Genomic DNA, 288,358 nt, shown 5'->3' with positions numbered 1-288,358 from the left:
GCTGCTCTGGCTGCTCCATGCAGACTGGCAGCTCTGGCTGCTCCATGCAGACTGGCAGCTCTGGCTGCTCCATGCAGACTGGCAGCTCTGGCTGCTCTATGCAGACTGGCAGCTCTGGCTGCTCTATGCAGACTGGCAGCTCTGGCTGCTCTATGCAGACTGGCGGCTCCATGCAGACTTGCAGCTCTGGCTGCTCTATGCAGACTGGCAGCTCTATGCAGACTGGCAGCTCTGGCTGCTCCATGCAACCTGGCAGCTCTGGCTGTTCCATGCAGACTGACAGCTCTGGCTGCTCTATGCAGACTGGCAGCTCCATGCAGACTGGCAGCTCTGGCTGCTCCATGCAGGCTGACAGCTCTGGCTGCTCCATGCAACCTGGCAGCTCTGGCTGCTCCATGCAGGCTGACAGCTCTGGCAGCGATGCAGAGGAGGAAGGTTCTGGCTGCGCTAAACAGGCGGGAGACTCCGGCAGCGCAGGAGAGGAGAAAGGCTCCGACAGCGCTGAACAGGCGGGAGACTCCGGCAGCGCTGGAGAGTCGAGGCGCAATGCAGGCCTGATGCGTGGTGCTGGCACAGGTGGAACTGGATAGAGAACACGCACAGGAAGCCTGGTGTGGTGAGCTGCCACCGGAGGACTTGTGTGTGAAGGTGGCACAGGATGGACCGGACCGTGAAGGTGTACTGGAGAGCCTGAGAGCAGGGCTGGCACAGGACGTGCGAGGCTAGATAGGTACACAGGAGGCCTAGTGCGTGAGGCTGGCACAATTTTCACCAGCAGACTAACACGCACCTCAGGACGAGTATGGAGCGCTGACACAGGTGCCATTAAATCCCCGACACGCTCCGTCGGATGAATATCGTACCTATAGCACCATACTAGCAACTCCCTCATTCCTCTCTCCTCCACTTTCCCCATGAACTCCTTCACAGTCTCTGCTTTGCTCACCTCTAACACCGGCTCTGGTTCTGGTCTCCTCCTTGGCTCCTCACGATAAACAGGGAGAGTTGGCTCAGGTCTGACTCCTGACTCTGCCACACTCTCCCTGAGCCCCCTCCCAATACATTTTTGGGGCTGACTCTTGGGTTTCCTTTTGCGCCGTCGTGCTTGTCTCTCCAACTCCATTCTCCTATAACCCTCTTCGCACTGCTCCAACGAATCCCAGACGGGCTCCGGTACTCTCCCTGGGTCGACCGCCCACCTGTCTATTTCCTCCCAAGTAGTGTAGTCCCGATATTGTAGCTCCTGCTGCCGCTGTTGTTTCTCCTCATACCAGCGTCTCTCAGCTCTCGCCGCCTCCAGTTCTTCTTTGGGGCGGCGATATTCTCCCGGCTGATCCCAGGGTCCTTCTCCGAACAATTCATCCTCCCATGTCCGTTCCTCTTTTCGCTGCTCCTGCTGTCGCTGCCTGTTACCACGCCGCTCGGTCTGGGTGTGGTGGGTGATTCTGTAACGGCGTTCGTCTGTTGAAGGAGAGTCGGACCAAAATGCAGCGTGGTGGTTAATCATGTTCTTTAATGAAGAATAGCGATACATGAAATAACTATAAATATACAAAACAACAAACGGAACGAGAAAACCTATTACAGCCTATCTGGTGAACACTACACAGAGACAAGAACAATCACCCACGAAAACAGTCACAGAATATGGCTGCCTAAATATGGTTCCCAATCAGAGACAACGATAAATCACCTGACTCTGATTGAGAACCGCCTCAGGCAGCCATAGACTAATTCACCCCACAACACCCCAAGACAAAAAACACACCACAATAACCCATGTCACACCCTGGCCTGACCAAACAAATAAAGAAAACACAAAATACTAAGACCAAGGCGTGACACTTATGGTCAATCTTCCAATGATATGCCTACAAACACGTCACAATGCTGCAGACACCTCGGGGAATATACAGAAAGTGCAGGCTCATTCCTGCCGCATTCACAGCCATATAAGGAGACATTGGAACACAGCGCCTTCAGAATCCGGGGCATTTCCTGTATGAAACATCATCTTGGTTTCGCCTGTTGCATTAGTTCTGGGGCACGCACAGATAATATCTTTGCAGTTTTGGAGACGTCAGAGTTGTGTCTTTCCAAGGCTGTCAATTCCATGCATTGTCGAGCATCTTTTTGTGACAAAATATTGCGCTTAAAACGGGCACGTCTTTTTATCCAATAATGACACAGCGCCCCTATAGGTTCAAGAGGTTAACGTGAAATGCTTACTTACTACAAGCCCTTAACCAACAGTGCAGGTCAAGAAGAGTTAAGAAAATACTTACCAAATAATCTAAAGTAAAAAATATATAATAAAAAGTAACACAATAACATAACAATAACAGGGGGTAAAGGTACAGTGTCAGTGTGCGGGGTACAGGTTAGTTGAGGTAATTTGTACATGTAGGTAGGGGTGAAGTGACTATGCATGGATCATAAACAGCGAATAGCAGCAGTGTACCAAACAAATAGGGGGGGGTCAATCTAATAGTCCAGTGGCCATTTGATTAATTGTTCAGCCGTCTTATGGCTTGTGGGTGGAAGCTGTTACGGAGCCTTTCGGTCCTAGACTTGGCATTCTGGTACCGCTTGCCGTATGGTAGCAGAGAAAACAGTCTATGGCTTGGGGGACTGGAGTCTCTGACAATTGTATTGGCTTTCCTCTGACACCACCTATTATATAGGTCCTGGATTGCAGGAAGCTTGGCCCCAGTGATGTACTGGGCCGTACGCACTACCCTCTGTAGCGCCTTACGGTCAGATGCTGAGCAGTTGCTATATCAGGCGGTGATGCTCTCGATGGTGCAGCTGTAGAATTTGTCTGGTCCCATGGCTTTGTGAATTTTGACCTGTCTTCCTCACATTGTCTACTGAGAGCGTTATCACACAGTCATCCTGAACAGCTGGTGCTCTGGTGCATGCTTCAGTGTTGCTTGCGTCGAAGCGAGCATAAAAAGCATTTAGCTCGTCTGGTTGGCTTGCTTCACTGGGCAGCTAGCGTCTGGGTTTCCCTTTGTAGTCCGTAATAATTTCAAGCCCTGCCACATCCGACGAGCGTCAGAGCTGGTGTAGTAGGATTCAATCCTGTATTTACGCTTTGCTTGTTTGATGGTTTGTCTGAGGGCATAGCGGGAGTTCTTAAAAGCATCCAGATTAGTGTCCCGCTCCTTGAAAGCAGCACCTCTATCCTTCAGCTCGATGCGGATGTTCACTGTAATCCATGGCTTCTGGTTGGGATATGTATGTATGGTCACTGCGGGGACGATGTCGTCGATGCACTTATTGATGAAGCCAATGATTGATGTGGTGTACTCCTCAAAGCCATGGGATGAATCCCGGAACATATTCCAGTCTGTGCTAGCAAAACAGTCCTGTAGCATAGCATCCGCGTCATCTGACCACTTTTTGTCCCTCTGGTTGCACGTGAACTGCTCTAAAAATTTGGTAAAACTGATTTAAGTTTGCCTGCATTAAAGTCCCCGGTCGCTAGGATCCAACAGGTCACAGAGGTGCTCAATGGAATTGAGATCCGGGCTCTTCGCTGGCCATGGCAGAACACTGACATTCCTGTCTTGCAGGAAATCATGCACAGAATGAGCAGTATGGCTGGTGGCATTGTTATTCTGGAGGGTCGTGTCAGGATTAGCCTGCAGGAAGGGTACCACATGAGGGAAGAGGATGTCTTCCCTGTAACACACAGCGTTGAGATTGCCTGCAATGACAACAAGCTCAGTTCGATGATGTTGTGACACACCACCTCAGATCATGACGGACCCTCCACCTCCAAATCGATCCCGCTCCAGAGTACAGGCCTCTGTGTAACGCTCATTCCTTCAATGATAATCGCGAATCCGACTTTCACCCCTGTTGAGACAAAACCACGACTCATCGATGAAGATAACTTTTTTGCCAGTCCTGTCTGGTCCAGCGACGGTGGGTTTGTGCTCATAGGCAACGTTTTTACCAGTTATGTCTGGTGAGGACCAGCCTTACAGCAGGCCTACAAGCCCTAATTCCAGCCTCTCTCAGCCTATTGCGGACAGTCTGAGCACTGATGGAGGGATTGTGCATTCCTGGTGTAACTCAGGCAGTTGTTGTTGCCATCCTGTACCTGTCCCACAGGTGTGATGTTCAGATGTATCGATACTGTGCAGGAGTTGTTACACGTGGTCTACCACTGCGAGGACGATCAGCTGTCCGTCCTGTCTCCCTGTAGTGCTGTCTTAGGCGTCTCACAGTACGGACATTGCAATTTATTGCCCTGGCCACATCCGCTGTCCTCATGCCTCCTTGTTCATGCAGATGAGCAGGGACACTGGGCATATTTCTTTTGGTGTTTTTCAGAGTCCGTAGAAAGGCCTCTTTAGTGTCCTACGTTTTCATAACTGTGACCTTAATTGCCTACCGTCTGTAAGCTGCTAGTGTCTTAACGACCGTTCCACAGGTGCATGTTCATTAATTGGTTTTGGGTCATTGAACAAGCATGGGAAACCGTGTTTAAACCCTTTACAATTAAGATCTGTGAAGTTATTTGGATTTTTACGAATTATCTTTGAAAGACAGGGTCCTGAAATGAGACGTTTATTATTTATTTTAAGTACTCAGGGTAAAATAAACGTTATTACTTTTAAAATAAAAGCATTGACCTTGATAACATCGACCCCGCTAAGATCTTTTCCCCAAATCAAATTGAAAAAGAGAGGATATAATGTAGACTATGTTAATTTATTTTCTGAGTTGAAAAAAGGCTGTATGTTAAATCTGCATGTTTAACATAATTTAAGGATTTGAAAAATATATTATCAACATTTTAAAAAATTACAAAACAAATGTATTGTTTAATACAAAAGTAGTACAAAAAAGTGCATAAACACAAAAAATTCCAGATTTCAATATACTTCAGACTCCAGAAATAGTCTAATTCTCTTTAGATCCCTGATTCAATCCTTTCTTACTTGTTACCTGTTCATAGGACTGACTGACATTCATTCACTCATCCATTAACACTGTCCCTCCCTCAGTCACAAACTCCCTCTTTCACTGTCACCAGGGGTGTCAAGAATACTGAAATATACTACTCAAGTAAAAGCACTGTTACTTTCATGAAATGGTACTCAAGGTAGAAGTAAAATGGAATAATCCAAACAATACGAGAACGAGAACCTCGGAGAACCTACGTAATTACGGTAACAAGTGTCGTTTTTTAATTAGTTACTTTACACCTTTGCTTAGGAAAATGAAGTCAGTCTGCCTGTCTGTCTACACAAAACTACCAATGTGGGGTTAAGGGTAGTAAAAAAAATAAAGCCAATGGATGAGGAAGTGGTGTGTGTGTGTGTGTGTGTACGTGTGTACTGGTCTGACTGGAAAAACACCTTCTGATTGAGCAGTCGATCCAGGAAAAGGATCTCTGTCAGTGGTCCTTTACTGAACTCTTTCACATATTTAATTTAAGTTTTTAATTTTTTGGTGCAAGACAACAACAAAAAACACGCCACCTTGTGGCAGACAAACAACAAATGCATACAATAAAAGACAAAACAACACTAACAATAGTACAAAGAACAGAGATAGTTACATCGTTAGTTTGGGTCCTTTACGACACTGGCAAAGTTGTGATGTGAGTTTGGGGTAGGAAATTCCAGCAGGATCAAGCTCAAATTAAGCACTGCCCACATACACTGAGTGTACAAAACATTAAGAAAACCTTTCCATGACATAGTCTGACCAGATGAACGCTATGATCCGTTGTTGATGTCACTTGTTGAATCCACTTCAGATGAAGGGGAGGAGACAAGGATCAATTTTTAAGCCTTGAAACAATTGAGTTCAAAAGTTTGGGTTTTTACTTTATTTGTGCTATTTTCTACATTGTAGAATAATAGTGAAGACATCAAAACTATGAAATAAGACATATGGAATCATATAGTAACCAAAAAAGTGCTCACTTGTTGAGTGTAGGGGGCAGTATCTGGATGTTTGGATAAAAAACGTACCCAAATGAAAATGCCTATTTCTCAGGCCCAGAATCTATAATATGCATATAATTGTCAGATTAGGATAGAAAACACTCAAGTTTCCAAAACTGTCAGTGTTGTCTGTGAGTATAACAAAACTGATATTGCAGGTGAAAACCTGAGGAAAACCCAACCAGGAAGTGCTGTTTTTCCTGAAAGCTCTCTGTTCCATTGCATGCCTTCCCTCCATTTAAAGGTATATCAACCAGATTCCTTTTCCTATGGCTTCCACATGGTCTGAACAGTCTTTAGACATAGTTTCGGGCTTTTATTCTGAAAAATGAGTGAGAAAGATCACATCGCGTCAGTGGGTGGCTGGGTGCCAGCAGCGTTTTGCATGCGCCAACAGAGTGGAGCAGACATTTTCTCTCTCTCTCCTATTGAAGAAGCTACGGTCCGGTTGAAATATAGGAAGCATCTCAAGGTCCTGGAGTGGCCTAGCCAGTCTCCAGACCTGAACCCGATAGAACATCTTTGGAGGGAGCTGAAAGTCCCTATTGCCCAGCAACAGCCCCGAAACTTGAAGGATCTGGAGAAGGTCTGTATGGTGGAGTGGGCCAAAATCCCTGCTGCAGTGTGTGCAAACCTGGTCAAGAACTACAGGATTTTCTGGATTTTTGTTTTAGATTCCGTCTCTCACAGTTGAAGTGTACCTATGATAAAAATTACAGACCTCTACATGCTTTGTAAGTAGGAAACACTGCCGATTTTACAGGTTATCAAATACTTGTTTTCCCCACTGTATATATATTTACATCTTACTTCACATATATCTTATATATTTATAATATATATATCATATATATTTTTATTTTCCAAAAACTCAACTTCAAAACACTCTCTTGCAACCTGCCTCACCAATTTAAAAAAAAGTATTATTTACCTCAAATCTGAAATCCACAATAGAAGCTAGCCAGAAGCGAGCCAGAAGGTAGCCAGAAGCTAACCAGAAGCTAGCCAGTTTACTGGCTAATGTTAGTATAGAGCTAACCACGGATTGAGGTCATCAGCTATCCTTTAGCTCGAAAAGCTATCGCCAGTTTTGAACAACGCGACTCAGACCAGAACATACCGGACCGGGCCTTCACGACTGGACTACCGACGTTATCTGCCCGAGGGAGTTATCCAACTGGCCCCTCCGTCGCGATGTTACCTGAATGCCCATCGGCGGCCCGCTAATCGTTAGCTGTCTTATCGACTGCGATCTGAATAGGTCTATCGGACAAATTTTCTTGAGTCACTATAACTATATCTATTTTGCCAATTGGATTGATCCCCTCTACCACACGGAACCCCACTAATCTACCGACAGAAACGCACGAGGTGGCTAAAAACAGACCTCCATCCTATGCTAGCTTGCTACCGATGGCCCGGCTAGCTGTCTGAATCACCGTTACCCCCAACAAACCTCACTACTCACTGGACCCTTATGATCACTCCACTAAGCATGCCTCTCCTTAATGTCAATATGCCTTGTCCATTGCTGTTCTGGTTAGTGTTTATTGGCTTATTTCACTGTAGAGCCTGGCTAATGTTAGTATAGAGCTAACCACGGTGGTTGAAAACTGTTTTCTGCCCCTCCCAAAAGATAGAATTTGTCGATAATTGGCCCTCTTTCTGGGACTCACCCTCAAACAGGACCAAGCCTGACCTGCTGAGGAGTGACGGACTCCATCCTAGCTGGAGGGGTGCTCTCATCTTATCTACCAACATAGACAGGGCTCTAACTCCTCTAGCTCCACAATGAAATAGGGTGCAGGCCAGGCAGCAGGCTGTTAGCCAGCCTGCCAGCATAGTGGAGTCTGCCACTAGCACAGTCAGTGTAGTCAGCTCAGCTATCACCATTGAGACCGTGTCTGTGCCTCGACCTAGGTTGGGCAAAACTAAACATGGCGGTGTTCGCCTTAGTAATCTCACTAGGATAAAGACCACCTCCATTCCTGTCATTATTGAAAGAGATCATGATACCTCACATCTCAAAATAGGGCTACTTAATGTTAGATCCCTTACTTCAAAGGCAATTATAGTCAATGAACTAATCACTGATCATAATCTTGATGTGATTGGCCTGACTGAAACATGGCTTAAGCCTGATGAATTTACTGTGTTAAATGAGGCCTCACCTCCTGGCTACACTAGTGACCATATCCCCCGTGCATCCCGCAAAGGCAGAGGTGTTGCTAATATTTACGATAGCAAATTTCAATTTACAAAAAAAAAATGACGTTTTTGTCTTTTGAGCTTCTAGTCATGAAATCTATGCAGCCTACTCAATCACTTTTTATAGCTACTGTTTACAGGCCTCCTGGGCCATATACAGCGTTCCTCACTGAGTTCCCTGAATTCCTATCGGACCTTGTATCATAGCAGATAATATTCTAATCTTTGGTGACTTTAATATTCACATGGAAAAGTCCACAGACCCACTCCAAAAGGCTTTCGGAGCCATCATCGACTCAATGGGTTTTGTCCAACATGTCTCTGGACCCACTCACTGTCACAGTCATACGCTGGACCTAGTTTTGTCCCATGGAATAAATGTTGTGGATCTTAATGTTTTTCCTCATAATCCTGGACTATCGGACCACTATTTTATTACGTTTGCAATTGCAACAAATAATCTGCTCAGACCCCAACCAAGGAACATCAAAAGCCATGCTATAAATTCACAGACAACACAAAGATTACTTGATGTCCTTCCAGATTCCCTCTGTCTACCCAAGGACGCCAGAGGACAAAAATCAGTTAACCACCTAACTGAGGAACTTAATTTAGCCTTGCGGAATACCCTAGATGCAGTTGCACCCCTAAAAACTAAAAACAATTCTCATAAGAAACTAGCTCCCTGGTACACAGAAAATACCCGAGCTCTGAAGCAAGCTTCCAGAAAATTGGAACGGAAATGGCGCCACACCAAACTAGAAGTCTTCCGACTGGCTTGGAAGGACAGTACCGTGCAGTACCGAAGAGCCCTTACTGCTGCTCGATCATCCTATTTTTCTAACTTAATTGAGGAAAATAAGAACAATCCGAAATTCCTTTTTGATACTGTCGCAAAGCTAACTAAAAAGCAGCATTCCCCAAGAGAGGATGACTTTCATTTTAGCAGTGATAAATTCATGAACTTCTTTGAGGAAAAGATTATGATTATTAGAAAGCAAATTACGGACTCCTCTTTAAATCTGAGTATTCCTTCAAAGCTCAGTTGTCCTCATGCAAAATTATTCAGCCCCTTTACTTTCAGTGCAGCAAACTCTCTCCAGAAGTTCAGTGAGGATCTCTGAATGATCCAATGTTGATCTAAATGAATAATGATGATAAATACAATCCGCCTGTGTGTAATCAAGTCTCCGTATAAATGCACCTGCACTGTGATAGTCTCAGAGGTCTGTTAAAAGCGCAGAGAGCATCATGAAGAACAAGGAACACACCAGGCAGGTCCGAGATACTGTTGTGAAGAAGTTTAAAGCCGGATTTGGATACAAAAAGATTTCCCAAGCTTTAAACATCCCAAGGAGCACTGTGCAAGCAATAATATTGAAATGGAAGGAGTATCAGAGCACTGCAAATCTACCAAGACCTGGCCGTCCCTCTAAACATTCAGATCATACAAGGAGAAGACTGATCAGAGATGCAGCCAAGAGGCCCATGATCACTCTGGATGAACTGCAGAGATCTACAGCTGAGGTGGGAGACTGTCCATAGGACAACAATCAGTCGTATATTGCACAAATCTGGCCTTTATGGAAGAGTGGCAAGAAGAAAGCCATTTCTTAAAGATATCCATAAAAAGTGTTGTTTAATGTTTGCCACAAGCCACCTGGGAGACACACCAAACATGTGGAAGAAGGTGCTCTGGTCAGATGAAACCAAAATTGAACTTTTTGGCAACAATGCAAAACGTTATGTTTGGCGTAAAAGCAACACAGCTCATCACCCTGAACACATCATCCCAAATTTTCAAATAAGAAGATCAAAGAACAAGATGAGGACACAGCTGGAGAAGTTGGAAGCCACTCTTCCACAGAAAAAGGCAAGAAAGAAGAAAATCATGTCCGGCGAGAGTGCTCAAGATGAAGCTTTGACAGGGGCAGAGAGTAGAGTGCCCATAAAGTTCAAGTCCACAATCAAAATATGGATACAGTCACAGATAATATCCACAGGCGATTTCTGTCTCATGGCACTCTATATGCTGACCTAGCCCTTCTGGACCCTAGAAACTTCTCCCAAATAACATCCAATGGTCTTTCATAGACAGCCCTTCAAGAGCACAGCAAATGTTTGTTTCGATTTGATAGTCAAGCAACTGTTGACAATATGCAGTGTGAGCTGAGGAGCCTCGCTGTACAGTGGAAAAGACTGAAAAGTTCAGGATTGTACGAATACATGACCAGGACAATGGAGGATGGCACTGATGGAAATGAAGATGAGGTGGAAATGAATAATGAATGCTGCTCATCCTGCAAAGAATGTCCACTGTGTTGTTACCAGATGCTGAGACAGTACGACCTGCTGACTGATGCATACCATATCCTTGGCCTTGGATACAAGTTCCTACTCACCCTCTCAGTTACCCAGATAGCTTGTGAGCGAAGCTTCTCTACCTTAAAGTATATCAAGAGCAGACTCAGCATCACTCTCTCACAAGAACACCTAGAGGTCTTCACCGAGAAGGACATCCTAATGGCCCTGGATACTGACATGGTTACTGAGGAGGACATCCTAATGGCCCTGGATACTGACATGGTTACTGAGGAGGACATCCTAATAGCCCTGGATACTGACATGGTTACTGAGGAGGACATCCTAATGGCCCTGGATACTGACATGGTTACTGAGGAGGACATCCTAATAGCCCTGGATACTGACATGGTTACTGAGGAGGACATCCTAATGACCCTGGATACTGACATGGTTACTGAGGAGGACATCCTAATGGCCCTGGATACTGACATGGTTACTGAGGAGGACATCCTAATGGCCCTGGATACTGACATGGTTACTGAGGAGGACATCCTAATGGCCCTGGATACTGACATGGTTACTGAGGAGGACATCCTAATGGCCCTGGATACTGACATGGTTACTGAGGAGGACATCCTAATGGCCTTGGATACTGACATGGTTACTGAGGAGGACATCCTAATGGCCCTGGATACTGACATGGTTACTGAGGAGGACATCCTAATGTCCCTGGATACTGACATGGTTACTGAGGAGGACATCCTAATGGCCCTGGATACTGACATGGTTACTGAGGAGGACATCCTAATGGCCCTGGATACTGACATGGTTACTGAGGAGGACATCCTAATGGCCCTGGATACTGACATGGTTAATGAGGAGGACATCCTAATGGTCCTGGATACTGAGATGGTTACTGAGGAGGACATCCTAATAGCCCTGGATACTGACATGGTTACTGAGGAGGACATCCTAATAGCCCTGGATACTGACATGGTTACTGAGGAGGACATCCTAATTGTCCTGGATACTGACATGGTTACTGAGGAGGACATCCTAATGGCCCTGGATACTGACATGGTTACTGAGGAGGACATCCTAATGGCCCTGGATACTGACATGGTTACTGAGGAGGACATCCTAATGGTCCTGGATACTGACATGGTTACTGAGAAGGACATCCTAATGGCCCAGGATACTGACATGGTTACTGGGAAGGACATCCTAATGGCCCTGGATACTGACACGGTTACTGAGGAGGACATCCTAATAGCCCTGGATACTGACATGGTTACTGAGGAGGACATCCTAATGGCCCTGGATACTGACATGGTTACTGAGGAGGGCATCCTAATGGTCCTGGATACCGACATGGTTACTGAGGAGGACATCCTAATGGCCCTGGATACTGACATGGTTACTGAGGAGGACATCCTAATGGTCCTGGATATTGACATGGTTACTGAGGAGGACATCCTAATGGCCCTGGATACTGACATGGTTACTGAGGAGGACATCCTAATGGCCCTGGATACTGACATGGTTACTGAGGAGGACATCCTAATGGCCCTGGATACTGACATGGTTACTGAGGAGGACATCCTAATGGCCCTGGATACTGACATGGTTACTGAGGAGGACATCCTAATGGTCCTGGATACTGACATGGTTACTGAGGAGGACATCCTAATGGCCCTGGATACTGACATGGTTACTGAGGAGGACATCCTAATGACCCTGGATACTGAGATGGTTACTGAGGAGGACATCCTAATGGCCCTGGATACTGACATGGTTACTGAGGAGGACATCCTAATGACCCTGGATACTGACATGGTTACTGAGGAGGACATCCTAATGACCCTGGATACTGAGATGGTTACTGAGGAGGACATCCTAATGGCCCTGGATACTGAGATGGTTACTGAGGAGGACATCCTAATGGCCCTGGATACTGACATGGTTACTGAGGAGGACATCCTAATGACCCTGGATTTTTATTTTTATTTTTATTTCACCTTTATTTAACCAGGTAGGCTAGTTGAGAACAAGTTCTCATTTGCAACTGCGACCTGGCCAAGATAAAGCATAGCAGTGTGAACAGACAACACAGAGTTACACATGGAGTAAACAATTAGCAAGTCAATAACACAGTAGAAAAAATGGGCAGTCTATATACAATGTGTGCAAAAGGCATGAGGAGGTAGGCGAATAATACAATTTTGCAGATTAACACTGGAGTGATAAATGATCAGATGGGCATGTACAGGTAGAGATATTGGTGTGCAAAAGAGCAGAAAAGTAAATAAATAAAAACAGTATAAAAACAGTATGGGAATGAGGTAGGTGAAAAAGGGTGAGCTATTTACCTATAGACTATGTACAGCTGCAGCGATCGGTTAGCTGCTCGGATAGCTGATGTTTGAAGTTGGTGAGGGAGATAAAAGTCTCCAACTTCAGCGATTTTTGCAATTCGTTCCAGTCACAGGCAGCAGAGTACTGGAACGAAAGGCGGCCAAATGAGGTGTTGGCTTTAGGGATGATCAGTGAGATACATCTGCTGGAGCGCGTGCTACGGATGGGTGTTGCCATCGTGACCAGTGAACTGAGATAAGGCGGAGCTTTACCTAGCATGGACTTGTAGATGACCTGGAGCCAGTGGGTCTGGAGACGAATATGTAGTGAGGGCCAGCCGACTAGAGCATACAAGTCGCAGTGGTGGGTGGTATAAGGTGCTTTAGTGACAAAACGGATGGCACTGTGATAGACTGCATCCAGTTTGCTGAGTAGAGTGTTGGAAGCCATTTTGTAGATGACATTGCCGAAGTCGAGGATCGGTAGGATAGTCAGTTTTACTAGGGTAAGCTTGGCAGCGTGAGTGAAGGAGGCTTTGTTGCGGAATAGAAAGCCGACTCTGGATTTGATTTTTGATTGGAGATGTTTGATGTGAGTCTGGAAGGAGAGTTTGCAGTCTAGCCAGACACCTAGGTACTTATAGATGTCCACATATTCAAGGTTGGAACCATCCAGGGTGGTGATGCTAGTCGGGCATACGGGTGCAGGCAGCGATCGGTTGAATAGCATGCATTTGGTTTTACTCGCGTTTAAGAGCAGTTGGAGGCCACGGAAGGAGTGCTGTATGGCATTGAAGCTCGTTTGGAGGTTTGATAGCACAGTGTCCAATGACGGGCCGAAAGTATATAGAATGGTGTCGTCTGCGTAGAGGTGGATCAGGGAATCGCCCGCAGCAAGAGCAACATCATTGATATATACAGAGAAAAGAGTCGGCCCGAGAATTGAACCCTGTGGCACCCCCATAGAGACTGCCAGAGGACCGGACAGCATGCCCTCTGATTTGACACACTGAACTCTGTCTGCAAAGTAATTGGTGAACCAGGCAAGGCAGTCATCCGAAAAACCGAGGCTGTTGAGTCTGCCGATAAGAATTTGGTGATTGACAGAGTCGAAAGCCTTGGCGAGGTCGATGAAGACGGCTGCACAGTACTGTCTTTTATCGATGGCGGTTATGATATCATTTAGTACCTTGAGTGTGGCTGAGGTGCACCCATGACCGGCTCGGAAACCAGATTGCACAGGATACTGACATGGTTACTGAGGAGGACATCCTAATGACCCTGGATACTGAGATGGTTACTGAGGAGGACATCCTAATGACCCTGGATACTGAGATGGTTACTGAGGAGGACATCCTAATGGCCCTGGATACTGACATGGTTACTGGGAAGGACATCCTAATGGTCCTGGATACTGACATGGTTACTGAGGAGGACATCCTAATGGTCCTGGATACTGACATGGTTACTGAGGAGGACATCCTAATGGCCCTGGATACTGACATGGTTACTGAGGAGGACATCCTAATGGCCCTGGATACTGACATGGTTACTGAGGAGGACATCCTAATGACCCTGGATACTGAGATGGTTACTGAGGAGGACATCCTAATGGCCCTGGATACTGACATGGTTACTGGGAAGGACATCCTAATGGTCCTGGATACTGACATGGTTACTGAGGAGGACATCCTAATGACCCTGGATACTGAGATGGTTACTGAGGAGGACATCCTAATGGCCCTGGATACTGACATGGTTACTGAGGAGGACATCCTAATAGCCCTGGATACTGACATGGTTACTGAGGAGGACATCCTAATGGCCCTGGATACTGACATGGTTACTGAGGAGGACATCCTAATGGCCCTGGATACTGACATGGTTACTGAGGAGGACATCCTAATGGCCCTGGATACTGACATGGTTACTGAGAAGGACATCCTAATGGCCCTGGATACTGACATGGTTACTGAGGAGGACATCCTAATAGCCCTGGATACTGACATGGTTACTGAGGAGGACATCCTAATGGTCCTGGATACTGACATGGTTACTGAGGAGGACATCCTAATGGCCCTGGATACTGACATGGTTACTGAGGAGGACATCCTAATGGCCCTGGATACTGACATGGTTACTGAGAAGGACATCCTAATAGCCCTGGATATTGACATGGTTACTGAGAAGGACATCCTCATGGTTACTGAGAAGGACATCCTAATGGTCCTGGATACTGACATGGTTACTGAGGAGGACATCCTAATGGCCCTGGATACTGACATGGTTACTGAGGAGGACATCCTAACGGCCCTGGATACTGACATGGTTACTGAGGAGGACATCCTAATGGCCCTGGATACTGACATGGTTACTGAGGAGGACATCCTAATGGCCCTGGATACTGACATGGTTACTGAGGAGGACATCCTAATGGCCCTGGATACTGACATGGTTACTGAGGAGGGCATCCTAATGGTCCTGGATACTGACATGGTTACTGAGGAGGACATCCTAATGGCCCTGGATACTGACATGGTTACTGAGGAGGACATCCTAATGGTCCTGGATACTGACATGGTTACTGAGGAGGACATCCTAATGGTCCTGGATACTGACATGGTTACTGAGGAGGACATCCTAATGGTCCTGGATACTGACATTGTTACTGAGAAGGACATCCTAATGGCCCTGGATACTGACATGGTTACTGAGGAGGACATCCTAATGGTCCTGGATACTGACATGGTTACTGAGGAGGACATCCTAATGACCCTGGATACTGACATGGTTACTGAGGAGGACATCCTAATGGCCCTGGATACTGACATGGTTACTGAGGAGGACATCCTAATGGTCCTGGATACTGACATGGTTACTGAGGAGGACATCCTAATGACCCTGGATACTGACATGGTTACTGAGGAGGACATCCTAATGGCCCTGGATACTGACATGGTTACTGAGGAGGGCATCCTAATGGTCCTGGATACTGACATGGTTACTGAGAAGGACATCCTAATGGCCCTGGATACTGACATGGTTACTGAGGAGGACATCCTAATGGCCCTGGATACTGACAAGGTTACTGAGGAGGGCATCCTAATGGTCCTGGATACTGACATGGTTACTGAGAAGGACATCCTAATGGCCCTGGATACTGACATGGTTACTGAGAAGGACATCCTAATGGCCCTGGATACTGACATGGTTACTGAGGAGGACATCCTAATGGTCCTGGATACTGACATGGTTACTGAGGAGGACATCCTCATGGCCCTGGATACTGACATGGTTACTGAGGAGGACATCCTAATGGCCCTGGATACTGACATGGTTACTGGGAAGGACATCCTAATGGTCCTGGATACTGACATGGTTACTGAGGAGGACATCCTAATGGTCCTGGATACTGACATGGTTACTGAGGAGGACATCCTAATGGCCCTGGATACTGACATGGTTACTGAGGAGGACATCCTAATGGCCCTGGATACTGACATGGTTACTGAGGAGGACATCCTAATGACCCTGGATACTGAGATGGTTACTGAGGAGGACATCCTAATGGCCCTGGATACTGACATGGTTACTGGGAAGGACATCCTAATGGTCCTGGATACTGACATGGTTACTGAGGAGGACATCCTAATGACCCTGGATACTGAGATGGTTACTGAGGAGGACATCCTAATGGCCCTGGATACTGACATGGTTACTGAGGAGGACATCCTAATAGCCCTGGATACTGACATGGTTACTGAGGAGGACATCCTAATGGCCCTGGATACTGACATGGTTACTGAGGAGGACATCCTAATGGCCCTGGATACTGACATGGTTACTGAGGAGGACATCCTAATGGCCCTGGATACTGACATGGTTACTGAGAAGGACATCCTAATGGCCCTGGATACTGACATGGTTACTGAGGAGGACATCCTAATAGCCCTGGATACTGACATGGTTACTGAGGAGGACATCCTAATGGTCCTGGATACTGACATGGTTACTGAGGAGGACATCCTAATGGCCCTGGATACTGACATGGTTACTGAGGAGGACATCCTAATGGCCCTGGATACTGACATGGTTACTGAGAAGGACATCCTAATAGCCCTGGATATTGACATGGTTACTGAGAAGGACATCCTCATGGTTACTGAGAAGGACATCCTAATGGTCCTGGATACTGACATGGTTACTGAGGAGGACATCCTAATGGCCCTGGATACTGACATGGTTACTGAGGAGGACATCCTAACGGCCCTGGATACTGACATGGTTACTGAGGAGGACATCCTAATGGCCCTGGATACTGACATGGTTACTGAGGAGGACATCCTAATGGCCCTGGATACTGACATGGTTACTGAGGAGGACATCCTAATGGCCCTGGATACTGACATGGTTACTGAGGAGGGCATCCTAATGGTCCTGGATACTGACATGGTTACTGAGGAGGACATCCTAATGGCCCTGGATACTGACATGGTTACTGAGGAGGACATCCTAATGGTCCTGGATACTGACATGGTTACTGAGGAGGACATCCTAATGGTCCTGGATACTGACATGGTTACTGAGGAGGACATCCTAATGGTCCTGGATACTGACATTGTTACTGAGAAGGACATCCTAATGGCCCTGGATACTGACATGGTTACTGAGGAGGACATCCTAATGGTCCTGGATACTGACATGGTTACTGAGGAGGACATCCTAATGACCCTGGATACTGACATGGTTACTGAGGAGGACATCCTAATGGCCCTGGATACTGACATGGTTACTGAGGAGGACATCCTAATGGTCCTGGATACTGACATGGTTACTGAGGAGGACATCCTAATGACCCTGGATACTGACATGGTTACTGAGGAGGACATCCTAATGGCCCTGGATACTGACATGGTTACTGAGGAGGGCATCCTAATGGTCCTGGATACTGACATGGTTACTGAGAAGGACATCCTAATGGCCCTGGATACTGACATGGTTACTGAGGAGGACATCCTAATGGCCCTGGATACTGACAAGGTTACTGAGGAGGGCATCCTAATGGTCCTGGATACTGACATGGTTACTGAGAAGGACATCCTAATGGCCCTGGATACTGACATGGTTACTGAGAAGGACATCCTAATGGCCCTGGATACTGACATGGTTACTGAGGAGGACATCCTAATGGTCCTGGATACTGACATGGTTACTGAGGAGGACATCCTCATGGCCCTGGATACTGACATGGTTACTGAGGAGGACATCCTAATGGTCCTGGATACTGACATGGTTACTGAGAGGGACATCCTAATGGCCCTGGATACTGACATGGTTACTGAGAAGGACATCCTAATGGCCCTGGATACTGACATGGTTACTGAGGAGGACATCCTAATGGCCCTGGATACTGACATGGTTACTGAGGAGGACATCCTAATGGCCCTGGATACTGACATGGTTACTGAGGAGGACATCCTAATGGTCCTGGATACTGACATGGTTACTGAGAAGGACATCCTAATGGCCCTGGATACTGACATGGTGATCCATAGAGTTGCAGAGAAAAGCCAGCTGTTGAGAAAATTGTATTTGTATTTGTATTTGTATTTGTATTTGTATTTATTATGGATCCGCATTAGCTGCTGCTAAAGCAGCAAGGGTCCAGCCAAATTAAGGCAGTTTATACCATTTTTAAAACATTACAATACATTCACAGATTGCACAACACACTGTGTACCCTCAGGATCCTACTCCACCACTACCACACATCTACAGTACTAAATCTCTGTGCGTGTGCGTGTGCGTGTGCGTGCGTGCGCGTGTGTGTGTGTGTGTGTGTGTGTGTGTGTGTGTGTGTGTGTGTGTGTGTGTGTGTGTGTGTGTGTGTGTGTGTGTGTGTGTGTGTGTGTGTGTGTGTGTGTGTGTGTGTGTGTGTGTGTGTGTGTGTGTGTGTGTTTGTGTGTGTGTGTGTGTGTGTGTGTGAATGTACAGTATGTGTTGCTTCACAGTCCCCGCTGTTCCATAAGGTGTTTTTTAATCTGTTTTTAAATCTAAATTTACTGCTTGCATCAGTTACTTGTTGTGGAATAGAGTTCCATGTAGTCATTGTGCCTCACATAGTCTGTTCTGGACTTGGGGACTGTGAAGAGACATCTGGTGGCATGTCTTGTGGGGTGTGCATGTGTGTCCGTGCTGTGTGCCAGTAGTTTAGACAGACCGCTCGGTGCACTCAACATGTCATAAATAAAAGTGGTGATGAAGTCAATCTCTCCTCCACTTTCAGCCAGGCGAGATTGACATGCATATTTTGACATTAATATTAGCTCTCTGTGTACATCCAAGGGCCAGCTGTGCTGCCCTGTTCTGAGCCAATTGCAATTCTCCTAAGTCCTTTTTTGTGGCACCTGACCACACGACTGAACAGTAGTCAAAGTGCGACAAAACTAGGGCCTTGTTGATAGTGCTGTTAAGAAAGTAGAGCATTGCTTTATTATAGACAGACTTCTCCCCATTTTAGCTACTATTGCATCAATATGTTTTGACCATGACAGTTTACAATCAACTTGTGCAATTTCCACATTATTTATTACAAGATTTAGTTGAGGTTTAGTGAGTGTTTTGTTCCAAATACAATGCTTTGTTTAGGGATATCATATTCCTTGCCACCCACTCTGAAATTAACTGCAGCTCTTTGTTGAGTGTTGCAGTCATTTCAGTCGCTGTAATAGCTGACGTGTATAGAGTCATCCGCATACATAGACACTCTGCCTTTGCTCAAAGTCAGTGGCATGTTGTTCGTAAAAAAATGAAAGCAGCTACCCTGGTACCCTGGAGATTTCCTGATTCTAACTGGATTATATTTGATAGTTAGTCAAATAACTCTTTATCCACATTATAGCAGGGTCTGTAAAGCCGTAACACTCTTGAAAGTCCTTCCCTACAAGCATGCTGAAATATTGTTGTCAATTTGTTTACTGTAAAATAGCATTGTATCTGGTCAAACACAATTCTTTTCAAAAGTTTACTAAGGGTTGATAACAGGCTGATTGGTCGGCGATTTGAGCCAGTAAAGGGGGCTTTACTATTCTTGGGTAGATTAATGACTTTTGCTTCCCTCCAAGCCTGTTGGCACACACATTCTAGTTGACTTAAATTGAGGACTGGCGATATCGTCCACTATTATCCTCAATCATTTTCCATCCAAGTTGTCAGACCCCGGTGGCTTGTCATTGTTGATAGATAACAACAACAAAAAATTCAACTTCCACACTGACTTTACGGAATTCAAAACTACAGTTCTTTGGTCAGATATACTTGGATGCTTGTCAGTGTTTGTTGCTGGCATGTCATCCCTAAGTTTGTTTATCTTGCCAATGAAAAAGTAATTAAAGTAGTTGGCAATATCAGGGGGCTTTGTGATAAATGAGCCATCTGATTCAATGAATGATGGAGCCGAGTTGGCTTTTTTCCCAAAAATGTCATTTAAGATGCTCCAAAGCTTTTGCTATCATTGTTTATATAATTTATCTTTGTTTCATAGTATAGTTTATTTTTTTTTATCACAGTCACATGATTTCTTAATTTGCAGTACGTTTGCCATACCTTTCGACCTCCTCCCTCTCAACCATACCATTTTTCAATTCCTCATCAATCCATGGGGATTTAACAGTTTTACAGTCCTTTTCTTAATGGGTGTGTACTTATTAGTAACTGGAATAAGCAATTTCATAAATGTGTCAAGTGCAGCGTCTGGTTGCTCCTCATTACACACCACAGAGCAGCAAATATTCTTTACATCATCAATATATTAATCACCACAACTTATTGTATGGTCCAGGCTTTGGAACTTTGGTTTTCCTAGATATGGATATTATATTGTGATCACTACATCCTATGGATTTGGTTTCTGCTTTAGAGCAAATTTCTACCGCATTAGTAAAGATGTGATCAATACATGTTGATGATTTCATTCCTGTGCTGTTTGTAAATACCCTCGTAGGTTGACTGACAACCTGAAGCAGGTTGCAGGCACTGGTTACAGTTTGAAGATTTTTCTTGAGAGGGTAGTTTGATGAGTGCCAGTCAATATGTAAATCACCCAGAAAATATACTTCTCTGTTGATATCAGATACATTATCAAACATTTCACACATATTATCCAGATACTGGCTGTAGGCACTTGGTGGTCTGTAGCAGCCTCCCACAAGAATGGGCTTTAGGTGAGTTAGATGAACCTGTAGTCATATTACTTCAACAGTATTTAACATTCGATTGTCTCTAAGCTGTACAGGAGTGTGATTCTTTATATAGACCGCAACACCGCCCCCTTCGGCATTTCTGTCTTTTCGGTAAATGTTATAACCCTGTATTGCTACCACTGTATCATTAAAGGTATTATCTAAGTGAGTTTCAGAGATAGTCAGAATATGAATGTCATCTGTTACTAGCAACTATTGACTACATGGACCTTGTTTCTCAGGCTGCATATGTAATATGGGCTATTTTTTGCACTTTTCTGGGTTGCTTGATTGTTTTTACTTAATGCTTCTGATCAATTTGATGTTATTTTAACGGACAAAAAATGTGCTTTTCTTTCAAAAACATGGACATTTCTAAGTGACCCCAATTTTTTTAAACAGTAGTGTACTTCAGACTCCAGAAATAAACATCTAATTCTTGTTAGATCCCTTATTCAACCCTCTGTTACTTGTTAATGGGACCAACTGACATTCATTCACTCACAAACTCCCTCTTTCACTCAGTCACCAGGGGTGGAAAGCGTACTGAAATATCCTACTCAAGTAGAAGTACTAATAACATTTGACACAAGTAGAAATAAAATATAATGCAAGTCATTTATACTGCAAAACATTATCTTTATGCATTATTTGATGTACTTAGGAAAAGCAAATAGTCTTGTCCCAGTAGTGATGAATAGAGTTGTAGTGCCATTGGGGTTTAAAAAATATCCATCTATTATTTTGATTTGCAAGAAAGTAAACAAAAGTATGTATTACATTGCGTAGATAGATAAAAACTAAAAATATACTTTTTTAAACAAATAATATGGCCCTAAGGTTTATGTCATTGTTGTATCACTCATTAGAAAAATATTCAAGGACCTTGAACATTCCCTTCATTGGCAAACTGTTATCGGGGAGGGGTCTATATTAAAAGAAAAGTATTAGCTAATCACAACCTTTTAGTACGTCATAAATTTGCTGATTCCATTAATAAATGTTGTGTGACTAAGTAGCGTCAATGTTTCTCAGTTTAAATGAAGGGAAATTACAATTATAAAAATGAATAATCATTTCACTCTAGTCAATTATATTTAAATGGTTAATGACCTTGGAATTGAGCATCTGTGGCCTACACTTAATAAAATCCTCAATTACCTAAAAATGTGTCATCGGTGTTACCATCATTACTGTTACTACTCCTACTGGTGGCACAATGTTATCATAATGGTAAAAAATGATTTAAAGTCATTAAGCGGACATATTAGTTGATTCAGAATGGATGTACCCAAATCAATTTAAAAACTAAACATTCTTGAAAAATGTACTTAATTTTCTTCCAAATGCTACAACCAAATGCCACCACAATTCAGGAACAACCCATCTAGGTGTGATACAATGTGACCCAGGAGAACAGAAAAGCTCCTCTAATTAAACACTCTTTGCTCTCTGACAACACAACCTCAAACTTGTGACATTTTAGACATCAAAACTCTCTTTACTGTCTTGCAATATTAGAAGAAAATCTAATTTGCAATCGTGCTCGACGCCACGGTAGTCTCCATGCACTGTGACGCAGGCAAAACATTTGATCCAGCGTTTTCTGTAATTATATTAATCCATTCTACTGCTGAAATCATATATGTTAGCAAGCAGTTCACCAAAACAGAGAAAATACAACCAGACGCTTCAGAATATTTATGTGGTATATGTAAAAGTAAATATATTTGCTGATTAAGTCAAATACCATTTCAGGTGATAAATGTGAATTTAATATGCTCAACTAAAGTACCACTTGTAAGGGTAGTGGAGAATATTACCAGGGACAACATCCCTTGTCTCTTTTTGCTATGTGTTAAAGAGAGTGAAATGTGTACATCCCATAATATAAAACGTTTCCAAGATGCTGGATCCGGGAGGAAGACATTGATGAAATAAAATGTATTTATAAAGCATTTTTAAAATCAGTAGATGTCACGAAGTGTTGTACAGAAACCCTGCCTAAAACCCCAAACAGCCTAAAACTCCAAACAGCAAGCAATGCAGATGTAGAAGCAGATTCAGTGCTTTACTTGGGCAGGAGCTCACCAGAGCGGAGTACCAGCACCTCAAATGTTCCTCTTATAGAATATTAGCTCAAAAGTATTGTGGAGCTCCTGCACCTAAATATAAAATACCGGCAACCAAAATGAGTACCGGCACCTATTTCAGTCTAAGTCAAGCACTGTATATATTATAAATCCACACACTGGTACAGTATACTGTAAACCCCAATGCATTTTGAACTCAAATACTCAGTCAATGAAAAGTTATTTATTTATTAAAATGTTTATGTAGCACAAACTCAAAACTAAAACAAGTGTTTTTGCATGTACATTGAGTCATTGATGGATTAATGCTATGCTACACATTTATGCTACACATAAATAACATACATTTTTCTAAATTAATCCAATCATTTTTTGCACTCATTACTGAAATGGGTGTTCCAATTTACATGGTTAATAGATATCCTAACTCTGTCTGGATTCCAATAGGATTTATACGTCACTTTGCAAGCCAGCACAATGTGACTTGCAGGAGGGGTTTCAAAATGATGGTACATTTCACAGGTTTTTCAGGAATCCCAGTTGGAAGATTCCAGGAAATCCTTCAACCAGGATTTTTTGAAAATGTGGTAAAGTTACTGGAATTTCACTAGACCTCAAAATAAGGCCTTACTGGATATGTAATGTGTTGTCATTAAGAGTTGAACTATAAAGACAACATTTGCCTAGGAACTCACTCAGTGAAGGCCACCCACACAACTAAAAATGAGTGAATTCAACAACCATGTCGCTGTCACGAACAAATACAGTCATGGATGGTACAGTAACTCTGCAATTCACTCAAAGACTAGGCACACTGGGAAATTATATTGGAGGCATTACTCAAATGTCATATAAACAGCAATAAAATGATACAACTCAAATCTGGACCCTCTACAACACGTCAAACTAATTCCATGGAGGACAGAGTATCAGTGGGTTTCTGCTCCACCCTTGCCCTTGATTGATGAATTAAGGTCACTAATTAGTAAGGAACTCCTCTCATCTGGGTGTCTAGGTCATCATTGAAAGGAAAACCCCCAAAACATGGCCCTCCCTGGAATGAGTTTGACCCTGCCCTAAAGGGTCACAGTGACTATCGGTGTGAGTAATGACTACAAAATCACTTTAAGTAATTGTATTCAGACATAGTAGCCCTTTCCTGCAATCAATTACCAAAGTGCCGTCTTTGATCTCATGGGTGGAATGTTATAATTTTTCAACAGACTAAAATCTAGTGTTTCTATGTCAAACCATTTCCTTATAGTTCAGTCTTCTGTGATGAATATAAAATGTAATCTTGAGATTCAAAGTGAAAATGTAATACATTTCAACTCTATATCTGACATGGAACAGGTTTCTTCTTTTTTAAGCCCTTAACCATGTGTGTGAGGTGTATAGTTTGGTTTTTAACGTAGATTTGTTTAAGACTACCAAGAATAGCTGTGTGATCAGCTGATTTTGCCAACTGTAGTAAAATGTCAAGTGCAATGGGTTCCTTAAAAGTTTTGAGTAATGACAGGACATTTGGGTTTACAGTGTTTTCTGCTTCCAACGTGTTTAATAAAAAATATAAAACAATCTTCCCCAAAACTTTGAATGCCCATCCATTGAATTGATACACATATTTTGAATCAAGATATCCCCAAATTCGAGTACACTTTTAAAATTGTATTCCGTTTACGTAGCTAAGCTAAAATGATATTTTCTGTGCTTACAAAATGATGGCTAAACCGTCATCCAAAGTACCATTCATAAAGGTTGTGGACAACATTGTAATATCCTTTGTCTCTTGCCATGTATTCACAGGCTAAACAAACAGGTTGAATAAACTCTTCCTGCATTGTCAGGAGGTGGGGTTTGGCATTAAGGTACCTCCTCCAGGTGAAGTAACTTACATACATCTCATCATTCTTGTCCAGTTGGAGGAGGAAGTCAGCCAGTGCCTTTGCATTAGTAAAGTCATTTACATGAATGAAAGAACCAGCTGGGAAAAACTGTTCATAGTTCTCTCTGGGTGGGCCCATGACTACTGGTATGGTTCCTGCTACAAGTGGTCCGTTAACCTTTTCTGTGATGTAGTCTCTGTGGATTGAATTCTCAAATGCAAGGTAGAATTTACAGCTAGCAAGGGTTGAGTAATAGTCCTCATACTTCAAACGACTCCCTGTAAAAGCAGCACCAAAAATATGTATCTTGATGTGTTTGGCCAGCTCTTGATAGTACTTTGCTCTGGTTCCTGTCCCAGTTGCAGGATTGTTGTTGCTCACAATCCAACAAACCAATTTATCCTTCTTGGGCAGCACAAACTCACTGTCCTTTTCATTCTTCACGGTTGTCAATTCATTTCGCACTGTGATGTCAGCATCTCGTCTATAGCTCAAAGTGAGGTTAAATAGATTTTCCAGACCTGGTATTCTGGCGGTATTTGTTGGTGATTCCACATGAAACCAGATCCATTTCTGAAAATGTGGGCGAGGAGACTGAGGCAGGTTCTTCAGGTCCCAGCTGATGTCTCTGTGAAAAACCACCACTCCCTCTGCTTTGTCATAAAGGGATCTGTCATCTGTCAGAACACAGCTATCGATGTTGAAATGGGTTTTGCAGATTTCAAAATTCCATCTTACACCCAGTGGCCAGAACCAGAGCAACACAAGCGGCTTTTCCACAGGCATTTTGGTAGATGAGGTAACATCTCCCTTTGCCAAAAATGGCAAATCCTCCAACCGAGATGAACATGCAGTAGATGAGGGTTGAAAGTAAACAAAAAATAGTACCACTGAACACAAAACCCCAAGAGCAGCTATCAGAGTTAGATGATGTCTTCGGTTGGAAGTTGTTGATGACATGTTTGTCCTGTAAGAAAGAAACACACCTACATTTTAGACGTTATAAGTATATGAAAAGGAACAATGTGAAAATTGACTATGACATCAGAATGAGTTTCTATATTATACAACAGGTGGTTCTAATCCTTAATGCTGATTGGTTCAAACCGCATTTCAGCCTGTGTCTATTCCACAAGTTACCACCGGCTAAATCTATGACGTTAAAATGCCTTTTTTCTCTCTTCAATCTAACTCAAATTCACTCATAATCAGTGTATGGTGAGTCACACAGTTTTTCTGAAGGTTTCTATCAGTTTTTACTGCACAAACACAGAATAATGACAGTCATTAAGAAAAGGAAATTGTAAAGGCTATTATTAGCAGTGCTAGCATGTTCAGTGTACTCAAGTTCGTTAACATTATCCTGAGGACAGGTTAGACTGCATAAAGGTATATGCCTGCATTCTCCTAAACAACGCTAAACATTTGAACAGAGCATGTTAAGTTTATAGAACATCGTTAAATCGAGATCAGGTTTGAGAAAGTTTTGAGAAAGAAAATTAACCATTCCTTACCATTTAGAGGCCTCTTGTTAGTGTTAGGGTTTGCCATCCATGTAAATCCATGCATTAGATTTCAACCAGACTAGTGACGAGGTGTGGCACAACTGTCATCATGCCTTTTCATGGGAAATGCAAAAGAACCTGCCTGACAACAAGAGGTTGATCCTTTCAGAGCTTTACATTTCTTGGAACCTAATCATCCTCATAATACATTTTTTTATGAAACCTTCACACAACCAGGAAAATACCCTTGAGGATTAAAACTTGTTTTGCAAGGGGGATCTCGGTAACAGCAATTAGGTGTTACCGTGTAGCCTTGCCAACTTAAAGCTGGGGAACGAATAGTATGTTAAGGGTGTCGTGGAAATGTCCTTAATTACCAAATGATGAGAGAGCAAATCACACACCAGTCAGAGTTATGCTTAATCTTCACCTTTAATAATAATTAAGCTTTTGCAATAGTATTTTGACTTTCAACAGTTCAGTATCTCTAATGAAAAGTTGAGAGTGGTCAACATAATGGCAACTGGGATCCTTTATAGCAAAAATCCACCCCCCTAGACGACATGACAAACCACAGGTCTTAGGAACTTACACAAAGAAAGACTTTACTTCAGAGAGGAATATCCCCTAGCCAGACAGAGTTGGCTATAAATTATCATTCAGTTTGGTCTCCTAAACAAAGCTCTTATCTCGTCCTTGGTACAAAATGGTACCAAGACATTACCCCCACCCTATGATATATATCAAATTGTCATTTAGATACAACCAATTTTAAATACAACCAATCCTGGACAAGCTCACGGAGAGGAGAGTGAGGCTATAGGTCAAGATAGGAGCAACAAAAGAGGGAGCATAGAATGTACCCTATTCAAATCCTGCCTCTGCCAGAAATAACATTTCTTAACAACTATAGTTTCTAAAAATGTTATTATATTTCACATAGGTGAATTTAAGAGAACCTAAGTTAATATAATGATTATGGTGACATAATCATAAGATTTATAAGTGTTTTTCTAATGTGGTTTGTTTCTTACTGGACTATATTCTCATTACTATACTCCGTGGCAGAACACTGACAATCCTTTCTTGCAGGAAATCACACACAGAACGAGAAGTATGGCTGGTGCCATTGTCATATGCTGGAAGGTCATGTCAGGATGAGCCTGCAGTAAGGGTACCACATGAGGGAGGAGAATGTCTTCCCTGTAACGCACAGTGTTGGGATTGCCTGCAATGACAACAAGCTCATTCCAATGATGCTGTGACACACCGCTCCAGACCACGATGGACCCTCCACCTCCAAATCGATCCCACTCCAGAGTACAGGCCTCAATGTAACGCTCATTTCTTTGATGATAAACATGAATCCGACCATCAACCCTGGTGAGACAAAACCACGACTCGACAGTGAAGAGCACTTTTTGGCAGTCCTGTCTGGTCCAGTGATGCTGGGTTTGTGCCCATAGGCGACATTGTTGCCGGTGATGTCTGCCTTACAACAGGCCTTCAAGCCCTCAGCCCAGCCTCTCTCAACCTATTACGGACATTCTGAGCACTGATGGAGGGATTGTGCGTTCCTGGTGTAACTCGGGCAGTTGTTGTTGCCATCCTGTACCTGTCCCGCAGGTGTGATGTTCAGATGTACAGATCCTGTGAAGGTGTTTTTACACGTTGGTCTGCCACTGCGAGAACGATCAGCTGTCCGTCCTGTCTCCCTGGAGCGCTGACTTAGGCGTCTCACAGTATGAACATTGCAATTTATTGCCCTGGCCACATCTGCAGTCGTCATGCCTCCTTGCAACATGCCTAAGGCACGTTTATGTAGATGAGCAGGGGCACTGGGCATCTTTCTTTTGGTGTTTTTCATAGTCAGTAGAAAGGCCTCTTTAGTGTCCTACGTTTTCATAACTGTGACCTAACAGCCTGTAAGCTGTTAGTGTCTTAATGACTGTTCAACAGGTGCATGTTCACTAATTGTTTATGGTTCTTTGAACAAGCATGGGAAACACTGTTTAAACCCTTTACATTGAAGTTATTTAGATTTTTCCGAATTATCTTTGAAAGACAGGGTCCTGAAAAAGGGCCGTTTCTTTTTTTGCTGAGTGTAATTGGATGAACGGGAGTATAGTACAGTAATAAACCAACCTCATTAGAACAACACTTCTATATGTTATGATTTTGCTCCCATAATTGTTATATTGTCTCAGGTGGTCTTACATTTCACCAATGTTAAAATAACACTTTTGGAAACTATAATTTTTGTTTGTAAATGTAATTTCTGGCCAATGCAGGATTCGAACTGGGGACCTTCGGATCCACTCTTCCGGTTCAAATACAGGAAAAATACAAATACAAAAATGTTTGTTTTTTAATTTGTCATAATAAATAATGAATAATAAACACTTGCATTATGAAGAACCCTCAACTTTTCCCTTTTTATTAGTTCCTCTCTTTTTCAATTTGTTCCCCATTTCCCCCCCTCAACACCCTATTGTTCCCCAGCTTTGAGGTGGCAAGTCTCGATGGTAACACCTAATGCTATTACCCAGGTCCCCCTTGCAAAAGAGGTTTCTAACCTCAAGGGTATTTTACTGGTTGTATAAAGGCTAAATAAAAATATAATGACAATGATTAGGTTCCATGAAATGTAATGTTCTGAACAGGTCATCCTCAAGTTGTCAGACAGGTTCTTTAGCATTTCCAATGAAAAGGCATGATGACACAGGTGTGCCACACCTCGTCACTACTCTGGTTGAAATCTAGTACATGGATGCCAGACCCTAACAAGAGCCCTCTAATGGTAAGGAATGGTTTATTTTCATTCTCAAAACTGATTTCAGTGTTAAGTGTTTAAAACATCTTGATTTAAAGACATTCTGTAAACTAAACATGCGCTGTTCAAAAGTTTAGCGTTGTTTAGGAGAATGCAGCCATACACCTTTATGCAGTCTAACCTGTCCTCAGGATAATGTCAACTAACTTGAGGAAGTAAGGATTTCGTAAGTAAGCATTTCACTGTAAGTGTCACGCCTTGGTCTTGGTATTTTGTGTTTTCTTTCTTTATTTGGTCAGGCCAGGGTGTGACATGGGTTATTGTGGTGTGTTTTTTGTCTTGGGGTTTTGTGGGGTGACTAATTAGTCTATGGCTGCCTGAGGCGGTTCTCAATCAGAGTCAGGTGATTTATCGTTGTCTCTGATTGGGAACCATATTTAGGCAGCCATATTCTGTGAGTGTTTTTGTGGGTGATTGTTTCTGTATTTGTGTTTGCACCAGATAGGGCTGTTTCGGTTTTCATTATTTCATTTAGTTATTTTTGTCGTTTCTGTATGTATAGGTTTTTCTTCATTAAAATATCATGAATCATCATCACGCTGCATTTTGGTCCGATCCTTGTTCTACCTCTTCGTCAGAGGAGGAGATAGAAGAGAACCGTTACAGTAAGGTCTACTACACCTGTTGTATTCTGCGCATGTGACTAATACAATTTGATTTGACACTTTACAGGGGAAGGTTTGGCCGGGGTAGGCCGTCATTGTAAAATAATTATTTGTTCTTAACAGACTTGCCTAGTTAAATAAAGGTTAAATAAAAATACACACTGATTATAGAAGAATTTGAGTCGGATGGAACGGAGTAAATTGGCATTTTTAGCACCGACTGGAATGCGGTTTTAACCAATCAGCATTCAGGATTAGAACGTCACGTTGTATAATCAGAACATAAAGCAACACGTTAAATCTTTTCAAGCTGTTCCTTTTTATATACTTATAACGTCTAAAATGTAGGTGTGTTTCTTTCTTACAGGACAAACATGTCATCAACAACTTCCAACCGAAGACATCATCTAACTCTGATAGCTGCTCTTGGGGTTTTGTGTTTACTTTCTACCATCATCTACTGAATGCCCATCTCAATTGGAATTTGCAATTTTTGGCAAAGGGAGATGTTTCGTCATCTACCGAAAAGACAAAAAAAGCCAGTGGAAAAGCTGTTTGTGTTGCTCTGGTTCTGGCCATTAGGTGTGAGATGGAATTTTTAATTCTGGAAAACCCATTTCAACATCGATAGCTGTTTTCTGACAGAAGGAGTAGTTATTTTTCACCAAGTAATCAGCTGGAACATGAAGAATGTGCCTCAGTCTCTTCGTCCACCTTTTTCAGAAATGGATCTGGTCTCCTATGGAATCACCAACACATACTGCCAGAATACAAGATGAGCTAAATACGAGATGCTGACATCACAGAGCAAAATGAATTAACAACGGTGAAGACTGAAAAGGACAGTGAGTTTGTTTATAGTCCTGCTTTTACAGGGAGTCGTTTGAAGTATGAGGAGTATTACTCAACCCTTGCTAGCTGTAAGTTCTACCTTGCATTTGAGAATTCAATCCACAGAGACTACATCACAGAAAAGGTGAACGGACCACTTGTAGCAGGAACCGTACCAGTAGTCATGGGCCCAACCAGAGAGAACTATGAACAGTTTATCCCAGCTGGTTCTTTCATTCATGTAAATGACTTTACTGATGCAAAGGCACTGGCTGACTTACTCCTCCAATTGGACAAGAATGATGAGATGTAAATAAGTTACTTCACTTGGAGGAGGTACCTTAATGCCAAGCCCCACCTCCTGACAATGCAGGAAGAGTTTATTCAACCAGTTTGTTTAGCCTCTTTTTTATTTTTATTTTATTTCACCTTTATTTAACCAGGTAGGCTAGTTGAGAACAAGTTCTCATTTGCAACTGCGACCTGGCCAAGATAAAGCATAGCAGTGTGAACAGACAACACAGAGTTACACATGGAGTAAACAATTAACAAGTCAATAACACAGTAGGAAAAAAAGGAGAGTCTATATACATTGTGTGCAAAAGGCATGAGGAGGTAGGCGAATAATTACAATTTTGCAGATTAACACTGGAGTGATAAATGATCAGATGGTCATGTACAGGTAGAGATATTGGTGTGCAAAAGAGCAGAAAAGTAAATAAATAAAAACAGTATGGGGATGAGGTAGGTGAAAATGGGTGGGCTATTTACCAATAGACTATGTACAGCTGCAGCGATCGGTTAGCTGCTCAGATAGCAGATGTTTGAAGTTGGTGAGGGAGATAAAAGTCTCCAACTTCAGTGATTTTTGCAATTCGTTCCAGTCACAGGCAGCAGAGTACTGGAACGAAAGGCGGCCAAATGAGGTGTTGGCTTGATCAGTGAGATACACCTGCTGGAGCGCGTGCTACGGATAGGTGTTGCCATCGTGACCAGTGAACTGAGATAAGGTGGAGCTTTACCTAGCATGGACTTGTAGATGACCTGGAGACAGTGGGTCTGGCGACGAATATGTAGCGAGGGCCAGCCGACTAGAGCATACAAGTCGCAGTGGTGGGTGGTTTAAGGTGCTTTAGTGAACGCATGGCCAGAGACAAAGGATATTACAATGTTGTCCACAACCTTTATGAATGGTACTTTGGATGAGTGTTTAGCCCAAATTTTGTAAGAACAGAAAATATAATTTTAGCTTATAGCTAAGGAATTTTGATGCAAACTATTTTGGTATCAATTTAAAGGATGGGTATTCAAGGTATAAGGGTTATTTTTTATATTTTATTAAACACTTTGGAAGCAGAAAACACTGTAAACTCCAATGTGCTGTCATTACTCAAAACTTTTAAGGAACCCATTGCACTTAAATAAAACCTTTTACTGCAGTGGGCTAAATCAGCTGGTCACAGTGATTCTTTGTGGTCCTTAACAAATCTACTTTGAAACCAAAGTATACACCTCCCACACATGGTTAAGGGCTTATAAAAAAGAAGACACCTGTACCATGTCAGAAAGAGTTGAAATGTGTTAAATTGAGTTTCTATCCCAATTTTACCATTTTAATTACATCACAGAAGACTAAACTGTGACAAAACAGCTTAACATAGAAACACCTGGTTTGTCTTTTTGGTCTCCAATCAAGTTGTAGAAACATCTAAAAAACGATTAATGGAAACAGGATGCACCTGAGCTCAATTTTGAGTCTCATAACAACGGGTCTGAATGCGTATGTAAATAAGGTTAATTCATCGTTATAAATGTGCAAAAAACTCACCCATTCACACTGTCCCTCACTCACTCACAAACTCCCTATTTCACTGTCTCCAAGGGTGTCAAGAGTTCTGAAATATACTACAAGTAAAAGTACTGTTACTTTAATGAAATTGTACTCAAGTAGAAGTAAAATGTTATAATAAAAAAAGTGCAAGTGCTCAGAGAACCTGCTCAATTACTGTAACAATAGTACAACTTTGCTTAGGACAATGAAGTCCTTCCTGTTTGGCCCTGTCCGGGGGTATCATCGGATGGGGCAACAGTGTCTCCTGACCCCTCCTGTCTCAGCCTCCAGTATTTATGCTGCAGTAGTTTATGTGTCGAGGGGCTAGGGTCGGTTTGTTATATCTGGAGTACTTCTCCTGTCTTATCCGGTGTCCTGTGTGAATTTAAGTATGCTCTCTCTAATTCTCTCTTTCTCTCAGAGGACCTGAGCCCTAGGACAATGCCTCAGGACTACCTGGCATGATGACTCCTTGCTATCCCCAGTCCACCTGGCCGTGCTGCTGCTCCAGTTTCAACTGTTCTGCCTGCGGCTATGGAATCCTGACCTGTTCACCAGACGTGCTGCCTGTCCCAGACCTGCTGTTTTCAACTCTCTAGAGACAGCAGGAGTGGAAGACATACTCTTAATGATCGGCTATGAAAAGCCAACTGACATTTACTCCTGAGGTGCTGACTTGCTGCACCCTCGACAACTACTGTGATTATTATTATTTGACCATGCTGGTCATTTATGAACGTTTGAACATCTTGGCCATGTTCTGTTATAATCTCCACCCGACTGGCCACCCCTTATAGCCTGGTTCCTCTCTAGGTTTCTTCCTAGATTTTGGCCTTTCTACCTTTTTTTCCTAGCCACCATGCTTCTACACCTGCATTGCTTGCTGTTTGGGGTTTTAGGCTGGGTTTCTGTACAGCACTTTTAGATATCAGCTGATATACAAAGGGCTATATAAATATGTTTGATTTGATTTGACTATGCCTGTCTGTCTACACAAAGCTACCAATGTGTGGTTAAGGGCAGTTTAAAACAATAAAGCCAATGGATGAGGAAGTGGTGCATGGCGTGTGTGTGTGTACTGGTATGACTGGAGAAACAACTTCTGATTGGGCAGTCCATCCAGGAAAAGGTTCTCTGTCAGTGGTCCTTTACTGAACTCTTTCATATATTTAAGTGTAAGACAACAAAAAAACATTCCACCTCGTGGCAGACAAACAACATTTATATACAATAAAAGACTAAACAAAACACGAACTATTGACAATAGCACAAATAACAGAAATAGTGATATAGTTAGTTTGGGTCCTTTACAGCACTGCCCATATACACAAAACATTAGGAAAACTTGCTCTTTTCTTGACTGACCAGCTGAACACCATGATCCCTTATGGATGTCACTTATTGATGTCAGCCAGTGTAGGGGAAGAGTCAAGAATCCATTTTTAAGCCTTGAAACAACTGAGACACAGATTGTGTATGTGTGCTATTCAGTGGTTGAATGGCACAACACTAAATATTTAAGTGGCTTTGAATGGGTATAGTAGTAGCTGCAAGACGCCCCGGTTTGAGTGTGTCAAGAACTGCAACGCTTCTGGGTTTCTCACACTCAACAGTTTCCTGTGTATATCAAGAATGGTCCACCACCAGAAGAACATCCAGCCAACTTGACATAACTGTGGGAGGCATTGGAGTCAACATGGGCCAGCATCCCTGTGGAATGCTTTTGATACCTTGTAGAGTCCATGCCCCGATGAATTGAGGCTGTTCTGAGGCCAAAAGAGGGTGCAGCGCAGTATTAGGAAGGTGTTCCTAATGTTTGGTACACTCAGTGTAACTGGGCAGTAGTCCAGGTGTGATAAAACTAGGTGCTGTAGGACTTATTTGGTTGATTGTAAGGTCAAGAAAGAAGAGCAGCGCTTTATCACAGACAGACCTCTCCCCATCTTAGTAACCATTGTATCAATATGTTTTGATCATGTCAGTTTACAATCTAGGGTTACAGTTTAGTCTCCTCAATTGTCACATTATTCATTATACGATTTAAATTAGGTTTATTGTTGAGCAAATTATTTGTTCCAAATACAATGCCTTTAGTTTTTTAATATCTTTTTTAGCTTATTACTAGCCCCCCATTCTAAAGCTGAATGATGCTCTGTTAAGGGTCGCAGTTGCTTCATTTGCTGTGGTAGCTGATGTGTATAACATTGAGTCATCAGCGTACATACAGTGCATTTGGAAAGTATTCAGAACCCTTGACTTTTCACACATTTTGTTACGTTACAGCCTTATTCTAAAAATTATCAAAAACATCTATTTACTCAGCAATCTACACACAATGCTCCATAATGAAGCAAAAACTGATTTTAGAACATTTTTGCAAATGTAATAAAAACAGAAATATCTTATTTACATAAGTATTCAGACCCTTTGCTATGAGACTCGAAATTGAGGCCAGGTGCATCCTGATTCCATTGATCATCCTTGAGATGTTTCTACAACTGGATTGGAGTCCACCTATGGTACATTCAATTGACGGGACATGATTTGGAAAGGCACACGTCTATATAAGGTCTTAAAGTTGAAAGCTCATGTCAGAGCAAAAACCAAGCCATGAGGATGAAGGAGTTGTCCATAGAGCTCTGAGACAGGATTGCGTCAAGGCACAGATCTGGGGAAGGGTACCAAAACATTTATGCAGCATTGAGGGTCCCCAAGAACACAATGGCCTCCATCATTCTTAAATGGAAGATGTTTGGAAACACCAAGACCCTTCCTAGAACCCTTCCTAGAACTTGCAACATTTTAGACATCAAAACTCTCTTTACTGTCTGTCTTGCAATATTAGAAGAAAATCTAACTTGCAATCGTGCTCAATGCCATGGTACTCTCCATGTGCTGTGACGCAGGCAAAACATTTGATCCAGCGTTTTCTGTAATTATATTAATCCATTCTACTGCTGAAATCATATACGTTAGCAAACAGTTCACCAAAACAGCCAAGAAAATACAGCCAGACGCTTCATAATATGTATGTGGTATATTTAAAAGTAAATGTATTTGCTGATTAAGTAAAATACCATTTCAGGTGATAAAGGTGAATTTAATACGCTCAACTAAAGTACCACTTGTAAGGGTAGTGGAGAATATTACCAGGGACAACATCCCTTGTCTCTTTTTGCTATGTGTTAAAGAGAGTGAAATGCGTACATCCCATAATATAAAACGTTTCCAAGATGCTGGATCTGGGAGGAAGACATTGATGAAATAAAATGTATTTATAAAGCATTTTTAAAATCAGTAGATGTCACAAAGTGTTGTACAGAAACCCTGCCTAAAACCCCAAACAGCCTAAAACGCCAAACAGCAAGATAATGCAGATGTAGAAGCAGATTCAGTGCTTTACTTGGGCAGGAGCTCACCAGAGCGGAGTACCAGCACCTCAAATGTTCCTCTTATAGAATATAAGCTCAAAAGTATTGTGGAGCTCCTGCACCTAAATATAAAATACCGGCAACCAAAATGAGTATCGGCACCTATTTCAGTCCAAGTCAAGCACTGTATATATTATAAATCCACACACTGGTACAGTATACTGTAAACCCCAATGCATTTTGAACTCAAATACTCAGTCAATGAAAAGTTAGTTATTTATTAAAATGTTTATGTAGCACAAACTCAAAACTAAAACAAGTGTTTTTGCATGTACATTGAGTCATTGATGGATTAATGCTATGCTACACATTTATGCTACACATAAATAACATACATTTTTCTAAACGAATCCAATCATTTAGTTAGATTTTTTTTGCACTCATTACTGAAATGGGTGTTCCAATTTACATGGTTAATAGATATCCTAACTCTGTCTGGATTCCAATAGGAGTTATATGTCACTTTGCAAGCCAGCACAATGTGACTTGCAGGAGGGGTTGCAAAATGATTTACATTTCCCAGGTTTTTCAGGAATACCAGTTGGAAGATTCCTGGAAATCCTTCAACCAGGATTTTTTGAAAATGTGGTAAAGTTACTGGAATTTCACTAGACCTCAAAATAAGGCCTTACTGGATATGTAATGTGTTGTCATTAAGCGTTGAACTATAAAGACAACATTTGCCTAGGAACTCACTCAGTGAAGGCCACCCACACAACTAAAAATGAGTGAATTCAACAACCATGTCTCTGTCACGAACAAATACAGGCATGGATGGTACAGTAATAATAATAATAATAATAATAATATGCCATTTAGCAGACGCTTTTATCCAAAGCGACTTACAGTCATGTGTGCATACATTCTACGTATGGGTGGTCCCGGGAATCGAACCCACTACCCTGGCGTTACAAGCGCCATGCTCTACCAACTGAGCTACAGAAGGACCACTAAGACTTTAAATTCCAGGGCTATCGGGAAACTGGCCCCGAGTCATTTGGTCGTGCTATTAGATGCAGTGATATCACTTAATCTGGTATAAATAAACTTAATATCTGAAATTAATTTGCTGTGTTTTTGATTGAAAGCAATTAGACACTCAAACATCTGTCCCTAGAAATGTTGTGCTTTCAGTTGGTTGAAAGCAGTGAATACATTAGTAATTCAACTAACTTTGCTGTCTTTTTGAATAAAATGTTATTGCTCACAACTTATCACTATGAAATGCCATGGTGTGTGTTTGCAGTGGTGGGAAAAGTACCCTTGTCATACAAAACGATAATATAAAATGAAAGTCACCCAAAAGTCACCCAGTAAAATACTACTTGAGTAAATGTCTAAAATAATGACAGAGTCACCTATGATTCACTAAACAATATTTTGAAAGAGGACGCAAAGTACCTTAATCATATGTTTGTTTCAGTCTCCATCTCCACTAACCAAAGTTAATTGTATGGATATTTTTTCTATTAATAAATGAGCAAGTATCAAAAGTATAAATAATTTAAAATTCTTATATTAAGCAAAAAAAAATATATATATATATATATCATGATCCTCAGTAACTCTGCAATTCACTCAAAGACTAGGCACACTGGGAAATTATATTGGAGGCATTACTCAAATGTCATACAAATGGCAATAAAATGGTACAACTCAAATCTGGACCCTCTACAACACGTGTCAAACTAATTCCATGGAGGACAGAGTATCTGTGGGTTTCTGCTCCACCCACCTGGGTGTCTAGGTCATCATTGAAAGGAAAACCCCAAAACGTGGCCCTCCCTGGAATGAGATTGACATCCCTGCCCTATAGGGTCGGTGTGAGTAATGACTACAAAATCACTTTAAGTAATTGTATTCAGACATAGTAGCCCTTTCCTGCAATCAGTTACCAAAAGTGCCGTCTTTGACCTCATGGATGGAATGTTATACTTTTTCATAAATAATGTTTGATTTTTTTAAACAGACTAAAATCTGGTGTTTCTATGTCAAACCATTTCCTTTTTAGTTCAGTCTTCTGTGATGAATAGAACATGTAATATTGACATTCAAAGTGAAAATGTAATACATTTCAACTCTATATCTGACATGGAACAGGTTTCTTCTTTTTTAAGCCCATAACCATGTGTGTGAGGTGTATAGTTTTGCTTCAAAGTAGATTTGTTTAAGACTAGGTTTTATTTAAGTGCAATGGGTTCCTTAAAAGTTTTGAGTAATGACAGCACATTTTTTTTATTTTTTTTTATTTGTTTTATTTCACCTTTATTTAACCAGGTAGGCTAGTTGAGAACAAGTTCTCATTTGCAACTGCGACCTGGCCAAAATAAAGCATAGCAGTGTGAACAGACAACACAGAGTTACACATGGAGTAAACAATTAACAAGTCAATAACACAGGAGAAAAAAAGGGGGAGTCTATATACAATGTGTGCAAAAGGCATGAGGAGGTAGGCGAATAATTACAATATTGCAGATTAGCACTGGAGTGATAAATGATCAGATGGTCATGTACAGGTAGAGATATTGGTGTGCAAAAGAGCAGAAAAGTAAATAAATAAAAACAGTATAAAAACAGTATGGGAATGAGGTAGGTGAAAATGGGTGGGCTATTTACCAATAGACTATGTACAGCTGCAGCGATCGGTTAGCTGCTCAGATAGCTGATGTTTGAAGTTGGTGAGGGAGATAAAAGTCTCCAACTTCAGCGATTTTTGCAGTTCGTTCCAGTCACAGGCAGCAGAGTACTGGAACGAAAGGCGGCCAAACGCTTCCAAAGCGTTTAATTATTTATTTATTTTAATCTACCCCAAAACCTTGAATCCTTTATCCTTTAAATTGATAAAGTTTTGAAACAAAATATCCCCAAATCCGAAGACACTTTTAAAATTGTATTCCGTTTACGTAGCTAAGGTAAAATGATATTTTCTGTGCTTACAAAACGATGGCTAAACCCTCATCCAAAGTACCATTCATAAAGGTTGTGGACAACATTGTAATATCCTTTGTCTCTTGCCATGTATTCACAGGCTAAACAAACAGGTTGAATAAACTCTTCCTGCATTGTCAGGAGGTGGGGTTTGACATTAAGGTACCTCCTCCAGGTGAAGTAACTTACATACATCTCATCATTCTTGTCCAGTTGGAGGAGGAAGTCAGCCAGTGCCTTTGCATTAGTAAAGTCATTTACATGAATGAAAGAACCAGCTGGGAAAAACTGTTCATAGTTCTCTCTGGGTGGGCCCATGACTACTGGTATGGTTCCTGCTACAAGTGGTCCGTTCACCTTTTCTGTGATGTAGTCTCTGTGGATTGAATTCTCAAATGAAAGGTAGAATTTACAGCTAGCAAGGGTTGAGTAATAGTCCTCATACTTCAAACGACTCCCTGTAAAAGCAGAACCATAAACATGTATCTTGATGTGTTTGACCAACTCTTGATAGTACTTTGCTCTGGTTCCTGTCCCAGTTGAAGGATTGTTGTTGCTCACTATCCAACAAACCAATTTATCCTTCTTGGGCAGCACAAACTCACTGTCCTTTTCATTCTTCACGGTTGTCAATTCATTTCGCACTGTGATGTCAGCATCTCGTCTATAGCTCAAAGTGAGGTTAAATAGATTTTCCAGACCTGGTATTCTGGCGGTATTTGTTGGTGATTCCACATGAAACCAGATCCATTTCTGAAAATGTGGGCGAGGAGACTGAGGCAGGTTCTTCAGGTCCCAGCTGATGCCTTTGTGAAAAATAACCACTCCGTCTGCTTTGTCATAAAGGGATCTGTCATCTGTCAGAACACAGCTATCGATGTTGAAATGGGTTTTGCAGATTTCAAAATTCCATCTTACACCCAGTGGCCAGAACCAGAGCAACACAAGCGGCTTTTCCACAGGCTTTTTGGTAGATGAGGAAACATCTCCCTTTGCCAAAAATGGCAAATCATCTAATCGAGATGGACATGCAGTAGATGAGGGTTGAAAGTAAACAAAAAATAGTACCACTGAACACAAAACCCCAAGAGCAGCTATCAGAGTTAGATGATGTCTTCGGTTGGAAGTTGTTGATGACATGTTTGTCCTGTAAGAAAGAAAGACACCTACATTTTAGACGTTATAAGTATATGAAAAGGAACAATGTGAAAATTGACTATGACATCAGAATGAGTTTCTATATTATACAACAGATTGGTTCAACCAATTCAATTTGATTGGTTCAAACCGCATTTCAGCCGGTGTCTATTCCACAAGTTACCACCGGCTAAATCTATGAAGTTAAAATGCATTTTTTCTCTCTTCCATCTGACTCAAATTCACTCATAATCAGTGTATGGTGAGTCATGCAGTTTTTCTGAAGGTTTCTATCAGTTTTTACTGCACAAACACAGAATAATGACAGTCATTAAGAAAAGGAAATCGTAAAGGATATTATTAGCAGTGCTAGCATGTTCAGTGTACTCAAGTTAGGTAACATTATCCTGAGGACAGGTTAGACTGCATAAAGGTGTATGCCTGCATTCTCCTAAACAACGCTAAACATTTGAACAGAGCATGTTAAGTTTATAGAACATCTTTAAATCAAGATCAGAAAATTAACCATTCCTTACCATTTAGAGGCCTCTTGTTAGTGTTAGGGTTTGCCATCCATGTAAATCCATGCACTAGATTTCAACCAGACTAGTGACGAGGTGTGGCACAACTGTCATCATGCCTTTTCATGGGAAATGCAAAAGAACCTGCCTGACAACAAGAGGTTGATCCTTTCAGAGCTTTACATTTCTTGGAACCTAATCATCCTCATAATACATTTTTTTATGAAACCTTCACACAACCAGGAAAATACCCTTGAGGATTAAAACCAGTTTTGCAAGGGGGATCTGGGTAACAGCAATTAGGTGTTACCATGTAGCCTTGCCAACTCGAAGCTGGGGAACGAATAGTATGTTAAGGGTGTCGTGGAAATTTCCTTAATTACCAAATTATGAGAGAGCAAATCACACAGAGTTATGCTTAATCTTCACCTTTAATAATAATTAAGCTTTTGCAATAGTATTTTGACTTTCAACAGTTCAGTATCTCTAATGAAAAGTTGAGAGTGGTCAACATAATGGCAACTGGGATCCTTTATAGCAAAGATCCACCCCCCTAGACGACATGACAAACCACAGGTCTTAGGAACTTACACAAAGAAAAACTACTTCAGAGAGGAATAAATGGTTTCCAGTTTGCAAAGAGTTAAATAAAGTTTGTTCAGAGCCATCGATGTGTCTGCTTGGGGGGGGATATATACGGCTTTGATTATAATCGAAGAGAATTATCTTGGTAGATAATGCGGTCTACATTTGATTGTGAGGAATTCTAAATCAGGTGAACAGAAGGATTTGAGTTCCTGTATGTTTCTTTCATCACACCATGTCTCGTTAGTCATGAGGCATACGCCCCCGCCACTCTTCTTACCAGAAAGGTGTTTGTTTCTGTCGGCGCGATGCGTGGAGAAACCCGTTGGCTGCACCGCTTCGGATAGCGTCTCTCCAGTGAGCCATGTTTCGGTGAAGCTCAGAACGTTACAGTCTCTGATGTCCCTCTGGAATGCTACCCTTGCTCGGATTTCATCAACCTTGTTGTCAAGAGACTGGACATTAGCAAGAAGAATGCTAGGGAGTGGTGCGCGATGTGCCCGTCTCCGGAGTCTGACCAGAAGACCGCTACGTTTCCCTCTTTTACGAAGTCGTTTTTTTTGGGGGTCGCTGCATGGAATCAATTCCGTTGACCTGTTTGTAAGGCAGAACACAGGATCCGCGTCGCGGAAAACATATTCTTGGTCGTACTGATGGTGAGTTGACGCTGATCTTACATTCAGTAGTTCTTCTCGACTGTATGTAATGAAACCTAAGATGACCTGGGGTCTGCTAAATGACTTAAATGTAAATGTAAATGTAAATGTACTAATGTAAGAAATAACATGTAAAAAAAAAAAAAAAACTGCATAGTTTCCTAGGAACGCGAAGCGAGGCGGCCATCTCTGTCGGCGCCGGAAGTACACACGTGAGTCTATCACAGTGCCAATCGTTTTGTCACCAAAGCCCCATATACTACCCACCACTGCGACCTGTACGCACTCGTTGGCTGGCCCTCGCTTCATACTCATCGCCAAACCCACTGGCTCCAGGTCATCTACAAGACCCTGCTAGGTAAATTCTCCCCTTATCTCAGCTTGCTGGTCACCATAGCAGCACCCACCTGTAGCGCGCGCTCCAGCAGGTATATCTCTCTGGTCACCCTCAAAACCAATTCTTCCTTTGGCCTCCTCTCCTTCCAGTTTTCTACTGCCAATGACTGGAACGAACTACAAAAATCTCTGAAACTGGAAACACTTTTCTCCCTCACTAGCTTTAAGCACCAGCTGTCAGAGCAGCTCACAGATTACTGCACCTGTACATAGCCCATCTATAATTTAGCCCAAACAACTACCTCTCCCCCTACTGTATTTACTGTATTTATTTTTCTCTATCTCTACTTTGCACCTTCTTCCACTGCAAATCGACCATTCCAGTGTTTTACTTTCTATATTGTATTTACTTCTCCACCATGGCCTTTTTTTGCCTTTAGCTCCTTTATCTCACCTCATTTGCTCACATTGTCTATAGACTTATTTTTCTACTGTATTATTGACTGTATGTTTGTTTTACTCCATATGTAACTCTGTGTTGTTGTATGTGTCGAACTGCTTTGCTTTATCTTGGCCAGGTCGCAATTGTAAATGAGGACTTGTTCTCAACTTGCCTACCTGGTTCAATAAAGGTGAAATAAAATAAATAAATAAATAAAATTACAGTAGCCTTGGCTGGCAACAACTACAATATATTTGAACTATTTCTTATTTTGTTTTAATATGTTAAAATGCTATATATGTAAGCACGCAATGGTATGGTCTCTATTAACCAATCCACATGGTGAGTCCAGATAAATGTTTAGAATTGTTTGGTTTAATTCAACCCATTCACATAAAGTGTATCAGTCTCTTATATTCTTCCTTTAGTATTATAGAATGTTTCACATAAACAATGTTCATCCACTAGGAGTAGTGGTATAGTCTTGATAGTCAACACACCAAAAGAAAAGCAACAGTATGGTGCCTCAATAGTCAATGTATACAATCAAACACTGATATACTTTAGATTCCGTCTGATAACACTCAATGAAAATAATAAAGAGCAGTGGACTGATTTCTCCAACCATCAGCATTAAAGACAAAAAGAAACAGTAGTTTCACAAAACCACATACTGTACAGTACTCAAAAAGGCGTAGCAAAGTTTTTCTCACACTCAGTAACCCTCAATAACTAATAGCAAAATAGTTCAACACTAGTTGGTGGAATATCCAAACAGTCACCCAATCCATGACATTGTAGATAATCAACCTCTGATTTGAAAGTATGTCACAAATAAAAAAGTCAATAAAAAAAATAAAGTTCATTTTGTTTCAACTCGGTCCCGTTTAACAAAATAAACCAGCGACTCAAGCCTAAACTATCTTCATTGTCAATGTCATTTCATCTCCCATCATAGAATTCCTTTCGCCGCAAAACATTTGTGGTCTCCTCGCTCCACTTGTAGCGCCGATGAATGAAAATAGTATTACACAGAAAGTCATCCGTTCTCCAGTACACGCTTAGAAAAAAGGGGTCCAAAAGGGTTCCTCAGCTGTCCCCATAGGAGAACCATTTTTGGTTCAAGGTAGAACTCTTTTGGGTTCCATATAGATACCTCTCTGGAAAAGGGTCTACATGAAACTTAAAAGGGGTCTACCTTGAACCAAAAAGGGTTGTTCAAAGGGTTCTCCTACGGGGACAGCCGAAGAACCCTTTTAGGTTCTTGATAGCACCTTTGTTTCTAAGAGTGTAAACTCCACTGATTTGAGGTAAGTCACGTTATTTCTAACTGTATTGATTGTCTTCTTCTTTGAAATCTATAGGCTATACTGTACATTTCTCCTTCATAATGTCAATTGCATTTGCATTACATTGTTGTGTAATTCATGAGATTATTGTTATATAGCCTTCTCTATTGTACCCATGTGGAAGAGAGGAGTCTGGCATATTACAGGCTGACTTCACCGCTCGCGTCGCTTGCACAAGCATAGCAAAATACATTTTGAAATCTATATTATTCAATTATTGCACCCACACTGCCAACGGGCGTCTGCGTTGCCAAGGGCTAAAATTGAAGTCAGTTCTATTTGTGATGCAGATCGAGCTGCAAGTCCCGCCTCTCCCATCTCCTCATTGGTTTATAGAAGCAGGTACCCACGTGCCATCTCCTCATTGGTTATACCCAAGTGGGTGACTGAAAGACGAATGAGGTCAGTGGCGGTAATGCACCTATTTTATGAAAGTTGACAATCGCAATATAAAGTCCAGAGAAGAAAAAGCCTGGAAGGAGGAGAGATGACTAGAAATGATACAGTTGACCGTTTTATGTGTGGATTCATTGTCAGAGTAGAGGACCTTGTGCATTTCAGGTAAAATAGCAACTCAATGTTTATATCCCAGGACAAATTAACTAGCAACAGCAAGATATCTAAATAAGACAAATTAGCTAGCAATTGCAAGCTATCTAGCTAAATTGCCATAAATGTTTAATGATTTTCGACCTGTCCCCAAATTAATGTACTTGGTTCAGAGTTTGTTTTGATATTTTAACCTGCGTGTCGTGATCTCATTTGGTGTGGGGGGACAAAATCCATTTATGCACAATGGCGCACACGCGAAGCCGGTTTGGGTTCCGTGTTAGGGCAGCACTATGTTTGTTCATGGAAGTTATTCCTGTCGTTGTCAGAGAATAAAAGATCAACACCAAGCCTGATCCTTTGGTTGGCGGATTGCGTCCAACTTAAAGGTGCATACACCACCACCTACTGCTCTAAAGTGTGAGGCCAGTCACGTCCTACATACATTAAATTATCTTCCTTATTCCTGTTCCTAAAATAAACACCCAGGTACTTCTCAGCAGTTGCCACCTACACTCATTAAAAACCCACTACCCCATTCCACTACTTTGACCCTATCTGCTCCTGCACCATGCCAACGGCCTGGAGGACGGGACACCGCCACTCAACACACCCTGTAACTCTTCTGGAGTCAAATCTCGTATACCCAAGTACCTCCCTGTGACTTCCCCCACTACATATATTTTCTGTGATTTACTTTCCATTTCTGCGGTACAGTTGATAACCATTGCTATGAACGCTAAGAAGCTAACCTTACTGAAGCATAACTCACTCATTACCCTATCCTTCTGTACTGGCACAGATCTACTGCTCACAGGGATCCTCTCAGCATCCCTCACCCTTTACCCATCCTCCTCCACTTTCGTCACTGCCTCAGCATACAACCCCTTCTGCACTACTCTGACTCTGGCCACTTTAATCTGCCTCTCTCACACCGGACAATTCTGATCCCCAGCAACATGAGCACCCCTACAATTGACAGACACAACTTTATCAACTGAAACTAAACAATCATCTGTCTCATGCCCTCCTGCACACTTCCCACATCTTAGAATCTCCCTCCTTCACACTGCTGCAACATGACCATAAATGTTGCACCTGAAACAGTGGAACAGTGGATTCTGCACAAAAGCTCTGGCAGGATAACTGATATATCCTAACATGACTTCATCAGATAGACTCTCAAAACTCAAAAGGACAATGACTCTTCTGTTTCACCACACTCACCACCGGGTCTGCGTTGCACCAAGCACCAAACACCAGAAATGTTCAACTTCAATTGCTCCACCTCCACACTTAACGATACCCCAGAAATCACTCCTTTCAGTGGCGCCCTGTTCCTAAGAGCAAAGCAAGAAACAGATCTTGACCCAAGTTGGTCAGAAGAAGCACAAACAAATTTCACAAGTCCAGTACTGGTTACCTTTACTGATTCAACTACATCCAACTCCTTTCTCACCCACCCTGAAACCACAAATGGATCATCCAAAAGACAAGGGTCCACTTTCTCTCAGAGATGTCACTCCTACTGGTCCAGATTCTTCTTTATCATGTCTGACGCCAGTCTTCTTCAACACACATCTTCCCACTACACTCGGCTCTTCTTCTTCCTCACTGTCAATAAATATGTCTATCCGTTCACCACGCTTGTTGCAGAGCACACACTGATGTCTTTTCTCCAAAACCCAACTTCGGTTCCCAAGGCCACTTTACAAGACTGGCTATCTCTGACTTCTCCATGCTTTCCCAAACCCATCGTCTCTTCCGCAGTTCCTCCTTTTGTTGCCTTTGCTCTGTGGGCTTTATCGTATCACTCTATCCAACATGTGTTTTACATCTGTTCTGCATCATGCAGAACTTGATCGTTAGTCCCGGTTCTTCTGAATAAAAATGAGTTTTATTGGACCTTGTCACAACTTCCACCGAAGGTGGTTCCTCTCCTTGTTCAGGTGGTGCTCGCCGGTCGGCGTCGCCGGGCTACTAGCCATCACCGATCCATTTTTCTTTTTCTGTTTCTTTTGTCTTTGGTTGGTGTTCATTTGAACACCTGGTGTTGCTTTACTTTCTGTGTGTATATTTACCCCTGTTTCCCGCTTAGGTTTGTGCGGGATTATTTTCATGTTGCTCGTTGAGGTTTTCCTCAGGTTATTCACGTGTGTACAGTGTTGTAGGAAATGTAAGGAGCATTGTTTTTTCTCCTTCCGTGAGTGACTGTGTGTTCCTATGTCTTGGACATTTATTGGTATTGTACCTGACCCATTTTGGACTTGCCTATTAAAGACGCTACTTTGACATCTCTGCTCTCCTGCGCTTGACTACCTTAGCTACCTCAGTACAAAGATGCAACAGACCTTCTTTAGAATGTCTTGGTTCTGTTTAATGATTGACTGGTTCAGCAAAGAGACAATGATCTTAACCAATCAACTATTCCTAACATACTGTAGATATATTCCTCTTTTTTTTACAGTGTGCGTGTCTCCATCTCTTTCATTAAAATGCTATATAAGTGGACAATATAAAGCGCCATATTTTTTCGAATAAAACAATCGACAGTTTGGGTCACAGTTGTATGCAATTCTTTTCTTTTAAACAAACAAAATAGGCTATGTATGGCCCGCAAATTCTAGGTGTTTTTTTCAATATGGCCCATGCACTGATAGAGTGATTAAGGTGACCGAGACACAGGCCCAATAAAAGTTAAGCTACCACAGTATCCCCGTGACCATTTTAGATCACAAAGAGACACACCAGACAATAAACAGAGAGTGGAGCAGAAGAATAGGATATGATGGAGAGAGACACCAGAAGAACAGAACAAGCCATAACAGAAGAGGATAGACATAGGAGACAGTAACAAACAGGAACCTGAGATGGCAACAGACAAAGACACAGACAGAGAAAGTGCCAGAAGAGGGCAGATGGAGAGAGAACAGAGGTGGATTGAGCACGAGAGAGAGAGAGAGAGAGAGAGAGAGAGAGAGAGAGAGAGAGAGAGAGAGAGAGAGAGAGAGAGAGAGAGAGAGAGAGAGAGAGAGAGAGAGAGAGAGAATGGTATGGAAGGTTGGCAATACACTATAGTAGAGGTCTTCACGGGCCCATATTTGGTCCCATCATCAAATATGATTATGTAGTACCTGCCTCAGACTGCATAATGTTAGCTAGCTAGGCTAACTGAGGCTGCAGTGCATGTGACTTTTCATTCTACAGTCATCCTACAATAACAACTCCATTCAGTACATTAAGTAGCAGTTGGTTGGTTCTTGGTCGTTGCAACCTATCCTTCTCCTTTAATTTTTAATTCCATCTTCCATTGATTAGAAATCTCCTAACTTCCTGCTGGATGCAAAGACAACGGGGATGTGCATGGCCTATCAGGAGATGTTGCCACACTACCTGGACAACGAGCACAGCAAGAGGCGCATCAAGGAGGGTCAGTCTGCCTGACCCTCAGCAGGCTGATGATGACTTCCTGGTCCATGCAGTGGACACAACTGAAGCTTACACAGAGTGAGTGTCTGTGTATGTCATAGTTTACGCCCTGAGGGAGCTGCTCAAGTGCAATGACACCAGGACAAAACAATTCCCCATGATAAAAAACATTCAAATAAAAAAATACAAAATGTAATGTCACCTCTGGCCTGCTCGCCTCCCTACCACTGAGGAAGTACAGTTCCCGCTCAGCCCAGTCAAAACTGTTCGCTGCTCTGGCCCCCCAATGGTGGAACAAACTCCCTCACGACGCCAGGACAGCGGAGTCAATCACCACCTTCCGGAGACACCTGAAACCCCACCTCTTCAAGGAATACCTAGGATAGGGTAAGTAATCCTTCTCACCCCCCCCCTAAAAAGATTTAGATGCACTATTGTAAAGTGGCTGTTCCACTGGATGTCTTAAGGTGTATGCACCAATTTGTAAGTCGCTCTGGATAAGAGCGTCTGCTAAATGACTTAAATGTAAATGTAAAATGTAATTTACTTTCTGATAATTGAGTGCTGTCAAGATCAAACATAATTTTAAGCTAGATTTATTTTCACCTAAAACCAATGATATTTTCTTATTCCTTGTAGCTTTTGGAAATATAAAATAAACATATGTTTTGAACTTGACAAATGAAACTTTCTCCTTCGACAAATGTGCTGACTTTGCGAATGGTTATGATCTGATAATGTGGGAAAAATATGGAGAAAAAAACAAGGGGGAGATTTCACACATTAGCTAAAAATAATTTGGGTTGACGCATAAAATAAATAATTGGCTTTCTACGCAACAACATGGTAAGAGAAAAATAAAACAATTGCCATATTACCACTTAAAACAAAAAAAATGTGCTCTATGCATAGCCATGGGAAGAAGGCGTGCTGAGGGTGCTGCAGCACCCCCCTGATAAATCAGATTTTTCTGTCCATTTAAAAAAAAAAAAAAAAACACATTTGCGCACTGAGCCTTTATTAATCCTGTATGAGTGGACAAAAATAGTTGTCAGCCATGCAGGGACAACACAATTCTCAGTACCCCCACCCCTAAACATCTTCCCGAAGCCATGGCTCTATGCACATCTTGCCATGGTTGTTATTGCTGCAATGCGTTGAATGATTTTCTATCTATCCCACACTCCCACATTCCCCAGTTTAGAAGCTCAGAATCTTGCGCCGGTGGTTTTATTAAGAAAGTCTTCCATGTGTCCTACTGCTACAACTGTATCCCCTTTGTAGAGGAGACTTTTACTGTCAGCAGAGGTAAGTCTGGAGTCAAGACGTTTCTTCATTAGTCAAGTTGTCCTCTGTACGCTATTTTTCCAGGGTTTTAAACCTGTTGAATTATTGCCTTCACGTTGTTGTCTATCTCATGTCTCATTCAGGCACTTCATACCTGAATATTTAAATGTATCCCAATGGTGCCAAATTTAATCTCTGACTTTGTTTCCCTGCCTCTCATAGATCAGCATGACTGCGCGTGTGTCCAAATGGCACTGGGTCCCATAAGGTAGGGTTTCCCAAACTCGGTCCTGCCCTGTGTCATGATGGCTGGGCTAGAAGCAAGCTTTGCGAGTGTGATTGGTTTCATACACTCTTAGGAAAAAGGATTCCAAAAGGGTCCATTGGCCGTCCCCATCGTCCCCAACCCCTTTTTGGTTCCAGGTAGAACTTTTGGGGGTTTTATGAAGAACCCTCTGTGGAAAGGGTTCTACAGTCGTTGCCAAAAGTTTTGAGAATGACACATATATTAATTTTCACAAGGTCTGCTGCCTCAGTTTGTATGATGGCAATTTGCATATACTCCAGAATGTTATGAAGAGTGATCAGATGAATTGCAATTAATTGCAAAGTCCCTCTTTGTCATGTAAATGAACTGAATACCCCAAAAACATTTCCACTGCATTTCAGCCCTGCCACCAAAGGACCAGCTGACATCATGTCAGTGATTCTCTTGTTAACACAGGTGTGAGTTTTGACGAGGACAAGGCTGGAGATCACTCTGTCATGCTGATTGAGTTCGAATAACAGACTGGAAGCTTCAAAAGGAGGGTGGTGCTTGGAATCATTTTTCTTCCTCTGTCAACCATGGTTACCTGCAAGGAAACACGTGCCGTCATCATTGCTTTGCACAAAACGGGCTTCACAGGCAAGGATATTGCTGCCAGTAAAATTGCACCTAAATCAACCATTTATCAGATCATCAAGAACTGGAGAGCGGTTCAATTGCTGTGAAGAAGGCTTCAGGGCGCCTAAGAAAGTCCAGCAAATGCCAGGATCCGTCTCCTAATGTTGATTCAGCTGCAGGATCGGGGCACCACCAGTACAGAGCTTGCTCAGGAATGGCAGTAGGCAGGTGTGAGTGCATCTGCATGCACAGTGAGGCGAAGACTTTTGGAGGATGGCCTGGTGTCAAGAAGGGCAGCAAAGAAGCCGCTTCTCTCCAGGAAATACATCAGGGACAGACTGATATTCTGCAAAAGGTTCAGGGATTGGACTGCTGAGGACTGGGGTAAAGTCATTTTCTCTGATGAATCCCATTTCCAATTGTTTGGGGCATCCGGAAAAAAAGCTTGTCCGGAGAAGACAAGGTGAGCGCTACCATCAGTCCTGTGTCATGCTAAGAGTAAAGCATCCTGAGACTATTGATGTGTGTGGTTGCTTCTCAGCCAAGGGAGTGGACTCACTCACAATTCTGCCTAAGAACACAGCCATGAATAAAGAATGGTACCAACACATCCTCCGAGCTCAACTTTTCCCAACCATCCAGGAACAGTTTGGTGACGAACAATGCCTTTTCCAGCATGATGGAGCACCTTGCCATAAGGCAAAAGTGATAACTAAGTGGCTCGGGGAACAAAACATCGATATTTTGGGTCCATGGCCAGGAATCTCCCCAGACCTTAATCCCATTGAGAACTTGTGGTCAATCCTCAAGAGGCGGGTGGACAAACAAAAACCCACAAATTCTGACAAACTCCAAGCATTGATTATGCAAGAATGGGCTGCCATCAGTCAGGATGTGGCCCAGAAGTTAATTGACAGCATGCCAGGGCGGTTTACAGAGGTCTTGAAAAAGAAGGTTCAACACTGCAAATACTGACTCTTTGCATTAACTTAATGTAATTTTCAGTAAAAGTCTTTGACACTTATGAAATGCTTGTAATTATACTTCAGTATTCCATAGTAACATCTGACCAAAAATATCTAAAGACACTGAGGCAGCAGACTTTGTGAAAATTAATATTTGTGTCATTCTCAAAACTTTTGGCCACGACTACATATGGAACCCACAAGGGTTCTACCTAGAACCAAAAAGGGCTTTTCAAAGGGTTATCTTATGGGGACAGCCAAAGAACCCTTTTAGGTTCTAGATAGCACATTTTATTCTAATAGTTTAGCCTAACCAAGCCTCCAACTTTGTCGGGCTCACCAGACCCTGCAGGGCCTGGGCTTCACACTGTGTCTCCTGCTCTCTAATCAAGGCCTTCACGTATATATTTCTGGCCTTTCTAGCCTTTGATCCTGCAAAAGAGGAGCGCCTGCATAAGCTTTACAAGCCTCCACTAATCATCATACTCCTCACTGCTGTCCAGGGGATCATTTGCACCCTGTGGCCAATCTTTGAATCTCCCAAGGTAGGCCACACAACATTCCCACAGAGCATGCAAATCCAGCTCCAGTGTGATGTGTGCCTCCAACAGGGCTGGAAAGTACACTACCAGGAGGGTAGCTCTCCAGGTACAGGGTTGGAGAGTTCACCACCAGGAGGGTATCTCTCCAGGTACAGGGTTGGAGAGTACACCACCAGGAGGGTAGCTCTCCAGGAACAGGGTTGGAGAGTACACCTCCAGGAGGGTAGCTTTCCAGGTACAGGGCTGGACAGTACACCTTCAGGGGGGTAGATTTCCAGGTACAGGGCAGGAGAGTACACCTCCAGGAGGGTAGATTTCCAGGTACAGGGCTGGAGAGTACACCTCCAGGAATGTAGCTCTCCAGGAACAGGGTTGGAAAGCCCTGGGCTATATTATCTTTAGCGTGCTAATGTAGCTTGTGGGTGGGTTTCATCCCCAACTACTATACATCTTTAGGAGTGAACAGAGCGCCACCACCAAGAAAGGCCTCTGCTATTCTAGCCTCCAACTACGGCATCATCTTCTGACACTTCCTCCCCAGGGGCTCTGAGGTAGATCTACCATGCACCGGGTCAGAGGGAGGGAAGATTAGAAGATTTTCAGGGGGTTGCATTTCTTTTCCACTAAGTCTGCAGGACATGAGTTGGGTAATACCTCCAGGGACTTCGGAGTCACTCAGCACTAAGATCAGAGGGCCATTCCCCCCTCATAGCTCCACCTCAACTCTAGACAGCCCTTGGTGAGGGCCATTGGGCCCACTCAGCCAGAGGTGAGAGGTTAGAGGTGTTCTTTCTGTTGCGCCTACTTTAAAAGGATAACATCTTATAAAGGCTTCATAAAGTGATCCGCTTCCAATAAACGTTTTTATAGCCAGCATTATACATTCATTTTGATTGTCAGTAGAGGGGGCTGTTTCCTTTTGTTTAGGGGGGCCATGGATATTGGTTATATTGCTTCTTTGGATTTTCTCTGTTTCTCTTTTGAAAAGAGTTAAGAAATGTCTTCGTAAGATGACTGACCTGTGCCAGTACATTAAGTCTTATGAAAAAATAACACATCAGGATTCCCCCCTATATGGACATCTGTATTGTAAACAGCTAACTGGGTATCTGTCAAATCAAAATACTTATTCAATAAAGTCATGGTTATTTTCCTTCATTTTGGAGACCTACTTGCTTACTTCTATGATGTAATTCGCTTAGTAACAAAGTCACACTTCTACCTGATTGAGCCTCAAATACAACAGAAAAACAAGTATGCTATTATATAACGGACACCTCCACCTGTATCAAAAACATTCATCTCTGCCTCTCTGTCCTTAGACTCCATTAATACATCAGGCTAATTGTATTGGTTGGCCAGGATTGTGGTGCAGCCAAAGCTTTACACACTGAATGGTTGGCCAAAGCACAGATCAGGATGAAAACAGCTGAGAATAGCCATACAGCATAGCTTACACAAGCACCAGTCACTGCTGTCGAAACAGGGACAGACGTGCATCGTCCTAACCTAAACTCCAAATTGTAACAGCTCACTGACTGCATGTCCTGATGGGAGCAGATACTGTAGTTCCAAGAAGACAACATAAAGACAATACATAGGTAGTTATACAAGTCATTATATTTAGAAGAACAATGCTATTTCAGATGCAGTTACTTCTTACGGGTTGATGGAGCCATGCTAAGAGGCTAAGGAAATAACACAAATCTGATCAACATAAATCATGAAAACTCCCATAACAAGGAAGTGAATGAAAAGATAAATGAAAATATATAACGCAAGTTACAACAACAGGGCTGGCACAGGCTAAGCTTGATCTGCTCCCCTAACAGAGAGGTACAAACAGGTCATTTCTCTAAGTCTGTGTTGTACACCTGACTGACCGGGGTTGGCAGGGATTACAGTGGGACACTAACTGCTTGGAGACAGTTGTCTATGAGCTCAGACTGGGCACTTAGTTTGATTACCCTCGCCTCTTAGCCCTGACTAGGGTTGCAAAGCTACCGGTAATTTACCAATGTCACCGGATTCTTTGGTCATTTTTGTTGATTAACAGAAAATCTATGACAATCTATCGTCACTTTGGTCATTTATACTTGAAATACAAAATATAAAAAATATTGATATACACTGTGCATACCACCCCCCCCCCCCCTCTTTGGCCCTTGGAACAATCTCAATTTGTCTTGGCATGGACTCTACAAGGTACCGAAAGCGATCCATAGGGATGCTGGCCCATGTAGATTCCAATGCTTCCCATAGTTGTGTCAAGTTGGCTGAATGTCCTTTGGACCATTCTTGATATAAAAGTGAAACTGTTGAGTGTGAAAAACGCAGCAGCAGCCAGTGTCACAAACCGGTGTGCCTGGCACCTACTACCAGACCCCGTTCAAAGGCACTTGCATTTTTTGTCTTGCTCATTCACCCTCTAAATGGCACACGTACACAATCCATGTCTCAATTGTCTCAAGGCTTAAAAATCCTTCTTTAACCTGTCTCCTCCCCTTCATCTACACTGATTGTAGTGGATTTAACAATTGACATCAATACGGGATCATAGCTTTCACCTGGATTCACCTGGTCAGTCTAAAGTGCATTCATAAAAGTATTCTGACCCCTTGACTTTTTCCACATTTTGTTACATTACAGCCTTATTGTCACACCCCGATCTGTTTCACCTGTCTTTGTGATTGTCTCCACCCCCCACCAGGTGTCGCCCATCTTCCCCATTATCCCCTGTGTATTTAGACTTGTGTTCTCTGTTTGTGTTGCCAGTTCGTTTTGTTTGTTCAAGCCAACCAGTGTTTTGTGTCTCAACTCCTGCTTTTTCCAGTTTCTCTTTTCTCACCCTATTCATTTTGACCCCTGCCTGTCCTGACTCCGAGCCCACCTGCCTGACCACTCTGCATGCCCCTGACCCTGAGCCTGCCTGCTAACCTGTACCTTCGCCTCCCCTTGGATTACCAATCTCTGCCTTACCCTGACCCTGCCTGCCGCCCGGTACTGTTGCCCCACCTCTGGTTTACTGACCCCTGCCTGCCTTGTCTTGTCTATTGTCTGCCCCTGTTGGAATATTAAACTATTGTTTATTCGGCGTGGTCTGCATCTGGGTCTTATCTTCATACTTGAACTTGCCATGACTGACCCAGCAGATCCGGACTAGCTGCGCAACGCCATCTCCTCCCAAGGAGCCTCCACTGATAGGCACAAGGAATTGCTTTGTGGACTGATGGAGGGGGTCCAAACATTGGCTGAGCGCCATGACCGGGCGTTGGACATGCTGCTGGAAAACTTATGCGGGTCATCTGGGGGGCAGCCTGCCATGGTGGTAACCCTACAGCCCCTCAGCAACTCGGCCACTCCACCTTCTCGGTAGCCCCGGTTACCTCCTCCAAAATGCTTTAATGGAGAGCTGAGCACCTGTTGGGCGCTTTTAGCTCAGTGTGCCCTAATTTTCTAGCTTTAGCCCTCCCTTCCCATAGGATCGCTCCAAAATAGCCAACCTCATCACGCTGATGACTGGAAGGACTCTCACCTGGGCTACCACCATATGGGAACAGCAGCCAGCCATTTGCACGTGCCTGGAGGGGTTCGTAGGAGAGGTGAGGAAGGTCTTTGATGCCCCTTTCTCTGGGAGAGAAGCTGCCCGGAAGCTAATCCAGCTCCAGGAGAACGCCCGCACTGCGGCCAACTATGCGGTGGATTTCCGTACGTTGGCAGAGGAGAGTGTGTGGAACCCGGAAGCACTGTTTGACATGTACCTGCACAGAGTCTAGGAGGAGGTTAAGGACGAGCTTGTGGCTCAGGAGTTACCCACAGATTTTGACTCCCTCGTCGCTTTGACCATCCACATCGATGGGAGATTGCTGGAACAATGGATGGAGAGGAAATTTTATTTCACTCTGTCATGGCGTTGGCCTGTTGGGGGAGGTTTATGACCCCCATAAATACCTTTCCCCTTTTTTCTCTCTCTACTCTACCGATGTGACTATTGAAAATCCCTTTGTTGACATAGAGAGTCTGGTAACATCAAAAGGTGGGAAACTGAAGCATATTTCGGTAATCCAACCAGATGAAAATATGCGTTGGGACTTAATGAATATGATGTCAGATCAGTTGGCGTCTGAGATATTATTACTGGTGATAGGATGACATAAAATGTATCTTGGAAAGTCTACACATTCTAATTATCAGATTCACATGGAATTGTTGTGCAATTTAAATGTTTAAATATGTAACTATTTGTGAAAAGATAGAATGTAATTTTAGCTTCTTAAATGAGAGAACAGTTTGTCATAGAGAAACTCTGCTCACTCAGAGGCCCCGCCCAAGTGAACAGACACTGGTTGTAAACTATGAAACACGCCCTTCTTTCACCACCATATAAACCCGTTGACGAAAATTAAACTTCCTGTTCCAAGGACGTGAGAACTTGCGGTCCCCACGTTAAAAAGGCCAAGGTTATCTACAGAACTAAGCCAACCTCAGCGTGAGCTCTGGTTGAACAACAAGAACCTAACGAAATTAGCATCGAATTTCAAAATGACGATCCACACGCCGAAATGATGAATTTATACCAGCCAGAATATAGCATGAGCTTAAAGTATGGCAACTTAGTATGAACTTTGAACTCTTATTCACTAAAGAAGTGATACCTCCTAGCCGTTGCGTTAGCGCAGCAACTGTAGATGTGGGCTAGGAGAGGACGGACAGAGTATCTGACCCACCACACGACGACGGTACTACCAAGTACCCGTTTTACCACCAGACATTCTTTTTAAAAATATTTTTTTAAAATAATTATTTATTACAAAAAACACAAGGAAGGGATAACATTAAAGTATTAGAACATGAAGGACAAACAACACAGCATCAAGACACTATCAAACATGTATCAGTCTTTCTGCAACAGAGCCATCCTTAAGTGTCAGGGTGTGTGTGCATGATAGTGATATAACATATATGTCATAGTTTTCATGATCACAATCTTATTAAGCCCGAACCCTCCAAGATCCCCCCACAGTTCCCCAATAGCTGTCCCTCAACCATTCGAGACCCCTCGCACAGTCCCCCCTGGGAAAAAAATACAATTAATTCCATTCCCCACCCCCAAGAACCCCCCAATGCACCAACAACCAAGAGAATGAACCCCACCCCCAAGAGCCCCCAATGCACCAACAACCAAGAGAATGAACTAACGAGAAAAAAGGAAAAGACAGAAGAAAACAGCAAACAACAATGCAAAAAAAATATATAATAATAATACATTTAAAACACAGTACATCAAGGACGACTGAAATCATAACAGCAATGACAACTATATATGTTTGTGTGCATGTCTGGCACTATTATGTGTGAGTTATTGTATGTGTTTATTTGAATGGGAGTGTGTGTATATGCATGTGTACAAACACCTGCACGGCATCAGCCTCAGGCAAACCAGCATTAGTTGTAAAAACACTGCCACTTAGTGTCATTCAAATGTACTTTTATTGGGTTTTATTTAGACTTTTGTCCCCCTTTATCTTTTGACCATTATTCTCTCACACAGCAGCTCCACTCCCTCTTGTCTCCAATTCCACATACCAACCCTCAGCTTCCCTCAGCCCATCCCATCTATCTCTGCTGGCCATCCACTTGTTTCTACGCAACACATATCTTTCAACTATGCTATGATGTTTAACGTACAATTTCAATCTATATAATCGAATAGAATCTACAGATTGCGTGTTGAAGATAAATACTTTTACTAAGTGTATTAGCATATTGGTAATTGACTGACTCTCCCCAGATCTCTAAACAGTACTATTTCTAAGGTCAATTTTTATGGCACAGTTGTCAACATCCTGGTCCTCAAATTAAACTGGTATACTTTCCTATTTATGCACTTTTTATTCCTCCTCCAGTTTTGATCCTTTATATTGGGCAGACAGACTAGTTCCCTACCACCTCCCGCTGCCACCTACCTCCTCCAGTATTGATCCTTTATATTGGGCAGACAGACTAGTTCCCTACCACCTCCCGCTGCCACCTACCTCCTCCAGTATTGATCCTTTATATTGGGCAGACAGACTAGTTCCCTACCACCTCCCGCTGCCACCTACCTCCTCCAGTATTGATCCTTTATATTGGGCAGACAGACTAGTTCCCTAACACCTCCCGCTGCCACCTACCTCCTCCAGTATTGATCCTTTATATTGGGCAGACAGACTAGTTCCCTACCACCTCCCGCTGCAACCCGCCTCCTCCATTTTTTGGGGCAATTCTGTAATCAATTGGTTGTACTCTTGGAGTGAGCAGACCTTCCCGTACAATGGCCATAGTGGAGTTTGGAGTGTGACTGTTTGAGGTTGTGGACAGGTGTCTTTTATACTGATAACAAGTTCAAACAGGTGCCATTAATACAGGTAACAAGTGGAGGACAGAGGAGCCTCTTAAAGAAGGTCTGTGAGAGCCAGAAATCTTGCTTGTTTGTAGGTGACCAAATACTTATTTTCCACTATAACGTCCAAATAAATTCATAAAAAATCCTACAATGTGATTTTCTGGATTTTTTTTCTAATTTTGTCTGTCATAGTTGAAGTGTACCTATGATGAAAATTACAGGCCTCTCTCATCTTTTTAAGTGGGAGAACTTGCAGAATTGGTGGCTGACTAAATACTTTTTTGCCCCACTGTACCTCTACCGGTATGCCATCAAGCCCTGTGGTTTAACCAGACTGAAAGGATTTAATAGCCTCAAAAAGTTCTTCCTCTGTAATTTGGCCTTCGCACTGATCTTTCTGTGTATTTGTTCATTTTCAATTGTTTTATATTATTTGGAAAGAATTCCTTCCCGTAATCTTCATTCAGTGGGAGAGGATGAGACGGAAAAGAGAACATCTGCCTAAAATAATTTTCTTCCTCTTTTAGAATATCATTCGGAGAATCATAGATGACTCCGTCTTCAGTAACGAGTTTCTGCAAATTATTTTTTTAGTGTTCCTGTATTGGAGATTCAGGAAGAATTGTGTGCATTTTTCTTCATATTCCATCCAGTTTGCTAAATTTTTGGAATAGATTACATTAGATCGTTCTTGAATAAGTTCCTCAAGTTCTTTTTGTTTTTCCTCTAACTTATCTTGTATCTCTGTAGTATCGTTTTTATTGATGTTTCACATGATCATGAAAGAAACCTTGCATTACTCTAGAGACGGCTTCACTACAGTACAAATGTATTCCGTACAATATGTTATTATTCCCCAATGCCCCTATTTTTCCCCTTGCTTGTTGTAAACATATATAAATTTGTAGACAAATACATTTAAAAAAGATAGATAAACAATAATAATTAAATTATAAAACAGTTCTCGACAATAAAGAGAGACGAGAATGAGAATGAAGAGAAGAGAGCGAGATAAGGTGTGTGTGTGTGTATGTATAAGTTTGTATGTTTAGTTAAGCAAGCAAGTAGTTGAGTACGTGTGTGTTCATATCCACTTCATAATATTCAGATATTTTAAACAGTTACCATACCTTATTTTTTTCGTAACCTAAAGTCCCTGTAGAATTTAGTACAGCCGCGGTGTTAAGGAGCTGTCTCGGAATAGCTGTCCATCTATAAAGAGTATGTCCACAATGATAAAGGCACACTTACCATCCATCCTTTGTTGTCTTTGTACTGGATATAGTCTCTTACGACGTTTGTTTATCTCTTTGGAAATTGGTCATTTAGACCGAATTTGGACCCTTTAAGCTCCCTTCCTCTGCTTTTTAATCACCTCCTTTTGTTGGTCGTGTTCAAATTTTGCGATGATTGGTCTGGGACCCTTGGTCTTGTCGCTCCGAGCTCCAAGTCTGTGTACTCGGTGGAAAGTCACCTTGTTTACAGTCTCTATAGGAAGTTTCAATGAGGATTTCATGAATTCTCTGATTGCGCCCTCTGGATTATTGTATGCGTCGTCAGGAATACCAGAAACAATTTGATTTTCACACATGCTACAACATTATATGTCTAGTAGCGTCTCCTTCATCACCCTGTTTTCCCTGAGTAGACAATCCATGTTGGAATCGTGTATTTTTACCTTGGCTGTGAGTGTCTTGTTTTCTCTTTGGAGCACCAGAAATTCTTCAAAAGACAAGCCGGCCTTCCATCTACGACCAACCGATCGAAGCGCAGCTCAGAGTAAATATTTATTGCATATTCCTTTTCCAAATGGGTGGTTATTTGGAATGCATAAGATTCTGTATTTACGATAGATTTGCTGCATACGGCCCGATAGAGACACAAAATCTTTTTGTTCCTCAGTCTTCCCGCTCTTTCATTCAAAACCCAACCCCCTTTCTTTGTGTAACCAGCCGTCATATCTGTTCCATCCGCCAGGGACGTTTATGACATCATTTGTAATCAACGTATGATCCATTCGGTGTAGATGTAATTCTGTGTGATTATTTAGGTATTTAGTAAATAAATAATTAAACCAAATGTTGTATTGCTGATTCAACTTGTTAGCCAGGGTTCGTGAAGATAACCAAGAATTTACAACTTTCAGATGAGACTAAGGAAAGGTGACTATTAAATATTGACTGCTATTGAGGTAAAAGATTACCAGGTCTTTAAGAGTTTATTCAGAAGACAACAACTCTATTAACATTCTTTCGTGGTGCCCCAACTTTCTAGTTAATTACATTTACCTGATTAGCTTAACTCGCACATCCAGGGATTCCACCTCACCTCCGAGTCATCCCGGAAGTCCCCGACGGTCCCGTGACCGAGAGCACACAAAATTTCATGACTTTCCTCGAGAGTCACCGGGGAGGGCCGAGGCACTGTTTCCCGAGCCCGTGCAGGGCTGGGCTGTCGCCAGCGGAATAGCAACACCGGATCAACACAAGGAGCTGTCGGTATTGCGGGACTTTTGGTCATTTTGTGTCCTCGTGCCCGATAAAAGACCAGGCTCACTGGTAGGAGTGAGTACTCTCTCTCACCCCTTTTCATGTCATTCATGGCTTGGTTTTTGCTTTTTTATTTTTCTTCTTTCCGCTTTGTCATTAAGGGGTATTGTGTGTAGATTGATGAGTAACATTTGTTATTTAATCCATTTTAGAATAAGGTTTAAACATAACAAAATGTGGAGAAGGTTACTTTCCAGGTGTTCTTAATGTTTTGTATACTCAGTGTATAGTATTAGTTTGTTATATCTGTGTCTATATTGTCCATGGGTTTCTAGTAGATTGACCATATGGTTCAAGAGAAAATACCCTAATTAATGAAAAAAGCATCTAACCAACAATTACATTATTTTCAATTAACTCTGTAACTCTTACAACTGTTGACTTTTCCACAACTGCCACCAGTTAAACATCAAAACATTGACATTGAATACATGTTGACATAATAAATAAGTGTGAAAAATAATGGAAATTATATTTCATGCTGAAACCCTCATACTAAACACCAATGGTATTCACTGAGTTGATGGTTTGTATTTAAGTTTTATTTTTACAGCTGTCATTCTATTTTAAAGTCATCTTATTGAATTATTGAATATATTTGACATAATAAGGCCACACAGAGGGCCAGCCAGAATTAGACACCTGGACATATACACCTGGAAGTACCCAAAAGGGCCACTAGATGTCTTGAGATACATAAAATCCATGAAAGATATCAAAATGTAATATACCCTAACCTTAGCACTGTCATATCCCCAAATGTATGGCCTGATCAAATGCCCTGTCATATGCCCAAATGTATGGCCTGATCGAATGCCCTGTCATATGCCCAAATGTATGGCCTGATCGAATGCCCTGTCATATGCCCAAATGTATGGCCTGATCGAATGCCCTGTCATATGCCCAAATGTATGGCCTGATCGAATACCCTGTCATATGCCCAAATGTATGGCCTGATCGAATGCCTTGGTATACACCCAAATGTATGGCCTGATCGAATGCCCTGTCATATGCCCAAATGTATGGCCTGATCGAATGCCCTGTCATATGCCCAAATGTATGGCCTGATCGAATGCCTTGGTATATGCCCAAATGTATGGCCTGATCGTTTTGTATGCTTTGTTATCAGTATATTAGGCACTGAGAAAATACAGTATGCCCAACTAAGCAGAATGATAATCTGTTATGGTTCATTTGCTTCAGTCTGTGTAGAGTATCATTGTAATCACAATGATATGCCCAATGTATGACAGAGGCCTTGGTATGCCCAATATCTGACAGAGGTCTTGATATGCCCAGTGAATGACAGAGGTCTTGATATGCCCAGTGAATGACAGAGGTCTTGATATGCCCAGTGAATGACAGAGGTCTTGATATGCCCAATATCTGACAGAGGTCTTGATATGCCCAGTGAATGACAGAGGTCTTGATATGCCCAATATCTGACAGAGGTCTTGATATGCCCAGTGAATGACAGAGGTCTTGATATGCCCAGTGAATGACAGAGGTCTTGATATGCCCAATATCTGACAGAGGCCTTGGTATGCCCAGTGAATGACAGAGGTCTTGATATGCCCAGTGAATGACAGAGGTCTTGATATGCCCAGTGAATGACAGAGGTCTTGATATGCCCAATATCTGACAGAGGCCTTGCTATGCCCAATATCTGACAGAGGTCTTGATATGCCCAATATCTGACAGAGGTCTTGATATGCCCAGTGAATGACAGAGGTCTTGATATGCCCAGTGAATGACAGAGGTCTTGATATGCCCAGTGAATGACAGAGGTCTTGATATGCCCAGTGAATGACAGAGGTCTTGATATGCCCAGTGAATGACAGAGGTCTTGATATGCCCAATATCTGACAGAGGTTTTGATATGCCCAATATCTGACAGAGGTCTTGATATGCCCAGTGAATGACAGAGGTCTTGATATGCCCAATATCTGACAGAGGTCTTGATATGCCCAATATCTGACAGAGGTCTTGATATGCCCAGTGAATGACAGAGGTCTTGATATGCCCAGTGAATGACAGAGGTCTTGATATGCCCAATATCTGACAGAGGTCTTGATATGCCCAGTGAATGACAGAGGTCTTGATATGCCCAATATCTGACAGAGGTCTTGATATGCCCAATATCTGACAGAGGTCTTGATATGCCCAGTGAATGACAGAGGTCTTGATATGCCCAATATCTGACAGAGGTCTTGATATGCCCAATATCTGACAGAGGTCTTGATATGCCCAATATCTGACAGAGGTCTTGATATGCCCAGTGAATGACAGAGGTCTTGATATGCCCAGTGAATGACAGAGGTCTTGATATGCCCAATATCTGACAGAGGTCTTGATATGCCCAGTGAATGACAGAGGTCTTGATATGCCCAATATCTGACAGAGGTCTTGATATGCCCAGTGAATGACAGAGGTCTTGATATGCCCAATATCTGACAGAGGTCTTGATATGCCCAATATCTGACAGAGGTCTTGATATGCCCAATATCTGACAGAGGTCTTGATATGCCCAGTGAATGACAGAGGTCTTGATATGCCCAGTGAATGACAGAGGTCTTGATATGCCCAATATCTGACAGAGGTCTTGATATGCCCAATATCTGACAGAGGTCTTGATATGCCCAGTGAATGACAGAGGTCTTGATATGCCCAATATCTGACAGAGGTCTTGATATGCCCAATATCTGACAGAGGTCTTGATATGCCCAGTGAATGACAGAGGTCTTGATATGCCCAGTGAATGACAGAGGTCTTGATATGCCCAATATCTGACAGAGGTCTTGATATGCCCAGTGAATGACAGAGGTCTTGATATGCCCAATATCTGACAGAGGTCTTGATATGCCCAGTGAATGACAGAGGTCTTGATATGCCCAATATCTGACAGAGGTCTTGATATGCCCAATATCTGACAGAGGTCTTGATATGCCCAGTGAATGACAGAGGTCTTGATATGCCCAGTGAATGACAGAGGTCTTGATATGCCCAGTGAATGACAGAGGTCTTGATATGCCCAATATCTGACAGAGGTCTTGATATGCCCAGTGAATGACAGAGGTCTTGATATGCCCAGTGAATGACAGAGGTCTTGATATGCCCAGTGAATGACAGAGGTCTTGATATGCCCAGTGAATGACAGAGGTCTTGATATGCCCAATATCTGACAGAGGTCTTGATATGCCCAATATCTGACAGAGGTCTTGATATGCCCAGTGAATGACAGAGGTCTTGATATGCCCAGTGAATGACAGAGGTCTTGATATGCCCAGTGAATGACAGAGGTCTTGATATGCCCAATGTGTGACAGAGGCCTTGATATGGCCAATGTGTGATAGAGGCCTTGATATGCCCAATGTGTGACAGAGGCCTTGATATGGCCAATGTATGACAGAGGCCTTGATATGGCCAATGTATAACAGAGGCCTTGATATGCCCAATGTGTGACATACAGTATGTCGAAACATACATGATCCAAGCAGGTTTTTTGTATTCTTTGTTATCATTATATTAGGCACTGATAAAATACAGTATGCCCAACTAAGCTGAAAGATAGCTGTTGTGGTTCATTAACTTCAGTCTGCGTAAAGTATCATTGTAATCTCAATATTTCGTATTCTCAATGATGTGCATCTCTCTGAGAAACTTTAACATACTATATTTATAAACATACTGTTATACACCTGTATGTTATGACTTCTGTCTGCTGATCATAGACGTATACATGTCATCTTAAACTCTGAAAATGTATTGCAATTCAGTATAGACACTTGGCTTGATCAGTTGGTTTGATGTATTCTCAAAATGAACTTAGAACTTTCAGATGACTTTTTGGCAGTCCTATTCAATTCGTTTTTCAATTCAGTAAATCAAAATGTAAGTAACATAACATAGATGTGTACATAGAGAAACCTATGACAAGGTAACCTTTACAGGACTCCAGGAGGAAAGCATGGTGTATGGATAATAAATGGATAATTGGGAAACAAAAGCAAAGTAACTGAACTAGGGAACACAGGTAGCTTCCTGTCTTTGATATTACCTACATCTTGCCTGTAAACAATCCTTAGACAAGGCTAAAAAAGACACCTGACGATGTGGGCCCTGATTACCTTGATGAGCTTAAAGTCTTATGTGTCTGTGTGTGTGCATGTGTGTGTGTGCGTGCAAAATTCACTTAATTTGACCATCTGTGCATGCTAAAGGAGAGAGAAGAAGAGTCCTCCAATCCTATGTGATCCTTTCAGCTATTCAGTCTCTCTGGCTCTGTTACTTGGGTAGGACCTCGTAGCTTCCAGAAGCCTCATCTACGAACCCCATAAGAAATTTGGTTTGATCCTTCTATTCAAGAACCCAGTAAAGAAGATTGATTTAGAGGCTGAAATATTGCCGAGTTTTCGTAAGGTATGCACCCTGCTGAACACCCAAGTTTTCAACGGTAATCAGACAGAAGCACCGATGGATGAGCAGGTCTATCCACACTTACTAGGCTAAATATTTGGTTTTGTATCTCTTTATTGAAATCACATCACAAACTGACATTTTTAATCTAAAGTCTTTTTCAACGTCTGGACATAAAAAATGGGTTGTTCCCCATCCAAAGGTCATCTCTTCCCAGGGATCCCAGATGGGGTACACAAGGCTCTGCTGCCAGTACAACCAGAGGTGGGTAACATCAAGCCTGTTGAGGGAGAAAACCAAGATATTGACAATACGGATATTGACGAAGAAGTGGAGGAACTCCCACTATCAGCTGAAGAGGATAATCCTATGGCCGCCCTGGGAAAAGTGGCGGACATGGCCCCCAACACAGCCGTTGTGTCAAACCTAGGGGCCGTCTCTCAAATAGAGGTCAAAATGACATCACAGGTGAGAGACACACAGAGTGAGGAGTTACTGGAAAAGCAGGCAAAAAAGGTCAAGAAGCGAAAGAAGAATAAGGGCGTGAAACAAGGCTGCCGAAAAGAAAAGGAGATAAACACCTCAATCATCCAGGGGAAGGTGGACCTTCCCATGCACATGGTGAGAGCTCACCAGGCCGCCTACGAATACCTGAACCCCAACATTTCCAAGTGTGAGACCCTGCTGGGGCTGCTGGACCAGGCCGCCCAGACCCAGCTCTCCCTGGAGCCCATGATGACAGCCATTGTGATGCGCTTCGAGGAGGTCAACCAGGCCCTGGAGGAGATGGCTGATGAAGGGGAGCTGATGCTGAAGGAGCATGGAAATCACATGGCCTGGCCCTCCGAGATAAGGGACCCAGCTCCCACTCACTCTAAGCCCATTGCTGACCCATCAGAAACCCCCCCAGACCTGCTGCAGCTGCTGCTCCAGCATTCTACTGAAAAGATGAAGCTGGTGGGGAGCTCGATCCAAGGCCTGGGAGACACCACTCTGGAAGAGGCGGCAAACTTCTTTGCCTCGCTATCTAGACTACTGGGAGAGAGGCTGCAGGCCAAGCGGGCAGTAGAGGAGCGTCTGACCCAGGTGCTGGCGCGCGTGGAGGCAGCTGCCAAGTGCAACCTCGATGACTTGTCCCTGCACAGCGAGGACAGTGGAATCGGGGGAGAGAACGAGTCACTGATGGGATCAGAGCGCCACCGTCGTCAATGGGGGAGTTCTGGGTCCGGTGGCAGTGCACGCCCCACACCCCCAAGCCATTCACCTGACCAGGTATGCCTTAATGAAGGTGAGGAGGGGGAAGAAAACGAGGAAGAGGATGATGATGATGAGGAGGATGAAGAGGAAGAGAGGTCAGGGAGGGTGCGGTCCAACTCATCCCCGCCAGACCCCATACAGAACACCAAGCACAGCAAAGGGCAGCCACCCAAACGACCCCAAACAGCTGCGCCCTTGGGCAGGCCGGTGAGACCACCACGGTCATTGTCCATAGAATCTCTACATGTTCAGGAGCTGCAACAGAAAGAACTGGACCAACGGACGGGAAACAACTCTCTGAGAAGATACTCTTCAGGGGGGCAGAGGGTTGCTAGATATGGCCTCAAAGGGTCCACAAAGGCAAACCAAGCACCAAATTCACTACCAGCGATAGCACCACAACCTCCTGGCCGCAACTCCGTCAAAAGACTCATAAACACATTCAGTGGTGGGGTGGACGGCAGACCAGGCCAAAGTCTCCCTAGTGCACACCTTAGGGGGTCTAGGAGCAGTGGAACTCCCCTCTTACCCGACATTGTCAGTGGTAACAACAATAAGAACATCTGGGCAGCAGAAGGTGGCGAGGGCCTGGATGATGACAACCTGCCCCCGCCTCCCCCTGAGGTCCTGATGGACAATTCCTATGAGAGCAATGAGGAAAACCCGGATGATGAGGAAGGGGAAGAGGAGGACACGGACAGTAGGGGCCACCCTGTGCCATGCCAAAGGAGCACCGCCTCTCAGCGCCTGAGGGCCTCATTGCAGAACATGACGGTGCTGCCCAACCGTGGAAGTGTTGGACCAATCAGACAGGATCCTGAGACGAGGGGTGGACAGCAGCCAGCATCTGAAGGCAACCAAGAGAGTGAGCAGGCCGCCTCTCTCTACCATAAGGCCCGCAAGATCATCCACCTGCGCAACGCAGTTGAATCCGCTGCAAACAGATCTGACCAGGGGGTTCGAGGACCCCTTAGAGCTGGGGTGAGTCTCAGGCAAGGAAGCAGCAACCCCTATGAGGGGGAGTATTACGCCACCAGCATGCCACCGACCGTCCCACCAGTCTCCAGAGTTCGCCTACCACCCTCTTGTCCCTCTACACACCACAGACTACCAAGCCCCCCTGCTTTCGCACAGCCTAATCCACCCTCACGTCCATCCTCTCCCCGGGTCTTGAGATGGAGCAGGGAGGACAGTGGTGAAGACATGTCACCCTCAGTGTCCTTCAACGATGCCCGATCTGTGTTCTGTCAAAATAGCCAATCCAACTCCCAGAGCTGGACCCCCCACTATAGCTCTACGCTCCCCAGGCCCTATGGTGAGCCCTCCCGGGGAAGGCTGTCCACACGCGGGTCCCAGACTGTCAGTCGGCGCAGCCAGTCTGACCAGAGACCCAGCCTGACAACACAACAACAGGATTTCTCCAACCCAGGCACACCACGGGGCCGGACTCGAGGAAGTGATCCAAATATGTCCAAAAGCAGTGAGAGGTGAGTGTTTCCCTTTATTCCCTTTGTCTAGCTACCAGTTTAGTGGATATTAGACCAAAGGCTTCCAAATTCATGTAAATGCAGAATTATGATCATATGTTAGAAAGTAGCCAAACAGAAAATGGCAGAGAATAGTGAATAGAAAAATAAACAGATACTTGAGTTAACCTACAAAAGTAGAAATTTAACTTGATAATATCTCAATGAACTACAGTATCTATGATCAAATCAAACTTTATTTATATAAGCACATTTCTTAAAAGGTAAGAGATAAAAACATAAGACGGTTTCTAAATTAGGAGACAAATACTATAACAACAACTGTGAAACTATGAGCTTGTTTGTTTTTCATGGCTTCTTCCAAAGGTCAATACTTTTGACTCCAAGTAGATGGTATCTGATTCCATCAGCTGTCACTCAGTGGGTGGGTGTACGTATTGTAGCAAGGCTCAAACCATGCCCACCAGTAGTCTGTGACGCTAACAGACCTAGCTATCACCCATAGACAGTGATAGAGGCATCTAGCGGCCAAAAGGCCTTATTAGCATGGCCAGCGCCTTTGAGGGCTTCCACCATTTTAATGTAGTCAACTGGGTGGGACGTCCAACTTCATTGGCTGATCCATCATGGTGACCCTGTTGGAGTCATGTCCAACTGGGTCATCAGGAGAGATCAGCTTATCGTAAAGAAGAAAATGTACTATTTCGAAATGGAGATAGCCTCAATGGCGCTGCCCATGCTGTCACAGACACTATATATGGAACAGATTCAGAGAGTAGTCCTCTATCTATCTCTATGCTATCACCTTCAGTTTAGAACATCATCCTAAAACAGAATGTGAATCAACAGTTGGTAGATTAATTTGAGCAGCAATTTAGAATTACCATTCAGGAATTGAAATGCTCAATATTCAAATGAAAAGACACCTACACACTTTATTTTGGATTTCTATAAGTAAAAAAAAAAAGTAAAGTAATCTCAAACTGTTAAAGTAATAAACAACTTGCCAAAAGAGCACAGCGCAAACAAATGTTTATTCTACATTTCTCAACTACAAATAATCACAACAACCTAGCTAGAAGTGTTTACTTGATACAAGAGCCATTCTGTAACATTAAACACTTTAGTAGCCCAAACCATTTTGATAAACAGATGTGACCTGAGATTTAACTTAGAGGCAAAACAAAATAAGTAGAACAACAAATACGTGACACAGCTTACACATATGTCAGCCTGCGCAATTTTCAAGCTTCTTTCAAGTCCTACAGACTCCTGAGGATTCTTCATAGGTGTGGTAACTGGTGTATTCAATGGCAACTAGAGCGAAACAAGTTCAGTGGCATTTTGATGGATCAGTTTTCCAGGTAGTGGGTGTGATCATCTGATTATTTCAGATACATCAACTTTGTCTATGTGGGTAAATAATTGTCATGTCACAGTAAATTCCAAAGTCTGCATAACAAACGTATGCTTAACAAGTTAGTCAATGGTCAAGTATTGAGGAACACAATCGTCAAAGCAGAGTGTTGATTATCGAGATTGGATGTTAAACATAGCAGTTGAGAGCGTTGAGCCAGGTGATAAAAAAATGTTTCAGAATCAAATTTGGTCGATGTGCCCTTGAGCAAGGCACTAAACCCTAATTGTCCATTTAAGTCGCTATGGATAAGAGCGTCTGATAATTGACTTAGATGTAAAAAAAAAAAAGTATATATATATATATATATATATATATATATATACAGTGGGGCAAAAAGTATTTAGTCAGCCACCAATTGTGCAAGTTCTCCCACTTAAAAAGACGAGAGAGGCCTGTAATTTTCATCATACGTACACTTCAACTATGACAGATAAAATGAGGGGGGAAAAAAACTGAAAATAACATTGTAGGATTTTTGAATGAATTTATTTGCAAATAAATTCATTAAAAATCCTACAATGTGATTTTCTTCTCATTTTGTCTGTCATAGTTGAAGTGTACCTATGTTGAAAATTACAGGCCTCTCTCATCTTTTTTAAGTGGGAGAACTTTCAGAAGTGGTGGCTGACTAAATACTTTTTTGCCCCACTGTATATTAACACAGTAGGCCAGAGAGTATAACAGGAATGTGGACACTTCTTACTGTAAAAAACTGAAGTGACACTTCTCAGCATATGATGAGGTGCTATAAGTTTAGCCTACTGTTATAGTAGACGATCAATTTCAACAATGTATTTTATTGGTACATTTACCCTTCTTGAGTGTGAGTAATTAAACATGGGGGGACTGAGGACTGCAAATTGCAAAAACTTTAAATTCTTTATTTTCGTGCTTCTACACCTGCATTGCTTGCTGTTTGGGGTTTTAGGCTGGGTGTCTGTACAGTTTCTGTACAGCACTTTGAGATATCAGCTGATGTACGAAGGGCTATATAAATACATTTGATTTGATTTGATTTGATATTTGAACCCAATACCTTGTTATCAGTGTTTCCATCACCATCACTCACTTAGCCTACGTACTGCCTCCAGATTTACACAGAGACAAACCACCTATTTGGCCTAATCCTGGGTAGATTAGCTCTCCTTCCTCACTGCATCTCTCAGCTACCTGGTCCGCTACCCCATAATCCAAGAAGACATCCACAACTAAAGCCTCTCCTTTTCCTGTTGTTTTATAGGATGGTCAATGGTCTTGTGATGGAAGGGGACAACCAATCAGATCCAAGTGCTGTTGATACTGATTTGGATCCTGAGCAGTAGTGCATGGCAGTCTGCCAGGGCAGAATCTACCGAGCGAATTAGAGGGTGAGGACTGAGCATAGAAAGGGATTATGGATTAGGAGGACTCTTAAGGCTAAGACTTCCCTTCTAATGAGAAGAGAAGGGGCTTATTCTAAGAAAGTGTGTTAGGTAATTGACCATGCTTCTTCCTCAGATTGCTTGACTGCAATGGAGAAAAGGTTGAAATACATTGTACATGTTTTGGTCTATCTATTACGTCCTCTGATATGATGTTTTGTAATACAGTAATTACTGAAAACAAAAATCTATTTTGGCATATGTAAAATCAATGTAATATACTGTATTGAGGCCTCCCGGGTGGCGCAGAGACTCTGGGTTCGCGCCCAGACTCTGTCGCAACCGGCCGCGACCGGGAGGTCCGTGGGGCGACGCACAATTGGCCTAGCGTTGTCCGGGTTAGGGAGAGTTTGGCTGGTAGGGATATCCTTGTCTCATAGCGCACCAGCGACTCCTGTGGCGGGCCGGGCACAGTGCACGCTAACCAAGATCGCCAGGTGCACGCCTCCGACACATTGGTGCGGCTGGCTTCCGGGTTGGATGCGCGCTGTGTTAAGAAGCAGTGCGACATGGTTGGGTTGTGCATCGGAGGACGCGTGACTTTCGACCTTCGTCTCCCCTGAGCCCTTACGGGAGTTGTAGCGATGAGACAAGATAGTAGCTACTAACAATTGGATACCATGAAATTGGGGAGAAAAAGGGGTAAAAATTGAACAACAACAAAAAAAATATATATGTATACTGTATTGACAATGACTAATTATATATTGGTGAATAGGTCAAATGATTTGTTTCTTGTCCATGTCATACTGTTTTTGAATTAGCATTTTGTGTTTGAACTGTTGGTATTTTTGTTATACAGTAACTACAGTGTTTGTTTACAAATGTTGTTTTATTATTATTATTTCGTAGTTTCACCTTTGTATTTTGTTTATTTCCATTTTTTTCTACCTGTTCCCAATAAAAAAAATAAAACAATATACTGCCAACAGAGAGGTGTAACTTGAATACATTACGTCACCCAGCTATAAATAGCTCCCCAAATCGTCTCACAATACAGTTCTCTGTGAGCATTAAAATAATTATAGGTTTTATTCTGTGTTATTATGTTAGGCCCATTTTCTTTGGGGGACAAACAAGCATGTATTACAAGGGAAATAGTTAACTGCTCATTTGAAAAAAACATTTGCATCGTTACTGATTCCCACACCCTTGCTGTGCATAAAGGATAAACTCATCAGTTGAGTCAGCTATGAGATAATAAACCTGTTGTCCCACTGGTCCATTTTTTATAGAACTGCACCCAGAAACGTGAAATACTGTGGCAAATTGCAGATTGTAGCAGACTGTATTTTCATAAAAAGTCAAGCTAGTCTGCACCAGAACATGAATTTGTCTGACTGTCTACAGTACTGATTTACAGAGAGAATGCAAGAGAGAGAGTATGTGAGAGAAAGAGAAGTAAAAAGGTTAGACATCAGGAATTTACACTCACATTGACAGTGCAATCGGGAAGTATTCAGACCCCTTGACTTTTTTCACATTTTGTTACGTTACAGCCTTATTCTAAATTGGATTAAATAACCCCCCCCCTCATTAATCTACATACAAGACCCCATAATGGCAATGTTAGGAATGTTTGCAAATTTAAATAAGAAAATGGAAATATCAAATTTACATAAGTATTCAGACCCTTTACTCAGTACTTTGTTGAAGAACCTTAGACAGCGATTACAGCCTTGAGTCTTCTTGGGTGTGACGCTACAAGATTGGCACACCTGTATTTGGGGAGTTTCTCCCATTCTTCTCTGTAGATCCTCTCAAGCTCTGGCAGGTTGGATGGGGAGCGTCGCTGGACAACTATTTTTCAGGTCTCTCCTGAGATGTTCAATCGGGTTCAAGTCCGGACTCTGACTGGGCCACTCAAGGACATTCAGAGACTTGTCCCGAAGCCACCTATGCATTGTCTTGGCTGTGTGCTTACGGTCGTTGTCCTGTTGGAAGGTGAACCTTTGCCTCAGTGTGAGGTCCTGAGCACTCTGGAGCAGGTTTTCACAAAGGATCTCTGTACTTTGCTCTGTTCATCTTTCCCTCGATCTTGACTAGTCTCCCATTCCTTGTCACTAAAAAACACCTGCACAGCATGATGCTACGACCACCATGCTTCACCATAGGGATGGTGCCAGGTTTCCTCCAGGCGTGAAGCTTGGCATTCAGGCCAAACAGTTCAATCTTGGTTTCATCAGACCAGAGAATCTTGTTTCTCATGGTCTGCGAGTACTTTAGGGGCCTTTTGGCAAACTCCAAGCAGGCTGTCATGTGCCTTTTACTGAGGAGTGGCTTCCGTCTGGCCACCATACCGTAGAGGCCTGATTGGTGGAGTGCTGCAGATGGGTGTCCTTCTGGAAGGTTCCACATCTCCACAGAGAAACTCTGGAGCTCTGTCAGAGTGACCATCAGGTTATTGGCTAAGGTTCACTGACTAAGGCCCTTCTCCCCTGATTGCTCAGTTTGGCCAGGCGGCCAGCTCTAGGAAGAGTCTTGGTGGTTCCAAACTTCTTCCATTTAAGAATGATGGAAGCCAATGTGTCCTTGGGGACCTTCAATGCTGCAGACATTTTTCAGTACCCTTCCTCAGATCTGTGCCCCAACACAATCCTGTCTCGGAGCTCTATGGACATTTCCGTCGACCTCATGGCTTGGTTTTGGTCTGACATGCACTGTCAACTGTGGGACCTTATATAGACAGGTGTGTGCCTTTCCATTCATGTCCAGTCAATTGAATTTACCACAGGTGGACTCCAATCAAGGTGTAGAAACATCTCAAGGATGATCAATGGAACAGGATGCACCTGAGCTCAATTTCGAGTCTCATAGCAAAGGGGCTGAATACTTATTTAAATAAGGTATTTCTGTTATACATTTTTTATATATTTGCACAATTCCTAAATACCCTATAATAAAGCAAAAACAGGGTGTTTGTGGATTGATGAGGAAAACATTTTTATTTAATCAATTTTAGAATAAGGCTGTAACGTAACAAAATGTAGAAAAAGTCAAGGGGTCTGAATACTTTCTGAATGCACTGTATAACGTATGAAACCGATTAGACTTTCTGCCAGTTGTAGCCTCCACTGCAATGCACACTTACTTGACACGCATTCGTTTTACACAACTCTGGTGCTTTCGTTTCAAAATTTTTGTGAACCCCTCCTACCTGCCAACTTTAGGGAGTGTCATGCTTCGCTGTGAACTGTCTCAACTTGCCAGTCGGCTTTAGGAGCGCCTTTCCCAAACTACTCAAACAGCCTGTGAATTTCCCTGCTGTCAATTGGGTCTTTCAACGCAAAATGACAGACAAAGGACTCACAGATGAGGCTGCATCCGCAGCATGCAAAGAAGGGGAACCTATCACCCAGGTGAGTGTCACGGATGGAGCTCAAATTAAATAGAATATGTAAGCTAGCATTAATGTATCACTTATTCACAGTAGGCCTATTTTACTTGCTTGACAGTCTGTCTCAGCAAACCTGTTGTTGAGCAGGCTATGTTAGTTGTAGGCTACATAGCCAAGCCCTGTGCTCTTTTAGCAAATAAAGTGTTTACTAGTAGCTCCAGACATTAGAATGCCATTATTTATACAGAGTAATGTGTTGCCTCTAGTTTGAGTTTGAACTTATCTTCTAGAGTTGTAAACTGAGAACATAGCTGAGTAGGCCAAAACACATTTTGCAATTGACCTCTCTTTCACTCTAATTCAATTTCAATTCAATTTCAATTTAAGGGCTTTATTGGCATGGGAAACGTATGTTTGCATTGCCAAAGCAAGTGAAATAGATAATATTGTTTATATATAATGTTGTAATGATGTGCAGATAGTTAAAGTATGAAATAGAAAATACATAAACATAAATATAGGTTGTATTTACAATGGTGTTTGTTCTTCTCTCGTTGCCCTTTTTTTGTGGCAACAGGTCACACATCTTGCTGCTGTGAAGGCACACTGTGGTATTTCACCCAATAGATATGGGAGTTTATCAAGAATGGATTTTGTTTTCGAATCCTTTGTAGGTCTGTGTAATCTGAGGGAAATATGTGTCTCTAATATACATTTGGCAGGAGGTTAGGAAGTGCAGCTCAGTTTCCACCTCATTTTGTGGGCAGTGTGCACATAGCCTGTCTTCTCTTGAGAGTCAGGTCTGCCTATGGCGGCCTTTCTCAATAGCAAGGCTATGCTCACTGAGTCTGTACATAGTCAAAGATTTCCTTATGTTGCGCTCCCCCCCCCCTCTCTCGCTCACTGTCTCTCGTCTCTCCCCATCAATCTCTCTGTCTCTCTCTCCCCCTGTCCCTATCTCTCTCTCCACCTGTCCCCCCGTTTCTCTCTCTCCCCCCTCTGTCTCTCCCCGTCACACGAACACACTCTCTCTCTCCCCCCTCTCCCCAACCCTCTCTCTCTCTCCACCTGTCCCCCCATTTCTCTCTCTCCCCTCTGTCTTTCGTTCACTGTCTCTCTCTATCTCCCCATCACTCTCTCTGTCTCCCCGTCACTCTCTCTGTCTCTCCCTCTCTCCCCCTCTCTCTCTCTCTGTGTCTGTGTGTGTTTCCCCATCTCTCCCCAGGACTACATGATGCAGCAAACCATGCTGAGGGTAAAATACCCTCTCAAGTCTTTAGACTTCTACACCCGCATCATGGGTATGACGTGAGTCCCATACTACTCTCTCACACACACAATGGGGTTTCATGCCTAGTACCCTACCCCTCTAGAAGATGTCTCACTCTGTGAGTGGAACGAGGAAGGACCTAACTGAATTTGTCTAAAATAAAGTTTCATTTTCGTTGCAAAACCTTTTCCATTTGTAGTAAATGGTTTCTGTTGCTAAATGTTTTGCAAGAGAATCGGCATAATGAATACACCCCAATTGTGATTCCTATTTGCCTCAGGTTGCTGCAGAAGATAGACTTCCCATCAATGCTCTTCACACTCTACTTCCTGGGTTATGAGGAAAAGAAGGAGATCCCTACAGATGTAAAGGAGAGGACAGCATGGACTTTCTCTCGACGAGCCACCATCGAACTCACACAGTAGGCACCCCACTTAAAACCTCAGCACACACAAGCACATAGATTCCAGATCTGCTAGTCGAGCTACGAAGTGCCTTGTAAACATGTAATATAATAGAAAATTATCCGGTAACATCTAACCAGGGGTCTCCAACAGGTGGATGAGATGATCCTGTAACATCTAACCGGGGGTCTCCAACAGGTGGATGAGATGATCCTGTAACATCTAACCAGGGGTCTCCAACAGGTCGATGAAATGATCCTGTAACATCTAACCAGGAGTCTCCAACAGGTCGATGAGATGATCCTGTAACATCTAACCAGGAGTCTCCAACAGGTCGATGAAATGATCCTGTAACATCTAACCAGGGGTCTCCAACAGGTCGATGAGATGATCCTGTAACATCTAACCAGGGGTCTCCAACAGGTGGATGAGATGATCCTGTAACATCTAACCAGGGGTCTCCAACAGGTCGATGAGATGATCCTGTAACATCTAACCAGGGGTATCCAACAGGTCGATGAGATGATCCTGTAACATCTAACCAGGGGTCTCCAACAGGTCGATGAAATGATCCTGTAACATCTAACCAGGAGTCTCCAACAGGTCGATGAAATGATCCTGTAACATCTAACCAGGGGTATCCAACAGGTCGATGAGATGATCCTGTAACATCTAACCAGGAGTCTCCAACAGGTCGATGAAATGATCCTGTAACATCTAACCAGGGGTCTCCAACAGGTCGATGAAATGATCCTGTAACATCTAACCAGGGGTCTCCAACAGGTCGATGAGATGATCCTGTAACATCTAACCAGGGGTCTCCAACAGGTCGATGAAATGATCCTGTAACATCTAACCAGGAGTCTCCAACAGGTCGATGGAATGATCCTGTAACATCTAACCAGGGGTCTCCAACAGGTCGATGAAATGATCCTGTAACATCTAACCAGGAGTCTCCAACAGGTCGATGAAATGATCCTGTAACATCTAACCCAGGGGTACCCAAAAGGTCGATAGCAAGCTATAAGTAGTATGTGTGCTGTCAACGGGTAGCTCGCAAGTTGATACTGATAAATAATCAGTAGCCTAATATTACATGATTAAATCAAATAAATAATTGTTCTAATCAAACCACAGGTTCTAGGCCCATTTATAGGGAACAGTCGAAGGCAGATAGCTTAGCACCCTGTTTTATCGGCATATATTACCTTCAACAGTGTTATCTTGTGATCAAGCCATCAATGTTTTGTGATTATTCGTGTTGTAAAAATGTTACCCAACGGGTTATCAATTAGTAGTAATTCCACTGAAATGTCAAACATGCTATCAGCTTTTTGATAAGTGGCTTATCAAAAAACATAAGTTCCGTATTATTGGCATACGGTCCCCAGTCATTGGCCACCTTACTATTTGGTTCAATTACAAGATATATCCGTTAAAATTTTGTTCAAAAATGAGACACCAACCTCGTATCCAAAGTGTTTACTAGATAGTTGGCCAGCCTTCCTGTAAAAAAAGGAAAAAGACTTGCCTGTCAACTTTTCATTGCTTAGCCCGGTGCGCCCTCCTGTGGACTCTTAAAAAAATGGTTCCAAATAATGTCTCATAATTTGTTTTACAGAGGAATCTTATGTTTTGAGAAAGTAGATAACAGTTTAATATTAAAATATAAATGAGTATGAATAATTTACATAAAATAAAACTTTAATTTCAGTCATTTGCATTGACAAACAATTAAAACAATGTTGGAGTTTGTGTTGCAGAGATGCACTTGGAAAGTAAAGGAAGATGGGTTGAATAAATATATATTTTTGACATGTACAAATAAATCATTTTATATGAAAACAAACGAAACATTTAAATCTCGATCTCCATCCCTATCTTGTCAAAAAAAATTCAATAGAATAGAAAATTATCCAACCAGAATGAAAATGTTTATTTTGTTTTTTGGTAGATACAGTACTGCACCAGATAATTTTCATCCTCTGGTGCAAGCGATGTGGGTGGTCCACTGCGACAACCATGGGTCACCCGGCCGCTCAGCCTTGTCCGCCTGGGTCTGCCGAGGTACACCATGCACCTTGGTAGATAAGAGAATAAAACTGTTACTAAACAGATTAAATTTGCATACACGTGGTAATCTCCTAAAAACAACAGATGCCTAACCTTGGCAGCCTGGCGGATAGCCATCCCTGCCCCGCAGTCCTCCACTGCATGGATCATGTCCACCTCACCACTGCTTCCTCGTGACTTTCTCCATGCTGTGGTGGTAAATACATGTCGCTAAATAACTTGGCACACTATACACATTTTAGAAAGATAACTCAATCTGAATATGTATAAACATTTACATTTCAAAGTTAAGGCAATTGAAAGGTGATGAACGTTTTCACAATAACTGAAAGTGTACCTACGTTTTTTATTTGATGTTATCTGTAAATGAAAATTGTCCCAGTTAGTTTAATATTGATGCATACATTATAACACTTGACTAAATACTGCCTCTATGTAACGTTAGCTTTTGTAAGGTTAAACATAGGTGTCAAAAAAGTTCATGGTTCAAATTTCAAAATAAATTTTTGCAGATGGTACAAAACGCCCCAGAGGACTCTAATTTCCATAAGGTAAAGCTTGACAACTTTCAGTTGTTTACGTGATATGTATTATCTAAAGCTTAAAATGTCTTTCCTTTTTGCATTACTTAGCAGTTCTATCAATATTTAGCAACCAAGCTTGCAACAACGTTAGCAAATCCGTCAGCTATATTTCAGAGGTAAAAAATTGGATATTAATAAATTACGTGTTGTCAGTCGCGAATTCGGATTTTATGATATACAGCGTGTCCCACAAAATGTATATACATATTACTTTTTTGAAAACTCTCAAAACCTAACTTGCATAAATTGCAATAAAAATCGGTGGTCAGTTAGCTAGAAAGGTGTCGTTCATTTAAATGTTGAGCTCGAGGTGATTTAGACCTCCAACCGCTAGAGAGTGTCCGATGTTGGGGGAAAATATGCTAACGTAAACTCACCCCATTCCGTACGAATGTGCATCACCCCATCATTCAAACGAGGCTACAAAGAAAACTAATGGGACTGTAGTGACTGTGTTGACTTCAAAATCGGGGGTGTGAACTAGGTTTCTATTCAAGCGTTGATTGACATGGTAATGGCTATATAGTATTGGAGAAAAGTTGAAAAAAACTTACCCTCCGTTACATCTTGACGTGTCATGTTGTCACGTACAGCATGCATAAAGCAACTAGTTCTGTCTTACAATCTCTCTCCACCAGGTGTAGCACTTCTCTCATCTTTTAAAAACAAGAAATGGACAGTGACGGGGGTAAGGGGGGATACCTAGTAATTTTTTCGTCATCATTGCATGTGATCATCATTCTCAAAGCCGCTGCTTACTTCTTAGATCATTTTAGCACCGTCCTAAAAACCCGATTCAAATTCAACACAAACCTTCAAATAGGGATATAATGACACATTATATAAACTCTTTATAGTGTTTTATTTACATTTTAGAGGCGATAAGGTGATAAGCTGGACAGATCGAGTGAAAAAAAGCAAATTACCCACATCTCTCCTTCTCACTACCAAGCATTAGTTTAGCTTCCCCACCCGTCATTTAAAAAAAAGACCCGACGGAGCTCATTGCCTGCTTGAATCATGTAGAAACGGGTAGCGTGGGGGTCATGTAATTGATTCTGTTGGAAAGGGGAGAAATTGTGCTTTACAATGGTATTGACATTACAGTTGATCTGGAAGTATTACGTTTTGGGGGCGCTAAAATAAGGTCAATTGTACGGACCAAGGCGATGTACAGAAGTGAGTGAGTTTACGTTATAACAAATTAAAAAGTGTAGAAGTTTGCTTGTTTGAAACAGGATTAACGTTACTGTCAAATACATTACTTCTACCGGACATATAGTAGTGATGGGCATTACGGCTCTTTCGGCTCAGCTCACCAAAAAGAGCCGTCTGTTTTGGTTTCCAGACTGCTCTTTAAAAAAAATATGTTTTGTATTTTTTCAAGCCAAACAGTTTGCAATAGTTTGACTATGATTGGTGTTAAAACAAATCTAATTAAATTATTAAATTAAATCATATTCTAACTTAACCACAATGTACTTAAAAATGCATTGGTTTGTTATGAAGAATAATTCTATTAAACATTTGCATTTAAAGTATAACTTTTGAATATATAAACAAAGTGCATATAAATCTAACCATTCAAAACTAATACAATCTGAAGAGCATCATAGAATATTGCACCATATCAAAGAAAAATAAATACAATTTGCAAAACTGCAGCATCCCACAAATTGAAATAAATGTAAAAAAGAAGGATGATACACATGTGCATTTAAAGTATAACTTTTTTAATGTATAGAAACAAAGTGCATATAAATGCAACAATTCAAAACAAATACAAATCAATAACAATGTGCAAAACTGCAGCATCCCACTTAAAACATTGAACTGGTCCCTCTTTTCTCTCTCTTCTTTATTGCCATGTTATAACCAGCAGCACACAGCAATGCTGACCATATTTTGCTTTTATGATAGATTTGCATACAGAAATGCAAGCTGCCACACTTTCAAGAGGCTGATGCGGTTTCTTCTCTCAGTAATTATTTGTCCCGTTTTTGAGAAGAATGTGACCACTATGCAGAGTCTCCCTGTCATGACTTTAGTAAGCCGTGGCTAGACAGAGGCCTTGTTCTTCCACCGGGGGCTCCTCCAAATAGGATCGGACCTCCATTATGGCGTCTGCTGAGGGATTCCTTTGTGCTGCATCCCCAGTTGCTCTCTCATCAAACAGCAGATGTTTGTGGCACTACTGCTGGTGCTTCTTCTCCATCTGATCCCTCTTCTTCCTGTTGCTCTGGTGCCTGAGCCAGCTGACTACTGGGGCTGTCCCTCCCTGCTGCTGAGGTTATTCTTTGAAGAGCCTCATCAATCGTTCTGGCATCACTGAAGGCTAACTTCTTAAACCTGGGGTCAAGTGCAGTAGTTTCTGATAGCACGTGATTATATTCCATTCTGTGGAACTTTCTGTCCATTGATGAACATAGGGTGCCCATCAACTCTGTCACATGTCCTATGGTTACATTAGCTTCACTCTGGCGACTGGCTGTGATTCGCTGCAGACCCTTAAACAGGAGTATAATTTTTGAGGCATAGCTGAAAAAAGAGAACAGTAACTTATTAGTTCAGGTTCATGTTTTGTCTACTGATGCTACATTCTCATCTACTACTCATATACATATATAATACTGGATTAAATAATGATGTAGTAATAACTGCTTACTGTACTGATCTCCATAGTGACCTACTCAAAGGGTTCCAGGACTCTGCACACCTCCTCCACCACCTCCCATTCCTCTTGGGTCAGAGCATCAACATGTGCATTGACAATGGCCAGGGTAGAGATGATGGCATCCTTTGACTCAAGAAACCGCTTCAACATATAAATGTTGAATTCCACCTTGTAGTGCAGTCTTGTTTAGGCCTCAGCTCAGGCATCCCCATCTGGCGTTGTGTAGACTTTAGTTTTTCAACACCTACTGTGCTCCTGTGGGTGTATTCCACAGCTGCTTTCAATTTGTCTACAGTGGGCTTCATCACCTTCAGAGCATCTCTTACAATGAGGTTGATTGTGTGGGCAAGACATGGATGATGGGTCTGTTTTAAAATGTTCATTACTTTGGTTATGTTAGCTGCATTGTCACTAACACAACAGATCACTTTTCCATCTACTTGCCACTCTCTGGTCACTCTCAACAGTTCCTCTGCCAAGTTCTCTGAGGTGTGTCTGTCACTGAACTCAAAGCAGTCCAGAAGACAGCTAGACATTGAAAAATCTTCAATGAAGTGACATGTAACTGACATGTAAGAAGTGGTTACTCTTGATGTCCAGGAGTCAGTGGTAAGGCAAACAGCAGTAGCTTTTTGGACTCTTTCCCATACTGATGCCTGTGGGCTCTCGTATAGTTGTGGAATAAGTACTTTTGAAAGGATTTTCCTGCTTAGAATTGTGTACATTGGATTTAGACTAATGCTATAATTTCTAAAACCTCTGACCTCCACGATTGAAAATGGCTGGAAATCAGTGGCAATCATTTTACCCAATGCAATATCAATTTGGCCTTGTTTTGCTACAGACATAGACTTTGGCATAACCTGGTCCATAGAAGACTGCGTTGCTGTGGGTCGCGGAGTAGATCTACTTGACTGAGTGGCTACATCTCCACGTGTGGAGGTGCTGGCTCCACCACTATCACTAGCAGGCCCGCTAGTTTCTCGAAGCGCCGCTACAGCTAGCTTCACAGTTGGGTGCACAGTTCACATATACTGGTGGTGTCACACCCTGATCAGTTTCACCTGTCCTCGTTATTGTCTCCACCCCCTCCAGGTGTCGCTTATTTTCCCCAGTGTATTTATCCCTGTGTCTTTCTGTGCCATTTCATCTTGTATGTTAGTCAAGTCAACCAGCGTATTTGCTATTCTCTTTTTGATAGTCATCCCGGTTCTGACCCCTGCCTGACTCTGGACTTACTTTCCCGCCTGCCTGATCATCCTGCCTGGTCTGACCTTGATTCTGCTTGCCCTTCGGTACCTTTTGGACTCTGAACTGGTTTTGACCCGTTTGCCTGTCCGCGACCCTTCTCTTGCCTTCCCCTATTGGATAAATAAATATTGTAAGACTCCGACCATCTGCCTCCTGTGTCTGCATCTGTGTCTTGACAGGTGTAGGTTGTGCGGCTTTATATGAGATTTTGTTTTGGCAAATTCTACACTATGCTCCTACATTGTCTACGTTATTAAAATGAATCCAAATGCTACTATTCTTCCAACTCATTTTCCAGCTGTTGTTTTCACAGCTGTCCTTCCTCTCTCTCCTCGGCTGCTAAGTGTGTGACTGTGAGTGAGTTGGCACAGCCCTCCCTCACGCATCTTTGGTTCATTGGTTGACACTGCGTGTCTCATTGACAAGAACAACAGGTGAGGCTGTTAATCTGAGCAGACAGTCAAAACAAATGTGTGTGCACTTCAGCATTTAGACCTATTTTATATATATTTTTGTTCTTTGAATTAGTTCATTCTATTCATTTAAATCTTTTGATTATTCATATCTTAATTTTGATTTAATTTTAGAAATAGATTCGGCTCTTCTGATATGCGAGCCGGCTCCCAACGTTCACCTTCAAGAGCCAGCTCGTTCGCGAACGACCCATCACTAACAGATAGCCATGACACGTGTTGAAGTAGGCCTACAACAGTGCTTTCAGAGACTTGACAGAGTTCACATAAAAAGGGCCAAAACACATGGAATACTGAACAACTGAAAACAAAAGACATTACTGCATTGGCAAAACTTGATCAAACTTATATAAATACATTAAAAACTGATATAGGGAAACAAACTAACCTTATTACACCATAGCCCAAACATTTCTCAAGGCTGCATGTTTCATATAATGGTTGTGCTCACAAAGACTTGCACAGACTCTACACTGGGCATTCAGGACAAAGCGAGAGAGGGAGAAGCAAAGCGAGAGGGTTTACTCCTCCCAAAAATGTGACAATGAAAGTAAGACCACAAAGTGAGGAATTTTTGTATGATGACCAATTTGGGAAACAGAAAATGTAATTGCTAATTTGCTACCTGAGGCTTATTTGATCAAATACAAGTTTCGTGATGGATAGGTTGTTACGAATGTACTGATATAAGTGGACGCATGTGGCATTTCAGCAACAATACTACTTTATATCGGAGTTGTTCATACAAATATTTGTAATGTTTTTATTTAACCAGGCAAGTCAGTTAAGAACACATTTTTATATACAATGCTGGCCTACTGGGAACAGTGGGTTAACTGCCTTGTTCAGGGGCAGAACAACAGATTTTTTACCTTGTCATCTCAGGGATTCAATCCAGCAACCTTTCGGTTACTGACCCAACACTCTAACCACTAGACTACCTGCTGGAGTGAATGATGGCCCTGGCTAGAATGGTCCCACCCCATCTCGCCTCCTCCAGCCTGATATCTATCTTTTTGGACATGTATTTCCATTGTTAGAGCGGTCACTCGACTATCTTATAATATAACATTTTTGACAAAGCTCTCATCTGAGCAGGTTTAAGAAGGGGTGCTTCAATGTGATTCATGTTTTTTTGTATTACATAAATTCTTTGAAATTTACAAAAAAAATGACAGTAGCTGATGAAGATAATCTCATAGAACATAACGTATAAGATCTCCACGGACCTTATTTTCGGCATTTATCCAAAAACCTTCCAAAATTCCATTAATTTTCCTCATAGGCTTTATCCAACAAACCATGGCGGAGTTGGTGTCTAGAAAAGACGCCATCAATATTTCTCTCTATACCACTAATTACTTTCTCTTCGGAAACATGGACCGAAACTATGGTTCCTACCCTGTCACAATACCATGATGGTGAAGATGATATACTGTATTTCTCACTTGACTTTTCTCACTTCTCTTTTCTCTGTTCTCTATAAGCAACTGGGGCTCTGAGTCAGATGAAAAATTATCTCTTCACAATGGAAACTCTGAACCGAGGGGTTTTGGTGAGAAAATGAATGATATGATCTTTTTAATTCAACATTTGAATGTGGTACAGCCATTGTGTTTTTCAACCATGAGACAATTCCACATGATTTAAATTGTCCCACTCCACTTTCTCTATTATACAGGGCACATCGGCATTGCTGTACCTGATGTTTATGCAGCCTGCAAAGTATTTGAAGAACAAGGAGTAACATTTGTTAAGAAACCAGATGATGGTATATTTTTTTCCCTCTTCTTTTCCCTCTCTCACATTATTTTGTGTTTATGTTTAGGATAACAGTTGTGAAAAACATTTGTGTATAGAGTATATTACAGTATATTACAGTTGACTAGTCATCTTTATCAGGCTGTTTCATTTGTATTTTCTCAATTTTTAAATGTAACATTCTATTGTATTTTTCCACACAGGTAAAATGAAGGGAGTGGCCTTCATACAGGATCCTGATGGATACTGGATTGAGATTTTGAGCCCAAACAACATGTTCTCTTTAACATCATAGGGAGGCAAACTGGGACAGCACAAACTGACTGGGTTCGGAAAAAGGAGGTGATATAAAAATAAGAGGGAAACTGAATAAGGTAACAAAGGGGATTATGTGAAGAAATTAAGAAGTGAAGATGGAGTTTTTGCTTACGATTGGGATCATATGCAGGTTCCCTCGGTACTATTGACACTCAAGACAAAAGATGGGATAGCCGTAATATAAAGAGACAACACTGTTGGAGCTAGGAACACAAGCATTTTGCAACACCCGCAATAACATCTGGTAAAAGTGTGACCAATAACATTTGATTTGAGATAGTACACCACTATTATATATTATTATTATTATATTATATATTAGATGTTTGGATGGGACAGACTGACAACGAAGATGACCAGGGTAAATAACTGCTCCTAATGTGGTCTGACTGAGATTGATATTATGATATTATCCAAGCCTGGTCAACCTATTTGCAATAAACAGATGTGGATCATCCTCGTATTTTCAATTCCTCTGTCTTTCTATTCAAATTGTAAAGGTTTAGCCAACGAGACCACTCAGCCTATTTATTTGGCTGAACATTAGAATTTGGATCAGTAATCCCCTTGGATTTACACAAACAGATAACCAAAGTTGTCTCATCAGCACCATTTCCTCAGTAAAATATGAGTGACTGTGGAAAATAAGGCTGGCAGACAACCATAGCTGCTGAAAGAAGTAACCATAGCGTCAGTAGGTCATGTATATACACACATACATATATACACACACACACACAATACCGTTCAAAAGTTTGGGGTCACTTAGAAATGTCCTTGTTTTTGAATGAAAAACACGTTTTTTTGTCCATTAAAATAACATCAAATTGATCAGAAATACAGTGTAGACATTGTTAATGTTGTAAATGACTATTGTAGCTGTAACGATCCTCTTCATCTTATGAAGAGTAGTCAAGATCGGACCAACACGCAGCGTGGTAAGTGTCCATGTTAATATTTTAATATAACAGAAGAGGAAACAAAAATAATAACTAGAATGTAAGAAACAAAACAGTCCTGTCAGGTGAAACAAAACAGAAAACAACTACCCACAAACACAGGTGGGAACAGGCGACCTAAGTATGGTTGTCAATCAGAGACAACGATTGACAGCTGTCTCTGATTGGGAACCATACCAGGCCAAGCACATAGAAGTACAAAACATAGAACAAAACAGAATGCCCACCCCAACTCACGCCCTGACCAAACCAGACATAAAAAAGGAACTAAGGTCAGGACGTGACAGTAGCTGGAAACGGCAGATTTTTTTATGGAATATCTACACAGAGGCCCATTATCAGCAAACATCACTCCTGTGTTCCAGTGAATTGGTGACTCCGTGATGCTGGCCTTCTAGGCAGAGTTGCAAAGAAAAACCCATATCTCAACCCATGGCCAATAAAAATAAAAGATTAAGATGGGCAAAAGAACAGACATCGGACAGAGGAACTCTGCCTAGAAAGCCAACATCCCGGAGTCGCCTCTTCACTGTTGACATTGAGACTGGTGTCTTGCGGGTACTATTTAATGAAGCTGCCAGTTGAGGACATGTGAGGCGTCTGTTTCTCAAACTAGACACTAATGTACTTGTCCTCTTGCTCAGTTGTGCACCGGAGGCTCCCACTCCTCTTTCTATTGTGGTTAGAGCCAGTTTGTGCTGTTCTGTGAAGGGAGTAGTACACAGCGTTGTACAAGTCTAACGGTGCTAACATAATTGCAAAAAGGGTTTTCTAATGATCAATTAGCCTTTTAAAATGAGAAACTTGGATTAGCTAACACAATGTGCCATTGGAGCACAGGAGTGATGGTTGCTGATAATGGGCCTCTGTACGCCTATGTAGATATTCCATAAAAAAAATCTGTTGTTTCCAGTGACAATAGTCATTTACAACATTAACAATGTCTACACTGTATTTCTGATCAATTTGATGTTATTTTAATGGACAAAAAAATGTGCTTTTCTTTCATAAACAAGGACTAATAAGTGACCCCAAACTTTTGAACGGTAGTGTATATATATTTATTGTTGTACTTTTAACCCCTTTTTCTCCCTAATTTTGTGATACCAAATTGGTAGTTACAGTTTTGTCCCATCGCTGGCCGAGAGCCATGCGTCCTCCAAAACATGAACCTGCCAAGCCACACTGCTGTTCTTGTATAGATTTACAGGAATTTGTTCTCGTGGTACAGTTTTAAAACTATTGTATTGTTGGATTAAAATACATTTGAAAATTTTTGATCATTTTTGCAAGTGTCAGATTCACCACCTGCATGTACATGTTTTGTCCTATTCCTATACACAAGGGGCGCTGTTTTTTCTTTGAACATGACCGTTTTTCCCACCCAAACAACATCCGGGTTGTGACCCAATCCATTTGTGTTTGTGATGGTGGATTTTTTTCAGTCCGATTGCAAATTATTTTTTTTACGCAAACTTGCCATTAATTCCCACGATTTTGATTGAATAAAGGGGGAAATAACTCAAGGAAATAGTTATCGTGTAAGGGAGAACTAGCTACGCTTATTGTTCTGGTATGTCACACAGGTGAAAGTGAAACCCAGCGTTTGTGTCTTTGACTGCGTCATACAGCTATTTCATGGTTTTGATTGATTCGCTGGATTATTGGTGTAATCTATGTATGGTTATAAACCTTGTGGTTCGAGCCCTGAATGCGTATTGGCTAAAAGCCGTGGTATATCAGACCTTAAATTGTGAACAAATTATTATTTTCAATGACTGCCACGGTTAACTGCCTTGTTCAGGGGCAGAACGACAGATTTGTCAGCTCAGTGATTCGATCATGTAATCTTTCGGTTACTCGTCCAACGCTCTAACCTGCCGCCCCAATTTTATTTTTACCTTGGCAAGTCAGTTAAGAACAAATTCTTATTTTCAATGACAGCCTAGGAACAGTGGGTTAACTGCCTAGGGCAGAACGAAAGATTTGTACCTTGTCAGCTCGGGGATTTGAACTTGCAACCTTACTGGTATAATTATGTTGGTAACCAGTTTATTAATAGCTATAAGGCATCCTCGGGGGGTTGTGGAAATATGGCCAATGTCCAACGGTAAGGGCTGTACCCAGGGAGGTGCTTCGTGGGTAAGAACAGCCCTTAGCCGTAGCATATAGGCCATATACCTTATTGCTTAATTATCTAACCACCTATTAAATGGACAATATCATTGTTGCATTACACAGTAGATAACGTTACACAGCTAGTTATGTCCAAGGTTAGCCACCTGCAGTTATGGAATGTTTGCTCACAAGTATGAATCAATTGGCTGATGACCCGATGGAATCATGTGATCCTTCCTTAACCCATAGAAAATCCCAGGCCACCAGTTGACTACTTAAACATGGTGAAAGTCCTCAATGGTGCTGCCCGTGCTAAAACTGCCTTTTGGTCACTTGAGGCCTCATTCTCTAAAGGAGGGTTTGAATTTGTCAAATAGAAACTATTGTTTGCGTTTTCCAAATTTTGGAGTAAACTGTTTCTGTTGCAAAATGTTTTGCAACAGAAGTGTAATGAATACACCCCAGGTTGTCAAACTCTGTTTTCTTCTCTTCTTGTGTCAGATGTTAGTGAGACACCTCCAGTCAAATCACAATGAGTAACAACAGCCATCCTTTGCGCCCACTGGCCTCTGTGTCAGAGATTGACCACATCCACCTGCTGTCAGAGCAGCTGGGCGCCTTGGTTCCAGGTGAAGAGTACAGTGATGTCACCTTCGTTGTGGAGGAGAAACGCTTCCCCGCCCATAGGGTCATTTTGGCAGCACGATGTCACTACTTCAGGTACACCTGTTTGAATGCTTTTTTCTTGTTCTTCTTTGCAATGCATGAGGTCTTTGGCTTCCCATGAAATGACAGATGACTGGCTCTGTCGGACAGTTGGCGATTAAATATAACCTTAAAGTTATTTTTGGTAATAGTGTACAATGAAGACTAGGTAACAGTGTGTGAAATGTCTAACAACCTTTTCCCCAGAGCTCTGCTGTATGGAGGGATGAAGGAGTCCCAGCCGCAGGCGGAGGTGACACTGGAGGAGACCCGAGCCGAGGCTTTCTCCATGCTCCTCCACTACCTTTACACGGGCCGGGCTAGCCTCAGCTCAGCCCGCGAGGAGGTGCTGCTGGACTTCCTGGGTCTGGCCCACCGCTACGGCCTCCAGCCACTAGAGGACTCCACCTCTGAGTTCCTGCGCACCATCCTGCACACGCACAACGTGTGTTTGGTGTTTGACGTGGCCAGCCTGTACTCTCTGGGTGTGCTCAGTGAAGCATGCTGCGCCTACATGGATCGGCATGCCCCGGAGGTCCTGGCCTCGGACAGCTTCCTCACGTTGTCCAAGGTGAGTAGGAAGGTTCACGTTCATTAAAATCTAATAGAAGAACATGGATCGAAACAGGAAGGGGACTACCTGACTTGCTATAAAAAATCAGTTGCAAAATGTTTTCAAACGATTTTCATTGTGTGTCCCAATGAACAAAACCCAGATGACTGAATCAAAAGAAGTAGTCTTAACTGAATCTGCTTCTATCCTCTCTGTGCAGACTGCTCTGCTGACTGTTGTACGGAGGGACTCGTTTGCAGCGAGCGAGAAGGAGATCTTCCAGGCGCTGTGTCGCTGGTGCCGGCAGAACGGCGAGGGTGGCGCCACGCAGGAAGTGATGTCGGCCGTGCGGCTGCCGCTCATGAGTCTGATGGAGATGCTAAACGTGGTGCGTCCCTCGGGACTTCTCAGCCCAGACGACCTGCTGGACGCCATCAAGACGCGCTCAGAGAGCCGCGACATGGACCTCAACTACCGCGGCATCCTCAGTGGGTCTCAGTCTCTGCTGGTCCTGTTCTAGTAGTCAGCAACTAATAGTTTTTGTGTGTGTGTGTGTGTGTGTGTGTGTGTGTGTGTGTGTGTGTGTGTGTGTGTGTGTGTGTGTGTGTGTGTGTGTGTGTGTGTGTGTGTGTGTGTGTGTGAGACACACAGTTGAAGTCGGAAGTTTAAATAGACTTAGGTTGGAGTCATTAAAACTAGTTTTTCAACCACTCCACAAATTTCTTATTAACAAACTATAGTTTTTGCAAGTCGGTTAATTTATAATTCACTGTATCACAATTCGAGTGGGTCAGAAATTTACATACAGTAAGTTGACTGTACCTTTTTAAACAGCTTCGAAAATTCCAGAAAATGATGTAATGGCTTTTCTGATAGGCTCATTGAAATCATTTGAGTCAATTGGGGGGCTGTGGATGTATTTCAAGGCCTACCTTCAAACTCAGTGCCTCTTTGCTTGACATCATGGGAAAATCAAGGAATCAGCCAAAACCTCAGAAAAATAGACCTCCACAAGTCTGGTTCATCCTTGGGAGCAATTTCCAAACGCCTGACGGTACCACGTCCATCTGTACAAACAATAGTACGCAAGTATAAACACCATGGCTCGTTCTGTCTCCTAGAGATGAATGTACTTTGGTGCAAAACGTGCAAATCAATCCCAGAACAAGAGCAAAGGACCTTGTGAAGATGCTGGAGGAAACAGGTAAAAAAGTATTTTTATCCACAGTAAAACGAGTCCTATATCTCCATAACCTGAAAGGCCGCTCGGCAAGGAAGAAGCCACTGCTCCATAACTGCTCCATAACCGCCATAAAATGCCAGACTACGGTTTTCAACTGCACATGGGGACAAAGATCGTACTTTTTGAAGAAATGTTCTCTGGTCTGTTGAAACAAAAATAGAACTGTTTGGCCATAATGACCATCGTTATGTTTGGAGGAAAAAGGGGGAGGCTTGTAAGCCGAAGAACACCATCCCAACCGTGAAGCACAGGGGTGGCAGCATCATGTTGTGGGGGGGCTTTGCTGCGGGAGGGACTGGTGCACTTCACAAAATAGATGGCATCATGAGGATGGAAAATTATGTGGATATATTGAAGCAAAGTCTCAAGAAATCAGTCAGGAAGTTAAAGTTTGGTCACAAATGGGTCTTCCAAATGAACAATGACCCCAAGCATACTTCCAAAGTTGTGGTAAAATGACTTAAGGACGACAAAGTCAAGGTAAGCCCTGACCTCAATCCAATAGAGAATTTGTGAGCAGAACTGAAAAGGCGTGCGCAAGCAAGGAGGCCTACAACTCAGATACACCAGCTCTGTCAGGAATTGTGAAAAACTGAGTTTAAATGTATTTGGCTAAGGTGTATGTAAACTTCTGACTTCAACTGTATGTATTCAATGTGATGCCTTTTGTGTTACAGTCCCAGAAGAGAATATTGCCACTATGAAGTACGGAGCCCAGGTGGTGAAGGGAGAGCTGAAGTCAGCGCTGCTGGACGGAGACACCCAGAACTACGACTTGGACCACGGCTTTTCAAGACACCCCATAGAGGAGGACGGCTGCGCTGGCCTCCAGATTAAGCTGGGCCAGGCCTACATCCTCAACCATATCCGCATCCTGCTCTGGGACAGAGACAGCCGGTGAGAGAGACATCCCGTGTGTTCCGTTTGAGCAAAGCACAATCGCTTATCTTTATGAAGGAAGTTATTTGGGATGCGAGGTGATTTATAGATCAGTGATTCTGATCAGTTTTACTGCCTTGTAATCAATCACGCACATTCCCTTTCTCTCTGAAGGTTTCGTTCAACTGATGAGCAATGTTTTCATAGTGTTTTATATATTGAAGTAATGTTCATATCACATTACTGTCATAAAGATAGAGATTAGCGGTCGACCGATTGATTTTTCAACGCCGATACCGATTATTGGAGGACCAAAACAGCCGATACCGATTAATCTGACAATTTTTTTGTTTATTTTTTATTATTATTTTTAATTACAACAATACTGAATGAACACTTATTTTAACTTAATATAATAAATCAATAAAATCAATTTAGCCTCAAGTAAATAATGAAACATGTTCAATTTGGTTTAAATAATGCAAAAACAAAGTGTTGGAGAAGAAAGTAAAAGTGCAATATGTGCTTTGTAATAAAGCTAACGTTTCAGTTCCTTGCTCAGTTCATGAGAACATACAGTTGGGCAAAAAAGTATTTAGTCAGCCACCAATTGTGCAAGTTCTCCCACTTAAAGATGAGAGAGGCCTGTAATTTTCATCATAGGTACACTTCAAATATGACAGACAAAATGAGAAGAAAAAAATCCATTAAATCACATTGTAGGATTTTTTATGAATTTATTTGCAAATTATGGTGTTCTTACAGTCACTTTAGTATTGCCAGTGTAACAGTATAGCTTCCGTCCCTCTCCTCGCTCTTCCCTGGGCTCGAACCAGCAACACAACGACAACAGCCACCACATCGAAGCAGGGTTACCCATGCAGAGCAAGGGAAACAACCACCCCAAGGCTCAGAGCGAGTGAAGTTTGAAACGCTATTAGCACGCGCTAACTAGCCAGCCATTTCACTTCGGTTACACCAGCCTCATCTCGGGAGTTGATAGGCTTGAAGTTACAAACAGTGCAATGCTTGACGCACAACGAAGAGCTGCTGGCAAAACGCACGAAAGTGCTGTTTGAATGAATGTTTATGCACCTGCTTTCTGCCTACCACCGCTCAGTCAGATACTAGATACTTACTTATTTTAAAATATATATTTAGCCCAACGCTCTAACCACTAGGCTGCTCTAACCACTAGGCTACCCTGCCGCAGGACACGCTAGATAATATCTATTAATATCTATTAATATCATCAACCATATGTAGTTAACTAGTGATTATGATTGATTGTTTTTTATAAGATAAGTTCAATGCTAGCTAGCAACTTACCTTGGCTTACTGCATTTGCGTAACAGGCAGTCTCCTTGTGGAGTGGAACAAGAGAGAGGCAGGTCGTTATTGCGTTGGACTAGTTAACTGTAAGGTTGCAAGATTGGATCCCCCGAGCTGACAAGGTGAAAATCTGTCGTTCTGCCCCTGAACGAGGCAGTTAACCCACCGTTTCTAGGCTGTCATTGGAAATAAGAATGTGTTCTTAACTGACTTGCCAAGCTAAATAAAGATTAAATAAAGGTGTAAAAATAATAATAATAATAATCGGCAAATTGGCGCCCGAAAATACCGATTTCCATTTGTTATGTAAACTTGAAATCGGCCCTAATTAATCTGCCATGAATTAATCGGTCGACCTCTAATAGAGATACTCTTCAACATTGCTTTGGGGCAATTCCACGTTAACAGAGTGATGAACGGTAGACCACCAGGCTGTAGCAGGACCAGGAGAACAGGCCACTAGGCTCAGAGAGCCACGGCATGGACCTGAACTACCGCGGCATCCTCAGTGGGTCTCAGTCTCTGCTGGTCCTGTTCTAGTAGTCAGCAACTAATAGTTTTATTTGTCAGTGGGAGTGTGTGCATTCTGTTTGCGTCTGAATTGCGTGTGCACGTGTCTCTTTGTATTCTGTGCTTGTGTGTGAGAACGAGAGATATCACATTACTGTCATAAAGATAGAGATACTCTTCAACATTGCTTTGGGGCAATTCCTCGTTAACAGAGTGCTGTATGTCAAACAGAAAAAGTATGAAATGGAAAAGAGCATCTGCTAAATAACTAAAATTTCAAATATAAACAAAAACCAATGATTGCGAAGTTTAACAAATCATACAATACTTTGCATAATGACTACTTTTAATAATCTCCACAGACAATTTTACAAAAACACATCGACTTGAAGAACAGTGCAGATGCAAATTTTGGTAACGGAATGATGGTTTGTACTTTTTGTGCCGTCATTCTGTTACCAAACTTTGCATCTGCACTGTTTGGTGAAAAATCTGAGTCCTAGTATCACTCTGTAACTGTGGAATTGCCCTTTGGTCACTGCGATATGTATGGCCCATCGCCCTCTCTCTGTATTTGAGCAGGTCTTATTCTTACTATATTGAAGTGTCCATGGATGAGCTGGATTGGATGCGTGTTGTAGACCATTCCAAGTATCTGTGTCGCTCTTGGCAGAACCTCTTCTTTACACCACGTGTGGCCAGGTAAATCTTTACCTATGGTGTTCTTACGGTTGGCACCAATTTTGACTTTTGGTTCCACAACATAGGCGTGATTGTGTCCTTGTGTCCCAGGTACGTGCGCATTGTAGGGACGCATAACACTGTCAACAAGGTCTTCCATCTAGTGAGTTTGGAGTGTATGTTCACACACCGCTCATTCACTCTGGAAAAAGGTCTTCTCGGTAAGGCAAGAATATCACCCAGTATACCAGTGTTATACAGTGCCTTCAGAAAGTATTCAGACCCCTTGACTTTTTGTACATTTTGTTATGTTACAGGCTTATTCTAAAATGGATTAAATAAATAAAAATCCTCAAGCAATCTACACACAATTCCCCATAATGACAAAGCAATAAAAGGCTTTTACTTTTTTTTTTGCAAATGTATAAATAAAAAACAGATCCCTTACTTACTTAAGGATTCAGACCCTTTGCTATAAGACTCGAGATTGAGCTCAGGTGCATCTTGTTTCCATTGATCATCCTTGAGATGTTTCTTCAACTTGATTGGAGTCCACCTGTGGCAAATTCAATTGATTAAACATGATTTGGAAAGGCACACACCTGTATGTATAAGGTCCCACAGTTGACAGTGCATGTCAGAACAACAACCAAGCCATGAGGTCGAAGGAATTGTCTGTAGAGCTCCAAGACAGGATTGTTGAGGCATAGATCTGGGGAAGTGTACCAAAACATTTCTGCAGCATTGAAGGTCCCCAAGGACACAGTGGCCTCCATCATTCTTAAATGGAAGAAGTTTGGAACCACTAAGACTCTTCCTAGAGCTGGCCGCCCGGCCAAACTGAGCAGTCAGGGGAGAAGGGCCTTGGTCCGGGAGGTGACCAAGAACCCGATGGTCACTCTGACAGAGCTCCAGAGTTCCTCTGTGGAGATGGTATAACCTTCCAGAAGGATAACCATCTCTGCAGCACTCCACCAATCTGGCCTCTATGGTAGAGTGGCCAGATGGAATCCACTCCTCAGTGAAAGGCATAAGACCGCACAAACCTGGCACCATCACTACGGTGAAGCATGGTGGTGGCAGCATCATGCTGTGGGGATGTTTTTCAGCGACATTGACTGGAAGACTAGTTAGGATTGAGGCAAAGATGAATGGAGCAAAGTAGAGCAAGATCCTTTATGAAAACCTGCTCAGGATGTCAGACTGGGGCGAAGGTTCACCTTCCAACAGGACAACAACCCTAAGTACACAGCCAAGACAACGCAGGAGTGGCTTCGGGGACAGAGCCTAACACGGAACCCAAACCGGCTGCGCGCCTGCGCCATCGTGCGCTATCATGCATAAATTTGTTTTATCCCCCTACACCAAACGCGATCGACACACAGGTTAAAATATCAAAACAAACTCTGAACCAATGACATTAATTTGGGGACAGGTCGAAAAGCATTAAACATGTATGGCAATTTAGCTAGCTAGCTTGCACTTCATTTGTCCTATTTAGCTAGCTTGCTGTTGCTAGCTAATTTGTCCTGGGATATAAACATTGAGTTGTTATTTTACCTGAAATGCACAAGGACCTCTACTCCGACAATTAATCCACACATAAAACGACCAACCGAATCGTTTCCAGTTATCTCTCCTCCTTCCAGGCTTTTTCATCTTTGAACTTATATGGTGATCGGCATCTAAACTTTCATAGTATTACCACGACGACCGGGAAAACAGTTTGTCTTTCAATCACCCACGTGGGTATAACCAATGAGGAGATGGCACGTGGGTACCTGCTTCTATAAACCAATGAGGAGATGGGATAGGCAGGACTTTCAGCGTGATCTGTGTCAGAAATAGAAAGGAGTTCTATTTTAGCCCTTGGCATCGCAGAAGCTCGTTGGCGCACACAATAATTGAATAACATGGATTTCTACATTCATTTTGCGATGCTCGTGCACGCGACGTGTCCGGTCTGGTCAGCATGTAAGAGGATTTGCAGAGAAGAATGGGAGAAAGTCCCCAAATACAGGTGTGCCAAGCTTGTTGCGTCATACCCAAGAAGACTCGCGGCGGGAGTCTCTGCCGGAGGTGCTTCAACAAAGTACTGAGTAAAGTGTCTGAATATTCTTTTTTTTTTATAAAAATTAAAAAAAAGTACATTTGCTGAAATTTCGAAATTTGTTTTTGCTTTGTCATTACAGGGCATTGTGTGTAGACTGGGGGGAGGGGGGGGGGGGCTAATGAATCCATTTTAGAATAAGAATAACGTAACCAAGTGTGAAAGTCAGGGGGTCTGAATACTGAATGAATGCACTGTATATGATTTAGAAAATACATTGATCAACATTTTAGACTACATTTATACATATTTAAATTGCTATAATTTAACAAATAAATATTTCAAAACTCATCTCGCCCAATTCTCTCTTTCTCTCCCATCACTTTCATGTCTGCAGTCCCCAATGAGAACGTGGCTACCATCGCGGCCTGTTCCAGTGTCATCGAGGGGGTGAGTCGGAGCAGAAATGCCCTGCTCAACGGGGACACCCGCAACTACGACTGGGACTCTGGCTACACCTGTCACCAGCTGGGCTCTGGGGCCATCGTCATCCAACTGGCTCAGCCTTACTCTATAGGCTCCTTAAGGTGTGTGTGTGTACGTACACGTGTTTTTTATTTGTGTGTTTGTGTGTGTTCGTTTGAACTGTTGCTGAGTTTTTGTATCTGTCTGCACAGTTGATACATTTTTTGTTTTGTTTTCTTCCATCTGGACAGACTACTACTGTGGGACTGTGATGAGCGATCCTACAGTTACTACATTGAGGTCTCCACCAATCAGCAGGAGTGGACAAAGGTGGTGGACCGCACCAAGGTGCCATGTCGGTAAGACTCCCAGTCTCCCTTTCCCATACTCTAATCTTTGTACAAATCTGTCCATTTGAGATCTTTTAAGTCTTGTTTTTCTTCCAACAGGTCGTGGCAGACACTCAAATTCGACAAGCAGCCTGCCTCTTTTATCCGCATCGTAGGAACTCACAACTCCGCAAACGAGGTGAGAGGATTGCGAATATGCAATTTTTTTTCTGACGTCATTTTTGTGTTTATAGCCTTTCCTCATTCTCTGTTTGGCTTTGTTTTTCAGGTGTTCCATTGTGTCCACTTTGAGTGTCCGGCCCAGTCTGACGCGGAGGTGAAAGAGGGCAGTCCTGGGCAGGAGTCCAGTTCCACATCCCAGAACCCCAGACCTGTTCGGCCCTCCCGTACCCACAGCCTGCTCCCCTCCCTGCCCTCCTCATCCTCCACCTCCTCACAACCCCACCTCTGAGAAAAGGAGAAACCCTCAAGGCCACCATTTTGCACAACCTTTATCTATCACACACGATGCACTGCTAAAATGCTGCTAAGCATACTATCCATTTTGATAAAAGATTGGCTTCTATTGCAATGATGAACATGTTTTTAGGGCCCTCATACAGTCCTCCCTGTCTGAAATGATAGGCAATGTTGGGGAAAAAGGGCTATGGAGTAAATTTGTCCATGCATGTTCCATGAAGATATTGGCTAAAATTTGCGGCCAGTTTCAGGGAACTCAATAAGAACCTTTCAAAGCCTATGGGCCAGGTGCTATCCAGACAGTGGAGGTGTAAGCAGTACTGCTTGTCCAAAGATTAACCAATGGAATACAGCAGTGATGTTGGCAATAATATCACATTAATGTTTTTCTTCTCATTTTAAAAAAAAATTAACAATCACAATTGGAACAAGTTTTTAGATTTGTCATCATTTCTATGCTTTTTAAGTAGTTTATTTGCACTTGTTGGTTAACTAGAATTATCATGTTTACCTATGGTTTTTATTTGCTGAATTCATTCGCTTCACCCCCATTGGGCTAAAAGACGATTACTGTCTTGGCTTACAGTAGTATGGCTGAGCAGCACTTCAATGTCTTGGTTCAAATTGTTTGGTATATTCCTAAGCAATATTTATGGTTTATTTGCAGAGTCTAACTATATTTGTCACTTTATTGTTCCCCATATTTACTGTAAAAGTTGTCTCGGTCTACTAACACAACTTTACAGTGCTGGTAATAGCTATTTCCATGAATGGATTTGTTTTTGTCATTTTATTATCCTTACCTTTTGATTAACATTTCAATTGCTGCTTGTGTTTACCTCTCACTTGTCAATGATTTTGTTTGTGTAGTTTTATTTTGGCTCAAAGATTTATCAATGCTATGCTTCCTAATCCTCCTCCTCCTATCCTCACATTTTCCCTCTTTGGTTTCCTGGCTCTTAATATGGCTCTTTCCTCTTCCATCTCTATTTTGGTTGATTTCATGTAGATTTGACCAATCTTTTTGATATTTTCACATTGCTGCTATTGCACAAGGGATGAACATTGACTTAAAGCAAATTGTTGTTAGTAGAAAGCAGATTACCCTTCTCATATCTATATTTTCCATTCTCGTTCCTGAATAGTTTTGATTGCATTTTGTTGTATTTTCTTACTATAGTAACGTCATTACTGTCGGTTGCTTGTGTGTTATTCTATATCACTGCCATTACCATACAGTGGTATTTATTTTCAAAAGAGGTCTCTTTTGTAGATGTTGATAGAGATTCAGCAGAAAGGTCTCAATGTTTCACTGTTCAAATAATGGTGATTGATTTGTAAAGTCAAAAAAGTTTGCACTACTCTAGTGGGCACCAATATTTTTTTTTTCAAATATTGTGTATGGAAAATGTAGTGGCTCAAATGTATGGAAACGGCATTATGTCATACGACTTATTTTGCAGTACTTAGCGTTAGCAACCCTCAAACTTGAAAGACCAAATGTTTTTAACATTGCTGATTAATACAGGTGTTGAATGCAGCCTTGGACATCCATTCTCATGACACCCTACCCAGCTGGCACTCAAGCTTTTAAACAATGCTGTATTAAACTTATCATGACTCATGTATGTCTTTGTATTTTGACATGTTTTACTCGACACTAATATTATCAGAAAGCTGTCCAACTCTCTTGAGGGAGGAGTTAGACCAGTGTTTCTCAAACCTCTCCTCAGGGACCCCAAGAGGTTTCACAATTTCGTTGCAGACCTGAACTAGCTCACCTGATTGACCTAGTCAAAAGCATGATGATTAGGTGGCAAATTGAATCAGTTGCGCTAGCTGTGGAATAGATCGAACGCATGGAAAGGCTGGGGTCCCCAAGGAGAGGTTTGACAACCACTGAGTTAGACTACAACTGGGAGGGAATCAATGATTTATATCAGGGATGGGAAATTCCAGTTCTCTGGGGCTTGATTGGTGTCACACATTTTCTCCAGCCTTATTGCTAACACACCTGATTAAACTAAGTGTGTTCTAAACTGAAGACCATGATTAGTTGATTATTGGAGTCCGGTGTGTTACCTGGGTTTAAAGTGTGTCGCCAATCAGGCCAAGAGGACAAGTTTCCCATCCCGTATGTATATATACACACGTCATTGGAGGGAATAGATTCCAATACTTTCTCTGAAGAATGCATTTCAAGCAATACAATTACAACTTTCACAATATTTTTCTAATATACTTCGAATAATATGTGTTGTGTAATTACTATTCTGACGTGGAATGGATTTTGTGATCCTCCTGCTTCAAAGCTGGTCGATGTTTTGGGTTGTCCCAAACAGACCAAGGGGTTGGGACATATTAAATATCGCACTTTGTAATACTTATTGTTCAATTTAAACCGTGAAATAAACTGTTTTATATTACATGTGTTTAACATGCATAAATCTAAATAGTTGCTTCTGTGTCGGCGAGTATACATTCGTTATCTCACCCACATCCCCCCCTTTTATTTTCGACCATAACGCCTCTCGTCCCAGTTGGTTCCTATATAGTTCATTGCCCTCGTTACGCAGGAATCTGAAACACTGTGGGGATTGTGTTCAGAGCACGCCATTTTGATTCTATTGATAGGGCACAGTGCACGTTTTATTCTAAATGTGAGCCATAATGAGGGTCAGGTACCCGTAGTTTCCTGATCTGATTACTTTGTACATGTCGGCCCGCTGTATAATACGTATCGTCTTTGAGGCCAGACTGCCCCCACAGGCAAGATAAATAGGGTGGTCCCACGGAGAGGGACGCAGCACACCGTGTACCATAGTGGAATGATAACGAGGTAACTGTTTAGACGCTGTGTCGAATACGTGTGATAATATTGAGATTGTTGGAAATATTTATTGTAATGTTGAATTTGTGTGGTTCATGTTACAGGTTGGATAAAGCACTGACACCCCCTCTGGCTATTCGTAGTAGCCGAGCGCCAGCTGATTGCGTTGAGTCCGGTGTGGACACTTGAATGCTCAATTAATCCAAACTGAGCCGTTTATGACTATTCGGATCCCTGTGGCCGCTCGTGTCGGCAAAGCCATCCACCTTCTCTGTCCAAATTGACCGAGGACTATTTATAGAAGCGGATATCATATATTTGAGTTGGCTGAAGATCCTTGACAAAGACAAGGCCCCTGTCTCCTCCCCAGCCTTGCGTACCATCATTTTATTGAAGACATGGGGGATACTGGTAGTGAGCGCAGCAAACCTTTACCAACTCGGTGTCCCTGTGGATTTTGGGGGTAAGATGTCGCACATCATGTATTATTTGTTGTGGAGATGGGTTAATGTGGGGGTGGTAATTAATGTCGCCTAGACTAAATCCATTGTTGTTCTGTTGGGCAGACCGGGTGGGGGTTGGGGATAAGTTGATATCTGAGCTAGCTACACAACTGATCTGAATGTTTTTATACATCACCCCTCTGTCAGTGAGTGTAGTTCTATCAAAGCGTGAAATCTCCAGAGCATGACTTTACAACTGTGGTTTTGAACGTTTTCCGTTTTTTGGTTAGAATCTGATGTGGTCTAGGCTATTCTTCGGTCTAGTTCGTTTAGCTAAGTCTCCTTAAATGGAAATGTAGCCAGTCATATAGCTGTGATCTCCTAACTGAAGATGAAACGTTGGACACTTTATCCAATGTTCTCCCGACTGTCATTACAGTGTAAACACAATCATCGAGTTACAGCACGTTCCTCCCTCACATTCCAGTCTCCTTTGTGAAATAGAGGGACTAAGCAAAGATTATAGGCAATGCTAGGAATAAAAAAATGTTGATTTGTTTGAACTGGGCAGTCAATCCTGTATGGGGAATTTTATTACCAAAACCCTGCCCATCTCTTTTGGCCCATGCACTCTACTAGTCACACTGAGGCTCTTCAGGGCAGGTAGCCTAGTGGTCTGCTGTTTTTCAGCAGAAAGGGAAGCAAGGTTGAAAATGGTTGTATCCCTGAACCGGAACATCCGGTTGTTGGCAACTTTGCTTAGGCTACACGTGAGCAAACTGACTTACTCACATCTGTCAACGTCAGGTGACTCAATCGGCAGCCTGTTTACTGCTCCTGCAGTCCACACCCGGTTTGAGGTGTCTGAAGCTTGTCAGTTTTCCCCTCTGAAGGCCTCTCAGGTGTTCTTTCCTTGTAGCTCTTCCCTTGTGTGTTAAGCCTATCTCTTTTTAGAGTATGTCTGCTTACATCCAGAGCCATGAACACATCCTGTTCAGTTTGAGTATTGCTGTTGACTAGGACTGTCAGTCATGGCAGGCTATGCCTCATTAAACATTGGGAGGGGTGTCTATCTCAACACTGCAGGATATAGGCTTTGCATTTAGAAGTTGGCTAGTTTCAAGAAATCCGGGATGAATTTGCAGCACCTTTCTGTTTTTGGTCAGTTCTTACCTGGTGCATAAAATTGTGACTGAGTGCAAAGGACAGTCTTTGATAATGACAGGTCCATAGATTTCTATGGACACTGTCCATTGGACAGACCATTCTAGACTGATATTATGTTTTGATCAACATGTTAGCTCAGCGGAAGCCTGTAGGAAGACAAGGCATTCGGTTATAATGAGTAAACTGAAAGTGGGTAGGCAGACAAGTCTTCAATGTAGTGAAAGGATTCAAGGATTAAGCTAGCATGGGGCTGGTCAGAACTCACTTCTGATGGAGGCTTTTCTAGGTATAGGCTTAGACACTGTTCCGCTGAATGACACGTGATGTACGTGGGGAAATTGCTGTTAAGGTCATGGTAGGATGAGTTCGAAATGTATCCTAAGTCAATTGGAACACTGCATTGGTCACGTTACCTCCAAAGGGCACAATGGGCTGAATACCTTCGTTCCAGCCTCTCCCATATTGACAGTGATCACAGAGCCCTAAACAGAAACGTCCCAGCATTGTGAGTGTCAGAGATGTCCAGAATGAGAACAACCATTAGCCAACCTCTGGAAACATGATGTCATTGAGGGAGGGATTCAAAGGAAAGCCTGAGAAAATGCTGCATGTTTAGTGGGAGATGTATTTTTTTGTTGGGTTGAACATGTTTTTGATATTACATGGAAGGGTTTGGTTTGTTTGCATGCATGTGTCATGGAGTTTAGTCTGCCATGTGTTGAGTTGGACTTATTCTACATGATTAGGATTGTGAGAGGAGAGAACCTGTCTGCTTTGATGTTTGGTTTTCTATATAGGCCTAGATTTTGTCTAGCCTATTTCTGACCAAAACATATTGTAATGTATACAGTATTGCAAAAATGTGATTGATCCACAACGATCTTGTGTAGTTGTTGGGCCTATCCATGTTGAGTTGACTAGCCTACTTGTCAGTAATGACCCCTCACTGGCCAGGTTGGTCAGTTGTCCTAAAAGTCCAAGCCTGTCAGGATGGCCTCTCCACCACATCTGCTTAGCCTGGACTGATTAGCTTCTTAACCAATGAGGGATAAGATCAAAGGGATGTTGGTCTACCTGTCACTCATTTGTTGCTGTAAAAAAGATCCACTTTATTACTACCTTGTGCTCCTTCCCTTTTGAACGATTTGTGACGCCCTTTACATTCCCCTCCCCCATGGCCTTTGTTTGTTTCCCCCTTCTCTTCTTCCCTGCCATGACTTTCTGTCATCTGTCACCCCTGCCATCAGCTTATTTTCACTCACTCTGTAGCTATGGCAACCTCGTAGGTCCATCAGACTGTCTGGGTACAAAAAAATGGCTCATGTTTGAGTGTCCTGAGAGGAATTGAAATAGTCATGCATGTTTTTATTTGTTGTTTAGCTGCAAATAAGAGGGGCAGATTGCGTTGACAAATTGTTTAGTGGGCTTGGTACCATCTTTCTGTGACTGATTTTTTAATTTTTTTTTATCTCTCCCCAGGTCCAGTAAAACCATGAACCTCTGCTCAAAATGTTTTGCTGGTAAGCCTTTCCATATGTGTGGACAATGGGTTTCTGTTATGTGGCAGAGCTCTGTGTGTACCTGAGACATCAGTAGGGGGTGTGCAGATTTCTGCCTCGTGTGATGTCTCTGCTGTTTCTAACACTTTCGATTAGCCAACTTAGTTCGTTAGACATATTTTGTAGAAGTAAAGTGTTTCCCCTTATGGTATAAACATCCCTATGAAATATTCCATAGGCATGCTGTAAAAAAAACATTAGGTTTTTGGTCCTTTCTGGATTCTGAAAATAGCCTATTTCCAGATGGACTTCTTACTGGCATAATGGTGATCTCTCAAGAATGAGTAAGATGGGTGTCCGGGAAAATATTCACCCAGGTCTGATATCATGCATGCCTGTATGTCAGGGTGTTGACTCTCAAGCCTGCTGTGGTAAATGATTGCAGCTCTAAAATTGAGATTGTGACAGGCTTCTGTAGTCCTTTTTGGGAGGCGTGGAAGAGAGAAAGTATGCTGGAACTCTGGCAGTGTCCATGGAAACGAGTGAGCTCGGTGAAGACGGTACCTAAAGGGGCAGCATTGCTTAGAATAGATTTGATACACAAGAGCACAGCGACAGCAGAAATGAGTTCTATCGAGGATTAAGATATGACCCAGCTGCTTTTTGAGCTTGTGCTGTTATGGTATGGGTAGTTGATGGATAGACTCTGGTAGCCTAAAATACGCTCATTCTGAGCCATTCCATCTGAGTTTATGATTGGCGTCTTGGGGGTGTTGATGCATGCCCCCATGTGTATGTTTGTGTGCCAAATCAAATGTTTTGTCATGTGCTGAATACAACTGGTTTAGACCTTAATGTGAAATGCTTACTTTACAAGCCTTTAACTAACAATGCAGTTACAGAAATAGAGCTAAGAAAATATTTACTAAATAAACTAAAGTAAATCAATTTAATAAAATCTAGAAGTTAACACTAACATTACTTAACAAATACGAGGCTATATACAAGGGGTACAGGTTAGTCGAGGTAATTTGTCAAGTGACTGCATAGATAATAAACGAGTAGCTGTAGTGTATAAAACGAGGGGGTGGCCATTTTGATTAATTGATCAGCAGTCTTATGGCTTCGGGGTAGAAGCTGTCAATGGAGCCTTTTGGTCCTAGACTTGGCGCTCTGGTAGCGCTTGCTGTGCGGTAGCAGAGAGCAGTCTGACTTTGGTGACTGGACTCTTTGACAATTACTTTGGGCCTTTCTCTTACACCGCCTAGTATATAGATCCTGGATGGCAGGAAGCTTGGCCCCAGTGATGTTCTGAGCTGTACACACTACCCTCTGGAGCGCCTTACGGTCAGATGCCGAGCAGTTGCCATACCAGGCGGCGACGCAACCGGTCAGGATGCTCTTGATGGTGCAGCTGTAGAACTTTGAGGATCTGGGGACCCATGCCAAATCTTTTCAGTCTCCTGAGGGGGAGGGGGGGTGTGTGTGTGTTGTTGTACCCTCTTCACAACAGTCTTGGTGTGTTTGGACCATGATAGTTTGTTGGTGATGTGGACACCAAGGAACTTTAAGCTCTCAAACCCGTTCCACTTAATCCCCGCCGATGTTAATGGGGGCCTCCTTTTCCTTTAGTCCACGATCATCTCCTTTGTCTTGCTCACATTGAGGGAGAGGTTGTTGTCCTGGCACCACACTGCCAGGTCTCTGACCTCCCTATAGGCAGTCTCATCGTTGTCAGTAATCAGGCCTACCACTTGTCGTCAGCAAACTTGATGGTGTTGGAGTTGTGCTTGGCCATGCAGTTGTGGGTGAACAGGGAGTACGGGAGGGGTCTAAGCACACACCCCTGAGTGGCCCCAGTAATGAGGATCAGCATGGCAGGTGTTGTTGCCTACCCTTACCTCCTGGGGGGCAGCCAATCAGGAAGTCCAGGATTCAGTTGCAGGGGGAGGTGTTTAGTCCCAGGGTCCTTAGCTTAGTGATGCACTTCGTGGGCACTATGGTGTTGCACGCTGAGCTGTAGTCAATGAACAGCATTCTCACATAGGTGTTCCTTTTGTCCCGGTGGGAAAGGGCAATGTGGAGTGCGATTGTGTCATCTGTATGCGAATTGGAGTGGGTCTAGGGTTTCCAGCATGATGGTGTTGATGTATTGAAGCAGCTGGTCTGTCAAGATCCGATGTATGTGGTGCTTGGGGCTCTAAAAAGCATTATATTTAATCTCTTTCAGATATCGAGAAGAAGCAGACAGATGAGGACTGTGCCCCAAAACCTAGCCCGAGCACTGGGAGTACCCAAACGGCTGTCTTCAATAGCGAGATGAGTAGTAGCAGCAGCAAAAGTAGCCAATCCCTATTGTCGTCGCCACTCATTAACTCCGAGCAGCCATCTGCATCAACCGAAGACCCTGTCCTCATGTTATCCAATACACAGGACGGTAAGATGAAGGGTCCACAACTTAGTTTTGAGATGTTGCACTTTCTGGAACCTTCGAATTAATTGACACAGATGGTAGCCTTCTGAGTGCGCTGGAATATCTTTTTACATATTTGGAAGATAGAAGTGCTGAGAATAGCTGAGTTCATTTTCAGTCATTCAATCTGACATGGGTTCAAATACTATTTATGGTATTTCAATACTTTCATATACATTTTGTATTTGGAAATTTATTAGGAAATACTTAAGTGTATTTTTAAATACTCAGATTTTAACCTAGGTCTGTTTGGTCCTAGGGATATTTGGAAACAATTATTTGGAGAAAGTTTTGAATAGTATTTTACATGAACTTATTTAAATACTTAAATTGAGTTGAGACAGACACACACACCCACCCTTCAAACCCCCTATGCTCTTTTTGAAATCTCTTTCACAGTCACAGATCTCTTCTAGCCAAGATAATGGTCAACTGACCATTTTTATGCATGACACCACCTTGCATCCTACTGCTGGCTTGGGTGTTATGAGGTGGGTGTCAATGTAAATAGTCTGGGTGGCCATTTGATTCATTGTTCAGCAAGCTTGTGGGTAGAAGTTAAGGAGCCTTTTGGACCTAGACCTGGTTCTCTGGTACCGCTTGCAGTGCAGTAGCAGAGAGAACAGTCTGACTTGGATGATTGGATTCTTTGGCAATTACTTTGGGCCTTCCTCTGACACTGCCTAGTATATAGGTCCTAGATGCAGGAAGCACAGTGATGTACCGCTCCGTTCGTACTACCCTCTGTAGCGCCCTACGGTCGATGCCAAGCAGTTTCCCTCCTTTTCCTGTAGACCACAATCAGCTTCTTTGTCTTGTTCGCATTGAGGGAGAGGTTGTTGTCCTGACCTCCCTATAGGCTCTCGTCGGTGATCAGGCCTACCACTGTTGGGTCGTCAGCAAACTTAATGATGGTGTTGGAGTTGTGCTGGGCCATGCAGTTGTGGGTGAATGGAGTACAGGAGGGGACTAAGCATGTACCCCTGAGGGGCCCCAGTGTTGAGGATCAGTGTGGCAGATGTGTTGTTGCCTACCCTTAACACCTAAGGGTAGCCAGTCAGGAAGTCCAGGATCCAATGGCAGAGGGAGGTGTTTAGTCCCAGGGTCCTTAGCGTAGTGATTACCTTTGAGGGCACTATGGTGTTGAATGCCGAGCTGTAGTCAATGAATAACATTCTCACATAGGTGTTCCTTTTGTCCATGTGGGAAAGGGCAGTGTTGAGTGCTATTGAGATTGCGTGATCTGTTGGCGCGGTATGTGAATTGGAGTAGGTCTAGGATTGAGGCCGACGGATTATGATTAACACCAATACTGATTTATTGGAGGACCAAAAATAGCTGATACTGATTAATCGGCTGATTAAAAAATACAAAAAAAATATTTATTATTATTAACGACAATTACAGCAATAATCAATAAACACTTATTTTAACTTAATATAATAGATAAATAAAATCCTTTTAGTTTAAATAATGCAAAAACCGTGTTGGAGAAGAAAGTAAAAGTGCAATATGTACCCTGTAAAAAGCTGTCGTTTAGGTTCCTTGCTCAGAACATGAGACCATATGAAAGCTGGTGGTTCCTTTTAACATGAGTCTTCAATATTCCCAGTTAAGAAGTTTTAGGTTGTAGTTATTATAGGAATTATGACGCGTCAACTATTTCTCTCTATACCATTTGTATTTCATATACCTTTGATGTTCTAATAGGCACTTTAGTATTGCCAGCCTAATCTCGGGAGTTGATAGGCTTGAAGTGATAAACAGCTCTGTGCTTCAAGCATTGCAAAGAGCTTCTGGCAAACGCAGTGCTGTTTGAATGAATGCTTGCGAGCATGCTGATGCCTACCACCCCGTAGTCAGACTGCTCTATCAAATCAGACTTAATTATAATAAACACACAAATACGAGCCTTAGGTCATTAATATGGTCAAATCCGGAAACTATCATTTCGAAAACAAAACGTTGATTCTTTCAGTGAAATGTGTAACCATTCCGTATTTTATCGAATCTTGTTGTTACATTGCACAGCCTTCAATGTTATGTCATAATTATGTAAAATTCTGGCAAATTAATTACGGCCTTTGTAAGGAAGAAATGGTCTTCACCAGGCGGCCCAAACTGCTGCATATACCCTGACTGCGTGCAATGGACGCAAGAGAAATGACACAATTTCCCTAGTTAATATTGCCTGCTAACAATGTATTTTAACTAAATATGCAAGTTAAAAAAATATATATTTGTGTATTGATTTTAAGGAAGGGATTGATGTTCATAGGTACTTTGGTGCAACGATAGTGCTTTTTCGGCAATGCGCTTTTGTTAAATCATCACCTGTTTGGCGAAGTAGGCTGTGATTCAATGATAAATTAACAGGCACTGCATTGATTATATGCAACGCAAGACAAGCTACTTAACCTAATATCAACCATGTGTAGTTAACTAGTGATTATGTGATTGGTTTTCATAAGATAAGTTTAATGCTAGCTAGCAACCTGGTCTTTTCCTTTTTTCTCTTTAGTTCATTCTCTTGGTTGTTGGTGCATTGGGGGGGTTCTTATATTTGGGGGGCTGTGGGAGGGACATGGTTGAGGGACAGCTTTTGGGGGAACTGGGGGAGATCTTGGAGGGTTCGGGTTCACATTTTTTGGCCTGGTGGTAGATTTGTCAACGTGCCCTTGAGCAGGGCATTGACTCTGGATGCTTCTGTGTGTCGCTGTGAATGGGAATCTGTTGGATGACTGATATGATGTAGTTGTTGAGCGGCTTCAGTGCAAGTATATTGTATGTTTCGGCTATACAAAAAAACTAAACCTACCGTGGCTCCTTGCTGCACTCATGTCACATGTGGTCAGCCTGCCATGCAGTCTTCTCGTGGATTGCAATGTAATTGGCATCCAAAAATGCTGATTACCAATTGTTAAGAGAACTTGAAATCGGGCCTGATTTTAATTTGTCGATCTCTAGTCTAGGGTTTCCGGGATGATGGTGTTGATATGAGCCATGACCAGCCTTTCAAAGCACTTCACGGCTGTAGTCATTTAAGCTGGTTACTTTCGCTTTCTTGGGCAAAGGGACTATGGTGGTCTGTTTTGAATCGTGTAGGTATTACAGACTCGGTCAGGGAGAAGTTGAAAATATCAGTGAAGACACTTGCCAGTTGGTCTACACATGCGTAGAGTACACATCCTGGTAATCCGTCTGGCCCCCGCGGCTTTGTGAATGCTGGCCTGTTTAAAGGTCTTGCTCTCATGGGCTAGGGAGAGCGTGATCAGTCGTCCAGAATATCTTGTGCTCTCATGCATGCTTCAGTGTTGCTTGCCTTGAAGCGAGCATAAAAGGAATTTAGCTCGTCTGGTAGGCTCGTGTCACTGGGCAGCTCGCGGCTGGGTTTCACTTGGTAGTCCATAATAGTTTGCTAGCCGTGCCACATCTGACGAGAGCCGGCGTAGTAGGATTCAATCTTAGTCTTGTATTGACACTGCCTGCTTGATGGTTCTTCTGAGGGCATAGTGGGATTTCTTTTAAGCATCTGGATTAGTGTCCCACTCCTTAAAACGGCAGCTCTCTCTCTCCATGACTTCTGGTTGGAATATGTACGTACTAGAGGTCGGCCGAAAATTGGGGCCGATTTTTAAAGTTTTCATAAATCAGTAATCTGCAGTTTTAGACAGATTGTGGCCGATTACATTGCACTCCACGAGGATACTGCGTGGCAGGCTGACTACCTGTTATGCGAGTGCAGCAAGCCAAGGTAATATGCTAGCTAGCATTAAACCTATCAATCTTAACATCTTAACACCAGTTAACTACACATGGTTGATATTACTAGTTTATCTAGCTTGTCCTGTGTTGCATATAATCAATGTGGTGCCTGTTAATTTCTCATCGAATTACAGCCTACTTCGCCAAACGGGTGACGATTTAAGCACATTCGTGGAAAAAAGCACTGTCGTTGCACTAATGTGTACCTAACCATAAACATCAGTGCCCTTCTTTAAAATCAAAACACAAGTATATATTCTTTACCGCTAACATTAATTTCTTTTAACTAGGGAAATGGTGTCACTATTCTTGCGTTCTGTGCAAGCAGAGTCGGGGTATATGCAGCAGTTTGGGCCACCTGACTTGTTGCGAACTATGTGAAGATCATTTCCAAACAAAGACTGTACATAATTATGACATAACATTGAAGGTTGTGCAATGTAACAGCAATATTTACACTTAGGGATGCCACCCGTTAAATAAAATACGGAACTGTTCCGTATTTCACTGAAAGAATAAACATTTTGTTTTAGAAATTATAGTTTCCGGATTTGACCATATTAATGACCTACGGCTTGTTATTTCTGTGTTTATTATAATTAAGTCCATGATTTGATAGAGCAGTATGACTGAGCGGTGGTAGGCAGCAGCAGACTCGTAAGCATTCATTCAAACAGCACTTTCGTGCACTGGTGTAACTGATGTCAACTGGTTAGCGGGGTGCATGCTAATAGCGTTGCACTCGCTCTGAGACCTTGAAGTAGTTGTTACTCTTGCTCTGCAAGGCTTTTGGAGCAATCGGTAACGATGCTTCGAGGGTGACTATCGATGTGTCCCTGGTTCGAGCCCAGGTAGGGGCGAGGAGAGGGACGGAAGCTATACTGTTACACTGGCAATACTGAAGTGCCTATAAGAACATCCAATAGTCAAAGGTATATGAAATACAAATGGTATAGAAAAAAATAGTCCTATAATAACTACAACCTAAAACTTCCATCCTGGGAATATTGAAGACTCATGTTAAAAGGAACCACCAGCTTTCATATGTTCTGAGCAAGGAACTTAAATGTTAGCTTTTTTTACATGCCACATATTGCACTTTTACTTCTCCAACACTTTGTTTTTGCATTATTTAAACCAAATTTAACATGTTCCATTTGATGTATTATATTAAGTTAAAATAACTGTTCATTCAGTATGGTTGTAATTGTCATTATTACAATTAAATAAAAATCCACAATTTTTTTAAATCTGTATTTCTGGTCCTCCAATAATTGTTATCGGCGTTCAGTCGCTCGACCTCTAGTACGGTCACTGTGGGGACGACGTCGTCGATGCACTTTATTGATGAAGACAGTGACAGGTGGTATACTCCTGAGTGGTGCAGCGGTCTAAGGCACTGCATCTCAGTGCTGGAGGCATTCACTACAGACCCTGGTTCGATTCCAGGCTTTATCGCAGCTGGCTGTGATTGGCAGTCCCATAGGGCAGCGCACAATTGGCTTAGTGTTAGGGTTTGGCTGGGGTAGGCTGTCATTGTAAATAAGAATTTGTTCTTAACTGACTTGCCTAGTTAAATAAAATTAATCCCGTCGCAAGAGTGTTAACCCGGGTGTCCTGGCTAAATTCCCAATTTAGCCCTCATACCATCATGGCCACCTAATCTTCCCCAGCTTCCAATTGACTCCTTCGCCCCCTCTCCCGTTAGCTATTCCCCAGGTTATTGCTGAAAATGAAAATGTGTTCTGTCAATTTCTGGTAAAATAAATACAATTAAGAAATGAGCATCCCAAAATTAACTCAGTAACCACACGTGTGGAACCACTTGCTTTCAATGTACACTTAGTGTACAAAACATTAGGAACACCCTCCTAATATTTAGTTTGCCCTCAGAACAACAATTTGTTGGGCGTGGACTACAAGGTGTCTAAAGAGTTCCACTGGGATGCTGGCCCATGTTGACTCCAATGCTTCCCACAGTTAAGTTGGCTGGATGTCCTTTAGGTGGTGGACCATTCTTGATACACACTGGAAACTGTTAAGGGTGGAAACCTCCACCCAGCAGCTTTGCAGTTCTTGACACAAACCAGTGCACCTACCATACCCAGTCCAAAGGCACTTAAACATTTTGTCTTGTCCGTTCACCCTTTGAATGGCACACAAACAATCCATGTCTCTGCTTAAAAATCTTTCTTTAACCGGTCTACCCTCCTTCATCTACATTGCTTGACGTAGACTTAACATGTGACTTCAATAAGGGATCATAGCTTTCACCTGGTGTCTATCATGGAAAGAGCCTGTGTTCTTAATGTTTTGTACACTCAGTTTATATACTGTATGTATTTCATGATCTGTGTTGGCAGAGGTCTGTAAGGTTGGACTGACGGCTTGCTTCTATTTCTGCCTCTGGAGGAGTGGTTCTGTTTGTCTTACACGGCTGGCAATGCATGCACTCAGCCTGGCCTAGATGGGGCAACATAGTTGCACTGACAATCTTAAGATCTGCTTGCTTCTCCCAGGATTTCATTTAAGGTTCCCAGTTTTAAACCAACTGCAGTATCTTGTGTTTTTGTTGTTGTTACCTTCATGTTAATGTAAGGGTATGTTGATAAACAGAGACTTGGCATGTCAGGATTTTAATATGGATTTTGAAGTTACTTGAGCATCTTATTACATAACATTGCCACAAGGACTTAAATTCAAGATTGTTTTGTCTCCAAAGCTGTATCTAATTCCCTGCTTCTTGGTCTAGGTGACACACATCTGGGCTCTTGATCAATGAGGAATGTTTCCTGTCTTACACTTTTTTTTTTTTCTTTCTCTCTCCACAGAACTATTATCATGCACAGAAACAGCCCAAGGTACCCTCTGTACGCCCAAAAAACGTCCTTGCGAATCAGGTACAGCCTTGCTCCTGCTCCCTGTGTCTGTGCAAAACTGTACGTTGGACTCTGACACCGTGTAACCTTCTGTTCTTTCAGCTTCAGGGCTGGAGAGCGAGGCGTCACCGGAGAAACGGGCACGGGGGGACTCTGAGGAGGGGGAGGCGGTTAGCGAGGAGCCTAGCCCAGGACCCAAGCAGAAAAACCGCCGGCGCTGCTATCGCTGCCAAACCAAACTGGAGCTGGTACAGCAGGAACTGGGCTCCTGTCGCTGCGGTAAGTACTGCATGGGAATGACAAACACATCTGCCCTTAGTTTTCATGTCTCCTAACTGCGACTTCAGTCATTTTAACATTGTTCTCCTTCTGTCTTTCTTCCTCTCCTAGGCTACGTGTTCTGCATGTTGCACCGTCTACCTGAGCAGCACGACTGCCTGTTCGACCACCTGGGGCGTGGGCGCGAGGAGGCCGTCCTCAAGATGGTGAAGCTGGACCGCAAGGTGGGCCGCTCGTGCCAGCGCATTGGAGAAGAGTGCTCCTGAGTTGCTCCCATTGACCGCCCGTCTCCACACTAGGCACTTCAAGAGAGGGTGAAAGGAGCGAGGGAGGGAGTGGGGAAAGTGAGCGGGGGTAGAAGGGAGAGCGAGCATGGTTGAAATAGACTCACAATTTGCCCCACCATTCTGGATCTGAGTATTGTTGATCCACTCCTGTTAGTTTTGACAGTTTGGACTCTGACTTGGACACTGTCACCACGGCAACCTCTGGAGCCACACTGTCACTATCGCATGTTCATTTTCACAGCCTTAACTCGCCCAGTCTTCAGATTCAACAAGAACCCTGTAAAGAAAGAACGGTCAGATTATTTATTTTAGTACACAGCAGCGCTGCCATAGCGCAACACTTTTTTTTTTTTCTCCCCTCTGCTTCACCAATCACAAAAGAAGACTGTCTGCAACAGTACTTCCTATATGAAACTGACCTCTCTCTCTCCTTACCGGCTCCTTTAGTTGTCTTTGTCAGCAGGTTTTCACTATGTCAATGGTCACTAAGGAACGGAACATAGACCTGTCTGTCCCTAGACCACTCCTCAGGTTGTAGGAGGGTGGGATATCGACCTTTAACTCCCCCACCTTATTTTCTCTTTTCCTTGCCCAATGGCTCTGCATGGCATTGGATTGAATTGGCTTGTGTGTTGAGTGAGGACATTGTTCCCCAGGTCCTGGGTCAGTTGTTGTGTGGCCGTGTTTGTTCCTATGAGTCTCTGCCAGAGTGGTTTGAATCCAAACCAGACCACTAACTTTTGTACTGCAGCCAACCTCCTCCTCCGCTCCTCTGTTGGATCAGTCTGAACAAATGGACTGGAGACACAAGCAGAAGCTCTTCTCTGCCTGCTGCCCTTTGAATGAGTGATGCTGTTCCTGCTCTTTGTTTTGTAATGCACTCCCTCTTCTGTACATACAAAATCCCTGACTCCTTGGACTATTGAACCATGGCTCTGTTCATATGGCCATCATAGAATACCACTTAGAATGCATGCCTGATACGTTGGTTCATTCTAAGTAGTATACTGCTAGTCTGTTCCATATTTTCTCCTACTACCCTAGTCACACTACTTGACTGTGCTGGTCCCAATGCTCATCTCATTCTTCACTCCATCCCCCTCTCCTCTGCTTCCTTCAACTCTCACTGGTCCCCTTCTGGTGCGAGGGATGATTTGAAGGACAGAGGGAGTGATGTGTAGTGGTCAACAACAAAGGAGCGTACCGTTGTGGCTGGTTTTATTTTGATATTTTGCGACCTGTTCTCGCGAGTGCTAATGGAAGAAATTAATATCTTTCTGTATCTTAAAAGAAATTGTATTTAACCATATGGTTTTGATTTACTTACACACTAGCATAGCACTGCATATTTAGTTAAATGTATAAAAAATAACTTTGTTTTCTCTTATTGTATTTGGCCTTTCTGCTGAGGATGATTAAACTGGATTAGAGGAGCGGGTCGTCTGTGTGATCTTTGTAAGGAGTCCATCAAACAACATTGTCAATATCCGTAATGGGGGAAAGCTCAAATTGACACTTTTTACATACAACTTGTGTGAAAAGTAGACATTTATTGTTCCTTTGTCAGTCAAAAGTATATCATACGATTGCGTCTGTGCCCGTACCCTTCCAATTTGTGTTAACTTAATCTAGCCCTTGTTTTGAAGATTGCCCAAAACCTTTCCCTGTTAATGTCCTCTATTGCCCCACTTCTCTGCTCAAAAGGAAGTTGAACACCTGCCCGCTGAACATCTCATTCCAAGATCATGGGCATTAGTTTCTCAATACATCTCAGGTGCTGAAACAGTGCCCAAACCCCATCTTGCTTAATGAAACGCAGCAATTAAAATGTGCTCCCTGTTCAGAATGAGATGCACATCAAATTAATTTAACGTAGGATCTGAATGTCAGTGTGATCTGTCACTTTCAGTGTAAAGACTAAGATTGTTACTCTGTACATAACAAGTGCAAGTTGTATTTCAACAGCATACTGTACACACAGTAAAATAAATTCATACGTAAAGGAAGAAAAATAAGCCTATTTGCACTACTGTATGGAATAGATAAAGAACCTGTCAAAAGTCACACACATACTCCATTTCGAAAACAATTTAATTTCTGTTTTGGTCCGGCCACAGATCAACATCACAGCCGGTATTCTCCTTGGTCCGGGGGGGGGAATATCTTCTGGCAAGGATTCAGCTGGAATGTCACCACAGGTGGCTTCCATTGCCTAGAGAAAGGCCATATGTTCATGGGATTTGCGATCATACCACCACCATGCTGAAAACACAATGGGGTTGAGAATTGTAAACTTGTGAGCATGATGGAAACTCAGTCCCAAATTAGAACATTTGCTGCTCAGGGTCACCTGACCATCTGATAAAGATGAATGTAAAGTTCAGGAAATGAGAGATGGGCAGTGTAGTATGATCCAAAGGATGTCATGGCAGTGGAGGACTCCATTGTGGCTCATAACTGAGCATATGGTATCATTTCCCCCACGCTGACCAATGATGTTCCTACCTCTCCTACTAGTCTTTGCTAAATGAATCTATGAATAGGAGTTCTTGGGGGATGGGACTTGCATCCAACTTCATGATTCTCTGAAATGAGAGAATACTGTATAGTAAATTTCACTGGCAACATTGAGTCTGTTTCAAAAGTGTAACACTAGTACCGTTTTATCCTTTCAAATGGGACTCAGAGTTGCCTCATGATGATTAAGAATGCGGGCTATGGTTGATAAGCTCACTTATGTAAGACAGTTTAAGTCATCCGTTGCTGGATTTCCCACATTCTTTTCAACTACCATTTGAACAATGGCAGCCTCCTATTCATTTAAATATGTGGTTGTCTTTCAGTTCTCCAAAAACAAAAAATAGCATACATTACAGTAACAGTATACAAGATTAACGTGTTAAAGTAGCATAGCTCCTAATTTCATACATACAGTAATACATTAAACATTTGTTTGCCCATACAGTATGTATAATCTACTTTCTTTACTGTGCTTTGTACTACTGAAAAGTAGTAGAGGTCCAATGTCTGCAGTACATACAGTTGAAGTCGAATGTTTACATACACTTAGGTTGGATTTGTTATTCAACCACTCCACATTTCTTGTTAAAACTATAGTTTTGGCAAGTCTGTTAGGACATCTACTTTGTGCATGGCAAGTCATTTTTCCAACTATATTTTTAAAGATTATTTCACTATCACATTTCCAGTGGGTCAGAAGTTTACTTACACTAAGTTGACTGGAATTTTTCAAGTTGTTTAAAAGGCACAAACTGGTGTCATGGCTTTAGAAGTTTCTGATAGGCTAATTGACATTGAGTCAATTGCCGGTGTACCTGTGGATGTATTTCAAGGCCTACCTTCAAACTCAGTGCCTCTTTGCTTGACATCATGGGAAAATCAAAAGAAATCAGCCAATACCTCAGAAAACAATTGTAGACCTCCACAAGTCTGGTTCATCCTTGGGAGCCATTTCCAAACACCTGAAGGTACCACGTTCATCTGTTAAACAATAGTACGCAAGTATAAAAACCATGGGACCATGCAGCTGTCATAACGCTCAGGAAGAAAACGCGTTCTGTCTCTTAGAAATAAACATTTTTGTGCAAAAAGTGCAAATCAATCTCAGAACAACAGCAAAGGACCTCGAAGATGCTGGAGGAAACAGGTACAAACGTATCTATATCCAAAGTAAAATGAGCCCTATGTCGACATAACCTGAAAGGCCGCTCAGCAAGGAAGAAGCCACTGCTCCAAAACCGCCATTAAAAAAAGCCAGACTATGGTTTGAAACTGCACATGGGGACAAAGAGTGTACTTTTTGGAGAAATGTCCTCTGGTCTAATGCAACAGAAATGGAACTGTTTGACCATAATGACCATCTTTATGTTTGGAGGAAAAAGGGGGATGCTTTGCTGCACCCCCATGTTGTGGGGGTGCTTTGCTGCAGGAGGGACTGGTGCACTTCACAAAATAGATGGCATCATGAGGGTGGAAAACTGGAAATATTGAAGCATCGTCTCAAGACATCAGTCAGGAAGTAAAAGTTTGGTTCCAAATGGGTCTTCCAAATGGACAATGACTCCAAGCATACTTCCAAAGTTGTGGCAAAATGGCTTAAAGACAACAAAGTCAAGGTATTGGAGTGGCCATCACAAAGCCCTGACCTCAATACCATGGAAAATTTGTGGGAAGACTGAAAAAGTGTGTGCGAGCAATTTTGCCACAACTTTGGAAGCATGCCTGGGGGGTCATTGTCCATTTGAAAGACCCATTTGCAACCAAGATTTAACTTCCTTACTGATGTCTTGAGATGTTGCTTCAATATATCCATATAATTTTCCAGCCTCATGATGCCATCTATTTTGTGAAGTGCACCAGTCCCTCCTGCAAAAAAACCACCCCCACAACATGATGCTACCACCCCCGTGTTTCACGGTTGGGGTAGTGTTCTTTGTCTTACAAGCCTCCCTCTTTTTCCTCCAAACATAACAGTGGTCATTATGGCCAAGCAGTTCTATTTTTGTTTCATCAGACCAGAGGACCTTCCTCCAAAAAGTACACTCTTTGTCCCCATGTGCAGTTGCAAACCGTAGTCTGGCTTTTTATGGCAGTTTTGGAGCAGTAGCTTCTTCCTTGCTGAGTGGCCGATCAGGTTGTCGATATAGGGCTCATTTTACTGTGGAAAAAGATACTTTTGTACCTGTTTCCTCCAGCATCTTCACAAGGTCCTTTGCTGTTGTTCTGGGAATGATTTGCACTTTTCGTACCAAAGTATGTTCATCTCTAGGAGACAGAACGTGTCTCCTTCCTGAGCAGTATGACAGCTGTGTGGTCCCATGGTGTTTATACTTGCGTACTATTGTTTGTACAGATGAACGTGGTACCTACTTCTGACCCACTGGAATTGTGATACAGCGAATTAAGTGAAATAATCTGTCTGTAAACAATTGTTGGAAAAATTACTTGTGTCATGCAAAGTAGATGTCCTAACCGACTTGCCAAAACTATAGTTTGTTAACAAGAAATTTGTGGAGTGGTTGAAAAACAAGTTTTAATGACTCCAACCTAAGAGGATCTCAGGACCCATGCCAAATCTTTTTAGTTTCCTGAGGGAGAATAAGCTTTGTCGTGCCCTCTTCAAGACTGTCTTGGTGTGTTTGGACTGTTCGAGTTTGTTGTTGATTTGGACACCAAGGAACTTGAAGCTCTCAACCTGCTCCACTACCCGTCGATGAGAATGGGGGAGTGCTCGGTCCTCCTTTTCCTATAGTTCACAATCATCTCCTTAGTCTTGGTTACGTTGAGGGATAGGTTGTTATTCTGGCACCACCCGGCCAGGTCTCTGACCTCCTCCCTATAAGCTGTCTCATCGTTGTCGGTGATCAGGCCTACCACTGTTGTGTCATCTGCAAACTTAATGATGGTGTTGGAGTCATGCCTGGCCATGCAGTCTTGGGTGAACAGGGAGTTCAGGAAGGGACTGAGCATGCACAATGAATAGCATTCTCACATAAGTGTTCCTTTTTTCCTTTTGTGGGAAAGGGCAGTCTGGAGTGCAATAGAGATTGTGTAAAGGGGGTGTAAAACCATAACACATTTTTTCCAGCAGCAGACTCTGATCAATAATGTCAAAAGCTGCACTGAAGTCTAACAAGACAGCCCCCACAATCATTTTATCAGCCAATCATCAGTTATTTGTTTAAGTGCTATGCTGGTTGAGTGTCCTTCCCTATAAGCATGCTGAAATTCAGTTGTCAATTTGTTTACTGTAAAATAGCATTGTATCTGGTCAACAACAACAAAAAATCCAGAAGTTTACTGAGGGTTGGTAACAGGCTGATTGGTCAGCTATTTGAGCCAGCTTTACTATTCTTGGGTAGCAGAATGACTTTAACACCCCAGGCCTGAGGGCACACACACTCTCTAGTAGGCTTAAATTGAATATGTGGCAAATAGGAGTGGCAATATCGTCTCCTATTATCCTGAGTAATTTTCCATCTAGATTGTCAGAACCTGGTGGCAATTTTTTCACCTCTTCCACACTGACTTTACGGAATTATTTTATTAGTACCCCAGGTAATCTTAGGTTTCATTACATACAGTCGAGAAGAACTACTGAATATAAGATCAGCGTCAACTCACCATCAGTACGACCAAGAATATGTTTTCCGCAACGCGGATCCTGTGTTCTGCCTTACAAACAGGACAACGGAATGGATCGCATGCAGCGACCCAAGAAAACGACTCCGAAAAAGAGGGAAACGTAGCTTGTCTTCTGGGCAGACTCCGGAGACGGGCACATCGCGCAACACTAACCAGCATTCTTCTTGCCAATGTCCAGTCTCTTGACAACAAGGTTGATGAAATCCGAGCAAGGGTAGCATTCCAGAGGGACATCAGAGACTGCAACGTTTTCTGCTTCACGGAAACATGGCTTACTGGGAAGACGCTATCCGATGCGGTGCAGCCAACGGGTTTCTCCACGCATCGCGCGGACGGAAACAAACATCTTTCTGGTAAGAAGAGTGGCGGGGGCGTATGCCTCATGACTAACGAGACATGGTGTGATGGTGGAAACATACAGGAACTCAAATCCTTCTGTTCACCTGATTTAGAATTCCTCACAATCAAATGTAGACCGCATTATCTACCAAGAGAATTCTCTTAGATTATAATCACAGCCGTATATATATCCCCCCCCCCAAGCAGACACATCGATGGCTCTGAACAAACTTTATTTAACTCTTTGCAAACTGGAAACCATTTATCCGGAGGCTGCATTCATTGTAGCTGGGGATTTTAACAAAGCTAATCTGAAAACAAGACTCCCTAAATTTTATCAGCATATCGATTGCGCAACCAGGGGTGGTAAAACCTTGGATCATTGTTACTCTAACTTCCGCGACGCATATAAGGCCCTGCCCCGCCCCGCCCCGCTTTCGGAAAAGCTGACCACGACTCCATTTTGTTGATCCCTGCCTACAGGCAGAAACTTAAACAAGAGGCTCCCACGCTGAGGTCTGTCCAACGCTGGTCAGACCAAGCTGACTCCACACTCCAAGACTGCTTCCATCACGTGGACTGTGACATGTTTCGTATTGCGTCAGATAAAAATATTGACGAATACGCTGATTCGGTGTGCGAGTTCATTAGAACGTGCGTTGAAGATGTCGTTCCCATAGCAACGATAAAAACATTCCCTAACCAGAAACCGTGGATTGATGGCAGCATTCGCGTGAAACTGAAAGCGCAAACCACTGCTTTTAATCAGGGCAAGGTGTCTGGCAACATGACCGAATATAAACAATGCAGCTATTCCCTCCGCAAGGCTATTAAACAAGCTAAGCGTCAGTACAGAGACAAAGTAGAATCTCAATTCAACGGCTCAGACACAAGAGGCATGTGGCAGGGTCTACAGTCAATCACAAACTACAAGAAGAAACCCAGCCCAGTCACGGACCAGGATGTCTTGCTCCCAGGCAGACTAAATAACTTTTTCGCCCGCTTTGAGGACAATACAGTGCCACTGACACGGCCTGCAACGAAAACATGCGGTCTCTCCTTCACTGCAGCCGAGGTGAGTAAGACATTTAAACGTGTTAACCCTCGCAAGGCTGCAGGCCCAGACGGCATCCCCAGCCGCGCCCTCAGAGCATGGGCAGACCAGCTGGCCGGTGTGTTTACGGACATATTCAATCAATCCCTATACCAGTCTGCTGTTCCCACATGCTTCAAGAGGGCCACCATTGTTCCTGTTCCCAAGAAAGCTAAGGTAACTGAGCTAAACGACTACCGCCCCGTAGCACTCACTTCCGTCATCATGAAGTGCTTTGAGAGACTAGTCATTCAACACCATAGTACCCTCCAAGCTCGTCATCAAGCTCGAGACCCTGGGTCTCGACCCCGCCCTGTGCAACTGGGTACTGGACTTCCTGACGGGCCGCCCCCAGGTGGTGAGGGTAGGCAACAACATCTCCTCCCCGCTGATCCTCAACACGGGGGCCCCACAAGGGTGCGTTCTGAGCCCTCTCCTGTACTCCCTGTTCACCCACGACTGCGTGGCCACGCACGCCTCCAACTCAATCATCAAGTTTGCGGACGACACAACAGTGGTAGGCTTGATTACCAACAACGACGAGACGGCCTACAGGGAGGAGGTGAGGGCCCTCGGAGTGTGGTGTCAGGAAAATAACCTCACACTCAACGTCAACAAAACTAAGGAGATGATTGTGGACTTCAGGAAACAGCAGAGGGAACACCCCCTATCCACATCGATGGAACAATAGTGGAGAGGGTAGCAAGTTTTAAATTCCTCGGCATACACATCACAGACAAACTGAATTGGTCCACTCACACTGACAGCGTCGTGAAGAAGGCGCAGCAGCGCCTCTTCAACCTCAGGAGGCTGAAGAAATTTGGCTTGTCACCAAAAGCACTCACAAACTTCTACAGATGCACAATCGAGAGCATCCTGGCGGGCTGTATCACCGCCTGGTACGGCAACTGCTCCGCCCTCAACCGTAAGGCTCTCCAGAGGGTAGTGAGGTCTGCACAACGCATCACCGGGGGCAAACTACCTGCCCTCCAGGACACCTACACCACCCGATGTTGCAGGAAGGCCATAAAGATCATCAAGGACATCAACCACCCAAACCACTGCCTGTTCATCCCGCTATCATCCAGAAGGCGAGGTCAGTACAGGTGCATCAAAGCTGGGACCGAGAGACTGAAAAACAGCTTCTATCTCAAGGCCATCAGACTGTTAAACAGCCACCACTAACATTGAGTGGGACCCAACTCCAGCCACTTTAATAATGGGAAATGATGTAAATATATCACTAGCCACTTTAAACAATGCTACCTTATATAATGTTACTTACCCTACATTATTCATCTCATATGCATAAGTATATACTGTACTCTACATCATCGACTGCATCCTTATGTAATACATGTATCACTAGCCACTTTAACTATGCCACTTTGTTTACTTTGTCTACATACTCATCTCATATGTATATACTGTACTCGATACCATCTACTGTATCTTGCCTATGCTGCTCTGTACCATCACTCATTCATATATCCTTATGTACATATTCTTTATCCCCTTACACTGTGTATAAGACAGTAGTTTTGGAATTGTTAGTTAGATGGTTATCACTGCATTGTCGGAACTAGAAGCACAAGCATTTCGCTACACTCGCATTAACATCTGCTAACCATGTGTATGTGACAAATAAAATTGTATTTGATTCAAAAGTATAATTCTTGTCTTTCATCATTTGGTCCAATATACTTCGATGTGTAGTGTCAGTGTTTGTTGCCGGCATGTCATCCCTAAGTTTGCTTATCTTGCCAATGAAAAATGTATTAAATTAGTTTGCAATATCAGTGGGCTTTGTGATGAATGAGCCAGCCATCTGATTCAATAAATGAAGGAGCCGAGTTGGCTTTGTATGTGTCCAAAAAAATGTTTACTATAATTTTTTACATAATTTGTTTCATTGTTTAGTTTATTTAGTTTAGTCACATGATTTCTTAAATTTGCAGTACACTTGCCAATTAGTTGGGCTGCCAGACCTTTTGCCTCATCCCTCGCAACCATACAATTTTTCAATTCCTCATCAATCCAAGGGGATTTAACAGTTTATACAGTCAATTTCTTAATGGGTGGTGCTTATTACTAACTGGAATAAATAGTTTCATAAATGCGTCAAGTGCAGCACCTGGTTGCTCCTCATTACACACCACAGACCAGCAAATATTCTTTACATCAACAACATAGGAATAACTACAAAACTTCTTGTGTGACCTCGTATTCACTATATTAGTCCCAGCCTTTGGAACTTTGGTTTTCCTAGATATGGATATTATATTGTGATCACTACATCCTATGGATTTGGATTCTGCTTTTAAAGCAAATATCTGCAGCGTTAGTAAAAAATGTGATCAATACATGTTTGATCACTTATTTCCTGTGCTGTTTGTAACTACCCTGGTAAATTGACTGACAACCTGATCCAGGTTCACCCTCCTGACTCTCCCTCCTCTGTTCTCATCCTCCTAGATCTATCTGCTGCCTTCAGAACCTGGAACCATAAGATCCTTCTCTCCACCTTCTCAGGGCTGACGTCTCAGGCTCTGCACACTCTTGGATTGCATCCTACCTAGTAGGCCTCTCCTACCAGTTGACATGGAGAGGATCTGTGTCTGCACCACGTACTCTCCCTACTGGTGTCCCCCAGGGCTCGGTTCTAGGCCCTCTCCTCTAAATACACCAAGTCACTCTGCTCCGTCATATCCTCACATGGTCTCTACTATCATTGCTATGGGGATTTAGGCTGGGTTTCTGTACAGCACTTTGAGATATCAGCTGAGGTACGAAGGGCTATATAAATACATTTGATTTGATTGCTATGACCTCTCCATCCTGGTTGACAACTCCAGTGTCGCCCTCCCAAAGTGCAAAGAACCTTGGCGTGACCCTGAACAACACCCTGACGTTCTCTGCAAACAGCACCCCAATAGTGGAACCAGCTTCCCCCTGAAGCTAGGACAGCAGAGTCCCTGCCCATCTTCCTAAAACATCTGAAACCTCTTCAAACCATATCTTAAATAATCCTCCTACTCACCTTGACCCCCCCTGAAGAAATAATAATAATAACAACAACTTAACACTTGCATGTGACACCCCTCCTTACTTTCTATGACTGTGGCATGTGGTTGTCCCACCTAGCTATCTTAAGATGAACTGTAAGTCGCTCTGGATACGAATTTATGCTAAATGACTGAAATGTTTAAAAAAAATATATATATATAAATAAAACATACAAAAGTACAGTGCATTCAGAAAGTTTTTTCCCCCACATCAATATACACACACACAGACACACAATACCCCATAATGACAAAGCAAAAACTGTTACTTTATCATTTGTGCTAATGTATTAAAAATAATAAACTGAAATATCACATCTACCTAAGTATTCAAACCCTTTACTTAGTACTTTGTTGAGTCACCTTTGGCAGCGATTACAGCGTTGAGTCTTCTTGGGTTTGAAACTATAAGCTTGGTACACCTGTATTTGGGGAGTTTCTCCCATTCTTTTCTGCAGATCCTCTCGAGCGCTGTCAGATTGGATGGGGAGTGTTGCTGCACAGCTTTTTTCAGGTCTCTCCAGAAATGTTAGACCGGGTTCAAGTCCAGGCTCTGGCTGGGCCACTCAAGGACATTGAAACTTGTCCCGAAGCCACTCCTGCGTTGTCTTGGCTGTGTGCATAGTGTCGTTGTCCTGTTGGAAGGTGAACCTTCGCCCCAGGCTGAGGTCCTGAGCACTCTGGAGCAGGTTTTTGTCAAGGATCTCTGTACTTTGCTCCGTTCATATTTCCCTCGACCCTGACTAGTCTCCTTGTCCCTGAAAAACATCCCCACAGCATGATGCTGCCACCACCATGCTTTACCATAGTGATGGCACCAGGTTTCCTCCAGATGTGACACTTGGCATTTAGGCCAAAGAGTTCGATCTTGTTTTCATCAGACCAGAGAATCTTGTTTCTCTTTGTCTGTCCTTTAGGTGCCTTTTGGTAAACTCCAAGCAGGCTGTCATGTGCCTTTTACTGAGGAGTGGCTTTCGTCTGGCCACTCTACCATAACGGCCTGAATGGTGGAGTGCTGCCGAGATGGTTGTCCTTCAGGAAGGTTATCCCATTCCCAAAGAGCAATTCTGGAGCTCTGTCAGAATGACTATCGGGTTCTTGGTCACCTCCCTAACCAAGGCCCTTGTCACCCAATTGCTCAGTTTGGCCTGGCAGCCAGCTTTAGGAATAGTCTTGGTGGTTCCAAACGTATAAACATTTAAAAGGGTTGAGGCCACTGTGTTCTTGGGGATCTTCAATGCTGCAGACATTTTTTGGCATGCTTCCCAATATCTGTGCATCGACACCAACTTGTCTCAGAGCTCTACAAACAAATCCTTCCACCTCATGGCTTGGTTTTTGCTCTGACATGCACAGTCAACTGTGGGACCTTATATAGACAGGCATGTGCATTTCCAAATCATGTCCAATCAATTGAATTTACCACAGGTGGACTCCAAGTTGAAGAAACATCTCAAGGATGATCAATAGAAACAAGACGCACTTGAGTTCAATTTTGAGTCTCATAGCAAAGGGTCTGAATACTTAACTAAGGTATGTTTTTATTTTTCATAGTTTAGCAAAAGGTTTGTTTTCGCTTTGTCATTATGGGTTATTGTGTGTAGATTGTTTTTCCCCCCTCCATCATTTTAGAATAAGTCTAATGTAAGAAAATGTGGAAGAAGTGGAGGGGTCTGAATACTTCCCGAATGCACTGTATGTGGACACCCCTTCAAATTAGTGGATTCTGCTAATTCTGCCACACCGTTGCTGACAGGTGTATACAATTGAGCACACAGCCATGCAATCTCCATAGACAAACATTGGCAGTAGAATGGCCTTACTGAAGAGCTCAGTGACTCAACGTGGCACCATCAACGGATGCCACTTTTCCAACAAGTCAGGTTGTCAAACTTCTGCCTTGCTACTGCCCCGGTCAACTGTAAGTGCTGTTATTGTGAAGTGGAAACATCTAGGAGCAACAACGGCTCAGCTGCGAAGTGTTAGGCCCCACAAGCTCACAGAATGGGACCGCAGAGTGCTGAAGCGCAGAGCGTAAAAATCGTCTGTGCTTGGTTGCAACACTCACTACCGAGTTCCAACTACCTCTGGAAGCAATGTCAGCACAAGAACTGTTCGTCGAGAGTGTCCTTAAATGGGTTGCCATGGCCGAGCAGCCGCACACAAGCCTAAGATCACCATGCACAATGCCAAGCATCGGCTGGAGTGTTGTAAAGCTGACCGCCATTGGACTCTGGAGCAGTGATGAATCACACTTCACCATCTGGCAGTCCAACGGACTAATCTGGGTTTGGCGGATGCCAGGAGAATGCTACCTGCCCCAATGCATAGTGCCAACTGTAAGGTTTGGTGGAGGAGGAATAATGGTCTGGGGCTGTTTTTCATGCTTTGGACTAGGACCCTTAGTTCTGGTGAAGGGAAATCTTAACGCTACAGCATACAATGACATTGTAGCAGATTCTGTGCTTCCAACTTTGCGGCAACAGTTTGGGTAAGGCCCAAACTGAGAGAGATTTACAAAAAATTATATTTATTAGCTAATCATTCAGTCGAATACTATGCTACGGCCACTGAATCTGTCTTTGAGCGTTTAGGGACATTATGTTATTATATTTTTCAAATATTGAAATACAAGGGCAAATGTTATTAATCAGGGGCTGAAATTTCACACAACGTGATATTCACTTCCGGACTTGGAGCGCTCATAGCATTGTAGATAGCCTATCTGAATAACGGGGCGTGGTTTTGGCGCACGCTCTCCAAGTCCGGAAGTGAATATCACGTAGCGCAAAATTTCAGTCGGATCCTTAAGATTAAGTAGTCTAGGAGTAGTAGTCAGGAATCCACAGATATGTTTTTTTTAACTCACTGAATAATGTTCACTCTATCAGTGATATAGAATCTAAACAGTGTGATGAACCCATCAAAGTTGAAGAGATTATAGTCTACCAAACATCTAAAGAACAATAAATCACCAGGTGTTGATGGAATTACATCAGCATTTTACAAATTATTTTCTGAACAAGTAGCTCCCTTCCTATTTGAAGTCTTTTTAGAGAGTATTAAAAACAATGTTCTCCCTCCTACAATGAATCAGGGGTTAATAACACTGATACATAAGCCTAAAAAAATAAGTGCTGCTCATCGATAACTGGCGTCCAATTTGTCTTCTTAATAATGACTATAAGATATTAGCCTTACTACTTGCAAAAATAATTAAAGAAGTTCTGGATGCAATCATTGATGAAACACAGTCTGGCTTCAAGAGGAACAGATATATTTCTAACAATGTCAGACTAGTATTAGACGTACTTGACTACTCAGAACTAATAACTGAGGATAGCTTCATATTTATGTATAGATTTTTTTAAAGCATTTGACACATCGAATACCCAACGTTTTCTCACCGTGAATCTGTGATTTTCGGAGTTCTGTGTCTACACGAATGTTAAAACTTGCCTCGTTGTATTTCCCCCTTGTTTTTGTCGTCGACCCTGTCGATGTCGCGTCACCTTTATTGTTCTTTCACAGCTGTTCCACAGACTGTATCAACATCCGGTACATGTGACCCCGCCCCCTACTGGGTAGGGGAGTTGTCAGAGAGATCCAAAGGGTGCTGCCGAAACTAAACTGGGTGAGGACCAATCTGTGGAACCACTGTCTTTGAAATAACACTCCCAGTAAAACCATAGACATTAAAGGAAGCTGATAAAACTACACTTTTGCTTTTCAGAAATATTTGTAAAAAAAAATTGAAAGGAGGTGAAATGATGAAGCTAAGCTCAGGCTTCATTGTACATTGTGATGTGTAGGATATCAGCTAGTCAAATCAAATTTTATTTGTCACATGCAACAGGTGTAGTAGACCTTACAGTGAAATACTTACTTACAAGCCCTTCCCAACAATGCTTTTAAGAAGTTGAGAAAAAAACAAGTGTTAAGTAAAAAATAGATCAAAGTAACACATAATTAAACAGCAGTATGAGAAACTCCTGGATCAGAACCCAGGTAGACTGTCTAGCAACATAGGCTACTGACGGTCAGATAGCAAAGTGTGCATCAAAATACTTTCTGTGCTCAAACAACGCAGGACAATTTGTGCTCCTGAGTGGTGAAGCGGTCTAAGGCACTGCGTCTCAGTGCAAGAGGTGTCACAGACCCTGGTTCGAATCCAGGCTGTATCACATCTGTCTGTGATTGGGAGTCCCATAGGACGGTGCACAATTATCCCAGCGTCATCTGGGTTTGGCCAGGGTAGTTTGTCATTGTAAACAATAATTTCTTCTTAACATAGTTAAATTAAAAAATGATTGTACACACCATGACAAAAACACAACAGTAAGATCACAGAGAAGATCAAAAAGTGATTAATCTCACTCCCATACACTTCCACCCGATGAAGGTCTGTTGGATCAACTCGTCAATCTTGACCTTTGTTAACCCAAGTATAGGAAATCGTTGGGCATGAGATTACAAAGAGAGTGTACTGGCATCTTGAGCTGCACAAACTGTAAAGCCAAAGATAAGCAGGGCTCCTAATGAAGATGATAGCTAGACAGAGTGCTTGAGAGGACAGTGTCATGAGAATTGTGTGTCCTTGGTAGATAGATAAAGTATTGTGTAAGTACTCTGCAGTTATCAGGATTGAAGTGAGATAGTGATCATTGTGTCAAGTGTCTCAGATTAGGAGTGCTGATATAGTTCAAACTGATCTGAAATCAGCATTCTATATGGTAAGGTTTTATGTGAATTGGTACACACCTCACTTGAGTCCAGGCCACTGCAGTAATCATGTCTCAGATTGATAGAATGATTACTGCCACAGAACAATAAAGGACAGAAAGACACATCCAGGTGTTCACTTGTCCTGGCCATCTTATGTCTGTCAATAGAGCCCCCAAGTGGAGGTGTCATAATACCCAGAAATCCTAGCGATCAACAGGGAAATGGTTCCAATCGTTTTTCCACCAATCATTTTTCCCATAGAGAATTTCAGAAACACTTAAAATAGGGTCTGGGTTTCATGCAGGCTTACTCTGGTGTGACGTTTTGGTAACCATGTAAATCTCTCTCAGACAGGGTGACTTTAATCAATATATTCAGCTCCATTGACTCTCAGATTCGAAAATGCTTATTAGCATCAAAGTAGACACCATACAAGACTACAAATCCCTGCAAGCTCCTGCAAGTTATCTCTAGCTGACACGTTTGCTAATAGGTATTGTGTAAATTTAAAACTTGCACAAGAAATTATGCCAATTTATTTATTACTAAATTTAGCTAACATTAGCTAGTTAATCCAGAGGTTCTTACCTTTGCCTCGATTCAGCAGTCTCGTCCAGATCATCATGGCATTTGTAGTAATTTATGATAGCCACATTAGCAGCTAATAATTATTTCATTACTGGGCGGGGGGGCGATAAATATAGTAAAATATATTGATTTAAGTCACCTTGTCCTAGAGAGATTTACATGGTTATCAAAACATCACACCAGGGTAAGCCTATTTTTATTTTACTAGGCAAGTCAGTTAAGAACAAATTCTTATTTTCAATGACAGCCTAGGAACTGTGGGTTAACTGCCTGTTCAGGGGTAGAACGACAGATTTGTACCTTGTCAGCTCGGGGGTTTGAACTTGCAATCTTCCGATTACTAGTCCAACGCTCTAACCACTAGGCTACCCTACCGCCCCTATGTGAAACAGCCCTTATTTTAAGTGTTTCTATAATCCCCTATAGGGAAATTAATGTTAGAAAAATTATTGGAACCATTTACTTGTTGATGTAGATTTCAGATCTACATTACATTTACAGTACGGTGAATCAAGAAAAATAATGGACTGGATCTTGTTGTTGTGGTGCATGATTGTACAGTCCAGTCAAGCAATTTCATACATTTCAGTTCAGTAATCTGTTAATCCTTTTTGATAGAAGAAACAGATAACAGGTTATATACATATTGTAATCAAGTATAATATATCTCCCTCACCTTTCCTTCTGGCAGTCCCTCACCTCTGTAATCAATAGAGACTGATCATGAAGATAAATTATCAAGCAATTTAACGACACACTGTCACTGTTATGAAGCATCAGGCACATATGGCTGGCCAAGAGATGTGCCCTGAGGACAATCTATAAAGAAATTAAATGTGCGTATATTCATATCACCATCAAATGGTTGCCCATTCATATTACCCATTTATGATGAAACTATGAAACCATGCTCTTTACATTGCTCTTGCACAATACACTATATATGCAAAAGTATGTGGACACCCCTTCAAATGAGTGAATCCGGCTATTCCAGCCATGCAATCTCCATAAAAAGTGGAAGTGGAGTGGAAGCCTGTTCTCTGGAGTGAATGGATGAATCCGGGTTTGTCGCTACCTGCTCGAATGCATAGTGCCAACTGTAATGTTTGGTGGAGATGGAATAATGGTCTGGGGCTGTTTTTCATGGTTCGGGCTAGGCACATTAGTTCCAGTGAATGGAAATCTTAACGCTACAGCATACAATGACATTCTAGAGGATTTTGTGCTTCCAAATTTGTGGCAACAGTTTGGGGTAGGCCCTTTCATGTTTCAGCATGACAATTCTCCCATGCACAAAGTGAGTTCCATACAGAAATGTTTGTTGAGTTCGTGGTGGAAGAACTTGACTGGCCTGCACAGAGCTCTGACCTGAACCACAACAAACACCTTTGGGTTGAATTGGAATGTCGACTGCAAGCCAGGCCTAATCGCCCAACATCAGTGCCTGACCTGACCTGGCTGAATGGAAGCAACTCCCCGCAGCAATGTTCCAACATCTAGTGGAAAGCCATCCCAGAAGAGTGGAGGCTGCAGCAAAGGGGGGACCAACTCCATATTAATGCCCATGATTTTGGAATGAGATGTTCGATGAGCAGGTGTCCACATACTTTTGGTCATGTAGTGTAGCTATTTCATCAGCCAGCCATTCAATGCCTGCACTCATAATTAATTCCTGCCTGCACTCATAATTAATACAAATTCTTATTTACAGATTTATTTTCATACAGTTTGAAATACAGTATGTTTTGTAACATGTAGTCATTATAGGTTAAGCTCCCTGTCCTTGTAGCAGGAAGTCAAGGATATCACGTATTTCACATATCCCTGTTAGTTATATAGCTAGCAATCACTAGAAATCTTTTACCAAGGAAGCTTTTCCTGAAGAGATTGCATTTTAAAATGTTACGCAATGCATAATTACAAGATTGTGATTGTGATTTGCGTCTATTGTATAAAACCATTGTCAAAGCAGTTAAAGGTGTAGAATATATGGATAAATACAAATAGGATGCTCTGAAGTAAAAAATAATAATACGACATTGGAAATTGTTCATGTAAAAGTGGGGCACACCAACAGTTACGCATTGTCTTTGTTTTCTAACTACTGCCCGAGTACACATATTTCTTTTTGTGAGAACTGGAAGCATACCTGTGAGGGGAGTCTAACTGGTAATAGTTACTGTTGTAGGCGTTTACCAGTATGTATTCCAAGCATGTGATTTTATTTGACCATAGGGAAAGGAGCTAGTGTATAAATATCAAAATCCAGAATTATTTGAATTGAGCTTCAACTCTTACAAATTCCATCCCTCTGCTGGTGCTGTGCCAGCTCAACTTTTCTAGGTGATAGATTATGTCACAAAACACACTTTGTCACAATACCAATAAGTTACTCACCCCACTTATATATTTAGCCTAACCCCCAATATTTGCTCGTCACATGGCATGATATGTTGTTAACAATGATTTTCAGTCAGTTTTATGAAACGTTGTGCAGCGATTAAATCTCAAACATAAAAGCAACCCCATATTTTCTCTCTCTCTCTCTCTCTCTCTCTCTCTCTCTCTCTCTCTCTCTCTCTCTCTCTCTCTCTCTCTCTCTCTCTCTCTCTCTCTCTCTCTCTCTCTCTCTCTCTCTCTCTCTCTCTCTCTCTCTCTCTCTCTCTCTCTCTCTCTCTCTCTCTCTCTCTCTCTCTCTTGTCCGTGCTTTCATTTCCTTCCATCCATTCCCTTGAACGTGAGCCCAACCCCTCCCACTATGCATATACATGATGCGTGTGCTTTACCATGGACAGGTATATCTGTAAATCACATCAAACAGCAAGGTAGAGGGCAGCAAGACGGTAATGGACAATACGCCAAGACAACGGAGCTGTTAGACAAACAGACAGACAGTCAAACAGAAAGACAGACAGACAGAAGACAACTGGTGGCTATATGAGGACAAACTTTGACAGACAAAGGATGCTTCCATTACTGGTTATAGCTTTGCTGGGGTTCCCCACGGCAACAGGTTTCTATGCACTTCTATAGCCTATTCAAATGATCTGAACATTTTACATATAAAAGTAACTGGGTAAAGTGAAGAACATCAGTGTATTTTTGTCTTAGTTTTGCAGGAGAGTAGAGTTAAGTAGAGTTAAGTTGTATTCTTGTCGTGATTATTGTCATAAAGTAACATCTTAGGGACCTTGTCAATTAAAACCAGGCTTTCAGGGGTGAGACAAGAATTGTATACTTCATGTTTGGATTCTGGCTGTGCAAGAAGAATGTTGTTTTTGCCTCACCTCAGAAATGTGCTCACTAGTTCTGACTAGGCCCTTCAATGTTTTTAAGGGGTAATTCTGACTACGTAGGTTCACAGTGATTCTTCTGTATGGCAACATCATAGGGGGCAATGAACTCTCTTGTTTCTACTGTATGGCAACATCATAGGGGGCAATGAACTCTCTTGTTTCTACTGTATGGCAACATCATAGGGGGCAATGAACTCTCTTGTTTCTACTGTATGGCAACAACATAGGGGGCAATGAACTCTCTTGTTTCTACTGTATGGCAACATCATAGGGGAGGATTCCTGTTGAATGTGTTCTGTTAAAAACTGTTTCTCTTTTCTAAGAAGATAACACTCATCGAGCAAAACTACAGTGTTAAACTCATATTCGTGAATGCATTGTGTCAGTATTTGTAACATAGAGAGAGAAGAAATAGATACTTTATTCATCTCTAAAGCAGGGGTCCCCAATTACATTCAGCCGTGTGCCGATTTTTCCTTGAGCGGATGGTAGAGGGGAAAAAACATAGTTATAAATCATTTGTACACTGCAAATTGACCGCTAGAATCCAAAACGGATATAGTATTGGACAAAAACAAAATAATTTCAAACTTTGATGACATTGGGATACGATCACGTCTTTCTATTTAAGTGTGGGAATACTTATTTTAATCACTTTGAGCAGATTTATGGTGATTATCCAGTCTTTTATGTCCAACAACAAAAATTATTAAAACATTTTGCTCAGAAAACTTGGGAGACCAAATAAAGTAGCCCTCGGGCCAAATTCGCTCCCACAGGTGACTTTATTTGGTCCCCCAAGTTTTCTGAGCAAAATGTTGAATAAGTTTTGAGAGTTCATTCATAATTGTTGAACCCTTCTCAATAGTATGTGACCTGTAAAATGTCTTCTGTTATTCCCAGCCTCTGCAATGCCTTGCACCCACACCTCTCTCTCCAAGACCCTTCCGTCCTCAGGTGAGTGTTCACTAACAATCAGTCATTAGTGATATACAATGGATTGACTGCTGAGGATGTAAAGTACATCTTAACAGATCTAAGAGCCATATGGTCTGGTCTTGAAGCCGGCCTGATCTGTCTGGGTTCATTCAGCTCTATATCTGGACACCTAGAATACAGAGATCTATCTTCAGTCTCTTTAGTCCTTTTTGAGTTGAGTTGGCTGTTCTGAACGATCAACCAATGCGGTTTTTAGCGGTCTCCTAATTTCACTCTATTCTCTCCAGCTCACAGTGTCAGACCCTCAGATGTGGCTGTGATCTCGGCCATTGGACTGCCCCACGCACAAAGGTAAGCAACACATCAATTTCTCTAACCTTGATAGATAAGGGGACACTACCAGGGCCCCCAAGTTGTGCAGCGGTCTAAGGCAGTTAAGAACAAGAAGAAGCGTCACTACAGTCCCTGGTTCGAATCCAGGTTATATCACATCCGGCCGTGATTTGGAGTCCCTTAGCGCGGTGTACAATTGGCCCAATGTCGTCCGGGTTTGGCTGGGGTAGGCTGTCATTGTAAATAAGAATTTGTTCTTAACTGCCTTACCTAGTTAAATAAAGGTTAAATAAAAAATAAAACCAGGTGTCATTAGGGATGATTAAATGTGAACACAGAAAGGTTTTCCAGACTTCTGTTTTTCTTTCTCCCTGAAGCAGTGAGCTGTCCAGAGTGTTATTGAGACTTCATGGTAAGCCTGCTATTCTTGGGGGATTTGAGGGGCTCCTTGATGTATCAAATCAGTTATCTGAACCAGAAGACAACAAACGCAGGCTATTAACACAGACAGACAGGCAGACAGACACAGACACGCACACAAGTACACACACAAAAATAGCTGACAAATTCTAAAGCATCCAACCACGTTGTCAATTTCCTGTGACCTTAAGCACTAAAATTACAGTCTCAGTCAAATAAAATCTCAATAAAACACACTTTGTTTGGTTGATAAGATTGTTTGATAAGAGATATGATTAGTTGATAAGACATGTTGGTCTGCTGACTGATCCACCTCCTTCCCATGCCAAATTTCCTCCCTTTGCAATCTGACCCTCATCAGGTGTATATACACAGCTGAAGTCATAAGTTTACATACACCTTTAGCCAAATACATTTAAACTCAGTTTTTCACAATAACTGACATTTAATCCTAGTAAAAATTCCCTGTCTAAGGTCAGTTAGGATCACCACATTATTTTAAGAATGTAAAATGTCAGAATAATCCAATCAAATCAAATTGTATTTGTCACATACACATGGTTAGCAGATGTTAATGCAAGTGTAGCGAAATGCTTGTGCTTCTAGTTCCGACAATGCAGTAATAACCAACGAGTAATCTAACCTAACAATTACACAACTACTACCTTATACACACAGGTGTAAAGGGATAAAGAATATGTACATAAAGATATATGAATGAGTGATGGTACAGAACGGCATTGGCAAGATGCAGTAGATGGTATAGAGTACAGTATTTACATATGAGATGAGTAATGTAGGGTATGTAAACATAAAAGTGGCATAGTTTCAAGTGGCTAGTGATACATGTATTACAAAAAGATGGCAAGATGCAGTAGATGATATAGAGTACAGTATATACATATACATATGAGATGAGTAATGTAGGGTATGTAAACATTATATTAAGCGGCATTGTTTAAAGTGGCTAGTGATACATTTTTTAAATCAATTTCCATCAAATTCCATTTTCAAAGTGAGCTGGAGTTGAGTCAGTATGTTGGCAGCAGCCACTCAATGTTAGTGGTGGCTGTTTAACAGTCTGATGGCCTTGAGATAGAAGCTGTTTTTCAGTCTCTCGGTCCCTGCTTTGATGCACCTGTTCTGACCTCGCCTTCTGGATGATAGCGGGGTGAACAGGCAGTGGCTCGTGTGATTGTTGTCCTTGATGATCTGTATGGCCTTCCTGTGACATCGGGTGGTGTAGGTGTCCTGGAGGGCAGGTAGTTTGCCCCCGGTGATGCGTTGTGCAGTCCTCACTACCCTTTGGAGAGCCTTACGGTTGTGGGCGGAGCAGTTGCCGTACCAGGCGGTGATACAGCCGACAGGATGCTCTCGATTGTGCATCTGTAGAAGTTTGTGAGTGCTTTTGGTGACAAGCCGCTGTTGCACCTTCTTCACCACACTGTCTGTGTGGGTGGACCAATTCAGTTTGTCCGTGATGTGTACGCCGAGGAACTTAAAACTTACTACCCTCTCCACTACTGTCCCGTCGATGTGGATAGGGGGGTGCTCCGTTGAGTGTGAGGTTATTTTCCTGACACCACACTCTGAGGGCCCTCACCTCCTCCCTGTAGGCCGTCTCATCGTTGTTGGTAATCAAGCCTACCACTGTAGTGTCGTCGGTAAACTTGATGATTGAGTTGGAGGCGTGTATGGCCACGCAGTCGTGGGTGAACAGGGAGTACAGCAGGGGGCTCAGAACGCACCCTTGTGGGGCCCCAGTGTTGAGGATCAGCGGGGTGGAGATGTTGTTACCTACCCTCACCACCTGGGGTCGGCCCGTTAGGAAGTCCAGGACCCATTTGCACAGGGTGGGGTCGAGATCCAGGGTCTCGAGCTTGATGACGAGTTTGGAGGGTACTATGGTGTTAAATGGTGAGCTGTAGTTGATGAACAGCATTCTCACATAGGTATTCCTCTTGTCCAGATGGGTTAGGGCAGTGTGCAGTGTGGTTGCAATTGCGTCGTTTGTGGACCTATTGGGGCGGTAAGCAAATTGGAGTGGGTCTAGGGTGTCAGGTAGGGTGGAGGTGATATGGTCCTTGACTAGTCTCTCAAAGCACTTCATGATTACGGAAGTGAGTGCTGTGGGGCGGTAGTCGTTTCGCTCAGTTACCTTATCTTTCTTGGGATCAGGAACAGTGGTGGCCCTTTTGAAGCATGTGGGAACAGCAGACTGGGATAAGGATTGATTGAATATGTCTGTAAACACACCAGCCAGCTGGTCTGCGCATGCTCTGAGGACGCGGCTGGGGATGCCGTCTGGGCCTGCAGCCTTGTGAGGGTTAAATGTTTTACTCACATCGGCTGCAGTGAAGGAGAGTCCGCAGGTTTTGGTAGCGGGCCGTGTCAGTGGCACTGTATTGTCCTCAAAGCGAGCAAAGAAGTTATTTAGTCTTTCTGGGAGCAAGACATCCTGGTCCGCGACGGGGCTGGTTTTCTTTTTGTTATCCGTGATTGACTGTAGACCCTGCCACATACCTCTTGTGTCTGAGCCGTTGAATTGCAACTCTACTTTGTCTCTATACTGACGCTTAGCTTGTTTGATTGCCTTGAGGAGGGAAAAGCTACACTGTTTGTATTCGGTCATGTTTCCGGTCACCTTGCCCTGGTTAAAAGCAGTGGTTTGCACTTTCAGTTTCGCGAGAATGCTGCCATCAATCCACGGTTTCTGGTTTGGGAATGTTTTAATCATTGCTGTGGGTACGACATCGCCGATGCACTTTCTAATGAACTCGCTCACCGAATCAGCGTATTCGTCAATGTTGTTGTTGGACACAATGTGGAACATATCCTAATCCACGTGATCGAAGCAGTCTTGAAGCTTGGAATCAGATTGTTCGGACCAGCGTTGAACAGACCTGAGCGCGGGAGCTTCTTGTTTTAGTTTCTGTCTGTTGGCTGGAAGCAACAAAATGGAGTCGTGGTCAGCTTTTCAAAGGAGGGCGGGGGAGGGCCTTATATGGGTCGCGGAAGTAGAGAGAATAGTAGAGTGAATGATTTATTTTAGGTTTTCTTTCTTTCATCACATTCCCAGTGGGTCAGAAGTTTACATACACTCAATTAGTATTTGGTAGCATTTCCTTAAAATGTTTAACTTGGGTCAAACGTTTTGAGTAGCCTTCCACAAGCTTCCCACAACAAGTTCGGTGAATTTTGGCCCATTCCTCCTGACAGAGCTGGTGTAACTGTGTCTGGTTTGTAGGCCTCCTTCTTCACACACACTTTTTCAGTTCTGCCCACAAATTTTCTATAGGATTGAGGTCAGGGCTTTGTGATGGCCACTCCAATACCTTGACTTTGTTGTCCTTGAGCCATTTTCCCACAACTTTGGAAGTATGCTTGGGGTCATTGTCCATTTGGAAGACCCATTTGCGACCAAGCTTTAACTTCCTGACTGATGTCTTGATGTTGCTTCAATATATCCACATAATTTTCCATCCTCATGTAGCCATCTATTTTGTGAAGCGCACCAGTCCCTCCTACAGCAAAGCACCCCCACAACATGATGCTGCCACCTGCTTGCAAGCATCCCCCTTTTTCCTCCAAACATAACGATGGTCATCATGGCCAAACAGTTTTGTTTTTGTTTCATCAGACCAGAGGATATTTCTCCAAAAAGTATGATCTTTGTCCCCATGTACAGTTGCAAACCGTAGTCTGGCTTTTGAAGCAGTGGCTTCTTCCTTGGTGAGCGGCCTTTCAGATGATGTCGATATAGGACTCGTTTTACTGTGGATATAGATGCTTTTGTACCTGTTTCCTCCAGCATCTTCACAAGGTCCTTTGCTGTTGTTCTGGGATTGATTTGCACTTTTTGCACCAGAGTACGTTCATCTCTAGGAGACAGAATGCGTCTCCTTCCTGAGCGGTATGATGGCTGTGCGGTCCCATGGTGTTTGTACTTGCGTACTATTGTTTGTACAGATGAACGTGGACTTTCAGGCATTTGCAAATTGCTCCCAAGGATGAACCAGACTTGTGGAGGTCTACAACTTTTTTTCTGAGGTCTTGGAAGGTTACCTTTGATTTCCCCATGATGTCAAGCAAAGAGGCACTGAGTTTGAAGGTAGGACTTGAATTATATCCTCAGGTACACCTCAAATGGACTCAAATTATGTAAATTAGCCTATCAGATGCTTCTAAAGCCATGACATAATTTCTGGAATTTTCCAAGTTGTTTACACTCTAGGCAGTCTCTTCTGCTGATATGTGTGGGTCTGGTAGTGGTACTCTCTCTATTCTACTATTTTCCTTTCGGCATGGTTAATACCTGCCTGGCGCCCGAACAAAATCTTTCTTTACCCCTCTCTAATAAATACCGCTACAAAGGCACAGTCAATTTAGTGTATGTAAACTTCTGACCCACTGGAATTGTGATACAGTGAATTATAAGTGAAATAATCTGTAAACAATTGTTGGAAAAATTACTTGTGTCATGCACAAAGTAGGTGTCCTAACCGCCTTGCCAAAAACTATAGTTTGTTAACAAGAAATTTGTGGAGTGGTTGAAAAACGAGTTTTAATGACTAAGTGTATGTAAACTTCCGACTTCAACTGTAAGTAGAACGTTTATTTAATTTCATCAAGATAATCTATGACCAGACATAATTTAGGCTTTTTAACCATTTTTGAAGATATGATTGTGCTTGAAAAGGATAAAAGCATTGAAAAGAGGGTACATTTGGAGGGAAATTAAATCAGTTCAGTTACCTACTTGTGATAATGGGAGTGTCAGGCCTGCTCTTATATAACTTACTGTAACTATTGAACACTCTTCCTTGTCTAATAGGTTATTGTAGATTACTGCAGTATCAATTAGTATCATTGAGAGTAATTGGTTTTAGAAGAGGTTAATATAAGTTAACCTCCCACTACTGTGTGATATCATTATTGGTCTGATATCAGGACCAACCCTGATACCACTAACAATAAGCCAAGATAGAATCACCAAATTGCAACTTTGCTGCCAACAATTTCCACAGAAAGCATTTCACACATAAGAGATAGACTATTGTACCTCTCACACAATAGAAAAAGGACATTAATAAAGATGAATGCGATAGAGCATTATACTGTACTCTCAACTCACATGGTACTTACTGTATGTTAGTACCAAGAAAGCCCTAGATGCCATACTTGTCTGATCAAACAGATTGCATGTGTATCCATTTATTTTATTGGATAAGGAACCAACTAACTCTACCTGTGTGTCAAAGTTAGTTGATAGTAAAAACATGTTAGCCATTTCTAATAGTGCTTTTTTCACCCCATACTAAATGCTAAGTAATGTGCATATGACAATGTTGATTTCACTAATAATCAAGCAACTTCCTCCCCTCTCTCTGTCACTTCAGAGCTGCTGACCATGTTTAACCCTGAAATGACCAGGAGTCTTCATGGTCAGACAAATCTGTATTCTGAATCCTCACAGCACAGGTAAACCACAGCTACACTCAACTCCCTGTGAGAGCATGAAAGAAAGAAAGAAAAAAATGTATTTCAAACAATGTTTCATTAATTTTCAGAGCTCTTGTAGAGCAGGCAAAGGAACTGTCCCTCACCCTCAGGAGGAACCAGGTATTCTAGTATCTCTCCTTCTACATAACCCAACACATTGTCCTTAACAGCCTCCCTGTACTGGTTTTCATCTCTGACTGTGTCTTGTACTTCTCTCTAATAGGCCATTGATCTAGACGCAGACTGGAAGCTGGTGATGCTATTCGTCCAGGTGGATGAGCTCTGTTTATGTCATGACCAGGTCATTAGCCAAACACTCACCTCACACGTCTGGATTTAATTGAAAGTCTGCATTTCATGACACTACAGTGTTATTAGCTGCATTCCTTTGAGTGAGTGTTGTGTGTTTGTGTCTATGCAGTTCAGCGAGACTGTCACAGCTGCTGTCCAGGAGGTGGATCTTGCTCTGCAGGTGCTGCAGTCACAGGTGCGTTTTGGACACTTGTGTGACACTCTTAGCGATGCTACAGCACATGAATTTAAGTGATCATTAAGATTGTTCATAATGTATTTGCAGTTGAAGCAGACCATTGTCAATGTTGCAGTGTGGGATGGAGAATATGTTCATCAGAACAGGTGATTCTCTCCACCAATGGCATATCTTCTTAATCAGTCAGTGCACTCATTCCCTGAGTTTATTCTTTTTATTTTATTTGACTGATTGCAGTGCAATAATTATATAGATTATTGTACTGTTATGTTGAGGGTGCTAAGCACACAAGCATTTCACTACACCTTTTATACCTGCTGTGAACTGTGTACATAACGAATATAATTAGATGAGATTTTCTGGATTTTTAAACGATTCTGTGAATCTATAGTGACTAGCTGGTAGATGTTTGGTTTGATTGCTTATATGTCTATTGACAGGATGTGTCAATGTATGGAGGAAATACATGAATGGGAGCTCAGACTGCTGAGGGCCATGCTCACTCAAGTCCTGCAGGTTCAATGTCTTGCATCATCAATGTCTTGCATCATCAATGTCTTACATCGTCAATGTCTTACATATGTTTTACATCACCAGTTTTACAACATCAATGTCTTACACCATCAATTTCTTATATCTATTTCTTACATCATCAATGTCTTACATTATTCATGTCTTACATCATGTCTTACCCCCAAAAAGAAAACCTACCAGTTAATTTCATTTTGGAAATCTGTTCCCAAATATTCCCAACCAGTAAAAGAGAGACACGTGATCGTATACAAATCTAAGCAAGATTTCAAATTATCATGTTTTTGTCAAATATTATATCTGTTTGTGATTCTTGCAATCAAATTGCAGTCTACAAATGATTTGTAACGATGTTCTGGCCCACCGACCATCCTCTTATAAAAAAATTGTCCCGCGGATGAATCTAGTTGACGGTCCCTGACCTATGTCCTTTTTATACTGTTGTCCCCATATAAATAAGATAAGATAAGATTAGATTGTATTTTATTGTCTGATTTCAACCATCAAAAATGGTATCATAAAAACTCCTTACAGGACATACTGCAAAATAGAATAACATATGAACAGAAGAGGTTGTAGTACAGGGGACTATACAAGTGAAAAATAAAGTTGCACACTAATCTCTCCTTGCTGTGGATTTAGTGGACCAACATTTCAGTTAAATAGGTGTATTGTACATAGTTCATTTTTACTCTATTTCATGGTGGTCAGTAGGAGACCCTTGACGGACACCTGGTGGAGAAGCAGTGGTACAGCAACAAAGATGACTTCACCGTCCTACTGCAGGATGTCCCTTTCATCACAGCAGACCCAGCCTCCTTTATTGTGAGTGACAAGCCATTGAAGCTTCCCCCAATTTTTTATACATTAATGTGACTCTCTCACTGTGTGATGCAGAGCTGAATTGTTATTGGTGTGTGTGTGTGTGTGTGTGTGTGTGTGTGTGTGTGTGTGTGTGTGTGTGTGTGTGTGTGTGTGTGTGTGTGTGTGTGTGTGTGTGTGTGTGTGTGTGTGTGTGTGTGTGTGTGTGTGTGTATGTGTGTAACACAAATGTTCATCTATGTACAGAGCGCTGCCCCCAGAGCGGGTGCATTACACACAGACAAACTAGCCGTACAGATGTGGGCCAACTTGGTGAGTCACACCATATACTACCCATGCTGCTAACACACTGTGGCATTGTCTCTGCTCTCAGTCCTAGTTGAGGCAAACAAAGGAGAATTGACTCTGTTTTTTGTATTCTGTTTTTCAGCTGCAGCCCACCATAGGCCAGCAGAACATGGAGAACGATGATATGATCATCTCGGTGCCATGCCCCAGTGAGGTGAGAGAGTGCGGCAAGCCTCCAACACATACCTGACCCGGGGTTGTTTTTCATTCAAATACTTTCAGCATTTAACTGGGCCTGTCTGGACTGCCAGATGAGCGGGGTTTGCACTTGGGGATAATGCGTTGGTTCCATTGGACTAGACAAGCTCAATGAACTGCAGCTAAGGTATTCAGTCCTGAAATCTGTCACGTACAGTACATTTGTGGGATTAATAGAATAGAATGTACATACAGTATATGAGTGTAAACCTGAGTGTAATATGAATTTCCAGGTGAACAAAAAGGAGATCAGTCGTTTGTCAAGTCAATCAAAAATCTATCCCGTTTATTACACGTTGTAACAGGGAGACACATACAGAGAAAATGTCTAACTGGCCTCTTGGAGACGGGCCTTTTGTATCCAAATCAGATGTTCTATAAACACCAGCCTGACGGACAGTGACTTTGTCAGCTGCTACAGAATCATAAAGTGTTCATAGAATGCCATCGATACAACACTGAATAATCAGTGTGTCCTTGGTCCTTGTACCTCCAGTCTGGCGTCAACCACTATCATCAGATATGATAATAATCCATAACAAGTCTAGTGACCATCAACCTGCACCTTGAGTTTTACAAATAGAACACTGGCAAGTATGTGTATTACAGAAATTCCAAATATGCTAAACATTGTGTTGATCACTAAATTAAATATAAACTTCATTCATCTTAAATATTCCCATTACAGCGAGCTACTCTAGATGAACGTCTCAACACACAATATAGTATGATTAAGCAATAAGGCCGGGGGGGTGTGATATTTGGCCAATATACCACGGCTAAGGGCTGTTCTTAGGCGCGACACGGAGTGCCTGGACACAGTCCTTAGCCGTGGTATATTGTCCATATACCACAAACCCCCGGGGTGCCTTATTGCTATCATAAACTGTTTGCAAGCATAATTAGAGCAGTAAAAATGCATGTTTTGTCATACCCGTTTGATATACCATGGCTGTCAGCCAATCAGAATTCAGGGCTCGAACCACCCAGTCAATGATATGATTTAACCCTACTGATCCTCATCTTCCACCCTCTATACATTCATCTGTCCTCCTCTCTGTCTCTCTTTATCTCTCTCTGTCTCACTCTTTCTCTCTCCCCCCCTCTCTCCAATAGGACCGGCCTTTCTTGAGAACAGAGCGGAACTCTCCCTCAGATCACACCAATGAGCTCTCTCCTCTTTTCGACCCTGTGAGTTATTGTTGTCAGGCCTGTTGATCACGGCTGATGTACTGTAGGGACCTGCACATTGTGGTGTCTGTGTACACATTATACATGGTAATGACTCTGGATGTCCTCTGCGTGTCTTGTCATCAGATCATGGGCACTCATATGCCCTGCGAGGACCATAGCCCTTCCAACGCCACACCCACCTCAGGTAAGATGAATCCTCTCAATATACAGTATACAGCTTTTAGAGTTATTTGTTGAAATGATCTTACTGAGTTATGGAACATTAAACTTTTTGAGAAAGGACAGGTAGGTGTTAACAGGTTTCTGATAGGGCTACCTGGATAAAGTTTGCCTTAAGCCATTCTCATCACCTGATCCATCTTCTATGCATTCACAGTTCACGCCCTTCGGCCTGGCGATATCAAAGTCGTAGCTGCAGTGGGAGACTCTCTGACAGTAAGTCACCTACTCCTTGTTTACCTTTTATCTGTAGTACATGATTGAGTTATTTTACATACTGTGAGCTAATCTACATTACCCAGTTGTAGGGCTGTCACTTATCATATGTGATTTCTATCTGTATTATTAAACTCATGCTATTGCTATCTCCATAACACTCTCTTTGACTGGTCGGCAGGCGGGCAACGGTGTCGGATCGGGATCCAGTGTTAACAACTTACTGGATGTTACGACGCAGTACCGGGGTTTATCATGGAGGTGGGTCCTTATCACCCCTGTTATAAAACAATAGTTCAGAGTGGAGTGTCAATGTCAGTTCATCTTTCTGTGCTGTGTGTTACCTGGGAGAGGTGAACACTAATCTATATGGTTGGCATCCCTAACCAGTCTATATTCTGTCTTTGTGTTTCTCAGTGTCGGTGGAGATGAGAACCTCACCACTGTCACCACTCTTCCCAGTGAGTGTCCTTTTCTTTTAACGCTGTTATCTTGTTTTAGTTATCAAGCTGCTCATGTAGCCAAATTGTTGCCAAAATGTTACCAAAATGTAGCCAAAATATTGATCAAATGCTGGAATTCACATTTACACATGTACAATAAGTAAGTAAAATACCGTTCTCCTATGTGTATCATTATCAAATCAAGTCACATTTTATTTGTCACATGCGCCGAATACAACAGGTAGATCTTATGGTGAAATGCTTACTCACAAGCCCTTAACCAAACATGCTTTAAGAAGTTCAGGAAAAAATAAAAAGAATAAGTGTTAAGTAATTTAAATAAAATAAAAGTGACAAATAATTAAATAGCAGCATTAAAATAACAAGCGAGGCTATATACAGGGGGAACCGGTACAGAGTCAATGTGCTGGGGCCCAGTTAGTTGAGGTAATTGTGTTAGTATGTACTGTACATGCAGGTAAAGTGACTATGCATAGATTATTAACAGAGAGTAGAAGCAGCGTAAAAGAGGGGTCTGGGTAGCCCTTTGATTAGCTGTTCAAGAGTCTTATGGCTTGGGGGTAGAAGCTGTTAAGAAGCCTTTTGGACCTCGACTTGGTGTTCCGGTACCGCTTGCTGTGCGGTAGCAGAGAGAACAGTCTACGACTAGGGTGGCTGGAGTCTTGGACAATTTTTATGGCCTTCCTCTGACACCCCCTGACATAGAGGTCCTGGATGGCAGGAAGCTTGGCCCCAGCGATGTACTGGTCCGTACGTACTACCCTCTGTAGTACCTTGCAGTTGAAAGGCTGAGCGGTTGCTATACCAGGCAGTGATGCAACCAGTCAGGATGCTCTCGATCGTGCAGCTGTTGGGGCGGTATGCAAATAGGAGTGGGTCTAGGGTTTCTGGGATAATGGTGTTGATGTGAGCCATGACCAGCCTTTCAAAGCACTTCATGGCTACAGAAGTGAGTGCTATGGTTCGGTAGTCATTTAGGCAGGTTACCTTAGTGTTCTTGGGCACAGGGACTATGTTGGTCTGCTTGAAACATGTTGGTATTACAAACTTAATCAGGGAGAGGTTGAAAATGTCAGTGAAGACACTTGCCAGTTGGTCAGCACATGCTCTGAGTACACGCCCTGGTAATCCGTCTGGTCCTGCGAATGTGAATGTTGACCTGTTGAAAGGTCTTACTTACATCGGCTACAGAGAGCGTGATCATACAGTAGTCTGGAACGACTGGTGCTCTCATGCATGTTTCAGTGTTACTTGCCTCAAAGCGAGCATAGAAGTAATTTAGCTTGTCTGGTAGGTTCATGTAACTGGGCAGCTCGTGGCTGTGCTTCCCTTTGTAGTCTGTAATGGTTTGCAGACCCTGCCACATCCGACGAGCGTCAGAGCCGGTGTAATACAATTTGATCTTAGTCCTGTATTGACACTTTGCCTGTTTGATGGTTCGTCGGAGGGCATAGCGGGATTTCTTATAAGCTTCCGGGTTAGAGTCCCGCTCCTTGGAAGCGGCAGCTCTACCCTTTATCTCAGTGCGGATGTTGCCTGTAATCCATGGCTTCTGGTTTTAGTGGTTCAATGTGGGCTACCCAGGTCAATGTATCCAGGTTGGACTGATGTGTCGTTTTCTTTTGTGTTGCTGCTCAGATATCCTGCGTGAGTTTAACCCCTCCCTGACCGGCTTCTCAGTGGGCAAAGGCAAAGAGCACACCCCTCAGGCCTTCCTCAACCAGGCTGTGGCCGGGGGAAAAGCCAAGTAAGTCTCATCACCCATCCATTTGATCATTTTCTATCCAGACATACCTGCCTCACTGACTGACTCTATTTTACTGAATAGGTTTTACTGAAAATGTACTGAATAGGTTTTATATTGAATAGTTTATTTTGTTTTTATTTGCTGAATGGTGATGTTGGATTGTCTGTGTTTGTTTTGAAGAGACATACCAGAACAAGTGCGAGCATTGGTGGCCAGGATGAAGAATGACTCGGTTAGAGACTATCCTGAATTATATTTGAATCTTGGTGGGAAAAGTACCCAATTGTCATACTTGAGTAAAAGTTTACATACCTTAATAGAAATGTACTCAGGTAAAAGTGAAAGTCACCCAGTAAAATACTACTTGAGTAAAAGTCTTTGTAACATTGTAACACTCAAACATGATTTACAAACAATGCATTTGTGTTTCGTGAGTCTGCCAGATCAGAGGTAGTTGGGATGACCACGTGTTCTCTTAATAAGTGTGTGAATTGGACCATTTTCCTGTCCTCCTAAGCATTCAACATTGTAATGAGTAATTTTGGGTGTCAGACAAAATGTATAGAGTAAAAAGTACATTATTTCCTTTAGGAATGTAGTGAAATAAAAGTTAAATAAATAAATAGTCAAGTAAAGTACAGATACCCCAAAAAACGACTTAAGTAGTACTTTAAAGTATTTGTACTTAACACCACTGTCTACCACACATAGATTGATATAATACACAAGTTTATATTATCTGAACATGTCCCCTTACACAGCTTGTTAATTTCCAAGAAGACTGGAAAGTGATCACTTTGTTCATTGGAGGCAATGACATGTGTGATTACTGCTACAGCTCTGTGAGTACCAATACGATGTGTATACGTTACAATACAATGCGACACCATTCTGTATCGTGACCTTCTCTAACAACTCTGTCTGCAGTGATACTGTACTGGATGTGCATGTTCCATTGCTCTGACTGTCACTACCTGTTATTGCCCCACAGCTGGTTTATTCCACTGAGAACTATGTGCGACACATTCGTGAGTCTCTGGATTACCTTCATAAACAGGTAGGAGCTGAAGGCGTGTCACAGTGTTTTCTCTGAATTTGTCCCTTTTCCACCTTCTTGCATTTACAGATCAGATCAGATAGCACAAGCTTTCCTCTGTTTTCAATTACTTTTTTCAACTTGAAAAATGCTCTCTCTCTCTCTCTCTCTCTCTCTCTCTCTCTCTCTCTCTCCCTCTCTCTCTCTCTCTTTCTCTCGATCTCTCTCTTTCTCTCGATCTCTCTCTTTCTCTCGGTCTCTCTCCTTCTCCCCCTCAAAGGTCCCTAGAGCCCTGGTCAATCTGGTTGAGCCACTCTACATCCCCGTCCTGAGACAGATGCACACAGACTTAAATGCAGATCTCAAGTGCCCTACCTGGCTTGTCAAGTAAGTTTCCGTCCCTGCAGGTGTAGAATCTAACTAGAGCATTTGCTGGAAGGAGTTTTCACCATTGTAAAATCCATGATGGGGAATGTGCAAGTGCACACTTTGAATCTAGATGCAGCCTATCTATAATCCTCCTCATCAAGCCACCACTTTCATATGTTTGCCATATGCAGGGAAATGTGCCAATGTGCCAACACCTGATCTCTGAAATGAAGATCAATAACACCTGATCTCTGAAATGAAGATCAATAACACCTGATCTCTGAAATGAAGATCAATAACACCTGATCTCTGAAATGAAGATCAATAACACCTGATCTCTGAAATGAAGATCAATAACACCTCATCTCTGAAATGAAGATCAATAACACCTGATCTCTGAAATGAAGATCAATAACACCTGATCTCTGAAATGAAGATCAATAACACCTCATCTCTGAAATGAAGATCAATAACACCTGATCTCTGAAATGAAGATCAATAACACCTGATCTCTGAAATGAAGATCAATAACACCTGATCTCTGAAATGAAGATCAATAACACCTGATCTCTGAAATGAAGATCAATAACACCTGATCTCTGAAATGAAGATCAATAACACCTGATCTCTGAAATGAAGATCAATAACACCTCATCTCTGAAATGAAGATCAATAACACCTGATCTCTGAAATTAAGATCAGTAACACCTGATCTTGTGTCTCTCCTTCAGTATTCTGTGTCCCTGTGTCATCTCGCCAAAGGAGGGTTCTGAAGCACTTCGTCAACTCAATGGTCTGAACAGAGATTATCAGGTATGGCAAAGACTAATTCTGCAGTGCATGTGGGACCACAATATTATACTTGACTCTATGGTAAATACTATAGTGCGTGATGATGAATTACCAATAACAAAAACAAACTAATCTCTTTCAGCGAGGACTGCATGAGCTTGTGGAGTCAGGACGGTACGACACTCATAACAACTTCACGGTGGTCCTGCAGCCTTTCCTACGAGACATCATCGTTCCCCAGACAGAGGTTAGGCACACTGCATTGTCACTCCTCTTGACTGTGAATCAACAACAGGTTAACTGATCAATCTGTGTGATTCCAATGCCCTTTCATGGCATTACACACACACACTCAAACTGTCCCCTCTGTCTCACCCACAGAATGGACGTCCAGACCGTACTTACTTCAGTCCTGACTGCTTCCATCTCAGTCAGAAGACCCATACTCTGATAGCCCGCGCTCTCTGGAATAACATGGTGAGACTCAATAACACTATCACAATATATCCATCTATAAATTATATAGAGCCTGACATGTCATCAATACATGTGACATGTCATGTATGTGTGTGTGTATGTGTGTATGTGTGTGTGTGTGTGTGTTTATATATACTACCATTCAAAAGTTTGGGGTCACTTAGAAATGTCCTTGTCTAGAAGGCCAGCATCCCGAAGTCGCCTCTTCACTGTTGATGTTGAGACTTGTGTTTTGCGGGTACTATTTAATAAAGCTGTCAGTTGAGGACTTGTGAGGTGTCTGTTTCTCAAACTAGACACTCCAATGTACTTGTGCACTTGCTCAGTTGTGCACCGGGCCCTGCCACTCCTCTTTCTATTCTGGTTAAAGCCAATTTGCGCTGTTCTGTGAAGGAAGTAGTACACAGCGTTGTACGAGATCTTCAGTTTTCTTGGCAATTTCTCGAATGGAAAAGCCTTCATTTCTCAGAACAAGAATAGACTTGAAGAATAGATTTGTTTCTGGCCATTTTGAGCCACACACGCTGATGCTCAGAATACTCAACTAGTCTAAAGAAGGCCAATTTTATTTATTCTTTAAACAGAACAACAGTTTTCAGCTGTGCTAACATAATTGCAAAAGTCGTAGCTGCAGTGGGAGACTCTCTGCAAAATAGTTTTCTAATGATCAATTAGCCTTTTAAAATGATAAACTTGGATTAATTAACTAACACAATGTGCTATTGGAACACAGGAGTGATGGTTGCTGATAATGAGCCTCTGTATTCCTATGTAGATATTCCATGAGAAATCCGCCGTTTCCAGCTACAATAGTTATTTACAACATTAACAATGTCTACACTGTATTTCTGATCAATTTGATGTTATTTTAATGGACAAAAAATGTGCTTTTCTTTAAAAAACAAGGACATTTCTAAGTGATCCCAAACTTTTGAACGGTAGTGTGTATATATATATTATATATAATGAAACTTTTGAACGGCAGTGTGTGTCTATATATATATATATATATATATATATATATAAATAATATATACTGTGTATATATACTGTATAAATGGCTCTGACTGTTACTACCCAAAGCAGAATACTGTATTTTGTCATTGAGGGACACAAATGACATATTCAGTTGATCCAGGATATCATAGCATCACCCCAGTTCTTTTGAATTTACTGAGATGTTAGTAAATCATTCTTCTTGCTCTTGTGTTCCCTTAGCTGGAGCCTCTGGGCAAGAAGACTGTCAAACTGTACTTTGACGATGGTATCCCTGTGAAATGCCCCTCTAAGGTACAGTCTTATGGCTCCACATGTTTACAATTGTAGCAACTACAGAAGTACTGTGTTGTCTACACATCACTTCATGCCATTAACTGACTATGTTTCGGTCACTCTTTTACAGAGAAGAGTGCGATAAGAACATAAGCCAGTTAATGAATATAAAGTGTTGATAGTACTATATGTTTAGCTTATGCAAATGTATCTTTGTCTTCCCCCAAGACCTCACCATTCGTGCGGACCTATGTCAACAGCAATTACACCTATGAGGAACCCGCCCCAACACCTCCACCAATCACGGTAGGCCACCCACCCAGGTTCAAATCTTTGTGACTTCTAGTAAAACATGTGTTGATAAGGTGGACCAGGCTAATACTTTCAAGAGATAATGGATAATGACAGCTGTTATTAAATAACTGTGTTCATCATTAATTTAGGTATGGTGGCATTGAACTGTGTTCATCATTAATTTAGGTATGGTGGCATTGATCTGTGTTCATCATTAATTTAGGTATGGTGGCATTGATGAAGGAAATGTGTTAAAATACTGTCTCACTTTGATCTGTCTGTCTGTCTGTCTGTCTGTCTGTCTGTCTGTCTGTCTGTCTGTCTGTCTGTCTGTCTGTCTGTCTGTCTGTCTGTCTGTCTGTCTGTCTGTCTGTCTGTCTGTCTGTCTGTCTGTCTGTCTGTCTGTCTGTCTGTCTGTCTGTCGTCTCTCCCAGAGCTGGGGAAGTGACTTCTCTTGTGTGGTCTTGGCTCCATCCACCTCTGTGCCTACATCAGGTGAGAGTGAGTGTGTTTAAGAGATGACAAGGTTTCATAAGAGGAAGTGCATAGCTAAGGGAAGGCCAATGACCTGGTTGCATACATTTGTCCAACCCCCTTACCAGACCAATCAGATCAAATTGTATTGGTCACGTACACGTGTTTAGCAGATGTTATTGCGGGTTTAGTGAAATGCTTGTGTTTCTAGCTCCGACAGTGCAGTAATACAGTTGAAGTCGGAAGTTTACATACACAGGTTGAAGTCATTAAAACTCATTTTTCAACCACTCCACACATTTATTGTTAACAAACTATAGTTTTGGCAAGTCGGTTAGGACATCTACTTTGTGCATGACACAAGTAATTTTGCCAATAACTGTTTACAGACAGATTATTTCACTTATAATTCACTGTATCACAATTCCAGTGGGTCAGAAGTTTACATACTCTTAAGTTGACTGTGCCTTTAAACAACTTGGAAAATTCCAGAAAATTATGTCATGGCTTTAGAAAGCTTCTGATAGGCAATTTAAATAATTTGAGTCAATTGGAGGTGTACCTGTGGATGTATTTCAAGGCCTACCTTCAAACTCAGTGCCTCTTGGCTTGACATCATGGGAAAATCAAAAGAAATCAGCCAAGACCTCATATTTTTTTTTTGTAGACCTCCACAAGTCTGGTTCATCCTTGGGAGCAATTTCCAAACGCCTGAAGGTACCACGTTCATCTGTACAAACAATAGTACGCAAGTATAAACACCATGGGACCACGCAGCCATCATACCGCTTAGGAAGGAGACTCATTCTGTCTCCTACAGATGAATGTACTTTGGTGCAAAAGTGCAAATAAATCCCAGAACAACAGCAAAGGACCTTGTGAAGATGCTGGAGGAAACAGGTACAAAATTATCTATATCCACAGTAAAACGAGTCCTATGTTGACATAACCTGAAAGGCCACTCAGCAAGGAAGAAGCCACTGCTCCAAAACCGGCATAAAAAAGCAAGACTATGGTTTGCAACTGCACATGGGGACAAAGATCGTACTTTTTGTAGAAATGTTCTCAGGTCTGATGAAACAAAAATAGAACTGTTTGGCCATAATGACCATCATTTTGTTTGAAGGAAAAAGGGGGAAGCTTGCAAGCTGAAGAACACCCATCCCAACCATGAAGTACGGGGTGGCAGCATCATGTGGTGGGGGTGCTTTGCTGCAGGAGGGATTAGTGCACAAAATAGATGGCATCATGAGCATGGAAATTATGTGGATATATTGAAGTAACATCTCAAGACATCAGTCAGGAAGTTAAAGCTTAGTCGTAAATTATTCTTCCAAATGGACAAATACCCCAAGCATACTTCCAAAGTTGTGGCAAAATGGCTTAAGGACAACAAAGTCAAGTCATTGGAGTGGCCATCACAAAGTCCTGACCTCAATCCTGTAGAAAATTTGTGGGCAGAACTGAAAAAGCGTGTGTGAGCAAGGAGGCCTACAAACCAGACTCAGTTACACCAGCTTTGTCAGGAGGAATGGGCCAAAATTCACCCAACTTATTGTGTGAAGCTTGTGGAAGGCAACCCAAAACGTTTGACCCAAGTTAAATATTTTAAAGGCAATGCTACCAAATACATATTGAGTGTATGTAAACTTCTGATCCACTGGGAATATATAATATAATAATATATGTGATGATAGATATAAAAGCTGAAATAAATCATTCTTTCCACTATTATTCTGACATTTCACATTCTTAAAATAAAGTGGTGATCCTAACTGACCTAAGACAGGGAATTTTTACTTGGATTAAATGTCAGGAATTGTGGAAGAACTGAGTTTAAATGTATTTGGCTAAGGTGTATGTAAACTTCCGACTTCAACTGTATGTAACAAGTAATATCTAACAATTTCACAACATATACCCAATACACACAAAGTAAAGGAATGTTATTAAGAATATATAAATATATAGACGAGCAATGTCATAGCGGCATAGACTAAGATACATTAGAATAGTATAGAATACAGTATATACACATGAGATGAGTAGTGCAAGATATGTAAACATTATTACAGTGACTAGTGTTCTGTTTTTTAAAGTGACCAGTGATTTCAAGTCTATGAAAAAGACAGCAGCCTCTATACATAGACACTACATGACTAACTGATAACTGTCCAATCACACAACATGTCTGAGATGGGTGTCCAATCACACTACATGTCTGAGATAAGTGTCCAATCACACTACATGTCTGAGATGGGTGTCCAATCACACTACATGTCTGAGATGGGTGTCCAATCACACTACATGTCTGAGATAGGTGTCAAAACCCAACAAATGATAGCAGTGTATGATAACTATGTTGTAACATTATGGACTATGGGAAGTGGAGTGTATTTGTGTTTATTGATCAATTCGTGCCTCTGTCCTCAGTTCATAAGCTGCGACCAGGAGACATCAAGGTGGTGGCAGCACTGGGAGACTCAAACACGGTAAGTGTGTGTATGCATGTGCCTGCAGCCGTGCATGTGTGCGTGTAGAACAAAACTTGCCTGTCAGACTTTTATATTATCCTTTGTGCTGAGAGGACATATTCTTTACATGGTGGGTTGTTCATGTGCCTTTGTTGTCATATGTTTGCAGGCAGCAGTTGGAGCCAAGGCAAAGAATGTGTTGCAGCTCAACACGCAGTACAAAGGAGTGTCATGGAGGTACAGTGTATTTGGAAAGTATTCAGACCCCTTGACTTTTTCCAAATGTTGTTACGTTACAGGCATATTCTAAAATTAATTAAATTGTTTTTCCCCCTCATGAATCTACACACATAAATTCCCATAATGACAATGCAAAAACAGGTCTTTAGACATTTTGGCAAATATATTAAAAATAAAACAGAAAAACCTTATTTACATAAGTATTCAGACCCTTTGCTATGAGACTCAAAGTACTGTACATACATTCTGTAATAAATCATGCACCAACATAGTCCAAATGCACAGCATACATGTTATGGACCACTTGCAGAGCACATTGATACTGCCAGATTGTTTGAACACTGGTCAACAGGGAAATTGACTAAATGTGTGTGTATTTCTGCAGCATCGGAGGAGATCAGGCCTTGGACACTGTCACCACATTACCAAGTGAGTCACTATTTTCTCTTGTCTCTCTCATCCTATTGGCTCATCTTATCTGCCCATTAAAATGATCCAAATGAGCCATAACTTCACATATGACTATTTCTGTAACATTGTTGGAGAAAGGCTCAATGAATACATAGGAGGTTAGTGGCACCTTAATTGGGGAGAATGGGCTCATGTTAATGACTGGAGCGGAATTAGTGGAATGGTATCAAATACATGGTTTTGCTCTGTTCTGGACATTATTAAGAGTTGTTCTCCCCTTAGGAACATCATGTGAATGAATACCCAGTGCAAATGATTTTGTAGATTTTCAGCATTTACAGATACATCCATAAGATGGCAGTCTCAGCATATGATCTCATGACATTCCTCTGGAGTGCAGCCTCCTTGCATAGAGGAAACATGGTTCATCCAGCTGGCAGCGCTCTCTATGTAATAAAGCTAAAATGGACCATTTGATAATGAAACATCTGCCTATTTTCCAGCTCTAGTTTTTTTCTCTCTCTCTCTCTCAGACATCCTGAAGAAATTCAACCCTTCCCTCTATGGCTTCTCCAAGGGTCAGGGCTTCCTGCAGAATAGTGGCTTCAACATGGCGGTGCCTGGAGCCAAGGCCTTGTGAGTAGAGAGATAAGATTAGACCTCTGTGTGCCCTCATCCACTCACTGTCCTCTTTTTCCAGTAACACTATTTCCAATCCTCTTTTTTTTAAAGTATCATCACCTCCCCATCAGTTTCTCCTGTCCTGTCTTCTCATTTAAACAAAGGCATAATAAACACTAAAGCAAACGTTTCTTTGTCTCTTCTAGTGAGGTCCCAGCCCAAGTCCAAGCTCTCATCAAGGCCATGAAAGATGATGAGGTGAGACTGGTCTATGCCCCATTGGCACCTATTCCCTACATAGTGCACTACTTTTGACCAGAGCTCTATGGGCCCTGGCCAAAAGTAGTGCACTACATAGGGGACAGGGTGCCGTTTGGGATGCAAGCCTCTTCCATGACTCTATCACTGTGTTGAATAGTTATACTAAACTCAGTTTCTAAGGATAATTACATATTGTTCTATTATGAGTGTATGATCATCTATAGCTACAGTATGTCTCTCTTGTCATTGTCTCCCTCTTTACACTCACACAGAAGGTGCATTTTGAACATGATTGGAAGCTAGTGACCTTATTCGTTGGCGCCAGAGATCTTTGTGATTATTGCATGGACCAGGTATGTATTCTTATCTTAAAGTCAAACATACAGTGGACAATTATTATAATTTTAATAGTGGTAGTGTCCAAAAATAGTGTTTAAAAAAGTGTTATTTATGCTCTACTTTACACAGAACAACCTTACACCCAAGAACTACAGTGTGAATCTGATGTTGAGCTTGGACATGCTGTACAAAGAGGTTAGTGATGGAAGGCTTGGTGTTCAGAATCATTTTCAGAATTTTAAGATCTTAAGCCAAATATCATGCCATCTCCCTCCATCTCTCTCTAAGGTACCGAGGGTAATGGTCAATGTTGTCGAGGTTCTGGAGATGGATCCATTGAGGAGAGTGACTAAGGATGCTCTGGTCTGCACCCTTATGCAGAGGTTTGTATGAAAACTCCCCATTTCCCTACGAAGACGGTAGCTACACCCACTGCATCATATGCCTGTAGAATATGTAAATTCACAGCGTTAGTGAATGTTTTCCGTTCAAGTGTCTTTGTTATGCACAGAAATGCTTGCCCCTGCTTTTTCAACCCTGAAGAGAACTCTCCTGAGCTTACAGAGGTCAATCGGATCAACCAGGAATACCAGGTAAGGGCAGAACAGGGTCTGAACACAGGAGGTTGGTGGCACCTTAATTGGGGAGGACGGGCTCATTAAAAAAAATATATATATATATATATACTTCACCTTTATTTAACCAGGTAGGCTAGTTGAGAACAAGTTCACATTTACAACTGCGACCTGGCCAAGATAAAGCAAAGCAGTTCGACACATACAACAACACAGAGTTACACATGGAATAAACAAACATACAGTCAATAATACAGAAGAAAAAGTATATATACAGTGTGTGCATATGAGGTAGGATAAGGGAGGTAAGGCAATAAATAGGCCATGGTGGCGAAGTAATTACAATATAGCAATTAAACACTGGAATGGGAGATGTGCAGAAGATGTATGTGTAAGTAGAGATATTGGGGTGCAAAGGAGCAGGATAAATAAATAAATACAGTATGGGGATGAGGTAGTTGGGTGGGCTTTTCACAGATGGGCTATGTACAGGTGCAGTGATCTGTGAGATGTTCTGACAGCTGGTGCTTAAAGCTAGTGAGGGAGATATGAGTCTCCAGCTTCAGTGATTTTTGCAGTTCGTTCCAGTCATTGGCAGCAGAGAACTGGAAGGAAAGGCGACCAAAGGAGGTGTTGGCTTTGGGGGTGACCAGTGAGATATACCTGCTGGAGCATGTGCTATGGGTGGGTGCTGCTATGGTGACCAGTGAGCTGAGATAAGGTGGGGCTTTACCTAGCAGAGACGTGTAGATGACCTGGAGCCAGTGGGTTTGGCAACAAGTATGAAGCGAGGGCCAGCCAACGAGACTGTACAGGTCTCAGTGGTGGGTAGTATATGGGGCTTTGGTGACCAAACGGATGGCACTGTGATAGACTGCATCCAATTTGTTGAGTAGAGTGTTGGAGGCTATTTTGTAAATGACATCGCCAAAGTCGAGGATCGGTAGGATGGTCAGTTTTACGAGGGTATGTTTGGCAGCATGAGCGAAGGATGCTTGTTGTGAAATAGGAAGCCGATTCTAGATTTAATTTTGGATTGGAGATGCGACATCATTGATGTATACAGAGAAGAGAGTTGGCCTGAGAATTTAACCCTGTGGCACCCCATAGAGACTGCCAGATGTCCGGACAACAGGCCCCCCTCCGATTTGACACACTGAACTCTATCAGAGAGGTAGTTGGTGAACCAGGTGAGGCAATCATTTGAGAAACCAAGGCTGTTGAGTCTGCCAATAAGAATGTGGTGATTGACAGAGTCGAAAGCCTTGGTCAGGTCGATGAATACGGCTGCACAGTAATGTCTCTTATTGATGCAAGCGGCAACAGTGAGAGACTTGTTTCTGGAAAGATGGATTTTTAAAAGTAGAAGCTTGTTTGGGTACAGACCTGGATAGTAAGACAGAACTGGTAATGGCTGGAGTGGAATGGTTTTAAATACATTCCACATGGTTTCCATGTGTTTGATGCCATTCCATTTACTCTGTTCCACCACTTATTATGAGCCGTCCTCCCCTCAGCAGCTTCAACTGGGTCTGAACAACTGGGATTTTAACTCTATAAGGAATTGTCATGTGTTACTGGTATGTAAGGTCTTGGCCAATGTTCCAATGTGTGGAGTAAAGTGTGTTACTCACAGATACATGAGTTCTACAGGTAAAGATACAGGCATTCAATGTGATCAGATCAATCTAGCGTAACTCTACAATACTTAACATTCTCTCTTTGTTCGCTCTACTCTCTCTGTGCTTCTGTCCAGATGGAGACTGAGCGACTGGTCTCTGGGGGGCACTATGATGGGCGAGAGGACTTTGCTGTCGTCGTACAACCCTACTTCCGAAACGCCTTTGTCCCTTTCATTGGGGTGAGTGTGGTTTAACTGCACACACACACGCACACATACATACACGTACGTGCAAGCAAAGACACACACACACACACACACACACACACACACACACACACACACACACACACACACACACACACACACACACACACACACACACACACACACACACACACACACACACACACACACACACACACACACACACACACACACACACACACACACATTGACACTGTTCTCTTGTCTCCACAGGATGGGAAGCCTGACTTGAGTTTCTTCTCGGTGGACTGTTTCCACATCAGTGAGCGAGCACACGCTGAGATGGCCATCGCTCTCTGGAACAACATGGTGAGGACAGTCACTTAGAGAGTAGTCCTGTCCCAGATCTGTTTGTGGGGGAATGCAAAAGGAGGAGGAAGTGTGCGACATTAAAAAGGGCACTTACAACAAGAAAAGGAATGTACACTAATGTCAGATATGGAACTAATCAGATTTTGTGTGATTATACAACATGAAATTCAACACTTGTTGCATTGCGAACTCCTATGGTCGTTGTCAAGACAGCACCCACAGATCTGGGACCTGGCTGCATAGAGTGCACTCTGAGACATAACTCACAACACATGAGCTATGGCCATAGTATTTCATGTTTATGTAGGTTACAACACATGAAGTATGGCCATAGTATTTCGTGTTTATGTAGGTTATAACACAAGAGCTATGGCCATAGTATTTCGTGTTTATGCATGCTTTTCAACCGTTCGCTGCCCGCACCCGCCCGCCCGACTAACATCACTACTCTGGACGGTAGAGAAATGGTTATTGAAATTCTCAATTATAGTGGATTTATCGGTGGTGACAGTGTTTCCTAGCCTCAGAGCAGTGGGCAGCTGGGAGGAGGTGCTCTTATTCTCAATGGACTTTACAGTGTCCCAGAACTTTTTTGAGTTTGTACTACAGGATGCAAATTTCTGTTTGAAAAAGCTAGCCTTAGCTTTCCTAACTGCCTGTGTATATTTGTTCCTAACTTCCCTGAAAAGTTGCATATCCCGGGGGCTATTCGATGCTAATGCAGAACACCACAGGATGTTTTTGTGCTGGTCAAGGGCAGACAGGTCTGGAGTTAACCAAGGACAATATCTATTCCCAGGTCAACATTTTTTGAATGGGGCATGCTTATTTAAGATGGTGAGGAAGGCACTTTTAAAGAATAACCAGGCATCCTCTACTGTCGGGATGAGGTCAATGTCATTCCAGGATACCCCGGCCACGTCGATTAGAAAGGCCTGCTCGCCTAAGTGTTTTAGGGAGCGTTTGACAGTGATGAGGGGTGGTTGTTTGGTCACAGACCCATTCCGGATGCAGGCAATGAGGCAGTGATCGCTGAGATCTTGATTGAAAACAGCAGAGGTGTATTTGGCGGGCGTTAGTTAGGATGATATCTGTGAGGGTGCCCATGTTTACGGATTTGGGGTTGTACCTGGTAGGTTCATTGATAATTTGTGTGACATTGAGGGCATCAAGCTTAGATTGTAGGATGGCCGGGGTGTTAAGCATGTCCCAGTTTAGGTCACCTAGCAGCACGAGCTCCGAAGATAGATGCGGCAATCAGTTCACATATCGTGTCGAGGGCACAGCTGGGGGCAGAAGGTGGTCGATAGCAAGCAGCAACAGTGAGAGACTTGTTTCTGGAAAGGTGCATTTTTAGAAGTAGAAGCTCGAATTGTTTGGGTATAGACTTGGATAGTAATACAGAACTCTGCAGGCTGTCTTTGCAGTAGATTGCAACACTGCCCCCTTTGGCAGTTCTATCTTGGTTAGGGATGGAGATGTCAGGGTTTTTGGTGGTTTTCCTAAGCCAGGATTCAGACACGGCTATGACATCTGGTTTGGCAGAGTGTGCTAAAGCAGTGAGTAAAACATACTTAGGAAGTAGGCTTCTAATGTTAACATGCATGAAACCAAGGCTTTTACGGTTACAGATGTCAACAAATGAGAGCACCTGAGGAGTGGGAGTGGAGCTATGCACTGCAGGACCTGGATTAACCTTTACATCACCAGAGGAACAGAGGAGAAGTAGGATAAGGGTACGGCTAAAGGCTATATGAACTGGCCGTCTAGCATGTTTGGAACAGAGAGTAAAAGGAGCAGGTTTCTGGGCACGATAGCATAGATTCAAGGCATAGTGTACAAACAAAGGTAAGGTAGGATGTGAGTTCATTGGAGGTAAACCTAGGCATTGAGTAATGATGAGAGAGATATAGTCTCTGGAGACGTTTAAACCAGGTGATGTCATCGCATATGTAGGAGGTGGAACAACATGGTTGGTTAAGGCATATTGAGCAGGGCTAGAGGCTCTACATTGAAATAAGACAGTAATCACTAACCAGGACAGCAATGGACGAGGCATGTTGATATTAGAAAGAGGCATGCGTAGCCAAGTGAAACATATGGGTCCAGTGAGTGGTTGGGCTGGCTGGGGACACGGCGATTCAGACAGTTAGCATGCCTGTGCTAACAAGCAAGCAGATAGTAGGCCGGGGGCAACAAGCTAGCAGTTAGTAGGCCGGGGCCAACAAGCTAGCAGAAGGGCCTTTGGGAGACGTCGCGATGGAGGTAAGTCCGTTTTTGCCTCTTCTTGCGGTAACGACGATAGACCAGTCGTGGAATTAGTAGGGTTCCAAGTAGCTCTAGGTAGCTAGCAGGCCGTGGTTAGCAGAATGGGCCTTCAGAGGACGTCGCGCCTGAGAGGCCTGTTAGAATCCTCGGGCAGATTATGTCGCTATTCCAGTCGTAGAGGATCGGCGGGGTTCCTTGCCCCGTACTGGCAGTAGAAGGGGTCCGGATATTGTAGCCCAGAAATGGGCTTTGGTGGTAGCCCAGGAGCCCTAGCCAGGCTAGCTTCAGGCTAATTGGTGCTTGCTCCGGGATGGAAATGCTAGCTAGGAGTAGTCACCCGGGATTGCGGTTAGCTAGTTGCGAAGATCCAGATGAAAATGTTCAGAGTTGGAGAATCTGGGGATATGGGTAGAAAAAAAAAATATATATATATGTCCGTTATGCTCTGGTTTGAGTCACGTTGTACGAACTGGTGAGAGCTTTCCGAGCTAAAGGTTAGCTGACCGCTAGCAGTGGTTTACTGGTAGTTAGCTGGCTAGCTTTAGTTTAGTGATTCCAGATCCGAAGTAAATAGAAATACTTATACCACCCACCACTGCAACCTGTATGCTCTAGTCGGCTGGCCCTCACTACATATTTGTCGCCAGACCCACTGGCTCCAGGTCATCTATAAGTCTATGCTAGGTAAAGCTCCGCCTTATCTCAGCTCACTGGTCACGATAACAACACCCACCCGTAGCATGCGCTCCAGCAGGTATATCTTACTGGTCGTACCCAAAGCCAACACCTCGTTTGGCCGCCTTTCCTTCCAGTTCTCTGCTGCCAATGACTGGAATGAATTGCAAAAATTGCTGAAGCTGGAGACTTATATTTCCCTCACTAACTTTAAACATCAGGTGTCTGAGCAGCTAACCAATCTCTGCAGCTGTACATAGCCCATCTGTAAATAGCCCACCCAATCTACCTACCGCATCCCCATATTGTTTTTATTTTATTTTCTGCTTTTTTGCACACCAGTATTTCTTCTTGCACATCATCATCTGCTCATCTATCATTCCAGTGTTATTTTGCTAAACTGTAATTACTTCGCTACAATGGCCTATTTATTGCCTTAACTCCTCACGCCATTTGCATACACTGTATATAGACATTCTTTTTTTTCTATTGTGTTATTGACTGTACGCTTGTTTATTCCATGTGTAACTCTGTGTTGTTGTTTGTGTCTCACTGCTTTGCTTTATCTTGGCCAGGTCGCAGTTGTAAATGAGAACTTGTTCTCAACTAGCCTACCTGGTTAAATAAAGGTGAAATAAATTAAAATAAAAAAGGTTACCGCACATGAGCTATGGCCATAGTATTTCATGTTTATGTAGGTTTCAACACATGAGGTATGGCCATAGTATTTCATGTTTATGTAGGTTACAACACATGAGCTATGGCCATAGTATTTCATGTTTATGTAGGTCACAACACATGAGCTATGGCCATAGTATTTCATGTTTATGTAGGTCACAACACATGAGCTATGGCCATAGTATTTCATGTTTATGTAGGTCACAACACATGATCTATGGCCATAGTATTTCATGTTTATGTAGGTTACAACACATGATCTATGGCCATAGTATTTCATGTTTATGTAGGTTACAACACATGAGCTATGGCCATAGTATTTCATGTTTATGTAGGTTACAACACATGAGCTATGGCCATAGTATTTCATGTTTATGTAGGTCACAACACATGATCTATGGCCATAGTATTTCATGTTTATGTAGGTTACAACACATGAGCTATGGCCATAGTATTTCATGTTTATGTAGGTTACAACACATGAGCTATGGCCATAGTATTTCGTGTTTATGTAGGTCACAACACATGAGCTATGGCCAGAGTATTTCATGTTTATGTAGGTTACAACACATGAGCTATGGCCATAGTATTTCGTGTTTATGTAGGTCACAACACATGAGCTATGGCCATAGTATTTCATGTTTATGTAGGTTACAACACATGAGCTATGGCCATAGTATTTCATGTTTATGTAGGTTACAACACATGAGCTATGGCCATAGTATTTCATGTTTATGTAGGTTACAACACATGAGCTATGGCCATAGTATTTCATGTTTATGTAGGTTACAACACATGAGCTATGGCCATAGTATTTCATGTTTATGTAGGTTACAACACATGAGCTATGGCCATAGTATTTCATGTTTATGTAGGTTACAACATATGAGCTATGGCCATAGTATTTCATGTTTATGTAGGTTACAACACATGACCTATGGCCATAGTATTTCATGTTTATGTAGGTTACAACACATGAGCTATGGCCATAGTATTTCATGTTTATGTAGGTTACAACACATGATCTATGGCCATAGTATTTCATGTTTATGTAGGTTACAACACATGAGCTATGGCCATAGTATTTCATGTTTATGTAGGTTACAACACATGAGCTATGGCCATAGTATTTCATGTTTATGTAGGTTACAACACATGATCTATGGCCATAGTATTTCATGTTTATGTAGGTTTCAACACATGAGGTATGGCCATAGTATTTCATGTTTATGTAGGTTACAACACATGAGGTATGGCCATAGTATTTCATGTTTATGTAGGTTACAACACATGAGCTATGGCCATAGTAGTTCATGTTTATGTAGGTTACAACACATGAGCTATGGCCATAGTATTTCATGTTTATGTAGGTTTCAACACATGAGGTATGGCCATAGTATTTCATGTTTATGTAGGTTACAACACATGACCTATGGCCATAGTATTTCATGTTTATGTAGGTTACAACACATGAGCTATGGCCATAGTATTTCATGTTTATGTAGGTTTCAACACATGAGCTATGGCCATAGTATTTCATGTTTATGTAGGTTACAACACATGAGCTATGGCCATAGTATTTCATGTTTATGTAGGTTACAACACATGAGCTATGGCCATAGTATTTCATGTTGTATGTTGTGTTTATGTAGGTTTGTGGCCTGACAGCTGTAATGTTTTGTTTTTACAGTTGGAGCCGGTGGGCAGGAAGCAGGTCTACAACAACTTCACATACGACCGCACCAAAATCAACTGTCCTTTTGAGGTATGTTAACATGAACACAACCTTTATTATGGAAAATTTTGGTCAGGTGTTTGCTGAAATGGCAATCAGTAAGTCAGCAGTTATATCACCTACTGAAAGCTACTTCTTACAATGTAGCAGAACAAGATCTATTCTCAAGTTAGTTTCCCTTAATCTGACATTTTCTCTCTTCTTTAGGATCAACCCTTCATCTTCACTAAGGTCAATAGCCTACCAAGCCCACCTGTAACCCCCACCTCACCTGTCCCAAACCCTGGCACCACCACCCCAAACCCTGTGGCCCAGTGTGACTCCTCCATGCCTGTGTGGGTGCCTGTGGTGCTTGGTATCACCGGCTTACTGATCGGCTGGGGAGTCACCTGGCTATTTATGTCCTGCAGAGAACGGCAGAGTAAGAGGAAAATGGTAGAGGGATTGATTGAGATGAAAGGAACTGGTTTCTAATGATATTCTGAGAGGGAGTTTGGAGATGGTCACAAAGGCTTGAATACACACGCACAAGCGCACACACACACACACACACACACACACACACACACACACACACACACACACACACACACACACACACACACACACACACACACGCACACACACACACACACACGAGTGTATAGCACTGCATCAAACAAACATATTTTATATAAAGTATGTAATAGATGTGCTAATTGTTTTGTAAATACACACTGGTTATGGCATATTTTCTTCCTATGAATAAGGTGTGATTTGTACACCTTGCATTTCCTAAGAATGTACCATATTCCTTTGTGTTTAAACAATAAACATTGTTGATGAACATTCCATTCAGCAACCGATAAATAAATACTTTCTTGTAGAGATTCTATTCCATAAGTCTGAGTGTGAAAATACAGTATAAAAATCATTTACGTGACATGGACAATAGCTTAGTATTAACCAAAGCCAATACATTTTCAGTCAATATGTCTTCGGGTATTTCAATTGCATCAGGTGAACCCCTACGAATTACCAGGATGAGGTAAACCAAGCATATTGCAATAAAAATAGGAACAAACCATTGTCATGGAGTGGGCTAGGGTGGTTATTTCATTGAGGGGACACAAGTAGTCTCACCCGTTCTTATTATACCTCAGTGGTCCCACCATTTAAATATTTGACAGAGCCACATCAGTATCTGTGGTAGTGATATGAGGGTCACAAAAAAAGTAATGGATTGGTTATATCACCGAATTATGTTGTTAACTTTGAATTTACTGTGTCATCAAGCAGGTCAGCTTCCATATAAGGTACAGAAACAAGCAAAAGGTTTTGTTCGATCACATACAAATACCAAATCTAGTTAGCTGGTTAGTGGTTACAAATCTTTGCCAAAAGACAGAACCCTGACTGAACCTAAATAAACGGTGTTGCCATGTACTGCATTAGCATCGAATAGCCCCTGCGATATGCAACTTTTCAGGGAAGTTAGGAACAAATATACACAGGCAGTTAGGAAAGCAAAGGCTAGCTTTTTCAAACAGAAATGTGCATCCTGTAGTACAAACTCCAAAAAGTTCTGGGACACTGTAAAGTCCATGGAGAATAAGAGCACCTCCTCCCAGCTGCCCACTGCACTGAGGCTAGGAAACACTGTCACCACTGATAAATCTGTGATAATTGAGAATTTCAATAAGCATTTTTCTACGGCTGGCCATGCTTTCCACCTGACTACCCCTACCCCAGTCAGCTGCTCTGCACCCCCCACAGCAACTTGCCCAAGCCTCCCCCATTTCTCCTTCACCCAAATCCAGATAGCTGATGTTCTGAAATAGCTGCAAAACCTGGACCCCTACAAATCAGCTGGGCTAGACAATATGGACCTTCTCCATCTAAAATTATCCTCAGAAATTGTTGCAACCCCTATTACCAGCCTGTTCAACCTCTCTTTCATATCGTTTGAGATCCCTAAAGATTGGAAAGCTGCTGCGGTCATCCCCCTCTTCAAAGGGGGTGACACTCTAGACCCAAACTGTTACAAACCTATATCTATCCTACCCTGCCATTCTAAAGTCTTCGAAAGCCAAGTTAACAAACAGATTACCGACCATTTCGAATCCCACCATACCTTCTCCACTATGCAATCTGGTTTCCGAGCTGGTCATGGGTGCACCTCAGCACGCTCAAGATCCTAAACGATATCATAGCCGCCATCGATAAAATACAATAATGTGCAGCCGTATTCATCGACCTGGCCAAGGCTTTCGACTGTCAATCACCACATTCTTTATTGGCAGACTTAACAGCCTTGGTTTCTCAAATGACTGCTTTGCCTGGTTCACCAACTACTTCTCAGATAGAGTTCAGTGTGTCAAATTGGAGGGCCTTTTGTCCGGACCTCTGGCAGTCTCTAGGGGGTGCCACAGGGTTCAATTCTCGGGCCAACTCTTTTCTCTGTATACATCAATGATGTCGCTCTTGCTGCTGGTGATTCTCTGATCCACCTCTACGCAGACGACACCGTTCTGTATTCTTCTGGCCCTTCTTTGGGCACTGTGTTAACTAACCTCCAGACGAGCTTCAATGCCATACAACTCGCCTTCCGTGGCCTCCAACTGCTCTTAAATGCAAGTAAAACTAAATGCATGCTATTCAACCGATCGCTGCCCGCACCGCGCCACCCGTTTAGCATCACTACTCTGGACGGTTCTGACTTAGAATATGTGGACAACAACAAATACCTAGGTGTCTGATTAGACTGTAAACTCTCCTTCCAGACTCACATTAAGCATCTCCAATCCAATATTAAATCTAGAATCTGCTTCCTATTTTGCAACAAATAATCCTTCACTCATGCTGCCAAACATACCCTCGTAAAACTGACTATCCTACCGATCCTTGACTTTGGCGATGTCATTTACAAAATAGCCTCCAACACTCTACTCAGCAAATTGGATGTAGTCTATCACACTGCCATCCATTTAGTCACCAAAGCCCCATATACAGTGGGGCAAAAAGCCACCAATTGTGCAAGATCTCCCACTTAAAAAGATGAGAGAGGCCTGCGATTTTCATCATAGGTACACTTCAACTATTACAGACAAAATGAAAAACAAATCCAGAAAATCACATTGTAGGATTTTTAATGAATTTATTTGCAAATTATGGTGAAAAATAAGTATTTGGTCACCTAAAAACAAGCAACATTTCTGGCTCTCACAGACCTTTAACTTCTTCTTTAAGAGGCTCCTCTGTCCTCCACTCATTACCTGTATTAATGGCACCTGTTTGAACTTGTTATCAGTATAAAAGACACCTGTCCACAACCTCAAACAGTCACACTCCAAACTCCACTATGGCCAAGACCAATGAGCTGTCAAAGGACACCAGAAACAAAATTGTAGACCTGAACCAGGCTGGGAAGATTGAATCTGCAATAGGTAAGCAGTTTGGTTTGAAGAAATCAACTGTGGGAGCAATTATTAGGAAATGGAAGACATACAAGACCACTGATAATCTCCCTTGATCTGGGGCTCCACGCAAGATCTCACCCCGTGGGGTCAAAATGATCACAAGAACGGTGAGCAAAAATCCCAGAACCACACGGGGGGACCTAGTGAATGACCTGCAGAGAGCTGGGACCAAAGTAACAAAGCCTACCATCAGTAACACACTACGCCGCCAGGGACTCAAATCCCGCAGTGCCAGACGTGTCCCCCTGCTTAAAGCCAGTACATGTCCAGGCCCGTCTGAAGTTTGCTAGAGAGCATTTGGATGATCCAGAAGAAGATTGGAAGAATGTCATATGGTCAGATGAAACCAAAATATAACTTTTTGGTAAAAACTCAACTCGTCGTGTTTGGAGGACAAAGAATTCTGAGTTGCATCCAAAGAACACCATACTTACTGTGAAGTATGGGGGTTGAAACATCATGCTTTGGGGCTGTTTTTATGCAAAGGGACCAGGACGACTGATCAGTGTAAAGGAAAGAATGAATGGGGCCATGTATCGTGAGATTTTGAGTGAAAACCTCCTTTCATCAGCATGGGCATTGAAGATGAAACGTGGCTGGGTCTTTCAGCATGACAATGATCCCAAACACACTGCCTGAGCAACGAAGGAGTGGCTTCCTAAGAAGCATTTCAAGGTCCTGGAGTGGCCTAGCCAGTCTCCAGATCTCAACCCCATAGAAAATCTTTGGAGGGAGTTGAAAGTCCGTGGTGCCCAGCAACAGCCCCAAAACATCACTGCTCTAGAGGAGATCTGCATGGAGGAATGGGCCAAAATACCAGCAACAGTGTGTGAAAATCTTGTGAAGACTTACAGAAAACGTTTGACCTCTGTCATTGCCAACAAAGGGTATATAACAAAGTATTGAGATAAACTTTTGTTATTGACCAAATACTTATTTTCCACCATAATCTGCAAATAAATTCATAAAAAATCCTACAATGTGATTTTCTGGATTTTTTTTCTCATTTTGTCTGTCATAGTTGAAGTGTACCTATGATGAAAATTACAGGCCTCTCTCATATTTTTAAGTGGGAGAACTTGCACAATTGGTGGCTGACTACATACTTTTTTGCCCCACTGTATATATACTTTTCTATTGTGCTATTGACTGTACGTTTGTTTATCCCTTGTGTAACTCTGTGTTGTTTGTGTCGCATTGCTTTGTTTTATCTTGGCCAGGTTGCAGTTGTAAAAGAGAACTTGTTCTCAACTGGCCAGCTGGTTAAATATAGGTGAAATAAAAAATAAAATAAATAAATAGTTTGTACTGTAAAGTAGTAAACCACGACCCGGGTGGTGAGTAGGAGATAGTTCTCTCTGCGTACTCGTTTTCAGTTTTTTGAAGAAAATGGCGGAAAGCGAGCTCAACGTTGACAGCATCATCTCCCGATTGCTTGAAGGTATGATATATCATGTTATTTTGCAATTAACCCTGCGGTTATATGGTGGAGACAGTACTTACACGTGTAACATGATGTCATTTTCAGGTGTCAAAACACGAATGTAACCTCATATTTGGCATTGGCCAGTTGAGTTTGCGATATAGCTAGCTAACGTTAGCGCGTCAGAGGAAGGTGGTTCACAAAGTAGTGTCAGAGGGTAGCTAGCTAATGCTAGCCAATCTAGTTTGAGCTAGCTACAATTTTAACAGCAACTAGCTAGCTAGCCACCCTAGCTAGCTGACTAGACATGTCGAAGAGAAAACACATTTATTTTCAAAATGATATGTTTGATTTGTGTTGCCCTGTCATGCAAGCCATTGACAACGTTAACTAGCTTACCAAACTTGCTAGCCAACTAAGTTAGCCAAATAGTTAAATAGATGTTGACCATTTTAGCTCAAGTTAGTTAGTTATATTTTTTGCCTAGCACAGAACAGGGATGTTGCTGTTTTTTTTGTATACATTTTAGTGGCTCGCTACCGTGAGTTTTTACACCTTGATGAGAGAGGGGATTTTGCGAGCAGACCGCTTGGTTTGCCAGCGGAAACACACCCCCCCCCCATTCCGTGTTGAGTGCAAGCTAACTAATAACGTTACATTAACATTTGTTTTCAATACACGCCTAGGCTATTCGGTTGTTGGTGAAGTAGCTAAGAATGTCTGTAGTCGGTATGTATAGCAAGTACACAAAAAAATATAGTATCCGTCAACTCAAACAGCCCTAACATTCATTTTAACTGCCCTCTTGTTGGCTACTCAGTTTCGCATCAGTAGTCTGTCTGTTTAACTCTACAGTAACCGCTCTCAATGTTTATGTACCCGAGCGTTTTATTTCTGGGCAGAACTCACCTATGGAACATTTTCAAGATGATCATTTCCCTAACGTTAGAAGCCTTCATAGTATTGCTTTCTTTTCTCATAATTAATTCATTTCGAAACAATCAAGGTGATGTTAAGGAGTGAATGATGGTGTGTGACAATGAAATGATGGTGCATTTCCATACAGGATTTACCCTGGTGTTTAACCCAAAAGGCTCAGACATTTCTGTTTCCATCTACATGGGCCCAGAACCCATGGTTGGTGTGGACCTTGCTCTAACTTGGGGCCAAAGCCAGGCCACTGGTACTGTTCAGCTGGTATTTACATAAATGGCTGTGACCTTTAAATCCTCACAAAGCAACACAAATGTGCATCATGTAGCACAAACTCGAAAACGTTCTGCGACACTAAAGTCTATAGAGAATAAGAGCACCTCCTCCCAGCTGCCCACTGCACTGAGGCTAGGAAACACTGTCACCACTGATAAATCCACTATAATTGAGAATTTCAAAAAGCATTTTTCTACTTCTGGCCATGCTTTCCACCTGGCTACCCCTACCTCGGTCAATAGCCCTGCACCCCCCACAGCAACTTCCCCAAGCCTCCCCATTTCTCCTTTACCCAAATCCACATAGCTGATGTTTTGAAAGAGCTCCAAAATCTGGACCCCTACAAATCAGCCGGGCTCGACCATCTGGACCCTCTCGGTTTTTTAAATTATCTGCTGAAAATGTTGCAACCCCTATTACTAGCCTGTTCAACATCTCTTTCGTATCGTCTGAGATCACCAAAGATTGGAAAGCTGCCATGGTCATCCACATTTTCAAAGGGGATGACACTCTAGACCAGGGGTGTCAAAGTCAAATGGACGGAGGGCCAAATAAAAAATTTAGCTACAAGCCGAGGGCCGGACTGTTCGAATGTTCATTGAAAAATTTTTAAATGACGCATATAGTCTAGTGAACCTAATTGAACCTACTGAAAACCTAACAAATATATTCCAATATGATCAGATAAATAAAGCAATATTTTCTTATGGCTCTGTCAGTAATCTTTAATTTTCAACAGACACAAAAGACAAATTTCCTTTATATAAAAATCCCCATAACATGAACATTAAATGAAAGAAACCGGTATTCAAGGCACCATCAGTAGCCTATATTTTCTATTTTAGCAAAAGTGGGCTAAATTTACTTCAAAGAAAAAAACAATAATAGCAATTTTCTATCATCCACTCAACTGAAATATTTTTAAAATATAATTGGATTGAAATACAATAAAATAAAGTGCAAAAATCTATTAATCAAAAACAACACTTTGTTTAAGGAGAAGTAACATGCAGTGAAAACAAATATTAAACTTTAACTTTTAAACTTGAACTGAGTAAAAACTCTAAATATGTGATTGCACAGTAATGTTCACTTGTTTGAGGTTGAGGGTGATACTTGGTGGTGTCCCATCTTTTCCACAAGTTCATCAATGTTCGGGGTAAGGCTCTGAGCTGAGGAAATCCTCAGAATTGAGTGGAAGTGTTCAGCAGTAAGTCGACTTCTGTGTGATGTTTTGTTCAAGTTCATCAAAGAAAACAGTTGTTCACACAGGTATGTGCTGCCAAACATAGACAACGTTTGAGCAGCCTGGATGCGCAGCTGGGGCATTGTCGGGGAGGAAACGGGCGAACTCCGCAGCACCCACTGCCGCATATTTTGCCCTCAGTGCATCATTGCATTGGAGGTCAATCAACTCCATTTGGAGGTTTGGTGGTGAGCTTTCCACGTCAACAGCAAATGGGTTACTAGCAGTTCCAACCTGCTTTTTGTGCTTCAAAGTCAGCAAATCGGCGTCGAAAGTCAGCGGCAAGCATACCTATTTTATCAGCCAACTGTGCGCTCGGGAACGCACTGGTAGAGAGCTTCTCTTTCATGGTCTGGCAGCTGGGAAAGTGGCTCAAATTTTCTTTCCGCATCTGCGTCTCCCACAGAGTCAGTTTGGTTTTAAATGCCTTCACTGTACTGTACATATCAGAGATGACACGATCCCGACCCTGCAGCTGCAAGTTCATTGCATTCAGATGACTCGTAATGTCACACAGAAAAGCCATTTCACACAGAAACATTTCGTCTCGGAGTTGTGTTGTGTCTTTCCCTTTGCTGTCCAAGAACAGACAAATCTCCTCACGAAGCTCGAAACATCTTTGAAGCACCTTTCCCTGGCTTAGCCATCGCACCTCTGTGTGATAAGGCAAATCACCATGCTCCGTTTCTAACTCCGTCAGAAATGCCTTGAACTGGCGGTGATTCAAACATTTGGCTCTGATAAAGTTAACTGTGCGCGTGATGATGCTCATTACATGCTCCATTTTCAAGGCTTTACCGCACAACGCTTCCTGGTGTATGATACAATGATAAGCTGTCAGCTCACCTGTCGCGTTTTCCTCTTGCATCTTTTCCCGTATCTTCGCCACCAGTCCGCTCCTGTGTCCACACATCGCAGGTGCTCCGTCGGTTGTCAAACCCACAAGTTTTTCCCAAGGCAGCTCCATCTCATTTACACATCTTGACACCTCTTCATACAAATCATGCCCCGTAGTTGTGCCATGCATAGGACGTAAAGCCAAAAACTCCTCTGTCACGCTTAGGCTGGAGTCCACTCCGCGGATGAAAATTGACAACTGGGCAATGTCAGAAATGTTGGTGCTCTCATCCACAGCCAAGGAATATGCAATGAAATCTTTTCCCTTTTCACAAGCTGCTCTTTTAGATTGATGGACAACTGGTCTATTCTCTCGGCAATGGTGTTTCTGCTCAGACTCACATTTAAAAGAGTTGCCTTTTTTCTGGGCAAACTTCGTCACAAACTTTAATCATGCAGTTTTTGATGAAATCCCCCTCCGTAAATGGCCGGGCTGATTTAGCGATCTCTTCTGCCAAAATAAAACTGGCCTTGACAGCAGCCTGGCCTTGTGATTTGGCTTTTTTGAACAGAGCCTGTCGAGATTTGAGGCCTCGTTTTAATTCCTCTGCCTTTTGTAGCCTTTGTTCCATGTCCATATTCTTGTTTTTGTCCGCGTGTTTCGTTTCATAATGTCGTCTCAGATTATACTCTTTCAGTACCGCCACACTTTCTCCACACAGAAGACACACAGGTTTTCCAGCTACCTCCGTGAACAAATACTCCGACTCCCACCTTGTTTGAAACCCCCGGTTCTCAGTGTCCACCTTCCGTTTTGCCATTTTTGATGGGTATCTGAAAGTTAATTTTACTGTGATGCTGACAACTGCTGTGCCAATAAATATTGAAATGAAGCAGCCTACTGCTCGGTGCGTCACCGTTGCATTGTGGGAAATGTAGTATTGGTGCGTGTAAAAGATCTGCGGGCTGCCGGCTTGCTGCGGTCTGCGGGCCGGTTCTAATAATAAATCAAGATCATCCCAGGGGCCGTAAAAAACCTTCTCGCGGGCCGGATGTGGCCCGCGGGCCTTGACTCTGACATATGTGCTCTAGACCCAAACTGCTACAGACCTATATCTATCCTACCCTGCCTTTCTAAGATCTTCGAAAGCCAAGTTAACAAACACATCACCAACCATTTCGAATTCCACGTACCTTCTCTGCTGTGCAATCTGCTTTCTGAGCTGGCCATGGATGCACCTCAGCCATGCTCAAGGTCTTAAACGATATCATAACCGCCATCGATAAGAGACAATACTGTGCAGCTGTATTCATCAACCTGGCCAAGGCTTTCGACTCTGCCAATATGAATGTGGTGATTGACAGACTTGACAGCCTTTGTTTCTCAAATTACTGCCTCACCTGGTTCACCAACTACTTCTCAGATAGAGTTCATTGTGTCAAATCAGAGGGCCTTTTGTCCGGACCTCTGGCAGTCTATAGGGGTGCCACAGTGTTCAATTCTCGGGCCGACTCTTTTCTCTGTATACATCAATGATGTCGCTCTTGCTGCTGGTGATTCTCTGATCCACCGCTACGCAGACGACACCATTCTGTATACTTCTGGCCCTTCTTTGGACACTGTGTTAACCAACCTCCAGACGAGCTTCAATGTCATACAACTCTCCTTCTGTGGCCTCCAATGCAAGTAAAACTAAATGCATGCTCTTCGCTGCCCGCACCTGCCCGTCTGTCCAGTGTCACTACTCTGGACGGTTCTGACTTCGAATATGTGGACAACTACAAATACCTAGGTGTCTGGCTAGACTGTGAACTCTCCTTCCAGACTTAAATTAAGCATCTCCAATCCAAAATTAAATCTATAATCTGCTTCCTATTTCGCAACAAGTCATCCTTCACTCATGCTGCCAAACATACCCTCGTAAAACTGACTATCCTTCCGATACATTAATTTGGCGATGTCATTTACAGAATAGCCTCCAACACTCTACTCAGCAGATTGGATGCAGTCTAGGCTGTGATTCAATGATAAATCAACAGCCACCACATTGATTATATGCAAAGTAGGACAAGCTAGTTAACTACACATGGTTGATGATATTACTAGGTTAACTAGTGATTATGTGAAGATTGATTTGTTTTTTATAATAGAAGTTTAATGCTAGCAACCTACCGTGGCTCCTTGCTGCACTCGTGTAACAGGTGGTCAGCCTGCCACGCAGTTTCCTTGTGGATTGCAATGTAATCGGCGTCCAAAAATGCACATTACCGATTGTTATGAAAACTTGAAATCGGCCATAATTAATCGGCCATAATTAATCGGCCATTAATCAGTCAACCGCTAAACCCAGATTTGGCCAATGGACTACAAGATGGTGAAGTGTGATTAATCACTACAGAGAATGTGTTTCCAGATTCCAATGGTGTCAAGCATTACACCACTCCAGCCAATGTTTTGCATTGTGATCTTAGGCTTGTGTGCGGCTGCTCGGCCATGGAAACCCATTTTATGAAACTCCCGACTAACAGTTGTTGTGCTGTTGTTGCTTGGAACACAATAGTGAGTGTTGCAACCAAGGACAAACTATTTTTACGCACTATGTGCTTCAGCTCTCGGCAGTCCTGTTCTGTGAGCTTGTGTGGCCTACCAGTTAGTGGCTGATCCGTTGTTGCTCCAAGACGTTTCCAATTCACAGTAACAGCACTTACAGTTGACCAGTGCTGAACTGACTTGTTAGAAAGGTGGCATCCAATGACAGAGCCACATTGAAAGTCACTGAGCTCTTCAGTACTGGCCATTCTACTGCCAATGTTTGTCTATGGAAATTGCATGGCTGTGTGCTGGATTTTATACCTGTCAACGAGTGTAGCTAAAATAGCTGAATCCACTAATTTGAAAGGGTGTCCATATACTACACGGACAAAAGTATACGTATCACTCCAATAGCCCAGCACATTTTACACTGAACAGAAATGTGAAGGCAAAATGTAGTGTTGGTCCCATGTTTCATTAGAAAAGTTGATTTCTCTCACATTTTGTGCACAAATTTGTTTACATCCCTGTTAATGAGCATTTCACCTTTGCCAAGATAATCCATCCACCTGACAGGTGTGGCATATCAAGAAGCTAATTAAACAGCATGATCATTGCACAGGTGCACCTTGTGCTTTAAACAATAAAATACCACTCTAAAATGTGCAGTTTTGTCACACAACACAATGCCAAACACAATGCCACAGATGTCTCAAGTTATGAGAGTGTCCAATTGGCATGCTGACTGCAGGAATGTCCACCAGAGCTGTTGCCAGATAATTTAATTGAATGCTCATTTCTCTACCATAAACTGCCTCAACTTTGTTTTAGAGATGGGTTGTCCTGGCTCCCAAGTGGGTGGGCCTATTTCCTTATATGAACTGTAACTCAGTGAAACCGTTGAAATGGTTGTGTTTTAACAATTTTGTTCAGTCTAAATATGCTATTGGAACTGACCCTGTGTATATAGCTTTTTATTTTCTTGTGGTGTTATTTTTATTTCTCATGTTTTTGTCCTACCGTTGTTATTGTAGTACTACATTGACTGACATAGATTACTGCATTTTTGGGTTTACAGGAATTGTACTTGTGCATGTGACTTTAACATGAAACTTACAAAAAATACAGTCAACCTCATCTGTATTTATTAGCCAAAATAATACACACTATGAATGAATAAAAAAAACATTTTACCATCAAATTATATACGTATTATACGTAACACGCTTTCAAGACACTTTATCTCCACTTGGAACACTGCACACAGCAGCAATGACAATCACTTGCACTTGCTGTCTCACTCTCACTCCTTTCATGTTGCCAGCACATTGCTGAACCCGAAATTGCAAGCCTTAAAAGTAAAAATAAATCCCAACTCAATGTCATCCATGTCCTAGCTGGGAGGTTTACTCGGTGACTCCCTAAAAACCATTAGCCAATCGATTACTGTTAATGAAAGTCAAATGGCTGTGACCTGCAATCCTCTGTCATTTGTGAAGTCGAGCAGAAGGCCTTTTCTAAATGTCCATTAGGTATGCGGTAGTCGTCATCCTATTAGAAATCGGTTAGGGCCTTGGAAGTTGTTTTTATTTCAACAGTGTTTATTATTATTATTATCATTATTGGTCAAAGTGTAAATCTATGCCATCTGATGATCTGAATGACATTACATTGAAATTTGAGGTTTTGCAACGATATCAAAAGGATTTGGTCCAACTTTTGTTTCTTCTTTTAGGACTTACACGGTGGTTTCATATTCTGCACTGATTTGAAGACTATAAAAAAGAATGTGAAACAAAGTCTGCATGATTACAATGGAGAGCAGGGTCATGACTCATGGTTGTGGTGATTGATCGCCCTATCTTTTTGTGAAGTGCGAGGATGCCGTCCAGGGAAGATAGTCCAGATGACGGAGGCGGAGGTGCGGGGGTTGTGCATCAAGTCCCGGGAGATCTTCCTCAGCCAGCCCATCCTACTGGAGCTGGAGGCGCCGCTCAAAATTTGTGGTCAGTACAATTACTTCTCCCGCTTGCGCTATCTTTACTCTTGAGCACTCTGTCTCTCTCGCTGTGTATGAGAAATGAGTCATACCAGGGTTAGAAAAATATAAAAAGCTGACATAGGCCTAAGGTGAGTGATTTTACATGGCCGAGAAAGATGTCCAGAAGCCTACCTAAATCAAATTACATTTTATTTGTCATGTGCCGAATATAGCAGGTGTAGACTTCACTGTGAAATGCTTACTTACTAGCTCTTTCCCAATGATATAATTGAAACTCATGGAATAAAATACAGAATTATGAAGAAACAGGTACCCATACCTGTCCTCATAGAAATCTTCAGGTAAATAAAACTACAGATGCCTATAAATTCACTGGTGTCCTGGCACTATCCATACCACACAGTTGTCTTTAAGCTATAATGTCAAAGAGAAAGGAGAGGATAGGATAACACATTGGAGAGACAAAGGCCTAGCTCAGTAAGTAGAGCAGGAGGATATAAATGCTGTCTCCCTCGAGTGTCTGCGGCTCTGCTGGATGGGGCCATCTCCCTTCCAGCAAGGACACAATCTGGCTCAAGTCTAGTCACTCACTCTCTTCTCCACTCCTTCCAGGTGTCCAGGTTGCACTTTAAAAAAGAAAGGCAATGTAAATCTCAATGTGACTTCCCTGGTAAAATAAAGGGCACATCAAATAATGGTCATCTTCCCAACCCCTCTGCTCTCTCTAGGTGATATCCATGGCCAGTACACAGACCTGCTGCGGCTCTTTGAGTACGGGGGCTTTCCCCCGGAGGCTAACTACCTGTTCCTGGGGGATTATGTGGACCGAGGCAAGCAGTCCCTGGAAACCATCTGCCTACTGCTGGCCTACAAGATCAAATATCCTGAGAACTTCTTCCTGCTCAGAGGAAACCACGAATGTGCCTCCATCAACCGCATCTACGGTTTCTATGACGAGTGTAAGACCGGAAGCAGTGTCACACACACACACGCTGAATCGGTTATCTTTCTCCGTGAGGATGGAGGATCCATAATAGTATTGCTTTTGTGATCTTTACTAATTCTTAGCATAATTCCATGTCCTATCTATGTTGTGTTCCTCAGGCAAACGCAGATTCAACATAAAGCTGTGGAAGACCTTCACAGATTGCTTCAACTGTTTGCCCATTGCCGCTATAATCGATGAGAAGATCTTCTGCTGCCATGGAGGTAGTATGCATGGGGGCTTTTCTATCAATTCAATCCCTATTATTAAAAAAAAATATTATTCATTAACAATCATCCCTTTTCCTTAGGTCTCTCTCCTGATCTGCAGTCCATGGAGCAAATCCGACGCATCATGAGGCCCACTGATGTCCCTGACACAGGTGTGTTAACGTGTGTGTCGGGGGAGTTACATGTTTTGTGATATTTGTGACTGGCTCTGACTGTGCTGACCGCGCCTTCTCTGTGCTAGGCCTGCTGTGTGACCTGCTGTGGTCAGATCCAGACAAAGACGTGCAGGGCTGGGGGGAAAACGACCGGGGCGTCTCCTTCACCTTTGGGGCCGACGTGGTCAGCAAGTTCCTCAACCGCCACGACCTGGACCTCATCTGCAGAGCCCACCAGGTAGAGCCTTTATACTGACCCAATGTAGGAGATACTGAGTAGGGCTGTGACGATACCAGTATCGCAACAGAAAGAAGACCTTTAAAACCTGCTGTATGTAAAACATTGTGTGCTGAAACTTGGAAAATAAATGTGACTGTATGATAGGGCTGCACGATTTAATCAAATTAAAATCGTAAGTGCGATATTGACATGCACTATCCATATTGCAAGAGGCTGCGATTTTTCTATTTTCTTTGAAACTTCATTAATACAACAACCTACACTATGGTACCTCCTCCAATGAGATGCGCATTCACACTTTACATGCACAAAGGATGCTGACCAATCACAAGCGGGCTCTCCTACTCTGCATGGCGTGCACATGCAGGCGAATCACAAGCATCCCTGTTTCAGGCGCGCAGTTAGATGGTGATGAGAAGAGAGGGCTTCACCAAAGACCATACAGTAGGATGTTTAGAAACTCTGTGGCTTGACCTCAGTGTGTCGGAAAAATGAGTCCTGCTAGTGCTAATGAACGTTGATTTGGTGCCAAAGAGCACATCTTCAGTGATTTGGCAGTATTTTAGCGACAGGCAAACCAATGTCAACCAAATGCAAGTGCTGTGCAAAAAGTGCCTCAGAGTTATGGTGACGGCAAGAGGCAACATGACAAATAGTTCATATAAGGAAATCAGTCAATTGAAATAAATTCATTAGGCCCTAATCTATGGATTTCACATGACTGGGCAGTAGCGCAGCCATGATTGAGCCTGGAGCCAGGCCGACCCACTGGGGAGCCAGGCCCAGCCAGTCAGAATTAGTTTTTTGCCACACAAGGGTTTTATTACAGACATGTGGAGGTCCTGGGCTGACATGGTTACATGTGGTCTGCGGTTGTGTGGTCGGTTGGATGTACTGCCAAATTCTCTAAAACGACGTTGTACATTGCTTATGGTAGAGAAATTAACATTAAACTATCTGGCAACAGCTCTGATGGACATTCTTGCAGTCAGCATGCCAATTGCAATATCCCTTAACTTGAGACATCTGTGGCATTGTGTTGTGACAACTGCACATTTTAGTGGCCTTTAATTGTCCCTGGCACAAGGTGCACCTGTGCAATGTTCATGCTGTTTAATCAGTTTCTTGATATGCCACACCTGTCAAGTGGATAGATTATCTTGACAAAGGATAAAATGATCATTAACAGTGATGTAAACACATTTGTGCACAACATGTTATTACCTTTAAGCTTTTTGTGCTTATGGAACATTTCTGGGCTCATATTTCAGCTCATGAAACATGGGATTAGCACTTTACATGTTGCGTTTATATTTTTGTTCAGGGTAAATAATTACTCAATCATAAGCTTCCTATTCTATCTGCAGCCTATGGCTGCCTGAATAAATAACTAACATAGCTTATTACTCATAATGTGTATGTGTGTGTATATATATATATATATATATATATACACACACACACTTACTTTTGTGTGTGTGTATATAGATGCATACAAAAGTATGCGGATTCGGCTATTTCAGCCACACCTGCTGCTGACAGATGTATAAAATCCAGCACACAGCCATGCAATCTCCATAGACTAACATTGGCAGTAGAATGGCCTTACTGAAGAGCTCAGTGAGTTTCAACTTGGCACCGTCATAGGTCAGTCAGTTCTAGAGCTGCCCCGGTCAACTGTAAGCAATGTTATTGTGAAGTGGAAACCTCTAGGAGCAACAACAGCTCAGCCGCGAAATGTCTCACAGTTGCAACGCTCATGGTTGCAACGCTCACTACCGAGTAGGGTTGCACATTTTGGGGAATATTCAGAGGTGGAAACTTTCCGTGGGAATATATGTGAATTAATGAAAATATGCTAATTAATATTAATACCATTTAAATGTAGTTATTTTTTGCATTGGATATTTTCCATATCATATGTAAACGTAAACTTTTTACCTTATCATAAGTAGACATAATTGCAAATGATTAAATCCTTCGATTAGTTAAAATAAAATAAATAATAATCTCCAGCTTCAGTGATTTTTGCAGTTCGTTCCAGTCAGTGGCAGCAGAGAACTGGAAGGAAAGGCGACTAAAGGAGGAATTTGCTTTGGGGGTGTCCAGTGAGATATACCTGCTGGAGCATGTGCTACGAGTGGGTGCTGCTATGGTGACCAGCGAGCTGAGATAGGGCGGGGCTTTACAGAGCAGAGACTTGTAGATAAACTGTAGCCAGTGGGTTTGGCGACGAATATGAAGCGAGGGCCAGCCAACGAGAGCGTACAGGTTGCAGTGGTGGGTAGTATATGGGGCTTCGGTGACAAAACGGATGGCACTGTGATAGACCACATCCAGTTTGCTGAGTAGAGTGTTGGAGGCTATTTTGTAAATGACATCGCCAAAGTTAAGGATCGGTAGGCTGGTCAGTTTTACGAGGGTATGTATCTAGCCAGACACCTAGGTATTTGTAGTTATCCACGTATTCTAAGTCGGAGCCGTCCAAAGTAGTGATGCTGGATGTGCGGGCAGGTGCGGGCAATGATCGGTTGAATAGCATGCATTTAGTTATACTTGCATTTAATCAAAACTTACCAGAAAGCATGTACAGTCGTGGCCAAAGGTTTTCAGAATGACACAAATATTAATTTCTGCAAAGTTTGCTGCTTTAGTGTCTTTAAATATTTTTGTCAGATGTTACTATGGAATACTGAAGTATAATTACAAGCATTTCATAAGTGTCAATGGCTTTTATTGACAATTACATGAAGTTGATGCAAAGAGGCAATATTTTCAGTGTTGACCCATCTTTTTCAAGACCTCTGCAATCCGCCCTGGCATGCTATCAATTAACTTCTGGGCCACATCCTGACTGATGGCAGCCCATTCTTGCATAATCAATGCTTGGAGTTTGTCAGAATTTGTGGGGTTTTGTTTGTCCACCCGCCTCTTGAAGATTGACAATAAGTTCTCAATGGGATTAAGGTCTGGGGAGTTTCCTTGCCATGGTCCCAAAATATTGATGTTTTGTTCCCCAAGCCACTTGGTTATCACTTTTGCCTTATGGCAAGGTGCTCAATCATGCTGGAAAAGGCATTGTTGGTCACCAAACTGTTCCTGGATGGTTGGGAGAAGTTTCTCTCGGAGGATGTGTTGGTACCATTCTTTATTCATGGCTGTGTTCTTAGGCAAAATTGTGAGTGAGCCCACTCCCTTGGCTGAGAAGCAACCCCACACATCAATGGTCTCAGGATGCTTTAATGTTTGCATGACACAGGACTGATGGTAGCGCTCACCTTGTTTTCTTCGGACAAGCTTTCTTCTGGATGCCCCAAACAATCGGAAAGGGATTCATCAGAGAAAATGACTTCACCCCAGGCCTCAGCAGTCCAATCCCTGTACCTTTTGCAGAATATTAGTCTGTCCCTGATGTTTTTCCTGGAGAGAAGTGGCTTCTTTGCTGCCCTTCTTGGCACCAGGCCATCCTCAAGTCTTCGCCTCAATGTGCGTGCAGATGCACTCACACCTGCCTGCTGCCATTCCTGAGCAAGCTCTGTAATGGTGGTGCCACGATCCTGCAGCTGAATCAACTTTGGGATACAGTCCTGACGCTTGCTGGAGTTTCTTGCGCCCTGAAGCCTTCTTCATAACAATTGAACCGCTCTCCTTGAAGTTCTTGATGATCCTATAACTGGTTGATTTAGGTGCAATCTTACTGGCAGAGATATCCTTGCTTGTGAAGCCCTTTTTATGCAAAGCAATGATGACTGCACGTTTCCAAGGTTGACAGAGGAAGAACAATGATTCCAAGCACCACCCTCTTTTGAAGCTTCCAGTCTGTTATCCGAACTCAATCAGCATGACATAGTGATCTCCAGCCTTGTCCTCGTTAACAAGAGAATCACTGACATGATGCCAGCTGGTCTTTTTGTGGCAGGGCTGAAATGCAGTGGACATGTTTTTTGGGGATTCAGTTCATTTGCATGGCAAAGAGGGACTTTGCAATTAATTGCAATTCATCTGATCACTCTTCATAACATTCTGGAGTATATGCAAATTGCCACCATTCAAACTGAGGCAGCAGACTTTGAAAATGTATATTTGTGTTTTTCTCAACTTTTGGCCACGACTGTACTCTTTGGCTCAGTGTAGTAGTGTGGGCTCAGTAGCATCTCATTAGTGTGCAAGATCTTGAATCAGCTGTATGTGTGATGGACGAATGCACTGCACATGTGATGGATGAATGCACTATGCATGCAGAGGGTTGCAATTCCATTGAATTGGTGAAAGTTTAACTAAAATATGCCACAAGACCTAGAATTTCCTTATGTGTATCCCACAAAAAAGGTTCACTGTTAAGTTATAACGTTTGATGATTTTAAACAAAATCCCCCAAATTCCCAGGCTTAACTTCCCATGGAAAATATCAGGAAAAATGCCTGAAATTTACCGGAAAGTTTCCGACCCTTTGCAACCCTACTACCGAGTTCCAAACTGCCTCTGGAAGCAACGTCAGCACAATAACTGATCGTTGGGAGCTTCACGAAGTGGGTTTACATGGTCGAGCAGCTGCACACAAGTTTTTAAGATCACCATGCACAATGTCAAGCGTTGGCTGGAGTGGTGTAAAGCTCACTGCCATTGGACTCTGGAGCAGTGATGAATTCATCATCTGGCAGTCCGATGGACAAATCTGGGTTTGTCGGGAGAACGCTACCTGCCCGAATGCATAGTGCAAAGTTTGATCTGGGATTGTTTGTCATGGTTCAGGCTAGGACCCTTACTTCCAATTAAGGCCATTCTTAACGCTACAGCATACAATGACATTCTAGATGATTCTGTGCTTCCAACTATGCGGCAACAGTTTGGGAAAGGCCTTTTCCTGTTTCAGCATGACAATGCCCCCCGTCCACAAAACATGGTCCATACAGGAATGGGTTGTTGAGATCGGTGTGGAAGAACTTCAATGGCCTGTACAGAGCCCTGACCTCAACTCCATCGACACCTTTGGGATGAATTGGACCGCCTACTGCAAGCCAGGCCAAATTGCCCAACATCAGTGCCTGACCTCACTAATGCTCTTGTGGCTGAATGAAAGCAAGTTCTAACATCTAGGGGAAAGCCTTCCCAGTAGAGTGGAGGCTGTTACAGCAGCATAGGGGGGGACCAACTCCATATTAATGCCCATGATTTTTGGAATGAGATGTTTGACGAGCAGGTATCCACATACTTTTGATAGTATGTAGTATAGAAAATAGGGGCTCAATGTTAGTAATGAATTAATAAGTGCTGCACTTATAGCACACTATTGGTCATGTTCATGTGTTTGTTAATATGTAGGTGAAATAATCCTGTCTCATATGTTCAACAATTTTTTTGGGGATTTGGTTTTGTATTCAGTTAGCACAGAATGTATTCATTTGATATAAATTTATAAGTGATCTTCTCTACCTGGACACTTGTTTTAACCATGTCTTATGAAATTTCCAAGTGTTTGAAAATCACAATTGCAATATACGGCCCCAAAAATCGTAATTAGTTATTTTGTTCAAATCGTGCAACCCTACTGGATGACAAAATAATGGTGTTTGATTCCAACATTTGGGCTGTTTTCCTAAAGAAGTTGAATTTGTTTTGTGTGTTTCTTTGCAACAATACTAACAAGTATCGATACTGTTATTGTCCCGGACCTAATACTGAGGGCTATTGGTTCATTAGAATGTATGAGATACTGAGGGCTATTGGTTCATTAGAATGTATGAGATACTGAGGGCTATTGGTTCATTAGAATGTATGAGATACTGAGGGCTATTGGTTCGTTAGGATGTATGAGATACTGAGGGCTATTGGTTTGTTAGGATGTATGAGATACTGAGGGCTATTGGTTTGTTAGGATGTATGAGATAATGAGGGCTATTGGTTCGTTAGGATGTATGAGATACTGAGGGCTATTGGTTCATTAGCAGTGGTGGTAAAAGTAAAGCTACCTTAATATAGAATGACTCAAGTCCCAGTAAAATACTGAAGTCAGTCTAAAAGTATTTGGTTGTAAATATACTTTAACTATCAAAAGTGTAAATATTGTCTAATTCCTTATATTAAGCAAACCAGATGGTATAATTTCCTTCATTTACGGATAGCAAGGGTCACGCTCCAACACTGTCAGAATTTACAAACAAAGTATGTTTTTAGTGAGTCCGCCAGATCAGAGGCAGTAGCGATGTTCTCTTTAAGTGTGTGAATTCGACTTTTCTTTTCCTGGAATACTTTTTGGGTGTCAGGGACAATGTATGGAGATTACGTTAATCATTTTCTTTAGGAATGTAGTCAAGTTGTAAAAAATACCCTAGACTAAAGTAGTACTTTTTAAAGTATTTTTACACCACTGTTCATTAGGATGCATGAGATACTGAGTGCTATGTTCATTAAGATGAAACTCTAGGATGTTTAAGTGTTGTTCTGTACCTGAAGGTTGTTGAGGACGGCTATGAGTTCTTTGCCAAACGGCAGCTGGTGACGCTGTTCTCAGCTCCCAACTACTGCGGGGAGTTTGACAACGCTGGGGGCATGATGAGCGTGGATGAGTCCCTCATGTGTTCCTTTCAGGTGAGAACAAACACGCACGCACACACTCACTCACTGTGGATGAGTCTACCAGTGCTGTTAACACTAAGTATTAATACTGTCTCTCAGATTTTGAAGCCGTCAGAGAAAAAAGCTAAGTACCAGTATGGGGGAGTGAACACGGGACGCCCTGTAACCCCGCCTCGTACTGCCCAAGCCCCAAAGAAGAGGTGAGCGCCTGGCCCCCATCTCGCCTCCTCCTTGCACCATTTCCTCTATTGCCCCCTGCAACGTCCTGTCCCCTCCCTCCCATCTATGGGAAGCGCTCTAGCCCCCCTGACCCCCACTCACCCATTTCATGTGTAAAATATTAAATCTTTGCTGTGAACGTTTTTTTTTTCTTTGCTTGTTTGTTGGTATTTTTATTAATAATATAAGTGACATGTGGTTTTTCAACGCTATGAAATGGGTTGCTAAGGTGCAGCAATACGATACACACCTTTTGTGGAAAGGGGCAATGCATTCTGAAGGGATGCTTTTCTGCCTTCAGGTATAGAAAAGTATTGAATAATATGTGTGTGCGTGCGAGTTGGGTTCTTTACCCCAGCCTTGACTCTCCAAGACAATAACGTGAGATCCTCTCCACACAGTCTCACAATTTACCCTGCTAATGTGTAACCTTCTCACAATATTACTAATAACATTGGTCGTTTTGGCTACAGTAACTGAGTGGAATGGTTTAGTCTCTTAATGAGTTTGGAGCAAGTCATTTTCACCCCGTTGGACTCATTTCTCTCTTTATGGAGACACTAATGAACTATTAACAACTTTGAAAGTACTTGTGCAAATGCATATTATCAGAACCATACAAAATGACGGTATATACACACTGGGCATGTATTGTATACACATTCTGTACATTAACTGTGTATACATGTTAACAGTTAACAACTAGTATAGTTAAGGTCATGTGTCCTCAACTCAAAGGGTTCACAACAAATGGGTGTTTAAAATGCCTGTTGGTTTTGAATCAATTTTGTCCACCAGCCCCCTCCTTGTCTCCACCGAACCTGCTTCAATTGCTGAAGACTGTTTATGAACATTGCTTTAACTGTGTTCCTGTATAGATGGTGGTGGCTTGGAAAGTTAAGGCAACAGTCAAAGGCACCGGATTTCTATTGGTGTTAAATAATATTCTTCTCAAACACGGCCAGTTGGCCCCACTAGACGATTACAAGTTTTTAACTTTACACAAGCTGTTTTCAGCATTCCCCATTGCCCCTGCAGTTCTTGGCACATGGCATATTACATCACACGGGGGTCAAGCACATGCTTACCAAGCTAGGGGTGAGGCCGAGATGGCACTTTGTAGCGGGATCACTTACTTAGACATTGCTGCCCCCTAGTGGTAGATCTTAGAGGACAGCCGAAAGAGGCTGATGTCAACAACCAGCAAGGCATCAGAACGTGAATACAGTATGTGTACCTTTTCAAGAGATGATTCCAATATCTGGTTCAGAATTGTCATCCACCTAATGAGCTTACTGAGGTTTTTAGGTTTGAGGTTGGCTATATCTCGCCCTTTGCCTTGTTCTGATCTATCAGTCTCTTGAAGTTGGAAACTCAGTGTTTTAAACAGTTTTGAGATTTGTAAAATTTTCGTTTCACTCTTTGAATGGAATAAATGGAACAGTGCCGTTGACCCTGCCTCTGGTGTCTGTTGTTATTCTTTGGGCTGCCTTAAAAAAAAACACTGCTACTCAATGGGAGCAGTGTTGGAGGGCCTAGTATTGTTCCACTGTCCATCAAAGGTAATAATTACATCTGTCAACCAATTTGTAAATGTAGATCAGCAGTTTTATCAAATCGTTTGGACATGCGTTTCATATGTTTTGAAGGCACCCTTGGCCTATGTCTGTTTCATGATTATTGTGCCATTCATTTGGGTAAAGAATCAGTCTGGGCTGTTTAGAAATATTTTGTACAAATGTGATTCTTTATACCAGAAGTGTCAAACATGGCATGATTTTTTTTCTAGCCCAAAAGTATCTACACAGTAAAAAAACATTTTTTTACACTTATGACCTCAGATGTAAATGTCCCCTGTTTAGGGGACCTGCGTGGTTCTGGTACCGGGTTCCGACTGACATTTTCACTTATGTGGACGCCGTAGATCTAAATGGCTTGCATTGAGCAATATCCCTGTTTCCCAAAGACACAGTGGTATATTTTTTTGGAGCCTGTGTAAAGTAGAATGATCTGAAACCACTTGGCGCTGGGATGTTCCTCCTACCATTTAATTCCCTCTTCTGACTGTTCAACTCATGGCTGAACCCTAATTTACAGCCACATGCCTGCAATCCTTTAGATAATGTAGCATGAGTGGTTTTGTCACTATAGCACTGATTTATAGCCATTGACATAATACTTTGAATTTAAAAAGTCAGACTGACAAGATTAAGGTGAGTTCCAAACGCGTTAAGGAAGCTAAGCTAGTGCTCAGACGTTCACAGCGATCAGGTCAGACGCTTTAATCGAGACCTTTAGAAAATATACACACTTAAGATTTCACTTTTGTTGGCCATTTTGTGGTTATACTATATTAAGAAAGCATGTCATTTCAAGCCTTGTTCATAGTTTTGAATTGGAAATACCACATTTTATTTGTTCTGCTTGTGTCAAGTGACTACACTTCATAACTTTTTTTTACCAGAAAGGTGAGATATGAACCTTTCTTGAAGTATGCAGCATTACTAGTTATTGTTTATGGCTCATGATTAATTACTTTGGGGTACAATGTTGATTTTATACAAGTAATTATGGAAATTAAAACATTCCATTCATGACTAGGTGCTATAATTTAAAAAAATAATTTGGCAAGGTTTTTGGACAATAACAGTTGTAAATTATATTTATCAATCAGGGCCTGCAGGACTGACTGGGGCACTTTGCTGGTGTAGTACTGGTGGTTGTGTAGTGTGGCCAGCACCCCAGCAGAATTAATGTGCTTAACATTAGCATTGTAACACAACACACTGCCATGCATGTCTGCAGAGGGATGGACAAGAAAGAAAAAAACAGACACCATTATTTTATCATTACTCAGAGGTACTTTCAATATGATCAAGAGGATGTTGCTTACCTCCTAATGCATGCAGGATGGCTTCAGGGGTACAAGTGTCCCACTTTTTTAGTTCCTAGACTGGCAAAGACAGGCTGAGGCCTTCCCCTCCACAAGCTGAACAATCACACAAAGAAAGGGTTCAGAGAAATAAGACATTTTATTGATGTTTACCTATGTACCCCCACCATACCTTCTCATTTCACTTTATTTCCTGCTCCGCCAACTCTTATCACATTATGAGGTACCATGGCATCCACGGTGTCTGACAAGTTTGTTGCTGTGGGAACGGGTCGTGGTGACTATGCGGCGGCCATCCGGAACCTCCTGTAGCTCGAACCCAAAGGCGCCCAGTCCCGGCATTCCCCACATGTCTGCTGTCTCCGTCCCCAACTGTGGATACAAAACACAGGACATTACACACTCACGGACCAAGGTCGTGTTCAATTGGGCACAATGTAGCAAAAAGTTTTGCAACTGAAAATGAAGAATTTGTTAGCTCCCTATTTCTAAAATGTTTTCTCCCTACTCAACGTGCACTGATAGGTGAGAGGGTATAAGGCAGAAAGATTATTTGTCGTCGATCACTTGTTGGTACCTGGTAATTGAAGAAGGGCTGGTTGATGACCCCGGCAATGGCCTTCCCTCCATATGAAATGCCGATCAGTACAGTCACGTGCTCAAGAAGACCTGAGATCAGATGACATGTTAGTTGAAGGGAACACACAAACAGTGGACTTCACACAAGTATCGACATCACACTGTATATCTAGTAGACATACTGTGGTAGTTTTCCAGCATGAAGAACAAACAAGTGATGTAAGGGTAGTATAATAGCAAAGAAAAAAAAGATTTAGAAGTCCAAGCATTCCTCCTTTATCCTTCACCTATTCTGCTCTTGTCGCTCCCAGTCCCAAAACCCTCCCTCTGTCACCATACGGAGAGTCGTGCTGAGAAGCTGGGCGTCCGACCCCGTATGACACATCTGGACCTGATGTGGCAGGTAAAGACACTTGGCTGCTGCTCAGCAGGGGTGACAGGAAAGAGAGTGAAAAAGGGAATCAGCACTGATGATTAGGAGATGACTGAATTAAATGTTCCCCAGGTTTTTGTCAAAGAGGACAATGCATAGGTCTAAGAGGAAGTGTAAGAGAAGAGTGACACTGAAATACCTGGTAGTAATCGAGGGTATGTGTTGGAAGCCTGTAATGAGTGATCTAAACAAAAGACTGGCAAAATAATAACGCTGTAGTAAGCTTACCTTCAGTGTATTCTTTAGTGCCATCAAGGGGGTCAACCCACACAACCAGCTAAAATTCAGACACCGGGACATTCAAACACAGAAACACAGCTGGAATGAAAAGTCAGTACCCAGAAAATGATCCAAATCAGTACAGTAGGTTTCAGTTTCAGCTCTGAAGTCCCTGCGTCTCACCTCCTCTTTGAGGGCACTGTATTCCAATGGAAAGGACTTGTAGGATTTCTTCAAAATGACTGCTCTCAATCAGGTCTTCTTTAACAGCCTCCTCTGGCAGATCCTGATGTGAGAGATGTTCACTGTTAAGACAGATGTTGTGCAACATGTGTTGTGTACTCTAATCTTTACATCAAAATGAATTGGTCAGTAACATTAGGACAGATCCTATTCATGCAAGTTGCATGGATTTACATTAAGGTCTGAAAATACTTGCCAATCGGACAAGTCAGCTGTATTTTTAGGTTGTCCAAAGATTAGTCACTTTCCTGAAAATGTAAAATAACATTTGTTTACACGCAAAACTGCAGGGAGAGCACTTAAACAACAGGGAGGAAGCAGAAAAATCTGTTCTACTGGCCTGCTACATCGGACGCATAACTTTTGCAGAGTGTGAGACGCTCCAATTAATTTCAGAGAAAACTGTCGTAAGCATGCCAGCTCATTGAAAGGCTTGCGCTGCTCCAGTGTAAAAGTAAGTTCTGGTTCTATTTTCAAGAATTCTAAGATCTGACATAGCGGCTAGCGCTCTGCTCCCACTGACTAAAAGTTACACTTCCAGTGTGGCCCCAATGTTAGAAAAATATAATAACCTATCTAAATGGGGCAACCACAATTTACCCAGCTGCCATAAATGGTCCATATTTCACTTAAACAATAGGGATGAACCAGGAAGATCTGTTTTAGGCTTGTTGTTTAAAAAAATAATCACCTTGGGCAACCTCAACTTGCGCGACTGCTGAGTTCACTTGCCCCAGACAATAGTGCAACCCTTAAGCTCAATACCTGATGTTATACACACCCACCTCCTCTCCGATGATGGTGATTTTGGGGAAGCTTTTGGATAGGGAGGCACATATGCTCTGCTGGACCTGCCTGTCTGCCAGTGTCTGTAGATCGTTAGCCGCCGTCTGTCCACATAAGAGAGAGTGAGAGATAATTTATAAACAACATTCAGCCTCCATCTCACTGTCTATCAATCTCCCTCAATTCAGCACTTTGCCCCACTCTGCGTTCAGTAAGTCCAACCTTTTCCACGATCCCTCCGTATGATAGCTCCTGCCTTCTCTGCCACTGCGTAAACCGAAGCCACCAAACGCATCACCACTGCTGGATTTCCCGACATTGCTGATGGAAGGAGAGATACAAAAGTGTACAGCTCAGAGAAAAAAATAGATATACTATGTACCCTCAAGGCGTATAGACCTATATGATCACTCACGGACAGTATTTGTGCTGTCACGAATACTTGGGCTAAAGCACACCTTTAAGCACTTATAGACTATCTGTACACACACACACACACACACACACACACACACACACACACACAAAAAATGAAGTAGCTCCAGCAGGCAACCCTGATCCTGGAGTGCAGCATGCACTTCATGTTTTTAATTTAACCGTCCTGGAAGACCAGGTGTTTTGAATTTAGGCAACCATTGAACTTATCAATTAGCTCAGTTGGTCAGGTGTGGTGCCTAGTTGGAACAAAATCCTGCAATATCGTCCGCACTCCAGGAACAGGGTTGCCTACCACTGAGCTACAGTAACAAGCATAAGGCTCATTTATTGAAACTGAGTATATGTCCATGATTCAATTTGTAAGTCGCTCTGGATAAGAGCGTCTGCTAAATGACTTAAATGTAAATGTTTCCACAGAGTACCCAACTGTCAAAGGTTACTAGCTAGTTGTGTGTGCATTATAGTGCTACTGCTTGAAAATAATATAACAGCATTGAAGACACTATTTTCTCTGAAGATTACCAATGCACTTATAGCTAGCTAACGTTATCTCCATGAAAGAAGAGAATGGTACTTACTAGTGTCTACTGTAGATGTTAGTGCTCAGGACTGGTTGTAAATGTATATCCTTGAATACCAGGAAATGTTAAGCAATCTCAGCAGTAGCAAGAAATTATGGGTCCAAGTGCGGATTCATACTCGAGCCGGTTGTAATCATGCATGTTCGATCGCGAGCCTTAGGCTGCAGCTCGAGAGTGGCAGTTGGATTTTAAACATTTGTTTGAAATAATGGAGTCAACCTGCTGAAACGGGCTAAACGGTAATTATGATATTTTAATGTATTTTAGTTTGAATATTAAAACAACAGCCAGTAAATTAGCCGAGGCAATGTTTATGTACCTTTTATTTAACAAGTTCAACTGGCCAAACATAATGTTACATACCGGTGTTAATGGTGCAACCTGATCGTTATGCTAACGTTAATAAACGTTGGCTAGCTACTGTATTGTTGGTAATTGTCATACGCATTACCTAGCTAACGTTAGATACCTTTATCTAGCTAACATTACATAGATAACGTTAATGTTAGTTTAAAATTTTAAAGTATGTTTTTGTTGTAGCACGGACAGTAGCTTAACATTAGTAATTTCATGGAAAATGTTCATATACATTTACATTTTTTTAATCTATGTTTTGCTCACATAATATACAGTGCATTCGGAAAGTATTCAGACCCTTTGGCTTTTTCCACATTTTGTTATGTTACAGCCTTATTCTAAAATGGATTAAATACAAAAAATCCTCATAAATCTACACAAAATATCCCATAATGATGACGCAAAGACAGACTTTTAGACATTTTTGCAAATGTATTGTAGCGACCCGCACAGACAGCTGTGTGTTTGTTATGTGTTAGGCTAGGAGGTGGTTGTGTTGTACTGACCAGTACCCGGTGTTCGCGGGGTCCGACCTGTCAATCAACCTGCTATCTGCCAATCACGGGAATGCCTGGAATGTTCTGATGCCGGGCATCCTGGTGGTTGGCGGAGTGGCGTGGAGGGGGGTTGGGCAGGGGGGTGGAGCATTGGAAGTTAAGACCAGGTTCAGCCTTTGTTCTCTCTTACGTCTGGGTTTCACAAGAGAAGGTCACGATTGGCTTGTGGGTTATCTGTCATCTATTTGGCGTGTGCTACGGCCCAAACAGTAGCCTGTGTAAAGTTGGTGTAATAAACCGTCAATTCGTAAACTCAAGCCTCTGTCTGGACAATTGTTCATTTATGATCTAGTCAGGTCATAACAGTATTAAACATGAAAACAGAAATACCTTATTTACGTAAGTATTCAGACCCTTTGCTATGAGACTCGAATTTGAGCTCAGGTGCATCCTGTTTCCATTGATCATCCTTGAGATGTTTCTACAACTTGATTGGAGTCCACCTGTGGTAGATTCAATTGACTTGACATGATTTGGAAAGGCACACACATGTCTATGTAATGCCCCACATTTGACAGCGCATGTCAGAGCAAAAACCAAGACATGAGGTCGAAGGGATTTTATGTAGAGCTCCGAGACAGGATTGTGTCGAGGCACAGATCTGTGGAAGCGTACCAAAAAATGTCTGCAGCATTGAAGGTCCCCAAGAACATAGTTGTCTCCATCATTCAAGTTTGGAACCACCAAGACTCTTCCTTGAGCTGGCAGCCCAACCAAACTGAACATTCAGGGGAGAAGGTCCTTGGTCAGGGAGGTGACTAAGAATCCGATGGTCACTGACAGAGCCCCAGAGTTTCTCTGTGGAGATGGGAGAACCTTCCAGTAGGACAACCATCTCTGCAGCACTCCAACAATCAGGCCTTTTGGTAGAGTTGCCAGACGGAAGCCACTCCTCAGTAAAAGGCACATGACAGCCCGCTTGGAGTTTGCCAAAAGTTCCCCAAAGACAAGATTCTCTGGTCTGATAAAACCAAGATTGAACTCTTTGGCCTAAATGCCAAGTCTCACGTCTGGAGGAAACCTGGCAACATCCCTACAGTGAAGCATGGTGGTGGCAGCATCATGCTGTGGGGATGTTTTTCAGCGGCAGGGCCTGGAAGACTAGTCAGGATCGAGGGAAAAATGAACGGAGCAAACTACAGAGAGATCCTTGATGAAAACATGATCCAGAGCACTCAGGACCTCAGACTGGAGCAAAGGTTCACCTTCCAACAGGACAACAACCCTAAGCACACAGCCAAGACAACGCAAGAGTGGCTTTGGGGACAAGTCTCTGAATGTCCTTGAGTGGCCCAGCCAGAGTCTGGACTTGAACCCGATCTAACATCTCTGGAGAGACCTGAAAATAGTTGTGCAGCGAAGCTCCCCATCCAACCTGACAGAGCTTGAGAGGATCTACAGAGAAGAATGGGAGAAACTCCCCAAATACAGGTGTACCAAGCTTATAGTTTCATACCCAAGAAGACTCGAGGCTGTAATCGCTGCCAAAGGTGCTTCAACAAACTACTGAGTAAAGGGTTGAATACTTATGTAAATGTGATATTTCAGTTCATTTTGTATACATTTGCAGACATTTAAAAAATACATCTGTTTTGGCTTTGTCGTTATGGGGTATTGTGAAAAAAATTATTTAATCAATTTTAGAATAAGGCTGTAATGTAACAAAATGTGGAAAAATCAAGGGGTCTGAATACTTTCCGAATGCAGTGTAATTTTAAAGTATGCATTAAGGTTTCTGTAATAGAATAAATGTGACAAAAATAAATGTAGACATTAATCAATTAATTTCTATAGCGTCCAAAAATATTTTTTACATTTGTGGGGAGTGCCAAGATGGAGACATGGTGGCTACAACACAGCGCCCCCTATTTGTGATTTAGTGTATATTTAAATCATTGACACTAACATTACCAGTGACCCCTATCATTCAATAAAGCTAGTTAAATTAACGTTATTATTACCAACAATCTAAAGGTAGTCCTCAAGTGCAGGGATGGGATTTTTCCTGATTAATCTGGAATTTCTTATTTTCTGACATTTATCATCGCTTCAAATAAAGCAACAGACCTTTCTTCTAGCCAAAATCCTGATTTTGTTGATTGACTATGTTTTCCTGACTCCTGAATCACATCCTTGCAGATGAAAAGATGAGTGGAACCAATCACCCAGATAGCACAGGTGACCCTAGCCCCATGGCTGACAACGTGCCCACAGATCGAGGTGCTGTAGGCCGGCGGGGCAGCAAGTTCCATCGATCTGGTAGTTGTGTCCAGGCTGTGCAGGAGACCATGAAGGAGAAGCAGGTCTGTTGGATGAATAGTCATGGAGGAATTTGAGATGAGAACAAGAAGTGATGAGAACTTGCTCAATGAAGGTTCAGCTGCCCAGGCCTATGTGCTCACAAAGTCACAATTGTAGCTGCTATCACTTCATAGTATAATACATTGTTTTACTTTGGGCTGCTACAGTCCCACCTTACACTCAGTTTGCCTGATGTGCACAGCACACCACCCCATTTAGAGTAACATTGACACTTTGTCCTTTCAGGCCAGGTACAAGGAATCAAGAGAAGCTCGAAAGAAGCTACTTACCTCTGGGCACAAATACATCTTTGAGATCTTGGCTGACAGGCTCTCCCTCGAACTACAAGCAGTAGAAGAGTTTGTTTTAGATGCTCCTTCTGTGAGTAGAACTGTAATTGATATGAATCCCAACAAGCTGTTGAGGTTCCCTATGAATTGTTGTTGTTTGGTCAAATTCTTTAACTTTTACCTGCTTGATGAACAACAAAGATCTGAGATATCTTGTAGACACTCTGCCCCCCACAGTTGGCACCATTTGATGATTTTTTTGCCAAAGGAGGAAGTAAAACCATCGCATTTGTCTACCAAGAGACAGAAGTCCCAGGAATAGGTGAATGAAGGATGATTACCTCTGTATTTCTTCTTTACTATAGAGCCACATTGGCACCAATACATTATTGTTCTTCATAGATTTTTGTGAAATAGATATGAAACATTTTATTGTCTGTTTATGTCACCTTTCACTCTGACTCAGACCTTTTAAACGGCGCAAGTTCAATTCAATTGAATTTTATTTTGTTTTAGAGTGTGGACGCACCTTTCCTGGAACTGCAAAAGGAGCCATAATAATGAGACTATTTTTAGCCAATTTGTCTGAGACATGTCTGACAGGATTGTGCCCATTCTTTGTACGAACTAAAATTGACGTTCCTGTCAATATAAAAAACATACATGAGGTGAGATATTCTATGGAAGATCTACGGAAGGTAGAGACTTCTGAACTGAAGGACTAAGATTTTGTATTTTGTACATATAATCTATGATAGCCTCATAATAGGTCCATATTGAATACAAAGGAATGCTCTAATCATGAGTTTTCTGACTGTTAATGCTTGGTCAATTTCCATTCCCTTTCTTTTTGTAGGAGATTTATTTTTCTATGCTAGATGCCGCTGAGGGTCTATTAAAAGGCACCAGGAATCTGTTGTCAAAGATTATGATGCCAGCTGTCTGTGCAACAGAAAACTGGGGTGCCTTGAATCAGTCGAAACATGGAGAGAAGGATAAACAAAACTTCAAAGACACAATCACTCGTTATATTCATTTCCTAGATGGTGAGAGAGTTACAATAATAAAACAAAATTGTGCACACACACTACTGTTCAAAAGTTTGGGGTCACTTAGAAATGTCATTGTCTTTGTCTGTGAGGCATCTGTTTCTCAAACTAGACACTCTAATGTACTTGTCCTCTTACTCAGTTGTGCACCGGGGTCTCCCTCCTTTCTATTCTGGTTAGAGACAGTTTGCTCTGTTCTGTGAAGGGAGTAGTACACAACGTTGTACGAGATCTTCAGTTTCTTGGCAATTTCTCACATGGAATAGCCTTAATTTCTGAGAACAAGTATAGACTGACACGTTTCAGAAGAAAGTTATTTGTTTCTGGCCATTTTGAGCCTGTAATCGAACCCACAAATGCTGATGCTCCAGATAGATCATTCGTTCCAAGATGTTATAGCAGTTCAGACGTCTTTTGTCCTCGTCTTGCCGTGTCCCGTATATATATATATATTTACAACTTTTTTCACATACCTTTTTATATATATTTTTATTTTCCATAAACTCATCTTCAAAACTCTCTCCTGCAACCCGCCTCACCAATTTATATTTATAAAAAAAAAAGTATTATTTACCTCAAATCTGTAATCCTCCATAGAAGCTAGCCAGAAGCTAATCTTTGTTTCTGGCCATTTTGAACCTGTAATCAAACCCTCAAATGCTGATGCTCCAGATACTAAACTAGTCTAAAGAAGGCCAGTTGTATTGCTTCTTTAAGCAGAACAACAGTTTTCAGCTGTGCTAACATTATTGCAAAAGGGTTTTCTAATGATCAGTTAACCTTTTAAAATGATAAACTTGGATTAGCTAAAACAAAGTGCCATTGGAACACAGGAGTGATGGTTGCTGATAATGGGCCTCTGTACGCCTATGTAGCTATTCCATATAAAATATGCCGTTTCCAGCTACAATAGTTATTTACAACATTAACAATGTCTACACTGTATTTCTAATCAATCTGATGTTATTTTAATGGACAAACAGTTTGCTTTTCTTTCAAACACAAAGGCATTTCTAAGTGACTCCAAAATTTTTAACAGTAGTGTACACACACAGTAGGCCTACAGCATCATTCAATTATTGTTTTCTGCATGATTTTGAGCTGACAACAAGTCTAGTCAGTTTGTTAAACGTAGGCAACACTTTGATTTGTATGATGTACTGCAGGAATGCAAGCATGCATCGAAGGCACTGTTCAACTGAAAACGGCCTCAAACATTGAATTCGCCAGGCTGATATCCTTTGAAGACGTAAAAGCAGCAGCAGCAGATGTTGACATGGTGCATCAACTCGAGGAAGCGTTGATGATGTGGTACAAACAGATTGAGCAGGTACTACAGAGTATGACTGTCTATGTACTATGAACCTACACATACTGTAACACCGCACAAATGTAAAAAAAAATGTACTTGCCAATCCATAGTACTTCAAGTCTTCTGTTCTTCAACTCTATTTCTATGACCCCCAGGTCCTTACAGAGAGTGATCAAATGAGGAAAGAAGCTGATGCCTCAGGACCTTTGACTGAGTTAGAGCACTGGAAGAGAATGTCGGCTAAGTTCAACTCTATCATTGAGCACATCAAGGGCCCCGAGTGCAAGGCCGTGGTCAATGTACTCAATATCAACCGCTCCAAGACTCTAAAGGTACTATCATCACTTGTCTGTCTTCCTGAAGTGGCAATGAAAATGAAATGTATACCATTACATGCTCCAACATAATGTTGACATGTTCCTGTTGTTGGTACATATTATTTACTTTAGTTGTGGAGAGAGCTGGATGCCAGAATAACCGACTGTGCCAACGAGGCAAAGGATAATGTGAAATTCCTGTACACCCTCGAAAAAGTCTGCCAACCTCTCTACAACTGTGACCCGGTAAATAAGATGATTAATTAGTCTTCATTATTCTGATTTGAAATGTTTTATTCTAATTGATTTCACAAGTGAACATGTTTTATTTCAGGTCACCATGGCCAAGAGCATTCAGAACCTTATCAATGCCATTAGAATGATCCACAGTGTGTCACAATATTACAATACATCTGAACGAATGACTTCACTCTTCATCAAAGTAAGTACTTTCTCTGTATTCCATCAGAGATAATAAAAAAGTTAATGGAATTATTAATTCTTTAACAAATTACCCACTTGGCTTTATCAGCTATGGGAACTGACATGGAATTGAATTGGAGCACATGTATTTAAAGCTTGGTTGTTGTAATATTTGTCACTCAGGTCACAAATCAGATGGTTACAGCATGTAGAGCATACATTACTGACAACGGCACCTCTGGAATTTGGGAACAGGATACACAAGACATCATCAAAAAGATACAGGTGATTGATGATGGCATCAAAAATATGGTCAATTCTACCCCTGATTTACACTAGGTTTGAGTTTTGACCATTTTGGGGGTTTGATAGGACTGTATCTACTTGTTCCGGGAGTATCAGTCCTGCTTCCACAAGACAAAGAAACAAACCCTGGAGAGGCCTGGGGAGAAACCCTTTGAGGTGTCAGAGATGTACATCTTTGGCAAGTTTGAGGGTTTCTGCAAGAGACTGGAGAAGGTGTGTACCTCATTAATGCAGCCAACCTTTTCCATAAAAAAAACAAGGCCTGCTGCTATACATTTGAGATTAATTTCTTTCTTGTTTTCAGATCACTCGGATGATCACTGCAGTAAAGACCTTCTCTGTCCTGGGACAGTCCACCATTGAGGGTATAGACACTCTGGCTTCCAAGTTCCAGAACATCTACTTGACCATGAAGAAGAAGCAGTATGACATCCTGGCCCCCAGAAAAGCAGAGTTTGAGGTGGACTTTGCAGAGTTCATGGTTCAGATAAGCAACCTCGAGGCATGTTTTATTCAACTTGGTTTGAGTAGATGAGTCTAAACTGCTTTGTTTTGTTTGTAGGCAAAGAAAAGCTCACAGCTCAACATGTTGTCAGAGTTCTAATTCCTAATTCTAGGATGTTGTTGTCCTTTATCTTCTTTAGAACCAGCTCCAGATGTTCATGAATTCCTGTTTCTCCAAAATCCTCTCGTCTCAGCATGCCTTGTTTTTTCTGAAAAGGTAGAAAATATCACTCAAACTATTTTAATAAAAATAAGACCGGGTTCTCCCCAGGAATTTAGGGGGCAGTGCCCTACTTTCGACTCAGATATATATATATATTTTTTAACACGTTTAACCGCCATTCCCTGCAATCTAGAGTCTTACGTGATAGCAAATATAGTATGTACCAGCACCACTCTTACATTCGTTGGGTAGAGCCATGTAAGAGTAGTCTACCTCACAAATGGAATTAGCATGCTGGTATATTTAAAAATTTCAGAACCAACTCTGGAAATGTTACTTTGACATATACAGTGCCTTGCGAAAGTATTCGGCCCCCTTGAACTTTGCGACCTTTTGCCATATTTCAGGCTTCAAACATAAAGATATAAAACTGTATTTTTTTGTGAATAATCAACAACAAGTGGGACACAATCATGAAGTGGAACGACATTTATTGGATATTTCAAACTTTTTTAACAAATCAAAAACTGAAAAATTGGGCGTGCAAAATTATTCAGCCCCCTTAAGTTAATACTTTGAAGCTCCACCTTTTGCTGCGATTACAGCTGTAAGTCGCTTGGGGTATGTCTTTATCAGTTTTGCACATCGAGAGACTGACATTTTTTTCCATTCCTCCTTGCAAAACAGCTCGAGCTCAGTGAGGTTGGATGGAGAGCATTTGTGAACAGCAGTTTTCAGTTCTTTCCACAGATTTTGACTTGGCCATTCTAACACCTGGATATGTTTATTTTTGAACCATTCCATTGTAGATTTTGCTTTATGTTTTGGATCATTGTCTTGTTGGAAGACAAATCTCCGTCCCAGTCTCAGGTCTTTTGCAGACTCCATCAGGTTTTCTTCCAGAATGGTCCTGTATTTGGCTCCATCCATCTTCCCATCAATTTTAACCATCTTCCCTGTCCCTGCTGAAGAAAAGATGATGCTGCCACCACCATGTTTGACAGTGGGGATGGTTGTGTTCATGGTGATGAGCTGTGTTGCTTTTACGGCAAAAATAACGTTTTGCATTGTTGCCAAAAAGTTCAATTTTGGTTTCATCTGACCAGAGCACCTTCTTCCACATGTTTGGTGTGTCTCCCAGGTGGCTTGTGGCAAACTTTAAACAACACTTTTTATGGATATCTTTAAGAAATGGCTTTCTTCTTGCCACTTCCATAAAGGCCAGATTTGTGCAATACACGACTGATTGTTGTCCTATGGACAGAGTCTTCCACCTCAGCTGTAGATCTCTGCAGTTCATCCAGAGTGATCATGGGCCTCTTGGCTGCATCTCTGATCAGTCTTCTCCTTGTATGAGCTGAAAGTTTATAGGGACGGCCAGGTCTTGGTAGATTTGCAGTGGTCTGAAACTCCTTCCATTTCAATATTATCGCTTGCACAGTGCTCCTTGGGATGTTTAAAGCTTGGGAAATCTTTTTGTATCCAAATCCGGCTTTAAACTTCTTCACAACAGTATCTGGGACCTGCCTGGTGTGTTCCTTTTTCTTCATGATGCTCTCTGCGCTTTTAACGGACCTCTGAGACTATCACAGTGCAGGTGCATTTATACGGAGACTTGATTACACACAGGTGGATTGTATTTATCATCAGTCATTTAGGTCAACATTGGATCATTCAAAGATCCTCACCGAACTTCTGGAGAGAGTTTGCTGCACTGAAAGTAAAGGGGCTGAATAATTTTGCACGCCCAATTTTTCAGTTTTTGTTTTGTTAAAAAAGTTTGAAATATCCAATAAATGTCGTTCCACTTCATGATTGTGTCCCACTTGTTGTTGATTCTTCACAAAAAAATACAGTTTTATATCTTTATGTTTGAAGCCTGAAATGTGGCAAAAGGTCGCAAAGTTCAAGGGGGCCGAATACTTTCGCAAGGCACTGTATTTGTTATTGTCTGTAGATTTCAGAAGCTGAACATGCCCTGTCTAAAGACAGAAGTGTCAAGCACAGTTGGGCTTATTCTTCAGCACTACGTCTCAGAGCTGGAGTCTGTCAAGAAGGTATGTTTATAAATGTAATCTGTAGTCGTAAAAATGGTCAGGTAGCCTATAGGCACAGATGCATTATGGATCAGACTTGAGCACAGTTTTTCTTTATCCATGCAGCTCTACCAGATTCACAGAGAGGACCCTCCATTGGCAAGGAACATGCCCCCTATAGCTGGCAAAGTCCTCTGGATAAGACAGCTCTACAGGAGCATACAGGAACCTATACACTACATCGAGGTAGGTTCAAACTTCACAACATGACCTGTAAGATTTCTCTTACAGTTTCAGAAATCTACTAAGAATTGAATCTACTGAGAAACAACACTAACTGCGAACACTTTCTACAGAAAAACTCAGAGATCCTGTCGAGTCCAGAGGGAAAGGACGTGGTGAGAATGTACAACCGGACTGCAGCTGTGTTTGTGGAGTTTGAGCTTCTCTATCACAGAGCCTGGATGAGGGAGGTCTCACAGCTCCAATACGGTCAGTGGCTTATCCATTTGTCTCATCTGATCTGAATTCATTTTTTCCCTCATATTTCACAAAATATGCACGTCTTTCCCCTTCTTTGCTAACAGCTTTACAAGCAACCTTATTAGTCCGCCACATGGACACAGGAAAACTACTCGTCAACTTCGATCCCAAAATCACGGAGATAGTGCGAGAGACAAAGTGCATGGTGAAGATGGGTCTGGAGGTTCCTGATCAGGCTCTGCGTCTGGTCAAGACAGAGTGGTCAATGAAAGCCAACAAACTTCGACTGGAGGTAATATCCTAGACAATGCAGAGTCACAGACATTCAATGAATTGAAGAACCATATTGCCCAGATTTATTATTGCAGACTTTACTGTGCAACTACGAGGCCACCTGTGAGAAAATACCTGCAGTTTTCTACAACCTGATGGCATCAAAGATAAAAAATGTAAGAAAGTTAAAATGGTCTAAAATACAGTATGATCCTTTGAAGGAGAAATGGCACTGTTTGGAGACTAGCTAGTATTACCTCATAAAGTCATTTATGTTGTTTGTGGTCACTTTAGGTCGAGTCTGTGCTTCGCCACGGCTTGGTGTTACTCAACTGGTCATCTCTCATCTTGGACAACTTCTTTCATAATGTTGACACCGCCATGTCTGAACTTAACCATCTCCTAAAGAAGGTACACTGAAAATACTGCTGTAATAATTGTGGAGCATTTAGTTTAAATTAAATACTTGTTGCTGAGTCGTGCGCTCTGTTTTATGTTTCTCTTCAGGTGCGAGACATCTGTGAGATGCACATTGATGCCGTCCTTCAAGACATCTCAGAGACTGTGCTGATCGATCTCCCAGAGGACAGGCCCTCGTCACTGCAAGGCCTCATCAGCACCAATGAGGTATGCCCATCCAATGGGCGGCAGGTAGCCTAGCATTTATGAGCATTGGGCCCGTAACCGAAAGGTTGCTGGTTCGAATCCCCTAGCCGACTTGGTGAAAAATCTGTCGATGTGGTCTTGGAGCAAGGCACTCAACCCTAATTACTCATGTAAATGATGTAAATACAATGGGGAGACCTCAGTGTACAGGTTACTTTAGTTTATTTGACTTTCAACATTATTGCAGCTTTTTAAAAACAGTTGTTACATAAATATTGAATAAATAAGACAATTGTCTGATCCAAAGTTTTTATAATTCCTAATCGTTAATTACAGCTTTAATCAGTTGCTATGACCGCCCCCTAAGCACTACCTGCTTGTCAGATTTCTTATTCTTACCATGAAATTGCTATGACTCTGTTTTGTAGAACCAGTCAAAGGAGTGGGCAGACATTTTGGACCACAAAAGCAGACATGTTGAAGAGGCAGTGAAGGAGCTGATTGAGATATTCAATACTATTTACGAGTCAAAAGAAGTAAAGAAACCTGTGGAAGTACCAATTGTTAAAGGTATTTCATGAAAAACCTTGTAAAGAACACAGAAACTCTTAACATCTCATCCCATAAACATACTCATACATAAACATCCTCATCAAATTTAAATGTAAGTCATTTTGTATTCCAGAGCGGAAGAATGTGGCATTCTCAGAAGAAGTTAACACCTCCATTGATGATGATCATAGTGATGACAAAGAATCTGAGAAAGAAGATGACTTTGAGAAGGTAAGTATCTACCTGCACTGACTCCACCAAAATATACTGTACAGAACAGGACACTTCAATGCTTTTAACAACAATCCTGATCCTAGGAGTGCAAAGAGATGTACGCCTGGTTCAGCACAAAGCTACTTGACGCCTTGGTCAAAGCAACAAGGTTATCTCTGGACACTTTGAAAAGAAGAATCTTCGTTGCGACGTAACTATGCATGAGTTGTCATGTAGAGTATTGTCCCTTGGTTTAGCTAAAATAAATGCATTGCAGCTGTATAGTGCAAAATGTTGGACTGATATTCTAATTTGAAGGAGTGTAAAGATTTTTAAAGAGTCTTACTTCTCTGTTCAGCTTGTCAGCAAGAAAGGGACGTTTCAGCCAATCACAACCAAGCACAGAGGAGCTGGTGACTTTTATCAAATCCGAAGTCCACCTCACCATACCCAACGTGGTGAGTTCATTTTAGATTCAATTTGAAATAACAAAGTCCCAAATCAATGTTATATAATTACATTTTTACATTTTGCACCAGGTGATGGTGCCCAGTTTGGATGACATCCAGCAGGCCATCAACCGACTGGTCCACCTGGTGCTGGAGGTGAGCCGGGGAGTGGCCCGTTGGGGACAGGAGCACCACCATGAAGACAAGCGCAAGTCTGGCAGTAAGATTCAGCCACCATCTTATCTTACCACTAAACACAGATTGTACATATCTCCACTTGGGAAAATTCACTGTTAGAATTAGGAATCATACAACTTCCCATGAAATTGAATACTGTATTTTGCAGAGTTCTTTGAATTGTGTTGACATTGATTACACAATGAGTATTGATGACATGAATGAGTATGTAACTTGAGTTGTTTTCTCAGCAGGGAAGCTGAAGAACTTCTATCAGAGCGTAGCTGAACACAAGGACATTTGTAAACTGGTGGTCCTCCTCACATCAGCAGTCAACTCTCTGAGGAAACCGGCCAGTGATGTTCTCAAGCAGTTCCATCCCTTCAAGGTGGTCTGGGCCGAGGACAGACAGATTAAGGTCAAGGTGTGTCAATGCAAGTCACAAACTTTTTTTTCTAGTTACTATTTGCTTGTTTACTACTAAGTAAGTTGGCATGTAATAATATAATAATTTGGTGGGTGCTGATATTTGTCCTATTTCACACATGTGCAAGTTTGTATTATACGCATGTGTGAACTGGAAACGTTTTTCTTTTGTATATCCCAACTTCCTCTGAGACACCTTCAAAGATTGGGGTCACGGCCAGGATCAGCCATTATCAACATAGACCCTGGAGTAATTAGGGTTAAGTGACTTGCTCAAGGGCACATAGACAGATTTGGGAATTCGAACAAGCAACCTTTCGGATACTGGCCCAACACTATAACGCTAGGCTACCTGCCACCCATATTCGGTGCAATTGTTGTTGTTTTTTTTCTTTCCTTCTCACTAACCTGTGGAATCTTAACTATTCTCTGAATAGGAGTTCATGGACAGCAACCCCTACCTGACTCAGATCAAGTCTGAAATCCTCCACTATGTGGCATTCGAACAGGAGATTGATGAAATCAAGCCTACCATTATTTTGGGGTGCATTGAAATGTCAACAGGTATGGTGTTTACGAACTCGGCCTTTAACTCATGAAGGCTTAATGAAACCTTCATAAGGCCTACATACTGTAATTGCTTCACAAGTCTGTGATACTTTGTAAACCACAAATAGTTAGCCAGCTATTTATTTTGTGATCATTTCCCTTTCTTGTAGCTCCGCTGAAGATGTCTCTGACAGTCGAGGCAAAGGCCTGGAAGAAGCTCTTGTGCAAGTACCTGAATGAGCAGTACAAAAAGAAAATGATGGAGATCATGACTTTCACTGGAGAACACCTGAAAAAGCTCTCCAGGCCTATCGCAGACCTGGAGGATGTGCGTTTCGCCATGGAAGCCCTGTCCAAAATACGAGACTCCGAGATCAAGATAGACATGACCCTGGGACCCATTGAGGTATAAGTCAAACTACGGCTTGTGATTTGTGGATTGCAATGGTAGAAGATTTCACAGACACATTTGTTAAGTACTTTTCTCATACTATCTGCTAGGAAGCCTATGGGATTCTGAATAGATTTGAAGTGGAGGTGACCAAAGAGGAAGCGGAGGGGGTGGATACTCTCAGATACTCCTTCATCAAACTGCAGTCCAAGGCGGTCCGTTGTAATGGTTTACCACTATACATTTATCCTATGGAATAACTCATGTTTGCAACTCAGTTGTAGATGCTTGACGAATTACCTACAGTATTATGGCGTCAAAATAGCAATTTTGCTTCCCCAGAGATCAGTGCAAGACGAGCTGGTTCGTGTGCAGCCCAAGTTCAAACGGAACCTGTTGGAATCAGTCACCGTTTTCCAAAAGGATGTTGTGATGTTTACAGATCAGTATGAACTGGTAAAGAAGAAATAAACACATTGCATTTATTTACTTCAGTTACCATTCAGTAGATACAGTGCATTCGGAAAGTATTCAGACCCCTTCCATTTTCCCACATTTTCTTATGTTACAGCCTTATTTTAAAATGGAATTAAATAGTTTTTTAGACATTTTTAGCAGATGTATTAAAAATAAAAAACAGAAATACCTTATTTACATATGTATTCACACCTTTTGCTATGAGACCGGAAATTGAGCTCAGGTGCATCCTGTTTCCATTGATCATCCTTGAGATGTTTTTACAACTTGATTGGAGTCCACCTGTGGTAAATTCAATTGTTTGGACATGATTTGGAGGCACACGCCTTCCTATATAAGGTCCCACAGTTGACAGTGCATGTCAAGCCATGACGTTGAAGGACAGAATTGTGTTGAAGCACAGATCTGGGGAAGGGTACCAAAAAATATCTGCAGCATTGAAGGTCTCCAAGAACACAGTGGCCTCCATCATTCTCAAATGGAAGCAGTTTGGAACCATCAAGTGCTGGCAACACGTCCAAACTGAGAAATCGGGGGCGAAGGGCCTTGGTCAGTGAGGTGCCCAAGAACCCGATGGTCACTCTGACAGAGCTCCAGAGTTCCTCTGTGGAGATGGGATAACCACCCAGAAGGACAACCATCCAGTCAAGTTGTAGAAAAATCTCAAGGATGATAAATGGAAACAGGATGCATCTGAGCTCAATTTCGAGTCTCAAAGCAAAGGGTCTGAATACATATGTAAATATGGTATTTCTGTTTTTCATTGTTAATACATTTGAGTTTTTAATTGGAAAAACAGTTTATGCTTTGCCATTATGGGGTATTGTGTGTAGATTGATGAGGAACATGTTTCATTTAATACATTTTAGAATAAGGCTATAACGTAACAAAATGCTGAAAAAGTCAAAGGGTCTGAATAATTTCCGAATGAACTGTAGGTCATTCTTGGGGTCATTGTTTGTTGCAGGAAGGCCCAATGGTGCCTGGGATAATTCCCAACGAGGCCAGCACTAGGCTGCAGATCTGCCAGGTAACACTAACACACATATCACTACATCACACACACACATGTCTTTCACATGACGCGCATAAACACACACAAAAAAGGGTTTTACAGCAAGTAATCTTCACAGATGTGTTGCATGAGTCATGGGTGTTTTTCTTTTCCTCCATATTTTCAGGCCAGATTTGACGACCTGTGGAGGAAATTCATCACCTACTCGTCAGGAGAGCAGCTATTTGGTTTACCAGTCACAGATTATGAGGCTCTGCAAAAAACACGGTACACTGTAATGGATGTTATTCACCAGACTTACTCAGTTGCCAATTTATTAGGTACACCCATTTAGTACTGGGTAAGTGTAACGGGATTCTTCCGTTGAAGGAGAGGCGGACCAATACGCAGCGTGGTTGAAGTTCATGTTTTTTTTTATAAGAAACTATACATGAACAAACTACAAAACAATAAATGTGAAAACCCGAAACCAGTCCTGTATGGCACAAACACTAACACAGGTAACAATCACCCACAAAACCCAACACCAAACAGGCTACCTAAATATGGTTCCCAATCAGAGACAATGACTAACACCTGCCTCTGAGAACCACATCAGGCTAAACACAGAAACAGAAAAACTGGACACACAACATAGAATGCCCACTCAGATCACACCCTGACCAAATAAAACATAGAAACATACAAAGGAAACTATGGTCAGGGTGTGACAGTAAGACCCCCCTTTGCCTCCAGAACAGCTTGAATTCATCAGAGCATGGAAATGTTCCTCAATGTGTACCTTGGGAACTAACTTGTGACAGGAGGAAAACATTCCCCACACCATTACACCACCTCTACCAGCCAGTACCATAGACACCAGGCAGGATGGGGCCATGGACTCATGCTGCTTACGCCGAATATTGACTCTGCCATCAGCATGACGCAACAGGAACCGGGATTCGTCAGACCCGGCAATGTTTTTCCACTCCTCAATTGTCCAGTGTTGGTGATCTCCTGCCCACGGGAGCCACTTCTTGTTTTTAGCTAATATGAGTTGAACCCGGTGTGGTCGTCTGCTGCAATCCGTGACAAGGACTGAGTTTTGCATTCCGAGATCCCGTTCTGCACACCACTGCGCCCACCTGTTAGCTTACACAATTCTTGCCATTCTTCTTCGACCTCTCATCAACGAACTGTTTTTAGTTTGTCGAACCATTTTCTGTAAACCCTAGACACTCGTGTGTGAAAAACCACGGAGGCCGGATGTTTCTGAGATACTAGAGCCGGCGTGCCTGGCACAGACGATCATACCACTCTCAATGTTCAATCGAACAGTAACTGAATGCCTAAATGGATCTCTGCCTGCTGTATATAGCACACCACGGCCACATGACTCACTGTCTGGAGCTAACCATTTTCGTAAACTGGGTGGTGTACCTAATAAACTGCACACTGAGTGTATATACAGTACACCACATATTTAGACATACTTATAGGTAATCTAGGTTTATATACAATACATCATTGGTTGTAACTTGTAGAACAGTGATATCACTGAAATGAATGTCTATGATGTTCAACCTCCTTGTTTCATCAACAGTGTAGATAGATGACACGATAAAGATGATCCTATTTCTTTTTTCACCATAGAAAAGAGCTGAGTTTACTCCAGAAGTTGTATGGACTCTACGACACAGTGATGGCCAAAATTAGTGGATACTACGACATTCTGTGGACAGAGGTGGACATTGAGGCGATCAATGCAGAGCTTTTGGACTTCCAGAATAGGTACTGTACTTTTGCTGTCATGTTATATTTCTGCTGATTCAGAATGGCCTTGTTGCTTCCTTTTCGTATTCATTAGGGCGCAAAATGAACATTTGTTTGTTTTATTGGACAGTACCTTCTTGTTTCACTCTGTTTTTATTGTCTACTGTTGTTGAGATGTAACAGATCGTTTGACCACTAGGTGTAAGAAGCTGCCCAAAGGCCTGAAGGACTGGCAGGCATTTTTGGACCTGAAGAAGAGGATCGATGACTTCAGCGAGTCTTGCCCCCTGCTGGAGATGATGGCCAACAAGGCCATGAAGCAGAGGCACTGGGACCGCATCACCGGCCTGACGGGCAAAAAGTTTGAGGTGGAGTCAGACACTTTCGCCCTGCAGAACATCATGGAGGCAAACCTGTTGAAATACAAGGAGGATATTGAGGTTAGTGTTATAATACACAATTCAGTTAAATATTTATTACAGGAAAATCCATTATGATGCATGTTTGCTTATATTTGTTATTTACAGGCTTAAAGCATGATTTCATCTTTGATGTAGGGTTTCTGTAGTTGTCTTCCCCACTGTTTGACATGTTAACTGTCATGTCTTGTTGTGCCGCCTCAGGATATCTGCATCTCGGCGGTCAAGGAGAAGGACATCGAGGCCAAGCTGGCCCAGGTGGTGGATGTATGGTCCAGTCAGTCTCTGAGTTTCATGACCTTCAAGGGCCGAGGAGAGCTAATGCTGAAAGGTACAGAGACCTCTGAGATAGTCGCTACCATGGAGGATAGTTTGATGCTGCTGGGATCATTGCTGAGCAACAGGTATGAACAACTGACTTGGCTATAGATAATGACCTTCAGTTGATCAAAGTCAGGTTTTGTTGTTGGTAGAATGGTAATGCTGCCAGAATCTTACCTTGCCCTTATATCTTTGCATAGATACAATGCTCCGTTCAAGAAAGACATTCAGAACTGGGTCTTCAAGCTGTCTACTTCATCTGACATTATTGAGCAGTGGCTTATCGTCCAGAACCTGTGGGTGTATTTGGAGGCTGTGTTCGTGGGAGGTGACATTGCCAAACAACTGCCACAGGTACTGCACAACTGCCCATTTGCAGATTAGCAAAACATTTGATTTATGCATCTTGATCATATAAAAGATCTCCACACTTTATGAACTCAGCTCTTGTCTAGCAAAACATAAGGAATATTGCACAATACTCAAACATACGGTCAAAAGCTTGGACACACCTACTCTTTAAAGGGTTTTTGTTTATTTTTTACTATTTTCTATATTGTAGAATAATAGTGAAGACATCAAAACTATGAAATAACACATGGAATCCTGTAGTAACCAAAAAAGTGTTAAGCAAATCTAAATATATTTTAGATTCTTCAAAGTAGCCACCCTTTGCCTTGATGACAGCTTTGCAGAATCTTGGCATTCTCTCCACCAGCTTCATGAGGAATGATGTTCCAACAGTCCCTAAGGAGTTCCAAAAATATGCTGAGCACTTGTTGGCTGCTTGTTGGCTGCTTTTCCTTCACTCTGCGGTCCATCTCATCCCAAACCATCTCATCTGATCCAGCACCATCACTCTCCTTCTTCCTTCTTGGTCAAATAGGCCTTAAACAGCCTGGAGGTGTGTTTTGAGTCATTGTCCTGTTGAAAAAATAATTATAGTCCCACTAAGCGCAAACCAGATGGGATGGCGAGTCGCTGCAGAATGCTGTGGTAGCCATGCTGGTTAAGTTTGCCTTGAATTCTAAATAAATCACTGACAGTGTCACCAACAAAGCACTCCCACACATCACACCTCCTCCTCCATGCTTCACGGTGGGAATCACACATGCGGAGATCATCCGTTCACCTACTCTGCGTCTCACAAAGACACAGCGGTTGGAACTTAAAATTGCACATCTGGATCTATCAGACCAAAGCACAGATTCCTCCTGTCTAATGTCCATTGCAAGTCTCTTCTTCTTATTGGTGTCCTTTAGTAGTGGTTTATTTGCAGCAATTCGACCAAGGCCAGATTTCCACAGTCTCCTCTGAACAGTTGATGTTGAGATGTGTGTGTTACTTGAGCTCTGTGAAGCATTTATTTGGGTGCAGTTAACTCTAATGAACTTATCCTCTTCAGCAGAGGTAACTCTGGCTCTTCCTTTCCTGTGGCGGTCCTTATGAGAGCCAGTTTCATCAGCGCTTGATAGTTTTTGCGACTGCTCTTGAAGTAACTTCAAAAGTTCTTGACATTTTCCGGATTGACTGATCTTCATGTCTTTTCTCTTTGCTTATTTGAGCTGTTCTTGCTATAATATAGACTTGGTCTTTTACTAAATAGGGCTGTCTTCTGTATACCACCCCTATCTTGTCACAACACAACTGATTGGCTCAAACACATTAACAAGGCACGCTTTTTAATTCAAATGCATTACAGGTGACTACCTCATGAAGCTGGTTGAGAGAATGCCAAGATTGTGCAAATCTGTCATCAAGGCAAAGGGTGGCTACTTTGAATAATCTCAAAAATAAAATATAGTTTGATTTGTTTAACACTTTTTTTGGTTACTACATGATTCCATATGTGTTTTTTCATAGGTTTGAGGTCTTCACTATTATTTTAGAATGTGAAAAATAGTAAGATTAAAGGACAACTCTTGAATGAGTAGGTGTGTCCAAATTTTGACTGGTACTGTACAGGCGTGGCCAAAGGTTTTGAGAATTACACAAATGTTACTTTTCACAAAGTTTGCTGCTTCAATGTCTTTAGATATTTTTGTCAGATGTTACTATGGAATACTGAAGTATAATTACAAGCATTTCATAAGTGTCAATGGCTTTTATTGACAATTACATTAAGTTGATGCAAAGAGTCAGTATTTGCATTGTTGACCCTTCTTTTTCAAGACCTCTGCAATCCGCCCTGGCATGCTGTCAATGAACTTCTGGGCCACATCCTGACTGATGTCAGCCCATTCTTGAATAATCAATGCTTGGAGTTTGTCAGAATTTGTGTTTTTTTTGTTTGTCCACCCCCCTCTTGAGGATTGACCACAAATTCTCAATGGGATTAAGGTCTGGGGAGCTTCCTGGCCATGGATTCAAAATATTGTGTTTTGTTCCCCAAGCCACTTAGTTTTGCATTATGGCAAGGTGCTCCATCATGCTGGAAAAGGCATTGATTGTCACCAAAATGTTTCTGGATGGTTGGGAGAAGTTGCTCTCTTCGGCAAAATTATGAGTGAGCCCACTCCCTTGGCTGAGAAGCAACCCCACACATCAATGGTCTCAGGATGCTTTACTGTTAGCATGACACATGACTGATGGTAGCGCTCACCTTGTCTTCTCTGGACAAGAAGCTTTTTCTCCGGATGCCCCAAACAATCAGAAAGGGGATTCATCAGAGAAAATGACTTTACCCCAGTCCTCAGCAGTCCAATCCCTGTACCATTTGCAGAATATTAGTCTGTCCCTGATGTTTTTCCTGGAGAGAAGTGGCTTCTTTGCTGCCCTTCTTGACACCGGGCCATCCTCCAAAAGTCTTCGTCTCACTGTGCACTCACACCTGCCTACTGCCATTCCTGAGCAAGCTCTGTACTGGTGGTGCCCCCATCCTGCAGCTGAATCAACTTTAGGAGACATCCTGGCACTTGCTGGACTTTCTTAATTGCAATTCATCTGATCACTCTTCATAACATTCTGGAATATATGCAAATTGCCATCATACAAACTGAGGCAGCAGACTTTGTGAAAATGAATAGTTGTGTCATTCTCAGAACTTTTGGCCACGACTGTATGTCTTCCATTTTAATACATTTTCCCAGCAATCATGTGTTGCATGCCAATATACTAAAATTTTCTGTTTCTCATTCTGATTCTGACATTTTATTTTGCTTTAGGAAGCCAAGCGCTTCCAGAACATTGATAAGTCGTGGATCAAGATCATGCAGCGTGCCCATGAGATCCCCAACGTAGTGCAGTGCTGCGTGGGAGACGAGACCATGGGTCAGCTGCTGCCTCACCTCCAGGAGCAGCTGGAGCTTTGCCAGAAGTCTCTCACTGGGTACGGATAAAGACTGTTTAGCATTAGCAGCTTAATCTTTCAACTGACTACGTTACTTGAACTCAACAGGTACCTGGAGAAAAAGAGGCTCCAGTTCCCCAGGTTCTTCTTTGTGTCTGATCCCTCCCTTTTAGAAATCCTGGGACAAGCTAGCGATCCACACACAATTCAGGTAACAACAGCTCTTAGAACAGCAGAGATTTGTCTAAATAATAAGAGATGCACAATGTCTCAGATAAGGGAAACTCTCTTTTCCAGCCTCATCTCCTTGGTGTGTTTGACAATGTCAATGAAGTGGAATTCCACGCCAAAGATTATGACAAGATTTTGGCTGTCATTTCACAAGAGGGAGAGAAAGTGCCGGTATGCAACATTATCAGTATGATCAAATGCAATACTCACTATGATCGTGTGTGTGTGTGCGTGCGTGCGTAATAATATTATTTGATAGGTGCTTATTTTTGTCCTATTTCATAGGTGTGAATTGGAAATCTGTTTTTTTTTGCATATCCCAACTCTCCCTCAGAGCGTGGGGCAAGGGCCAGCCATTATCAACAAAAACCCTGGAGCAATTATGGTATAATGCCTTGTTCAAGGGCACATCAACATATTGTTTCCCCTTTTCAGCTCCGGAATTTGAATGGAACCTTTCGCCACCCTCTGTGTGTGTGCGTGCATATGCATTTGTGTGCGTGTGTCTGTGTGTGTGAGTGACAGCTCACGTGTCTGTCCATGCGTTTGCAGCTGGACCACCCAGTGATGGCAAGGGGGCCTGTGGAGCTGTGGCTGGGAGAGCTGCAGATGCAGCAACAGTCCTCTCTACACTCTGTCATCAAGGCTGCTGATCTCCAGATCAACGACTCAGGCTTTCAGCTCCTCACCTTCCTCAACCAGTTCCAAGCACAGGTGGGGAGAGTAACCTAGAAATCCATTATATGAAACAGAATGATGAAGAATAACCATCGAGGATCAATTGTCAACTCAAGATCAATTGTTGAATCATAGGATCGATCAGTTGTCAAAAATATATGTAAATAGAATAAGTGTATCGTTGATAACTTTGTTTTCTCAGGTGGGCCTGCTTGGCATCCAGATGCTGTGGACACGGGACTCGGAGGAGGCGCTGCGCAACGCCAAAGACGACAAGAAGATCATGCCAACTACCAACCAGAAGTTCCTGGATCTGCTCAACACACTAATTTCACAGACCACCCATGACCTGACCAAATTTGATCGTATCAAGTTCGAGACACTGGTCACAATCCATGTGCACCAAAGGGACATATTTGATGACCTAGTGAGTCGCTGAAAAATAAAACCACATTCTTATGTCTCTAAGTTACATTTTAGAACATTTACATTTTGGGTTTTGTGTTAAAACACAACATGTTTAAATTCTTTGCTATTCCTTATCAGGTCAAAATGCACATCAAGTCAACCACTGACTTTGAGTGGCTGAAGCAGAGCAGGTTCTACTTCAAGGAGGACTTGGATCATGTCTTAGTGTCCATTACCGACGTCGATTTTGTTTACCAAAATGAATTCCTGGGTTGCACTGATCGTCTGGTCATCACCCCTTTAACTGACAGGCAAGAGAAGATGGTTTGTGTTTGTGTGTGTGGTGAAGATCTTTCCTTAGTGAAATGTTGAATAACCATGATGTCAAACTATCCATTTATAGGTGCTACATCACACTGTCTCAGGCTCTGGGCATGAGCATGGGCGGCGCCCCAGCCGGGCCAGCCGGTACAGGGAAGACTGAGACCACTAAAGACATGGGCCGCTGCCTGGGGAAATACGTGGTGGTCTTCAACTGCTCTGACCAGATGGACTTCAGAGGACTTGGTAGAATCTACAAAGGTGAACAATCAATGCAGTTTTAGTTGATTTCATTGTGTCAACTCAATGGCAACAATTTGGAGGTGTGCCCTCTTCTCTATGGGCTAGATATCATTTTGGGATGCTAATGTTAGTTGTCAATTGTCCAATGCAGTGGTTCTCAAACTGTGGGGCATGGGGGAGGGGGGGCTCAGTCCGGGTTTAAACTTACTCTTGAAAGTTGTAATAGTCGAAATCGTGTAGTGCATAAGCAGTTCCTCTTGTCACGTTAGTCATTGCATACTTTCGAGAGCTATTTATTACTTTTCCAGAAATGTCCAAATCAGCTAGCCCATGTCAGCTGTTTTTTTATTTAAGGTTATTAGCCCATAGATATTGTTGTAATTTTTTTGTCACTCAAATATCACATGAATACACATTAGACATGCCAAAATGTATAGAATTGCAAGAAAATTTGCTTTAAAACTGCAAAGTTTTCTTTGCACCCCATGAGAAAATGTGTAGAATTGCAGGAAATAAGTTTTAAACCTACATAATTCTCTCCACCAACAATGGGGTGTGAACAGTTTGTCATGAACAGTGCTTGTGCCCATGGAAGTGGATGTGGCACGTGTGTGCGTAGTGGGGGCACGGGATGTTCCCCAATGCTAGAAGGGGGCCACCCGAGTTAAAAAGTTTGGGGACACCTGGCCTAGTGTCAGTTGTTAATGTCGGTCTTCTGCTTACTTCCAGGTCTTGCCCAGTCTGGCTCCTGGGGCTGCTTTGACGAGTTCAACAGAATTGACTTGCCTGTGCTGTCTGTAGCTGCACAGCAGATCTACATTGTTCTCTCATCCCGTAAAGACCGCAAAACACAATTCATCTTCACCGACGGAGACTTAGTCAGTCTGAACCCAGAATTTGGGCTGTTTATCACCATGGTGAGTGGGAGGCAAGACAGCACAGCTTTGCCATTATTCACTGAGTACAAGCACTTTGACAAGCAGCATGTATAAAGCTTTTGAATACCAACATGTTTTCTTGTTATTTCATAGAACCCTGGTTATGCTGGGCGTCAGGAGTTGCCAGAGAACCTGAAAGTTCAGTTCAGGACTGTGTCCATGATGGTGCCGGACAGACAGGTGGGTTGAGTTCCCTTCCCTCCAGTCAACTACCATACTGGGCAAAGAGTTCCTTTAAAAATATGGGATTGCAACCTTCTGTGTCTTAGCTGTCGGTCCTCATTGTTTTCCAGATCATCATGAGGGTGAAATTGGCCAGCTGCGGTTTCATTGAAAATGTTGTCTTGGCACAGAAGTTCTTTGTGCTCTACAAACTGTGCGAGGAGCAACTGACAAAGCAGGTGAATGCAGAGGCAGTCATTCCTGTCTGTACTGGCCTTTGAAAGAACAAGAATAAATTAACTGCTACACTGAGACTGATAGTCAAATCCATCCTATCAGGTCCACTATGACTTTGGTCTGAGGAACATCCTGTCTGTGTTGAGAACCCTGGGGGCCAATAAGAGAGCCCGACCTCAAGACACCGAGTCCAGCATTGTGATGAGAGTTCTGCGTGACATGAACCTCTCCAAACTGGTATGAAAAGAGACATCATCAGCAAAATTATTGATCCTCATTAGTATGTTTTTAGCATGCTAATGCTAACATGATTTTAGCACGCGGATGCTAACATATTTTGTCTCTTTGGTGCTTCTCCCTGCCAGGTGGATGAGGACGAGCCTCTCTTCCTCAGTCTGATCAGTGATCTGTTCCCGGGGATCCAGCTGGACGGGAGCACCTACGCTGAGCTGCAGGTTGCCGTGGCCAACCAGGTGGAGCTGGCAGGCCTTGTCAACCACCCTTCGTGGAACCTCAAACTTGTTCAGGTGACACTTACTTCTGCGTTTAGTCACAAGTGCTGAATGCACTGGTGTGTAACCAAAGATATACAGTATATACACAATGTGAATGTATGTTTAAATGATTGATAAAATTTAAAAAAATACACTTACCCTCCAAAGAGGCTAAAATAAAAATGTGCTGTTGTGTGTGTCAGCTTTACGAATCGTCGCGTGTGCGTCACGGCCTGATGACACTCGGCCCCAGCGGGGCTGGGAAGACCGCAGTCATCAACATCCTGATGCGGGCCTTGAGCGAGTGCGGAACGCCCCACAGGGAGATGAGGATGAATCCCAAGGCCATCACGGCCCCCCAGATGTTCGGGCGTTTGGACGCCGCCACTAACGACTGGACTGACGGCATCTTCTCCACGCTGTGGAGGAAGACTTTAAAAACCAAGAAGGGTACAACTGTCTTGACTCTGAATGCACCTTTGGGATACAATATTGATAAGGTTTACCATCTGTGAGAACATTGTTAGTGTTCAAATGGTGTTCAAATGGTCCAACCTCTGAATAAGGGTTTTCTCTCGACGACCCAGCCACAGAGCTTCCAAGAGAGTAACAATTAGAAACATTTATGTTGGCTAGTCAATCTTCTGTGGGTGAACAAACTAAGTACCATGTTAAATATTATGTTTTTGGGAAACTCACCCCTTTTTGTTGTAGGAGAGAACATCTGGATAGTCCTGGATGGCCCTGTGGACGCCATCTGGATTGAGAACCTCAACTCTGTTCTGGATGACAACAAGACCCTGACCCTGGCCAACGGTGATAGGATCGTCATGTCCCCGGCCTGTAAGCTGGTGTTTGAGGTGCACAACATGGACAACGCCTCCCCAGCCACCGTATCCCGCGTGGGCATGGTCTTTATGAGCTCCTCGGCTCTCAGCTGGAGGCCTATACTGCAGGTATAGGGCTTATGCAATAACACAAACCATCCATGTTACTGTCAAAGTGTTCCATATTAATATACTCTGTGTGGATAGTGTAAGACTTTCTTCAATAATCCAGTGAAATTGTGAACAAATCTATCTAATTGGCCATTGTGTTCAATATCAGATATGTGCCAAATGGCAATATGCTTTGTGTTATAGACAGAGTGTCAGGGTGGGGTAACTTTACATTACCACAGTAAAAAAAATCTTCAGATTCCCCTAATGTGCTTAATCCTCATGATGACCTAGTTATGACTAAGTATAATGTTCTGTATGTTGTAGGGATGGGCTTACAAACGCAGTGCAGTTGAGGCAGACAATATCATGAGTCTATACGACAAAGTCTTTGAGGATGCCTACGTGTACTTGAAGCAAAGCCTCAAGCCCAAAATGGAGCTTTTGGAGTGCAATTATATCATGCAGGTATGAATTAAATGCCTTCAGTATTTTGTAACCTTAATTTAACCATCACTTTGTTCCAATATCGACACTAGCATATCACTTAGAATGAAGCCTTGTATTGGGCATGCATTCTAAGTGCTATTCAAGAGACTCTTGAGATAAAGAATTTTGCATTTTCCCTTTTTTATATACATATTACTACATATGATAACTGACCCCATGTCTGTGACTATATGTGTTCAGTCAGTGAACCTGCTGGAGGGCCTGATCCCCACCAAGGAGGCGGGGGGCCTGGTCAGCAGCATGCAGCTGGAGCGCCTCTTTGTCTTCTGCCTGATGTGGAGTGTGGGAGCCCTGCTGGAGCTGGAGGACAGGGAAAAGCTGGAGGCCTTCATAAGGGCCCACGAGAGCAAGGTGGACATTCCCAAAACACAGCCCGGAGAGACCATCTTCGAATATATGGTCAACCAGAACGGTATGTTTATACATAGCCCAAAAGGTCAGAAATCATAAAAATATGTTGACAAAATTCATTTTACAACCTGACCATGACGTCAAAAAAGACATCATTGCACTGTTTTGGCCCATGCCCACTGGGGCTGTTTTTCCTGGATCCCTATGTGCCTTGGTTGCTGCACAGTAGTACCGTACTGCATGTGGATAGGGCTCTGTATATGATGCAGGCGTTTCTGTTTCAGGTGACTGGGACCATTGGAATAACTATGTGGTGGAGTACATCTATCCCACTGACTACGTGCCAGATTACGCCGCCATCCTGGTTCCCAATGTGGACAACACCAGAACCAGTTACCTTTTGGAGACTATTGCAAAACAGCGCAAGGTACTGTATACACACACACACACACACACACACAGACACATTGGGTCAATTGGGTTAAATTGTCTTGAAAACATTGTCGTGCCTTTGGAATCATTAAACTGAAGATTAATCTTTATCAAATGACTGTAATTATTATTACGCAATTAAACGGATTAATCATGTAACTGTAATTAACTAGGAAGTCGGGGCACCAAGGAAAATATACTTCAAAATGGTCACCCTCTGCTGGTGATTTGCAGGATATACTTTTTCTAATATAACTTTTCAGATATTTTCATATCTGATCAATAGACTTCTGATTAATGAATTCTTCTTTATTTTACCTCACGTTAGTCTCATTCCAAACGTCGTAAATTGTTGGTTATCTGCACGAACCCAGTCTTCACTATGAGTCATCCATACGTCAATTGTCTTAAAATAATTTATTTACTAAGCAATTCACAGAAATGCATAAACAAACAGTAGATAGTTACAAAGAAATGATAACGGCGTTTCCCTAGTGGGATAAACCGGCATCACGGCTTTGTGTACAAAAGGGAGGTGAGGGTGGACTGAGATAAGACAACACGCAGTTCATAATTATAACAATTGAAATGCTAATCCTTTGCACACGAACGCTCACTCATTCGGGAACAATTGCAATCAATATATATATTTACGCTCAGTGTGTCGTCTCCGTTGTGAAAAGTTTGTTTTTGTTGGAGAGTTTGTCCACCCTCTCCGTCGTGGTTAGAATGGATAGTTCAGAGTGACATTTATTCATGTCGTTATGGATAGATGTTTCGGCGGTTGTCGGTCTTCGCGTTCAATGATACCGAATTCCTAGCTGCAGACTAGTAACTAATATTAAAGACTTGTTCTTATTCTGTCGGTATCGATAGTCTAAGAGTTTAACCACGTGGGATGGTTAAAATATTCAGCAGTCTGGTCTCAAACCTTGGCCCTCTCGTTATCAAGGTAAGCTGGTCTGCAACCGCTCGTAATTGAGAGCAACATGGTATGGTGATAGAAAACACAGGTGGGGTTGTATTCGGAACATCGAAAAGGGCCGTCTCGTGACACCCGGTCCTGTCTATGCCCCTGGGGGCGTGCCAAGGACTTAGTGAGACTTTTTTCAAAATCACATCACACAATTTCACAAACAATATCATCCACACTCATTAATCTTATATAACAATTAGATGTAAGCCTCATATCTGAGGCTATTATATAAACAGCTTTATGGTAATGTGGCCGTATTGTCTCCCATGAGTTTCACAAAATTGTACCAAACGGACCAGTTAGTAGCTGGATTCTTCACCGATCTTTTATACCTTCTCCAGAACACAAATGTTGTTCGGACCTCAAGTTCTGTGAAGTGGAAGAAATTCCTTTGTTCTCTATGAAAATTCACTCTGTCTCTATACTGTGGCCATGAGGAGATAATCTCCTCTAGGAATTTACGACCTCTCTCTGACCACAGCAGCATGGGTTTAGGAGAGGGGGATGGGGCTTGCTGTACCCAAAGAGGGCAATGTCATGACAACATGTTGGTGTAGTCAACGTAATTTTTTTTTCTCACTTTTGACAGGCTGTGTTGCTTATCGGTGAACAAGGAACTGCCAAGACAGTGATGATTAAAGGCTACACCAACAAGTACGACCCTGAGACAGACCTGTCCAAATCACTGAACTTTTCTTCTGCTACTGAGCCTACAATGTTTCAGGTGAGATATGTATACATTATATACATTACCCAGTATACATTACACCATATAGTACAGTATTACATAGCCTACATTACATAGAGAAGATGATTCAGTGCTATTGCTCAACTAATTTAGAGGAAGGATTGTTTACATATATTTTACATTTGTATCTAAAAGCATAATAAAAGCATAATTTAAATGCATATTTATGACATTTTGGCCTTACCCAGGCCTCCTTTAAGACTCCATAATGTTTGGTGTCATATGAAGCTCTACCGCTCATTCTGAAATAATGAGTATTTGGATTTGATATATATATATTTTTACATTCATTTATGAATATTGGAAAATATGAACATGAATATAGAAAAAACTAAATGTTTGATTTGGCTTTTTTTTATATATATATATTGTTGAACATACAGTGGGGCAAAAAAGTATTTATCAGTCACCAATTGTGCAAGTTCTCCCACTTAAAAAGATGAGAGAGGCCTGTAATTGGCATCATAATAATACAGATAATATTTATATTTATTATTATTATATTTAATTGTCATCATAGGTACACTTCAACTATGACAGACAAAATGAGAAAAGCAAATCCAGAAAATCACATTGTAGGATTTTTATGAATTTATTTGCAAATTATGGTGGAAAATAAGTATTTGTTCAATAACAAAAGTTTATCTCAATACTCTGTTATATACCCTTTGTTGGCAATGACAGAGGTCAAACGTCTTCAATGCCCTTGCTGATGGAAGGAGGTTTTCACTCAAAATCTCACGATACATGGCCCCATTCATTCTTTCCTTTACAAGGATCAGTCGTCCTGGTCCCTTTGCAGAAAAACAGCCCCAAAGCATGATGTTTCCACCCCCATGCTTCACAGTAGGTATGGTGTTCTTTGGATGCATCTCAGCATTCTTTGTCCTCCAAACACGGCGAGTTGTTGAAGTGTACCTATGATGACAATTACGGGCCTCTCATCTTTTTAAGTGGGAGAACTTGCACAATTGGTGAATGACAAAATACTTTTTTGCCCCACTGTATATCATTGCACATCCTGCAAATCACCAGCAGAGGGTGACCATTTTGAATACATTTTCACATTCACTCTTGGTAATGCTCACAAATTGGATCATAACTCTAAAATGAACTTTTATATGTCTGTGTAGAGCATATTATGTTCAACAATATATGAAAACAAAAAATGCTACTCATTACAGAGCAAGCGGAAAAGCTTCATATGACACCAATTTTTGCTCTGTAGCACATACAATAAAGGTGAAATAAAAATAAAAATAAAAAATACAGATGAAACAATGTAGTCTTAAATTAAAGGAGGCCTGAGTAAGGCCAAAATGTTAGAAATATGCCAACTTTGATAAATTATTTCTCAATTATGCTTTTGGATACAATGCCAAATATATAACAATCCTTCTTCCAAAGGACCATTGTATGATTAAAATTTAATGAAAATCCCCCAAATCATGGTCTTTTTTGTCCTGGTTTCGTGAAGAATCACTTTATTATGTTTCTATTGAGTAGTAATAGAAGTGTTGTATCATAGCGCACAGTGGAGAGCTACATTGAGAAGCGAATGGGTAGCACCTACGGACCTCCTGGAGGACGCAGAATGACCATCTTTGTGGATGACATCAACATGCCCATTGTCAATGAGTGGGGCGACCAGGTACTGTAGTCATAGCATTTCAATTCAACCCATCCATATAGCAGTGGTGTAAAGTACTTAATTAAAAATACTTTGAAGTACTACTTAACTAGTTTTTTGGGGTAAATGTACTTTACTATTTATATTTTTGATTACTTTTACTTTTACTCCACTACATTCCTAAAGAAAATATTGTACTTTTTACTTCATAATTTTTTCAACCAAAAGTACTCGTTACATTTTGAATGCTTAGCAGGACAGGAAAATGGTTAAATTCACACACTTATCAAGAGAACGAACACTTGTTCATCCCTACTGCCTCTGATCTGGCGGACTCACTAAACTCACTAAACACAAATGCATCTTTGGTAAATAATGTCGGAGTGTTGGAGTGAACCCCTGGCAATCCATACATTTTAAAAACAAGAAAATGGTCTTGTCTGCTTTGCTTAATATAAGTAATTTAATATGATTTATACTTTTACTTTTGATACGTAAGTATATTTTTTTAAATTACATTTACTTTTGATACTCAGTAGTATTTTACTGGCTGACTTTCACTTTTACTTGAGTAACTTTCTGTTAAGGTATCTATACTTTTATTCAAGTATGACAATTGGGTACTTTTTCCGTCACTGCCATATAGCCATCACTGAAGCAGGGCTCTGGACTAACATTTTCCCCTGGTGGTACTGATGCCACTAACTTTTCAGTTAAAGGGACTGGCCCATGATTTGGTTGCACACAAAATAAATTGTGGTGTCACACAATATAAAACATGTGTAATCAATTCAAAGTGACAACAGGCATTTACAATGGTTTGCAGAATAACTAATTCCCTTGTTTGTGTTTGTTTATTTTGCACACAGATCACCAACGAGATAGTCCGTCAGATGATGGAGATGACTGGCATGTACAGTCTGGACAAACCAGGAGACTTCACCACCATTGTGGACATGCAGATGCTGGCTGCTATGATTCACCCTGGGGGAGGCAGGAATGACATCCCCCAGAGACTGAAGAGACAGTTTACCGTGTTCAATTGTACCCTGCCATCCAACACCTCCATTGACAAGATCTTTGGTAAGCTACTCACCTCTGAATTACTAACTGACTGGCTGTGATGCAGCAATCAAATTATGCAATATCACACTGTTAGGTTCTAAATTAACCTTGTAAAATTTCACAGGCGCATAATAAACCAAGTTTATTGCCCCATTGGGTCATACAGCTGCATAAGGCAAAGACATATTTCCACCAGTGGTAATATATATAACCCAATTTGGGTGGAGTCTCCTCTCTACACATTACATCTTTATTACTAGGCAGGAAGTTAAGTTATACGGGCCACAAACTGTTCCTTCTCCCGTAAGGTCACCTGACCTCGACCCCCTTCCTCACTAATCCACATCTCTCAATCCTTATCGGTGCATGCCACATGTGATTATCTTTCTTTCACCCAGTACTGTGATTATCTTTCTTTCACCCAGTACATTCCAAGCTTAATTACATCCACAATATCCATTCCTCCTACAGATAACCATTAACTTCTGGTGTAGACCCTAGACTATGGCACCCCTCATGTCTCAAGTATAACTGATGACTAACAATATTTAAAGTTTAGAAATCCGAACCCATCAACACACAAAAGAGTACTTTATGTGTCTCTATTCCCACAGGTATCATGGGCTGTGGATACTTCCACGAATGCAGGGAGTTCAAGTCTGAGATTTCTGAGACAGTGAAATATCTGGTCTCCGCTGGTAGGATCCTGTGGCAGTGGACCAAGGTAAGCACTGTCCCAATATCAGAATTAATGCTTTACTGAATATATTTAACCTGGTCCCAGATCTATTTGTGATATGTGGCATACTAACGACCATAGTAATTGACCCTTCGCTAAGCCCCGCCTCCTTGGTTACCGTTGCAACCTCGGACAAGATTTTCCTGTAAAGCCCAATTCCCCACTCAAACCACTGGAGAAAACCCCTCAAAATGATCTCAGAATGTGTTTTTAATAGACAATGAATTTAAACACAGACTACCACTTGCTCAGGTATGTGGTGGAGGAATGTCATTACAATTGCTTCACGGGAACCTGGTAAAATTACGTATGTAGTGTGGCTAGCCACAAGTTGGCTCTGACTATGCACTATCAGAATGCAGTCAAATCAAATTAAATGTATTTATATAGCCCTTCTTACATCAGCTGATATCTCAAAGTGCTGTACAGAAACCCAGCCTAAAACCCCAAACAGCAAGCAATGCAGGTGTAGAAGCACGGTGGCTAGGAAAAACTCCCTAGAAAGGCCAAAACCTAGGAAGAAACCTAAAGAGGAACCAGGCTATGAGGGGTGGCCAGTCCTCTTCTGGCTGTGCCGGGTGGAGATTATAACAGAACGTGGCCAAAATGTTCAAATGTTCATAAATGACCAGCATGGTCAAATAATAGTAATCACAGTGGTTGTCGAGGGTGCAACAGGTCAGCACGGCCAGGTGGACTGGGGACAGCAAGGAGTCATCATGCCAGTTAGTCCTGAGGCATGGTCCTTAAGGCTCAGGTCCTCTGAGAGAAAGAAAGAAATCATTAGAGCGAGCATACTTAAATTCCCACAGGACACCGGATATGACAGGAGAAATACTCCAGATATAACAGACTAAACCTAGCCCCCGACACATAGGGCCAAACAGGCAGGATATGACCCCATCCACTTTGCCAAAGCACAGCCCCCACACCACTAGAGGGATATCTTCAACCACCAACTGACCATCCTGAGACAAGGCCGAGTTTAGCTCACAAAGATCTCCGCCACGGCACAACCCAAGGGTGGGGGGCAACCCAGACAGGAAGACCACGTCAGTGACTCAACCCACTCAAGTGGCGCATCCCTCCTAGGGACGGCATGGAAGAGCACCAGTAGGCCAGTGACTCAGCCCCTGTAATAGGGTTAGAGGCAGAGAATCCCAGTGGAGAGAGGGGAACCGCCCAGGCAGAGACAACAACGGTAGTTCATTGCTCCAGTGACTTTCCGTTCACCTTCACACTCCTGGGCCAGACTACACTCAATCATATGACCCACTGAAGAGATGAGTCTTCAGTAAAGACTTAAATGTTGAGACCGAGTCTGCGTCTCTCACATGGGTAGGCAGACCATTCCATAAAAATTGAGCTCTATAGGAGAAAGCCCTGCCTCCAGCTGTTTTCTTAGAAATTCTAGGGACAATTAGGAGGCCTGCATCTTGTGACCGTAGCGTACGTGTAAGTATGTACGGCAGGACCAAATCAGAAAGGTAGGTCGGAGCAAGCCCATGTAATGCTTTGTAGGTTAGCAGTAAAACCTTCAAATCAGCCCTTGCCTTAACAAGAAGCCAGTGTAGGGAGGCTAGCACTGGAGTAATATGATCACATTTTTTTGTTTTAGTCAGGATTCTAGCAGCTGTATTTAGCACTAACTGAAGTTTATTTAGTGTTTTATCTGGGTAGCCGGAAAGTAGAGCATTGCAGTACTCTAACCTAGAAGTGACAAAAGCATGGATTAATTTTTCTGCATTATTTTTGGACAGAAAATGTCAGATTGTTGCAATGTTATGTTGATGGAAAAAAGCTGTCCTTGAAACAGTCTTGATATGTTCGTCAAAAGAGAGATCAGGGTCCAGAGTAACGCCGAGGTCCTTCACAGTTTTATTTGAGATGACTGTGCAACCATCAAGATTAATTGTCAGATTCAACAGAAGATCTCTTTGTTTCTTGGGACCTAGAACAAGCATCTCTGTTTTGGCCGAGTTTAAAAGCATAACGTTTGCAGCCATCCACTTCCTTATGTCTGAAACACAGGCTTCCAGTGAGGGCAATTTTGGGGCTTTACCATGTTTCATCAAAATGTACAGCTGTGTGTCATCCGCATAGCAGTGAAAGTTAACATTATGTTTCTGAATGACATCCCCAAGAGGTAAAATATATAGTGAAAACAATAGTGGTCCTAAAACGGAACCTTGAGGAACACCAACATTTACAGTTGATTTGTCAGAGGACAAACTATCCACAGAGACAAACTGATATATTTCCGACAGATAAGATCTAAACCAGGCCAGAACTTGTCCATGTAGACCAATTTGGTTTTCCAATCTCTCCAAAAGAATGTGGTTATCGATGGTATTAAAAGCAGCACTAAGGTCTAGGAGCAACAGGACAGATGCAGAGCCTCGGTCTGACGCAATTAAAAGGTCATTTACCACCTTCACAAGTGCAGTGTCAGTGCTATGATGGGGTCTAAATCCAAACTGAAGCATTTCGTATACATTGTCTTCAGGAAGGCAGTGAGCTTTTTCCAAAACATTTTGAGAGGAATGGGAGATTCGATATAGGCTGATTGTTCTTTATATTTTCTGGATCAAGGTTTGGCTTTTTCAAGAGAGGCTTTATTACTGCCACTTTTAGTGAGTTTGGTACACATCCGGTGGATAGAGAGCCGTTTATTATGTTCAACATAGGAGGGCCAACCACAGGAGGCAGCTCTTTCAGTAGTTTAGTTGGAATGGGGTCTTGTCACACAGCCAGGAGTGGTGGGTGCGGAGTCAAGCGCAGAGAGCAGAGGACAATGGGGGAAACCGAACTTTATTGCGGTGTCCACAATTAACGCCAAAAACAACAGGCGAAGACAAAAGTGTCCAACCCAAAACTGGGCACAAACAGACAGGGAACACAACACGCAACCAACCTAGACTAACAGAAAACAAGCCTGCACAAAAGCAGGCAGGCCTAACAGGCTTAAATAGTCCTGAACCAAAACTCAAATAAGAAACTGGTGCAACCAATAAGACATAACAAACAGAAAAGGAAAAGGGGATCGGTGGCAGCTCGTAGACTGGCGACGACGACTGCCGAGCGCTGCCTGAACAGGCAGGGGAGTCGTGACAGATCCAGTAAGCAGCTTGAAGGTTAAGAGGCCATTATTATTTTTCATCAATGTGTCAAGAGATACAGTACTAAAAAACTTGAGTGTCTCCATTGATCCCAGGTCCTGGCAGAGTTGTGCAGACTCAGGACAACTGAGTTTTGGAGGAATACTCAGATTTAAAGAGGAGTCCGTAATTTGCTTTCTAATGATCATGATCTTTTCCTCAAAGAAGTTCATGAAATGAAAGCCATCTTCTCTTGGGGAATGCTGCTTTTTAGTTAGCTTTGCGACAGTATCAAAAATACAGTTTGGATTGTTCTTATTTTCCTCAATTAAGTTGGAAAAATAGGATGATCGAGCAGCAGTGAGGGCTCTTTGATACTGTACGGTACTGTCTTTCCAAGCTAGTCAGAAGACTTCCAGTTTGGTGTGTCGCCATTTCCGTTCCAATTCTCTGGAAGCTTGCTTCAGAGCTCGGATATTTTCTGTATACCAGAGAGCTAGTTTCTTATGACAAATGTTTTTTGTTTTTAGTCAAAGCTACTAACCACTTTTGGAGCCAATTAGTGCTCTCAAATGTATCCTGATGTTGACAGCAGATGAGTTATATTAATAATATAGTTAACTTAGCTAGCTAACATACATACTCTAGCCCTTGTGCACTGTTCAATTATTTAGCCATTTCAACAATAAATTTTTTGGGGATAAACTCTCTGTTGTCGTCACTGCCCTTATTGGCTTCCATGCATTTGAATCTAAAGATTGTCCAAGGCTGGTTGGTCTCGAGCATGGTAAGCGACAGTTGCTATCCAATGGAGTGCTGCAATTGGTTGGCCAAAATTCTGTGGCGGGGCTTAGCGAAGGGTCAATTTTCTATACAGCACAAACAGATCTGGGACCAGACTAGTATTTGATCAGTCAGTGCATGAACACATCTCTGAAGTTCCTAAATGTTTATGTATCCCTGTACTATAACCTTTCAGGTGAAAATGCTGCCCACACCCTCAAAGTTCCATTACATCTTCAACTTGAGAGACTTGTCAAGGATCTGGCAGGGCATGCTCATCATCAAAGCAGATGAATGTGATGATATCCCCACCTTGCTGGCGCTGTTCAAGTGTGAATGCACCAGGGTGATCGCAGACAGGTACAGTACTGGAATGAACGGGGTCCCTGTTATGAACAGAACACTTTGCATTTACAGTGATAGTCACAATCCTTAATACATTTTTCAACCCAGTGGCAGCCCTGCCACTTGGTTTCCTCTAACGCTGAGGGATGGGTCTGGAGAAATTACGTAAACATTGATGTAGTACAATTTCTTTAGCTGCCGGAGCACCAAAAACATTTACGGCATAATTTCTCAATCAGAGTTTGTACAAATTGATGTAGCCTTGTTATGCACGCCTCAATGAAGAGGGAACGAAACACCCTGCTACAACTCAACTCTCCGTGAAGCGAAAGAGGTATGGACGACTGTAGGTGTGAGTAAGGATGACAAAAGGCAGAATTTTTACTGTTTACAAGGAATATATTCCTTCACACGGTAATAATGGGGAAATGGGGCTGGACGGGACCAAAGCAAAGAAAGTAAATATCAAAGTCCCCTCTCCTATCTTAACTGCCTAACCACTACTTACCTAATAAGGCACCACCTGGTGCCCTAACCAAAATACAGGGAGTGATCCCTTCCCCCCCCTGGGAACAAATGAAACAGGATAACAAAAAATTCCAATAATCAAAACAGTGCGTCCTATTGACACATACCAGACAACCAATCAGCTCCCTCAGCAACAACTAACAGTATATACCAAATTGCTTTCTGAGAAACAACCAACACAGCTCTCAGCAATTGAATTCTCTATATCACAATTAATCTCTCCAGCAATGATCTCCCAGCAATCTCTTTCTGCAATGATCTCCCAGCAATCTCTTTCTGCAATGATCTCCCAGCAATCTCTTTCTGCAATGACCTCCCAGCAATGATCTCCTTTTTGAACAACAGAACACTGGCTTTTATAACTGGAGAAGGAGTCTAATGGGATAGAGCTGTAACTTGACGAGGGGGCGAGGTCAGCTCCAATTAGCCGTGGAGCTGACCAATCAGCTGCTGTGGGATTTCATGAAGCCATCTCCTGAAATACACTCAAATACACAACCTACCACACAGAAACTGGGGAACGTAACAAGCCTATTGAATATCATTAAAGCATATGCATTATATTCACCCTCCAAATGCAACGTCTGCCTATACCATCACATAATGTCTAAAGAAATTGTTCTATTTTTAACCCATTGATGTCCATAAAGGAAAAAAAATACTCTGTTATACTTGTTCTCTGAGCTTACTGATGGACAAATCTGAAGCAATGTGCAATGAGTTTTTGATATTGTACTATATTTAGTCATTGGACACATGGGGGTTACTGTTATTTCATGAATCAAGTCATGTGAATACATGTTCAAATTATCAGATCTTAATAATGTTTTGTATATATATTGCCTGGACCATTATATACAGTAACTGTGAAAAAGTATTTGCCCTCTTTCTGATTTTCTATATTTGTGCATATTGTTTTACACATATTATACCAACACAAGTATAAACACAACATGCAACAATTTCTAAGATTTTATTGAGTTACAGTTCATATGAGGAAATCAGTCAATTAAAATAAATGGTATCTATAAACTTAATCTATGGATTTCACATGACTGGGAATACAGATGTGCATCTGTTGGTCACAGCAACAAAAAAATTGGCCTCACAATGTGCTTCAGGATCTTGTCATGGTATTTCAGTGCATTCAAATTGCCATTGATAAAATGCAATTGTGTTCGTTGTCCATAGCTTATGCCTGCCCATACCATAACCCCACCGCCACCATGTTCACAATGTTGACATCAGCAAACCGCTCGCCCACACAACGCCATACATGTGGTCTGCGGTTGTGAGGACGTTTGGATGCCAAATTCTCTAATACGATGTTGGAGGCGGTTTATGGTAGAGAAATTAACATTAAATTCTCTAGAAACTGCTTTAGTGGACATTCCTGCAGTCAGCACGCCAATTGCACACTTCCTCAAAACTTGATACATCTGTGGCACTGTTGTGTGACAAAGCTGCACATTTAAGAGTGCTATTTTATTGTCCCAAGCACAATGGGCACCTGTGTTATGATCATGATGTTAAATCAGCTTCTTGATATGCCTCAACTGTCAGGTGGATGGATTAGATTGTTTTAATGAACAAAGTTATGCAACATCCAACGGCCCTTTTTGAAAAGTGTTTTTTTATTTAACCTTTATTTAACGAGGCAAGTCAGGCGCCCACATGACGCCGTACATGTGGTGCCACTGGTTGTGCTATCTTTAGCTGTCATGACAGCAACCAAATATGTCCTGTAGTTGTTGATCAGTCTCTCTGAGGAATTTTGGCCCACTCTTCCATGCAGGACTGCTTTAACTCAGTGACATTTTGGGGTTTTCGAGCATTAACTGCTTGTTTCAGGTCCTGCCACAACATCTCAATCAGGTTTACAGTTGAAGTTGGAAGTTTACATACACTTAGGTTGGAGTCATTAAAACTAGTTTTTCAACCACTCCACCCATTTATTGTTAACAAACTATAGTATAGTCGGTTAGGACATCTACTTTGTGCATGATACAAGTAATCTTTCCAACAATTATTTACAAACAGATTATTTAATTTATAATTCATTGTATCACAATCCCAGTCGGTCAGAAGTTTACATACACTAAGTTGACGGTGCCTTTAAACAGCTTGGAAAATTCCAGAAAATGATGTCATGGCTTTAGAAGCTTCTGTTAGGCTAATTGACATAATTTGAGTCAATTGAAGGTGTACCTGTGGATGTATTTCAAAGCCTACCTTAAAACTCAGTGCCTCTTTGCTTGACATCATGGGAAATCAAAATAAATCTGCCAAGACCTCAGAAAAACAATTGTAGACCTCCACAAGTCTGGTTCATCCTTGGGAGCAATTTGCAAATGCCTGAAGGTACCACGTTCATATGTACAAACAATAGTACGCAAGTACAAACACCATGGGACCGCACAGCCATCATACCCCTCAGGAAGGAGACGCATTCTGTCTCCTAGAGATGAATGTACTTTGGTGCGAAAAGTGCAAATCAATTCCAGAACAACAGAAAGTACCCTGTGAAGATGCTGGAGGAAACAGGTACAAAAGTATCTATATCCATATACAGTACCTTTTGCAAATTCGTAACATAATGTACATTTAGAAAATTCGTAACATACAGTACGATTTGCAAATTCGTAACATATCATACCAAATGGGTGATGAACATCCACAAATTAATTAAGAAGCCACTGCTCCAAAACCACTATTAAAAAAAAGCCAGACTACGTTTGCAGCTGCACATGGGGACAAAGATCGTACTTTTTGGAGAAATGTCCTCTGGTCTGATGAAACAATAATAGAACTGTTTGGCCGTAATGACCATCGTTGTGTTTGAGGAAAAAGGGGGAAGCTTGCAAGCCGAAGAACATCATCCCAACCGTGAGGCACGGGGGTGGCAGCATCATGTTGTGGGGGTGCTTTGCTGCAGGAGGGACTGGTGCACTTAACAAAATAGAAGGTATCATGAGGCAGGATAATTATGTGGATTTATTGAAGCAACATCTTAAGACATGAGTCAGGAAGTTAAAGCTTGTTTGCAAATGGGTCTTCCAAATGAACAATAACCCCAATCATACTTCCAAAGTTGTAGCAAAATGGCTTAAGGACAACAAAGTCAAGGTATTGGAGTGGCCATCACAAAGCCCTTACCTCAATCCTATAGAAAATGTGTGGCCAGAACTGAAAAGGCGTGTGAGAGCAAGGAGGCCTACAAACCTGACAGTTACACCAGCCCTGTCAGGAGGAAAGGGCCAAAATTCACCCAACTTATTGTAGGGATCTTGTAGAAGGCTACCCGAAACGTTTGACCCAAGTTAAACATTTTAAGGCAATGCCACCAAATACTAATTGAGTGTATGTAAACTTCTGACCCACTGGGAATGTGATGAAAGAAATAAAAACTGAAATAAATAATTCTCTCTACTATTATTCTGACATTTCACATTGGTGATCCTATGGTGGTGATCCTAACTGACCTAAGACAATTTTTACTAGGATTAAATGTCAGGAATTGTGAAAAACTGAGTTTAAATGTATTTGGCTAAGGTGTATGTAAACTTCTGACTTCAACTGTAGGTTTGGACTTTACATTTGTGGTTTTTCTGCCATTCTGATGTAGACTTGCTTGTGTGTTTTGGATCATTGTCTTGCTGCATGACCCAGCTGCGCTTCAGCTCACAGACGGATGGCCTGACATTCTCCTGAAGAATTCATGGTTCCTTCAATGATGGCAAGTCGTCCAGGTCCTGAGGCAGCAAAGCATCCCCAAACCATCACATTACCACCACCATGCTTGACCGTTGGTATGAGGATCTTACTGCGGAATGCAGTTATTGGTTTTCGCCCGACATAACGGGATCCATCTCATCCATAAAGTCAAGCAAGTCAAGATCAGAATGTCTGAAAAGCAACACATTTAAAAAAAAATGTATGGCCTTGTCAAATTTCAGACCTAAATCCGATTGAAATGTTGCAGTTCATGCTCGAAAAGCTATTAATGTGCTAAGTTAAAGCTGCTCCGGATTGATTAGTGTGGTCCAAAATTCCTCCGGTGATGTTAGTGACTGATCAACAACTACAGGAAGGGTTTGGTTGCAGCCATTGCAGTTAAAGGTGGCACAATCAATTATTGAGTGTAAGGGGGGCAAATACTTTTCACACAGGGGGATTGGGTGTTGCATAACTTTGTTTATTTAAGTGACAATTCCAGAGAAGCCGGTGTTTGGATGATATATTGGTATAGTTGTTGAAACCGGGTTGGTTACCAACAATATTCAAATAATGATTGACATATTTTCATTAAAAACGCTATTTTGATTAATTTATTCATACTATTTCATCCTTCCACGAGATATAGTCCCAACACAAATCTGGGGTTGCTACCCAAGCCAGCTGGTCGTTCGTTCTGTCGGTTCAGTTGCCAGAGACGTGACCCACTCGTTAAGTCTTTTTGTTTTAAATCTATGGACCCAACCCAGTCGTCTGTTCTAAATGTTCCTCTTTAGACCCACCCGTTATATAATAAATGAATTAAATAACTATCACATTTTTGTGTTATTCGGTCGCTTTATCTAATATTAGATTTTAGTTGAACATCAAAAAATATGCACAAATAAAGAAAATCAGAAAGGGGGAAAATACTTTTTCACGGCTCTGTATATAAAAACAGTATCTAAAGAAATCCACACACACTCTCTCTTTCTCACACACACACCCCTGAGAGTATATGCAGTTTAAACAAATTCAGTGAGACTCGAGAATGTGTCATTTTACAGCATTTTCTCTCTTTCTCAGATCTTAAACATGTTCAAAAATATTAGTCATTGTCTGTTCCAATATATATATACAGTGGGGCAAAAAAGTATTTAGTCAGCTACCAATTGTGCAAGTTCTCCCACTGAAAAAGATGAGAGAGGCCTGTATTTTTTATCATAGGAACACTTCAACTATGACAGACAAAATGAGAAAAAGAAATCCAGAAAATCACATTGTATGATTTTTAATGAATTTATTTGCAAATTATGGTGGAAAATAAGTACAGTGCCTTGCGAAAGTATTCGGCCCCCTTGAACTTTGCGACCTTTTGCCACATTTCAGGCTTCAAACATACAGATATAGATATAAAACTGTATTTTTTTGTGAAGAATCAACAACAAGTAGGACACAATCATGAAGTGGAACGACATTTATTGGATATTTCAAACTTTTTTAACATCAAAAACTGAAAAATTGGGTGTGCAAAATTATTCAGCCCCTTTACTTTCAGTGCAGCAAACTCTCTCCAGAAGTTCAGTGAGGATCTCTGAATGATCCAATGTTGACCTAAATGACTAATGATGATAAATACAATCCACCTGTGTGTAATCAAGTCTCCGTATAAATGCACCTGCACTGTGATAGTCTCAGAGGTCCGTTAAAAGCGCAGAGAGCATCATGAAGAACAAGGAACACACCAGGCAGGTCCGAGATACTGTTGTGAAGAAGTTTAAAGCCGGATTTGGATACAAAAAGATTTCCCAAGCTTTAAACATCCCAAGGAGCACTATGCAAGCGATAATATTGAAATGGAAGGAGTATCAGACCACTGCAAATCTACCAAGACCTGGCCGTCCCTCTAAACTTTCAGCTCATACAAGGAGAAGACTGATCAGAGATGCAGCCAAGAGGCCCATGATCACTCTGGATGAACTGCAGAGATCTACAGCTGAGGTGGGAGACTCTGTCCATAGGACAACAATCAGTCGTATATTGCACAAATCTGGCCTTTATGGAAGAGTGGCAAGAAGAAAGCCATTTCTTAAAGATATCCATAAAAAGTGTCGTTTAAAGTTTGCCACAAGCCACCTGGGAGACACACCAAACATGTGGAAGAAGGTGCTCTGGTCAGATGAAACCAAAATTGAACTTTTTGGCAACAATGCAAAACGTTATGTTTAGCGTAAAAGCAACACAGCTCATCACCATGAACACACCATCCCCACTGTCAAACATGGTGGTGGCAGCATCATGGTTTGGGCCTGCTTTTCTTCAGCAGGGACAGGGAAGATGGTTAAAATTGATGGGAAGATGGATGGAGCCAAATACAGGACCATTCTGGAAGAACACCTGATGGAGTCTGCAAAAGACCTGAGACTGGGACGGAGATTTGTCTTCCAACAAGACAATGATCCAAAACATAAAGCAAAATCTACAATGGAATGGTTCAAAAATAAACATATCCAGGTGTTAGAATGGCCAAGTCAAAGTCCAGACCTGAATCCAATCGAGAATCTGTGGAAAGAACTGAAAACTGCTGTTCACAAATGCTCTCCATCCAACCTCACTGAGCTCGAGCTGTTTTGCAAGGAGGAATGGGAAAAATGTTCAGTCTCTCGATGTGCAAAACTGATAGCGACATACCCCAAGCGACTTACAGCTGTAATCGCAGCAAAAGGTGGCGCCACAAAGAATTAACTTAAGGGGGCTGAATAATTTTGCACGTCCAATTTTTCAGTTTTTGATTTGTTAAAAAAGTTTGAAATATCCAATAAATGTCGTTCCACTTCATGATTGTGTCCCACTTGTTGTTGATTCTTCACAAAAAAATACAGTTTTATATCTTTATGTTTGAAGCCTGAAATGTGGCAAAAGGTCGCAAAGTTCAAGGGGGCCGAATACTTTCGCAAGGCACTGTATTTGGTTAATAACAAAAGTTTATCTCAATACTTTGTTATATACCCTTTGTTGGCAATGACAGAGGTCAAACGTTTTCTGTAAGTCTTCACAAGGTTTTCACACACTGTTGCTGATATTTTGGCCCATTCCTCCATGCAGATCTCCTCTAGTGCAGTGATGTTTTGGGGCTGTTGATGGGCAACACGGACTTTCAACTCCCTCCAAAGATTTTCTATGGGGTTGAGATCTGGAGACTGGCTAGGCCACTCCAGGACCTTGAAATGCTTCTTACGAAGCTACTCCTTCGTTGCCCGGGAGGTGTGTTTGGGATCATTGTCATGCTGAAAGACCCAGCCACGTTTCATCTTCAATGCCCTTGCTGATGGAAGGTTTTCACTCAAAATCTCACGATACATGGCCCCATTCATTCTTTCCTTTACACGGATCAGTCGTCCTGGTCCCTTTGCAGAAAAACAGCCCCAAAGCATGATGTTTCCACCCCATGCTTCACAGTAGGTATGGTGTTCTTTGGATGCAACTCAGCATTCTTTGTCCTCCAAACATGACGAGTTGAGTTTTTACCAAAAAGTTATATTTTGGTTTCATCTGACCATATGACATTCTCCCAATCTTCTTCTGGATCATCCAAATGCTCTCTAGCAAACTTCAGACGGGCCTGGATATGTACTGGCTTAAGCAGGGGGACACGTCTGGCGCTGCGTAGTGTGTTACTGATGGTAGGCTTTGTTACTTTGGTCCCAGCTCTCTGCAGGTCATTCACTAGGCCCAGATCGAGGGAGATTATCAGTGGTCTTGTATGTCTTCCATTTCCTAATAATTGCTCCCACAGTTGATTTCTTCAAACCAAGCTGCTTACCTATTTCAGATTCAGTCTTCCCAGTCTGGTTGAGGTCTACAATTTTGTTTCGGGTGTCCTTTGACAGCTCGTTGGTCTTGGCCATAGTGGAGTTTGGAGTGTGACTGTTTGAGGTTGTGGACAGGTGTCTTTTATACTGATAATAAGTTCAAACCGTTGCCATTAATACAGGTAACGAGTGGAGGACAGAGGAGCCTCTTAAAGAAGAAGTTACAGGTCTGTGAGAGCCAGAAATCTTGCTTGTTTTTAGGTGACCAAATAATTATTTTCCACCATAATTTGCAAATAAATTCCTAAAAAATCCTACAATGTGATTTTCTGGATTTTTTTTCTCATTTTGTCTGTCATAGTTGAAGTGTACCTATGATGAAAATTACAGGCCTCTCTCATATTTTTAAGTGGGAGAACTTGCACAATTGGTGGCTGACTAAATATTTTTTTGCCCCACTGTATGTATATATATATAACAACAATAACTCCTAGAGCATATTATACAGTATAAGCAAATCCAATGCAACAGGGCTGCACGCTGACCTTTTTTACAAGGAGCACAGTTTAAAAAAAATACTTGAGGTAATAAAGATTTTTCAAGGTGATCCTAAATTAAAATTCCAGGTCGCACAGCAAAATGTTTAGGCGCATATGCGAGTGAAATGGTGGCGCTGTAGAGCCCTGTGCAAGTCAGTGGAGAACAGGCCTCACTCTCCATTGACTTGCACAGGATCTGCTTATACTTTATAATATACTCTAGGAGTGCGTGGAAGTGGATTTCTTTAGATACTGTTTTTATATATGTGTTTATTGGTGAGCTGTTGAGTTTGGCCGAATGATAAACATTTCTTTACCATTCAGCTAATCATCCAAAAATCTCATAAGAAATTAGGTGGTGTTTTGGTCTAACTGTAACATTATACTATGCTATTATATTTGGTTATGTTATGTAGAATACTAATTCATCATTATGTGATGAATCGAGATCTAACTTTAGTAAACAAGCACTTTTGTGAGAATTGGCGGACGGCAGCACTACACCCCTGGACGTAACCATTCTCAAATTCATAGGTGGATGACTGACCGTCCATGAGAATGAAACCAATGGTGGTCATTGTGTCCCTGTGCTGCAGGTTTGTCTGCTTTGAGGACAAGGTGTGGTTTGAGAAGGCCATATCCAGGGTGATCCAGGAACACGTGGACCCCAGCCTGGTCCCTGACCTCCACCCTGACCCCTACTTTGTGGACTTCCTGAGAGAGGCTCTCGAGCCCACGGGAGATGAGGCAGAGGACGTCTGTTTGGACGCCCCCAAAGTTTACGAACTGGTGAAGAGCCAAGGCACATTGTAGTCTTATGTTGTTCAAACTAGACATAAGGGCTGGTTTCCTGGACACATATTATGCAACATCCTGGACTGAAAATATACAGTATTTCCTGCATACTTTTCAGTCCAGTACTAGGCATAATCTGTGTTTTTGGAAGCAATCCCTGAAAGTTTAGATTTCATCCATTTGCAAAATGTGTATCTAACCAAAGTAATATTTCATCATTAGGTGCCCAGTTTTGAGTTCCTCCGAGAGAAGCTGATTATCAATCAGAGCCAGTACAATGAGAATGTTAGAGGGGCCAGTCTGGACCTTGTGTTCTTTACAGATGCCATGACTCATCTCATCAAGGTTAAACTAACATCCTGGCTGCCATGTTATTCAAAATCACTCAATATTACACTGTCATCTGTTTTTTGAACATTTGTTTAATTAAAATAAGGTTTTGTAACAACATCTTTAGATAAGGTGAGAATCTTTATCTATCCTGTGGTCCCCCCACAGATCTCACGTATCATCCGGACAGACTGTGGCAACGCTTTGCTAGTGGGAGTGGGAGGATCAGGAAAACAGAGTCTCACCCGACTGGCTTCCTTTGTAGCCGGATACAGTATATTCCAGATCACCTTGACCAGGTAAGTACAAGGGGTTATGTGGTTGATTGCCAATAAATGTTAGGTAAAGTAGGTCACGATGGATCATAGAATTATTAAAGGGTCAATGTCATAAAACCTCAAAGTTCCAGAATAAGATGATAATTGCCATCATTGTGGTAAAGGAAATCCAAACCAGTCTAATTGGAATGAATGACATTAGAGGCATAGGTGATGCCTTTCCTGTTTTTACTTATGCAGGATTTTTAGTTAAATACATTTTATTCTAATTCCTAATTATATATGAACAAAGGATTTGGAAAATATGAAAGTAGCATAGTAAGGGCAGCAATTAGTGTTATGCTAATCAAATCAAATTTCATTAGTCACATGTGCCGAGTACAACAGGTGAAATGCTTACTTACGAGCCCCTAACCAACAGTGCAGTTTAAAAAAATATGGATAAGAATAAGAGATAAAAGCAACAATTAATTAAAGAGCAGCAGTAAAAAAATATATATATATATACAGGGTGGTGCTGATACTGAGTCAATGTGCGGGGACACCGGTTAGTTGAGGTAGTAGGTACATGTAGGTAGAGTTAATTAAAGTGACTATGCATAGATGACAACATGGATGGCAGGAAGCTTGGCCCAAGTGATGTACTGGGCCATTCGCACTAGGCTCTGTAGTGCCTTGCGGTCGGAGGCCGAGCAGTTGCCACACCAGGCAGTGATGCAACCAGTCAGGATTCTCTCGATGGTGCAGCTGTAGAACCTTTTGAGGATCCGAGGACCCATGCCAAATAATTTCAGTCTCCTGAGGGGGAATACGTTTTGTCGAGCCCGCTTCACAACTGTCATGGTGTGTTTGGACCATGTTGGTGATGTGGACACCAAGGAACTTGAAGCTCGACCTGCTCCACTGCAACCCCGACGATGAGAAGGGGGGTGTGCTCGGTCCTCTTTTTCCTGTAGTCCATAATCATCTCCTTTGTCATGATCACGTTGAGAGGAGAGTTTGTTGTCCTGGCAACACACGGCCAGGTCCCTGACCTCCTCCCTATAGGCTGTCTCGTTGTTGTTGGTGATCAGGCCTACCACTGTTGTGTCATCGGCAACTCTAATGATGGTGTTGGAGTCGTGCCTGGCACTGCAGTCATGGGTGAACAGGGAGTACTTGAGGGGGCTGAGCACGCACCCCTGAGGGGCCCCTGTGTTGGGGATCAGCGTGGCGGAGGTGTTGTTACCCACCCTTACCAGCTGGGGGCAGCCTGGAGGCAGTCCAGGATCCAGTTGCAGAGGGAGGTGTATTACAGACTCGGACAGGGAGAGGTTGAAAATGTCAGTGAAGACACTTGCTAGTTGGTCAGCGCATGCTCGCAGTACACGTCCTGGTAATCTGTCTGGCCCTGCGGCCTTGTAAATGTTGACCTGTCTAAAGGTCTTACTCACATCGGCTGTGGAGAGCGTGATCACACAGTCTTCCGGTACAGCTGCTGCTCTCATGTATGTTTCAGTGTTATTTGCCTCGAACCGAGCATAGAAGTAGTTTAGCTCGTCCAGTAGGCTCGTGTCACTTGGCAGCTCTCGGCTGTGCTTCCCTTTGTAGTCTGTAATGGTTTGCAGACCCTGCCACATCCGATGAGCGTCAGAGCCGGTGTAGTACGACTCGATCTTAGTCCTGTATTGATGCTTTGCCTGTTTGATGGTTCGTCGGAGGGCATAGGGGGATTTCTTATAAGCTTCCGGGTTAGAGTCCTGCTCCTTGAAAGCGGCAGCTCTAGCCTTTAGCTCAGTGCGGATGCTGTCTGTAATCCATGGTTTCTGGTTGGGGTATGTACGTATGGTCACTGTGGGGACGACGTCATCGATGCACTTATTGATGATGCCAATGACAGATGTGGTGTACTCCTCAATGCCATCGGAGGAATCCCAGAACATGTTCCAGTCTGTGCTAGCAAAACAGTCCTAAGGTTTAGCATCTGCTTCATCTGACCACTTTTTTATTGATCTAATCACTGGTGCTTCCTGCTTTACTTTTTGCTTGTAAGCAGGTAACAGGAGGATAGAATTATGGTCAGATTTTCAAAATGGAGGGTGAGGGAGAGCTTTGTATGCATCTCTATATGTGGAGTATAGGTGCTCCAGGGTTATTTTCCCTCTGGTTGCACAGGCATTTAAATTAGGCAAGTCAGTCTTAATACCGGCTGTATTGAACATGTATTTATATTCCTGTCTGAAGTATAATAGTAATTAATTGATGCTCCATATACTGAGAAGATATTGGGAGTCCAGCTGAGAATTGGTCCCTAATGCCCCTTTTTCCTACTAGGACGTACAACATCAGCAACCTGATGGACGACCTGAAGGTCCTTTACAGAACAGCCGGGGCAGACGGCAAAGGCATCACCTTTATCTTCACAGACAACGAGATCAAAGATGAGGCCTTCCTGGAGTACCTCAATAACGTGCTCTCATCTGGGGAGGTGATCCATTTATTTTTATTTTTTTCAATTTCTTACGGGGTAGATCAGCTTTAATAGTACAGATAGATTGTAGCTTCCATCAATGTAATTGTCTGCATCATTTCCAATCCCCCATATATTTTGGGGTAAATATATACAGTAGATATACAATACCATTCAAAAGTTTGGACACACCTACTCATTCCAGGGTTGTTCTTTATTTTAATATTTTAATATTGCAGAATAATAGTGAAGACGTCAAAGCTATGAAATAACACATATGGAATCATGTAGTAACCAAAAAAGTGTTAAACAAATCAAAATATGTTTTATATTTGAGATTCTTCAAAGTAGCCACCCTTTGCCTTGATGACAGCTTTGCACACTCTTGGCATTCTCTCAACCAGCTTCATGAGGTAGTCACCTGGAATCAATCAATCAAATTTATTTATAAAGCCCTTCTTACATCAGCTGGTGTCACAAAGTGCTGTACAGAAACCCAGCCTAAAACCCCAAACAGCAAGCAATGCAGGTGTAGAAGCACAAGCAATGATTTTCAATTAACAGGTGTGCCTTGTTAATGTGAGAGAAAAGAGAGAAAAGACATGGAAGGTCAGTCAATCTAGAAAATTTCAAAACATTTTAAGTTTCTTCAAGTGCAGTCGCAAAAAACATCAAGCGCTATGATGAAACTGTCTCTCATGAGGATAGCCACAGGAAAGGAAGAACCAGAGTTACCTCCGCTGCAGAGGATAAGTTCATTAGAGTTACTAGCCTCAGAAATTGCAGCCCAAATAAATGCTTCACAGAGCTCAAGTAACTTGACACAACTCAACATCAACTGTTCAGAGGAGACTGCATGAATTAGGCCTTCATGGTCGAATTGCTGCAAATAAACCACTACTAAAGGACACAAATAAGAAGAAGAGACCAAGAAACACAAGCAATATAAACCGGTGGAAATCTGTCCTTTGGTCTGATGAGTCCAAATTGGAGACTTTTGGTTCCAACCGCTGTGACTTTGTGAGACGCAGAGTAGGTGAACAGATGATCTCCGCATGTGTAGTTCCAACCGTGAAGCATGGAGGAGGTGGTGTGATGGTGCTTTGCTGGTGATACTGTCAGTGAATTATTTAGAATTCAAGGCAAACTTAAAACCTGTTATGGCTGCAACCCTTTGTTCTCAATTTCCGCCTGAAGACATACCCAAATCTAACTGCCTGTAGCTCAGCCCCAGAGGCAAGGATATGCATATTATTGCTATCATTTGAATGGAAACATTCTGAAGTTTGTGGAAGTGTTAATTGAATGTAGGAGAATATAACACAGTAGATCTGGTGGAAGAAAAGAGAAAGAAAGAGCATACGTTTTCTGTTTTTTGTTGTTGTAGTATCATCTTTCACATGTACTAGAATAGCCACACAATTTTGATGGATAACACAAGAGGGCATCTGTAGGTGTGGAAAGTTTGAGACTGATAACTTCAGGAATGGGTGAGCTACATGACATTCAGCATGAAGTCACCCAGGTGTCCCACACAAGTTGCCCAAATGTACCCAAGTGGCCGAATTGGTGAAATGACCTATAACTATATACAGCAGTGCAAATAACTATATACAACACAGCAAAAAGCAATTCTAACACACACACACACACACAGAAAAATCCTCATCACAGTATTTTGCTGCCTGTGCCCTGTCCCATAGCAGTCTCTTTCTGATGTAAAGCAGAGGCAAACTGAACAAGTGGTGCATTTCATGCGCAACAGAACACAACGACGCCTCCATGCTGTGCCCTTTTGGCCCTGAGGCACAGTCATGCCTGCAGTAATGAACTGTGGCATATGAACACCACTGGGGGGCACAGGTAGAGTAGGCAGCTTGGCACCGGGGCCTCCCAGTCGGAGTTGCTATCACTGTGAAAGAAAACATAACAAAAATATTTGTATTGTATGAGCCTTTTATCATCACATAAAATAAACAGATATGTATTGATTGTATAGAGCAGAGGGCACAGTCACTAAGGTGTTCCATTCAACTCTGGCCATTGTTATATATATATATATATACACACACACACCCAAACAAACCAACACACACACACACACACACACAAATATATGAATATAATGAATATATTCTACCATGCCCAGAAACCTGCTCCTCTTATTCTCTGTCTCCAACTCTCTAGGCGACCAGTTTTGATAGCCTTTAGCCGCACCCTCATACTACTCCTTCTCTGTTCCGCGGGTGATGTGGAGGTAAACCCAGGCCCTGCATGTCCCCAGGCACCCTCATTTGTTGACTTCTGTGATCGAAAAAGCCTTGGTTTCATGCATGTCAACATCAGAAGCCTCCTCCCTAAGTTTGTTTTACTCACTGCTTTAGCACACTCTGCTAACCCTGATGTCCTTGCCGTGTCTGAATCCTGGCTCAGGAAGGCCCCCAAAAATTCAGAGATTTCCATACCCAACTATAACATCTTCCGTCAAGATAGAACTGCCAAAGGGGGAGGAGTTGCAGTCTACTGCAGAGATAGCCTGCAAAGTAATGTCATACTTTCCAGGTCCATACCCAAACATTTCGAACTACTAATTCTGAAAATTACTCTCTCCAGAAATAAGTCTCACTGTTGCCGCCTGCTATACCGACCCCCCTCAGCTCCCAGCTGTGCCCTGGACACCATTTGTGAATTGATTGCCCCCCATCTAGCTTCAGAGTTTGTTCTGTTAGGTGACCTAAACTGGGATATGCTTAACACCCCGGCAGTCCTACAATCTAAGCTAGATGCCCTCAATCTCACACAAATCATCAAGGAACCCACCAGGTACAACCCTAACTCTGTAAGCAAGGGCACCCTCATAGACGTCATCCTGACCAACTGGCCCTCCAAATACACCTCCGCTGTCTTCAACCAGGATCTCAGCGACCACTGCCTCATTGCCTGTATCCGCTACGGTGCCGCAGTCAAACGACCACCCCTCATCACTGTCAAACGCTCCCTAAAACACTTCTGTGAGCATGCCTTTCTAATCGACCTGGCCCGGGTATCCTGGAAGGACATTGACCTCATCCCGTCAGTTGAGGATGCCTGGTCATTCTTTAAGAGTAACTTCCTCACCATTTTAGATAAGCATGCTCCGTTCAAAAAATGCAGAACTAAGAACAGATACAGCCCTTGGTTCACTCCAGACCTGACTGCCCTCGACCAGCACAAAAACATCCTGTGGCGGACTGCAATAGCATCGAACAGTCCCCGCGATATGCAACTGTTCAGGGAAGTCAGGAACCAATACACGCAGTCAGTCAGGAAAGCTAAGGCCAGCTTCTTCAGGCAGAAGTTTGCATCCTGTGTAGCTCCAACTCCAAAAAGTTCTGGGACACTGTGAAGTCCATGGAGAACAAGAGCACCTCCTCCCAGCTGCCCACTGCACTGAGGCTAGGGAACACGGTCACCACCGACAAATCCATGATTATCGAAAACTTCAACAAGCATTTCTCAACGGCTGTCCATGCCTTCCGCCTGGCTACTCCTACCTCGGCCAACAGCTCCGGCCCCCCCGCAGCTCCTCGCCCAAGCCTCTCCAGGTTCTCCTTTACCCAAATCCAGATAACAGATGTTCTGAAAGAGCTGCAAAACCTGGACCCGTATAAATCAGCTGGGCTTGACAATCTGGACCCTCTATTTCTGAAACTATACGCCGCCATTGTCGCAACCCCTATTACCAGCCTGTTCAACCTCTCTTTCATATCGTCTGAGATCCCCAAGGATTGGAAAGCTGCTGCAGTCATCCCCCTCTTCAAAGGGGGAGACACCCTGGAACCAAACTGTTACAGACCTATATCCATTCTGCCCTGCCTATCTAAGGTCTTCGAAAGCCAAGTCAACAAACAGGTCACTGACCATCTCGAATCCCACCGTACCTTCTCCGCTATGCAATCTGGTTTCCTAGCCGGTCACGGGTGCACCTCAGCCACACTCATGGTACTAAACGACATCATAACCGCCATCGATAAAAGACAGTACTGTGCAGCCGTCTTCATCGACCTTGCCAAGGCTTTCGACTCTTGTCAATCACCAGATTCTTACCGGCAGGCTCAGTAGCCTCGGTTTTTCGGATGACTGCCTTGCCTGGTTCACCAATTACTTTGCAGACAGAGTTCAGTGTGTCAAATCGGAGGGCATGCTGTCCGGTCCTCTGGCAGTCTCTATGGGGGTGCCACAGGGTTCAATTCTCGGGCCGACTCTTTTCTCTGTATATATCAATGATGTTGGTCTTGCTGCGGGCGATTCCCTGATCCACCTCTACGCAGACGACACCATTCTATATACTTTCGGCCCGTCATTGGACACTGTGCTATCTAACCTCCAAACGAGCTTCAGTGCCATACAACACTCCTTCCGTGGCCTCCAACTGCTCTTAAACGCTAGTAAAACCAAATGCATGCTTTTCAACCGATCGCTGCCTGCACCCGCATGCCCGACTAGCATCACCACACTGGATGGTTCCGACCTTGAATATGTGGACACCTATAAGTACCTAGGTGTCTGTCTAGACTGCAAACTCTCCTTCCAGACCCATATCAAACATCTCCAATCGAAAATCAAATCAAGAGTCGGCTTTCTATTCCGCAACAAAGCCTCCTTCACTCACGCTGCCAAGCTTACCCTAGTAAAACTGACTACCGATCCTCGACTTCGGCGATGTCATCTACAAAATTGCTTCCAACACTCTACTCAGCAAACTGGATGCAGTTTATCACAGTGCCATCCGTTTTGTCACTAAAGCACCTTATACTACCCACCACTGCGACTTGTATGCTCTAGTCGGCTGGCCCTCGCTACATATTTGTCGCCAGACCCACTGGCTCCAGGTCATCTACAAGGCCATGCTAGGTAAAGCTCCGCCTTATCTCAGTTCACTGGTCACGATGGCAACACCCATCCGTAGCACGCGCTCCAGCAGGTGTATCTCACTGATCATCCCTAAAGCCAACACCTCATTCGGCCGCCTTTCGTTCCAGTACTCTGCTGCCTGTGACTGGAACGAATTGCAAAAATCGCTGAAGTTGGAGACTTTTATCTCCCTCACCAACTTCAAACATCAGCTATCTGAGCAGCTAACCGATCGCTGCAGCTGTACATAACCTATTGGTAAATAGCCCACCCATTTTCACCTACCTCATCCCCACAGTTTTTATTTATTTACTTTTCTGCTCTTTTGCACACCAATATCTCTACCTGTACGTGATCATTTATCACTCCAGTGTTAATCTGCAATATTGTAATTATTCGCCTACCTCCTCATGCCTTTTGCACACATTGTATATAGACTCCCCTTTTTTTTCTACTGTGTTATTGACTTGTTAATTGTTTACTCCATGTGTAACTCTGTGTTGTCTGTTCACACTGCTATGCTTTATCTTGGCCAGGTCGCAGTTGCAAATGAGAACTTGTTCTCAACTAGCCTACCTGGTTAAATAAAGGTGAAATAAAAAATAAAAAAAAATCCACATTTCATTATATATAATATATATATATATATATATTTTTATATTTCATAAAACGGCATTAGCACTTACCCGTCCTGAAGTACGTCCTGTCCTTGCAGAAACAGCTCCTCTGTTCGTTTGAATCATAACACTCCAAGATTACTCAAACAAAAAATCTGTCTCACTTTTACTTTAGAGTTTGACTTCGCTTTACATGATGTAATTCGCCAGGATATCTTCAATGAAATCGTTGAAACTACAACTTTCCGAAATACAGCCGCGCGTAAAAAGCCTTACAGCAACTGCTCTGATCGTCAAGGCGAAAATGGAGTTCCCTGCGCGTGCGATTACAACCAAGGAATTGTGGTCCAACCCCAAACCATTACATACTGGCGTTTACCTCAGCTCATTGGCTATCTACCCAGCTAGATTTCAAGAAGATCAGTGGTCATTGGGCAGAAATATAGTCAATCAATGAAGCTTTGCTAAAATTATTGGTGCGTCAGGTAGTCATTTATTGTTCTCTTCAAATCAGCTCACTTCGGTCAATTCTCCCCGCAAAAAAAACAATGATGTTTGACTGTGTTGCGAACATCCAGAGGAATGCACTGAAACCCACCATGACTATATAAACGATTGTTTACATGGGCGAATCACGCCGAATGCTCCGTAAAAAAATGATAGAGATGGAATTTCCGGCACAAATAGTTTACAAAATGTTTAGATTTAGGCTATAAAAATTGATTTTATCAAAGAAAACGGCACTTCATTTGATCAATGGGATACTCAGGAAGAGAAATAAGAGCAAGATATCAGAATGTATGTCATAATTTTACCTTCGGATGTGAAAGTCTAAAAACTGTCATGGCGGAAAATGTTTCTGTTCTTGATTGCTCTTCTCAAACAAAAGCATGGGATTTGTTCTCTGTAATAGCTATTTTAAATTGGAAAACGTAGTTTGATTACCAAGATTCTAATCTTTTGAAGGGTGTAAGACACTTGCATTTTCAAGAATGTTTAATGTTACGAAATTGTATTTTTAGTTGTCACTCTGAAATTTCCCCTGATGTTGGTCCCTGTACGGGGACAGCAGCCATCAAGCATGCCTACCACAGCATTCTGCAGCGATATTCCATCCCATCTGGTTTGCGCTTAGTGGGACTATAATTTGTTTTTCAACAGGACAATGACCCAACACACCTTCAGGCTACGTAAGGGCTATTTGACCAAGAAGGAGAGTGATGGAGTGCTTCCATCAGGTGGCTTGGCCTCGACAATCACCCGACCTCAACCAAATTGAGATGGTTTTGGATGAGTTGGACCACAGAGTGAAGGAAAAGCAGCCAACAAGTGCTCAGCATATGTGGGAACTCCTTCAAGACTGTTGGAAAAGCATTCCACATGAAGCTGGTTGAGAGAATGCCAAGAGTGTTCAAAGCTGTCATCAAGATATCAAAAATATTTTGATTTGTTTAACACTTTTTTGGTTACTATATGGTTCCATATGTGTTATTTGATTGTGTTGATTTCTTCACCATTATTCTACAATATAGAAAATAGTAAAAATAAGAAAAAACCCTTGGAATGAGTAGATGTCCAAACATTTGACTGGTACTGTATATATACATATATTTAAAAACAAATATTTTCCTTTATTATTTTCCCCTGTGATCAAGTTACTCTAATGTTATCTAACATTATTCTAATGCTACTCTAGTAAAATAACATTTCCAATTGGTCATTCTTAATTATTATGCTTGTTGTGTGCAGGTGTCCAACCTGTTTGCTCGTGATGAGCTGGACGAGATCACTCAGAACCTCATTGGTGTAATGAAGAAAGAGTTGCCTCGCGTCCCGCCCACCTTCGACAACCTGTACGACTACTTTATCTCCCGAGCCAGGAAGAACCTGCACGTGGTTCTTTGCTTCTCTCCGGTATGATTTAGTAATACCGGAAACATAAAAACATCACCTCCATGATTGTCACTCAAGAATTCAGGAGTTTGTTATGTAGTGTCCCATTGATAGTATTTTCCAGAGTAGTTCCATAGAGAGGTTTGCTGACATCAGCCGTTGAGGGCAGAGTGAAATTACATTTGTTCATTTATTTATCCCTTTATTTCCCCTGACAGGTTGGTGAGAAGTTCCGTTCGCGCTCCCTGAAGTTCCCAGGTCTGATCTCAGGCTGTACTATGGACTGGTTCACTCCCTGGCCCAGCGAGGCTCTAGTGGCCGTGTCCCAGTACTTCCTCTCTGACTTCCACATGGTGTGCTCCCCTGAGGTCAAAGCCGCGGTGGTACAGACCATGGGCATATACCATGACAAAGTGTCCGTCACCTGCGAGAGCTACTTTGACAGGTATTGTAGTTGACTGAAGTTGGGAACTCAAATGCAAATCTAGTCTTAAATCCACATTTATATTTATAAATAACAAGAATGTACATGTCAGATAGTGCGGTTATGTCAAATAAATGACGTCAATTTCTTATACCCAAAGCCTGTCGGAATAACCAACGTGTGTGTTTTAATTTTTCCACCCCAGGTTCCGAAGAAGAACTCATGTGACCCCTAAATCCTACCTGTCTTTCATCAATGGATACAAGACGGTATACAGTGAAAATTACAACTTTATCAACACACTGGCTGAGCGCATGAATGTTGGTATGGAAATCCAATTGAGTGGCTACTAGCTAAGGCATAATAATGAACTTCGAACTAACTGCTTATTATATTGTAAAGAAAATAAATGTTGGGATTTCTTGTCAGATTGCAGTGTTGTGTAAATGCTTTGTATTGCAGGTCTGACCAAACTGTTGGAGGCTAGCGAGTCTGTGGCTCAGCTGTCCAAAGACCTGGTGGTTAAGGAGAAAGAGCTGGCTCTGGCCTCCATCAAAGCAGACAAGGTAACTGGGAAATAAAATAGAATCCATAAAAATAGAATTTCATTATATTTATATGTACAAATCACCCTTTCACATCCATTCACAGAATACATGCATGTAAAGTTTGCCTGCTGATTTGTTGTCTTGTCTGTACAGGTGCTGGCAGAGGTGACAGTAAGCGCTGAAGCAGCCACCATCGTAAAGGCTGAGGTCCAAATTGTAAAGGACAGAGCCCTGAAGATTGTGGAGGGCATTGAGAAGGAGAAAGCCTTTGCAGAGGTCAAGCTGAAAGCAGCTAAACCGGCTTTAGAGGAGGCAGAGGCCGCTCTGAATGTGAGTCTTACTGTACATGAAAAGATCCATTTGAAAAACAAAAAATATATATATTTTGGGACATTTGAAATAGTTTCTTGTCATTTCGGGTCATGTTCAGTAGGTAACAAAACAGAAGAAAAAGGACTGAAATAGGGAGGGTACTACCGCCACTTTTTTCCTTTTGCAAAATGTTTTCTGTTACATTCCCCAATGATCTCAACCCTATTATATATTCTCTTTAGACCATTAAAGCGGCTGACGTAGCCACGGTGAGGAAGCTGGCCAAACCTCCCCACCTCATCATGAGGATCATGGACTGCTGTCTGCTGCTCTTCCAGAAGAGGCTGGACACCATCACCATGGACCCAGAGAGGCCCTGCCACAAGCCCTCCTGGGGAGAGGCACTCAAGGTCAGAAAGCCTCCATTCTAGACTCTACCCGACTCATAGATCTCTACATCTCTCTATGTATGACTCCGGTAATAATAGTAGAACAAAATAGAATAGAAGAGGCCTTGATATATTGTCCTCGGAGAAGGATATACTTTTTACACTATACACCACATCAAACCATCAGATAATCACTCAGACGTTACATTTACATTCCCAGTCCCGTCTCTGTATATTGAATTGATTTGTTGTAGCTAATTGTTTGGTTTGTTGTAGCTAATGTCTTGGTTTGGTTTGTTGTAGCCATCTTGGTTTGGTTTGTTGTAGCCATCTTGGTTTGGTTTGTTGTAGCTAATTGTTTGGTTTGTTGTAGCTAATGTCTTGGTTTGGTTTGTTGTAGCCATCTTGGTTTGGTTTGTTGTAGCCATCTTGGTTTGGTTTGTTGTAGCTAATGGCTTGGTTTGGTTTGTTGTAGCTAATGGCTTGGTTTGGTTTGTTGTAGCTAATGGCTTGGTTTGGTTTGTTGTAGCTAATGCCCTGGTTTGGTTTGTTGTAGCTAATGCCCTGGTTTGGTTTGTTGTAGCTAATGGCTTGGTTTGGTTTGTTGTAGCTAATGCCCTGGTTTGTTTTTTTGTAGCTAATGCCCTGGTTTGGTTTGTTGTAGCTAATGCCCTGGTTTGGCTTGTTGTAGCTAATGCCCTGGTTTGGCTTGTTGTAGCTAATGCCCTGGTTTGGCTTGTTGTAGCTAATGCCCTGGTTTGGCTTGTTGTAGCTAATGCCCTGGTTTGGTTTGTTGTAGCTAATGCCCTGGTTTGTTTTGTTGTAGCTAATGCCCTGGTTTGGTTTGTTGCAGCTGTCTTGCTTTGATTTGTAGCTAATGTTTTGCTTTGATTTGTTGTAGCTGTCTTGCTTTGATTTGTTGTAGCTGTCAAGATTTGTTTTATTTTATCTAATGGTTTGGTTTGTTGTAGCTAATGGCTTGGTTTGGTCTGTTGTAGCTAATGTCTCGCTTTGGTCTGTTGTAGCTAATTTCTTGCTTTGGTCTGTTGTAGCTAAAGTCTAGGTTTGGTTTTTTGTAGCTAATGCCCTGGTTTGGTTTGTTGTAGCTAATGCCCTGGTTTGGTTTGTTGTAGCTAATGCCCTGGTTTGGTTTGTTGTAGCTAATGCCCTGGTTTGGTTTGTTGTAGCTAATGCCCTGGTTTGGTTTGTTGCAGCTGTCTTGCTTTGATTTGTTGTAGCTAATGTATTGCTTTGATTTGTTGTAGCTAATGTTTTGCTTTGATTTGTTGTAGCTGTCTTGCTTTGATTTGTTGTAGCTGTCAAGGTTTGTTTTGTTTTATCTAATGGTTTGGTCTGTTGTAGCTAATGTCTTGCTTTGGTTTGTTGTAGCTAATGGCTTGGTTTGGTCTGTTGTAGCTCATGTCTTGCTTTGGTCTGTTGTAGCTAATGTCTTGCTTTGGTCTGTTGAAGCTCATGTCTTGCTTTGGTCTGTTGTAGCTCATGTCTTGCTTTGGTCTGTTGTAGCTCATGTCTTGCTTTGGTCTGTTGTAGCTCATGTCTTGCTTTGGTCTGTTGTAGCTCATGTCTTGCTTTGGTCTGTTGTAGCTCATGTCTTGCTTTGGTCTGTTGTAGCTCATGTCTTGCTTTGGTCTGTTGTAGCTAATGTCTTGCTTTGGTCTGTTGTAGCTAATGTCTTGCTTTGGTCTGTTGTAGCTAATGTCTTGCTTTGGTCTGTTGTAGCTGCCCTGGTTTGGTTTGTTGCAGCTGTCTTGCTTTGATTTGTTGTAGCTAATGTCTTGCTTTGATTTGTTGTAGCTTTCTTGCTTTGATTTGTTGTAGCTAATGTTTTGCTTTGATTTGTTGTAGCTGTCTTGCTTTGATTTGTTGAAGCTGTCAAGATTTGTTTTGTTTTATCTAATGGTTTGGTTTGTTGTAGCTCATGCCCTGGTTTGGTTTGTTGTAGCTCATGTCTTGGTTTGTTGTAGCTCATGTCTTGGTTTGGTTTGTTGTAGCTAATGTCTTGGTTTGTTGTATCTAATGCCCAGGTTTGGTTTGTTGTAGCTAATTTCTTGGTTTGGTTTGTTGTAGCTCAATTCTTGGTTTGGTTTGTTGTAGCTCAATTCTTGGTTTGGTTTGTTGTAGCTCAATTCTTAGTTTGGTTTGTTGTAGCTCAATTCTTAGTTTGGTTTGTTGTAGCTAATGTTTTGGCCAAAGCTCCCCTCCCCCTCTATGTACTTTGGCTTATGAGCTGTGTCCTTTTGTTTTACTTCAATTGCTGGCCTTCTGTATTTTCTTTTTTTGCCTTTTTAGCTGATGAGCGGCAGTGGTTTCATGGCGTCACTGCAGCAGTTCCCCAAGGACAGCATCAACGAGGAGATGGTGGAGCTACTGCAGCCCTACTTCCAGATGGAGGACTACACGTTTGAGTGTGCCAAGAAAGTGTGCGGCAACGTGGCAGGCCTGCTCTCCTGGACCTCCGCCATGGCCACCTTCTTCGGCATCAACAAGGAAGTTCTGCCACTCAAGGTACGGGGAACATAAGCTGAATGATTCTACCCTCCATGAAGTAGCATGGGAACACTGTTTGTGTGTGTGTGTGATCCGATATATTGGAGTGTTGGGCCAGTAACCGAAATGGACCTGCTGGTTTGAATCCCCGAGCTGACAAGGTAAAAATCTGTCGTTCTGCCCCTGAGCAAGGCAGTTAACCTGCTGTTCACGGGGCACCGATGACAGATGTCGATTAAGGCAGTCCCCCACACCTTTCTGATTCAGAGGGGTTGGGTTAAATGTGGAAGACACATTTCAGTTGAATGCATACAGTTGTACAACTGACTAGGTATCCCCCTTTTCCTTTAGATAAGCATTATGAACAGTAGTTTTTCTCCACGTGTGTGGACAGGCTAACTTGATTATCCAAGAGGGCAGACTGTCAATAGCCAATTCCGAGCTAGCCAGTGCTCAGTCTCAGCTGGATGAGAAACAGGCAGAGTTGGACAAAGTACAGGCCAAGTTCGATGCTGCTATGAAAGAGAAACAGGTGAGGTCCAATCCTTAAAAAATAATGTATTCTTAAAATAGGAATATTGCAAAATAAATATAAATATATAGATAGAATAGCAAAATAAAATGTAGTTCAAATAGTTGATTTTGTGATGCTTTACAGGATTTGCTGGACGATGCAGAGATGTGCAGGAATAAAATGGTGGCAGCGTCAGCACTCATTGATGGGCTTAGTGGAGAGAAAGTGCGCTGGACAGAGCAGAGCAAACAGTTTAAATCACAGATCAACAGGTAGGGATAGCATCAAGTTTCTTTACTTTCAGTGTTCTGACTAAAGTCATTGTTACTATGTACCAAGATTTAATGCAATGTAATACAATAAACTACAGACAATATCAATGCTCAGTTCTTTCCATCAGAGGCTTTTCAATGTGACCCTTGACCATCTGTTGTCGTCTCTTGGATAGACTCGTAGGGGATGTCCTCCAGCTCACTGGCTTCCTGTCGTACTGTGGACCCTTCAACCAGAACTTCCGCAACATGCTCCTAAAGGACATCTGGGAAGCAGAGCTCCGGAAGAGGAAAATCCCTTTCACTGATAACCTCAATATTATCTCTATGCTGGTGGACCCACCTACTGTAAGAAAATATCATGAACGCAGTAGTGAATTTAATTTCACTTTTGAGTTGCAAACAAAACAGTCATCGACAACATTTTCATTTGAATCCCAGAGGATAACACGTTAAAATATTAATGAAAACACTTATTTCCAAAGTGGTTCTTAGTATCCATTTCACTGAACTAGAAGTTGTACGAAATGTGTTTTGTTATGTCCCAAAGCACCACACTGAAACATCCTTCCCTTTTCTGTGTGTCAGATAAGCGAGTGGAACCTACAGGGACTGCCTGGAGATGACTTGTCAGTGCAGAACGGCATCATTGTGACCAAGGCCACGAGGTTCCCTCTTCTCATCGACCCTCAGACCCAGGGCAAGGCGTGGATTAAAAAGAAAGAAAAAGCCAATGATCTGCAGGTAAGCCACTCACTTCTCACATTCACACTCTTACAAACAAACACACCAGTGTGAAAACTACATTTATTGGTTCAATGTATTCCCAAGAACTCATGACTGGCCATGTTTAGTTGGTAGAAAGTGTTGTAAAACAGAATGAAACTAGGAGGTACTACATGAATGTATCCAATAGGAACACACCTTTTTGTTTTCCCCTACTGAACACGACCATGATATCTCTTGCAGGTCACGTCCCTCAACCACAAGTACTTCCGTACCCACCTGGAGGACAGTCTGTCGATGGGACGACCGCTGCTCATCGAGGACGTCCGAGAGGATCTGGACCCCGCCCTGGACAACGTGCTGGAGAAAAACTTCATCAAGTCCGGCTCCACCTATAAGGTACATACCACAGCTCTCAGATCAGTTTGACTTGAACAGCAGTTTGTGAAATAGCCTGGTTAAACCAGACTGAACACTGTGTTCACCATGAAATGTAGCAAAATCAGTTTGGATGCCAGGCTAATTGGGAATGTAGGCTCCCATTCAAACCTGTGCTCATTGGTTGTAGGTGAAAGTGGGAGACAAGGAGACCGACGTGATGGATGGCTTCCAGCTCTACATCACAACCAAGCTGCCTAACCCGGCGTACACGCCCGAGGTTAGCGCCAAGACCTCCATTATAGACTTCACTGTCACCATGAAGGGTCTGGAGAACCAGCTGCTGGGCCGAGTCATCCTCACAGAGAAATACGTAAGCCTTCATTAACACTTTATAAACCATTCATAACCCCTTTATAAAAACTATGTGAACATTTCCCTCAGGACTTCAGAGGCATTGGTTTGGGTGTTGTCAGCAATACGTTACATGGATGCTCTGATGGTACTGTAACAGGAGCTGGAGGCAGAGAGAGTCAAGCTAATGGAGGATGTGACAGCAAACAAGAGGAAGATGAAGGAGTTGGAGGATAACCTGCTGTACAAGCTCAGCTCCACCAAGGGTATTGACTCCTAGGATAAACAAATCATATTAAGTGTTACATCTGATGTTGGGTAATGTCTCAGATACTCAGACTGCTTAATCTGCATGTTTGTGTGTGTGGTGTCTGTTTGTGTGTCTTTCTGTGTGTTTCTGTCTATGTGTGGGTGCATGCGTGCATCTGGGTGCATGCGTGCAAGGTTCCCTGGTTGATGACGAGTCCATGATTGGCATCCTGTCGGTAACCAAGCTGACGGCGGCCGAGGTGAGCGAGAAGCTGCACGTGGCAGCCGAGACGGAGGTGAAGATCAACACGGCTTCAGAGGAGTACCGGCCGGCTGCCTCGCGTGGCAGCATCCTCTACTTCCTCATCACTGAGATGAGCATGGTCAACGTCATGTACCAGACCTCCCTGGCACAGTTCCTCAAGATCTTTGACCTCTCAATGGCCAAGTCAGTACCAGGGATGGGATTTTTCCTGATGAATCAGGAATTCCTGCTTTTCAGATATTTATCCTTCATTCAAATATAATAGAAATGGACCTATCCCAAAATCCAAATTTTCCTGATCAAATCCCTCAGTACACAGAACACATAGCAAATTCACCCATTTGTTTACCCTTTAATAATTGTTTTGATCAAGTTTGTGTACAGTCACATTATATCAGTCCATACCAGGGGTCTCCAACCTTTTCTAGCAAGAGAGCTACTTTTAAGAAATGAAACATGTCGCAAGCTACTCTTTTTCTTCTAGCTTTCAAATAGGCACATTCTTCTCTTCTCCTCTCCCCTGTAACTCTTCCCCAGGACCTTAGTGTACAAGAAAAAGCAGTGCACTATGTTTTATCCCAATATACCTGGTAAAATAAGGGTTCATAAGCAACTCTGATTTTCTTTCCCCAAATTATGTTATCAGTTTTAAAAAATCCTGGTTTTTGATTTTGTTTTGTTTTTCACTTTCAAAAATTACGCTTGTTCGTGCAGGTTTGACACAAACCGGTCCACCTGGCACCTACTACTGTACTCAGTTCAAAGGCACTTAAATCTTTTGTCTTGCCCATTCACCCTCTAAATGACACACATACACAATCCATGTCTCAATTGTCTCAAAAATAAAAAATCCTTCAACTTGTCTCCTCCCCTTCATCTATACTGATTGAAGTGGATTTAGCAAGTGACATCAATAAGGGATCATAACTTTCACATGATCAGTCTGTCGTGGAAAGAGCAGGTGTTCTTAATGTTTACTGTACTTCTGCCAGGTAAGCCTACTTTGCAGTTAGCATTTAATTGAGAATGTTTTAGGGAAAGTATTTCAGTCAACCCAGAAGATGGTTATCACATCAACTGGCAACACACGGAGTGATAGACATACGCGCACATCACACAGACAGTTTTGCTGAAAGTAATTGGCAGATATTGCGTTAGGTTTGGCTTTTTAAGCCAATAGTGGTTAACCAGGGGTGGGATAATGACAATGCTGCGTTGATTAGATAGACACTGCAAGCTCCCAGCTACTGTCTGATATTTGTGCAATTTTTTTTATGGCCGTTTGTGGTGGAAAGCGTGAAAATTGCTTGTACTTTCAGAATTGTTTGCCGAGCTACTCATACGTGGACTGCGAGCTACTGGTAGCTTGTGATCGACCTGTTAGAGACCCTGGTCCACACAACTGGAAAAAGATGAGCCTGACAAATGGCATAGGCCTAAATCTAAATACACAACAGCGTTTATAAATGTATAAAAGAACAACCTCTAGATTTGAACCTTTTATTGTTTGTTTTTTTCTCACACAGGTCAGACAAGTCTCCTCTCACTCAGAAGCGTATTGCTAACATCATCGAGTACCTGTCCTTCGAGGTGTTCCGCTACACAGTCCGAGGGCTGTACGAAAACCACAAGTTCATCTTCACCCTGCTGTTGGCACTCAAGATCGACCTGCAGAAGAACAACGTCAAGCAGAACGAGTTCCAGATCCTCATCAAAGGTATCCAATCCTTACTACTGATCCTAGTTAACAGATCTCTGTATAGGTAGCAGTGTAGGAATAAAGTAATGGTTTAGTAGTAGTACATATGTAATGTTCTCTGTGTTATAGGGGGTGCTGCTTTAGACCTGAAGGCGTGTCCTTCCAAGCCGTTCCGTTGGATCCTGGATCTGACCTGGCTCAACTTGGTGGAACTCAGCAAACTGTCACAGTTCACTGAGATCATGAACCAGGTGGGGCTGAACACTACAGTACCCTTTATTAATTATATCATTAGCAATGGTCACAGCTTTGTCTGAGGAGTACACTGCATTGACTTTACTTCTCTATTAATCTTATAGGTGTCTCGTAATGAGAAGGGCTGGAAGGTGTGGTTTGACATGGACAACCCTGAGGATGGTGTGATTCCTGATGGATACAATGACTCCTTGGATGTCTTCCATAAACTACTGCTCATCAGGTGAGCTCCTGCTGCTTCTCAACATCAATATTTGACACTTTTTTTTTTTTACTAAGGCCTTTGTAAGCCTCTTACAAGCCTGTTGTAAACAGATCTTTCCTGAGGTTGTGGCTAGCGCATTCGGGTCGAACCCAGGTTTGGTTGTACTCTCCTCACAGATCATGGTGCCCTGACCGCACCCTGTCCCAGGCCAGGAAGTACGTTGGAGACTCGATGGGCATGAGGTTCGCTGAGCCTGTCATCCTGAACCTGGAGAGTACCTGGGAGGAGAGCGACACCCGCACCCCCCTCATCTGCTTCCTCTCTATGGGCTCTGATCCCACCAACCAGATCGACGCTCTGGCAAAGAAACTCCGGCTAGGTTAGCCCCATGCCTATCACCCTGAATGAATCACTAACAAGTCACTGACAATACTGTCATTGTGATATTGCGTTTATTTGTTACAGAGTTCAGAGCGATATCAATGGGCCAAGGTCAGGAGATCCATGCAAGAAGGCTCTTACAGATGTCAATGACACAGGTGAGGGCTTCTGACATTCAACTCTTTGTAAATAAATGTAGTGTACAGCATATACAAATGTTTTCGCATAGCTAAAAGTGTTTGTGTGTGTACACACAAGGGTGGCTGGGTCCTGCTCCAGAACTGCCATCTGGGCCTGGAATTCATGGATGAGCTGCTGGAGACCGTCACCACAGTGGAGACCATGCACGACAGCTTCAGAGTGTGGATCACCACCGAGCCCCATGACCGCTTCTCCATCACCTTGTTACAGGTAAAGGCCCTGTATACACCTACACAGACAAGATCAGTAATCTCCCCAACAATATTACATTCTCCATGTGAAACGGACCTATCCCCTAGCCAAAATCCAGAATTGCTATATTGTCCTAATCACATCCCTTATGTCTAAGAATAAATATTTACTGACATGATTGTTTTCTTTCTTCCAGTCCTCTATCAAGTTCACCAATGATCCCCCCCAGGGGGTGCGGGCTGGCTTGAAGCGTACTTTTGCCGGAATCTCTCAGGATCAGCTGGAAATCTGCAACCTGCCCATGTGGAAACCCATGCTTTACAACGTAGCCTTCCTACACACTGTGGTGCAGGTACAGACTCAGCCCACTGTCTTGATAAATTCATATTTCTACATATATACTGTATTTAATGTAATTTACTGATTTTTGCCTTGTCTGTTACTCTGTTGTAGGAACGTCGTAAATTCGGGCCCCTGGGTTGGAACATCCCGTATGAGTTCAACTCGGCTGACTTCACAGCCAGTGTGCAGTTTGTCCAGAACCACTTGGATGAATGCAGCCCCAAGAAGGTACTATCAAAATAGTCTAGGTCTATCTAAAGCTACAGTGACTATAGTGTGCTCACAGACCTACATGTAACGTTTTTATCCAGGGTGTCTCATGGGTCACGGTGCGTTACATGTTAGGGGAGGTGCAGTACGGAGGAAGGGTCACTGATGACTACGACAAGCGGCTGCTCAACTGTTTCTCTCGGGTAATGTCATTTTCCTTTTCAGTTAACGCAACTGTCCTGATAAATCTGTTGTACATGTGGGTAATCGTGTGTGAAGCACAGACTTTGTGTTCTAAGCATCATGCGTTCCCCAACAGGTGTGGTTCAATGACAAGATCTTTGAACCGACGTTCTGCTTCTACACAGGATACAAAGTGCCTGTGTGTAAGACAGTGGAGCAGTACATGGAGTACATCGCCACCCTGCCTGCACTGGACACACCTCAGGTCTTTGGTCTGCATCCCAACGCAGACATTACGTAAGACACCGTAGATCATCACAACGCTTCTCTCTTATCATGTCTATGCTGCGTGTTAGTCTCAATACTCAATATGAATACATTAATATTATATACCTATTCTTGTTCAGATATCAGACCAATACGTCTGCTGAGGTGCTGGACACCATCACCAACATCCAGCCCAAGGAAAGTGGTGGAGGAGCAGGGGAGACCAGAGAGTCCATTGTCTACAGACTGGCAGAGGACATGCTGGAGAAGTTGCCCCCCAACTACATACCCCATGAGGTCAGTGCTCACTCTGTTTATGAACACAATGTAGCAAAATGTTTTGCAACAAATAATACAGATCTATGTTCTCATTGTACAAATTTTTTAAAATGTTTTCCACTTACTGAACCTCCCATATGGTTCTAATGATGGACTTAGCGTTAAGATGCTTTTGGGAAACCAGCCCTTGGCTGTAAAGAGCGAATACACTGTATGCTCACACAACAAATTATATTGTGATGTGTACTGTAGGTGAAAGGTAGGCTGGTGAAGATGGGTGCCTTGAACTCCATGAACATCTTCCTACGCCAAGAGGTGGATCGCATGCAGCGGATCATCGGAGTGGTGCGCACCAGTCTGGTCGACCTCAAACTCGCCATCGACGGTACCATCATCATGAGCGAAGTAAGAGAGCTGGCTTGAATGACCGCAATAATGTATTACATGTTAACACTTTAATTGTGTTATACTTCAAATTAATATTTAGAGGTTTATAGCTTATAAATCTGTAATAACAATGTATGAAATTGTGTGTTATTTTGATGCTTGAATATTCAATGTCATATTCATGTTTTACCTCCTAGAACCTGCGTGACGCCCTGGACAACATGTTTGATGCGCGCATCCCCAACATGTGGAAGAAGATCTCGTGGGAGTCATCCACTCTGGGCTTCTGGTTCACCGAGCTGCTGGAGAGGAACACACAGTTCTACAGCTGGGTGTTTGAAGGCAGACCCAAGACCTTCTGGATGACTGGCTTCTTCAACCCTCAGGGTGAGTCTCGTTCAAAACGTGAAAATCGGCTAACTGATCAAACTTACAGGGTAAGTTCAATTTACTTGTAATATTCAAAATACAGTTTGGCATAAATTAGCTTGTCATGTCTTCATCCTATTACATCACTGAAGATATGATTATAATGACATATCTAACAATTGTTATCTATCTCTTTATGTTTGCGCCCTCTGTATGGCTATAGGTTTCCTGACCGCCATGAGGCAGGAGGTAACCAGGGCTCACAAGGGCTGGGCTCTGGACACAGTCACCCTGCATAATGATGTGTTGAAGCAAAGCAAGGAGGAGATCACTGCCTCTCCTGCTGTAAGTAGCCTCATGCAAAACACTATCATTGACACATGTACAAGATACAGCTTTCCCTTTTTATCTCAATGCCATCCATCATTCTCTGTCTCAGGAGGGGGTCTACGTCTATGGTTTGTACCTGGACGGGGCCGGCTGGGACAGAAGGAACTGCCGTCTCATCGAAGCCACTCCCAAGGTGTTGTTCTGTCCCCTGCCTGTGATTCACATGTTCGCCATCAACTCCACCGCCCCCAAGGACCCCAAGTTCTACATCTGCCCCGTCTACAAGAAGCCTCGGCGCACAGACCTCACCTACATCACAGGGGTTGTGATACGCACGGTGCAGTCACCCGATCACTGGATCTTACGTGGTGTTGCCTTGCTCTGTGACATCAAATGATGGACAACTACTCAGTATTTTTTGGGGTGTTTGTGTAACCCTCAAGTAACACAAATACATGTTTTTAAAATTCCAACTAGTGAGATGTAGTAATTTTAATGGAATTAACAAGCAGTTTTACATCACAACCAATACTAGTGTTTCGTTCATTGAAAGAGTCGAAGGCATCTAAGCATCATAAATAAGATAATTAACAGAAATCACATCTCGCTCACATTTCAAAAAGTTCCTTAACTAGCTACATATTGTAACTCCAGAAAATGTGATTTAACCCAAAAAAATGTAGTATCCATTATACTGGGAGTTACAGGTTAGGTACTGTTTGGTGTAACACAGAATTTAGCTTGGCGATACGGTCCTCGATTTGTGGAAAAGTCTCAATGTCCTTGTCCAGTTACAGGGGGTCCCTTTGAATTAAGAAAATGCACCGTTATTAAAATAAACATTTTGCTCCATGAAGTAATCCAACTATGTGTATGTTGCCATCTTGTCTATTTCAAGTCTTCTCTCATTGATCGAGACAGGTGGGTTTGTCCACCCCAAAGTGCTGCATGTCATGACAGACACCGGTCTTGGTCAATGAGAGAACTTGAAATAGACAAGATGGCGGCGTACACATTGTTGGTCCTTCTGTAGCTCAGTTGGTAGAGCATGGCGCTTGTAACGCCAGGGTAGTGGGTTCGATTCCCGGGACCACCCATACGTAGAATGTATGCACACATGACTAAGTCGCTTTGGATAAAAGCGTCTGCTAAATGGCATTTATTATTATTATTATATATTATTGTTGGATTACTTCATAGAGCAAAAAAATTAAAGTATTTTAGAAATTCAAAGGGACACCCTGCAACTGGACAAGGTCATTTTACGAGACTCCCGTTTCCACGAATCGAGGCTGGAGGCAGCCTCAAAGGTTGGTTGAAAATTCAGTGCAGTACCAACCTGTAACTCCCAGTATAATGGATACCAATTTGGGGGGTTTAAATCACATTATCTGGTGTTACAATCTGTAGCTATTCCTTTACATGGTTAGCTGAAGTATTCCCATTTCACAGTCCAACTGCTCTGCTGTGAGGGTGCCCATGAGAGGCTGACAGTCAGGGTTGAATACTGAGTAAGCGCTCAGTTCTCCAGGTTGACGTTTAGCTGGGCTCCGCAGCCCCTGGTACAGCCAGTAGAAGAGGGAGATTAGGAAGAAAGGCAACCCGAAGGCCAGCTCAGCGAACAGCCCAAGCAGAACCAGCCAAAGCAACACCTTCAGCAAAGTCCGGTTTGCAAAACCAAGTTGCCTTGAACCAAGCCTTCGGCCCAGAATGCAGTCCAGCAGACAGTCATCCTAAAAAAGTGAAGAGAGAATCACGAGTTAGCTAACACTGAGTGGTGGAATTGAAATAAACGATCTATGCCATGACGTGTTTTTGTGTTTAGCCTACCCCACACTGTAAAGTCCCTGTAGCCTGAGGGACCGCAGGCATCTGATGTTTTGTCAACTCCTGTGCGTCTTTATCAGCTGTTGACTCCCAACTGGCGGACTTCAAAGTGCTTCCACTGCCAGGTGATGTTATGGGCTGCATCTCACCAGCCCTTGTACGGGGCTCTGAACTTTGCAAGCTTTTGCTAATGCTAACAGCTTCTGATTCATACTCATGCAGAAATTAGATACTGCTTGACAATGTATGCACTGTGCACGACGGGTAGTATCAAGCACTGATAGCTGGCGAACTAGCTAGCTCGACTGATTTGAGACGTCATTTTGTTTTAGCAAATTACCCCTCGATTGTGTGAAACGTGATCTAATCAAAAGCGGAAATGTTATTATAAGGTGCTTTAAATGCATTGATAGAGTTCAACGTTTCACTGTCACAAAGAGTGACGTGAGAAATCCGTAGAAAACAGATCTTAAAATATGTTCTACTTCGGCAAAGGTATTTATAACTAACCCCGGATGGTTTACTTCCGGTTCGGGCGTAAGTAATGACGTCTGTTGTGTCGTAAAGCGCAGGGAAATAAACTTGACTCTACCGATAACTCAGGGTCGTCACTAGTTAAACTTTAACCATTGCTAACCTTAAATTCAGACCAAAAAGCTCATTTTAGTTATTTATTTTTACGGTATAGTCCATTAAGATATTTTAACTAGTGGAAACCAACAGCCAGGGATGAAGAGCAAGGGTATATTCATTACGATTCAACAGAACCGTGTACTCTAAGCGCTGTTGAGTTCCGTATGGTTCTTAAACGGAAGATGTAGTTCATTCAGTCATCTCTCAAAACAATTAAGCAGTTTATGTTGTATTTTACCTTTATTTAACTAGGCAAGTCAGTTAAGAACAAATTCTTATTTTCAATGACGGCCTAGGAACAGTGGATTAACTGCCTGTTCAGGGGCAGAACGACAGATTTGTACCTTCTCGGCTTGGGGATTTGAATTTGCAAGCCAGTGAGTTACTAGTCCAACACTCTAACCACTAGTCTACCCTGCCGCCCCTGTCATATTTTCCTCAGTAAGTGGGGGAAAGAAGAGGCACTCTTTGGAACTGTTTTTTTTCTTCTGTAGGGTTTTATGGCGGACTACATCCCCAAAAGGTATATTGCCGTGGGGTAAATATTGGCAATATAGTAAAAATGTATGATAACAATGTTTTGTTTTTTTGTCATTCAAGGTTAGGGATAGGCATATCGTTGTATCTATCTGTTGTGTCGTTGTATCTGTCGAACTGCTTTGCTTTATCTTGGCCAGGTCGCAATTGTAAATGAGAACTTGTTCTCAACTTGCCTACCTGGTTAAATAAAGGTTAAATAAAATAAATAAATAAAATAAGGTTAGCAGTGTGTCTAAGGGTATGGTTGTGGTTTCAAATCAGATTTTAAGAAGATAAATTGTAGAAATAGGCAAGATTTATGATTGTGGTAACAAGTGACGACCCCTGAAACGTGCGTTTTACTTATATTTATTCAGGGTAGCCCAATTGAGATCAGTGTCTCATTCCCAATCACATCATTATTCTCTCTTTGTAAACAAAAAAGGAGTTATGGTAGACAGCAGACAAAGGTTTAAGAGTAGCGGCAGCTGCAATCTGTTAAATGGTTTCACCACAGTCAAGAGCTGGAAGGAAAGTTGACTAAACAATCTGATTCCTGCTATTTAGGCAAGATCTACAGTGCATTCGGAAAGTATTCAGACCCCTTGACTTTTTCCACATTTTGTTACATTTACATTTACATTGTTACGTTACAGCTTTATTCTAAAATGGATTAAATGGCATTTTTTCCTCATCAATCTACACACAATACCCCATATTGACAAAGCGAAAACAGGTTTTTAGACATTTTTGCAAATGTATTAAAAATAAACAAGTACCTTATTAACATAAGTATTCAGACCCTTTGCTATGAGACTCAAAATTGAGCTCAGGTGCATCCTGTTTCCATTGATCATCCTTGAGTCCACCTGTGGTAAATTCAGTTGATTGGACATGATTTGGAAAGGCACACAACTGTCTATATAAAGGTCCCACAGTTGACAGTGCATGTCAGAGGAAAAATGAAGCCATAAGGTCAAAGGAATTGTCTGTAGAATGCCAAAACAGGATTGTGTTGAGGCACAGATCTGGGGAAGGGTACCAAAAAATGTCCGCAGCATTGAAGGTCCCCAAGAACATAGTGGCCTCCATCATTCTTAAATGGAAAAAGTTTGGAACCACCAAGACTCCGTTGAGCTGGCAGCACTGCCAAGAGTTCCTCTGTGGAGATGGGACAACCATCTCTGCAGCACTACACCAATCAGGCCTTTTTGGTAGAGTGGCCAGACGATAGCCACTCTTCAGTAAAAGGCACATGACAGCCTGCTTGGAGTTAGCCAAAAGGCTTCTAAAGGACTCTCAGACCATGAGAAACAAGATTCTCTGGTCTGATGAAACCAAGATTGACCTATTTGGCCTGAATGCCAAGCGCCATGTCTGGAGGAAATCTGGCACCATCCCTACGTTGAAGCATGGTGGTGGCAGCATCATGCTGTGGGGATGTTTTTCAGAGGCAGGTCTGGGAGACTAGTCAGGATCAAGGGAAAGATGAACGGTTCAAAGTACAGAGTAATCATGATGAAAACCTGCTACAGAATGCTCCGGACCCCAGAAGGTAAACCTTTGCCCCAGTCTAAAAGGACAACGACCCTAAGCACACAGCCAAGACAGATGGTGCCGACAGATATAGCAGCTCTGCTTCTAGCTCCTAAGTAACTTTGCAGTATTTTGTTATTTTGTGTTATTTCTTACATTATTAGCCCAGAAAATGTTTGTGTTATTACATACAGCCGGAAACTAGGAATACGACCAGGAATACGACTTTCCAGAATTAGATCCTTTGTTCATACCCCCCAGAGCAAATGAACTTATTCCAGAGGGTGCTCCAAAACCCTGCCGGTGGAGAAGAGGTATTTGGAATGGACTTCTAGTCCAACTCAGGAGACGTGCACATCATCCACCGCTTCCGAGTATATTACTCGCTAATGTTCAGTCTTTGGATAATAAAGTAGACAAGATCAGGGCAAGGATTTCCTTCCAGAGAGACATTAGGGATTACGGCATACTCTGTTTCGCAGAAACATGTCTCTCTCGGGATACAATCATGGACTACAAAGGCAAAACCAGTCACGTCACGGACACCGACGTCTTGCTTCCGGACAAGCTAAACACCTTCGCCCGCTTTGAAGACAATATACTGTTTTCTATTCTACTGTATTTTAGTCAATGCCACTCTGACATTGCTCAATCTAATATTTATATATTTCTTAATTCCATTCTTTTACATGTGTGTATTGTTGTGTACTGTTAGATACTACTGCACTGTTGGAACACAAGCATTTTGCAACACCTGCTAAATATTTGACCAATTAAATTAAATTTGACAACGCTGTGGCTTCAGGACAAGTCTCTGAATGTCCTTGAGTTGCCCAGCCAGAGCCTGGACTTGAACCCGATCTAACATCTCTGGAGAGACCTAAAAATAGTTGTGCCCATCTAACCTGACAGAGCTTGATAGGATCTGCAGAGAAGAATGGGAGAAACTCCACAAATACAGGTGTGCCAATCTTGTAGCCTCATACCCAAGAAGACTCAAGGCTGTAATCACTGCCAAAGGTGCTTCAATAAAGTACAGAGTAAAGGGTCTGAATACTTATCTCAATTTGATCATTTTTTATTTTTTATAAATTTGTAAAAATAACAATTTTTGCACTTTGTCATTATGGGGTATTGTGTGTAGTTGGAGGGGGGGTTAGTTACTTTTAGAATAAGGCTGTAACATAACAAAATGTGGAAAAGGTCAAGGGGTCTGAATACTTTCTGAAATGCACTGTATTTCCAAAAAAAAAGAAGCTCGCTTTAAATCTCAGCTTTTTCATTAGCTCACCCATAAGTGTATATATATATTTTTTTACATTAGATCTTTGTCAATCCGAATGCCCAGATATGTATAGGCAGGAACCCGATCAATAGGAGAACAATCCAATTAATAAATATGTAGTTCATCTGAATTGTTTTTGCTAGAATTGGAGAACACATATTTAGTCTTGCCCACATTAAGTTCAAGTTTTAAACCAACCAGGGCTTTCTATAAGGCAACAAAATCGCATTGCAGCTCTATCCTGGTTAACAGTTTGCAATGGCATACATAAGTGTCATCTGAATACAGATGACTATTACATGTTTTAAGACCAAAATAGTAAAGAGCAGGTCCTAGTACAGTAATACAATTTTACAAGCGGATAGTACTTTTCCAGCATCATCAATGTGCACTAGTGGTGAATGATCTTGTAGTATGGAATAGGCTCCATTTGACTTCAAAATCAATACCAGCAATGTGCTTCATTCAAAGAAATACATTGCCAATTCCTTTTTAGTACAATGGGAAGCTTAAAGTACAGTAGCTATTCCATTTCAGATTAAAGTCAGTTGTTTGAGTGTCTTGAGAGGTTTCATCTGTTGGCCAGTGGTCTGTAGCCCATCTCTCCCTCTAGCTGCTCAGCTGTAAGTGCACCCAGGAGAGGCTGACAGTCTGGGTTGAACACTGAGTAAGCACTCATTTCTCCAGGTTGGCGTGCAGTTGGGCTCCGCAGCCCCTCATACAGCCAGTAGAAGAGGGAGATTAGGAAGAAAGGCAACCCGAATTCCAGCTCGGCAAACAGCCCAAGTAGAACCAGCCAAAGCAACACCTTCAGCAAAGTCAGATTTGTGAAAGCCATCCGCTTTGAACCAAGCCATTGACCCAGAGTGCTCTCCAGCAGCCAGTCATCCTAAAAAAACGGGAGGGGAGGGGGGGAATAAATTAAGTTACAGTAGCTAACATTTACAAGATGGAATCAACGTTTATTACTATCTGGTTTTTCAGACACAGATTAAGAATAGTCCTGGTTGACTAACAAGTATGGTCAATGAATCTCCAAAGAAAGTGTTTATTAGTCCAGGACTAGGCTTAAACAGCGTAGGGTAACCAACCCCTAGTATTTTAAGTAGATTTTTAGCCTACCCCCCAATGTTTAGTCCTTATAGCCTGATGGACAGCAGAGATTGGATTATCTGTCAACTGCTGTGTGTCTGGATCAGCTGTTGATGACTGGCAACTGTCCGACTTCAACGTGCTGCCATTGTCCGAATATGTTATTGGTTGTTTTTGAAAAGATTCGCTCTTCCTAGCGGCCACATCAGCCCTTCTTCGGGCCCTGAACTCCGCAAGCTTTTGCTCCATATGTGTAGAGCTTCTGAGTCATGCAGCAATGAAAGAATGCGTGGCAACGTGTGCACGACAGTTCGCTAGATTTTTTTGAGAGGTCCCAAAAAGATTGTTCGAGTGAAATCCCGTCTCCCCAACCGCGGAAATCTTGTCTAAATTGTGTTATGGTAATAATTGAATTCACTGTCACAGGAAGTATGAAAATATTTTCTTTAACAAATCTGTTTCACTTCAGTTTGTTTATCTTCCGGTTCAGCCAGGCGTACGTAACGACGTAGATTGTGTAGTAAATCGTCAACCCCATCATCCACCTGACAAGCCAAACTAGCTTTTCTTGGTAGACTGTTTGACTTTATTCAATTTATATATTGTAAGTAACCAAATATGCAATTGACTGATTATTTACGTATTTAATTGCGTATTCCATAGCGTTATAGATTAAAAAAGTGTACAGTAGTTAGCTCTGCTCAGCTAGCTAGTTTAGCGACAATCCTACTCATGTCAAAATTCTCCATCCATAGTTCTGGATGAATCGAATAAAGGTAAATATATAGCTAGATCAATATGCCCTTTTAGATATGTCCCTTTTATGTTTGTATAAGAAATGGACACAGGAAAGTATTAGACTCACTGACACACTACATAAAAAAGCAGGAGTCATGTATTTGAATCTGATTCACATATGCAATATCCTCTCTAATATCCCATTTTTTCCCCCGACACAGAATGGACAGCCCCAGCCCACCCTGACCGTTGAGCAGGCCAGATGTAAGAACGGTTGTCACATACTTTTGTCTTATTACTAATGCCCAGTAGTGGAACAGATCTCTTCAAACTGCTTGTGATGCAGTGGTGCTGAGTGTGGTCATCCAAGTCTTCTCTGTGCCAGAGAATTCAGCGCAGATGGAGGAGGCACGGGAGAGCGCCTACAACATAGGGACGATTCGATAGCTGGTGCTCCCCATGGCCACCGAGATCCAACAGGTCATCAAGGCTTATGGCTTCAACAACGAGGGAGAGGGGGAAGTCACTTTGTGAAACCAGTTCCATACAGAATGAAGGGGTAGAGAGAGACAAATCTATTGTCACTTGTCAGTGGCATTGTTTTGTGTGAAGACTGAATGCTATCTTTTTGCGTCATGTTCAGTTTGACCTATACTGAACAACAATATAAATGCAGCAATTTCTAAGATTTTACTTAGTTAATATAAGGAAATCAGTCAATTAAAATACATTCATAAGGCCCTAATCTATGAATTTCATATGTTGGTCATAAATATCTTTTAAAAAATGGTATGGGTCGTGGATCAGAAAACCAGTAAATATCTGGTGTGACCACCATTTGTGTCATGCAGCTCGACACCTCCTTCACCTTGAGTTGATAAGGCTGTTGATTGTGGCCTGTGAAATGTTGTCCCACTCCTCTTCAATGGCTGTGCGAACTTGCTGGCTATTAGCGGGAACACACTAACACGTCAATCCAGAGTATTCAAAACATGCTCAATGGGTGACATGTTTGAGTATGCGCTGGTGGAAATTCCTGCAGTCAGCATGCCAATTGCCCTCAACTTATGGCATTGTGTTGTGTGACAACTGCTCATTTTAGAGTGTGCATTTGTCCCCAGCACAAGGTGCACCTGGGTAATGATGCCATTTAATCTGCTTCTTGATATGCCACACCTGTCAGGTGGATGGATTATCTTGGCAAAGGAGAAATGCTCACTAAGAAGGATGTAAAATGTGTGCACATACTGAGAGAAATAAGCTTTTTGTGTGTATGGAACATTTCTGGGATCTTTTATTTCAGCTCATGAAACCAACACTTTCATGTTGCATTTATATATTTGTTCAGTGTATTTGTGAAATCATGGTGGTCAATCATAGTAGTCATTGCTTGTAAACTATTTTTCAGGTGTATTTGTGAAATCATGGTGGTCAATCATAGTAGTCATTGCTTGTTTTAGCTATTTTTCAGGTGTTCTTAAATTTGCCCGTCTGGTGAAGATGTATGAAACTCAGGATCCAGAGGTAGCAGCCATATCGGTCAAACTGGGGACTCTTCTCCTGCCTCCCCTGTCCACTCCACCCATTGGTGGTGCAATCCCAGCCTCCTCGCAAACTATTTTATTGTGGACCGCCTTGTTTTTCCCAGAAGGGACATCTACAAAATGTTACTGTACTTCCATCAAGTACGTGCAAACCTGGAATTCAGCTCATGATATTTTCATTCAGTCTTAGGTGAGAGTGAATTGGTTACCTTATTTCTAATGTCCTGAGATACACACAAAGCACATCTTTATTGGTTGAAATGAAAACACTGTCAGAAACACAAGCACTGACCATGGTTTTGACTTGTCATTTATACCATTAATTGCTGTTTGAGAGGACAATGATTTTTTTGGTATAAAACATTTTATACTGCTATTGTATAAAATGTCAATCTCAGTTGTCACAGCTAGATACATTGTATTAATATAAAACTCAAATTTGACATTTTTTAAATTCAAGATAACAGCAACACAAACAGATTAAAACAACCTTTATTATGGCAGTAATGCTTTGGCAACTGTTTGTCATCTATCATTCTCGTACAGTACCATTGTCACAGTAAAACTGTTTAGGGAGGGCCTCTGTGTCTCAATTTATACTTGAGACACATACAATACATCACTCTTATTTCTCACCTTCTCCCTCAATCACAAAGACAAGCAAACATTGTAGGATCCAGTACTTATATGGCCTCATTGTTGCTCCTATTATCAGACAAAACCTCATGACAGTTCATTCCCATACTCCATAACAGGAGACAAGTCCCTCTGTTGGATAGTCCACCATATGGCACTTCTGTTTGCATACTACATTTAAAATAACATTCAAATTAAAAAGTTTTTCCAAACAAAATGTACATTAAAAATATTACTAGTTAGACAGCACAGTACACACATTTTTTCAAAGGCAGTCACTCTTGGTTGATTGCAGTTGTGATGCACACAATGCCATTAAATGAACTCATTCAAGTTGTCCAGACCTTTTTTCTGCTTTGAGTTGGGTTGTATACAGACATTAAAATACTACTTCTGGCTACATTAATATCACAACGGGATGGAGTTTTCTAAGGGTATAAAATCAGATCCATGGAGAGAGCGTGTCTATAACATTCAAATCTTCCAGTTAAATACTTGTGACAGACTTCATATTGTTGATAAAATTAAAAGGCATCAAAATAAGTGCACAACAGAGTGAACAGCAGTAGAACCCTAAGTGAAGAACTTGAAGTCATTGTTAATTTTTCCTGGTGCAAATAGTAACATCCTTCCCATATCCACAATTTCCTAATTTATGGTTCTTGTGGTCATTTCCAATGGCTCCTCATTCAGTGCAATCACTGTGTATTTACCCAAAAACCCAGCTCTCAGCCCAAAACCCCCATGGTCAGCGCTTTCTGAAATCAAGATCGACCCAGTTCATAGTAGCTCCATCCACAGTGCACCTTCAACCAATGGCCAGCAGCAGGAGCCTCTGCACAAGGAGTGTGGCTGAAGGAGAATTCCGTTCCAACAGTAGTCGTAAACCCCCTAGTGGTATATCACTCAAGAGTCCAGTTCATGATGCAACAAAAATAACCAGACTGGTGGTGGCAGACCAATTTGATGTAGTGTTTGGTATGGAACCCAGAAGGGAAATGACCTTACATCTCAAAGTGACGAAACATGCTTTCAACGTACCCCAGGACCCTCTGCCAGTCGGGCCCACCTGGTCTCAGCATCTCCTCGGCGGTCTGTCAAGCAAACACAAACACTGTTGAAGAATAACTCCATACTCTCCGTCATGGACAAACTCTATTCTCATTCAAAGGTGCCCACTGAGGAGTACTACGCAAGGCCCCAATCACAAATACAAACATCAGTGACACCTTACATTTTAGTCACAAGTCAAGCTCCCTACCGTATGTCCCCAACAGCTGTGTTCCATGTTCATGGTGACGTGTTAGTACAAGTAATATGCATGTGAAATTCCCAGTAGTTAGCCCAGTTAGTTTAAATGTGGGTCTCACCAAAGTGGCTGGGATTCCAACACTCTCCCCTGTCTGGAAGGCTAGATCCAGGTTCTCGCTCTGCACAGAACAAGTTAGGACTTAACTGTAGGGTCAATATAACAGTATGTGCTGTATGTGAATGGGTATGCATTCCTCTTACTTTGTCTCCTGTGCTGAGACTACTGTAGGGGATGTGTGTGGGCAGATAGGTGTGGTACACGGCACAGAAAGCCAGACCATCCTCCCAACTGCTACTGAAGTTGGTGATCTCAATATTCTGTAAAAAATAAAATAATAATAAGGTTTGTATGGGTCAGAATACAGACCGATGTTTTACAAATATGAATGGTAAGCGTGAGGTATTCTAGAAAACTTTGCCACTTCTGACCTTATAGCCCTGGGTGCGGCTTTGACACCAACGCAAGAGTGAGTTCCGCTTGGAGCCTCCATGACATCGCAGCAGCATGCTGAAACCATCCTGAGGTCTGGAAGGTGGATAGCAGACAAAAGTTATGTAGATAGAAGGCTTTATTTGGGCATATTTTTTAAGTATCTCTAGAGGGCCTGTCTACTCACCTGAACAATGGGTCTGCGTTCTGGTCCTCCTCCTGTTTTTCTGCCAGACATGAGCAATTAGTCAAGAGCACAGTAACTTTAATGCGGAAGACACATTTCAGTTGATTGCATTCAGTTGTATAACTGTCTAGGTAATAAGAAAGCAGTTGTGGATTAACTAATTTACAGTGCCTTCGGAACGTATTCATACCCCTTGTCTTATTCCACATTTTGTTGTGTTACAGCAGTAATTCAAAATGTATTATGTATTTAAAAAAACAATTCTCCACATCCTGGAGTCGCCTCTTCACTGTTGATATTGAGACTGGTGTTTTGCGGGTACTATTTAATGAAGCTGCCAGTTGAGGACTTGTGAGGCATCTGTTTCTCAAACTAGACACTAATGTACTTGTCCTCTTGCTCAGTTGTGCACCGGGGCCTCCCACTCCTAATTTAGATTCTGGTTAGAGCCAGTTTGCGCTGTTCTGTGAAGGGAGAAGTACACAGCATTGTACGAGATCTTCAGTTTTTTGGCAATTTCTCGCATGGAATAACCTTCATTTCTCAGAACAAGAATAGACTGACGAGTTTCAGAAGAAAGTTTTGTTGAGCCTGTAATCAAACCCACAAATGCTGATGCTCCAGATGCTCCAGATACTCAACTAATCTAAAGGCCAGTTTTATTGCTTCTTTAATCAAGACAACAGTTTTCAGCTGTGCTATCATAATTGCAAAAGGGTTTTCTAATGATCAATTAGCCTTTTAAAATGATAAACTTTTAAATGATAAACTTGGATTAGCTAACAACGTGCCATTGGAACACAGGAGTGATGGTTGCTGATAATGGGCCTCTGTACGCCTATGTAGCTATTCCATATAAAATCAGCCGTTTCTAGCTACAATAGTCATTTACAACATTTTTATTTTTTTTAATTTATTTTATTTATTTCACCTTTATTTAACCAGGTAGGCTAGTTGAGAACAAGTTCTCATTTGCAACTGCGACCTGGCCAAGATAAAGCATAGCAGTGTGAACAGACAACACAGAGTTACACATGGAGTAAACAATTAGCAAGTCAATAACACTAGAAAAAAATGGGCAGTCTATATACAATGTGTGCAAAAGGCATGAGGAGGTAGGCGAATAATACAATTTTGCAGATTAACACTGGAGTGATAAATGATCAGATGGGCATGTACAGGTAGAGATATTGGTGTGCAAAAGAGCAGAAAAGTAAATAAATAAAAACAGTATAAAAACAGTATGGGAATGAGGTAGGTGAAAAAGGGTGAGCTATTTACCTATAGACTATGTACAGCTGCAGCGATCGGTTAGCTGCTCGGATAGCTGATGTTTGAAGTTGGAGAGGGAGATAAAAGTCTCCAACTTCAGCGATTTTTGCAATTCGTTCCAGTCACAGGCAGCAGAGTACTGGAACGAAAGGCGGCAAATGAGGTGTTGGCTTTAGGGATGATCAGTGAGATACACCTGCTGGAGCGCGTGCTACGGATGGGTGTTGCCATCGTGACCAGTGAACTGAGATAAGGCGGAGCTTTACCTAGCATGGACTTGTAGATGACCTGGAGCCAGTGGGTCTGGCGACGAATATGTAGTGAGGGCCAGCCGACTAGAGCATACAAGTCGCAGTGGTGGGTGGTATAAGGTGCTTTAGTGACAAAACGGATGGCACTGTGATAGACTGCATCCAGTTTGCTGAGTAGAGTTAACCATATCCAAACTGTATTTCTGATCAATTTGATGTTATTTGAATGGTCTAAAAATGAGTTTTTCTTTCAAAACAAGGACATTTCTAAGTGACCCCAAACTTTTGAACAGTAGTGTATATAAATGAGAATTCATTTTCAATACATTTGCAAACATTTCTAAAAAAAGATGGGTGAGAATTGTTTTTGGAATTCAGGCTGTAACAAGTAAATGTGGAATAAGTCAAGGGTATATGAATACATTCTGAAGGCACTGTAGTTAATGAATGAATTGACACACACTTGTATAGAAGCTAGACCAGCTGTCCTGTCGTAGCAGTATGCGGTCCATCCTTTTCCCTTTGGCTGGCTCTTCTTTCTAGTAAGAGATAGAGAGACAGACAGGACATACTGCATACATGCATGACTGATCCCAAAATGGACCCTTGAATTTCAAGTCCAGGCTTTCTGATAGCATTTCAAAAACAAACTTGTTGGTTGAATATTAGTGTTACCTTGTAGAGAGGCAGTGTTGTACTGGTAGGGTTCTGGGAGCTACCATTCTGTGCAGGGAGAGAGTCAGTGGGCAGGGGAAGTCGAGAGAGGCTCCTGGAACAGATAAGATAGTCTTTAGGCTTTAGTCCACAGATAAATGTAGGATACGTGTGTCTATAGCATGGCCTTGCGCAACAAGGTCAAAGGTTGCTCCTACAGAGACACAGGCTGGCTAGCTTACATGCTCCAGATAACAACAAACAGATGCCTCACCCCTAAAATGCTAGTACATTATACGGGCATGAGGCGGCACTCACCTGGAACGCTCTGACATCACCACAATCCTTGGTGAATCTCTCAAGCCGCACCCTTTCTCCCCGGCTGCCAAATTCCGTAGGTACACCGCCGCCACCCCCTTCACTTTGAGCAAGTTCTCCCCTCCTCTAACAAGCTCCTTGGGAAACTGCCCTCCCATGTTAACATCCTCTCCCTCACTCTTCACCCTTTTCTCTCCTTCCACTTCTCTTTCTGAATCCTCTCTTTTCTTCCCATCCAGTGCCTCCATCGTGCTTATGTCTTCACTTGTGTCTTCTCCCTCCGTGTCTCTTCCCTCTATCTCTCTGTGTGAGTCCTTCTCTCTTTCCCTCAGCGAGTCCCTCTCGCTCTCCCGGAGTGTGTGTCTCCGTGTGTCCAGCTCAGCCCTAGTCTGTTGGTGCTCCATGGTGAGAGCAGACAATCTGTGACAGGCCTCTCTGTGTTCAGCCCTCAGGCTCTCCAACTCCCTGTCCGTGTCTTGCTGTCTGCACTGGGCCTGGTCCAGCTGGCCCTCCACATTCCCATGGCTCTCTCTGAGCGTGCCTAGAGTCTCTTCCGCTTCCATGCGCAGCCGGTCGGCCACAGACACTGCCACCTGTAGATCACACTGGAACTGGAGCCACTCAGCTCGCTCAGTCTGCCAGAGAGAGAGAGAGAGAAAGATCCAGACAGAGCGAGAACCAGACGGAGAGCGAGAGCGAACCAGACAGAGCGAGAGCGAACCAGAAAGAGCGAGCGCGAACCAGACAGAGAGCGGGAGAGAAACAGACAGAGCGCGAGAGCGAACCAGACAGAGAGCGAGAGCGAACCAGACAGAGAGCGAGAGAGCGAGAGAGAACCAGACAGAGAGAGCGAGAGAACCAGACAGAGAGCGAGAGAACCAGACAGAGAGCGAGAGAACCAGACAGAGAGCGAGAGAACCAGACAGAGAGCGAGAGAGCCAGACAGAGAGCGAGAGAGCCAGACAGAGAGCGAGAGCCAGACAGAGAGCGAGAGAACCAGACAGAGAGCGAGAGAACCAGACAGAGAGCGAGAGAACCAGACAGAGAGCGAGAGAGCCAGACAGAGAGCGAGAGAGCCAGACAGAGAGCGAGAGCCAGACAGAGAGCGAGAGAGCCAGACAGAGAGCGAGAGCCAGACAGAGAGCGAGAGCCAGACAGAGAGCGAGAGCCAGACAGAGAGCGAGAGCCAGACAGAGAGCGAGAGCCAGACAGAGAGCGAGAGCCAGACAGGCCAGCAGAAAGACATGCATACATCCTGTCACTGTCTCAGAAAATCTATAGTGCTGTTGATACAGTCTACAGAAAACATGTCTGACAAGCAGGGACTTTGCTTTAGTCAAGTAAAAAAAAATCAATAGGTTACCAAGTTCAGAACCTGTTTTAGCTAAACTAGCCAACCCAATTCAGGTGAACGTATAAACAAGATATGCCAGTGTAACAGTATAACTTTAGACCGTCCCCTCGCCCATACTCGGGCGCGAACCAGGGACCCTCTGCACACATCAACAACAGTCACCCACGAAGCATCGTTACCCATCGCTCCACAAAAGCCGCGGCCCTTGCAGAGGGCAATTAAGGGGAACTACTACTTCAAGGTCTCGGAGCAAGTGACGTCACCGATTGAAACGCTATTTAGCGCACACCGCTAACTAAGCTAGCCGTTTCACATCCGTGACACCAGGAATGCCTGAAATGTTCCTTGTGTACAGTTAATGACAGTAATATAGAGATTGAGGAACAAAATCCCATATGGCAGGGCCTTCACACTGCTTATCACTGGCTCATGTACACTAGTTGTTGCACCATGTTTGCAGATGGAGTTCAACAGCGATACATATTCTCTAACAGAACATCTTAGAAATAAAGTCAAAGTGCATCACATTTTTTAACCACTGATAAGCGTGCTTAGGTTAGCACAAATATTTTCATTTCATTCAGGCAGTAAGTGCAATGTTCAGGCTAGTTGCAGGGTTTGTGGAAGGCAGGGTTTCTCAATATTTGTGCTAACCTAAGCAAGCTTATCAGTGGTTCAAAAATGTGATAGGGCTTTGACTTCTTTTCCTAAAATGTCCTGTTACAGAATATGTATCGCTGTTGGCCTCCACCATCTGCAAACATGGTGTAAGAACTAGTGTACATGAGCCAGTGATAAGCAGTATGAAGTCTAAAATATCTAACATAGTACAGTACAGGGTAGAGAAGGGAAAAAGCAATCCACATCAAAGTAATAGGGATGGATTTGTGTGTGGTCTTAAAATGTCCTCCTCTATGCCCGTCTCTGCAGTGACCGAGAGAGAGGGAGGGAATGCAGTGGGAGAGAGGTAGGGAACGCAGTCGGGAAGAGAAGGCGGAGTGTCTGACTCACCCTCAGTGTGTCCTTCAAGTTGCGCACCTCCTCGACCAGCTCCTCTCTCTCCACCAGCAACCGCCTCAGCAGCTCTGACACACAAACATACAGTAAACTTAAGGATGTATTTTACACCCCTTGACTCTTTCCACATTATGTTGTGTTACAGCCTGAATTCAAAATGGATTAAATCGAGATTTATTGTCACTGGCCTACATACACACAATACCCCATAATGTCAAGGTTGAATTACGTTTTATGACATTTTTACAAATTAATTTAAAAAATGAAGAGCTGAAATGTATTGCCTCAATAAGTATTCAACCCCTTTGTTATGGTCAGCATAAATACGTTCAGCAGTAGAAATGTGCTTAACAAGTCACATAAGTTGCATGGACTCACTCTGTGTGCAATAACAGTGGTTAACATTATTTTTGAATGACTACATCTCTGTACCCCACACATACAGATAATTGTAAGGTCCCTCAGTAGAGCAAGGCATTTCAAACACAAATTCAACCATAAAGACCAGGGAGGATTTCCAGTGACTCTCAAAGAAGGGCACCTATTGGTAGATGGGTGAAAATAAAAGGCAGACATCAAAAATCCCTTTGAGCATGGGGAAGTTATTAATTACACTTTGGATGGTGTATCAATACACCCAGTCACTACAAAGATACAGGCATCCTTAACTCAGTTGCCAGAGAGGAAGGAAACTGCTCATGGATTTCAGGGAGGCCAATGGTGACTTTAAAACAGTTACAGACTTTAATGGCTGTGATAGGAGAAACTGAGGTTGGTTCAACAACATTGTACACTGAACAAAAATATGAAGGCAACATGTAAAGTGTTGGTCCCATATTTTATGAGCTGAAATATAAGATCCCAGAAATGTTCCAGACATACAAAAAGCTTCTTCCTCTCAAATTTTGTGTACAAATTTGTTTCCATCCCTGTTTGTGAGCATTTCTCCTTTGCAAAGATAATCCTTCCACCTGACAGGTCTGGCATGTCAAGAAGCTGATTAAACAGCATGATCAATACACAGGTTCACTTTGTGCTGGGGACAATAACAGGCCACTTTAAAATGTGCAGTTTTGTCACACAACACAATGCCACAGATGTGTCAAGTTTAGAGGGAGCATGCAATTGGCATGATGAATGCAGGAATGTCCACCAGAGCTGTTCCCACGTTTCTGAGAGAAATACACTTTTTGTGCATATGGAACATTTCTGGGATCTTATATTTCAGCTCATGAAACATGGAAGCAACACAACATTTTGCATTTATATTTTTGTTCAGTATACTTTAAAATCCATGCAAAACCTGAAAATTGATGTCTAGCATTGATCAACAACCAATTTGACAGAGCTTGAAGAACTTTGAAAAGAATAAATGGGCAAATGTTGCACAATCCAGGTGTGGAAAGCTCTTAGAGACTTACACAGAAAGACGCACAGCTGTAAATAGCTGCCAAACGTGTTTATACAAAGTATTGACTCCGGGGGGTGATTAGCTATTTCTGCATTACATTTCAATACATCTGCAAACATTTCTAAAAACATGTTATCCCTTTGTCATTATGGGGTACTGTGTGTAGATGGATTAGAATTGTTTTAATCCATTTCAATTTGGCTTTAACAAAATGTGGAATAAGACGAGGGGTATGAATACTTTCTGAAGGCACTGTCCATACTGTAAGCACCTGCACGCACACTCTGTTAAGTAGAGACAAGACAAACAAACTATTATGAACCGATTGGGTTGCTATGGCCACACAGATGCAGAGTCCTTACCGGCTGCTCCTGCTGGTGCATCCAGGCCCGGACTGAGCCCCGGTGCAGACCTGTGATGTTCCAAAAGGCTAAATAGTGCCAGGGCCATCTCCTCCCCAGCTCGCTCTGGCCTTGCATGGGGCTCCATCCCACTGTCCCGCTCCTGCCAGCTAGGCTCCAAAGGGCTACCCTCAAATTGAGGGTGCTGGCCTGGGGACACAGGGCTGCTGGTGTGGCTGTTAGAGCACTGCACTGTCTGCCTTCCACCTTCCATCTCAATCCCAGTCCCCTGCGGAGACACTCTGCTCTCCACTGTAATCACGGCCCATTCTGGGGGGACGGACAGTGTGTGTCTCCAGTTGGAAATGGGGGAGGCTCCACCCTGGCAGACGATGCCCCGGGTGGTCCCGGAGGACGGTGTCCCCTGCTGCAGCAGCTGAGCCGCGGCTGGTGCCAGATCAGAATCAGAGAGGGAAGAGGGAGGAGTTTGGAACAGATCTAAATGAGACCCTGGAGAGAGAACAAGGGAGTGGAGAGAAAGAGGGGAGGATTAGAGAAAGCTGATATAGGGGAAGGAAGAGATGGAGGGAAGAGGAACAGAAAAGCGAGAAGAGAACTGCTGTCCTAAGCTATTTTCTGTCTATAAAAACAATACAGAAGAAGACCACAGTTGGCTGCGCCTCTTGGAGGATGCCAGTTGGCTGCGCCTCTTGGAGGATGCCAGTTTATTCTCTAGTGCGCATTCACACAGACAGGTCCATAAGGATGTATGCTTGGCCAGCCTATAGCGTCTCATGTTCCCCCTCCCTGTCCTTGCATTGAGCAGCAGAATTCCGCAGACTCCTCATTACGCTATCAGATGTGTTGCATGTGACTAGCGGTGTGCACACAGTATCCAGTAAGATATTGTCACCCCAGTCTGAGTCCGTTTCCTGCATACTGAAAACAGCTAGAAAGGATAGGAACTGCCAGGGTTTTAAACAGGCATATAGGGGAGGGATGCGTGTCAGAAAAAGAGAAGACGATGCAGGTAGGATGCATGAGGTTCAACATCAAGCCAGGTGTGTGTGTGTGTGTGTGTGTGTGTGTGTGTGTGTGTGTGTGTGTACGTTCATGTAGGGAACCTGTAGGGCCATGGCTGTCCTTTCCACCGACGTTACCCATGATGCAGCAGGTGCAGGGAGACAGCAGTGTGACTGTGCTTCCCAGCACCCCTCACATTCCCCTCTGGTGCTCTCTTAGGTTCACCGCAGATTGGATAGGGCATAATACACCTAGAAGTAGAGAAAGCTCAGACCATTCATATTTTAATACAAATATGGTTAACACTACTAAATTCCCCTTTAATAGAGTGGGTACCCTGACTACAGTGGAAAACAATGTTGTTTTTTCTCAAGTGATGGGAGCAATGACCGATACTTAAAATGCTGCAAGGTAATTGAGCAGGGATGACTGCTGGTATATGTGCTTATCCCTGCAGGATGTTCACCATCATCATGCCTGACTCCCTGTGTCCAGTGTAGCATTGGATTAATAACACAAGTAGGTGATGAGAGGGAGAAAACCTGACAGTCCCCAGGGTTTGATGTGGAATTAATAGGTTGTTAAATTGATTAGGCCAGCCTGATCAATGGAAAGGCAGCCGATTAGTTTTATGGACTGATTGTGTGTGTGTTCTTGCAGAAAAAAATACCTTCCGAATACTAGTGTCTAATACTTGTAAGGCATGGTAATAAGGCTACGGCAAAACTCTGAACATTTACAGACATTACACATCGGATCCTGAATAAAATAATCCCTGTGATATAGAGTATCACCGGTTACTAATGGCATAGACTCGGTTCTGTAAAGGTAGACTAGACACTCGAGAGGGATACAATAACAAGACAAGAAATACACATACTATCTCGGTGTCTAGTCTCTGCACAAAAACATCACCGTGCGAGCTATTGGAATCAGGCGAACACAAACACTGTATTCTCTTGTAATCAACCACCCACCTCGATATATATTCCCACGACCACGTAGCCTACCGCCCGATAAATACTGTTTCAGTCGCTCTTCTCAGCTTTCATCGCCGCATTTTTCTCCGTCTTCAATAGTCTGATACAGGTTTGGGGGGGCTGTTTCCTGCTGTTGAAACGTCGTGTAGTATGAACGGAGAAAGATAATTCTGGAACCTGCTTGGAAGAAACGATGCGGTAAACTGCGAGACGGACTGTGCTACGCCGCGCGGTTAAACCGTTGGAGGCAAGGAAGCCAGTCTACTGTCCTACTGCGAGAAATTGTATCCTAGAACACTGGATATATTTAACTATAAATGTGTGTATAAAAAGCTCCACGTCCAGAAGTGTTGAGCGAGGAGAATATCATGAATTTGGATTAAATTCATGTTGATAATGACAGATGCCTAGGATACATTCAGTAGCTCCAGTGTTGGAAGTTCCGATGCAAATATCATTTGGCAGAGAAGGGAGCGTAAACCTATTTAATAGAATACATTTATTCTTCCTGAAGGAAGTTCAGTTTTTCTTCAAGAGATTCTCCAAGTATTTTAGATCAGCGATCAACGAAGGGACCTATAGGATTTCAGACGGACCTACTAGAACTTCCCGGGGGTCTCTGACTATATACCTTTAATTTGCCCAACCAACCGTTGGACGGCGCTATTATCCTTTTACGTCGTTTGTCATTGCGTCTCTCTCTTGTCCCCCGCGTCCGGCTTGTACATAAATCATAAACACATCTCTCTTCTTAAAAACGGTAACTAACCCTCAACCCCAATTTCAGCCTTTGCCCAACCCCTACAAATGTAATAAATAAATGCATTCAGGTGAGATGTTGTGGGTGGAAGAAATTGTGCGAAAATATTTATTTTGAGGTGGGTAAATGTAGTTGAACCTGATCCCAACACTTTCTCACTAAAGCATACTTACCAGACGTCCACTGGCATATTCTGATAATAAAATGATGTGCATCGCATGCATTTATGGCTCTGAACAGTTAGCTCACAGTGAGCCGAGTTCCTGACATCTATCCCACTTGCTGGGCGCTTCCCCAAAATATTTCGCGGTATTGTGTTGGGAAGAGAAGTGCAATCATCGCCTAGAAATGGAAGATTATGGGCTCAATTCAATCCAACCCGCATTGCAGTGTTTATGCAGTAGTCTTTTTTCCAATGGTCTAATTAAAGCACAGATTGGTTTTAGGTACTGTATAAAAAAAACTACTACCAGGGCAACCCTTCTCACAGGTATGTTTTCACTTTTCAGAATTATAACAGAGTTTTTGCACGGGATGAATATTGTAAATAAAGGGTTAAAAGAAGAAAAAAGATATCCAGCCCATGTGGGATTAAAACTCACAACCATTGAACTATGAGACCATTGTTATTAGCGGACTGCGCCACCAAAAAGTTTTCATTCATTTTCACAACAAAAAAAGTTAAAATATGAGTACTGTCTTAATAAAACAATTTACACCACCATGCTAGAGTATACTGGCTAATGTTACTGCCTCATGTTCAGCCAATCAGGTTGTAGCAGTCTGTTTACCCCTGGCTGAACGCTGTGTGCAACATCAGGAAGTAACAGACATTCTATCAACTACCTCATCCCCATATTATTATTATTTTTGCTCATTTGCACCCCAGTATCCCTACTTGCACATTGACCTTCTGCATATCTATCACTCCAGTGTTTAATTGCTCAATTGTAATTACTTCACCACTACGGCCTATTTATTGCCTTAACTCCCTAATCTTACTACATTTGCACACACTGTATATATTTTTTTATATTGTGTTATTGACTGTGCGTTTGTTTATCCCATGTGTAACTCTGTGTTGTTGTTTGTGTCTCACTGCTTTGCTTTATCTTGGCCAGGTCGCAGTTGTAAATGAGAACTTGTTCTCAACTGGCCTACCTGGTTAAATATATGTGAAATAAAAAAATAAAGTGGTGGAAAATTGTGTTTTATTAACACATTTTCCCATTTGTTTCCCTGGCAGCTCGACGTTAAAGCTAGTTCAGGAGGAACGCGATGCCCTTACAGCCTGAATCAAGGATGTTTTATGTCGGTAGATGAGGAACACAATGTATAGCCGACTCTAGTAGCCAAAAGGCAGTTTTCCCATGGGCACCGCCATTGAGGGATTCCACCATGCTTCCACCATTTTAAAGTAGTCGAATGGGTAGGAATTCCTATGGGTTGTAGCCTCAATGGCGCTGCTCATGCTGTCACAGAAGATATAATAGCACAGGTATAAAGACGAGTCCTATCTTTCTACATGAGCCGGCTGCATACATTCCAGTTGGACACAGATGACAAACAATGTAAAAGGAATACTAGCTCAATCTGCCAGCTCATTGGGCTATTCTCTACTACTGTGTAAAACTAACAAGACATACCAAGTTTAAAACTTTGAGGTAGGCCGCCGTCTACTAGGGGCTATTGTTAGTTTAATGTCGCTTAACCCAGAACAAACATCTAATTTGGTTGTTCATTCTGTCCACAAGCTTTTACTGTTAGTATGATATCCTTGAGTGAAGTACTAATTGACCACTGGAGGGCAGAATAAATCAACATACTGAACAAATAGACTGATACAAGTGAAATAAATTCATAAAAAACATACAAGAAAAGTCCAATTGACTTGATTTAGTGAATGGGTTATTTCCCCCATCTATCTGTTAAAGGAACATGATGCAACTTTTCAATCCTCTCAAAACTACACTAGTGCCTATGGCCTGATTTGGGATTCTCACAGGACCTGGGTACAAGGCTACAGAGGGATGCTATTAGCAGTTCTTGAAAAACATCCAGCTCTTAGAACAGGAAAGTTACCAACAGTCACCCAAAGTCACCCAAAGTTACCAACAGTCACCCAAAGTTACCAACAGTCACCCAAAGTTACCAACAGTCACCCAAAGTTACCAACAGTCACCCAAAGTTACCAACAGTCACCCAAAGTTACCAACAGCCCCCTCATGGATTGGGGGTATAAGTGTCACTCCGGAAAGGTTTTATATAGAATCCCCAAATCCTTTTCTTGAATCATGAAGCGCCCAGAGCTCCATGATGGGTAATAGGATACAGAATCGTAAGTAAGCGTTTCAATCTACACCTGTTGTATACGAAACATGTGAACCATTACATTTTATTTGGTAATATATTGGGTTGAGGGAAGAGTAGTATAATGTAAATATTGAGGAATTAAATAAAATAACATGTATTTCTAGTTTTTTTTTATATGGCTTAGACCGTGAAAAACAAACGACTCAGCAGTCAAAAAAATATATATCAATCTATCATTTTTTTCACACTATGAGGATGGAATAATACTGTGACATTTAGACCATGATGATGATGCCCTTTCGGTGTCAGAGCTGCTTGAAAAGACCGCCTGAAATATCAGCCTGTTTTGGTGGGATGGAGTTTGTCTGGCTGGTGACATCACAAGACGGTAAATTAGTTAAGACCAATAAGAATCAAATCAAATTTTATTAGTCATATGCCCCGAATACAACAGGTGTAGATTACAGAGAAATGCTTACTTACGAGCCCCTAACCAACAATGCAGTTAAAAAAATAGGATAAGAAATAAAAAGTAACAAGTAATTAAAGAGCAGCAGTAAAATAGTAATAGCGAGACTGTATACAGGGGGGTACCGGTACAGAGTCAATGTGCGGGGGGAACGGTTAGTTGAGGTAATATGTACATGTAGGTAGAGTTATTAAAAGTGACTATGCATAGATAATAACAACAAAGAGTAGCAGTGTGTAAAGGGGGGGGGCAATGCAAATGGTCTGGGTAGCAATTTGATTAGGTGTTCAGGAGTCTTATGGCTTGGGGGTAGAAGCTGTTTAGAAGCCTCTTGGACCTAGACTTGGTGCTCCGGTACCGCTTGCCGAGCAGTAGCAGAGAGAACAGTCTATGACTAGGGTGGCTGGAGTCTGACAATTTTTAGGGCCTTCCTCTGACACAGCCTGGTATAGAGGCCCTGGATGGCAGGAAACTTGGCCCAAGTGATGTACTGGGCCGTTCACACTACCCTCTGTAGTGCCTTGCGGTCGGAGGCCGAGCAGTTGCCATACCAGGCGGTGATGCAACCAGTCAGGATGCTCTCGAAGGTGCAGCTGTAGAACCTTTTTAGGATCTGAGGACCCATGCCAAATCTTTTCAGTCTCCTGAGGGGGAAAAGGTTTTGTCGTGCCCGCTTCACGACTGTCATGGTGTGTTTGGACCATGTTAATTATGTAGATACCAAGGAACTTGAAGCTCTCAACCTGCTCCACTGCAGCCCTGTCGATGAGAATTGGGGAGTGCTCGGTCCTCTTTTTTCCTGTAGTCCACAATCATCTGCTTTGTCTTGATCACGTTGAGGGAAAGGTTGTTGTCCTGGCACCACACGGCCAGATCTCTGACCTCCCTATAGGCTGTCTCGTCATTGTCCATGATCAGCCCTACCACTGTTGTGTCATCGGCAAACTTAATGATGGTGTTGGAGTCATGCCAGGCCGTGCAGTCACGAGTGAACAGGGAGTACAGGGGGGGACTGAGCATGTACCCCTGAGGGGCCAGTGTTGAGGATCAGCGTTGCGGATGTATTGTTACTTACCCTTACCACCTGGGGGCGGCCTGTCAGGAAGTCCAGGATCCAGTTGCAGAGGGATGTGTTTAGTCCCAGGGTAGCTTATTGATGAGCTTTGAGGGCACTGTGGTGTTGAACGTTATGCTGTTGTCAATGAATCACATTCTCACATAGGTGTTCCTTTTGTCCAGGTGGGAAAGGGCAGTGTGGAGTGCAATAGAGATGGCATTATCTCCTGATCTGTTGGGGCGGTGTGCAAATTGGAGTGGGTCTAGGGTTTCTGGGATAATAGTGTTGATGTGAGCCATGACCAGCCTTTCAAAGCACTTCATGGCAACTGACGCGAGTGCTACGGGTCGGTAGTCATTTAGGCAGATTACCTTCGTGTTCTTGGGCACAGGCACTATGGTGGTCTGCTTAAAACATGTTGGTATTATAGAGACAGAGAGAGGTTGAAAATGTCAGTGAAGACACTTGCCAGTTGGTAAGCGCATGCTCGTAGTACACATCACGGTAATCCATCTGGCCCTGCGGCCTTGTGAATGTTGACCTGTTTAACCTGTTGCGACGAGCAATCCCGTATCCGGGATCCTATTTATAGCCTCAAGCTCATTAGCATAACGCCACGTTAACTATTCATGAAAATCGCAAATTAAATTAAATAAATATATTAGCTCTCAAGCTTAGCCTTTTGCTAACAACACTGTCATCTCAGATTTTCAAAATATGCTTTTGAACCATAGCTAAACAAGCATTTGTGTAAGAGTATTGATAGCCTAGCATAGCATTAAGCCTGACATTCAGCATGCAACATTTTCACAAAAACAAGAAAAGCATTCAAATAAAATAATTTACCTTGGAAGAACTTCAGATGTTTTCAATGAGGAGACTCTCTCAGTTAGATAGCAAATGTTCAGTTTTTCCAAAAAGATTATTTGTGTAGGACAAATCGCTCCGTTTTGTTCATCACGTTTGGGTAAGAAAAACCCAGAAAATTAAGTCATTACAACACGAACCTTTTTCCAAATTAACTCCATAATATCGACAGAAACATGGCAAACGTTGTTTAGAATCAATCCTCAAGGTATTTTTCACATATCTATCGATGATAAATCATTCGTGGCAGTTTGGTTTCTCCTCTGAAGAAATGGAACGCGCATGGACCTGGAGATTACGCAATAATTTTGACGCAGGACACCGGGCGGACACCTGGTAAATGTAGTCTCTTATGGTCAATCTTCCAATGATATGCCTACAAATACGTCGCAATGCTGCAGACACCTTGGGGAAACGACAGAAAGTGCAGGCTCATTCCTGGCGCATTCACAGCCATATAAGGAGACATTGGAACACAGCTCCTTCAGTATCTGGGGCATTTCCTGTATGAAATTTCATCTTGGTTTTGCCTGTAGCATTAGTTCTGGGGCACTCACAGATAATATCTTTGCAGTTTTGGAAACGTCAGAGTTTTTTCTTTCCAAAGCTGTCAATTACATTCATAGTCGAGCATCTTTTCGTGACAAAATATCTTGTTTAAAACGGGAACGTTTTTTATCCAAAAATTAAAAGAGCGCCCCCTATCTCGAAGAAGTTAAAGGTCTTACATCGGCTGCGGAGAGTGTGATCACGCAGTCTTCCAGAACAGCTGGTGCCCTCATGCATGTTTGTTTTATTTGCCTCGAAGCGAGCATAGAAGTAGTTTAGCTCGTCTGGTAGGCTCATGTCACTGCGCAGCTCATGGCTGTGCTTCCCTTTGTAGTCTGTAATACTTTCAAGCTCTGCCACATCCAACGAGCATCCGAGCCGGTGTAGTACGAGTCGATCTTAGTCCTGTATTGACGCTTTGCCTGTTTGATGGTTCGTCGGAGGGCAAAGCGGGATTTCTTATAGCTTCCGGGTTAGAGTCCCGCTCCTTGAATGTGGGAGCTCTACCATTTAGCTCAGTGCGGATGTTGCCTATAATCCATGGCTTCTGGTTTGGGTATGTACATACTATACGGTCACTGTGGAGACAACGTCATCAATGCACTTATTGATGAAGCCAATGACAGATGTGCTGTACTCCTCAATGCCATCGGAGGAATCCTGGAACATATTCCAGTCTTGTGCTAGCAAAACAGTCCTGTAGCTTAGCATCTGCTTCATCTGACCACTTTTTTATTGATCTAGTCACTGGTGCTTCCTGCTTGAAGGAATCAGGAGGATAGAATTATGGTCAGATTTGCCAAATGGAGGGTGAGGGAGAGCTTTGTATGAGTCTCTGTGTGTGGAGTCAAGGTGGTCCAGAGTTTTTTTCCCTCTGGTTGCACATTTAACATGCGGATAGAAATTTTGAAAAACCGATACAAGTTTCCCTGCATTATAGTCCCCGGCTACTAGGAGCGCCGCCTCTGGGTGAGCGTTTTCTTGTTTGCTTATGGTGAAATACAGCTCATTCAATGCGGTCTTAGTGCCAGCCTCTGACAAATACAGATGAAAACTATGATTTTACAGTTTTGAATGTCCTGTTTGAAGTTTAATCTTCCGCATAGGTCAAAGATTGCACGTTTGCTAGCAGAATGGAAGGAAGTGAGGGTTTATATGATCGCCTACGAATTCTCAGAAGGCAGTCCGGACCCTTTTTCTCCGCCTCCTCTTCACGCAAATCACAGGGATCTGGGCCTGTCCCCGAGAAAGAAGAATATCGTTCACGTCGGCATCGTCAGATTCGTTAAAGGAAAAAAAGGATTCTGCCTGTCCGTGGTGAGTAATCACAGTCCTGATGTCCAGAAGTTATTTTTCGGTCATAAGAGACGGTAGCACCAACATTATGTACAAAATAAGTTTAACTTTTTTTTGTTAAATGCAAATAAAAAAATTAAATACAAATTGAGTTCCAAGGGTTCCAACCCGCTTTGCCAATAACAGTTTTGAGTTTTGCCTTCCCCACTCCCAGCAAAATTATTTCTTGAGAAATTGCTTTGCCAGTGGTGGAAAAAGTACCCAATTGTCATACTTGAGTCAAAGTAAAGATACCTTAATAAAAAAATTACTCAAGTAAAAGTCACCCAGTAAAATACTACTTGAGTAAAAATAAAGTATTTGGTTTTAAATACTTTAAGTATCAAAAGTAAATGTAATTGCTAAAACATACTTAAATATTGAAAGTAAATGTATAAATAATTTCAAATTCTTTATGTTAAACAAAATCAGATGGCACCATTTTTTTTAAATTCACCATTTATTTACAAATAACCAGGGGCACACTCCAACACAGACATCATTTACAAATAACCAGGGGCACACTCCAACACAGACATCATTTACAAATAACCAGGGGCACACCAACACAGACATCATTTACAAATAACCAGGGGCACACTCCAACACAGACATCATTTACAAATAACCAGGGGCACACCAACACAGACATCATTTACAAATAACCAGGGGCACACTCCAACACAGACATCATTTACAAATAACCAGGGGCACACTCCAACACAGACATCATTTACAAATAACCAGGGCACACCAACACAGACATCATTTACAAATAACCAGGGCACACCAACACAGACATCATTTACAAATAACCAGGGGCACACCAACACAGACATCATTTACAAATAACCAGGGGCACACCAACACAGACATCATTTACAAATAACCAGGGGCACACTCCAACACAGACATCATTTACAAATAACCAGGGGCACACCAACACAGACATCATTTACAAATAACCAGGGGCACACCAACACAGACATCATTTACAAATAACCAGGGGCACACCAACACAGACATCATTTACAAATAACCAGGGGCACACTCCAACACAGACATCATTTACAAATAACCAGGGGCACACTCCAACACAGACATCATTTACAAATAACCAGGGGCACACCAACACAGACATCATTTACAAATAACCAGGGGCACACCAACACAGACATCATTTACAAATAACCAGGGGCACACCAACACAGACATCATTTACAAATAACCAGGGGCACACCAACACAGACATCATTTACAAATAACCAGGGGCACACCAACACAGACATCATTTACAAATAACCAGGGGCACACCAACACAGACATCATTTACAAATAACCAGGGGCACACCAACACAGACATCATTTACAAATAACCAGGGGCACACTCCAACACAGACATCATTTACAAACGAAGCCTGTGTTTAGTTAGTTCGCTAGATCAAAAGGCAATAGGATGACCAGGGATGTTCTCTTGATAATTGCGTGAACTGGACCAGCTGTCATACTAGCCATTCAAAATGCAACGAGTACTTTTGAGTTAAAGGGAAAAAAGTATATTATTTTCTTTAGGAATGTAGTGAAGTAAAGAGTCAAAAATATAAATACTAAAGTACAGATACCCCCCAAAACTATTTAACTAGTTCTTTTTAACTAGGCAAGTCAGTTAAGAACAAATTCTTATTTTCAATGACGGCCTAGGAACAGTGGGTTAACTGCCTGTTCAGGGGCAGAACGACAGATTTGTACCTTGTCAGCTCGGGGGTTTGAACTTGCAACCTTACGGTTACTAGTCCAAAGCTCTAACCACTAGGCTACCCTGCCGCCCCGTTATATTTCAGTCTTCTATTATGCATGTCTGACATGGCACAGGTGTCTTTTTATTTTAAAGCCCATAACCATGTGAGGTGTATACTTCTGTTTCAAAGTAGATTTGTTTAAGACTACCAAGAATCACTCTTTGACCCTGATTTCACCTACTGCTGTAAAAGGTAAATTGTTAACCAGAAATAAGACATTGAGATAACACCTTCAGTAACTGATAGGTTAACACACTGTTCCCCGGTAGGTTAACACACTGTTCCCCGGTAGGTTACACACTGTTCCCCGGTAGGTTACACACTGTTCCCCGGTAGGTTACACACTGTTCCCCGGTAGGCCGTCATTGTAAATAAGAATTTGTTCTTAACTGACTTACTTAGTTAAAATAAATGATAGATAAATGTAATTACATTTAACAAACACCATTTCCCTCCAGTGGTACCAAACTTCACAACGTAGAAAATGAGGCATAGCATTTATAGGATGTTTTACAGTACACTGCAGCTGCTCTTCAAGCCAAGCCAAACT

General features: G+C 42.4%; 12 protein-coding genes, 3 long non-coding RNA genes and 3 pseudogenes across 25 annotated transcripts; 10 read left to right on the top strand and 8 right to left on the bottom strand.

Annotated features, from left to right (window-relative positions):
- Nucleotides 1-23,376: 23,376 nt before the first annotated feature.
- LOC127931423 (4-galactosyl-N-acetylglucosaminide 3-alpha-L-fucosyltransferase 9-like) lies at nucleotides 23,377-40,792 on the bottom strand. Of its 2 annotated transcripts, none has more exons than XM_052524050.1 (2): nucleotides 40,692-40,792; nucleotides 23,377-26,021 (listed from the first exon to the last, which is right to left on the bottom strand). In XM_052524050.1, the coding sequence occupies exon 2, from the start codon at nucleotides 26,012-26,014 to the stop codon at nucleotides 24,902-24,904; it is 1,113 nt and encodes a 370-aa protein (XP_052380010.1). In that variant the 5' UTR covers nucleotides 26,015-26,021; nucleotides 40,692-40,792; the 3' UTR covers nucleotides 23,377-24,901. The 2 variants fall into 2 exon arrangements, with proteins under 2 accessions (XP_052380010.1, XP_052380009.1); XM_052524049.1 differs by lacking the exon at nucleotides 40,692-40,792 and adding an exon at nucleotides 26,569-26,697.
- LOC118387217 (4-galactosyl-N-acetylglucosaminide 3-alpha-L-fucosyltransferase 9-like) lies at nucleotides 29,282-33,071 on the top strand (annotated as a pseudogene).
- On the bottom strand, nucleotides 38,321-40,792 carry LOC118383332 (4-galactosyl-N-acetylglucosaminide 3-alpha-L-fucosyltransferase 9-like). The gene is made up of 2 exons (XM_035769891.2): nucleotides 40,692-40,792; nucleotides 38,321-40,165 (listed from the first exon to the last, which is right to left on the bottom strand). Exon 2 carries the CDS (start codon nucleotides 40,156-40,158, stop codon nucleotides 39,046-39,048), a length of 1,113 nt encoding a protein of 370 aa, XP_035625784.2. The 5' UTR covers nucleotides 40,159-40,165; nucleotides 40,692-40,792; the 3' UTR covers nucleotides 38,321-39,045.
- Nucleotides 40,793-64,897: 24,105 nt separating this feature from the next.
- On the top strand, nucleotides 64,898-71,557 carry LOC118387216 (photoreceptor cilium actin regulator-like). The gene is made up of 2 exons (XM_035775382.2): nucleotides 64,898-67,796; nucleotides 70,457-71,557. Exons 1-2 carry the CDS (start codon nucleotides 65,233-65,235, stop codon nucleotides 70,536-70,538), a joined length of 2,646 nt encoding a protein of 881 aa, XP_035631275.1. The 5' UTR covers nucleotides 64,898-65,232; the 3' UTR covers nucleotides 70,539-71,557.
- Nucleotides 71,558-73,831: 2,274 nt separating this feature from the next.
- On the top strand, nucleotides 73,832-85,239 carry LOC118387147 (lactoylglutathione lyase-like). The gene is made up of 6 exons (XM_052524037.1): nucleotides 73,832-73,996; nucleotides 75,200-75,282; nucleotides 75,525-75,665; nucleotides 84,191-84,258; nucleotides 84,385-84,474; nucleotides 84,668-85,239. The coding sequence occupies exons 1-6, from the start codon at nucleotides 73,928-73,930 to the stop codon at nucleotides 84,757-84,759; spliced, it is 543 nt and encodes a 180-aa protein (XP_052379997.1). The 5' UTR covers nucleotides 73,832-73,927; the 3' UTR covers nucleotides 84,760-85,239.
- On the top strand, nucleotides 75,674-76,545 carry LOC127931420 (uncharacterized). Of its 3 annotated transcripts, none has more exons than XR_008141025.1 (4): nucleotides 75,674-75,891; nucleotides 76,027-76,116; nucleotides 76,162-76,251; nucleotides 76,297-76,545. It is a non-coding gene; the product is annotated as an uncharacterized LOC127931420 (long non-coding RNA). The 3 variants fall into 3 exon arrangements; XR_008141027.1 differs by lacking the exon at nucleotides 76,027-76,116 and adding an exon at nucleotides 75,937-75,981 and having other exon boundaries at nucleotides 76,207-76,251; XR_008141026.1 differs by having other exon boundaries at nucleotides 75,937-76,116.
- LOC127931421 (uncharacterized) lies at nucleotides 77,561-78,179 on the bottom strand. Its single transcript, XR_008141028.1, has 3 exons — nucleotides 78,063-78,179; nucleotides 77,815-77,909; nucleotides 77,561-77,728 (listed from the first exon to the last, which is right to left on the bottom strand). It is a non-coding gene; the product is annotated as an uncharacterized LOC127931421 (long non-coding RNA).
- Nucleotides 85,240-86,731: 1,492 nt separating the features above from the next.
- On the top strand, nucleotides 86,732-98,714 carry LOC118387103 (BTB/POZ domain-containing protein 9-like). The gene is made up of 11 exons (XM_035775261.2): nucleotides 86,732-87,314; nucleotides 88,361-88,579; nucleotides 88,772-89,135; nucleotides 89,338-89,605; nucleotides 91,038-91,257; nucleotides 93,664-93,783; nucleotides 93,874-93,983; nucleotides 96,210-96,399; nucleotides 96,529-96,636; nucleotides 96,727-96,805; nucleotides 96,896-98,714. Exons 2-11 carry the CDS (start codon nucleotides 88,392-88,394, stop codon nucleotides 97,076-97,078), a joined length of 1,830 nt encoding a protein of 609 aa, XP_035631154.1. The 5' UTR covers nucleotides 86,732-87,314; nucleotides 88,361-88,391; the 3' UTR covers nucleotides 97,079-98,714.
- A 932-nt stretch (nucleotides 98,715-99,646) lies between these two features.
- LOC118387104 (AN1-type zinc finger protein 3-like) lies at nucleotides 99,647-114,141 on the top strand. 2 transcript variants are annotated; one of them, XM_035775262.1, is made up of 7 exons: nucleotides 99,648-99,925; nucleotides 100,021-100,379; nucleotides 103,006-103,046; nucleotides 105,256-105,462; nucleotides 112,095-112,163; nucleotides 112,245-112,421; nucleotides 112,533-114,141. In XM_035775262.1, the coding sequence occupies exons 2-7, from the start codon at nucleotides 100,315-100,317 to the stop codon at nucleotides 112,685-112,687; spliced, it is 714 nt and encodes a 237-aa protein (XP_035631155.1). In that variant the 5' UTR covers nucleotides 99,648-99,925; nucleotides 100,021-100,314; the 3' UTR covers nucleotides 112,688-114,141. The 2 variants fall into 2 exon arrangements, with proteins under 2 accessions (XP_035631156.1, XP_035631155.1); XM_035775263.2 differs by lacking the exon at nucleotides 105,256-105,462 and having other exon boundaries at nucleotides 99,647-99,925.
- LOC118387105 (uncharacterized) lies at nucleotides 111,884-126,937 on the bottom strand. Its single transcript, XR_004826345.2, has 3 exons — nucleotides 126,778-126,937; nucleotides 112,563-112,985; nucleotides 111,884-112,428 (listed from the first exon to the last, which is right to left on the bottom strand). It is a non-coding gene; the product is annotated as an uncharacterized LOC118387105 (long non-coding RNA).
- Nucleotides 126,938-131,499: 4,562 nt separating this feature from the next.
- On the top strand, nucleotides 131,500-163,418 carry LOC118387146 (phospholipase B1, membrane-associated-like). The gene is made up of 42 exons (XM_052524036.1): nucleotides 131,500-131,696; nucleotides 132,883-132,936; nucleotides 133,206-133,269; nucleotides 133,629-133,663; nucleotides 139,071-139,152; nucleotides 139,242-139,293; nucleotides 139,397-139,474; nucleotides 139,595-139,660; nucleotides 139,751-139,809; nucleotides 140,104-140,179; nucleotides 140,909-141,019; nucleotides 141,263-141,328; nucleotides 141,447-141,518; nucleotides 142,679-142,753; nucleotides 142,880-142,940; nucleotides 143,133-143,191; nucleotides 143,373-143,452; nucleotides 143,609-143,652; nucleotides 145,294-145,402; nucleotides 145,583-145,634; nucleotides 146,164-146,244; nucleotides 146,394-146,459; nucleotides 146,719-146,825; nucleotides 147,539-147,620; nucleotides 147,742-147,846; nucleotides 147,981-148,076; nucleotides 149,295-149,366; nucleotides 149,577-149,654; nucleotides 150,077-150,137; nucleotides 152,550-152,608; nucleotides 152,760-152,827; nucleotides 153,216-153,259; nucleotides 153,775-153,877; nucleotides 154,069-154,120; nucleotides 154,396-154,476; nucleotides 154,592-154,657; nucleotides 154,751-154,845; nucleotides 154,974-155,055; nucleotides 156,794-156,898; nucleotides 157,139-157,234; nucleotides 162,549-162,623; nucleotides 162,801-163,418. The coding sequence occupies exons 1-42, from the start codon at nucleotides 131,621-131,623 to the stop codon at nucleotides 163,065-163,067; spliced, it is 3,312 nt and encodes a 1,103-aa protein (XP_052379996.1). The 5' UTR covers nucleotides 131,500-131,620; the 3' UTR covers nucleotides 163,068-163,418.
- A 3,912-nt stretch (nucleotides 163,419-167,330) lies between these two features.
- Nucleotides 167,331-185,165, top strand: LOC118387101 (serine/threonine-protein phosphatase PP1-beta catalytic subunit-like). The gene is made up of 8 exons (XM_035775260.2): nucleotides 167,331-167,492; nucleotides 175,174-175,305; nucleotides 176,030-176,260; nucleotides 176,406-176,510; nucleotides 176,597-176,668; nucleotides 176,758-176,909; nucleotides 183,366-183,500; nucleotides 183,588-185,165. The coding sequence occupies exons 1-8, from the start codon at nucleotides 167,441-167,443 to the stop codon at nucleotides 183,690-183,692; spliced, it is 984 nt and encodes a 327-aa protein (XP_035631153.1). The 5' UTR covers nucleotides 167,331-167,440; the 3' UTR covers nucleotides 183,693-185,165.
- A 1,483-nt stretch (nucleotides 185,166-186,648) lies between these two features.
- On the bottom strand, nucleotides 186,649-187,380 carry LOC118387145 (3'(2'),5'-bisphosphate nucleotidase 1-like; annotated as a pseudogene).
- Nucleotides 187,381-192,948: 5,568 nt separating this feature from the next.
- LOC118387096 (dynein axonemal heavy chain 8-like) lies at nucleotides 192,949-258,772 on the top strand. Of its 3 annotated transcripts, XM_035775254.2 has the most exons (92): nucleotides 192,949-193,096; nucleotides 193,341-193,475; nucleotides 193,622-193,706; nucleotides 193,901-194,052; nucleotides 194,241-194,430; nucleotides 195,600-195,763; nucleotides 195,901-196,077; nucleotides 196,195-196,308; nucleotides 196,397-196,504; nucleotides 196,669-196,770; nucleotides 196,858-197,004; nucleotides 197,096-197,293; nucleotides 197,436-197,512; nucleotides 199,416-199,515; nucleotides 199,621-199,740; nucleotides 199,851-199,986; nucleotides 200,082-200,269; nucleotides 200,346-200,426; nucleotides 200,545-200,661; nucleotides 200,758-200,877; nucleotides 201,285-201,426; nucleotides 201,542-201,639; nucleotides 201,726-201,832; nucleotides 201,980-202,079; nucleotides 202,161-202,290; nucleotides 202,499-202,671; nucleotides 203,111-203,237; nucleotides 203,393-203,628; nucleotides 203,724-203,828; nucleotides 203,956-204,069; nucleotides 205,058-205,120; nucleotides 205,272-205,372; nucleotides 206,738-206,875; nucleotides 207,057-207,297; nucleotides 207,481-207,680; nucleotides 207,798-207,951; nucleotides 210,762-210,925; nucleotides 210,995-211,097; nucleotides 211,184-211,288; nucleotides 211,670-211,831; nucleotides 211,998-212,222; nucleotides 212,342-212,514; nucleotides 212,607-212,785; nucleotides 213,497-213,684; nucleotides 213,799-213,885; nucleotides 213,999-214,106; nucleotides 214,207-214,341; nucleotides 214,470-214,631; nucleotides 214,802-215,048; nucleotides 215,313-215,554; nucleotides 215,864-216,004; nucleotides 216,227-216,458; nucleotides 216,682-216,824; nucleotides 218,395-218,529; nucleotides 220,082-220,204; nucleotides 221,053-221,266; nucleotides 221,863-221,972; nucleotides 226,065-226,228; nucleotides 235,403-235,595; nucleotides 235,824-235,946; nucleotides 236,100-236,230; nucleotides 238,523-238,676; nucleotides 245,918-246,082; nucleotides 246,280-246,506; nucleotides 246,691-246,809; nucleotides 246,948-247,051; nucleotides 247,187-247,363; nucleotides 247,588-247,755; nucleotides 250,045-250,260; nucleotides 250,637-250,774; nucleotides 250,901-251,028; nucleotides 251,205-251,376; nucleotides 251,617-251,772; nucleotides 251,998-252,153; nucleotides 252,323-252,505; nucleotides 252,647-252,752; nucleotides 252,931-253,183; nucleotides 254,527-254,717; nucleotides 254,829-254,950; nucleotides 255,059-255,177; nucleotides 255,336-255,538; nucleotides 255,625-255,698; nucleotides 255,799-255,951; nucleotides 256,130-256,285; nucleotides 256,387-256,503; nucleotides 256,587-256,688; nucleotides 256,805-256,965; nucleotides 257,076-257,232; nucleotides 257,467-257,619; nucleotides 257,799-257,988; nucleotides 258,194-258,315; nucleotides 258,410-258,772. In XM_035775254.2, exons 1-92 carry the CDS (start codon nucleotides 192,986-192,988, stop codon nucleotides 258,695-258,697), a joined length of 13,770 nt encoding a protein of 4,589 aa, XP_035631147.1. In that variant the 5' UTR covers nucleotides 192,949-192,985; the 3' UTR covers nucleotides 258,698-258,772. The 3 variants fall into 3 exon arrangements, with proteins under 3 accessions (XP_035631147.1, XP_035631145.1, XP_035631146.1); XM_035775252.2 differs by lacking the exons at nucleotides 192,949-193,096; nucleotides 193,341-193,475; nucleotides 193,622-193,706; ... (8 more) ...; nucleotides 197,096-197,293; nucleotides 250,637-250,774 and having other exon boundaries at nucleotides 197,440-197,512; XM_035775253.2 differs by lacking the exons at nucleotides 192,949-193,096; nucleotides 193,341-193,475; nucleotides 193,622-193,706; ... (10 more) ...; nucleotides 258,194-258,315; nucleotides 258,410-258,772 and having other exon boundaries at nucleotides 197,440-197,512; nucleotides 256,854-256,965; nucleotides 257,467-257,616.
- A 2-nt stretch (nucleotides 258,773-258,774) lies between these two features.
- LOC118387100 (SAYSvFN domain-containing protein 1-like) lies at nucleotides 258,775-260,608 on the bottom strand. The gene is made up of 2 exons (XM_035775259.1): nucleotides 260,131-260,608; nucleotides 258,775-260,033 (listed from the first exon to the last, which is right to left on the bottom strand). The coding sequence occupies exons 1-2, from the start codon at nucleotides 260,269-260,271 to the stop codon at nucleotides 259,719-259,721; spliced, it is 456 nt and encodes a 151-aa protein (XP_035631152.1). The 5' UTR covers nucleotides 260,272-260,608; the 3' UTR covers nucleotides 258,775-259,718.
- An 18-nt stretch (nucleotides 260,609-260,626) lies between these two features.
- Nucleotides 260,627-268,447, top strand: LOC127931419 (protein C10-like; annotated as a pseudogene).
- On the bottom strand, nucleotides 261,633-265,678 carry LOC118387099 (SAYSvFN domain-containing protein 1-like). Its single transcript, XM_035775258.2, has 2 exons — nucleotides 265,223-265,678; nucleotides 261,633-264,989 (listed from the first exon to the last, which is right to left on the bottom strand). The coding sequence occupies exons 1-2, from the start codon at nucleotides 265,439-265,441 to the stop codon at nucleotides 264,672-264,674; spliced, it is 537 nt and encodes a 178-aa protein (XP_035631151.1). The 5' UTR covers nucleotides 265,442-265,678; the 3' UTR covers nucleotides 261,633-264,671.
- LOC118387098 (cytospin-A-like) lies at nucleotides 267,951-279,763 on the bottom strand. Of its 5 annotated transcripts, XM_035775255.2 has the most exons (13): nucleotides 279,291-279,374; nucleotides 278,657-278,836; nucleotides 277,781-277,930; nucleotides 276,678-277,166; nucleotides 274,899-274,972; nucleotides 272,534-273,168; nucleotides 272,237-272,330; nucleotides 272,025-272,100; nucleotides 270,039-270,078; nucleotides 269,851-269,947; nucleotides 269,623-269,739; nucleotides 269,481-269,540; nucleotides 267,951-269,204 (listed from the first exon to the last, which is right to left on the bottom strand). In XM_035775255.2, the coding sequence occupies exons 3-13, from the start codon at nucleotides 277,818-277,820 to the stop codon at nucleotides 269,115-269,117; spliced, it is 1,812 nt and encodes a 603-aa protein (XP_035631148.1). In that variant the 5' UTR covers nucleotides 277,821-277,930; nucleotides 278,657-278,836; nucleotides 279,291-279,374; the 3' UTR covers nucleotides 267,951-269,114. The 5 variants fall into 5 exon arrangements, 4 of the variants coding, with proteins under 4 accessions (XP_035631148.1, XP_035631149.1, XP_035631150.1 ...); XM_035775256.2 differs by lacking the exons at nucleotides 278,657-278,836; nucleotides 279,291-279,374 and adding an exon at nucleotides 279,593-279,763; XM_035775257.1 differs by lacking the exon at nucleotides 278,657-278,836 and having other exon boundaries at nucleotides 279,291-279,424.
- Between the last annotated feature and the right edge of the window lie 8,595 nt (nucleotides 279,764-288,358).

The sequence above is a fragment of the Oncorhynchus keta genome, chromosome 8, assembly GCF_023373465.1.
Source record: "Oncorhynchus keta strain PuntledgeMale-10-30-2019 chromosome 8, Oket_V2, whole genome shotgun sequence".
NCBI lineage: Eukaryota > Metazoa > Chordata > Actinopteri > Salmoniformes > Salmonidae > Oncorhynchus > Oncorhynchus keta.
Note: the sequence above shows the minus strand (reverse complement) of the source record. Positions and strands in the feature narration are given on the sequence as shown.

Coding starts and splice junctions, on each gene's coding strand:
- LOC127931423 (XM_052524050.1), bottom strand. CDS start 26,014: ATGTCATCAACAACTTCCAACCGAAGACATCATCTAACTCTGATAGCT.
- LOC118383332 (XM_035769891.2), bottom strand. CDS start 40,158: ATGTCATCAACAACTTCCAACCGAAGACATCATCTAACTCTGATAGCT.
- LOC118387216 (XM_035775382.2), top strand. CDS start 65,233: ATGGGTTGTTCCCCATCCAAAGGTCATCTCTTCCCAGGGATCCCAGAT. Junction 67,797..70,456: donor ATGTCCAAAAGCAGTGAGAG/GTGAGTGTTTCC, acceptor GTTGTTTTATAG/GATGGTCAATGGTCTTGTGA.
- LOC118387147 (XM_052524037.1), top strand. CDS start 73,928: ATGACAGACAAAGGACTCACAGATGAGGCTGCATCCGCAGCATGCAAA. Junction 75,283..75,524: donor ACCCGCATCATGGGTATGAC/GTGAGTCCCATA, acceptor TATTTGCCTCAG/GTTGCTGCAGAAGATAGACT. Junction 75,666..84,190: donor GCCACCATCGAACTCACACA/GTAGGCACCCCA, acceptor GTTCTCTATAAG/CAACTGGGGCTCTGAGTCAG.
- LOC118387103 (XM_035775261.2), top strand. CDS start 88,392: ATGAGTAACAACAGCCATCCTTTGCGCCCACTGGCCTCTGTGTCAGAG. Junction 89,606..91,037: donor CAACTACCGCGGCATCCTCA/GTGGGTCTCAGT, acceptor TTTGTGTTACAG/TCCCAGAAGAGAATATTGCC. Junction 96,806..96,895: donor CTCACAACTCCGCAAACGAG/GTGAGAGGATTG, acceptor TTTGTTTTTCAG/GTGTTCCATTGTGTCCACTT.
- LOC118387104 (XM_035775262.1), top strand. CDS start 100,315: ATGGGGGATACTGGTAGTGAGCGCAGCAAACCTTTACCAACTCGGTGT. Junction 105,463..112,094: donor GTTATCCAATACACAGGACG/GTAAGATGAAGG, acceptor CTCTCTCCACAG/AACTATTATCATGCACAGAA. Junction 112,164..112,244: donor AAAACGTCCTTGCGAATCAG/GTACAGCCTTGC, acceptor CTGTTCTTTCAG/CTTCAGGGCTGGAGAGCGAG.
- LOC118387146 (XM_052524036.1), top strand. CDS start 131,621: ATGAGGACAAACTTTGACAGACAAAGGATGCTTCCATTACTGGTTATA. Junction 142,754..142,879: donor TCTCTCCTCTTTTCGACCCT/GTGAGTTATTGT, acceptor TCTTGTCATCAG/ATCATGGGCACTCATATGCC. Junction 162,624..162,800: donor AAATCAACTGTCCTTTTGAG/GTATGTTAACAT, acceptor TCTCTTCTTTAG/GATCAACCCTTCATCTTCAC.
- LOC118387101 (XM_035775260.2), top strand. CDS start 167,441: ATGGCGGAAAGCGAGCTCAACGTTGACAGCATCATCTCCCGATTGCTT. Junction 175,306..176,029: donor GGCGCCGCTCAAAATTTGTG/GTCAGTACAATT, acceptor TGCTCTCTCTAG/GTGATATCCATGGCCAGTAC. Junction 176,910..183,365: donor TCATCTGCAGAGCCCACCAG/GTAGAGCCTTTA, acceptor CTGTACCTGAAG/GTTGTTGAGGACGGCTATGA.
- LOC118387096 (XM_035775254.2), top strand. CDS start 192,986: ATGGCTGACAACGTGCCCACAGATCGAGGTGCTGTAGGCCGGCGGGGC. Junction 193,476..193,621: donor TTGTTTTAGATGCTCCTTCT/GTGAGTAGAACT, acceptor TGCCCCCCACAG/TTGGCACCATTTGATGATTT. Junction 252,506..252,646: donor TCATCCTCACAGAGAAATAC/GTAAGCCTTCAT, acceptor GTACTGTAACAG/GAGCTGGAGGCAGAGAGAGT.
- LOC118387100 (XM_035775259.1), bottom strand. CDS start 260,271: ATGCAGCCCATAACATCACCTGGCAGTGGAAGCACTTTGAAGTCCGCC. Junction 260,034..260,130: donor CAGGGACTTTACAGTGTGGG/GTAGGCTAAACA, acceptor TCACTTTTTTAG/GATGACTGTCTGCTGGACTG.
- LOC118387099 (XM_035775258.2), bottom strand. CDS start 265,441: ATGGAGCAAAAGCTTGCGGAGTTCAGGGCCCGAAGAAGGGCTGATGTG. Junction 264,990..265,222: donor TAAGGACTAAACATTGGGGG/GTAGGCTAAAAA, acceptor CCGTTTTTTTAG/GATGACTGGCTGCTGGAGAG.
- LOC118387098 (XM_035775256.2), bottom strand. CDS start 277,820: ATGGGTAACGTCGGTGGAAAGGACAGCCATGGCCCTACAG. Junction 273,169..274,898: donor ACTTGAAGGACACACTGAGG/GTGAGTCAGACA, acceptor TCTCTCTGGCAG/ACTGAGCGAGCTGAGTGGCT. Junction 269,948..270,038: donor AACGCAGACCCATTGTTCAG/GTGAGTAGACAG, acceptor TCCACCTTCCAG/ACCTCAGGATGGTTTCAGCA.